Here is a 251,567-nt window from a genome sequence, read left to right as displayed (position 1 = left end):
CATCTCTTGTGACTCCTTGCATGTGTTCAACAGAGAATACCAACTTCTGCCCTCTAATAGGTTATTTAGAGTCCCTCAATCTACAGTAAAGGCAGCAGGCTGAAGAATGCTTTTATACATCAGTCTGTCCTGTTGCAAAACCAAGATCAGTGTGCTGCTGATTGAGATCTGAAGCTAGAGGATATGTGTCATGATGTGTATCTAAGTACAGCCTCACAGAGTCACTAGATAGCTGCTATTTAGAATAAATCAAGTTATTTGTTTTAATTTTAACCATCTAATTGTATTTTTTGGCTTCATTAAAGCACCTGGAAAAAATTTGTGTGTGCTTTATAAATAAACTTCAGTTAAATTACATGATTCTCTGTTGTAGATTGACTGGTGCTAACTCCTACAAAAAGTACACAAACATTGATATACAGATGAAATTTGACATGTTTATGTTCCCCTCAGGATGAATTATTAACTTTATTTAGCTTTTCATCTAGCACCATCATTCATCTTGTCAAAGTCTACCTCAGCTGTACTTTTAATGAATGTTAGCATGCTAACATGCTAAACTAAAATAATTAACATGGTAATCATCATACCTGCTTAATAGCATGTTAACATTGTCATTGTGAGCATGTTGATGTTAGCGCAAATCACCACTGTGAGTACAGTTTCACAGAGTCGTGAGAACTCTACTAGTTAAAATGTTATTTGTTTTCCTTTTAAGCATCTAATTGTATCTTTAACTTTATTACAAAGTACTTTTGACAATATTTGTGTGTGCTTTATAGATAAAAAATTCATTGATGTACAGGCAAAGCAGGTTTATTTGTATAGCACATTTCAACAACAAGGCAATTCAAAGTGCTTTACATAGAGCATAAAAGGCATCAAAACAGAATATGAAAGCAACACAAGTAAAAAGACATAAAAACAATTAAAAAGTGTTAAATTTGGAAATAAAAAGAAGCTAAAATAGAATCAGACAGATAAAACGAGAATAAAAGTTACAGTGCAGTGTAAAATATTAACCCTCAAATTTGGTTTAATAAAAGGCAGTGGCAAACAGAAAAGTCTTCAGCTGTGATATAAAAGAACTGAGAGTTGCAGCAGACCTGCATTTTTCTGGGAGTTTTTTTGTTCCAGATATGTGGAGCATAAAAACTGAACACCACTTCTCCATGTTTAGTTTTTACTCTGGGGACAGAAAGCAGACCTCTCCATAACAACCTGAGAGGTCTGGATGGTTCATAATCTAGCAGAAGATCAGAAATGTATTTTGGCTCTAAACCACTCAGTGCTTTATAAACCAACAGCAATATCTTAAAATCAATTCTTTGACAGACCGGAGGCCAGTGTAAAGATCTGAGAACTGGAGTGATATGATCCACTTTCTTGGTCTTAGTGAGGACTCAAGCAACAGCGTTCTGAATCAGCTCAATTTTTTAGGGAGACCTGTGAAGACAGCGTTACAGTAGTCAAGTCTACTGAAGATAAATGCATGGACAAGTTTTTCCAAATCCTGCTGAGACATAAGTCCTTTAATTCTTGATATATTCTTCAGGTGATAGTAGGCTGACTTTGTAATCATCTTAATGTAGTTGTTGGAAGTCAGGTCTGAGTCCATGACTACACTAAGATTTCTGGCTTGGTTTGTAGTTTTAACATTATCGATTGAAGCTGAGTGCTGACTTTTAAACGTTCTTCCTTGGCTCCAAAGACAGCTACTTCAGTTTTGTCTTTGTTTAACTGAAGAAAATTCTGGCACATCCAATCATTGATTTGTTCAAATGTCTTGGACCATAGTCCCCTGGTGATATGGTTATGTAAATTTGTGTGTCATCTGCATTACTGTGGTAACATATTTTGTTGTTTTCCATAATCTGAGCTAGTGGCAGCATGTAGATGTTGAACAGGAGAGGCCCCAGAATGGAGCCTTGGGGAACTCCGCATGTCATTTTTGTCCGCTCAGATGTGTAATTACTTATAGACACAAAGTAGTCCCTGTCCTTTAAGTAGGATTCAAACCAGTTTAGTACTGTGCCAGAATAAAATTTGATCTGCTCCTGAAATAGGGAAGGGAAAGAAAGGCTGGGGTGTGAAATACAAGTATGAGAACACATTCACACTCCTTCCACATTTGTTCCTATAAAACTAACACACTCAATACAGCTCAGGTAATTGGGGCAGCAGCATCATGTCCAGTCAGAAAACCCCTATATTCCCACTGAGCTGCTGCAGTTTGTCTTTGTGCCTCCAACCTGAGGCTGCCAGCGTGCCCATCTGCCATTGGTGCCCAAGGATCTGCCAGGCATGCAGACAAAAGCTGCTGCAGGAGCAGACACCATGGGAATAATGATTGATGGTGCCAGTTTAAATAGGTGAGAACCTCCGTCATTATCCTCAGGAGACGCTTGGACGGCTGAAGAAAAGCTGAGAGTTCAGGGTCAAAACTGTGGCTGGATGGACGCCAGGAGTGGAGACAAAAGCTGGGTGACAGATCAGAGCAGAACATGCCATGGACATGACCATGCTAAATTAATTTAGAATCATATACAGCCTTTTCTTTCTACACTAGAAAGGCAATCAGTAGGTCAAAGTAGGATAGCTAGTTGATCTAGAAACAGAGATCTAAGATACTACTGAACTACATTATGAACAAAAGGCAAATATGCAACACAAATGTGATTTTTGTCATGAGAAAACTGGACCTTACTTTGTCAACAGGAAGTTGTTAAGATTTAATATTCAATGTGTTTCTCTGTCTGAGTCTTTTCATCTTCACAGCCTCTGTTAAAACCAAGCTATTAAAAGAAAAAACGATGCTTGGAGGATAGAGCAAAATTAGTATCCAGTTTGTAGGAAGTCTCACTCAGACAGATCAATAGAGATAATGTCTTTCCCGTCTCTTTGTGATTGTTTCACCTCTACACAGCCAGAGTTTCATGTTAAAGGGAGAAGAGCAAATCCATCTCCCTCCCTTCCTGACCTCTGTAGTATAAACTTATCTGTGAGGAGACATCTACCTCAGCTGTCACTCCCTTGTACCTACTGGCCGGGCTTTCACTCAAAACCATTCATCTGTGAGAGACTTCTTACTTGCCCTTGCAAAAACTCTCCGCTCATTTTCCTTCCTCCATGACTCGACTGTAAGTGAGTCAGGTGGCAGGGTGGCGAGAGAGATGGAATGATATATGAGGAGGAAGACGGGAGCGAGAGGGAGAGAGAGAGAGAGAGAGGGGAGAGGGAGAAGGGAAGGCTATGAATGAACAACTTATGGTCCGCAGTAGCAGGGAAAACAGATGCAGTCAGCAAAAGACAGAGAGACAGTTCCATCAGCTTAAAAGCAAGGGGACGGAGGCAATATAGTAAATGGCTGCAGTGTGGGTGTGGAGGCTGAGAAGAAGAGGGAAAGACGTAGAGATGAGAGATGCAGAACACAACAGATTACAGAGGAAAGGGAGAAAAAAGGATGCTGTGTCACAGAGGATGGTGTGGTGGACACACAAATATATTCAGACAGGTGTCAAAAAAGATAGAAAAATGGATACTGTCATGCCCTCAAAGGTCCATTGGATCTCTGGGAAAATAAGGAAAACAAAATGTCCCACAAAATTAGGCTGTAGGTACATTGAAGGATAAAGCTAAAAAAGTGAAAACAACAGAGACTGATGCAACATCTGCAGCAGTGGTGGAATCAGGCTCCAATGGAGGCCTTATAGTCAAGAGTGATATAAAGACAATGAAAATGTACATAATACAAAAAGAGAAAGTGTCTGTACTGTGTGTGTTGTGACAGTTAATTCAATTAAATCTTTAAATCTTTGAGCAGATAGACAATACAAAAGGAAGATGAGAAGTCAGTGATCAGTATTAAGGTCTTGACCAATAATGATTGGCAAACACAAAATGTTCTAGGGAAAAGTCAGCAGAATATCAGGAAATATGGAGGAATGAGTCATCATTGTCAGTTAAAGTCAAGTCACTCTGCAACAACACCTGTTGCCCCTCTTGATAAACTTTTTCTGCGAGAAATCCCTCATTGATCGCGCTGCATTTTATATATTTTCCTTCTTTTTGGGGAGAATTGGTTCATGAATACAAAGACGGAGCAGAGAACCGGAGTCAATACTTTGAATGTGAACATTCAGAGAGACTTCAGAGACAGAAAAACAATTTTCAGACTGTTTTTTTTACTGTCTGTTTTAATCTTATTAAACCAACAAAAGAGACAAGAACAGAAAAAACAAAAAAAACATAAAAACAGGAGCAAACACAAGAATCCAATCGATCTCCCCAAAACATACACAAAACCAGAGCAAGAAAAGATTTACAACCAAACAAAACACACAAAGTACAATAAAGCACGAAAATGCATATAAACCAATACATAAATAAATACATAAAATGATGATGGTCTGGACTAGTGCTGCAGGTTCCTGCTTCTCAAATGTGAGGATTTCCTGTTTGTTTTTTTTATCATAGACCTTTTTCACAGCAGATATTTTGACTTGTTATTGTAGCGAAAGCACAGGCGTTACTAATAACATTAACGACGGCGCTGCTGTATTCAAGCCTCCCAGTAAGACATCATGTCGGTGTGACAATGAGCCAGCATGCACAATACCAGGACCCTGAAGCTGAAGCAGCTAAATGGAATTCAGCCATCATTCATTTTATTACTTACACCTGTGATTTTCTGCTGTGACATGTCAAAACAGGCCTATTGTAAGTGGAATATCTTTTGGTTTGAACTGACACAGCAAGCTCACAATAAGCCCTTTTTCACAGGAGCCTTTTATACTGGGACACTTGTTAGTAGTAACTCTTGTGCTCTTCCTGCTGTGACAAGTCAATATGTCTCCTATTGAAAAAGGCCTATTGGCTCAGAGAACATGCGATTAACATTTTTCACTATTTTTTGAATGATTGAACAATAAAAGTAAATCAATATTGAAAATAATTATTTGTTGCAGCGCCTCACTGGAGAGCCAGGTAACACAGATTCACAAGAAAGTATAGCAAAGTGAGAACGTGTCAGGAGTGTTGAAGAGATGCTTGCAGCCACAGAGCGTGAGAGGGGAAGATAAAAAGATAGCAGTGAGCCAACAGTAGGGGGAAAAACACAGAAAAAAAGAGCATTGATATGACAGTTTTACAGAGAGAGAGAGAGAGATGACAGGCAACAGAGCCAAAGATAGAACAGGAGTGAGAAGTGGACAGCCAGAGGTAGATTCAACAACTCTTTGCTCCTAGAGCGCCTGTCCACTGACTGCATGGTTGGCTGCTGATGTGGTCGGCGTTTGGAGATTCATTGATCCGGTTAAAGTCATTAGGCCAGAAGGTCAGCCAGCCGTCTCTGACCCGGCGTTAATCACTCACTAATTGAAGGGAAATGACTCTGATTCAGTTTCCTGCCATGGTTAGAGTGGCCCAGCTGCAAGATATGACCAGCACTTCACTCACCAGGACACATCTCATTATGTGTGTTAACTTCGTGTAAATAGCTATGAGTCAGCCTCGGACAAATGTGCAGTGGTACACCAAAGGTTAGAGCACCACCAAAGACAAATTGTCGTTACCAGAGAATGAAAATGAGGCCAGCCAGTCGGAGGGGAAATGGGAATTTGCAGCTTATGTATACTCAAATTTCAATCATTGATATTCAAATAGAGGTTTTTTGCATAGATTTGTTTCTGCGCAAACAGTCCAACATATTGTTAAAGCAAAGGAATGACTGGGACTAGTTTACTGCGTTTCTCTTCAAAGTGTTTTCCTCCAAAAATAGAATATAATCATTTACTGTCCCTTATCTGTTAATACAATGCACCATGTCTAAATTACATCATTCTATGATTTGCATTTTTTTTAATGCAGTATAATGTGGTAGCCATTAAAATGTCACCAAGAGGAGATATTTTTTTTATATTTACAGATAAATAAGCTCTTTATTTCAGATGCTGCCATTAAATCCCACTCTAGTTACTCCCTCCTACTATATTCCCTCTCTGTTAATGCTTTAACAACATTACTTTCCTCAGTAGTTGGCGGCTTTACATGATTTGTACTATGAAAGGGCTGAATTTCATGCAGTGGATTGTCTCCTCTAAAATGCCACAATGCTGTGCCTCTGAGGGGAGGTTAGGGAGAAGCTTGGAGGGGAAAGGGCTGAAGATGTAATCTGGTAAATAGATAGCGACCACAGATACTTGGAAGCTCAGAGGTAATAAAGACTTTGACCTTTACAGTAGACAGACTGTCACTTCTGGTTTGGGTCTGGACTCTGTGGCCTCGACTCTTGTGTCTGTGACCAAAGGCCAGCCGATGTGCACCCACCTGCGCCCAACTTTTTTTTCTTACTTTTTTCCCCCCCCAGCTGACTCTCCCCTCCTCCCTGAAGGACAAAAACACACACAAATACATCAGTACATGAATGATAATATGAATGTGGAGCTCAAAGATTTGTCACTATGTGTGTGTGTGTGTGTGGGGGGGGGATCAGCTCGTCTGTTCCGAATAGGCATACAGTCATTTCTGCAGCTCTCCTCCCTGGTCCTCGTCCTCACAGGCACAGAGCAGAGACAGCAGCCTAATCAGGAGGTGATGACAAACCCGACAGATTCACAACAGCATATAACACCCTTCCTAACCCGTCTCACTGCTGTCAAAACTGAGGGCTGCTCCTGTCCACCTTGATATGTCAAGCTTCTCCTTTATCTATACATTTTGGAGCTCAGGCTTCACAACATTCGCTGCACAGAAATCTTGAGGTGTGAAAAAGCACAAAATCACAAGTTTGAGCCTGATAAGCGAGCTTCCACTGGGATAGTTTTATATTTGGAACGTCTATCATGAATAAAGCACACTGAATTAATAAGGAGAAACAATTATAAGCTGTCAGCGTGGTGTTCACACACTGTAAATAGAAATACTGCTAGAATCCAGTGTTTGCTGAAGATGAATATTCATCAAGTCTTGCCTTTTCCCTTCCAGTGCTTAAGAGGATCAAGAAACTCTTAACTGGGAAGAAGCACAAGTGGATGAGGAATTGTGCAAAGAAAGGGTTAAGCACTGTCATCAATTTTCTTCAGTGTAAATATCTCTCTAGCTAATTAGAAACATTAAACCAATTACTCTAATGAACTGATTTTGTCCCTTTGCTCGGTCGGGTTCTATGCTAAAGCAGCCTTTTATCATTTTGCTCTGAGTGCTGTAATATCTTGATTTATTCCAGAGACACTGAAGACAGCGGCACTAAAATGTATTAGGCTGAGAGCTCTCTGGCTCATACACAAAGTAGTCAATAATGAAGTCCACTCCGCAAGGCTTCATTTCCTCCTTAGCTCCTCTATCACTATTATCTGTGCACTTTGTTTACTAACAAAAAGTTTCTATTTTTAATCTAGCAGACATAAAGTGGATCTTGTGTGGCCCTTTTATGGAGTTCACTCGCCTTTTATTCCTCATGTTGATGTAGGGTGGAGTCAGGTAATGTGGGACATCAGGTAAAATGGGACAAATAAGGTTTTACATCTTGGGCTCTTTAAATATGAGCAGCCAATCACCAAACATATTATGGCATTGTTGCTACAAGTGTCCTTTACACAAAACAATCATTTAGATTAGTCTAAGATAACTAGGATGGACGAAGATTAAAAATGTAATAAGAGAAGTGCAGCTAAAACAATAAGGGTATAACACCAAAAATGGTTGTAGGATGTTGCATATTATTAACTGTTTGACTTATAATCAAAATATTTTCACAGTACACTTTATTTTTTATGGGAAAGGGTTTTGAGTGACTGTCCTATTTTATCTGAATGCATTAAAATCATGAGTTGTTATGCTATTGTGTGCTGCCCTGTCATATAACAGATTACAATTGTATTTCATGTTTGTTTGTTTTTTAAATGCTTAAATCCACTTATCAGTTCAGACATTAAATCATTAATGTAACCTAACTATTCATTAAAAAAAAAGAGTGAAAATTGTAGGCTAATTAGGCCTGTAAGGAATTTACAGGCCTAATTAGCCTACAATTTTCAATCGGCCAATTTTCACATCAGCCTATTTGAAAACAACCATCTGTGACTGTCCCATTTTACCTTACCAGCTGTCCCATTTTACTTGAACATGTGATGGGAGTGAGGAAGGGTTCTTGATGTGGTTGAAGGTCCAAAGCTTTTAAAGTATTTTACTTGTCAACATATTTTCTTTATAGAAATAGAGCAGAGGTCCATAACAAGTTTTAAAAGTTCAGAATTTAAGTGGTTTTCTTGGTAATCTACCAAAAAGTGTCCCAAATTACCTGACTTCACCCTATGAAAGGGCACCGGTGGCTCCAGACACAACAAATAATTTCAGTTTGTGCAACAGTCACCCCTAAATTGTTCCCAGAGCATGAAAAGGCAAAAATCAGAGTGACTTTGCTGGAAACCAAAATGCACTGACATGGTCAAAGTGTGACAGAGAACATCCTCCTCAGTCTGCGTATGTAGTCTAATGATCTCCACCCAGTGGTGGGGCCAGTGTAGTGCATCCAAACGGCTCATTTGGCAGCATTGTTCATATCTCTATTTCTAACAGACAGTTGCAGAGAAGATATTCAAAGTTGCCACATCATTTCTTCAACAGAAAATGTAAAACCTCCTGAGTCCAACACAGAGAAGTGAACCCGTTTGTGAGGAAACGTATGTATTGTGTAATCTTTTTTCAGGAAAATTCCCTGCGTGGATTCATTTTTTTTTCTCCTTTAATTGCAAATCAAAGCCTCCACACATCAACAGATGCTTACAGAATATGTAAATCAAGCGTGGCCAATAGAAAATTGCATCTGTGTTTCATACATATGGGGGGATGTATGTGTGTGTGTATGTGTTGGTGGGGGGGTGCTTAGTGTGGGGTCTGAAATCCCTGCATGACAGCACTGTAATTTCATTTATCACGCCTCAGCACACACCAAATCAGACATGGACGCTCCCTATTCAGCAACCGGTGTGCAGGCCTAGATTTTCAGCGGGGGGTTGGGGTGTGTTGGTGGGTGGGGGGTGGCCACTGGCTGGCTGTAGTGGTCTGTGAGGGATTCGATTTCCACTGTTGTAGTGGGCCCTCAAGTGGAACAAATTCAGCATGCGAGAGCTGGTACAAGAAGATGGACACACAGGGGAGGCGTGAGAGAACGAGAGGTGGTGACAGGTGCAAACCGCAGACATGTCTAGGGCTTTAGTGCAGGAGCGAAGAGCCAAACAGAGAGGAAAACCCAGAGAGGCAGAACAAATAAAAGTATTCTTTAACTGAGCGTTGTGGCTACACGAGAACACAGAAAGTAGTTAGCTGTAAATCCCTGGTGACAAAGACTTTCTTGATGAGAACAAAGAGTAATATAGACTGGTTTCCAGTAAACTTCAGATAAAATTCCATCTCCAAGAAGCTCATGAACAAGTCCTTGCAGGTGCTGATGAGTAGAAATGTCTGTACTCTGCTTTTTAACTCCCACCATTGTAGACAGTGTTCTTCTGGTAGAGCATCTTCAGACAACACACTGTCAGTGTAGGGGTATTTCTCATGTTTGTTTTTAAAAAACCTCAGAGATAATAGCTCTCTATAAGGTCTACTGTGAGGACTACATGGATGCCAGGATTTCTTGGTAATCTCATAAATGAAGATGTGATCTACCAGTTTACAGATTTCATAAATAAGTCTTCATCTGGTCACAATTAAACATTTCCAACCGTGATGTGTTGCATGAATATTTGGCCTGTACGACTGCTGTGTCATCTTCAGTTCGTCAGCAAACGGTGGCCAGGGAGGGACAGTGTGTGACATAATCAAGGGTACAGACAATCATCTGAGACTGGAGGGCAGACTGGGTCAGCGTCAGCAAGGGAAATGACAGCGCTGCCGCAATGAGCTCCTGTTATGCTCCCAACTAATGGGTCTAATGCAAAGGTTTCTGGCAGTATTTGAGAAAAGTGCTCTAGGATGGCTTCAGTCATTCATTACATTCTGTCATCTGGGACAATTTGATTTACTGGTGGGCTTAAAGTGAACTATGAGATTGATTCACTTGCAACAGAATCATTGGGGATTCAATATTTACATCTGTATGCTGCCAATAGAAACTATTTTCTATTGAGAATTGTCCGATAATTAACAAGTATTTTGGTGTGATTACACACATAACTGACACATTTGATCTTGATGAAATGAGATCACTGCATGATTGAAACACTGTTAAAAGAGACAATGGACGCAATTTTATGCATTTATTCATGTAGTTATTCCACTCTGATTCAAAGGCTCAAGGCTGGGTCAGCGATTTAATAGCCAAAAATACTCTAGAATTTATGGTTAATGTCTTTTTTTTTTTTTATCTCCTTCAGGTTTTCTCTTCATTTTTTTGTACCATCCTTCCTTAAAAATGCCACAAAATTTTTGGAAAAGTGCATTTTTGTGAATATCTCCAAAACTTTTCAAGTTGTTCATATACCCCCCATAAAAATGTTCCCCATCATCAAGGCTTGTGAGGTCACAAATTTGCAACAAGAAACCACCAACATTTTTTCCCCAAAGGTTTTATAACCATCCTGTTCAAACAACATTCTCTTTTTTCTTTTTACACAGCCAGAGAACAAAAAAGATTAAACATAATAAACTCCCAAACCTTTTGTACAGAGAAATCAAACTAAATGAAGAAAACGTCTCTTATATTAGTCCATGTTTTTATCCTCTGAATCTGCTCTTGCATTTGCCATTAAATTGGGAAGGGAGACACAAGTGTGTCAACATGAGGCTCTCTGTGTGGTACGCAATGTTAATCAGTCCATTTCACTTGCTGGTTTTATCTGTTTTATATGGAATAGAAACCAGTAAGTCTAGGCCATTCAACAAGTAATCCAGTAATGTCTATGATAGTGTGTGCGTGTGTGCGTGCGTTCAAAGGTTATCAGTATGAATGTGTCAGGAGTAGGCGAATCTAAATCAGGTGTTTGTATGCATGTCTGTGTGTTAGGAGTCTCATAGTTTAAGCCAGTCCGAATCCCTCTGAGCATTCCTGAATGGCCAACAGCAGCATATGTCTCAGCTTCTCGTAGCTCTCATAGGCTGGGAGGTCCAGCTGGTTAAAGCTGAGGGAGGAGAAAGAGAGAGAGAGCGTTAGGATAAAGTTTCATCTTCACAATTTTGACCCTTTCAAGACTTATAATTATTCAAGTCTCATAATCGTGCAACATGTTTACCAGGTATGAGCAGATGGCAGGCGGTCAGTGGAGCGATCATCACGGTGAATCTGGAACTTCTGGATGCCGTTCATGCCCTCCAGAGCAGCAAAACCCTGAAGGGGAACTTTGGACGTGCCAGTGACAAACTGTAGGAACTTGGCCCGGTCTGCCTGGTCAAAGGATCGCAAGGCCCTCCAGAACCACTGGATCTAAAGTTACAAAAAAAAGAAAAAGTCACAAAGTAGTTAAGTTACAAATGTGTCCCAATAAATTTTTGTTTGTTTTTTGCTGTTGTGGGGGGGATATTGCATGATATGAGCAATAAAGTGTGAAAGAGGTACTTCTTTCTCTCTGACATGTAGTGTAAATATTACTGCTGCAGAAGTAGCAATTTGATAGTTGACATGAAATAGTTTCACAAACAAAATGTGGCTTCAGTTAAATGGAACATAATCTGTACTAAATTTAAACCTAAATCTGACAATGGAAGTCGAACGCAAAGGTGCTAATTTGACACCGTTTCTTCTGGGTTTGGTGTCGTCATCTCTTAACACACCCATACGAGTCCTCTCACATATGTAGAAGTGAGTAGACATTTAAATAATAATGTTGTACGTGTGTTTCCTAATCCATACCTGGATGGAGCTGGACTGGTATTTGTGATATTCAGTGTTGGCCTTTAAGTCGTCGATGTCAATAGTGGGCAGGCCAGAGATGAGCAGCTCCAGCTCCTGCTCAGTGAAGATGGAGATCAGCCTCTTGGGGATGATCTCGTAGAATCCCTCAAGGAAAGCTGCCAGCTGCTTGCGGATTGCACCTAGAAAACAAGTTAAAAGCATTCACTCTGGGACCATCTGTAGTTGTGATGATGTTTTGTATTTGGCCTGCAGCTGACATTATCGAATCATATTAATTTGATGGCTTTTTTTCCCCCCAATCAAGTAACTGAAAAGCTTAACTGAATAATGTATTTGAGCAGCAGCTGGAAGATGCTGCTTGTGATAAATCAGCCATCTTCCAGACACACCTCTGGCTCTCTGCTGCATATTGATCAGTTCCAACATTTCAGAGTGCTGCTACCTAGTGCTTTCTCTATGCACTGCATCATTTTCAATGTTTTCATGCATACAGCCTCAACATTTAAAATGAAATGTATATCAACCCATTTACACAGACTGATTTTTGTGTCAGTGATACTGACCTATCGCAGCCCTCCTGCTTATGGAAATTAAATATTTGGTGGAATAACCATGATCTTACCTGTCATCTTCATCTGGCAAACCAGGTGCACATACTCTTTTTTGTTTTCCTCTGTGACCAGGATATTGGCTCCATTTGGCTTGAGGTCTCTCACTTCACACACCCCAAACTCCTGGACCTACAAACACACACACACAAGAGCACATGGACACTTTCAGTGCTGCTCATCTTGCTATATTTCAGCCTAATATTTTACTGTGTGTCACAGATGGCTTCCATTAGAGGTATTTAAAAGCCATCCCACTGCAAATGACTCTTTTCATGAGAACATAGAACATGTGGTATTTGAGCCCTTGAGGCCCAAAAGAGTTAAGGAGAGGATACAGTATGAAAATCAATTTTCCACTTGAAACTAATTGGAACATTTAGAGAGCAGACACGAACCTCTGTGCTGAATGTCAGCTCATAGCCCAGTGTCGACACGTCATTCTCCAACAAGTACACCAAGCCCTGGAAGAACGGGTAGTCCTCGCTCTCCATGTCTGTGTACCTGGGAATACCAGAAAAATACATACAAATTATTCAAATATTCAGGAATTATACTCAGAAATATTTATTTTTTGTATAGCAATCAATAAGGGTTAGGTTGTATGAATAATGCATAGTTGGAACACTTTGTAGATATGTAGGTTACTTAGTATAACTGCCAGTGGCTTCATTACCTGACACTCTTGCCAAGGATGTGCTTGTAGAAGCTGCGGGTGAAATAGCATTCCAATAACCGGTTATCATAGACTGCCTTGGCCACCACGCGACCCACAAACTTGAAGTAACTGAGGTGGTTGGGGTTGCAGTGGGATGAGGGGTTGATGGTGTAGGTGACACGATCGCCGGGCGACGTGCGGAACAGGGCGTACATGGGGTTGAACATCTCTCGGGAGATGATCATGTACCATTCCCTCAGCAGGCCACCAGCATCCTGGCCCTCCTCTCCTTCAAACACAATGTACCTATAATGGAAAAGGAGCACAGTAAGACTCTGGCTGAGTGCTTCTGAATTGAGAGGACATGCAGTTGGATGAAGAGGCAATGGAGCCTTACAGCCTATTCTTCATGTCCTCTGGGCTCTTGCGATGCAGCTCCCTGTAGGAGTCCTCAAACACGTGATCTCTCCTCACATGCACAGCCATGTCCTCCTTCCTCAGGCCTTCATCCAGACGCTCTAGCTCCTGGCGGAAATACCTGCAAAGACAGCCAAAAACACCAGCGGGTCAGTAATTCGAAAAGCCAATGACTGCTTTGAACAAAATGTAAGATAATCTCCTCTTACTTCCTCTTGACATCAAAGTCCAGGATGCGTATGTAGTCAACCAGCACTGCAAAAGGCCCATCAGCCAAGTGAGTGGTGGACTGGCGCAGGATCTGGTTAAGCACTGTGCGGTGAGTTTCTACGAGGAAGAAGGATGAGACCTGTTAGGTACTATATGACACACCAGAAAAAAGCTTTATCATTCTCCTTACTTTGCATCTCTCACACTCACCGGCAAAGCGGAGGAACTTCTGGGTGTCTGGTGGCAAGTTTGAAGAGATGTGCATGGAGGATGGTTCCCTGGAGAAGAATGGGTCTAGGGATGAAGGTGTAGCAGGTGTAAGGGGTGCTGGGGACAGTGGTGGAGGCTCATCTTTGATGTGAGACAGCTGGCTCTCCCGGGTGTCCCTCACAGGAGGTTTGCTCTCTCGCTCCGTGGCATGGACCAGGAAGAAAGCTTCCACAGCAGGCTGGAGAACTGGGGCAACAAAGAGAATATCATTAGGGGAATGCATCACTCAACCACACTCCTTGAACAGACATTAATATTATATAAATCACAATTAGGATAAAGAAATTCATTTGTTAAGATGGATTCCACCTACCCAATACAGCATGCTGGTCATGGGACTCCTCCAGCTCTTTCAGGCACTCCCCGAGCATGTCCCATAGTTCATCCAACAACAGCTGCTCGCTGAGCAGGGGGAGGTCTGGAAGTCTCTCCTCACTCTCTGACTGGCCGTTTCCTTCTTCATCTAAGAAATAAAATTCCAAAATAAATTGAACTGCAAAAGAACTGCTTAAGTGTTGGTGAACAAACTTTATGTTCACATTAGTCTCTCTATATGTATAACATTTAGATTGCTTGCGTTATTACTGCTGCTCCCTGCTTCCCATGTTTTAGATGCCAGCTCATTCATGATATAGGCCTAGCTGAAATATTTATGATATCAAATCAATGGAGACATGTAGACACTTGATCCATACTGAAGATGCATTCATATAACCAAAACTATCCGGAAATTACAAAAATTGCAAACTGATATCAAACTAGCACAAGAATTTATTAAGAAGCAATTCAGCAGAAGTTTAAATTCCTTGTTTACTCGCTGACTTCATGAATTTAAGCAGCTCCAGGCAAAAATCAAAAAGCATTATTATAATCAGAGAAGGTTGAGTTGTCATTGGCAACTTAAAGGTCACATTTTTTCATATCTTTTCAACGTAAATGTGTCTCCATTCTGCCTAGAGTCCCCCAAACTATGAGAAAAGACCAGTTGTATTACAATAAAGCAATGTAGGCTCTCCCTACTATTAGCCTAATACAATTTCTGTTTCTGTCAAATTGTTTTGGGTTTTTTTTTTTTTTTGACAGGGTGTCTCAAAAATATGCAGGGGATCCAGTATCCAGAAAAAGTTTGAGACTGCTCTACAGAGTAATGTCACCTTCATGATCAAAGTGACAAGTAGCAATGTGTAGTCGCATAAGAGTGAGAGGATCATAGAGACACACTGCTGTCTGTACTATTCCTATGATATTCCTGATATTTCTATGATTATTCTGCAGCGTCTGTGCTGCTGAAAATGAGGCTAGGCCCACATGATAATCCTGCAGTCATTGGGCCATCCACTTTGTTAAAAATGAACACATCACCTACTGACAGTAATACTTGTATTAGCAAAACTGCTACTGCAGTTCTGTTGTAGTTCCGGTATGAATATGGCTACTGTCAACTGCTCTCTCCTGTTGCGGTCATATAATCTCGCATTGTATCACAGCCAGAAAGCCACAACCAGTTCCGGAGTGGAGCAGCAGCTTATTTGCCTAGACACTGAAACAGCTCATCGAGAACAGGACTGAAACAAAGGGGTATAGAGGCATGCTAGAATGCATAATCTCAGTGGTATTTTCATCAAAAAACTTCAAAGACATGTTTCAGGGACCTCAGAGACATATATTAAATTGTTGAAAAAGAGTATATGTCACCTTTAAAACTTTAAAAAGGAGTTTCGAGTTCTTTAAAAGGTGCAAGTGACTCATACCTAGAGGTGCAGGATCCTGCTCTAGAGGGGATGGCTGGTCCACATCCATTGGCGAGTCATCTCTCTGCGCTGCCTGGGCTTCTGACATTGACTGCACTTCAGACTGCAGAAATCAAACCAGGGAGGACCAGAGAGGCAGAGACAGAGGATGAACAACAGGGAACAGATAAGGGAAAAAGGATGGAAGAAATAATGATTAACATGACATTTATGACAGGTTAATAGTAACCATCTTGACTGTTATTGCCATGCATCATGACATTCCCATGATCCACTAAGAGAGGAGAGGAACTGGGACTGAGTACGGGAGGGGGGGCCAAAAGCATGAAGCCATGTCAGCCAGCAAACAGACGACATCAGAGGAACAGATCAAACAGTTTGGAGCAGGCAGCACATTCACACTTCACATTTCAACAGAAGAACATGTCAATGCAAAGACATTAATAGAGAATGCAGTGGATCACTGACACATCTGTCTTTCTGTTTCGGAGCTGTCAATGTTCATCATGGCAACAGTGAGGATGTTATCACTATGCATAAACCAACACTTGAGGTAGCAGGCTATAAGCTGCCTGCATACTGCATCATATTGTTGCTATACCAATGCAATGCTACATGAAAGGTTTTGTTTTTATTTCTCAAAATAAGACAGATGTGCATTTCAAGTAATGGGTTAGCTTATGATTTTCCAAAATGCACAAAATCAGTATAAGCAAAGCTAATTAAGACATGAGGCATGTCAGTAGCTAATGGCAATTTCATAGCATTTATCTAGATGACCACCACAGTAATTTGGAAATAAATATACTGTGATGGTCATAACATGTGTAATGAATAGGTTTCCTGCTTTTTTTCCCCCAGAAATGTCTCCTACAGTATGTGTGTGCGGTGTGTGAGTAGGAGTATGCCTGCTGTCAGTGCGGCCCATGCTAACCGTGGCAGCAGCAGCCGTGCCAGCAGGGGGAGCAGCACCAGTGGGGGCATGGGGGGCCACCACTGAGGATCCGGCAGTGGCGGTGACGGCGGCAGAGGCAGAGGAGGCGGTGGGTGGGGGGGCCTGTGTGAGCCGGCGTGCCCGCTGACCCTCTCTCACCATCTGGATGATGGCGTCAGCCTCAGCTTCTAGCTGACGCACCGCGGCCTGGATGCTGCTGGCTGAGCCCAGACTGGATGAGCCTGGCCGTTAAGAGAGGGAAGGCAGTGGTTCGATCACTTGAGACGTCATCAGGATATTGTATGCATATAAGAATATTGTGTACATTTTCTTACCTAATCGCCCTGTCTGTTTGGCTTTCTTGTTGGCGCGTCGTGTGTCCTCACGAAGCTGGATAATGACCTGCAGCACTCGCAAGAAAAATTTCTGCGTTGACGTCTTGGAGGTTAGTGAGCTCATACAGGGAAGTTGTAGTTCACGTCCCCCGAGGGTGCGCTTCTGGGCAGCCACAATCACTACACTCTCCGACCCGTCGAACCTGTGCCCCAACCAACAAATGCAAACAAGGTAAAGGACATTGTACTTGTAAAAAATGAATGAACTGCATGTGTGTTGACAACCTAATGTTACTGGGTGGTCCAGAGTTATCACTAGCTAACCTGCTAGTCATCTTGCCCTTCAGTCTGGCTGAGATGGAGGAATCCTCAGGAGGGGCGTCAGGGGAATGTGAATCTGCTTGTGCCCGTCTCTGCTGCTCCAAGTTGTACTCTCTAAGTTCAGCCAGTAATGTGCCTGAGAGAGAGAAAAGGTTTGGAAACATGTGTAAGGAAAGAAATATTTGCTTAAATAAGAGCACAAGAATTGGCGTAAATGAAGTTGCACAGCACTGACCGATCTGTTTGCAAAGAGTGTATCCGAGGTGTCTTGCTCCACTGAGCAGCAGTCTGAGCACAGTGTCTCTGGTTGCACCGTCTCCTCTAGAGAGCTGCAGTAGAATATTAGCTGCGTCCTCCAGACCCTCCTCTGAACACGAATGAGACGTCAACACCTAGTAAAGACGAGGAAAAGAGTTGTTATTGGTGGAATAAACATGGAAAAACAACTATGTTAAAAACAGTAAATAAAACATGATTTTGTCAATATTCTTTTATGAAGGCTCATAAGGACAAGTGCCTGTTTACGTCACAGTCAAATTCTGTCTGAGACTCAATTATCTGATCCGTCTGTTAACCAGTGATCCAACAAATACAATTTGTCCCAACAATCAAATGTGCACAATTCCATGTTGCAAGACTTGTGGCTACTCCAAGATCAAGACTGAAAACCAAATGTGATCCTTTCTCCTGAACTCTTAACAGCCCTGTAAAGTCTAAGAAGCCACATCAGTGCACATCTTTAAACCTACTTGTTTTCTTTGGCTTTCTCTTCATCTTTTATGCTTATTTCTCCTTGTTTTATATATTATCTCCTCTGTTATCTCCCTCTTTCCCGTACAGCACTGTGTAATTTCAGCTTTGGCAAGTACACCATAAATAAAGCTTGCTTGCTTAACTAATATTGACAGGACTCATGATAGGTAGTCACGTAGCCAGCCAGACATCTGTCTTTGATTGTTGGACAATCCAAATACCTCTTAATACTTAACCCGTCCATCCAACTCAGTGACATTAACTTTGATGTGCGAGCATGCACACATGACATAGCCAGATGGATTGGGCAGTGTATTGAAGCAGTAGCAAAAACATATGGTGGTGTGAGTCTTTTTAAAATTATGTGAAGCAGATGCAGCACTCATCCTTTGTTACTCCTGTAAAAGCCAAATGAATCAAATACAGATTTTCACTGAAAAATCCTCGGGTTAAATAGGTAAAAGACTGGTTTCAAGAAAATTTTACCTGGATTTTATGTCACCACACATCATATGTTTTTGTTTTTGTTCTGCAAGAGGAAGTAAACAAGGTCCTCTTGAGGCAAGGACAGCTAAGAAAATCCTTCCAGTAATAGAAGGTAAAACTGGGGTTGTATGCTTTAGGGGTTATGCCGCTGATCAGTCAGAGCCCCTTAATAGAAAGTTTAACTATTGTTTAATGTTTGGGCTGCAAATGGTATTTTTATTATCAGATTTTCACCCCAAGTTATATTTTATGCAACCTAAGTCCATAATATTAAAAAATACAGAGAAATTCCTAATTTGTTTATGATAAAATACAGAATAAGAGCAAGCCCAGAGTCACAAACCAAATATGTCACTTGACTCAAAATGAAAATTTGGCTTCATTTTCCATCATAAACTTCTCTCCTTGGTTTTCTAAGTGGGTTTGTATCAATTGATCCCCAGTAGAAGTTACCCAGACAAATATCTTGAAGCAAAAAGATATGCAAAGTTTGATGCAAAGCTACTTTTTCCATGAGCAGTAATAGATTTTGACAAGTCATGAAGACAGTATGACTGACACCCTTTGAAACAACGTTTTCCCGCATACCTCCACAGAGAGCTGAAGCTGTTTCTCTGTAAGTCCAGTTGAAGCCATCTTGTTGTCACTCTCTGTACTGCTCGTAGTGCCCCTCTGTTTCCCTGTTTTGGCAAAACACCCAAATTCATTATAAACTATATCATTATTTTCTAGTGAAATCGCTGTAAAGCTTAACACATTAAGACCGGATGAAACATTTACATGTATATCCCTTTAGCGCTGGATGCGACATGAGCGCGTTTTAGATGACGTCATCATTTTAAAGACACGTGACCAATGAAATGCATCGTAATTCACTGAAATACATGTGGGGAAGGTGAAATGCATTATGGGATGCTTTTTTTTTTCTCTTTCCCCCCCAGCACTCTGAGCTCATCTTAGCATCGGGTTTTAGGAGGTCATTTTCAAACAATGTCTTAGGTTTTAGAATGTTTTTTTTTTTTTTTTTTTTTTAAAGGGCGCCTTAGGTCATAATTGGTTAACTTAACTGATGTCATTTTACTTGGAATAAATCAACACTACCTGTGGAGATTGTTCCAGTGGACGTGGGTATACAGATTGCTGTAGAGGATGTCTGGGAGACTGCTAGACTTGTCCCTGAGGATGTACCCTGGGCTCCAGCTACCACAGAGGCTCCTGGGCCCACTACAGTGGGCTGGATAGAGCCCGCTGACGCCATGCCCTGTGTCGTGACTGGGGCTGTGGCTCCTGAGCTGGTTGCTGTGCTGGCATTGGCGGCCTGTGGGGTAGGGTGTACAGCAGGCACCTCAGTGGCCTTGTTGTCGGGCAGGGCAATGGATATGAGGGAGAGCAGGCGCAGCAGCTTTTCAGTGAGCAAGGAGCTCCGTCTGATTACAGGGTGGGACAGCATGTTCATCAGCTGGCCAAGAGGGGAGGTTTCCAGGCTGAATTGGGCCCCCTCAGCCTCTGCACTGCCCCCCAGAGGCACCGTCTTCATAGAGGCCTTTCCCTTGCGGCTAACATTCATGTTGTCCAGCTTGACAAGCAGGTCCCAAAAATCGGTGGAGATTCCCAGAGACTGTGGAGTGGCGACAGAGGAGCCCAAGGAGTTCTGGGTGTTGGAGGCATTGGAGGCATTGCTCTGAGACTGTGATCCTGACCTGGAGCCCCCACCACCTCCTCCCCCAGAGGAGCCTGAACAAAGACGGGAGTCCAGGTCAGAAGATGCTGCCGACAGATCCTTACAGCGTTGCTGGGTGAAGTGGCTGGGGAACACCTGTAGGGACACACAAGAAACAAAAATGAGTTTGATTATCGTAACTTTATTGACATTTTCTTTAAAACATAACAGAATGTAAATGATGTGGCAGATACACATGAAGACAGGTGGACTCTCACCTTAGCTAGCTGGATAAGTGTGTCCAACACATGTCGACAGACCACTGGAGCAGCTTGTGGGTGGATGTGGACAGTGGAACCTCCGCCTCCAGCACACGTGACACCTGCAGTAGCCCCTGACACTCCTCCTACCAGTGTTCCAGATCCTGCAGAACCCCCAGCTGAGTGCCGGTCAGCGTGCTTCCTACCTGATGCTCGCTGGATCTGGAAAATATTTGTCCGGCAGCCTAAGGCTGCGTCCATAGAAACAGAGAGCCAGGAAAGCTGGCTGGAGCTGCGAGACTCCACCCTGTTCAGTAGCTCTAGGGAGGAAGATGAGGAAGAGGAAGAGGAGGAGGATGAAGACGAGAGAGAGGAGGTTGCTGACCCTTTTCCTCCACAGCTTCCCTGGATGCTCCTCTTGCCACGAGAGTCTTCTAGACGTGAGGTCTCCACACACACCTCACTCTCGCTGCTGCGTTGGAGGATGGATAATAGGCTGCGAATGACCCACCCACGAGTCTGAGAGTGGTAGCAAAGGTTCCTGAGCACACGGTGCAGACGGCTGGTGTTAAGCTTCGGTTCATCCACAAACAGCAACACCAGCAGGCAGGACAAGGCCTCGTGGTCCAGCAGCAATCGACCGCGCAGACGCAACAAGGAATCCACACTGGAACTGGATGGTCTGAGGAAACATATATTCACATATATTCCATTTGCAATTTCTCAAAAGGGTCATATGATTTGATCATGATCCAGGACATTTTCATTAACTCAAAAATCAAACATTTCTAAACTACAGCTCAGTATATTCACTTCTGTCATTTCATACAAAAAAGCAAAAGATTTGGACTCCTAAAAGTGTTTGTTGGGCAGTTAAATCTCTGTCTCCTCTCACCTGTGGTTTGTTCCTCCCCCCATCTGAAATGTGCCTCCTCTCTGCACAGCCAGTCGGGTGTACTGGACACCACGATTGCTCCCCAACCGACTGGTGAAGGCTGGTGAGCGCAGGATGGCTGATAGGGCTGAAGATGAGCTATGACCAAACAGCCTCTCATGCATCAGTTGCCTCTGGCGTGCCTCTTGCTCTCTACGCAATGCTGCTGCTTCAGCAGCAATGTCCGGGGGCATGACAGCCAACACACTGTCTTCCATGTCCTCCAGAACACTACGACGGAGCTCTGAGGGCAGTGTCTGAATGAAGGTGACTGGATCCAGAGGGGTGTCTCCTTGTGGGGGCTGTTGGGCTAGCTCCCTGCGTTGCTGCTCTGCCCGTTGCTGGGCAAGAACCTAAGATGATCAACAACATGCTTAGTTAAACAAACTGATTTTGACTGTGACTTCCTTATTTGGAAATCATAACCTTGTCTTTTTTCCTCACTTGGCAGTTCAGTAAGCACTTTAACATTCATCTTAATTTCAGTCTCTCACCTCCTCCTGGATGGCAGGTGGCAAGGCTGCCAGGAACTCGGGGCTGACCTCTGTAACCCCTGGTCCTCCCAGTACAGGTGCAGTAGAGGTAGGCAGGGTGGTGGCAGCAGGAGGACGGGAGGGTGGTCTGATTCCCAACTGATTTTGCAGCACCTCTCGACGAATATCCTCAGGAAGAGCTGCCAGGAAAGAGGGATCCACACCCTCTGGCAGACTGATGCCTGCCAAGACAAAAACAAAAATTAAATGATTTCATATCTTAAAATAAAAATATTCAAAACTGCAAAAAAAGGCAGTGATTAATTTTACCTGCAAGTGGGTCCTCCTCTTCGTTGCTGGTGGATGGGAGGGGCTCTTCCTGGATGGCCTGAGACTGGCTGTCAGCGCTATCACTTCTGGGCATCGTTTCTCCAGCAGATGAGACAGAGTTGGAGCTACAACCATAAAAAAATAAGGCTGTCAGTAAGCAAAAATGTGTAGTGATATACTGACTGCAAGAGGAATGTGCTTAGAATCTTATGAGGGGATTTAACTGAACTATGAAATGCTTTTGTTTTGACAAACCGCTTGTAAGAAAGGTCAGGTACTATCTCTTCTTAAAACAATTGAAGGGGATTACAAAAAGATTGGATGTCCTAAAAAATGCCTTAAAAAGAGCAGGTGCACAAACTATTAACTAAAATGCTGCAAAAAAAAGGACTGGTGGGAAATGCTGGCCTTCAATTCTAATAGTGCCTGTTTTGCATTGGACTGAAACAAAAGCTAAATGCACTGTAATTAAAAAAGGGAGTAGAAATTTTCAACAACCTGTAACTTTTAAAACAAACTGGCTAAGAGTTATCTGACAGAGATATATAGGGTACACAATACTGCTTTTGAACATAGATTTGGTCAGAGAGGAAGCTACTCACCCAGTCTCTGCGTCTGTCTGTCTGTCAGTCAGCCCACTCTCCCCACTGCCAGACAGCTCCTGAGACAGGTTGGCAGTCTGGGCAGAGTTTTGAGCAGCTTCTTCTTGAGTGGCAGAGGCAGGACTGCTGGTATCCATGGGTGACCCCTCCAGTTGTGACACACCCACTACTGCAGGCTCTGAGGTCTCCACGATGTCTGGACTTAGGGAGGCTGAGAAAAAACAGTGAGGTTAAGGGTTAGAATTAGATATTATATTAAATCAGTGAACTGTAGCAACATTTCTTGTGGGACTGATTTGTATTTCTCAGTGTTCAGAAAATTGTATGACAGAGGAACATCACCATTTTAATTACAGATGTGCGTCCTTACTGTTGGCCAGTCTGTATAAAGAGAGTTTTCAAAGTTAGTCTACCTTCCCTGCCTTCATCCAACGCTCCTCCTCCTCCTCCACCACCTCCTCCGACTCTCTCACCGATTGTGGGCGCCGGGGACATTTCCATCTGAGATGCCTCCGCTTCACTGTTTGGCCTGTCAGCTGCCGACAAGGGTGGAAGGCCTGCCCCTGCCAGAGCAGCCAGTGAGCTGGCATGTGACTCGGCAAGTAGCAAATCAGCAATTGGCTGGTGGACCTGCTGACTGATCGCAGTCTCCAGGGAGACTAGGGCCTGTTCATGAGGGGCAGGGGTGGTGGGAGTGACCTCTCCAGATGGTGGAGCAGTGAGAAAGCCCTCTGAGACCCTGGGTGGGTCCAGACATGACACGGTGCCACCCTGAGCCTGCTCACCCTCTGCAACATCCAGACAGAAAACGTATGTGAAGACAAGGACATTTTTTCTTTTATACAGTCTTGATTGGAAAAAAAGATTCATTATTTTAATTTTCAGTGGCTAAACATAGATTACAAGGTTTAGAAACAATACTTATTCTGACAATACACCTATATAACTGATGTTATATTGTTAAGAGCTGTTTTCTTCCATTCTTACCAACATCTACCATTGCTAACTTGTTAAAAAGTGCCTTACAATATCTAACAATTATAGAAAGCATTTCCCTATACACAACTGCAGCCAAAACCCTTGTTTTCAAACCCTTCCAAGCAGTGTTGCTTGAAAGATTAATGACTATGTTTAAAGCAAGCGAACACAAAGCTTGCACACATAAACAGAATTGGAATAACAATATGCTGATTAGTTATTGATCATTCTCTACATCGATGGCATGGGCCTCTGCTGAGGAAGGCAGTAAGTTGTATAGTTATCTCCTGAACGGGGTGCACAATCCTGATCCCCAACAACAACACAACTTACTACCTCACCACAGCACAGCCAGCTGCACAAAAATGCACTGAATACAAGATACATACGAATCAACATTGTGCATCACAGCTATGATGTAAATAAGTAGAATTAGGTGTTTAAGATGTATAGCAGAGCTGTTTGCAAGTGATAGTGGACTCCTTTGCAGCCGATGAAGATGCCAAGCTGCTTTGGCGTTGCCATAAGAAAGACAGTAGACTGTATAGTTATCTCCCAGATCTGGTGTGATCCTAAAACTATACAAACTACTACCTCATCCCACAGCACGCTCTGCTGACTGCTTGCCTCTGGGTGCCCATCACTGAGATGTGTCCATTCCCGTCAAGAAATGTGAAACATTAACAGAATCAAAAACATAATCTTTACAAAATGTCAGTACCTGCAGTGTTTTCTGCACCGTTTACTGTCCCCAATCCAGAACCCTATTGACAACAACAGTTGACAGTCAGAAAATTGTGAATAAAAATGCCAAATGTTGCATGCACAGTCGTGTTTAAAAATTCCTCAGGCAACAAACATGTATTATTTGCATACCTGCAGGGTCTGTTCCCGGGCCTGTTCTGCTCCAGAGGCCCTCCTCTCATTCTGTTTAGACTCCTCCTCCTCAGCCAGCTGCCTCCTTCGCTTCTCCCTACGCTCTTCCAGCTCCTCATCTCGCAGACTCTCCAGATGCTGCAGGATAGGCACCTTCACCACTGAAAACAGACACAAGACATCAGAATTCATCAGTGTTCCTGTGGTGTGTGTGTGTGTGTGTGTTGCAGGACTTTGGCCAGGTGGTTGAGGTGCCATCACTGAGTGGGAGCACCTTGCCAGTGTCCCTACAAGTTATTCAAGCTCACCTGCCCAGATGCCAGCGTCCCAAACCCTTCATCAAGCTCTGTTCTCTTTTGTGTTGTCCCTTTTGGTTTTGTTTTACACTAACACATGCTTCACTTCAGTCACTGCATTCACACACTTGCAAACGTTGCTGATACTGACTTCCACACCTTATTGCTTACTTTTATACATAATGGTTACTGCCTTAAGTAACCAGACTCTAAACGAGATGTAATCATGGTCAAAACGTGTCTAGAGCAGGACAAAATTAACTGTGCATAGTTTTAACTACTTGGCCATCATATCCAAATTAATAGTGACCAAATTCTTAAAAGCATAGATAATTTCTTAAAGCACCAGTGGCAATCCCCAAAATATTGTCACATTATCAATATTGAGATACTCATAAAAATTGTTTATAATTATAAAATTATCAAATTCATCTCCATTGAAGACATGCACCCCACCTGCCAAAGTCTTCAATAAACCTACCTGCTACACAGTCGTGCATACTCTCAGCATCCAGCACTTTACACTCATCTGTCCATCTAGTTAAGGCAGTGGGAATACTAGAGAGTGTGCCTAGAGAGACAGAAAAAACAAACATGTTAGGAATTCAAGATAATACTAATTATATTACATTATATTAACAACAGTGCATGGTAATTCTCACCTGCTTGTCCCCCAGTGCTGCTCTGCTCATGGAAAAAGTCATCCAACAACTCGTCATCAGAACGGGCGATGATGTGCACATCCTCATTTCCCACCAAAAGGCGAGCTCTACCACGAGATTGCAAAGGCAGAGAGCTGGACAGCTGTAAAATGTCTGCTGCAGCACTGGGACCCAACAACCTTAAGAGGTGAGTAGAGGAGAGACATTTTAATCAGCATTATTACAACAAACACATCTGGTGTAGATGTGATACAGACGCTTTGTTAAATAGAGCCAACAAGAGACATGCTTTCACCTCTGCAGGATAAGCGGAGGGTTAGGCTGGCGGTTTCCAGGGTAGTGGACATGGATGGTGTGTCCACTGTTGGCAGTGAGCTGGCGCAGTGTTCGCTGGCTGCGACCCATGCCCTGTGCCAAGCGACTGCTAGTGCCTGCCACACCTAGGGTGAGGGAACCGTGGTCAGCATGGCGCACCATCAGTGGGTGGGAGCTGGGGATGTTGCCTGGGGAGGGAGGGATGTCAGCTGATGGAAGAACAACAGAAAAACAGTAGGCAGACATTAGGGGACAGCTTTGACACAACCCCAAGTCCTGTATGTTTATGAAAAATAAAGATATTGAAAAACAAAGATAATGAAAATGTATTTTCTGCGTCATCTGTTTTTGTGTTTGTACCTCTACTAATTTGGACTGTTCAAAGCTCTAATGAGTGATGCCAGCAGAGCCACTTTGGAGGAGGCTAACTATGTTTTTTTTTTTTTTTTAATATGAAACAAAGATTCTGATTTTTCCTCTAATTTCTTACAGTGAAGCAAAAAAGGAGCCAACAAATACGTTTGACCTTTGTAAATGTTTGTAACAAATGATCCTTAAAAACAGCCGGCTTACCATTGTTGGAGAACATGTTGTCAAACTCTATGATGAGGTCATCATCCCTGTCAAACCTTTCGAAGCGGATGTGAGGTGCAGCATTGATGTCAGGGAAGTCCTCATCCAACTCCATCTCGGAACCTTCATCATCATCATCCTCATCTCCTTCTTCATCATCCTTGAGAAAAAGTGGCAGCCATGAGGTTTAAAAACAAGCAACACTCAGACACTCAACACAGACTTGTTTACTGAACTTCATTGCATTAACCCATACCTGATCCTCCTCTTCCTCTTCTTCCTCCTCCTCTTCTTCATCCTGGCTGTCTTCATCATCGTTGCTGCCACTAGAATCTTCCTCTTGCGTGTGTTCCTCATCCTCTGGTTCCAGTATATTCATTGAATCTGATGGAAGAGAGAAACACAAAAGTTCCTTTTACAAAATCTAAAAAAAAATTCAGAGGCAGTCATTAAGACCAGTGGCAACAACTTTGATGTTCTTTACCGTGATAAAACACATAAAGCTCTGAAGTTTAGCTGTCTTACCTTCCCGGTTGGCCTGAAGAGTAGATGCTTGGCTAATATTGGAGGGGGCCTCATCCATCAATACATCCTCTTGCGATTCATCCTCACCACTGCGTCCCACTGATTGTTAAAATGACAACAAATAAGACATTTGCACTGGGCTCTCTTCTCTGTTCACCACCATAACTCCAATGTCTTCTCCCAAATTAATCCAGGATCTAGAGACTGTGATTTACCTATAATTGTGCTGTTGACAGTGCCAGCGTCTCTCTCCAGCAGCTCATCAATCAGATCCACCAACTCATTCTCAACCTTCAAACACAAGAAATTAAATACAGATGCAATGTCAGCCATAGAGTGGAGAAGAGGGCATAACATTTGGGATGCATTTTATGTTATGGTCATAAATTATAGATAGTTACAGATGAGGTGATGTGGTGAAATACTACTTGAGTATTATGTGTAATACACCATCAATCACCTGCATAGCCTGAGTGCTGAGAACCTCTGGCTGACCAGCAATGACCACTGTGTCTCCTTCTGTCTCTCCATCCATTAGGTCGCTGTCTGTTCCCTGCACCCTGTGGTTGCCCTCCACTGGCTCTGCCTCGCCAGACTCTCCTGGAATAGATGCCATACATCAGCAACAGACATATTTGGAATCGTTAGATCTACAGTGTTGAAATATCTCATCTGATGCATGTGGATACCTTGCTCCTGAGTGTTGCTGTTGCTGTCCCTGGCAGTGCCCACAGTGTCATGTTCAGCCTTGGTCTTGCTGGAGCCTCCTTTGCCCCCGAACAGACTGCTGGGCTGGTTAACAATTCGAGACAGAGTCTCCAGAGGCTTCAGGGCAGCATTCACTGTGTTGGCCATGTTGGGACTAAACCAATGAGATACAGAAGGAATATTGGGTCATTTAACAATTTTACACAAGTTAAATGTCCAGTAATCACATGCTGTGATACAGGCCCTGGTCTACTACCATCCAAATTAAATTAATATGGTGTAATTCTATACCTGGACAAATCCAAGCTGTGAGGCACACGGGCCAAGTCGTTGACCAGTCCTTTCTTGAGAAAGAGCCTTATGATATTATTCATGCCATTGTGCTGTGTCTTGGCTGCTGCAGTGCTATAGAAACTGGACGTGGAGGGACATGATTCCATGATGGTGCTGATGATGCACATCACTGCCTGAAGCCTGTGAGATAGATACAGCAGGAAAGAGAGAGCGAATGAGAGTTTAAGTTTGTACACATATATAAATGATTATGTCAATCAAGGGTTGTAGTATCAATATCAGGTTGGTATATTCATTTCTAATGCTGCTTACCTGGCATGTTTTTCTGCACCTTCTGCCATTGCTAGTGCTCGACTGAGGGCAGCCTTCACCTCATTGACCAGGGCCACCTGGGCATCAGTGCCTGTGCCGGCAGCTGCCAGGCTGGCCAGGAAGAGACGTGCCAAGGCTGGGGTGTCCTTGTCCTCTGAATTCTGGGTGTGGGGCAGCAAGTGGTCGAGCACAAAGGCTAGGACACTGCAATCCTGTTAAGATACAGGGTGGTCAAAACAGGTGAAGTGGAACAATTATAGGAAGGCATGGCAATATAAAGGTGTGACAAGCTGACAGGGTTTTGTTCAACCACCCACCTCCTTAATGAGCTCTGACTGTCCAGCGGTGTAGCAATAAGAGGCGATTAGAGTGGCGATGCCCACGTAGGAGCGCACCAGCTCAGCCAGCAGTCTCAGGATGGTGGAGGTAGGCATTAGAGGCTTGCTTCCCTTTACCTTAGCGGCTTTACCTTCCTCTGAGGTGGTACTCTTCTCTCCCTCCTGCTCTTTCTTTTCCTCCCGCATCTCTTCTGGTGTAGAAGCTGAGGAAGTTCAGATCATCATATATTTTACACACACTAATATGGTGGATTGTCTTACAAAAATAAAATGACATCATTCGAATAGTCAAAGTTAAGTCTTTAATGGACTTTTCATCATTTAAGCTTTTTGTACTTTATACTGCACTGGAAAAAAACCCCAGCTGAATAGTAAATTACAATAAAACCAAGAACAATGTGTGTTCTGCTTCATTCTTGAAGTGGATATTTTCATCTTCATCCATATAACTCAACTGTTGAGGGACTAAATCCATTTGGGATGAATACTATAGATTCTATACATAAACTTACCATAACGTACACTACTACAACACCACTGAGACATCAAACGATGTGATGTGAGATGACAGTATCTGATTTGTCTGATTAATTTGTACAGACATTTCAACCTGGTGTGAAAAAAAAGTTCATTCTCACCTTCTCCTTGTGGTGTGCCAGACTGGGAAGACTCAGCCACACCTCCATCAGCAGCAAACACTTGAGTCTGAGAGGAAGAGACACACGTCTATTATTAGTCGAAGAGATGAGACATTTCACACTGTTTCAGTACACAAGCTAAACAGGACTACTTGCAAATAATACTCACATTGATATGGAATGCAGACTGGGAGTCAAAGTCGCTGCCCTGTCGGGTGAGGCGGTACTGCTGGTAAACATCATCACCAACATCCTGCAGTATCTGGCACAGGTCTTGACCACCAGGCACCGCTGCTGCACGTTCTTCTGGACGCTCAGCTGTACCACACACATTAAAAAAAAAAAAACTTAACTAAAATGTTCAAATGACTATTTCCATTAAATATGACTAGTACAAGCCTAAAACAGATCATTTCAGGGTCTTATTAACATGTCTTACGTTCTTCAGGAGCATGGTAGGCAGCCAAGGCATTGAGCATGTCATAGATGACCTCCTTGATAGTATCAGGGATAGAGGGTAAGGGGGACAGTTTCAGAGGGGTTGTCTTCACCAGCTGCACGGCATTGGGCCCCTTAATTCGAAGGTTCTCAAACTCATCATCAGAGGCTATGGAGAAACAATTAAATATGAGGTTAGGGTTAAAAATTCAACAAAAATATGAAAGTTAATATACTTCGAAAAGCTTACACACTCACCTGTGCCAGCTCCACGAGGTGCAGGGAGGGCAATGCGGACACAGTTGCTGGCAGTTTCAGCGAAGCACTCAGGGTTACGGCAGGCAGCAGGGCCCAGGACACGCAGGATATAGTTGATTTCCCTGGAGCCAAGGCTGCCTGACACCACTCCTGAGGTGGTACTACCTGCTCCGCTGGTCACAGCTGACCTCACCACCTGTGGTAACAGATTGTTGAGGAATTTGTTTATTGTGTCCACAGAACTTGGACGTACCACAAAGAGAATATCCTATTTATAAATCAAATTAGTGATGAAACAACTACTTAACAGTATTGTCACATGTTTGAGCTCTGTTTTAACAGTATGAGAATTGACTTTAACCTTCTCCATGGTGTGTCGGAGTGTGGCCGGATCTTCTATGATGTGTCTGAACAGCAGAGTGACAAGTGGGGTGAAGCCATTGAAGCCAGAGCTCTGCGTCAGGCCAAGAATCATCCGTGTGCTCTTCAGCTCAGCAAACATCATAGCATAGTGGTGATTGCGTGTTAGGCGCAAACAGAGACGTAGTGTGGCGTGGAGGGTGTCTGGGTCCACAGGCACACTAATCATACTGACACAGGCACGGATAAGAACGGTGGTCATGTCCTCACTCAGGCCTTGTACAACAATATCGGAGCCCTGAGAGTGGTCAGACTCCAGGGAAGATGAGGGGCCAGAGGTAGTCTCCTTCAGCTGACTGGAATCATCCTTCGGAGCACTCATCTCCACTGCTGCCCCAGAGTCTAAGTCAGTCTGGGTTTCCTCTGCTTTGCTCCTGTCTCCCTCTTCTCTCTCTGAGTCTGTAATGCTGCCAGTCTTGGCAGTCTTGGGCATGCGAGGCACTCTCTGGACCGTCAACATCACTGGCCTCCTGTTACCAGTCTCTTCATTTACCTGCCAGATACAATTGTTTAAATCAGACAAAGAATCCCTTCAAGCTCAAACACAAACAACCATACTATAAAAAAGATGTTTGCGAGTACCTGCACCATGGTGTTAAACTGCACAGTGTATCTGCGGCGTCCAGCTGTGAAGCGGACACTGCTCTCTCCGGCCCTCCATGCTGTATCAATGGTGCTGTTGTTTGATGCACTGTAACTGCACCAACGGCCTGAGCGGTCATCAAACCATCGCCAGTTATTCCCATTGGGCTGGAGATACTAAAAGCAGATAGAGAGAGAATTCACTAATTATGCATCTATGGTAACAAACGGGGTGCAAAAAAAATTACCAACACCTTACAATGTAATGCACACAATTCATTCAACAACCCTTAACACAACCCCAACAAAAATGTATTATAAACTTGAAAAGGTCGTATTTATGGAAGCAATAATGTATGGGATTGCATTTTTTTACGATGTCTTTTCTCCAACTCAGTGTAGTGTACTCAGTGCCAAGTATGTATACCTTCTGTCTAGATAAAGCTCATTCTAGTCTTGAGTCATACCAAAAGTATGTACAGTTTTTTATTTTCTCTCTTCTTACTCTTTCCAGTCATGCACCCACATTACATGGTTGTTTATACCTGTGCCTGTAACTAGACATACCTATTTAAGTATATCTTTACTATTATGGTTTGGTTTTACCTTGTTCATTTGTGCTCTGCGCTTTGAAGAGACTGCCATCTTCTCATAGAAGTCAATGATCAACAGTACTGGTGTGATCCATCTGCAGAAAAAGGAAGTTGTTTTATATAATACATATATATTCATATTTATAGTATATTCATAATACAAACATAATATTAGGGCTCGCGTTATGAAAAACTGGTGTTAAAATTTGCAGTTACTCTAATCTGTTTTCTCTGCAGAAGAGTAGTATGTAGGGCTGTGCGAAACTCACTTTGGTGTCTGGATGTCTTTCTGTTCCTTTGCTGCCTGCAGACAGGGCTGCACAACCTCGAGCAGCTTGATCAGCAAATCAAGAATTCCACTGTTCTCTACCACTCTGGCACACACCAGCTTCAGCTCCTTGCAAGACAGAAAACAACAAATGCTCATTTAGGCTGTGTTGATAACCACTGACAAAAAAATGATTTCACCCTGTGCGAGTGAAAAATTTAAGGCTAGCACTTTCAATGTGTGTGTTGTTACCTCGAAGAGCAACGTGAGAAGTAGAATTCGAGTTGCCAGCTTGGAGGCCTGGGGCAGTGTGGCCATCTGTCTGGTCCACTCAGACACTGTCTTTGTGTCACTGGTAGTCAGGGGCACAGCTGCCTTGATCAGCACGTCGGCTGCCTCCCACACCTACACACAACATGCACACAATCAGACTGGTACAAGCATGTTTTGCTTCTATTGTCAAGACTATTTAAATCTCACGTTTACTTCTTATTTTATGTACTGTTACATACAATTTTCATCGGTTTACATGTAAGATTTTAAACAATGTTTTCACTGTCACATGTAAGGACTTACAAAACGAATAATAGTTTAAAAGGCTGCATTTGCATTTAAGATGAAATTCAATGATGAAACATCATATGATAATATATCACAAAGACAGACACAAAGAGTAAAGTGTATTCAACTGAATGCAAATTAGCAGGATGTGTCAGTTTAAAGGGCATCTGACAACTCTCACTTTGATATTTAGGCTCTCAAATAAACATGACAGAAAATGTGTTCCAACAAGGTTGTAAGGCCAATGCTGTACTTATAGATCTCAGCCATATAGGATGTTGACAATCTAAAATAGGAATGAACTTGAACATCTTCCATGGCCCCCTAAAATCACTGGATCTTAAGTCTGAACACATATGTTGTCAACATGCATTATGCACTGACCTGGTGGACAACCTGTCCCAGGATGAGGTCTCTATACTCTGGGCCACTCCTCTTGATGGCAGTCATCAGCAGGTCACAGAGCCGGTAGACTGTGTCAGGCAGCTCATCTAGAAGATGGAAGCAGCCAGGAAGCATGGAGTCTGTGAAGGAATGCAACTCCTGGGGGTCCAGCGGCTCAGCCTCCATGAAGCGCTCCAAGCAGCGGGCCTCCTCCTCTTCTGCCCGCTCCCTGGCTCTCCTGTCCTCTTCCTCACGCCGACGTGCCGCTTCCTGAGGCAGACACAGAGATAATCTTAACAGCTGTTCAGCTAAATGGCCAGTTACTCATTCATGATGTTTCATTCAGCAACAGATGGGTTAGACTGTTTAACCGTTTCTCCATGTAATTTGAACAGTGAGGATGAAGCACCTCAGGAGAGTCAGAGCGCTGCTCCATGCTGACCTCTTGCCCAAGTGACATAGCAATGGCCCTCATCATCTGGTCCTCTTCAGACATAGTCAGGTCCTAGAAGGAGAAAGAGCAACAATGTCAGCTGCCTAGGTTTGATTTCTAAAGAGGTTCTAAAGAATTAAAGTGAATGTGTGTTTCTGTTTACCCTTACTGCTCCACCAAGAAGTGGCGGAGGGTGTGTAAGCAGGTACTCTGTGGCCTGCTCCATGGTGCTTGTGTTCAGTAGTGCCTCCATGGCATGCTCTCTTGAGAAACCCATATCCATCAGCTAGAACAGCACACAAAAGAGGAAGTAATATTTTTACAAGAGTAAACATGATACTATCATATTATATGATTATATCATGAACAAAGGGCAAATAAAAAGAAGGGGAATTATGACGCTACATTGATAAGGACTGAAAATTGTCATGGTAGATCAGGGAAAGTCAAACACCCTTTTTGCAAAGATGAGGTGAGTGGCCTGTGAACACAGCTTCTCAAACAAACAAACATTTCTCATTTTCCACAACACTATCCTGATATTCTTCCTCAAAACGTCTGAATCATAAATCTGGTCCAAATTTCTCTCTCCCTTTTCATGGTAAACCTGTCTTCCTTCTCCAACATCTCTCTATCTTTTACAACCTCTCCCTCTCTCTGACGGCTCTTATACCTGCTGGAGTTGCTGCTGGCGGACCTGTTCGTGTCTCCCTCTCGATCTTCCCTGTTATAAAACAAATGGCGGCCCAGGATTCAGTTCATGCAGAATATGGGGGATGGAGATTGGTAAACACAGCAGCTTTGTTTTTGTTTGTTGCTTACATGGCCACCTATATATGGAATTATGCTGTTAACCTATGCTGTCAAAAAACACGCCTGCAGTAGTGGCACAGCAAGCTGAAAATACTGACACAGCTGCAGGAACAAATTAGAGTCGTTAAGCAGAAGAAGCTGCCAAGCTTAAAATAATGCAAACCAAATGAAGAAAAAAAATATCAATAAACATACACAATTTGTCCACAGTTGTTTCTGGGCAATTATCCCAAAGACAACAGCTCAGCGGTATGACAAAGCGTGTACATAGAGTAAACAAACAAACAGTGATAAAAAAACCGCGGGTGTCAGACAGCTTTCCCACATACCTGTGTAAGCTGAGCCTGGTTAACCTGGGGCTCACGGCGGGGAGTAGAATTGGTTGAATCATCAGCCGATCCTCCTGCTGGCCCTGCAGGGGTTGTTCCAGTGGCTGGTGGTGCCTCTCCAGCTGTTGTGGATGCTCCAGGGGCCCCGCTGGGTGCCAAAGAACCAGTGGAAGCCCCTTCATCATCCGGGCGCACTGTACCCTCTCTCTCCTTGGCCAGGCGCTCCTGGATAACAGGCTCCCCTCTCAGGATGTGGCAGAGGATGGCCAGCATGGATTCAGCCATCCTGCCTCCATACACCTTCAGCGGCTTTCTATTCCACAGACTGCGGATGCAGTTGAATGCAGCCTAGATGAAGAGGAGACTGTGTTTTAATAATAAGATACCAACATACATGCATGGCAAATCCTCCACCTCTCAACCCTAGGTAGGAAAATACTAAACCTTAAGGCTCACAATGATGATCACAAGGAGAGTCCAAATGAACTAACTACTGTGTCACTAGCAACTGTATTCTCATGATTTTAACCACTTCAATGCCATGCATAATCTGTAATCAACTTCCCATGTTGATAACACAAACTCACAAATTCTATCTGAAGGCAGCAATACACACTCATTTGAATTCAATAGCTAGCGGATTCTGACCTTCTGGGTGACTATGAGGAACCGAAGGGCGCTGAACTGGGGCATGGTGGGTGTGACCCCAGGCATTTTAGCTGGCAGGGAGTGAGGTGAGTCCAGCACGGTGCTTGGGTTCACCATCTTCTCCACCAGCATTAACCAGGCATCCAGGAACTCCCCTGTCCCATCTGGTAGATCAGTGTGCTCCAGACCCTCAGACACAGGCACCTTACCACCCATTGACAGGGCCCAGTTGAATGTCCTGCACAAAAGTAACACAACCAATGAAACTGCTGTTAAACAGAGAAATATGATTATGGATATTAACAAGAAGAGAAGAGAACACTGTTCTTGATCTTAATATGTCACTGCATAGAGTGGGACTTACTCAAATAAGGCATCGTGCCCACCAGAGCAGAAGAATTTTTGCAGCATGAGGTGGTAGGGGTACTTCCTCTCATCAAAGAGCATGGGAGATGTGAAGCCCACAGAGCAGATGAAGAAAGTCAGCCTGCAAGATGGAGAGAAAAAACCAACGCATGAAACAAACTAGAAATACTGCCTCACAGTTGTATGCCTCCACCAACCAGTCAAGTTGCAGTTTACATCCATGTCTGTCCAGAGTCATATTTGTAGTGAAGAATTTAATAAAAAGTTATACATGTATTTTCCTTGTATGTGTTCACGTTTGGCCAATAAAGCTGATTCTGATGGAACACAAAGTTGTACATGACAGTAGACAAAGCTTCAGATAAGGATGTTGCTGCAAAGACGCTACATATTCTAAAACGTGGATGCTTCACAAACATCTTCAGCCTGGCAGCACAGAGGATCTACAGGGTTGATGCACTTTTTGAAATCAAATGTAATGCTTTTTAAGACCTCGATAGAGAAAACTTAATACTCTTTCCGCGGCAAAACAAATGCACATTAGGGTTGAGCTTTATGTTTGAAATCAAGTTGACAATATTAATAGGAATATTTTTGTATCTTCATATAACAATCATATGTAAAATCTCTAATCATATTGATGACAAATGCAGTGAACGGTGTCCCACTGTTTCGCTTTACATTCTTTGTGTTAAAAATTTAAAATTTATAATTTAATTATAATTTGCTTTGAATTATTAATTGTGTAAAACAATAAGGCTGTTGTGGTCGTTCTTGTTGTGGTCAGAGTAGGCTATAGTTAATTCTCCACATTATGACACATACACGTTACAGTATATCTACCTTTCATCCACCTTAACATTCCATTAAATCTGTACACACCAGCTAAGTGGTCACAAATTAAAAGTCTGCTCCTCTCCTTCATGTTGGCTGTTGCGGCTCTGCACCACAAACATTATTATCCAGATTCTGGCAACTATCAGAAATAACAGGGGACTTTCTGTCTTCTCTGAAAACCCTTGGCTAACTTTGCATCATCTGTACTGTTTTGTGTACTTCTTTAATCCTTTCACCTTCGTGAGAGCAGGTGGCCTGTGGAGAACCGATCAAAACATTCCAAGAAAAAGAAAAAGCTGGACTGAGTCGCAACCGAAGACCGAACCATATTTAAGTAAGTAAATCCTGTGGGGAGATATTTCTCATGCAACTAGGCATCACCTCAAAATTTAAGACATACCAAAATTAAGAATAACACTTTTAGACGTTTTATGACCTTAAACCTGCAGTGTGGAACATTTACATATAAATGAATGTCCGTTACATCCAAGCCCTTGCCAAACAAGTTCACACAATGCTGATTAGGCCCATCACTGCCAGATAAATCTCTCTGTATTTCACAGTATATAGAGTTTTAATCTGTTGTCGGGTTTGACGTTGCTGTGCTGGCCAAATGAATGCATACTGCGCATGCTCTATGGACAGACCACACACACTTAAGACTTCTGCAGGCTGAGTTGGCTAATTTCTGGTTAGCTCTCTGCTAACAGGAATAGGGATAAAATAATTACCAGTGCGGCCCTTCTAGACCTTCCAAATGTTATCAGACTGAATGGATCAAATTCTGATAGTAAAACAAAGCTTATCTACTGTTTTACAGCTGCAACAATAGCGACAGGGCAGGCTATGGCGTAAGCATGTCAACAGTGTTTTTGTAATTACTCTTACTGCCAGAGGGGGGAGACAAAAGTCCTGCACTCCAGCTTTAAATTCTGAAGATCTCATTTAATTTTTAAGGATCCGCAGGAACCCTGATCTATAAAATCATCACAGTTTGAAGGTGGGCTCCAAAGATTAGTGTCACCAATTCAGTATCCAACCAAATGTGAAATATGGTCACAATCTCCCCTTCTGTTCCTGAGTTATGGTGTTGAATAGATCATCATGATGTCACAGTGAAGTTGACCTTTAACCTTTTGGATATAAAATGTCATCACTTCATTTCATATTTGTGTGAAACTTTGTCATAATTAGTGTACGAATTCTTGAGTTATGGCCAAAAACATGTTTTGTGAGGTCACAGTGACTTTGACCACCAAAATCTAATCAGTTCATCCTTGAGTCCAAGCAGATGTTTGTGCCAAATTTGAAGAAATTACTTTAAGGTATTCCTGAGCCAGCACGTTCACAAGAATGGGACATACAGACGTCTGTATGTACGGCCAACCTGAAAACATAATATAATGCCTCCGGCCACAGTAGTCACTGGTGCGGAGGCATAAAAACACTCCACATCACCTTTGTATGTAATAAACATTAACAGTTGAAAAAGGTGGCAGGGGTAAGTTTGCTCTTACCTGAATCGAGGGGTGGGTGTGTAAGGTGGGGGCTGCCAACTCAGACCTTTGGTGAGGAGCTTGGTGAGGGCAGAGGCAGTGGCCCGGGCAGCAGGCGTAGGAGTAGTGCCTGTGCTTGTGGCATGGTGGGAGCGGCGTTGGCGTACTGGGGAGCCCACACACAGCTTCACCAGCAGGCCAAAGAGCTCAGCCAGAGCCCTGCCTAGTCGAGATGAAGCTGGAGAAAGACAAGGAGGTTAGTGAGAGGTGATATGATTAACAGCAATTTAAAAACAAAAAATACATTGACATAATATTAACAGATATAAAAACTTTAATTGTGTCATGGAAATTATCTTACCAGACAGTAGCGGTTTAATTTGTTTTATGCGAGTGGCCATAGCTGGGGTAAGTTTGGACTTGGCCTTAGGGTCTGTTGCAGTGGGTTCGTCCGTCTCCATGGGAGCCAAGGTGTCCCCATCTAGACCCATGCCTTCCAACAGTCCACCAGCAGATGAATCAACAGACACTGCCTCAGACTCTGCTAGATAAAGGTACAGATAGTCTTAAGTTGTTGGAGGGTGTTCCACAGACGTTTTAGTTCAGTTTTCATTGTTAATAGATATATTACCAGTTCTCCTGGAGCCAGAGGCTGCGGTTGTTGCAGTGCTACCAGAAGGCTTCTCCTCTTTGGGCACCAGTTTCTGCATGTCAGCCTGGCCAAACTCACAGCCTGGAGGCAGACTGTTGGTCAAAGGCAAGAAGTGTTAGAAGGTTACCACTGACCACAGTTACAATAAATGGGGTACAGGAGAAGAGATTCACCTGTTGGGTGTGCAAAGGGACAGCAGAACGGTGCTTTCCCAAACCAGAGAGCAGTAGAGCTGACTGAGCTTGTTGAGAACACTCAAGCCCAGCTGGGAGCCCCACTGGTTGACGGAGATAGCCCTGATCTCACTCTGCACAGAAAAAGAACAGACACATTCAATGCTGCTGTACCATTCTAAGATGATCACAAGTTAGTTTGAAGAACCCCATCTACAGCTACAAAACCAAGTACAATTATTGGTAATTTGAGCACAACCGTCTACACATTACAATCAAGGGATATGAATAATAGATTAAATCCTGTTGTCAAAACAAGTTGTGGAGGCAATTCTGTAGAATTTAGTGCCTATAAAAATGATTCACTCCTCTGCATGTTTTATCATTTACAACACAGCTATACAACGGCTGTAATAAGCCCTTTTAAACATCAAAAAAAACAAAAAACAAACCATAACATAAAACACAAAATAATTGGCTGTATAGGTACTCACTCCCTTTACTGACACACTTAAACCATCACTGATGAAGCCATTTTTTTCATTCAAGTTCAGAGATCAACTGTGTGTAATCAAATGACTTTGTTTTTAAAATAGTGTGAGGGGTTGTCAATTCTTTTTTCAGCACTGTATTAAAAGGTTGTAGTAACCATCACAAAGAACAAATAAGATCAAATAAAAATATAAATGTGAGTTAAAACAATAACATCTATATTTACCTGTCCTACTCTGCAAGTATGGACAAACATGAGGATGTAGGCGTGCGCTGCAGTAAGTGCATGTAGCAGTGGTGTGGCACGGGCTGACAACGTGGCGTCGGTGACATGGCCTGCGTTAGCCAGCTCTCTGAGAAGGACAGATCCACCAGGCACCTCAATTGGTCGATGCAGTGGCTCCAGAGATGTCAGTATACTGTCAAGTTGGCACAAGCCCTCCTGGAGTACCTTAGGCTCATGTGAGAGAGTCTAAGGGGGAGAATTGAGCAGAAAATATGCTTCAGTCTAAATTCAGCAAATGGGATTGTAAATTGTCCAGGGATTACAGATTTAAATGGCGTCTTTTGGCCAAATCTGGCAAGTCAACATCATATTCATATGAATTAATGTGTGCTGTTACTGATACATAAATACACACATACAAACAGTAAAATTAAAAAAAATTACAACAATGATGTTTCTTTTGTGCTCACCAATATAGACTTGCAGACACCAGCCACAGCTTGGCAGGCAGCAGAGGTGGGAAAGTCTATGGGCAAGTTGGGCAGGCCCAGAATAGAAACCAGAGGCAGCAGTCCCTTCTGGTTGACAAACTCCTGACAGTGGTCATCTGTGGTATTGTTGCTCAGTATGGATTCAACAAACTTCATCTGGAAAACATGTGCATCACAAGTCAATGAGGGAACTCCGATATGAGTCGAGCACTGCTTTATAGCATGGGAAATTTCACAACATACTCAAAACAATTCTGAAACAGTAAAGACTCAATAATCACCACGTTCAGAATGTAATCCATTAGAGGAATGGGTATCCGCTCCTCAGTGCCCACCACCCTGCAAGAAATAACACGTAATCAAAATGACAACTACAATCTAAAAACTTTTAAATTTAATGAAATGACTTGAAAAAAATCAGAGTCTGTGAAGACTTGTTGTTCTATTCTATTTTGTTATGAACTCAGCGTCATACAGTTCAAGTGGCACTGACTGTCTGTTGCTCTCTGGTTCCCCCTGCTGCTGGCTGAATGTATGGAGGGCCTCCTCTTCCTCTTCATCCTCACTTGAAGCTTCTTCAGCAGCATGACTGGAGCGTGCTGGTGGAACAGCCACAGTGCCATCCGCTTTCTGGATAGAAGGTTTCTGACAGATGTACTCAGGGGCTCGACCTAGGTTGCAGATCTCCTCCAGCAACTGTAACACAAATTTAGCTTTAAATATCCTGTCAAATTGTTTGGTGACACCTGAAAGAGAACTTATGAATAAAAAAAGATACATACTTTAATAATGGCAGTAGTAGCATCAGTCTTCAAAGTGGGTTGGTGCCTCATGAGCTCGTCCACAGCACTGCCCAAGTTGGATGCAGTGTCACCTGAAGCCATACACAGAACATATCATCCACTCAAATCGGCTCTACATGGGAAGATCTAAATAACACAGTACGTACAGTCCAACTCACCCAATGGGTCGGAGCTGCGTCGCCGTCGCATGGCGGGCAGGTAGTCAGGGGACAAAAGCACTTTGAAGAGGCGCTCAAAGGGCTGGCACTGAACGAAGGAGTGCAGCCCTCTTGCATTCAGGCACAGGGCACTGAACACATTGGGCAGAGATCCCAACACCTCACGAGTAGCAGGAACCTAGAAAAGAGAGACAATGAGAAAATATGCAGTAAAAGAAACAAACAATATATCTAAAGCAAATGAAGAGCTCAGCACAAAGATAATCTATAGATTCTTCTGTCTGAACAGCTGAAATACTTAATTTAATATATGAAATTTAGTTCATATTTGTTGACCATGAGAGAAAGTGAGACAATATTGAACTGTCAAAGACCAGGGAAAAAAAAAAAAAAAAAAAAAGCAGCACAAAAAGTGAATTGTTGGAAACTCACGTCTTTGATGAGAAGGGCATGCAGCATGACATCAGTGAGACCATTATCCTGCAGGGAGGAAAGCAGGGATGGCTCCTGGAACACAAACACCGTCACAACCTCTGTGGCTACAAACCCAAAAGAGAGAGAGACAAGAGCCAGGGAAGAGAAAAAAGGAAATCATAATTCAAAACACTGGTCACAAATTTTAAATAACATTAATAAAGCAGACAGTGAAATGTAAACACATTCAATTCTACTTTCCAGTTGATACACAGCTGACTAAAATATAAACTTAGCATTTCTTAAAGTGAGATCACTTCTCAGGCAGAAGAGTACTTGAAAGGCTTTTCTGAAAAGCCAGTGTGAACTTACCTAAGAGGAACAGTGAAGGGCCATAATATTCTGCATTACTGATGATGTGCTTGAGTGAGGTAGGCAAGGACCCGTCCATTACTTGTGAGGAAAAGAGGGTGCACATATACACAGACAGTCAACATTTACATTATGAAATGTATAGATCTTGAAGGGAAACTTGGGTATTTTTCAACCTGGACCCTATTTTTTGAAATTTGTCCAGTATTGAGCAAGAGCCGTATTGATTTTGACAACAACGTAACTGGCGAGATTTCAGGACAACACTTCTCGTTGAGCGAGACTTTAGTTAGACACAATTACAAACAGACCGGATCAATTGAAAGGTAAAAAAGAATGTTTTATTTCTCTGTATGGTTCTTTCCATAATGTTGTCAGAACCTTAAAATAACTATCTGAGCCTGTCAGTAGCAAAAACAAGCACTTTTAGTGGATGTACTTTGACAGTCGCTATTGCCCCATTGGATTACATTGCTGCCCATTTCGCGGCTGCCGGCTGAAGCGCTCTCACTCAATACTGGAACAATTTCAAAAATTGTTGTCCCCATTAGTCACTTAGCCACAAAAAGAAGGGAAAACAGAGTCCAGGTCAAAAAATACCGAAGTTTCCCTTTAAGCCAACATGAACATGTATAAAAAAGGTTAGTAAGATCCTTGATCTCAAATTCATTTATAGATTAAGTAAGAGGATCCCAATGACTCACCATGGCGGATACCATCAGAAAAGGCAGGATCCTGGATGGCTTTCTTCAAGAAATTTAGCATCGACTTTAACAGAGCTGCCCTCTGGGGGATACACTGCATACCTTTAGAGACAAAGTGTGTTATTGATGATATGATCATACAATATGAGTACAATAGTGACAAAAGTGGTGTGTGTGTCTGTGTGTACCTGCACGAGGCGTGTTAGCAGTGTTGCTCTGTGCTCGGTGGTCCACCTCCGGTCTGGAACCAGAGGATGTTGATGGTCCAGGGCTGCTTTCCATGGCAACTTCTGACACTGTTAGAGTTTGTACATAATGTTAGCAAATCAACTGAATAGTGGGTGGATTCTTATATATAACTTTATTACTATAACTTGGCAATACTGACAAATTGCTTACAAGTTAAATTATAGTGTCAACTTATAGATATTAAATTCTGAAGGTGAGAACATTCCATATGTCTGAGAAATAGGGACTCACTCTCCATGTCTGTGTCCATGTCCTCAGACTCCACAGCTGCACTAGGCCTCTGGATCTTTGGCTTGATGACAAAAGGGCACTCTTTCCTTGACAGGTCCACCTCATGCTACATAGAAAAAGGTAATGTAGAGAAGAGTGAGTGAGTCCAGCGGTTTCAGTGACTCTGTAGCTGATTGCCAGGAACAGAAACATGAAGAAGTGCATAACTAACCTCTAGCCTGCAGATGAAAATGGAAAGGCCGCTGTGGGACTGAAAGGCAGCCATGTCAAGGTTGGTGATGAGGTCCACCACCCGCACTGCTCGTGTCACAAAAGTGATCTGGTCCTGCTCATCACCCAGGAATTTTATCACCTACAAAGTAAAAAACAAAAAGAAAGGGAAGACTTGGATGTTTTGAAAAAAAAAAAACCCCAAAACAACTACAATTGGTAAATTATCTATTGGAATCAGGATATACCTTCAGGAGGGCTTCCATCATCCCACAGGAGACAAGGGCTTCCCCTCCAGCATCATAGCTAGCCAAGTGGTAGAGGAAGGAGAAGAGTGCAGTGGCAAACTGGTGTGGGTAGGGTTCCATTAGAGGATCTAGGAAATAGAAATCAGAAGTCAAAAAACAAGCTTCCATTTTAATGGTCCTGTTTTCTTGTGTGTCACACACTACTGTGTAGTGTTCAGTTTTGGCTGCATTCTCACCAATCATTGCTTGTATACAGTTGCGCACCAACACAGGCAAGAAGCCATGGTATGAGGCAGTGCCGGTGCAGTCGATGATGTTGGAAAGTTTGGGTGTCCTCTCCAGATGGACAATCGAAGTTAAAGTGCGCAAAGATGCTGCCTTGATATCCTGAAGAGCAAAGAAAACAGAAAATGAAAAAGGGACAAGGCAATATATCTCATGTCATTTCACACAATCACTGCTACTGCTAGTGTGGCACAGACAGGAAGTGTAATGACAAAATGATTAAGCAGAAAAAGAAAACCACTCTCTTACCACAAGCTGTTTGTCTGTAATCTGTAATACATCCACCAGCTCCTCTATCAAGCCATTATACAGAATACTGTTGGCTGACTCTTGGAGTGCATTTGAATACACTGCAAAGAAATAGAAAAAGTCAGCACTTAAAACTTCGAGCAAAACCCTTTGTCACTTTATCTCAAGAAGACAGCTTCTACTCACCCAGTATAGAGATAGCGTGAAGTCGGGCCTGCACAGCCTGCAGCCTCTTCTTGTGATTTGAGAAACCATGGGCCAGTCGAATATGCGTGAACAGCAGGGTCTGCTTGTCTTTAGGGATGTTGTACATCACTGTCAGTGACTCCATGATTTCAGATGGGCTTTCTGAAATCTGAGAGACACAGAGAATCTTGTGTAAGTTGAAGAACTCCAGGTGTTATTACTCCACTATTAATGACACAACTCTAACAATCTGACTTTACCTTGTCAAGCTGCTCGATGTGAATATAGTGTAGTGTGTTACTGCTCGTCTGCCAAAAGAAATAAGAGTTAAGTGTTAGAAAGATATTGAGCCATTAACATGATATTGCAAAAATATTAATCACATAACAATTGCACAAATAAATGTTGTGGTCTTTACCTTCCTCTCTACTTTGACCTCAGGGCCTGGTTCAGCGTAAAACTCGAAGTGCAGAGTGGTGGCACTGGGAGGGTACTTCTGCACATGTACCAATAGGGGGCAGCATTGTAAGGGGAAAAAAAAGTTAAAATAGTGCTTCATTAGTTTCATTTGACAGCTTAATTTTAAAACATAAAACTTACTGTTTCATAGCTTTAGGCAGTTTACAGTTATTGAATATAACCCAAGACAAATTCTCACCGTCATAAGCAGATCCCTGCAGCACTCAGCCAGACCAAAGCCATTCTCCTTTCCTCCCCAGCTCTACAGAAGGGAACAAAAAGACTAAACAATACAGCTCTTTCTCTTGAGGGACAGCTGGAATCATGGCAATAGGAAAACAATAGCATTCACTAGACCTCAGCCAGGTGTTGCAAACGGGCCAGTAGAGGCGTCCTTTTGTCAGATCCCAGTCTTGTGATGTAGTTGGAGCGCTTGCTGAACACATAGAGCAGGTTCAGCACAGACAGGACCACCTGCATGTCACATGACGCTAACAAGGTGGTTAAGTGCTGCAAAGAGGGTGGGAATGGAAGATAAAAGAGAGTAAAAGTTAGTGAGCTGCTTTACTTTTTTTTTCCAAGTGCAGGTGCATGATCCAGCAAAACAGAGACAGGGTAGTGGTCGAGACTATTCTCGGTTAAAGCTTACCTCTATGGAGCTGTACAGGTGCCTGGAGAAGCTATACTCAATGAGCAGAGCTGTGAAGTTGAGCACTGCCAAAAGCAGGGCTTTGAGCTGTCCGTTGTCAGGACGGTCACACACCAGGAGCCATGACATATTCTCCACTGTCTGGCCAGCATCACACAGAATGCCATCAAAGCGGTCCAGCAGATCCACCCAGTGGTACAGCTCACACTGTTGGGAGACAAACAAAAATAATTTTCAGTGATATAGTAAAGGTTGATTATCCTAAACTCTTTTGTTTTCCTTAAAAATATAGAGGTAATGCCTTCTGAATATGAGGATTTTGGGATGGATGACAGCAAGTCCAAACCATGCACCTGACAGATTTCCCAGTAAACCTAATGTAAAATGGCATGACTTTTCACAATATAGATAATGATAGCTAAGGGAATCCCGATGGGAGAGTAGTCCTTGACAACATCAACATTAAGCTGGTTGAATACAAATTAACAAAACACACCTTTTTTTCCTTTTTCTCAATTTCAGCCCTTCATCCACACTAAAGATGGATTTTTCCTCATCCAAAAATTAAGCTTCTCCAAGGTCTCTGGCATGAGTACATCTTAAACACCTGTTTGGCATTTTAGTACGTACAAGGGAAACTGAGCATTTGCTAAAGGGTGACAAAAGGCTGCTCAGTCAGGGACGGGGCTGTGTAGCAGTAAAGTTAAGAACTTTATGTAGCCTCTGACTGTTAATTGACATGGAGAGATGCTGATGAAAGGAGAGATCACAAATTACACAGCATAGCTGTTATCATAAATCTGTATTTATGTTAATTTGGTCAGACAACGTTGCAATATTAAAATCACGATTTTATCAGCTCCAGCTGCAGCAGTTTGAGAATGACTGCTGGTAGAATATAAGAGACACCACTTAATCACCATTTCATACTCATTCTGTTGTCTGAAAACAGGAACAGAAAAACATTCAAATGAGAACTTAAGTGTAAATTCTGCTATACTGAGCAGGAGGCGACTGAACGTAAGTTTAATGGGCTGAGACTCAGCAGAATAATGAGTAACATGTCCAGTCAGTGGACTGTGTGACAGTTAAGTTAAAAATTCAAGCGTCTCTAACTTTCCCTGTGATTACTTAATGTAAATGTGAATATAGCCAATCACACAGCAACAGTCATTAACCTTTATTTACATTTCTATACAGGCAGGTGTCCATGAAAACTGTGTTTTAAAAATTTATTAAAGCTTGGTGTAGATGTAGTCAAGATGCCCCCCAGTGCCTGTCAAATTCCTGGAACACACCTCTTATTTCCATTATATTCCAAACAAACCATGACCAGCGGGAACCCTGTCAGTTCCAAAAGAAAAGACTGAGGGAAGACTGAAGGAGGTGCCTCTTCCTCCATCTTTTCTTAAGGGCTTACCTTGCCAATATTCCAGGTCTTGATGTGTTGCAGTTCAACCAGTAGTTGCTCATCACTGCATGCCTTGAGCTTCTCTATAAGTATCCTGCAGTCAGCAGGCTGTGGGTTCAGAAGAAGCACAACAGGGTTAAAGACAACCAAGCAGAGCACATGGACCACCTATGCCTCTTTTCTACCGGCAGAGTAAAACATACTTTAACAACATGACATGCCAAGTCATTAGAATTGGCATTTCCACTGTGAACTCACAGCAGGGGATAACTATGCTGACCTGCAATATTTTCGTCCTGCTTGGGACAAGGGCCAAACCATGACAGTCTCCACCCTCACCAGAGATGTGTCACTACAATAACATTAGCTTGTTTGTTGATTGGCTCAACATTTGCTGTGATACAGGTGACTAGAGTTAAAGAACATTCAGCTTTTAGTCCTTCAATAAGTAACAGCTTCTGTGGTTTGGAAACTGATTCAACTTTTAAGTTCCTACTCTTCTAACAAATAGAAGTCCTATAGTTTTCTCCTTTAATATAATCTCAGGAATGTTACTGCTATGCAAGCTGGAAAATGTCCTGCTGCTAGTTAAAAGCTACCATTACTAAGACATTTGTTGTGAAGCACCACAGGAAGTATATCTCAATGTCACCAAGGTTAGAAACTTCCTACTTTTGATTTTCATCGATCCTTTGGTCAGCATATTTTGCATGAGAGAAATGGTAAAAGAAGCTGTCACATTAAAATGGTTAGATAAAGAGTTGCACATGACAGTAGAGATGCACTGATCGAATGGTCAACAATCAAAAACAGCTGGTTTTCAGCTGATCAGCCATGACCAGCCCGATCAGCCTCATCTGATTTTTTGCTAGTCAAATTTACACACGTGCCGCACATAGTCACACGATGGTTACATCCTGTACACAGCAGTACAGACAGTGACATCACAGCCACACACACACACATTTAAACTAAACGATATGAACTGCAGCAGAGACTTAACCTCTTTCTCATTATCTGACACACTGACATGAATCCTGTGTGATTCAATCTGCAGGGACAAATATAAAATAGTAAATCTGAATTAATACAGCTGATAATTATTAATCTAGATATGATGACCAAATAAGTAGAGCAGAGTGAAACAACACTATTAAAATGGCATGAGAATCAATATTTGCTATATAAGTAAAGTGCTTTTTGATTACACTAAAAAAAGATAATATTTAGGAAAATACAAAATATTACAGGTGAAACTTAGGGTGGGAAAGTACTGTGGGAAAGTATCTGCACCACTGACAAATATTTTATCAGTGTTTTACTTTGAGTTGACTTCAATGAACTTAAATGTGCATCATGTAGTTAGAAAACCAAATACTGTGTTTATGGTTCATGTTTTATATGAACAATGTTTTATTATGAACATAGAAAGAAAGTTGGAATCAGCAAGTCTGATTTAAAAAAGAAAAAAAGAAAAAAAAGAAATCAGAATCAGCCAAGAAAATGATCATCAGTGCATCTCTACATGACAGGCATGTATTGCCATTTGTCCAATCCTCAAGCATCCAACACATCAAAGTAAGCAATGAGACTTTAATGAAGCCTTCCTGTTATATAGAAAATCACTTGGGCTGTGCCCCCACTATGGTCACATTTAGTCATGGTTAAGCTCAGTCCAGGTATCCCCGCTGTATGGAAATTTAGCACCAATGAAGAAAGAAATTATCACAAAGGAATTATTAAGCATACTCACAGCTTCCGTAGGGGTTTTCTTTAACTTGCTTCTGTCGACCTTCATTGTCGATAATCTCTATTTGTCGCTCCTATTGAGAAATTTCCATATCTATCAGAAAACTACACCTGATATTGAATTTCAGTGTGTTATGATAGAGAGCTAGCAAGATTTAGCATTTGTCAATAAATCAATTGTTGCATTTTAAAACATCTTAACACTCTCAAACCAATGAAACATTCAATTACAGACTTAATAACTCATACTCAGCTTGAAATGTACTTACAGAAAATAATTTGGCAATACCCACTTAACAGCATGTTCCAGTCACGTTACCTGCAAAATGATGGTAAAAAAAGAAAAATCAAACTAGCAACAGTGTCCCACATGCCATAATACAAACTCAAGTCAAGTAAATTTTTATTTGTATAGCCCAATATCACAAATTTGCCTCAAGGGGCTTTACAATCAGTACAGTAATACAACATCTTCTGTCCTTAGACCCTCGATTTAATAAAGAAAAACTCCCTAAAAAAACGAAAAACAAAACCTTAAACAGGGGGAAAAAATGGAAGAAACATCGAGAAGAGCAACAGAGGAGGGGTCCCTATTCCATGATGGACAGACATGAGTCTGAGTTTTTAAGAACTGTACAATAAGTTATTAGATGCTCAATCCCCAGAAAGGATGGTTTACTGAAATCAAAAGAATGCTTTAAGTAAAGCTGTAAATGAATTGGATAGCATCCAGTTAATAACACTGCATCCTGATAATATATATGGAAATGTGTACATGATGTACTGTAAATCCACATACACAAATACAGACCATCAGTTATCAATCTTGAATTTTGACAAAGCACTCAACTAATACGCAAGGGCAACAGATATTAATATTTTCCCGAAAATTCTTTTGTCGATAATAAGAAACACATAATAATCTTTGGTAAGAAAGATGATAACGATATTAATTTTTTTAGGTTATTTATCGATATCTGCTCATCACAAAGCAGACCGAGGCAGAGCATTAGCTAATGGCTAGCTAGAAAGATACGACATCGAGTTAACTAATTAAAGACGGTCAGGCTCTATTTCATGGCCTAAAATATGTGGTCAACCTTTCATGTACTTGGGATTTAAGTGATATCTCAATAAAAATAAATCGCAACCTCACTATGCTTTACCATCATCAGCATAAGTACTTGACGCTGACAGGTTAAAGTTATAGCTACCCAGCTAACATGCTAACGTCACCCATGCTAACAGCATAACGTTATTTACCTAATGTTAACAAGTCACTATACACATGTTAGACTGCCGTTACTAGTCGCAAACGAGTCTGGTTTGTTTGGTGACTGGCTAGGAACACGTCTGACAAAACAAGACACACTGGGAAGCTCAACGGACCGAAAAATCGATCGATAACGTTTGCTGCGGAGTTGATGTTAGCCTCTGACCAGCTAACAGTGAGCTACCGGTAACGTTAGCAAGCGATCCTCTGTTGAAACACCTCAAAGCATAAGAATACCACCAGACGTTATAAAAGTCAGCCAAGTCAAAGCAAGTCGTGTGTGTAGTCAACGGCAAACATCTAAAATATGGCTAACCAAAGAAATCAAGCAGTATTAGCCATTTGTGTCACAGCTGTCAATCCCCATCTCACAGGTCCACCATGCTGTCCTGACCTGACTCCTGACTAATTTAGGTCGGGGCTGCGCAGGCCGCAAAAGAAGCCCTACTCCTGCCCCGTCCCCGCTCTAAGTAAAAACGAAACTGCAAACACCACTCGGTGACCAGCGACAACAACACGGATGTGTGTCAATTACCTGGAAGCAGGTAACGTTACTTTGCCGAGGCTTGGATTCTTACCCCGGTTCCTCAAGCTACACGGTCGTAGCACGCGTTAGCTAGCAAGCTAGCTGCCGTTAGTTGGGTAGCAGGCAGAAACGCATAATAACTCGCTGAATCATTGTCGGACGGTCTAACGTGACACTGCGACTTGTGTTTTCAGTTTTCGTTCAGGCAAACTGACTACCGGCTACCGGCTCGGTAAAGAAGTGTGTTCATCCGTCCGTTGTATTATTTTTCAGAGTATCCGCGCGTGCATCCATAGCACAGAGGCACTAGCTGTTGGCACAGTCATCATGACTCTGGGTAGTGTGCAAAAAGTGAATAACGTTAAGGCTGGGAATGAGTGGCCACTGTTTATCGATGCAGTGCAGATTCACATAGGGAAATTGGCCCTCTGTGAAGCGCATCACGTTAACATTTTATGCGGTCCTTAACATTTAAGATCAATACATGTCTTCACCTGACAACATCCACAGCAAACGTCCAGAAACACTAATGATGAATATACAAGAGCCTTAATATTATTTTCACAAACTCTTATCAGCATCAGCATCAACATGGGAGAATGCATTTTCACAAGTAATAAACACGCAGCTGGTTGTGAACAGTGAACCAAAAATATAATACATTAACATTTTACTTCACATCACAGCTACAGTATTTGATACATGCATTAAAACTGAAGCCCATATTATAAGAACACATTTACCAGAACTGGAGCACATTTTGTTATGGCAAAACCAGCTATTAATGAATCCTTGTTATTTTGCCGGCTCAATAAAGCTCACTAGTGATAGCAGTGGTGAACTTTGCTGTTTATAATTCTTCAGATAGTTCAGTAGATTGTAGATCATTGTTTTGGTGTTTTAGGTTAGCCACACATTGTGTTCCAGACTAATAATAACTACCCCAAGAAACATTAATCAAGTAGTCAAGTTACTCATTCTCCTAATGCCAGCCTAATAAATCTAAAAAAAAAACCCCACAAGCCCAATGTTTTACATGTTTACAATTTTAAGGAGCGGTTTTATCTGGTAGACCATATCACTCATATTGCTCTAAATTAGTAACCAATTAGCATCATTACTATTGCTGTTAAATTCCATCAAATCTGAGACATAATCATCAGTATATCATATGATTCACTGAAGCTTCTGAAACACTGTATTCACTTTTTGGGGCAGTGGAAGTTCAGGAATGTCAAACAAGCTGCTCTCTCATTTATAATATCTCAAAGTATGTGGTAATCATGTCAAATCTGCCCTCTTCACTGCTGGCAGAGCACTCAAGACGAAAACTTACTGCACTTGTCTTATTACCCAGTGCTACAGTATCTATTAATTAGATTATTTTGGTGTGATTTCCCCAGGTTTGAATGGGAGATTTTGAAATTAAATTTACCCCAATTCAATGTAACTCAGTGGTACTTTAAAAAAAAAAAAAGAAAAAAAAAAAGAAAAAAAATCACTAACGAATTTACAGTATGTTTCCTGTCCACACATATTGTGTCCCTTTTAGAGATGCCATCTTAATTGAAACCTACCTTTTTTTTCTACAACGACTTCTTTAGGCAATATTCAAAGATTTTCTGAAATTATTTTATTTATTATTTTTCTTTCATTTTCATTTGTGTGCAAATTCAAAATTTACATTTACACGGGTGGGAACTCAATGAAACTCAATACAATAGTACATAGTGCAATAAGTACAATGGCAGGTGTGCAAATCTAAACTGCAGTACATAAATGCTTGATGTAAATTTTGACGCATACTTTCAATTTTAAAATATTTATTTATAATGATTTGATTTCCATTCAAGATTATTTTTCAACTGTACAATATAATTCCTTATTCTATAGTGCATTTGGTCACAACTTTTAATCAATCATATATGTTTTTTTTTGGGATAACTGCCAAAAATGTATGTACAAGTGTTTGTGTAAAAAAGGAATTTCACTTTCAGATATTTTTTTTTTTGTTGCTCTCAGATATCACATACAACCCTCAAAAACATCATAGTGGTCAGGCTCTAAGAGTTGGTGCCTTTTCAAATGTAATTTTCTGGTGGTATGAGAAGCACAAACCATGCCACTGAGCCCTATTGTGCTAAAGTGAACTATTGTTGATAAATGCAAATTACTGTAATTCGCGCCAAAACCATCTCGATGGATAGATAAGTCTACAGGGAAGAGGAAAATAAGTGTACATTGTTTAGGGTGAAATGCCCATTTAGGGAAGCGATTCCATCTTTCATTTGAATGTGGAGCACTTAAGCTAGTTTACATTTCACTGGCAAAAATATCTGACGACTTTTGAGTGAATCCCCCCCCCCCCTTTTTGTTGTTATTGTTTATTATGTGTGGCTCATGTATATGTGAACTTATTTTGTAGGACGATATGGGCTTGCAAGCAAATAACGATGGAAAATTATTGTATTCATGTGTTTCACCACAACAGTTTCAGTTAATGTAGGAAATGGTTTAGCAGTACATACCAGAAACTGCTTTGGTTCAATAGCTCCACCATTTTTATCCGTGGCTTGCTTTGCAGTTTCCTCAAACTATCTGTAAAGATTTAGAAAAAAAACGCAATTCAATCAGATGTGACAGAATAAGACAATTCAAGCAGCTTGATCATTTGTAAAACACTAACTGACAGATTGACATTTTAAATACAACACAGAGCTGGTAAAAAGAGCAAGTATACCCAACTAGATTAAGAAATGCTGTGATCACGCTTTCCAGTGTGTTATTCAGGGAATCAGACTGCTGTTAAAACTGCACCATTTTGTATCTTGTGATCAGTCACATACTGTTTAAGGTTTCCCTTTTCCTGATGTTGAAATTAAAACCTGAAACAATACTGTATGTGTTGGGCTTCCCCTGCCATTGACACTTTAAAATCCCATCTCTATTGCTCTAGCCTTTGAGTCTACATGATTTCTTTTTACGTCCCACTTTGAGTATGTATACTTGTCTCTCTGTTAGCCCTTTGCTATTCTACACTTAATATTAAATTATCCTTTAAACAAAGTGACATAACTTGTTTGATATCTGGTTTGGACACATGGGCATGTGTATCTTTGAGGTGTGGTTATTCATTCTTATTAGAGGTATGGACTGAAAATATGATATCATCGTTCCCAATCAAAACTGTGAAGTTCAACCGATTTTTCTGCCATGCAGCCAACCTCCTCAACTCAGACTTGCTTGTGGCTATGCCCACACATGCCTTGATTAGGTCAATCAGATTAATTGTAAATGTCACCACATGTTTTTATGAATACCTCACAAATGTCAGTAGTGCTTCATTTGATGCAACATGCATCCTGACACTTTCATTTAATTGTCAAGCACTTAAATTATTATAATTAAAATCACAACATGTATATGATTACATACAACTAACTGAGGGGCCCAAAGACAAATATCAAAAGCCCAAATTTGGGGTACATGCTCATATATTTTCAGCATAAATGAATAAATCAAGGCAGTATACAGCATTCTCATCAACAACTCCACTGGTCCTATGGCCGCTGATTGAGAGGATGACTAGGACCAAAGACACACACACAGGCTCTAACAAACTGCACAGCACTGACAAGAAGGGGATGCAAACAGGTACCACATATTCACTTTGCTTAGTTTACATTAAAATAGTTGGGGCTGTTTTGACTAAGAAGCAACAATACTTGCTTTCAGAGACTTGTAAATGTGACATGGGTTAGAAGGTTCTGAGTTTATTTGACACAATTGAATGTATTTAATTATCAACACTTCTCTGGACAATTACCATCAAAGAACAACAACAACGCAGCATTAAGATTAATACTAGCTAACTTATTGACGTTATGAACTGCTCAGACCATCAGAAAATACAGCAGTGGCCGTGAATAGGTGGCTAACGTCCAGTCAATGGCAGCGCTAATGTTAGCAAAGTTAAAAGCTTGTTAGGTGACGTTAGCTACATCCACTAACGTTAGCAGTTAAGGCTAACGGCAGTTACTTTAACGGCTACGGCAGTTACTTTAACGGCTAAAGGGAGTTACTTTAACGGCTAACGGTAGCAGATTACGAAAAGTCAAATCTGCAGTCTGATTCACATTTTAACGTCAACTCTCATCAGTTATTTGTCTCATCATTCCCAAGTAAAGTGAGTGACCATTGACTGAAGATACTGGTTTGACTTGTAGCTGTGTAGAGGCACACAGGCACACACATACACACACACCAACTCATGTCCACTGTGTGTGTGTGCGTGTGCGTGTATGTTTGCGGGTTTCGCGCGAGCTAACTAGCTAGCAGCGAGCGCCCCGCACAATGCTCCATCAGCTACATTAAAAATGGCGGTTTACACAGCAGAAGAGGCATACTTTACCCTTAAAAAGACACTAGTTGTGTGGTCTCGGAGCCCGGTAACGTGTGTGAATTACCAATTGTGGTTGTTAAGGAAGACACATGTATGTAACAGTTAACTAAAACCCATATCAATACTCTGGAATAAGTCTTTCTGCTTACCTCGGATGCGTGTTACATTTACTTCTCCATCTTGCACTAGCGAGTGGTAGGGCAGCTTGGATCTCGCGAGAATACCTGCTGCTGCGTTTACCCGGGGCACTCCCTTGTAATTGTTATAAAAAACATAACAATGCATGTGCGTTTTCATCTAGAAGAGGGCATACCGCCCTTTTACTGGTATTTCCAGGCTGAACTTTGTGATTAGATGTGCACACGAAAGCACAGGGCAGAATTCTCCAAGCTTTATGAAAAATATATTTTTAATTCAGTTTAATATGAAACTGTATTCAAACTCACTGACAAATTGAAAATAAAGAGTGGACATTTTAATAACAAATGCATTTAACCCCTATTTGAATGGGAAAAGTTGTATTTGAAATCGAGCAATGGAAATAATGTTTAGATGTGAAAACAACAATACAATAATTCATACAAAAAAACAAAAAAGAAACCTGAGGAAAACTGTAGTAACCACTTATCATTCAAAAGTAACATCTAACGTAGCTTATTAGGATCTAAATTGTATTTACTACAAAGTGTAAAATTATACTTTCATTGGAAGAAATCATTACGTGTAAATGTGTTTAACACAACACAATTTTCCTTGTTGTATCTTCATGACTTTCCAGTAAAGAAAGACTGGAAAGTAAATGTAATGAAAACTGAGTACTCTGGTAGACTGAAGCATAGTGAACACAAAACATTTCATTTGGCCCACAAAAATCACACTTTTGGTGATTTGGTGGTCCTCAAATAAATTCAATGAAAAAAGAAATTTGCCCAAGGTATATTTTATCTGTTCCAGATCGTATTTAAACATGTCATGTTTAAAACACACAGTACACACCAACACAAGAGTGAATATCAACAATAATTAATATATAACTAAATGGAGGAAATTAAACGAGGGCAGTTTTTTTCCAGCACACTTCCAATATTACACTGACAAGACAACATGAAAAACAAAGCATGACAATTACTGCGTACAAATATAAAAAAAGAACTATTTCAGATATTTTCCAAATACAGCAATGTATCATGTACAAGTTATGTTAAGAAAGTTTTTGAACTATAAAAGAACTTAAATTACAACATATATTTACATATCAATTTATATCCTGCAACTTCACAACGTTTTGACACAGTTAAATCTACACTTCTGCCAACATTTTGTCACTGGTACATTCTGTGGAAAGAAAACTTGTGTCTAGATCTGCCCAGAACGCTGCCGACACTTAGGGCACAAATTATTGCAACCTGCAGGAAACTAGTCTCTTCATCTCACAATGTTTTTCCGCTCTTCCAATGTAGCTATATAAATTACAAATATTACAAATATTTACAATGACAACTGAAATTTTTAAAAAAAGAAATCTAACAAAGCAATTGATACATTTTTTTTAACCCTTTTGATCTTGAGTGGTTGAAAATTAAAGAAGGGACCAAGAAGTATGAACTTCCCAAAAAAAATGAGGTGGTAAGAATATACTAAGTTAAAACAGGCTAAGAGATGACAAAATGCTGCCTTGTTAAATAAATATGATCAGAATAAATATAATCGCACAATGTTACTCGTGGCATCAGTTTAGCACTTTTCATGTGTAGAGCTACAGTATATTGGAGGAGATATACAAACACCAGTGACAAATTCCTCAAAAAGAATGAATACAACGTGGCATACTGGGTGCTGACCTTGAGCATAATCTGGATTTTTGCAAAACTGTTTATTGTGTGTAAAGATTTATGTCTTGTAATCATCAAACCACACAAGAATTTGTTCTATGAGGTAAAAATTAGGTTAAAAAAAAACAACTAAATACAATACTACTACTGCATGACTGTGTGCGTCTGTGTGCCTGTGTTTGGGATTACATTTTACCTGATAAATGTCTTATTCTTTCCCTTTTAAAATTCACGATGGACAGTACAATGTCTTTTCATAAATACAGCCACCAAAAATAGCCTAAACAAAAAAGGAGCCATTAGACTTTGACAATTTTTTTCTATGCTAGTCAATCTAGTTAGTTAAATCAATGTCCACCTCTCACTTTAAAATGTTTACCACCATATCCCATTGCCAATGTCAAATAGTAATATATTATTAAAAGTTAATTACCACTTTAAGTGTTTATCAAGCACATTACAGTAATTTGTTGAAGTCACAGATGTGCTTTTGAAAAAACCTGTATGCAGATATGGGTGGAGTGCAGTGCCAAAACAGGCTGCTAATTAGGCAGAGTAATTGGTGTAGGGCAAGATATAGCGAGATTCAATAACAGGTGAAAACAGTAAACAACTTTATCTAGAGTATAAAATATAGATTACTATCTCTACCTCCTTCAGACCTACTTTAACAAAAAGCCTTTTTCTTCATTCCCACTTCAGTCTTCAGCCACATTTCCAACATCTCTCACAAGAGAAGTTTGCCGTTGCGGTGAATTTTCAGAATTTTTCCAAGTCTCTGTTTTGCTGTTGCAAGTCCTTTCTTTGGACGTTTCCCTAAATGGAAGTGACAGGGGAAAATACATTAGGAAATGTGCTGTCACACTGATATTAAATTATGCTGTCAATGTTTTTAGTTTATGCTTACCTTGACCAACTCCTGTTATGCCTTGGCTGGCTGGCCCTGCAGGGGAAGCACCAGAGTGAGAGCTGCTGTTTTGCGGAGACAGGGAAGGTCGGCGTGAAGTGAGGAATACGCCGGGGGCCATGGCTCCGCTGCCTCTAGGGCCTCCGGGGCCAAAAGGTCCTGGTCCCGCCGTGTATTCATGGTCCAGCAGACTGGCAGAGTAGTAATCCATCCTCCTGTCTGGACTGAAGTCTGGTGCAGACTCTGGAGCAGGTGGTGGGGAGGGTGGAGCTGGCTCAGTCTGAACAGGGGGAGGAGTAGCTACAGGAGCAGGAGGACGCTGCTTTTTGGTGTACTTCCTTTTAGCAGGTTTTTGCTGCTCCTGAATCATAACCAAAAGAATAAACAAGAGTCATTATCTTTTATTGAGAGTAAAATATGCTTCTACTCCGCAGTATTCGCTGATCATATATTCCAAGACCAAATAATTCAATCTATACTTTGTTTCCCAACTCACTTGTTGTGCCAATTTGGCGGCAGCTGCTGCAAGGCCAGTTTCTACAGATGCAACTCTAGCTCCTTCTCTGGCTGGTCGCTCCTGTTTGGGAAGGGTGGGCATCACCCTAGCTGTAAATGAAAATAAATGATTAAGAGAACAGCCATCAGAAAGCTAAAAAGGTAATTTCATGTGTCTTACTGCTATTTTTAAGACAGGTACCTTTCGGGCTCCAAGGTGTGTCATCCCAGTTTTTCTTCCGCTTCATCTTAGCCTTGTTAGCATGGTCCTCCTCATCAGACTCCAAGGACGGGTAAACTTAAACAAAAATTTGATTACAATCATTAAACGTTGGGTTGAATGATAAAGCTATAAACATGATTTGTACAGCAGCAGATGGAAATCATATGTATTGCTCACCATAGTCTGAATCTTTAAAACAGGTTCCCAGAGTCTCTTGTTCATCTGGACTCTCTTCATCACTGAGGTGACGGGCTGGCCGCTTAATTGGCCGTTTTCCAGGCCGCTGGATGACAGGTTTCTTCTCAGGACTTCCAGTCTTTTTGACCCCTCCAGTCACCCATACAGCCCTGCCACCCTTCTCCTTGACGGCCCCTAATCCCTCTGTCAGGCCTCCAGAGATAGATAAGGGAGATGAGGAGGAGGAAGATGAGGACGAGGAAGGGGGGTTAGCCATGGACAGCATACCCTGGATGGCATCACGAGTACTGGGAGAGGCTGGGGCTTCCTCACTGTGAAAAGGACAGAGTTGAGTAATCACTCATCATCTTAAAAATAACCTCTTTAACACTGTGTAGAGCCGGAGACATTGCAAATATGTAGACTGTGCAAGTTTCAAAGGTTATTGGATTCTAAACAGCAGTGAGACATTTCTTCTTTCCACTGTTTAAAACAAAACATAACTTCAAACCTCATGGATTTAAAATACCATAACAGACTCTTCTTGATTTTGAGATAATAAATAATAAGAATCACCAGTGATTAAAAAAATCTAACCTGAGTGCTGCAGAGTCCAAGCCTGCCACTTGCTTGCTGGCCTTCAATAAGTCCAGAATGCCGCCCGCACCACCCTTCACTCCATGAGCGGCCAGTGCTTCTTCATCTGTGGTGTAATCCTCCTGAAGCCACATGCACAAACATGATACTGTTACTACTGAACCAGTGCTGTAAAACAAACTTCTGGTGTATGATGCATGACACATGTAACAAACTGATAGGAAAAATATTTTGTGTATATAACACATGATTCCTGTTACATTTCACTGCTTCAGCACTGATAGTTAATTAGGCAATCTCTGATCAAAAGTCTCAAGCTGTTATTTATTTACATAAATAGCAGAACTTATGTTTCCACAATGAAAAACATATTCTACTGTGTAGCTGTTGCAATGAGAAAGCAGTTATCACAAAACAACATGAGTGACTATGTTAGATAGGCTTGCTGTTCCAAAATACCAAAGTTAAACTGGCGATATCATCAGTGACTGGTGATTCATGTTGTGCAACAAGTCTGCACATTACACTATGATAAGTCTGGCTTGATAGAACTGAAATGTTGAATGTTATAATATGTATTGCTGTGGGGAAATTAGTATTTCAAAAATTAGTTTGATAAAGCAGCCACGGTTATCTGGTTTCAGCAGGGGAACAGAAAGTGAATGTAAGCAAGCAACAACACTGTAACAAACACTTTTTGTGATGAGCTGTGACCAGTTTGATTCTAAACTTTGTAGTAGAACCTGTTATGTACGTTGTGGCAAACATAACAAAACTGAACGCAAAGACATGATGTAGTAACGATAATGAGCTCTTGTAAGATGTATCCTGCATGTGTGAATTAAGTTCCTTACTGACTTAAACTGGCTACGAGATGGCCGACTGCTTAAAGATGACATTCAACATTGGCTCCCGAAAACCTGATTGGTGTATCCATAATAATCTCACCTCAATGTCAAAGTCTACCTCTCCTGGCTCCCTGATGCGATTGGGGTCAGAGCAGGGTTTAGCTCTGGGCAGCTTCCTAGGAAGACCTGAAGGCACATTTTCACACAGTGCAAAGTGGCTTAGAAACCATACTATCAACTACAGCATATTAGGTGCTACATTTAGCCGACAGCCCAAGCATTCAACCAGCTTTACTGATGTCTCATAGACTTAGCTGACTGGGTAAATAAATCAAATGAACACAAGTCCATACAAGGCCGGCTACATTCATAATACTCTTGTTTGAGGTTGAAATCTCACCGCTTAGTTTCTTCTTCTTGCTAGATCCTGCAAGCTTGCGTCGTGGAGGAGGGGTCTCGTCAATTTGCAGCTCATCCTCGGACTCCAAGTCAGAGAGACTGGATCCCTCCATGGCAAGATGTTTGAAGTTTCCAGCACTTCCTGCACCATTATTGTTGCCTTCCTTCTTGCTGAAGACAGAGAAACAGCAGGTATGAACACCAGCAATTGGTAGGACCATAACATCACAAAAGTAACAGGAAGTCAAAGCTTACCCTTGGATTTTTCCATTGGTCAGCACAAGTTTGAGTTTGCTTTTATTTAACTTCCCTTCAAACTCTTCTAATGGCAGCTCCAACTGGGAAGACAGAGGAGATAAGAGTTTCACGCAAGTATGAAGATGAAACATTTAGACACGAAAAATTCTGGATAATTATTCTTATTGTCACTGATGTCTGCAAACCAAATACCTTGTTCTTGTTTTTGGACTTGCCAGGTTGAAATTTCTTGAGTGTATGTTTGGTGTGGATCTCAAGGAGGTCAAGTTCTCCTGCTTCTGCTTTGAGTAGACCCTTCTGATTCTTCTTCTTGTTTCCCGGGGGCCCAAGACCCCCTATCACCTCCTTGGGTTTGGGACCTTTCTTTTTTCCAGGGGGACGTCCTGAATTTTGAGAGGTGGTCAGGGGAGGTTTAGAGAGTGGCGAACCAGGAAACTGGGGTCCGGTACGGCCAATGTTTTGCTGAAAGATGTCCTATGAACAGAGGGAGTGTAACCTTTAGCCAGTAACCAGAAAAAAAATGACAAAAGGTAACAATACAAAAATAAAACATATTTTCAGCTGATGCAACAAACCCTTCATTCAATAGTAAAAATGTGCAAACTTTGAGCAATCTTCTACCTCAACCAGACGAATCTCCTTGGCCAGGTCCTTCACTAGCGTCTGGGTATTGATGGTTTCTGGAATCTCCACTTCATGTTCTGCTAAAGCCTGAGTGTGATGAGATAACAATCAATCAAATCACACAATATTACAATTTTACAAAATTATGTGTATAACAATATTATAGTGTGTTATGCATTTTATTTCTTGTTTATGGAAAAAAAGTGTGTTTTCTTTCGAGATTAAAAATGTCCTGTAAATTACCGTTTTTCCTCATTTTTCTGTAATAATCTTAAAAATATTCTACTATTCCACCCTGTTTATATGAGCTTGTACTGTATTGCGCAGAATCAAACAAATTCCAGCATGCCAATGTCATAATTTCTTATGGAGAAAAATGGACAAAGTAATGGAACAAAGAGTGAAGTGACGACAGGTGAATGTACACAAAGATTAAGTCATGGAATAAGATTTTGGCTACCTCTTTACGGGTCCAGCTGCGGAAGGCGTTGTTCAGGGCCTTCGCTCCGTGAACCAGGTATGTGGCAGGGTGTCTGCGGTTTTCTCTCAAACCTGTGAGACAGAATTGCATAAGGTTAATAATGCTAGTTAACACAGGCCGCTCAAGTAGCTCACATATAGACATTATGAAATTGATTTATATTATTTGAAATTCCTTACCTCTAAAGGTATCAAGAAGATGCTTTCCAACATACCAGCACACAGTCTCAAAGTTGGGAAATCTGAACAAGTCTGCAGTGCTTAATCTCTTCTCTATTTCATATGCCCTAAAAATATCAACACAGCACGTGAAAAGTCAGACATAAAATGTTAATTAAACATGGAAAAGGGTATAGCAATAGCTGTTTTTGACTTAAAGTTCCAGGAGAACATTCATGTTTGAGTTTCCACCATGTCTGAAGAGTCATGAAGACTATACAAATTACAGTATAATATGTGGCAGAAAACACAAGTGGGACAAATGTCTGTCTGTAATGTAATAAGGATCTGCCAAGTGTTTTTGTTTTTTTTTTGTTTTTTATTGGTTGATTTTCTGCTTTTAGCATGTAACCGCATTTAGAAAGTTAAGTTAGGTTTCACTTTCATTTCTCTCACTCCTACCTCTTTGTCTTGCTTTTTTAGACTAGTGGAGATGTAAAGTACCTACATGTATTCAAACATTCATAACATTAAAGAATACCTCAGTATAAAAAGGCTATAACGAGAGCATGTACTTAGTTTGGAAACAGGCATGAGTCAACTAACCGAAGCTGCATGTCGATGTTAAGACTATGCAAAAAGTTTCCTCCAAAGGCCAGACAGTCCACTGGAGTCAGCACAGCATGAATCCACCCTGGAAGACAAACACATGACAAAAATGTAACCATTGTTTGATTATGACTTAAGAACTACCACAACTATGTGCTTTAACAATTTCACATGCAACTAGCAGAGCAAATCCATATATTACAGCTTACCTGTTGGTATGAACAAGGTGTTTCCTTGTTTGACAGAGCACTTGTAACACATATCGACCTGGTCTCCAAAGAACATCTCGTTCTGGCTGGATGAGGAGCTCCACCGCTCAAAAAGTGCCAGGTTGGCTGGGGTGGGGGAAACTAGGTAGAAGATTTTCTCACCCTGACATTAGACATTAAAGAGAGAAGTTCTTAAAATGATAGCAGTTTATTTTTTAAGAGAAAAACTGAATCAAATTCAGAATTAGGATTTACACAAAAAATATTTATGTATGGTGTGATCTAACAATCTCTGCAAGAAACAGAAATGTCAGTGTTTCGCTGTCAGTGTAACAGAAACTTTTTCCTCTCACCCTCAGAACATGGTACCATACTGAGGTACCTCCAAAGTCAATGTGGAAGTCTGTGTAGCTATCCTTCACTCCCATTAGACAATACTTCTGCACATTGGGTCGTTCAAACACAGACTCTTCAGGCCAGAGGTTTTCCACCCACGACAGTTTCCTCACAATCTTTGGAGTCTCCACCAAGTTTGAGAGCCTAAAACAAGTCCAACACTTGTCTTTAGTCTTCAAAACATCTGTAATAACACAACTTCCCTTATACAATCAAGTTTGTATGTATTAACACTAATTTATTAGATCAACTGAATTTGAAAGAGAAATAACATGAAGCTCAAGTAACACGACACTGAATTGTAATAACTAGGGCTGGGTATTGATTTGGGTTTCCCAAATCGATTCAGTTCTGATTCACAAGATCCCGTTTCGATTTGATTCCCGATATTACCAAATTACGAATTACGAATACCAATTTTGCTTGGATATGAAATAGATTCTCAGAGAACTAATGCTGTGAATTGTACAAGAAACCCTCTACCTGGTGCATTATTAAAATAATAATGTTTAAATTAAGAATTTACCCCAAAGCAGTTACAATAATGTACCTTTTATTTAACATCAACACACTACAGCGGTCAACACAATATAGTGCAACTCTATAGTCAGTGAGTATTGAGTGACCAAATTAGTGCTTTCTTTAGTGCACTGTAAGATTTTAAATTGAATCACCAGGTAGCAAGTGTAAATACGGTGGCTACAAACATACCTACTGTAATGTAAACATCACTAATACCTCAGGAAACATACTTTGCTGTGATTATCTCACAAAGCTTTTGTGCAACAGGTTTGGTGGTGCTTTCAGTGGAGCAGCTCCTGCCATCTTCAACAAGATCTGGCCACAAAATCTTGCACAATGAAATCTTGTGCAATATCTTGCATAAGATCTCGTTGAACATGGCGAGAACTGCTCCACTGAAGGCGCCACCAAGCCTAAAGGCAGATGTCTGGATTCATTTCAGATTTAAAATCCAAGGGAAAAGGCATGTATCAAAAGATTGATCTCTGATTTTATGAATCGATATTGGAAAATTTAAATGAATATCAATTTGAATCCATTTTTAAACCCAGCCCTAAATAATGATGAACTGTTAATTCAGTGAGGTGATTCTCTTTGTGTACCTGGTCTCAGAGAACTCCAGGCTGATGACATTCAGCACTCTGTCCCTGTTGGGGCTGTTGTAGTATTCAACAAAGTCTCCCAACCGCATCTTCAGATCACATTGGCGAGACACGTCAATCACATCAATCTCTTTGTCTGAACCTACAGTTAGAACAAAATGGACTTGTTTGAGAAAAGCCTACATGAATTAGTCATGCCAAACACAACAGAGACACAGAACAAATCTGAATTTCCCAAATACACATTAGCTTAAAATTCTTAAAGAACAGTATAGATCTATATATCTAAATTTAATCCTACAGGTGTATGAAATTTACCGATGTAGTGTTCTACATCACTGACGCAGAATGATGAAGGGGGCAGGGTCATGCCTAAACCATCCCGCCTCAGCACCATGACAGGAACACTGAATGAATGCTCTTCAAGAAACTCCACTGTCAGCTGGGCCCCAGACGGCTTTAGCAAGACTTCATCCGCACTGTCAAAGAAACACAGACAGACATATGCACAGGTTTTGATTGTGAATACATAAAGTACATATATTAAAAAAACAAAAAACTCTTTACAAATTTGTTACAACAAAGCACAGACTCTCTAACCAGCCAAAAATATCGGCAATCGTCAGAGGATGTAAAGAAAAACATTTTTGCTAGTCTTGGCAAAATTACTGGATTACATGGAGTAAGCACAGTAACATCAATACTAGATCAACACTACAATAATATGATGCAAACAATTGCAACAAAAATGTTCACACTTCACTTAGTTGTTGAGACAATATATGATGTACATGTACAACCAGCACATCATTTCAAGGAAAATTCAGGTATATTTTAATTTGGTGTATTTCCCATTAACGAGGGCATTGTAACTCTATGGGTCATGCTGACTTTGCACTCGTCATCTCTGTTGTAGAAATTCAGGAAAACGAGGACTCACGCAAAACGGCATTAATCGGGGCAAGCTGTGCGAGCCTCCCGCAGCTTTCCAAATAAACATCATTTTTACATGAATAATTTCAAACACTTGTCTCAGGGTCCAACTGAAAGGGAAGGGATCTGCATCTGGGGCAACTTGTCGGCCAACATAAACACCTTGCATATTCATCTATGCACGTCCTTTTGTTTACATATGTGAGGTTGACTTTGGAAAACTTGGAAAATCTAGACATGTAAACGGATGAGAGTGATTCCAACTGTGCAACTACAGCATATGAATTTGCAATGCTGATCAACACTGCCGTCAGGGAGACTGTGTTTCACCGCTCCAAAATCAACTGGAAGAAAAGACTGAGGCCAGCTCGACAAAACTGTCATAACTCCATACAGTAAGAAAAAGGGAATTTATATAAGGGACTGTAATATGTTTGACCCACTAGAGAATTGTTATATATTGTCCTTGACTCACTATAATCCGAAATGACAACTGTAGCTGAGATAAAAAGTCACAATTGTGTTGGATAATGATCCCTCGATACTAGCATTTGGGTTAATATACAGAGCTATAACAACTAGAGTGTCACTTTATAATCCAGCAGTAGTCAATAAAAACTGCACGGTGCGTATTTTGTCCTTTTATTTTATTCTTGCAATTCTGAAATGTGAATGCACCAACCATTTCATCTTGTTTATTACTACTAGTCTAGCAGGAACACATGCTAAATGGACAGCGATCCACAGCCTCACTCTTGTACACAGTGTGCAAGTTTCCCTGAATGTAGATCCCTATGCAGTTAGACATAATGGCCATTCCGGGTGACTGCTTTATGTTTACTTCCAATTGGACTGAGAGACAAGCATTTGAAACGATTCATGTAACGCATCATGTTGATTTGGAAAGTTGAGGGACGCTCACACAGATTGCTCCAATTGATGCTGCTTTATGCAAGTCCTCATTTCCCCAAATCTCTATAACAGAAGTGGCGAGTGCAAAGTTTGCAGCACCCATAGAGTCACAATGGTCACATTTATGGGAAATACGCCAGGTTGAAATATAACAGAATTTTCCTTTAATGGAAATCAGTTTTATCTCTAAACTTTTGAGTAATAAATCTTTGTCTTTTCCTTTGCCGGACAGTGGAGAGAAACTTACTTTGGAAAGGTGCGACTCCGTAGCTCCCTGACAAACTGTGGGCTGCCGGTCTTAACAGGCTGACTTGGATCTCTTCCTCCAACACCACCTCCGTCTGTCTGCTTATTGCCTCCACGGCGTTTGCGCACTGAGAATAAAGGAGAGACAGAAAACAAAGATCAACAGTTGCACAACTGTGTGTATGTGAACCGATAAAGACACTACAATTTCAGAAAGGTATACTTAAGGAATGGTAACTTACTGACAGATGGCCCATGGGTGACCTGACAGTTGGGGCAGTGATACAGGTCAATCTCAGCTGCTTTGTCCTCCTCTACTCCAACACAGCTACACAGAGCACATAATTATATCAGACGACGAACGCACTGAATGGATAGCTGAATGAACTGTGATGAGTCCAATAGAAACAAAAACCACACACACAGGAATATTTGAACTATGATATAACCACATCATAATTCATACAGAATCAATCAGAATAGTTGAATCTCATTGCATGTGGACAACAATATGATCAACAGTGTTAAATGTGAAAATGACCTACCTGCCATGGAACCAGTCTTGACAAATGTCACACTCAATCATGAAGCGTGTCACATCATATGGGAGGCGACACAAGCAGTACACTGGCACCGATGCCATATTGAGGCAGAGAGAGTGTGTGGGTGGGTGAACAAGCTATCAACAGCTACTAGTGTGAAGATGTCAAAATCTAATTCAGATGGGACGGACAATTTAACAAACTGTAGGCTCTAATAATGATGTAGTAAGGGCAATATTACTATACTGTATGCACTGTAAGTCTGTCGCTTCATTGAGAGATTCCTGTTACAGATACACATGCCCACCGGGATTCATCAGGAAACCTGTTGAGACAAATGAAAAGAACAAAACTTGTTAATAGCTGACCATGAGACACGACAATAACGCAAGCTGAGAAACACTTCACACACTAGATGTTGCAACCTGCTCCTGTCTTCATCGTTTAAACAGTTACTCCAACAACCGGAGATATACGCTCAGAGTAACGTTAACGGTTAACTAATGTTTCGTTTCAGTAGCGTAACATTTTTTCCTTAAGTATCTAACTATTTATTTCAAATGTAAAGTTGGAGAGTTAATAGCTAGCGTACCGTTACGTCCTTCCCAGATTAAAAAAAAAAAAAAAGATTTTGCGTCTGTTAACCAGTTGTTAACAATAGCCAACTGGTAGTTCGTAACGTTAACTCGTTATTTGTAAACACACTGAACGTTGTTTTGCTATCAAAGCGCTAACGTTTTTAGCCAACAAGCTAACATTAGCCAACGATGTAGCTAACCTAAACAGTTGCCAATATGTTAATTTAAAATGATACAAAAAAGCAAACTAGCTGCGGTGAAAGAAACCCTACAAACGTGTGAATTAGCTAACCAATTTCAGTCAAAACAAAGAAGCGTTGTTTGAACGATACAGCTCTCTAAAGTGATATTTAGCAACTCACCGAAATGTAGCTGCAGCAGGGCCAAGCTTTCAAAAGCCGCTGTAATCCCTACGCAAGCTCGGGGGCAGCTGCGGCCTTATTATGCAACGTAAATTATTAACAATTTGCTTCACCACATTTTTTGTTTAACAAGTCAGTATTGCCCAAATATAAAGGCCAGGCTCAAAAATCACCACTGGATCTGAAAATTAGGACCTGAAGCGACCTAAACGAGCACAATAACTACAAATGACGGCGTACTTAAATGCACCAACGCCATTTCAAAGGCAGCAGCGTCAGACTGTTGTTCCTCGCTGTCCGCTGCTGAGAGAACAATAAAGTTGTGGACAGTGAAATGTGGAGTTGCATTCAGGGGACAACGTTGCAGAAAGTTTATGCGACAACAAAGTTGCAGAAACAGGAGATATCCCATAACTTTAAAGCAGCCTGCCAAACATGATGTATTTGTTAATATATAAATACACTAATAAATGACAAATGTATGTCATTTAATTGAATATTTTACTTTCAGTTTAATTTCCAAATCAGTCAGGTTTGGTCCTCTGGTGTTTTTGCATATTCAATTCTTTTATTGCAAATCTCATTGGCTGTACCATCATTTCGAGTTTCCATTCATTTTATTTCAATATAATAATCAGCTTAGGACACCTTGTTTGGCATTTTTGATGGATAAAACTGAAATTCTCACCCATTTCTTTTTATAATCAAATTATTATTTTGTTTTATCATGATTTAATATTGTTTTCTGCTGATGCAGTGCGGACTTTTTAAATCAGTCCTGCTTTTAACTGCATTGCTGGGCAATAATAAAATAACTTGTGTTCAACAAAAAACTAAAGTAGACATGATGTTCATTGTGATGGATCCCTATCAAATATTTACAAGTTGATCTTCACTCTGTATAATAGAAATCAGGTGTTTTGTGGAAGGAAGGATAATGTATTAAAATGTAAAAAGCATGCTATGTTTTAGAAAATGATTGGCAGCAATATTTAAAGCACATATAACTTGTACAGAAATATAACAACCAAATGCCTCTGCATTGCCGTCACACAGCCTTGTGTTAAAGTCTAATTTGCAGGAGTACCTGGCTTGCCAAGCTATGTTATGGTGTGTAAAAAACAAAAAAAAAAACACACACACAATGTCATAATATGATGTTTAACATCATTTATTTTGATTAGTTACAAAACATAAATAAAATCAACAGTTGAATTAGTTACAATTTACAGAGGCTAAATCACCAGCAACATACTTTATATTACTAGATTTCTCTGTTGAAATGTCATTTTATCATTGGTTCTCAGTCATGCCATTTTGGGACTCCCCAGATTGTTGTTGCATCAATTGAATCTGCATCAATTGAATCTGATAAACCTAAAAAAGTTTATTGAATCTGACCTAATCTAACTATCCCAGCAGGAAGGCTTATGTCATTCTGTTATGTAGCTTCCTGGTTATCGTGGTTAAAAACTGAAATAAGATGTCAAAAATGACCAAAAGTTCTCTGAATATAATCTTAAAAGACCCTGGTCTGTTAGGACTCAGAGAGGTATATAAAGGCAGGGGAGTCCCATGTAAACAGGGATGAAAACCAGTGTTTTATAGTTTCAAATAACCTCTGATTTATAATGATGAGAACACAATTTTACAATTTGTACAACCCCATCTCAAAATACAAAAATAATCTTTATCTTTTAGATAACATTTTGGTAACACTTCAAGGACAAAGCCAGCTCCATATCATGAAACATGATCATCAAGCTGTAGCTTTCGGTCAACATGTTAGTATCAGACATGACAGCACAGTATCTCACCTTCACTAATAATGAACTACATCTCTGTGAAAATGTGGGTTGTCTTGAAAAGCAACAAATACAGAAAACCATTGTTATATCCTAGATTATGCAATTGTAGTTTGTGAACAACCATACCCTTTAGCACAAACTATTGCTCCTTAACACTTCATGTTTTAAAAGTCTTTGACTCACATATAGCAGTCTTTAACAATCTGTACAATCTGATGTTTTCTGTGGCACATAACTCTTCTATCATTAATATAACAGAAACACTGCTTTGACTGCAGGCTACTTATTATGCCAAAAATGTTTCAAAAATGTATCAACGCCTGATCATTGATCATTGAAGTGTTTGTATGGCTAAATGCACTGTTAACCGAATATAATGTAATATATCTTCTGATATAGTACAGTGTATCTCTGCATTTACAAGTGAAATTAATTTAGTTATAGAGGAATGGAGCAGTTTTGTCTTAAGTAAACCTTTTGCAGTGTGCAAAAAACACGTGTATGGCCCACAGTTCATCTTATGACAGATGCATTCACACTGACAGCCTGTGGTCAAAGACTAAATAAATCATTCACAATTGAAACAAAGAATTTGTACAATGGCAAAAAAAAAAAAAAAAAAAAAAAAAAAAAATACAGATAGCACAACAGTGTGGGACATCAAACCTACGACCAGTATATGGTCTAAGCTCTCGCTTGTTTTGTTTCTTGAGGAAACAAGCCCAAGACAGGCAGAGTAAACATTTTCAGCTGGGTACAGTGACATTTGAGAGGCCGCTTTGAATGAAAGAAACAGGGATGCAATTTATAATGCAATATACCGTGGGACTATCACAAAGCTTTGTCACACAGAAAAAATATACACTCACACACTCAAAAATGCAGTAATTTTAAAAGGCAATATGGGAAAAACCCATATGGTCTCCCCAGTCTATAATAACTTGGCAGTTTTTTTTTCTTTTTCATCTTCCTCCTCAGCATGACACCATGATATACTGTGATATGCGGTGCACAAACTGAAAGCAAAAATGTCTACCGTGAAACATGTCATACTGTGAAAGCCAATTTACTTATAACTGATGAATTATCTCAATAGGCTGCAAATAGTAAATGTGAGATTCGTAAATATATAGCAAGTGCAAGCAGTTTGCACTCTGGCAAGTCAAGTTAGTCTTAAGGTCATGCAGTCTTGGGCTGAGTGTACCCAGGTATCCACTGAACATAGATGGCATATTTCAATTCACCATCATGTAATTCATTTATCTGAATTTATATCATGACAATTGTGGTAATTCAGACTGTTTCTATCATACAACTGCTGAACATAAAGTAATACAAACTAAGCACATGCTGCACCGGTGCACTACATTTCAACAGCAAGTGTGGTCGCATTGTGGTTTTGATGGTTGCCAGATAACTTTACCGTGCTCTACTGTGAAACATGCTGTTGTTTTAAAAAAAAAATTTTTCATTTCCCATTAAAACGCCTTGTGCTGTAGGCTGACAGTTTTAAAAGATCTTGAAAAGATCTATCTATCTATGCTTCTGGTTCTCATCAATGTGCTCCTACAAAAATATTTTATGACTTACAGACAAATCAATACAATACATGCTGATCAATTTAGATGACCATTACTAATTGCACTTTTAAAATTGATAGTCCTTTCACTGTAAGCATTGACAAATCAAAACAAAAAATGTCAACACATTGTCAAATATTTTGTCCTTCTTGTCTCTGCTTAGGGAGAGTTCAGGTCCAACTGAGTTGGTTTGAAAACAAAAACATGAACGTTAATTTTTGTCAAAAGACATAAGGGATATGTACTAGGATAACCCACAAACATTCACCCACACTCATAAATGCACACACACACACACACACACACACGCACACACGCACACACACATTAAAGAATTTATACATCTCAACACCCAAACATACCATTCTTCATAAACCTCAGGTGCTGTGTTCCATATTACCTTCTGTCTGTACATACTAGAATCTATCATCTCTCACATTCACTCCCCATCTCATTACAGAAGTGCACTGGAATCCATATATTCATAGCAGTCACAACTTTCTCTTGCACACACAGAACTAACACTCCAAATGGATCTGCTTTACATCTCGCTCCAACTTGTATTTCCATCTCTTGCACCTTCATATTGACCTCACACTTTGCCTTGGTTTCATTTCTGTCCCAGAGGAAGAGTAGAGGTGGGGGGTGTTGGGTGAATTTTGGCACTGGAAGGTAGAGCAGCAGTAGAGCAGGAGGAAGAGGAACAGGTCGAAGAAGATGAGGAGCAGGAGCAAAATGTCCCCCCAGTAGCAGCACTGCTATCTGCGGGTGCAGTGGTACCACTGCCAGGCAGCAGAGATGCGGCCGTGGACACTGGGGATGTGGGCATTTGGGAAGGCAGCAGCGGTTGGCTTTGAGGTGGTGAGTGGGGCAGCTGGGCGATGGTTTGTGTCTGTGGTACTGACTGAGACTGTACGGGAGTTTGCATCCGGGGCTGTGGTAGCGGCTGGCGGAGTGGGGACTGCGGATAGGTCATCTGCTGGAGAGGGAGAGACTGATGGAGGTGTAAACTTTGCTGCATCTGTGGCACTTGAGCCATGTGCGTTTGCGGCGGTGGTCCCGGAGAATGTAGGGTGGACAGGCTCCCTCCGCCTGTGTAATGGGAAGGGGCTGCCAGAGGTAAGCTGGCAGGAGTCGGGGGTGCCTGGGGGTTCAGTGGTGCCACTGGAAACCAACCTGGTGGAGCCACCTGTATGGAATATAGTGATGACTACTGAGGGAAGACAACAAAAACAATCCTTTGGTACTGGTTGTTCTTGAAACAGGTGTGAGTAACCAAAACATTCATTATGTTAGAGCCATTTTAGCCTGAGACACTTTTCATTACTCTTCATTAAAATTAACTGAACACTGTCTGCTTCTCTTTAATGAGTAAGAACCAGTAATTTGTCTTGTTACAGGAGAGCAAAAATGTGTTCACAGCATTTATGTAATTGTTCATTGTGTGGTATTAAAAAGGGGAAGCAAATCCTACCTCGGTCGACTGGCTCCAGCCTCCCAACTCCTGCACCTGCTGAATCTGCTTGATTTGATTCAGTGAAGGCTTGGGCGGGGCGGGGCCCACCGTCTCCTTCGTCCAATTATCAACAAGTTTGTGCAGTTCATCTGTGAATGTGCTTTTTCTTAGGGGACTGTGATCTGTGAAAAAATTAGGGCATGCATCATACAGTGATTGTAACTAAATCATGCGTTGCCTCGATTTATCACTATTATGAGAAACTGTACCTCTTTTAGCAGAAAGTGAGGTGCGGTGCTCTGGGTTGCAGTACAGGGGCAGTCTACTCTGTTCACCACCTGAGAAACTACTAGACTGCTGAATCCCTAGATGAGATATACAAGAAATAGTTATACAGAGAGCAAAACCAGAGAAAAAGACAAAGTTAGAGAGGAAGAATTGTTTAAGAAAAGCCTTACCAGAGTGTGTAACTCCGTTGTTATCCATGTGAGAGTGAGGCCGGGACCGGAGCTTAATTTTGGCTGGCCTGGGCCTGCGTGGAGAGAGGACAGGGGGTGCCGTGGGAAGAGGAGGGGTTCGTGACAGGGAAACAGGCAGACTCTGCCTTTGGTCTTTGAGGGAACGAAGCTGTCTGTACAGCTCCTGTAGCTCTCTGTTCTGCTGGGCCTGAAGCGATACCACCTCTTTGATGTGCCTATAGAGGAGGAGATTCAATACACAGATGAGAAAGTGGTGAGAATTGTGAGGTCATGAACTATAAAATGGAAAAAACAAAAATTAAGTCATGACCTAAAACTCCTTGAGTAAAAAAAAAGATCTTGTGAACTTGTGTTGAAGTTTAATTTTTCCCCTCCCTGACTTACTTCTCTCGGAGCTTGTGCAGTTCTTTTCTCAGGTCTTCATCCTCCAGCTCACTCTCATCATCATCATCATCGCTGCTGCCCAGGGGTGAGTGGCTGTGCCCATGACCTCGAGGCAGGTGGGCCATTGCTGGGGTCCTCTTGCTTTCTTCTTTGTCTCCCTCCTTTGCCCGAGATTTCCTCCTTTCCCTAGCCAAATCAGGAGACACCGGGGAGCTGTCGGTCTGCCTATCCTCTTTCTTGGTCTCAGCCTGGGTTACAGAGAAGCGGCCCACTTTCCTGTGAGTGCTACCATGGCCTGATGGCACATCCTTTGGGGGCGAGGACTGGGGCACTGGAGTCACCTGATGGCAGAGGAGGTGGGAGCTATAAGCTGTTTGTTCCTTGTTTAGACTGCAATGAAGATTAAGACTAATTGCTCCACCTACTTGAAATCGTCCTTTGCGTGACTGAGGTGGGTTTACGGGGGGCGCCTCCTTCTCCTCTTTAAGAGCTTGACTGCTGGAACGTCCATCTGATAAAGAGATAGGGATGAAAAACAGAAAGGGGAAACATGGACCCAGAGACAAACACACAAGAGACACGGATATAAAGAGCACATATATGACGAGTTAGACACACATAAAAGCAACGGACACAGAAAAGTGTACATGACGGAGACATAAAGAAGCACACAGACAGACGTGGGGCACAAACACAGATTCACAGAGTTAAAAATCACCCATCAATGTTACACATGATCAACTTTGTGACTTACATGGCTTGCATGCAGGTCTATGAAATGTGTAAACATAATGTTGAGTATTCTGGCAGACATTTTCCTAAATTATAATTAATAAACTGAAGAATAAGTGTAAGTTGGTTGGCAGTAAAATACATGCTTAACAGAAACATATTATGGGCGTGTGGGGAGGGGTGGTAAATGCTGGTTTGATTAAAAGCAAAATTATAGTAAGTCATTAAATAAAAAGAAAACATTGTGAAATGGCAGTTGAATGTTTACAACAGTGTACCCCCACCCACCCACACATCCACACTCTCATTCTCACTGACTCACCATTGTCCCACTCATATACCAAACAACAAAGCCCAATATCACATTTTAAATCTGTGGCCAGATCCAAAATGATACTGTTCAGTGCGTTTGATATTTGGGAACAGTAAATTATCAAAGTGTGTACATGTATATTCACTGCATAATTTAAGACCAACATGAAAATATGCAGCCTGATATAGGTGCTACTTACAGATAATGATCCGCTATTAGACACGCGTGTAAAATATGACATACATGCTCATGCATGTGCATTGTAGCGAAGGATCTAAACTAGTGCTAAACATATAAAAACACAAACACATGCAAGATGGCGGGAATACTTAAACAGTGTGATGCAAATAGAAAAGTAATCTTCATAAATGCAGTAGCATAGCATCTACAGCATATAGTAGAGTCTCATGGAGCAGTGCTATACTGTATAAGCTGACACAGAAAGCGTAGATATATTCTGAACTCATTACATAATATCAGCTTAGCAATTTAGCATCTATCTTATCTGTGTTATGATGTGAGCTGCTTTGCTTCGTGCTGTCTACTCTGAGCCAGCAGGTAGAGGTGAGGTGAGATGGTTGCTGCTGGCAGTGCCTGCGGACTTGGGGCGGGGAAGGGGTGTGTCATATGAAGGGATATGTCCTGGGCACAGCTGGGCTTTACTCCAGAGCTCATCTGCACTGGGATGGGCATCAGTTTTCTGATGCCAACCTCTTCCTACACTGTGCCAATCTCCCACCCTCCTCTATTCTCCACTGTTCTCGCCACTGGGTGAGTAACCCATGCAAAAAGAAAGATTGCCAAGAAAATGAAATTTAGTAAAAGGAATTCAGGAAAAAATAAAAATAAAAAACAATAATGTATGTAAGGATGTCAACACTAACATTACATGGAGACTATACTGCAGTCACATAATAATATACAAAAACAGGATTATTTAGCTGTAAACATTAACATATATTAACATTAACATTTATTAATTCCTGACAGTTAAGAAAGTTATTTTACTATGTTAAAACTAGGACTAGATATTAGATTTAAGTCCATGCCCAACATCCCATTCTCTCTCTCTCTCTCTCTCTCTCTCTCTCGCTCTCTCTCTCGCTCTCTCTCTCGCTTACTCGCTCCCTAAAAGGACGCTACCTTGCTGGACTCTGGGCTTCTTGAACAAGCTGGCGGAGTGGCGCAGTTTGCACGCCCAGTTTTTGAATTTGCGAGTCCAGGATTTCTTGCTAACAGGATTTCTGATACTAGGACATGTCAGGTTTAGGCCAAAATATCCACCTCCTGCATTGTGCTGCTGCTGTCCATGCCGGAGGGGGATCGGGTGCTGATTGGGGGGCCACGATGCTTCTCCAGTGGTACTGGTGTCAGACTGTGGGGGTACAGCCTAGAACAGTTTGGACAATTGAAAGTGGCTGTATGGAGTTGAGTCGTTCAAACCAGAGAGACACTCAAACATTTAAACATAACAAATATTACAGACGGCTGAAAAGAACTGAGTGGAGTCGCATTTACACAACTATGGAAATCTACTGGAATATTAACAGTAAAATCATGTAAATTCAGTACAGAGAAAGATAAAATTGAGAGATTTTTATTCAAAATCCAATCTGTGGTAGCCACTCACAAGAACGGTTGGTTCTCCTGGTACAGGTGGGCGCTGAGGCCCAGCAGATTCATCCTGATTGGGAAGCAGGAGAGAGGCAGGTGGAGTGGAGGAGGCGGAGGTGGAGGGGAGAGATGGGCCAGGCTGCTGCTCCACCGGGCCCAGCTCCGCAGAGTTGGGCGCTTCCTCTCCTCCTCCATCCCTCTCGGGGTCAGGGGAGGTGGAGGAGGAACGAGAGGTGGTGGAGGAGGTAGTGGAGGATGAGGAGTGGGGGGAAGTATCTGAGGAGGAGGCAGGTGGGGGAAAAGACAAGGGGTGGAGCGACTGTGGCTCAGATGACTCATCTCCTCCAGCTGATGTGGAGGCAGCTGATGCTGATGTGGGGGCAGAGGCAGCTCCCCCTGCTAGTGGTGCCCCGCTGCTGTACTCCTGATACAACAAGTTCCTCAGCTTTTCATCCAGTGTCTTTATGCGGTTGTCTACGAAATCAATTTTGGGAGGGCCTTCGCTGTCTGACTCAGCCACAGAGGAAGGCTGAGCAGGGGATGGTGTCATTGTGAGGGAGAGAGGGGGTAAGGAGGTTTCAGCAGTGCTCAGATGGAGAGGCGGCAGAGAAGAGTCAGAAGAAGGATGAAAAGGGGCAGAGTAACTGCCTGTGTCCTCTGTGACACTTGTCTCCCCTGTGGACATCTCTGACTCTGACTGCTGTAAAGAGGACTGTTTCTGCAGTGGAAACTGCTGCTGTTTCTGAGGTGTGTCCATAGCTTTTGGCACCTCCTGTTGCTGCTCAGTGTGTTGCAGCTGTTTCTGTGACTGTATATGTTGTTGTGCCAGCTCAGCAGGGATTTGGGTTTGTTGAGGAATCTGCTGTTGGGGTACAGGGCTAACATTTAGCTGTGCCTGTTGTTGTTGTTGAAGAAACTGTTGACTAATTGACAGGGGCAGCATTTGGCTTTGATCTGGCTTTAAAGCCACAGCACCCATAAACAGCTGATGTTGCTGCTGCTGTAGCTGCTGTTGCACCATTTGCTGTTGCTGTAAGTGTATTGTCTGCTGTAGGTTTAACTGTTGCTGCTGCTGGTGATCAGTGAGGGCCTGCTGTGGGGGCACTATATCAGCTTGGGGTGCCATAACCTGCTGTTGTAGCTGGTGTAACTGAGGCTGCTGCAACAACTGCGGGGTGTACTGTGGTGTTTGTTGTTGAACAAGGGGTTGTTGGGTCTGCTGTAGGGGCATTGGTGGCAGAAACTGCTGCAGAGGTACAGACTGTTGCAACAACTCTGGTTGGAGTGGTATTTGTTTCTGCATTAACTGTTGCTGTTGTAACTGCTGCAGAGACTGCTGCAGTGCTCGTTCCTGCTGCAGCTGAATTTGTTCCTGGTACACTTGATGTTGTGATTGCTGCTGTTGTTGTGGTGCTGCCTGCTGTATCTGTTGTACCTGTTGTTCAAGCTGCATCGCCTGTAGTTGCTGTTGGGCTAGTGGAACCTGCTGCTGTAATGCAGATTGTACTTGTGGCTGTGGCTGTGGTTGTGGTTGTGGTTGTTGTGGGGCTGGTATGCCAACCTGGCTGAGTGTCTGCTGTTGCTCCATGCCAAGTTGACTTACCACAGGGGAGGTCACTGCAGCAGCAGAAGGAGGGAGATGAAAAGAGGATAAAGACTGGTCCACTGCAGACGCACATGGCCTTGGCGCAGTTATCACTGCATCCCCTACACTTTGACCTACAGTGGAGCTACCACTGGTTCCAGGAGAAGTGATGACATCTGGCATAATGGTGGTGGGTGTGGGAGACACAAGAGAAGGAGCAGTGGGCAAAGTGGGGAGGTTTGTAGCAACAGGTAATGCTATGGATGAGGGAACACTGGGAATTTGGTCAACAGAAGCTGAGGGGAGGACTGGCAGTTCAAGACCACCTGAAGCAGTGACAGGGACAGAGGCTTCAAGAGTAGAGGCTAGTGCAGAGATGCTTTCAGAGGCAGTGGTGTTAGGGGAGGGAGCAGTGGTGGTTGAGGGGGCTATGGAGGCAGGGGCTGAGACAGTGGAGACTGGAGGGGAGGTGGCAGAGAGGGTGGGGCAGGGGGGAGAGGCCATTCCAGTCAAGGACTCCAGACTCTGGGATCCTTCACTTTCTACAGCCACAGAAATGAACACAGTTAGTTTCTGTTATGCAGCCAAATCAGTCATGTTAATAAGCCATAGCAATATAATCAATCTGGATAGAGCTCACCTTTCTCTGTTTTTGGGGACTGGGGTATCCTTGTCTCTGTAGTAGGTGGTGGCGTGGCTGCTCCCTGACTAGAAAGAGAGTCTCTGTGTCGGATGGTCTGGTTGATGAAGAAACGCCAGCGTCCCACTGGGGAGGAATGGGGCACTGAGTCCACTGAGAAATCACAAAGATAGTTAGCATTTTCTCTTTTTGTAGTGCCATCTTTTTTCCGAATAACAAAAGATATCCATACTCACTTGTAGAGCTAGTGGGAGTGCTCACATGCAACTGGTCTGTGGATCCAGTCTTAATAAGGAAATAAAAGACTCAAGTTCAAGCACAACATAAACATAAGAGAGGAGAGAATATAAACCATGGCAATGTGGAAATCAACATGCCTGTGAATGTGTTTGAAGAATTTCCTGGGCTTTCTTTACTATGGCTCTAAGCTCCTCAACAAACATCTCTTTCTCCACATCAAGGACAAAGTCCTCCTCCACCTACAAACAAAATGCAGCCAAATCAGCAATTATTAAGACATGGACTAATTTGTTTTTTATCAAATCATGCAGACTATGGTAATGCATGATCAGTCTACCATGTAATCTGCTATGTCCTCAGGTGCATCCCCTTCAATGTCAAATTTAAATGTCACCATCTTGTTGCTATGGGTCTCCAACTGGCATTCCACCATATTGTCCCCACTGCCGGACACCTAGGGAGGACATTATAAATATCATTATATACTTGTCCTATTCCAAATCTATTAGTATACATTAATGTATTACTGTGGTTTGTCATTTGTTGCTGTTTTTTCACCTGGAGCATACTCAGTTGAAACTGATGTGAAACTTTTTCAGGCCTCTGACAAGAAGATCTCCTCGCAGTCTTTAATTTCTCTAATTTCCCATTGGCCAAGAGCTGAAAAGTTTCTTCTCCATTCGCTGGCACAGACCTGTGGGTGGTAAGATAGTAGAGTGGTTACACATTGTCCTGTAAACGACAGATACCCAGAATACGACACTTAACACATAATGCGACTGCATAGGTGCAAAGGTTTTCACTCGGAGAAAATGTCATTAAGCCACATTTTTTCACTATTTTTTGGCTCGTTAAGGTGCCTTTACATTAAGGCGTATAGAATCCCCCAGTATCAGGACTCATATGATGGATGGACATACTGCAAGACATGCACCTATTATCTAACTATAAAGGAAGGAGTCTCTGTCTGTATGTCTGTTTGTCCTTCGCTTTTCTCGACAACTGTTCAGCCCATCAATTTCACACTTGGCAGGTGTATTGCTGAGGACCCAAGGAAGTGCAGTGTCGAGTGTGAAGTTGTTTGATAATTTATTGAGAATCATTAAATTTGGCAGAGCATTTCTGTTTTAACCAACACAGCTTTTCTAGCCTTTACGGTACTGGTTTAGCGGCCCAGGAAACTCACAGACCAAATGCATGTGTTGTAAATCATCTCCCATGATGCTACTCAGCCAATTAAATCTGTGCACTTCAATAAGCATTGCAACTCAAGATACACATACACAATCTATGCACACACACAGGGGGAGAGACGAGACGAGAGACTACAGTCGGAGAAATAAGCAAGTCAGAAAAAAGTAGTTTCACATGGCGTGCTCTAAAGAGAGAAGTGTAGACAGCGAAAACAGAGCTTTTCATCAAGAATGGCCAGTTCAAAACCAGTATGTCTCATATGTTCCAAGACTGTGGCAATTATTAAAAGCAGCAATGTGAAGCGCCACTACGAAACAAAGCACAAATCTTTTGAGCAAACATACCCACTCAAATCCGTATTGAAGGCACAGAAAATTAATGATCTAAGAGCCCAGTATGATCGATCCACTTTATTTTAAGATGCACATTTTTAAAAAGCTCTCTGTAATGTATTTTATTTTCAAATAATTTAGATTTTCTGACTATAAACCCCCAAACTATATATATAGTTTATAGTTTTATTTCATAATTCTCGGCTCCAGGCAAAGTAAGGAGGGCCCCCAAAGAAAATCTTGCCTAGGGTCCCCTGTTATCTAGAGCCGGTCCTGATGATAACCCTGAATTAGTGCACAGCTCTGTTTTGAACGGTCACTGCACTAGTTACTGGTAAATGGAGCTAGGTTCAGACAGTAATGATATCAGACATACCCTGACGAAGAATGACGTTCTGTACTTGACAGGTATGGACAATCCTGTAGAGTAACATGGATACAGACACAAAGAAGTCCACAGGAACACAGAGAAAAAACACACACAAAAAACCATCAGCAACATCAGATGCAAGTGACACTATAATGTAATTATGGATAATATTACTATATAACAAATGTACTGATGGATATATTAATTTCTTAAAGAATTAAAACTTGTTAGTTTGAATCAAAAAGGCTTTTTCAAATAATTAGATAGCAGTATTTTCATTCATTCTCCCAGTATATCAGCAAAGTGAAATTACTTCTTAATTATTACAACCAACTTTCATTCTTCCTGTACCTGAGCAATGCCCAGCAGGGAAAGGTCGCAGTCTTGTAGCGAGGCTTGGGGCAGTTTGGGGGCATTAGAATCAAGCGACTCTAGAGTGGTGACAGGCGGAGGGGAGGTAGGTATAAAGTCGGCCTGCCCTGGTAAGGTTACCTGGGCCGCTGGCGGAGATGTAGGCAGCTCTGGAGCAGGGGTGGCAGCAAGATGGTGGGATGTTAGGGTTGGTAGTGATGTTGGGGGGCATGAGGTGTGAGAGGGGCTGAGGGGTATTTGTTGTGCAGGAAAGACAGCAAGGGGCAAAACAGGCTGTTCAGCAATTGGTGTCTCAGCGTGTGTCTGTGTATGAGAGTGAGCCTGGGTCTGAACGTGTGTCTGTGTCTGGGTGTGTGTTTGGGCCTGAATGCTGGTTTGTGTGTGTGTGTGTGCTGGCAGCATCTGCTTTGTCTGGTGCTGCGGAGAAGGTGGCGCGCCTCCCACTACATGACTACAGAGGGGCAGGATCCTGGGCTGGGACTGATGCTCAGCCACATTACTGGGGGCTATCTGTGCAGGAGGATGGGTTACCAGATGTGACACAGGTTGATACTGTGGGGGCAGCTGACTCTCATCAACGGGTATCAAAGCCTGCTGTAGAGGAAGTGGTTGCTGGATGGGAGTTGGGATGGGCTGCGCTGGAATTTGAGTCAGTAAAGGCAACTGTTGCTGTGAAGGTGGTGGAGCTAGTGGTTGCTGTGCTTGAGTAAGCTTCTGTAGCTGTTGCTGGTATTGCTCAACAGACTGAGGCATAGCAGGCTGGGAGATATTCTGAATTGCTGTAGGGTCAGCAGTGCTTCCTAAGGGCTGCTGCTGGGGCTGAACAACTGGATGTAGTCCTGTTTGGACTGGAATATTGGCTTGTCCGGCCTGCTGCACAGGTTGAGGAGTGGCAACGAAGTTTGCAGGGTCCATTACAGAACTGAGACTGGCTGTTTTAGCTGAGCCAGGAGACATAATCATCTGCTGATACTGCAGCACTGGCTGTTGCTGCTGCTGCTGCTGCTGCTGCTGCTGTTGTTGTTGTTGTTGTTGTGTAATATGAGTTACATCCTGTTGTAAAGATGGAATAGCTTGGTGGGTAGGCTGAGGGACATACTGAGAGGTTAAAAGGCCAGCGGCAGCCTGAGCCTGCACCTGGCTAAGTGGTTGGCTTTGAGTTTGTTGCTGGAGCTGGGGCTGCAGGAGCCCTTGCATTTGAGCATTTTGATGAACTGGAGTTTCATGTTGGATCTGACTGGGATTTGAGGCAATTGCAGCTGGAGGCTGGATAGTAGCTTGGCTTTGTTGGCCCAGCATCTGAATGTCTACAGTTGAGCCCTGGCCATGTGGTGGTTGGGACTGACTAATTGTTGGGTGCAGAGGCTGAGTTTGTATTAATGGCTGAGCAGTCACCTGGCTCTGTGTGGGAGTAGCAGGGCCAGGATAACTAGTCTGTAAAGGAATCTTCTGGGTCTGGATGGCTTGAGTCTGTCCTTGGATCATTGCCGCTGGAGGAGTGACTTGGGCCTCAATCATAGCCTGAGCTACTTGGGCTGTGGACTGGGCTATATACTGGACTGGGATCTGGCCTGGGTTCTGGGGAAGAGCCTCACATTGTCCTTGCTGGGTAAGGACTTGAGTTGGGATAACACCAGATGTCTGAACAGGGATCTGAGCAGTCTGAATGGCCATGGGGACCTGGGTCTGGGAGACAATTTGAGTTTGGTGCTGAATCACTTCAGTGCTGGCTGGAGCTCCAACTGGGATGTGAGGTTCCATTACAGAGGTGTGGTGCTGAGGCTGAGCAGCATAGGCTTGCTGCTGCCGGATCAATGCTGCTTGCTGTTGTTGCTCCATCACTTGCTGGCCTGTGAGAGGGTTATGAGGGGTGAACTGGGTGGTGTTTAGTTGAGGGATACACACATGCTGCATATCAGTTGGTTTCTGTTGAATTTGCTGCTCACTGTTACTTTGTGGAATAGCGGCAGCTTCTTGTTTCTCAGTTTGCTGAAGTTGAATGATGGTTGCTTGTTGTTGCTGCTGCTGCTCTTGAATCTGCTGTTGTATCAGAACCTGCTGCTGTAATATCTCTGCTTGTTGTTGTTGTAACAGGACCTGTTGCTGTCGCTGCTGTTGTAACTGTTGTTGCAACATAGCTTGCTGCTGCTGCTGCTCCATCTGCTGCTTGAGTTGCACTTGTTGTTGCTCTTGCTGTAGCTGAGCTTTCTGTTGTAGCTGCTGCTGCTGTAAAATAGCCTGTTGGTGCAAATGCTGTTGTAAGAGTGCTTGTTGCTGTTGTTGTTCCACTTGTTGGAGTAAGGCTTGCTGCTGCAGTTGATGTTCCTTTTGCTGTTGAGTCTGCTGGGGTTGCTGCTGCAATAAAACTTGTTGCTGTTGATTCAGTGGTTCTTTTTGTACTCCACCTTGGGGCTGTTCAATTTGTTGATATAATTGGTTCTGCTGCGGTTGCTGTAAAGGGGGCTGCTGCTGTTGTTGCTCCAATTGATGTTGTAAAAGTGTTTGTTGTGGTTGCCTTTGCTGCACAAGAGCTTGCTGCTGCTGCTCTTGCTGTTGAAGAAGTTGTTGCTGTTGTTGATCCAACAGTTGCTTGTGTATAAGGGCTTGCTGCTGCTCCAGCTGCTGCTGTTGAAGTTGGGCCTGTTGCTGCTGCTGTTGAAGCAGTACTTTTTGTTGCTGCTGATCAAGCTGTTGCTGGATATACGTCTGATGTTGCTCGAGCAGTAAAGCTTGCTGCTGCTGTTGTAACAAAGTTTGCTGTTGCTGAAACTGCTGTTGTAGTTGTGGTTGTATCATGGTCTGCTCGCGGGGATCCCCTGTTGGTTGCTGATTATACATCTGAGGATGTTCCCCAGGCTGTGGTAATGACATAGCTCGCTGCTCCATACCAGTTTGGGGGGGTAACACTTGCTGCTGAGGAGTTGGCTGGACAGGTGGAACAGGCTGCTGTACATAGATCTGCTGCTGAGGCTCATGTTGATGTTTCTGGACAGCTTTAGTTGAGAGGATCTGTTGATGCTGTTCCATTGGTGGCTGAGTGGCACTAACTTGTTGTTCAAGCAGAGTAGCCTGGGCCTCCATTTGCTGCTGCGGCTGCTGCTGAAGGGTGGAGGTCTGGGGATCCATCCCGATCTGTTGTTGTTGAACAATAGTCTGCTGAGGGATCATGAGAGGTTGTGTTTGCTGGGGTGCTGCCTGGGGAATGATGTCAGTGAGCTGCATGGGAGTGGCAGGGGGTTGGGTCTGCTGAGCGAGGGGCACAATGGTCCCTGCTAGTCCAGCAGGATCACTGACTGACATGGATGTAGTGAGAACATTAATGGGTGCTTGTGGAGAAACAGGAGGTATATATGACTGTGAGGGGGCTATTGATCCATGGGGAGTGGCAGTTTGAAATGCATCTGATGGGAATGTTTGTGACTGCTCGGTGATATGACAGAATGATGATTGGTGTGGAAGGAAGAGGAAAAAGAAAGTAGTAGAAAAATTAGGTAAGAATAAGCTTTGGCAAGGAGGGTCAATTATCATCACAATTAATTTTATACAGCAGGGTTTCCCACAGTGTTTTATAGTGGAGGTGGGTCACCTCACCTGATATACAGACTGCCTCAGCTTAAGTTAGAAAAATTAAAAAACACTTGTATTAAGTAAAATATTAGCCTTCAGGTAAAACGAGCAAAGGTACTTTTTATACAACAAGGCCACATTTTTAATGGAAGAGGCTATTTGTGTATTACATCTTACCACCTTCTCTAATTTACTGGGGGAAACCCTACAGCATACAGTCAGTTGGACAACTTCAGAGCATTATAAGAATGATTGTGGTTGGGTAAATAGTTATTTGAGGGGAAAGAACCAAAAATGTGATTAACTACTGGGACCACAACTTTACCTCTATAAACAATAACGTTAAATGTTATAGGCCCAGTGTAAATAAAGCTTTCATTTTAATTCAAGTTAGTATTATCACCCTTTTCACCTGAAAATATTGTTGAGGTACACTTGGTGATACCTGTGGAACCATGGTAGTGGGTTGAAGAAATGTCTGACCAACAGGCGCCCCTCCACTTTGACCTACGGACATGCTGGACATACTAATGCTCTGACCAATAGGCACATTTGGAACACTTCCACTCTCACCAATGGGGAGCATTTGAGGATGAGCGATTACACCAGTGCTCTGAAGTGCAAGAAAAGAGTTAATGGAAAATGTGATCATTATGATGATGAACAATAATGAGTATTTCATAATTTATTTGGTATAATTTATGAACGAGGTGAAAACAGCATATATACGTACAGATGCAGTAGGGGGGAGAGTAGTCTGGGAGTGGCTGTATGATTCCCCTTGCTGAGAGTACGCCTGACTCTGTCCACTCGCATAAGACTCACAGCTGACAGACCCAATGCTCTCACCTTCTGAGTGAGAGACATTAAAAAAAAATAGAGTGTAAAATGTAAAGTAATTTACATTCGTTCATTCTAACTTCCACTTTATCAATTATGTAGTAATGATTCATTACTATTAACTCACCATGTGCTGCTGGCATATGAAACATATGATGAGGGTGTATACTCTACCTGGCAGACTGAGGGTTGTCCCACTGAGAATATGTTGCTGCCTGACATGCTGGTCCACTTCAGGTAGCTCCTCAGATTCCTGCCCTCCTCCTCCTCCTCCTCCTCCTCCTCCCCCTCCTCCTCCCCCTCCTCCTCCTCCTCCTCCTCCTGTCTGTCCAGGTGCTCCTGGCCCCAGTGAGGACGGGCAGGATGGATGGGGAAAGGTGTAGGAGGTGAGAGTGGAGTCTCTTCTTTCTTCAAAGCCCTGCTGCTGTTGGAGCAGCTGCTGCTGTCGGCGCTCCCGTGACTTTTTGATCTGATTTACTCTGTCCCGGATGGATTTCCCCACCACCTTGGCATCACTCTCATGGAAGAAGCCCGACTTCACCTGTGATAAGGGAGCGAGAGAGAGAAAGAGCGAGAAGGAAAGAGAGAGAGATAATTAATTAATGACTAGAGGTAGGCTGAGGGAAACTAGGTCAGAGGTAAGAGTACCTTGAAATGGCTGATAAATGAGCTGAAGGATTTCCCTCACCTGATCTTCCTTTAAGCTTTAAAGCATCAAAGACTTTTCCCACTCTGCCCTATCCCATATCTGACACTCATGAACCCCTTTTCCACAAGTCAAGCATGAGTGGTCCCTGTGTCTCACCATCTCTAGAGCCACTTCCTCAGCACTATCATTCTCCAGGTCATAGCTGAACTCGATAGCCTCGTTATCTTTGTGTTTCCCCTTCAGCTTTTTGGGCTCTTCAACCCAAATCCGTAGAGCCAGACAGTCCTGGGTGCCCGTGTCTTCCTCTGCAAGCTCCACTCGGACCCCTGTGTCCTCCCCAAAGAATGCGTGGTTCAGGAGGTCTCGGATGGAGAGTCTGTCGAGGGAAAGACAAGAAAAGAAGGTGATGGTGAAACAGGCACCAGGATGTTTCATGATGGCCTGATCAGCAACTCTGCATGACACAGCGCAGTATGTCATGTTATGAATGTAAAAACCTGCTTACCTCTGGCTCTTGTTCTGACGAATGCAGCCTTCAATGATTTCTTTGATCTCTGGGTCATTCACTTTATCAAAGCTTGCTGGTTTTATACCCTGCAGGAAAGGAAATGGGAAATGATGGAATTAATTTTTGGGATGTTGTATAAAATCATTGATGGCAATTTTGGGTTGGGATTACATTTAAATGAACTAATAATGTATTAAAGCTGCAAGCAGCATTGAACGGGCCCTCGCGCCTCTGCGCACATCGGGCTGCAGCGCAGTCGAAGGGCTTCTGTCATGGGCATGTAGATGTCTTCAGACCTGAGCTGTTTTCAGACAGTGCAAGAAGAAGATAAACATCACTTCCTTTGTCCACTATTTTGCCTGCTGCTGGGGCTGCTTTGCTGCAATTTCATGGGGGGCACTATTCAGCCAGTTTGCATCATTGACTGAATATTGTCATGAGGGCGTGTTCAGGCTGAGAGTCTTATCAAACATGCAAAGTTTGGTGCAGACTGGAGCATTTGCACTAAAGTTATAGTAACTTTCTCTGTCATGGCGAAACATCAAAACTCAACGCCACGCCACGGCCACACGCTTCAACGATAGCTAAATTATAGCATATTAGGCACATTACTGCCACCCTCCGCTTCGGACTGTAGACCAAATATTAAATCCTACACATCAATCCTGTCTGTCTAATAAACTCAAAAAAACAACAAAAACCTGCTACTCCACCCACTTGGCAGGTTCATTAAAGTTTTAATGCTGAGCTCCAGAACTCTAGTCCTCCTGAGTTCTTCCCTCATATATTGTCTTTTTTGATCATACTTAGTACAATCTATGCTTGCATGTGTAATAGTTTCCTCAGCCAAGTGGGAAAAAATATGTGCATATATCGGCAATCACCAAAAATGAAAAGTAAAGTAATAAAAAGTAATTGTGTTAAATAACTGTGATGTCAATATTGAGCAAAAATAATTGTGATTATGCTTTTTGCCATAATCAAGCACCCCTGAAGAGAACATAAATTTTGATTTACATACACACACACACAAAGCATTTAAATATGTATGTGATAAATTGTTGTCTTTAATAAACAGTTACTTGAACATTTTTTAGTGTGCTCCTAAATTTCTATGTGTGCTCCTAATTTTTTTCATTTAGGAACACATGTACTCCTTGACAAAAAAGTAAGCATTGAACACTGCTGTCAGATGTGCAGAGACAATAAGTAACTGCAGCTGGACACAGAAAGATACTCATATATTTGAATGGAGAGTGTGAGCGAACCGCTAGGTGCTTGAGCCCTAATAAAGGAAAAACTGCAGTACAGAGCTACAAATTTTAGTTTCGATTTTATTTTTCTGCAGCACTTTATCACTAAACTGTCACTCTCACTCCATTTTTTCCCTTCCCCACTACTGAATTATACATGTGAGACTCGTAATTATTGTAAAATAAATGATAATAACACCAAACTTCATACAAAGTTTGTATATAATGTACTGTATGTATATAAACCTTTCTGCTGTATCCTTCAAAAATGAGCTCCATTTAACCGTGACACCCATCCCCCCATTTTCTTCCCTCCTTCTCCCTCTTAGCTGGAGAGAAGGATTTCAGAGCAGTCCTCTAGTGGAAATATCTTCATAAATCCCATGACTATGGCCAAATCTTACATTGAAAATAATATTTTAGTAGGAATTTTTGTTGCGAATCCATTGATACAGGTTTGAAAGTGGTCAGACTTATAGTTTAGACGTCAGACGCCCCAGTTTGGCACAAAGTCCATGCCCAGAGATTGCCTCTCCATTGGTTTACATTGTAAGGTGCGATGTGGCACTCCAACTTTTGGGGCTTACTAGATCTAAACCGTTCAAGTAAGTTTTTAATAACTTTTGTTCAGCACAGTGTGATAAGTCATGTATTAAAGTTTGAAGGAGGAGATAGCGTTTATTCAAGGTCCAAAATTGGCACAAAGTCATACTTTCATGGGTGAATTGTGGACTTCCTGTTGGATTTAGGTCAGGGGTATCAGCAAATGGTCAAAAAGGTCTTGATGAGACGAATAATTGAGTTTTGGTTCGATCTCTCTACGACATTCCTACGGGCCGTGGCGGCCATTTTAGTGACATAGGTGGTGCTGTAGAGGACATTTTGGCACTTTGGGGATAATTTTTACATTTTATCAAATTTTTCACCAGACCTGATGTGCTTGCAAAATTTGGTGAGTTTTTGAGCATGTTTAGGGATTTAGGGTTGAAGTGGCGGATTAATAAAGAAAGAAGAAAGAAAGAAAGAAAGAAAGAAACAGAACAGATACAAGAGGATCTTCGCCCCTTTGGGGCTCAGGCCCTAATTAGGCCTATACATGTCATCACCACAAATATGCTGAGTTTGTATGAGAGTCACGCAGTCAAAGAGACTCACACTTGTGACTTTGCGATAGATCTGAGCAGCATTTTGGCACTCAGAGTAGGGGTATTCTGAAGTAGCCATCTCCAGCATACACATCCCAAAGGCGTAGACATCCACAGACTCATCATAATGCTCTTCATACATCTCAGGAGCCATGAACTCCGGGGTTCCTGTTAAGATCAGATGGCGGATCCCAGTCAATAACAAGCAGAACAGCTAAATGTTACTTCATCACTATCACTGTTTACAATCTATATTTACTGTCACTTAACACTGTTCACAGAGCACTAAAGCCACAAAGTCAATGGAAAAATTGAAATTCACTTGAAACACTGATAACAATCTTCCTGGAAACTGTTCTTGCTAACTGAGCTAAACTTTATTGAGCTAAATGGCACTCTCAGTGCACTGCTTAAGTTGGCTCACAGAGCTGACATCTAATCAGTGGCCTTTGTTTACATTAAGTGTCGCCCATATACATTTTAGAGTGACTCTGCCAATAATAATCTATACGCCTAGGCAGCTGTGGCCCTTTGTAAAAAACGTAACAGTGCTGAATGCAGAGCAATGTGTATTTATATTATATGTGTATATATACTACACTGTATATGTACTACATATAACTACTTATGTACCTACCTATGACACTCTTGGCAAAGGAGGTCCTCATAAGAGTGGCCAGGCCCAGATCACCTATCTTGACAGATCCCGTGGGGCCTGTTATGAAGATGTTATCACATTTGAGGTCCCGGTGGACTATTGGAGGAGTCCTGGTGTGAAGGAAGTGAAGGCCCTTCAGGATTTGCCTACACCAGCTCCTCAGGACCTTGGGTTTCATCACCTTAAAGCGCTTCAGGTAACTGTGTAGACAGAGCAAATGCAAGATTTAGTAGTCAAATAAAAAAAAACAATACTGTGATAGACAGCTAAATAATCACAGTGACAGACAAAACAATATCATAAATACCTTTGAAAATCAATGCTTTATCACTCTGAATATTATATTATACATAATGAATTTACATTTCTTCCCCATAAAGATAATGGAAATGGAAACTGTGTTTTTGTGTAATTGTAATTTCTTTTAATCTTCTTCTAATTTTATACATTATAACTAACTAAAATTGAAAGAAAATCTGCCACCACTACTTCTTGCTGATGCTTTAAGCCATGTTATCTTTTTGTTGTTTTTTTGGGGAGAAGATTGAGCAGCACTGCCAATATTTACTGAACAATGGAGCCATGTGTTCATATTTGCTAACTGTGGAGGCAGATTAACAGCTATTGGTTTTGCATTGTAGCTAATTAACACTGCTACAGATGATATCACTATTTTACCTTTCACAGACATGTAAATGATGATGTATGTTTATTAGCGTTGTTTTCATTTGTTATTTTAAGTGCCTCATTGTCAAATAACTTTTTGCAGTACAGACCTGCTGCCTGTGGTGACATTTCAGTGCCATGACAGGCCAAAAAATGACAGAAAGTACAGGTTTTTAAATGTAGCACAACTGCACTTAATTGACAATACATTTGACTTAATATTTCCAACAAGTAGATTTTGTATTATATTATTTTTTTGTGTGATTACAGGGTTTTATGTCAATCAGGAGATCATGGTTAAAAAATAAATATCTATGTATGACAAAATGAGAAAACCAAATGACACCTTCATAATCAGCTATGATTGATATAATAATAGTTATATAAGAGATATGAAGAGGCTAACGTTTTGAGTGTTCCTGAGGTCATTAGTTCAGTGACCAGTACAATGCACTTCTTGCCACGGAGCACCGACTCCCAGGAATCATAGAAGCGGACGATGTTGGGGTGCTGGAGTCCCTTCAGCATCTCTGCCTCCTCCTTGAAGCGTTGCTGCTCTGCCTTGGTCAACTTGCGGTCCTGGGGTGAGAGGTATGTACCAAGTTATAAGGCATGAATGTGAACATTTGATTCCCCAACGCTTTTCCTATATACTAACTAGCAAGTCCAAGAAAGAAAGAAAGAACAAACTGCCTCATTAATTTCCAAAAGGCATACAAGAATGTAGAAAAAAGCCACACAATTCTGTTCAAAACATCATGAGGCTACCATGGACACTTTACACCCATGACTGTGCATTAACACTTGCTGCCACTAGATGGTACTAGTCATACAGAGTTGTAACAGTGCTGAGACAACACCCAAGCCTTAGCTTTATAAAACACATTTCTACCGCATCTGCCACACATCACCAGTATGGCGGACAGAATGGACGCAGCAGAAATCCAATTCACGTGCACGAGCAGCATCCCACAGGAACAGAGACTGACAGAGCTGCTCACTATCACTCTGTTAAACACGGATGCATAGGTTATTTATAGGATTTAAGACTCGTGCATGTTATGCAGTAAAGGTGCTCTGTTCTTCTGTAAAAAAAAAACCCAAACATTTCTTTTATTATGTCTTGTATTTCTTGTGTATCTTTGTGTATTCTTTTGTTAGTTCCTTTTTCTTAAACCCATTGTACTTTCATCAATATCAACTGCTGTATTTAACAAAAAAAATACACATATCTTCAAGTTCCCTGAATGTCAAGTAGAAAGGAAATGTGTTTATGAATATGCAAGTCATGTGATAATGATATGTTATTAAAGCATCAAACATGGAGCTGACAAACAGTCCATTTTACAGTGGAGGAAATCCTGTCAGCGAGTATTTTTAGACTTGTCAGAAACAACTGTTGTTGTCTGCTATTTCCATGTGTACAAATAACAAAGCAATTCAGGTTTGTGGTCTTTTGACCTTTGTCGACCTTGTGACCTGCTATTTGAGGGCGTTATTCGACGGCACTTAAAAGTTTGAATAAAAAAAACACACTTTAGGGTTAATTGTTGTGGGTTTGTATTCAACAATGCAAAACTTTTAGCCATTTATGTCGAAGCAACATATAAGAAAAAAAACCAAAACTGTCTGTGAGAGCCGGATGGCAGCCATTGTCGTGTCACAAACAGACCTCACTATAAATAGAAGTCATCATAACATTGGCTTTCCACTGATCGATTCCATTGATGTCGAGCTTTTTGCTTTACACAACGCTCCCCGAAGGGAGGCAGTGTACTGCAGACATTTGTATGCAAATAAACACATTTTCATGTAATGCAGTTGCCGCTCTCACTGCATCTATATTTATTGTATGTTGTTTTTTTATTCCTAGCCTGTGCTATTTATTGATGCGTCTGCTTCTCTTCTCTGTGTGTGTCTGTCTTTCATCTTTTCAGAGATCTTTTGCCTTCTGTCTATACTGGTTCAATGTCCTTTTCTGGAAGTACTGGTGGAGGCAAGCTCTCCACCCCTCCCAACAGGGAAGTAGCATCAACAAAAAGGCTGCTCTTCATTGCACTACTATGGCTAAGAATAAGTTGCTCAGCTGAGGCCTGTCCCCATGTTTTCATTCCTTTAATGACAACTACCTCACGACATGTTTATGTGTGTGTACCTGACTGTGTGCAGGTGTGTCTGTCTATGCTGCCTGTCTCTACTTCCACCTACATCTGCATGCGTCTTTTTTAATGTGCTTTATTTCGTCAGTGAGTACTGCCTTTGTTTGGGTGCCTCTGTCTGTCTCATCTTCAGTCGAAGCATCATTCTGCCTCATTGTCTGGCACATTGGTAGAGAGTGCTTGGCTGTGTGTCCCTGTCTGCTGCCTCCTCAGCATCTATTGTGTCTCCCACTGAATGTTGCATCAGACAGCCTTTGGGTCAGCAAAGGTCACACAGAGTTCAGTTAGTAAAATTGTGTCTAGACAGACTCACAGAAACCTACTCCCCATCCGCATAGCCACCCATACACGCACATACAAAACCATATTCACACAAACAGTCCAACTTTGGTACAACAGCATCGCACAGAGAAAGATCTGACAAACAAACTGGCACATCACCACCACAGGAGACCGAACAGTCTTTCAACCATGAGATAAATGGAAATGGTTAAGCAACAGGGAAAGAAACAAGACAGACAGTGAGGGAAAGAAAGGAGCTTCAGAAACAGCCTTATTGTGACTGGCCTGGTCTTCTGAATCAGCCAGATTGTTCTTCATTTATGCAGGCTTCTCAAGTAAATACACTAGATTTTAAGCACATAGTAATATACAAAGAACAGTAATAATGATTCTTTAAAACATATAAATACATGTGTATGCCAATGCCAAAAAAGCTTGTCATTTGTAGCTTGTCGTGTCATGTGCTTCTGGGGGCAGTTATTCTGACAAATACCTTAGACTTTATACAAGGCAGCTCTATGTACACTTGACTTTTACTGTGTATAGCACTGCAAGTGAACCACTGCCATTAAAAAGATAAACAAGCAGTGGAAGACTTCACATTGTAACACATGCACCTATTCAACCTAAGCCACTTTCTATACAGCCACACTGTTTTTAATATATGTATATTTTTACTCTATGTGTACCCCTTGTTATGTGATTGTTTCTGAGAGCGATCACCAGAAAAGATTAAAAGATTATGATGTTCGATTTTTGTTGAGATTGCCTCAGAGACGTGTTGATGGTTTTGTTGTATGACTGCATTATAGTGACTTATTCAGGAAACCTTTACAGTACAGGAGCAACCCTTTGAACAGTCTCAACAAATATTGACCATTAGAAGGCAGCTTTTATTGCACTGTAATTAATGTTATTACATTTTTGTGTTCCTGGTATTTTATCGACACTGGCATGGTCAGATCGGTCATATTATGTTCTTGTTAAATGGCGCCTTCGTGGCAGGGGCCTAATACCATAACTTGGTAAACAGAGCAAGACCTAAGACCTGGTTGTGTATCATGAGATTTTTTTGGATCAGACATCTGGTAGAGCAGAAGGTCAAGCTCCAGGTTAAGTAGCCTCATAAAACTCAGGGGTAAATGGACAGGATGTGGCTTACACGGCACATTTGGTAGGTGGTACAAGGCTGGGCGTCATGGATGCCAAAGCATGTGAGCCCTAAAACATCTATTTCAGCAAACACTGAGTATCAGATATCAAAAGACTACATAAGTTGAACCGGCTTCCATGGTTACATTCTTGTCTAAGGAAGGAGTGTGCTTCAGCTACACTGAGATAAATAAGGGCACTATCAACAAAAAGGGGTGAAATTTTCTTTTTGTAAGTGGACATTTGCACATTTATGAGGGTGTATGTAGTGTTTATGGCCATGCAATGTGGGAGTAAGCATGTCAGCGTTTAGAAATCCGAGGTGGCGGGTGGTTGGGATTAGATTACTGTAAGCTACAACAGCTCAGAGTAACAAGATAGATAGCTGGAAAAGGGCTGGCCCACACGCCGGATTAAAACCCTAGGCCAGTGGGCCAAGTTCAGTGTAGAGGTAGAGGCCACTTTACTACCATAATGTCTAGCTGGCAGCTGGCAAACTGGAACAATTCACAGGTAGAGAAGACACACTTCTCAAACCATACATTAATTAAACTACACAGACGTGTGCTTCATATCATATTATGTCTATGGAAAATTCTGCTCTTCATATAAAAAGGTGTGTAATGGTTGAATTAATGGGCATTAATGCTACCTCGCGAATATGTTTTGTCTTTTTGTTATTGGATTGCCTTGGACAATAATCACATGTCAAAATAATTTGATCTGAAGTGCTTGTGCTCCGGATTTATTGAATTTTGATTAGGCCATACAGATAAGGCCAGTCTTATGTGGTAATGTCTCAAACACTCAATAGCAATCGGATCTCTGTTGATGGTTAGGTAATGAATATTGTGTTGAGAGGTTATAGCCCGAGGGACACTAGCCAGCTGTCAGTGCCCTAATTGAACATGTGTCTAGTCAGTTTGGCTGGATCGATTCCATCCGGGTCTGGTCAGTTCAGCCCTAGTCCATTTGAGTTTGCCTCTACTAATTTTAGTCACCCATCAATACTATGTCTTTGCCCTACCTGGTCTAACCCAACTGGTCTTTCGTAATCAGAAACAAGCAAGATCATCTCCAACTCCTCCCTTTACTGTTTCTATTTGTTACACTGAGCCAAAGAATTATGACTAGAAAAAAACAACATTTGCTGAGCTTTGAAACCTTTAATTTAAACATTGTTTGTTCTGATCAAAGGATTGGACAACAGCTATTATTTCTATCATGAGGCACATGTAGCTGGCAGCGACCAGAGAAAAAAAGTTGTGAACTGCTGAATTATCATGGTGTCAACTGTCAATTCGGGGGTCCTGACTGTATGTAGGTGAACAAAGGGTCCAGACTCTAGTTCAAAGGGGGTGCAAACTGAAATCCAATGTTAATATAACCTCAACCATGTCAAAGTCCAAATTCTGTAATGACCTTAATAAGGATGAGCTTTCTACTAAGAAACTTGGCACAGTATTGGTAGCACGCAGCCTCCTAAGCTGGCATTTAAACTCAAAAGGCTCTAAAACAATATATGTTAAATCATCCAATATTTAAAGTGGTAATCGTCATCATGGCGACCTTCAGTACTACAGTCCTGAACGCTGCTCTAGTTTTGCTAGTCTGCTGAGCGTGTCTGGGCTGAGCTAAGCTGAGCTGGACCAGTCTGGGATGACTGGGTTGAGCCAGTCTGGTTTCTGCCGCCCGAGTTATGCTGTCTGTGCAGGGTTTTTGTTCCAGCCTGACAGGCACCCACTGTAATTAACTCCCTGGATCACTCTGCATGCTCACTCACACAGACAAAAAGTGATGGAGGGAGGGTGGGTGAGAGAGAGCAAGAGAGAGGAAAGCTGATAGACACACACATACAGTGGCATATGTTGACACAGACAGACAGAAAGCAACATCTCCCACGCAGAAATGTAATACATGTACACAACACATACAAACACATCCACTTGGGGTGATGGATGGCAAAAATATACGACTGAAGCAATAGGACGGAAGATATATAGCTGTGTCCTTTTAGCTGTGGAATTCCCAGGGAAAGAGAGCGAAAAGAAGAGAGATGGTGTCCGCACTGTGAACTTTAATTACCCACTCTTTCAAGCTGCATTTGGACAGCTAATCCCCTGGCTTCCCTCTCTTTGTGGGCACAGGAGGAGAGGAGCTAGGTGCTCCCAGGATGCAGTCTCACAGGATAGCGAAGAAAGCATCATATAGTGTATTGGCTACTCATGTCCAGGCTGTTTATCATCCTATCCTGTGCCTGTTCATGGTCTTATGGCATTATGACACATGGACAGAATATCTTCTGTGCCTGTTGTTCAATTACTGGGACCAGTCCTTTTTAATTGGAAACAAGTGTTTGAATTTCAAGATTACAAGGGTGTGAAGAACTGAGTCATAAAACCAATCCATAGTTGTTTGTCTTTAATCACAGTAGAAAAATGTATGACAAGAATATTGTGCTTTTTATCATCCCTAATTGAGATACAGCTACATTGTATTGTGTTATTATTGTTACATCCAACACCAGGAGGACAAATGAATGCTTGCATCAAATGTATCGTTACTACCACAGCAAACCAATCATATCTATCATGTCATTATTACTCTGATCACTATTGTCCATTATAGTGTCACTTTGCATTGAAACTGCAAACAGCTTTGGTGAGGTGGAGTAAATAGGGCAGATCATGTGACCCGAATGACTAGAACGTTGCACTGAATGTGGCACTGGATCCATCTATAGACGTGTGACCAGGCCTCTGTGTACTGTCTGTGTGTATGTTTGCGTGCATGTCTCCCTGCATGTGGTAACTTAGCATTAGCTACACGGCTGCTCTCCGGGAGGGATGCCATGGTAATCCTCTGTTTGGCTCGTCATTCTGCCCCTCTGTCTCTCTCTCCCTCTCCCTGTGTCTTTTTCTTTTCTTTCTCACACCCTGCCTTCTTTCCCTTCTCCTCGCTGTTGCTCTGTGTCAGACCCTCCATCTGTTTTTTCTCTCAAAGGCTGTTGTCCTATCTGTTTATAATCTACAATAGATTGTATACAAGATTGTATACAATCTATTTAGACAGTAAAGTATTCATAGACTGTTTTTAATAGTCTCAGTAACTTCTGATTGATGTAGGCGGTAATGTCCTTATGCTACATAAACAAATAGCCAGTAAAAAACAGTTTTCTCCATTAGATTTAATTTGACCCAAAGCGTTTGCAGAGACAAAATTGGATATCACAGATTCAATATTGGTGCGCAAATCAGCTTAAGCCTACTGTCTTTTTTTTTTTTTTTCCTAAAATGCTTTACCAGCTCAGACTCCCTCATACTGCTGTGCCATGGCATTAATACAGTGTGGTGCGTCATGAAAAATGCTGTCTGGTGGCAAAACATTTTAAAGGACAGGTTCACAAATTAAATAAAATAAATGTCAGGTCACCATCTGAACGTTGTAAGACGTTTTTCTTGCTGTAATCATCCCTTGTGTTCATAATGTGCTTTTGATGTAAGTGATGGGGGACAAAATCCAAAGTCCTTGTTTTGTGCAAAATGTGTTCCAAAATTTATCTGAAGACAATTTGAGGCTTCAGCTGTCCAAATTAGTCAAATCAAGTGGATATCTTTCAAAGTTACAGCCTTTTTAGTACAAATGTCCCTCGTTTTGTTACTATTATTTCACTGCAGATCAACAAGGAGTGTCCAGAAAAATACAAAGGAGGAATTTTGTACTAAAATGACTTAAACTTTGGAAGATATCCACTTGATTTGTCTAATTTGGATGGCTGAAGCTTCATATTAGCTTCAGATAAACTATTGAACAAATCTTTGCACAAAACAAGGACTATGGATTTTGTCCCCCATCACTTACATTGAATGCACATTAATAAAGAATCTTTTAATGGTCAGTATGCACAGGGGGAATGATTACAGCAAGAAAAACCTTTTTCAATGATCATGCGGGGACCAAGACTACTGTTTTAAGACAAACTTGAAAATCTGTATGCCTATCCTTTAATGATAACAATAATATTGAAGGTGACACAGGCTACCTTTGCAAGCTGAGAAGAAATGAGACAGATCGTGAACTTAAATGGGACTGAAGAGGAGATGTGGCAGAATGATATACCAAGCAGCAGCAGAACCCTACTGCTGATGTGCAGCTGATTCATTAGGTGTTGGGTGGAAAACCAGACAAGGTGATGGGGGCATGCCTGCTGCTTGTTCGTCCAACAGACAGAGCCTGATCTCAAGGATTAGTCAAGGCTCTTGTTTTGGAATTAGCTCCAAACCCAACACATGACTGCCTTTTCTCACAGAAAGCCAGCAGTCAAATCAGATGGCTTACCATAACACTGCTCTCTATTGTGGGGCCAAGAGTCAGAGGGATGCATTTGCTTCTCCCCTCCACAAGTCTGTCTCCCACCACATGTTGAATTCACACATCTAACAATGTCCCCCAGTACTTCTCAGAATAATAAGTCTGGTTGGCTGCAGTATGTAAAGACTTGGACAGTGGTCTGGTTCTAAACATTTATCAAATTTCAATATTTTCCTCCCACTGCAATGTCAATGCATGACAAAGAGTTTGCTAGTGTAATGTTTGCTGTTGTTACACCTACATTTGCTACAGTGCTCCTATTTGCTTTGTGGTTCGCAAAATGCATCCCATTCAGAGCCTCCCTTTCACATGACTGTTTCCATTTCATACCTCATTACAATACACAATAGACAAGACTTGACTGTGACATGTACTGTAGCCTTAGCTTTAACTAAGGCCGAGGCTATAACAATGTAATGTTGATCTTATACTTCATTATGAGAACATTAACTTCTAAAACTTGTGATGCATGTCCACTGCTTGATTAGTGACAAAATTAGCTTGTTTAAAAAGTAATTTCCATCAAGTCAAAAGGCAGAGTGAGCATAAACCTTCTAGACCCTTCAACATGTTTCTTCTCAGGAGCTGCAAGGGGCTCCTTGCCTGATTTAAAACACTACACCTACAATACGGTGTCATTAATGCAGTCCCTAAACTTAATACTTCCCTTAAGTGTCATGAACAAATTCATATGATTTCAACGAATACATATAAAAAATTGATATAATTCAGGTTTATGTGGGAAATGTAGTTTCTAATATGACACCCTATTACAAAAAAAGAAGCGCTGACAGCCCATGATTCCATTATTCATTAACAGTCCTAGAAAAGCCAGAGCCTCCACTTTCACTTTGTGCTGTCACTCAACTACAAGCGTTGCTCCTCCTTTTCACCCCGGTCTTCACTGAACTGCCGTCTCACAGTATGAATAGTAAGCAGACGACGTGCTGAGATTTTCAGATTTCAGGAGAAAGAACTCCTGGGACATATCTAATGCTATTCATTTCAAAAAAAGCAACATTGGGTTTGTAGCTCTCCAAAGCACACTAATTGGAATTATTATTTGTTGATATAAAGTATTTCCATTTACCTCTAACGGCTGTGTACATGTGCATGAGTGCATTGTTTATTTTGGCTTTATTTATCTAGCAGCTAATTATGCCAGCCAATGCAGACTTTAATAATTATGGTAGACAAGAGAAGAGTTCATCTTACCTGAAGTTCACACCAAGCCACCTCCACCCAAGTCTCTGTGTCCAGGCCTTTATACACAGTCTTGAAGGCTCCTCTGCCCAGTTCAATGTCAAACTTGAGGAACCTGCCTCCAGGAGAGGTAGCCACAGCCTTCATCTCCGCCTCCTCCTCCTGCTCGCGGTCCCTCTCCTTCCCCCTTTGGGTGGGTGTGGAGGAAGGAGCATCCTTGCCAGGATCCTGGCTGGAGCTGGGGCAGGATGGGTCATGGCCCAGGGCAGCACACGATGAAGCAGCCCCTTGCTGCTGGGCACTGCTGGTGAAGACTGAGTCAAAGGAGCGCAGCTCCAGGTGGGGTGCACTGTGTGGCGCCTCCGGGGCCACCTCCACCTCATCGTCCTCCTCACAAATCTCCACACTCTTCCTGAAGAAGCGCTTCTCCCTCCTCAGACGTTTCTGGCCAGTTTCGACTGGAAAAGTGGGTGTGGAGAGGGAAATGGGTCTGGCTGGGGTCTCCGAACCCTCCTGGCTGGCTTCTCCTCCTCCTCCTCCTCCTCCTTGCATTCCTCCATCCTCTCCTCCTGTTGCTTGCCTCTCCTGAGTCTGGGAGGAGGGGAAGTCTGAGGGGGTGCTGTGCGTCCTCTCCCTCTGTGTGTCGGCCCTGCCCTCCCGCTCCGTGTCCTCCTCCCTCTGTCCATCAGGTTTCTCCGAGGAGTCCTCGGTGCCTGTGGGCTCTCCTGGGTCAGTAGCCATGGGGAATGGCCTTTCCCACTCCTCCTAGACCTCCTCCTCCTCCTCCAAACCTTTGCTCCTCCGTCAGTCCCCGTCTCTCTCTCTTTCTGTGGTCACTCACTAACTCTTTCTAGTCCACCAGACTTTTCTTCCAGTGCTGCAGGTGACTGAAGGCCGTCTTTGGTCAAATCGGTAACCCTCTCCTACTTTCCTGTTCTCTCTGCCTACGTTTCTTTGATGCTTTACAAGGGCACAAGAGGGTGAGACCACAGCTGTTGGAGAATAGTTTCTGTCCTCACTTTCCTTCTCACCATCTCCTACGTTTTCTTCAGAACCCACTTAGGTACATCACTAATCAAAGTAAACCACACGTCTTCCAGCTCTTATAAACACACACTAAACCGGGAGTCTTTTCAAGTCTGTTGGGAAAGCTGCAGTCTTTTTCTTTCGAACTGCTGTGTGAATATCTTCAAGTAAACCCTGCAAGACAAAAACAAAACAAAACATTGCATTAATATTCAGACAGTCAGAGGAGAGAGTTATATATGTTGTTGCCATAGTTAAGGAATGCGAGTGGGAGACTTATTTGTGTTTTATGAGATACAGCTGAATAGGAAAGTCAGAGGGTCCTCTATACAATAGAAATAACCTCACAGAAAAATCCTCACAGCACCTTTGCAAAGCAGTGGACTGTCAGAATACCCTAGTCAATAAAAAAATAAGTCTAAATTGGATAGGAATGGATATGAAATGCTAAGTTATTCCTCTAAGAAGAAGAGTTATAACTGATTCAATAGCATTTTCTTGTAAGGCCAAAAACTGCTGTTTTTGATACTGTATTTCCCTTGAAAATGTGAAGTGTTGAATGCCTATAAAACTTCTGCTAATGCATTTAAGCTATCACGGCACTTGATAGCAAAATGTTGAAAACATTAAAGAAAGCCTAATGTTGAGTAGATTTTGAAGATCTCCATAATTGGTACTTCAAAAGATAGAAATGTCCATTAACAGTCTTTTTCCACAGCCGCTTGCCAAAGTGACCTTACGCAATTAATTTGACAATGTTAATTCAAACTGAGCAGTGAACTCTGGCAGCCCAACTATTGCCCGTATATGGCAAAAATATCCCAAAACTTATATAAAGGAGCAACCATTTAATCAGATTAATCTGCCAAACAAAAGGTTCATCTTTGTTATGGGCTAAACTTTGACATTTAAATCCATGAATATCCAGTGAGCCTGGTCAAGAATTACACACAGCTTCCTCAGTCATCAAGTGCATGTTTATCAGCGTCTCGTGACTAAGTTGTGCTCAATGGCCCCATTAGTCAACAGAAAGCTGCAGTTAGGAGTATGTGATCCAAACCATTAAATATGGATGATGAACTATAGGCCAGTTCAGTGTGAATAATTCATACACCGAGGGATTGTCAAACTGTACTGGAGTGACTGCCACACATCTGCAACAAAGGGCTCATAAATACACACAACTAAAATCATGATTATCATTAGCACAGGCATTTGCCGACAGTATTACGCGTTGCATATCCAGTCAACCATTCAGGCAGTGTGATAATGGGCAGTTTTAAATTGGCCCTCAATATTGTCCTCTTCCAAACTGAATGCAGCAGGTTTTCTCTGACATGGCAGTCTCCCTGCAACACTGTAACTCACTCACTGTTTGTGTTCGTTCATTAGCGTGTGTGTATATACGTGTGTGAGTGTGTGTGTACACTAGTGGGCATCTTTCCGATGACATCTTTCTCTTAACTTCTCCTCTATCACTCTCCATCTATCCCTAGGTATTATATCTCCTCTGCCTTCTGACAGCCGATGATCTCTCGGTGGCTGCATCACAGCCATTTCATTACACACCAGCCAGACGGAAGTTACTTTAGAGCCAATATCAGGGACCGGGTTGAGCTACCGATTATAGATGCAATAAAGCCCAAAGTCACCATTTATGATTAAGCAGCTGAATTTACAGGAAGAGAGTGTGCTAATGCATACCAACAACAAAAGCTGCACTGAAGGAATGTGGCTGTCCTGGGAGTGTAATGGTGCAGTAAATGGAAAGTAAAAAGTGCAGTCCAGGGCAGGGTATTAACTCACTTTGCATATTGGTTTACAACTCAACACATATTACTTTACAACTGAACACGTGGGACTCTCGAGGGTCACTGTCATTAGGCACCCCTGTCTCGGGTTGCAGCACTCTTTGGTATGAAGGTATCCACCAGGACCACACATACAGTCTATCTCAGCCCCTGAAACGTGTTCTTCACCGCCAGACGGGCTCAGTCAAAGTCACAGCAGTGAGTCTAGATTTTTTTCTTCGATTTTAATGAGCAAAGCCCACCGTGACCACTGGGGGCTCATCTAGTGGCTCACTGGAGCTATAATCTCTTTTATAAGGCGGTCATTAACACTTACATCAAGCCTGTTGTCTCTCCAGGCTCAAAGCAAAGGGGTCTGACTATGCAATGCTAGTAGCTGTCAGTCAAATTAAAAGGACAATAGGCTGATATTAGACCAACTGCTAAGAGGCTCCCCATCAACAAGAATGTATTCCAGTTCAGCAACATTCCCAAGACGCACATACATGCTCTGATAAACCGGAGTTAGCTTTAAAGGTGCAATGTGTAGAATCTAGTGGCATCTAGCAGAATGGGCTTGGCAGAAATAGACTATAGTATTCATAAATATGTTTTAAATGGTGTATAATAACATGAAAATAACAATGAGCCCTTTATATCTACAGAGGGAGCAGGTCCTCTTCAACAGAGCCTGCCATGTTGCACCGCCATGTGTACAGTAGCCCAGAATGGACAAACCAAACACTGGTTCTAGAGAGGGCCTTTCGTGTTTTTTTCGTGGTGTGTGAGGGGGAGGGGAGCCACTAAATGTTAGACACTGGTCCTTTAAGCAAGTGGCTTCCTCATACACACTGCAGTGCATATCTAATGACAGAATGCAACAAATGTAATTATGAATCACTGCCACGTGTGGGTGATATGGATATAATCTTTTATCAAAGGATTGTGACAGTGATGTACGGTTTATTGTATGCAGTCATTTTCCAGAAAGTCTATTGAGAAGCCATTTATAGATAAAATAACTAGACGGGAGTATCTGTTTGGAGCTAGTCCAGTGAATTAAATACCTGGCAAATGCACCTACTTCATCATCATTATATAAAGTTCTGTTATCCAATTATTGACCGGAGCAGTCCTGTCTCTATGTCCATGATGGCGTGAGAAATTAAAGTGATAACTACCTTGTTAGAAACCCGATAGCAAAATCTCTATTACAGTATATTGTCACATTGCTCAACACTACTGCAACAATACATGTGTCAGTGAAAAATTCCCATTACAATATCCAAATTACAAATTGCCTGTTTGTGTCAAACCAACAATCCAAAACCCGACAATATTCAATTAAAAATAAAAATTAAGAAAAACATAGAAAAACAGCAATTCCTCACACTTGTCTGACGAATGATTTGACGATCAATTCAATTATCAATTATACATTTTTTTGTTTTAATTTTCTTTGAACTACTCATTTCAGCACTACAGTGAACCTATATAATAGAGACTATGTACTGTGACACAAATGACTGTTTTAAGACTTCATGCACAATGACCACAACTAAAAGAAAATGAACCCAGAGGGAATACACTGTAGCATACAGTGAGTCTAAAAAGGTAAAGGCTAACAGGACGTGGGGGACATAAAGGGGGAAAAAAAAACAGGCGATAAAGAGAGGGAAGTTTCCCTTTAAACAGGAGCTTATTCGCCCATGTCCCCAGGGCAAGGAGTTCCCATGAAAGCCACATACCGGACAGAGTTATCACAGTACATCAAACACGTTCAACCCCATCACTGTCTCTCACACCCGCCCAGTCTCCCTTCTAGACACACACACACACACACACACACACACACACACACACACACACACACACACACACACACACACACACACACACATACATGCACAAATACAGATATCAGACACACACCAGTGGGCTAGAAAAAACTTTGTGTTTCACTTTCTTTCTCTCTCTCTGTCCCTCTCACACCGGTTCTATCGTTTATACACAGACAAACACACACACGCACACACACATCAAAAGCAGACCCTCTCTCGCACCCAAACCCCATGTGCCCTTTCAATGAAAGAATGCTGAAAGGAATTTCCTGACACCAGCCAAATGACCAAGCAACTGCCCATGTGGGCAACTGTGGTAAACCAAAGTTGAAGATAACAAAACCAACGCCGCAGCTGAAACGATGACATCTCGCTTTGGCAGCAAAATGACTCCAGCATGTAAGCGTACGTCAAGTTAACATGTCAGTGTCGTCGTCTGACTCTTTCAGTGCTGGAGTACATGAGAACTGAACATCTGACATGCTGCACTCTGCCTGCCCTCCAGGCTTCTGTGGGGCTCTTAGATGGGGAGAACACCTGCAGCTGCCTAATCATTTCTGAAATGCGCAGCCAAAATCATTGTGACACCTTTGCTTCATGACTGCCAAAGATGTGATTTCTATTCTATTCTCAAAAGCCGCTGAAGAGCACACTTTGTTTTCGCAGGAACCTTTTTTGTTGCCCGTGCTCAAAGTTTGGAGACGAGGAAAGAGAAGCCCCATGTACAGTAGCTCACACTCTCCTGCACAAAGACAAACAAAAGTGCACACACAGACGTCTCACGTTTTCTATAACTTTAAACAACAAATACATTGGGGCTATCTGCCTCCTGCACCTTTTTCATCGCTTACTTCATGGGGATACACACATTAATCCCCTGGAACCAAACTGCCGCTGGAAAATTAGGCAGGCAGACAAAGGAAGAGCCAGGGGGACTGTGTGTGTGCGGGGACGTGTAGATGAAAAGAGTGAATAAAAAGTGGCGAGGGGGACAGGAAGGGATTGTAGTTGGTGGGAGCAAGCGGACAGCCGAGTTTCAAACAGGGAGAGGGAAGGAGAGATGGAGCGAGGGGGGCCGGCTAGTAGAAGGGGTGGGAAAAATGTGTGTGTGAAAGAGAACAAGAGAGAGATAAAGAGAGGGGGGTGGCACAGACAAAAAAGAGGGCTGGGGAGGGGAGGGGGGGATTTTGCCTGATAAAATATGTGCCAATGTTTGTGTGAATGAAAGCAGTGACTATAGCTAAATTTCTGCCTGAACAAAAGCAGCTACAGTTGTGCGTGGAGAGGAGAGGAGAGGAGAGGAGAGGAGAGGAGAGGAGAGGAGAGGAGAGGAGAGGAGAGGAGAGGAGGAGAGGAGGAGAGGAGAGGAGAGGAGAGGATGAGGAATGCTTTTAGTGGTTGGAAAAGGTTGAAAACATGAGGTGATTACATTAGCATAGGAATAGTTTCCGTTGGTATGTCCAGTGTCACTGTGAGACTGTGAGAGGGCCCAGGGAGGGCAGGTTGAGGAAGGACTGTTTTGTTGTAAACCTGTTAATTTGCTCAAGCTACACTCTGCCTACAAGCCAAAATAAACAGTCTTAAGTTGAGCTCAAATGCTTAATAGATTAGTCAAAAAACAGAAAAATTAATCAACTATTTTAATAATTGATTCAGTCCTTTCTTTCATCAAAAAGGCCAAATATTCCCAGCTCCTCCATTCTAGGGATTTTCTACTTTTCTTTGTCTTATGCAATAGTTGAAGGTATATGTTTTGGTTGTGGGCTGTATTTACAAATATTAAAATATTTTAAATTAGAATAGGATAAAACAATCAATTTGGCAATAAAATATAACAAAGTATATAAAAGTAGCACTAAAGAATACATTAAAAAGGAAAAACTATAGTACATATGAAAGGAATATACAGTATACATATATACATGCAAGTAGTCTATATATTAAAGTTTTTACATATGCAAAATAAATGTAATATGCAAGTTATGATGCAAAAAACCTGTAGTAGTAGTGGGAGGACAGGTAGTGCAAATATAATGTGCATAAGAAGACCAAAAATAACATGATATACATAATATATTTAAATTAAATTTTTACAGATGAGGTGCAATGTAAAGATGATTTATTTATTATTCTCTGAAGTTTTATGAACCAGAATAATTCATCAAGAAAATAATTGGCAGATTAATCGATAATGAAAATATTAATTAGTTGCAGGCCTGGTTTTAAGTTCACAGACAGTGATTTCCTCTTACAATCTTTAATTTCAAGTTTAGTTTTTCAGAAAAGTAAGATTTTTGCTGACTGCGTATTCCCAGGTATACTTCCGGTTATGATAGTGTATTATCAGCATGTATGTTGAACAGTCACTCTTTCAACATGGCGCCTCTATCAATTGCCAATAGTTTGCATATTATTCCTTCATAGATTATTGGACTGAGTGAGTTTTGTTATATAAGGAACTTAGGAATGAGTGGAAAGGTTCAGCTGGAGACTGGGAACTGAGAAAAAAAAAGAATAATAGAACACCCTTTAGTTTGTTTTCCTGTCATGTAGATCAAACCAAATTCAAACCAACACCTGCCTTTAACAACACTTGAACACAAATCTATCCAACCTTTTCCCAAATCCAGCATCAGTCCCACAGATTTAAAAGGAAGATGGAGGCTGAGTGACGTGGGGAGACAGGGCAGAGGTAGCAAAAGGTCTGAGAGCTGCTGGACACAATTCAAGTGGGCCCAATGTCAAGTAGGAACTATTCTGAAGATCACAGGTCCACATCTGAACTCTGCAGCTCAGTGCTTGACCTGACTGGCAGGTAAAAACAAAGGCTGTGTTTGTTCAGTGAGGCCATGTCTAACAGGCCAGACTTCTGTCACACAGTCACATCGGGGCACATTACTGTAAGTGGCAGGTGTAAACCTTCAAAGAGCTGACTTAGTGCTGCTGAGAGGCTCAGACAGTGATTGTGTGAATTGAACTCACTGCTCAGGTCTTAATGAACAGATCTTAAAAATCACCACCATTCATCCAAATCCAGCTCAGCAATTTAAGAGCAGTGAATATGTATCAGAACAAGAAAAGATAATAAAATTAAGACTGCCCTGACTACTTCTCCTACTCCATGACTGCACAAGTGAGTCTTGCATCCAGGCAGAAATCGGACAAAAAATATCAAATGCCGACCACTAGAATCAGACACACAATGATTGTTCTCTTCCCATTAGGGAAACTCAAGGCTGCAAAACACAACAAGGACTTTTGTCCAATCCAGGTCAAGCATGGGAGAGTGGAGTGTAGGTAGCACACACAGCGTACTGTTCACTGAGAGAGAAAGAAAGAGGGAGACACAGAGAATATGTGTTATCTAACCCCCTTTTTTGTTCTCCTTTATTCCCCTCTGTGAGCACAACCATCTCATACCAAAATAATTCCTCTGATCCAGGTGAGAGAAAGGCTCCTTAATCAGCCAATGATGAATCAGGATTACATGCTACTAAAGTGGCTTAATACTCCTGGAGCTCATATCAATAACTGAGCTCCTATTATACTCCTGTAAAAGGTTTCTAAACGTTTATGGACGATGGAGTTCTCAGAGATCAGCAAAATGTTGATTTTAGTAGTTTAGCAGCTGTCAGACTTTTTTTTTAGGAGAGGAAGCATCCTGCCTAATGTTTTGAGTACACCACTATCTCTCAGTCCCAGTGGGACTATCAGATGCAATGTTTTGATATAAGCCTATAAAATATCAATATCTAGCATACATATTGTGCAAATTGCTTAAAGCAAAGACCCCTTTGGTGTGACTAGTAGTGCAGTACTGACTGGCTCTAAAGCAAAATGCAATTAATGTATGTTATTTATAGGCTACAGCATATACAACACAGTGATGCCTGGATGTGCAGGCACCATGAAGTGCAGCTATTGGCTAGCTGGGAGCTCAGCTGACTTTAGAAACGCCGTGCAAGCGCTGAAAGACACAAAGTACAATCACCATACAGCACGAGAGCATAGTGAGCGAGACGACTGACACCGTCACAAATCAAAATCCCCCCCAAATCTGCTGGCCTTTAGTGTCCTGAGCAAAAGCAAATCATTCAAACGATGGGCTAAACGGTGGGTGTCTGAGGGCCTTCCATTGAGTCTGCCCGCAGGTCTGCACTTGACTCAAGTGTTTTTACACAGCATAATGTATTTCAGAATATTAAGCAGCAATAGGAGAGCATAAATACCTAATAAGCAATCTCGTGGTGTATAAACAGACTGGATAAAATATTTTTTCATAGGATGCCACCATAATACCACAAAAATTAGTACTGTTTGCAGTGTAATTGGGGTATAAAACAACAAACATCACTCACCCAAATGTAACATCGTATCTCGTCGGTCCAGCGATATCTTTACAAAACAAAAACAAGCTGCTCAGCCCCGATAGCTAGCAAACTCACTGATGTCTGGTTTTAATATTCCTATAGCTATTTACAAACGTTATTACACGAGATTTACACTGGGCTTTTCGCCTAAAAAATTATTTGAAACCCACTGAAAAAATTAAATTTACAAAAGAAAAAGCTTTAGAAAAATTCGCGGGTCCGTTTTGTTTTTCTCTTTACATTTTATGCGCTTGCTGCGGTATTGACGGCTTGAAAATCCCCAGCGGAGTCGTCGAGCCTCGGTCTGCGTGAGAGACAGCCAGCGAGCACTTGGTGTACGTGTTCCAGTTCAGACGATGCTTTCGGTTGGTTTACAGATTCCCCCACTCGCTGCTCGGTTTGTCGGCTCCAAGTTGTGCGACTGGCCATTCATGTGTGTCCGAATAATATCGGTAACTTATGTACATAATTTACAACGCACGACTCCAGCGGCCTTCAGCAGGTTCTCGTGGGTACTGAGCGCGCTCTGCCTGCCCGTTGTCACTTGCCACAGGGCTCATCATCCTCCTGAGGACGAATAAACCTGACAGTTATCTTCCTCCGCCATTAGAGGGCGGCAGTGCTGCACCAACGGCTCGTTATGTGACTTTAATGCTGCATTCAAGTGCTCCTCGTAAGCTTTCGGGGCAGCAGCCGTTAACCCGAATGACCACTCAACCGGTATACTATTATTGACAATAACGAGTAGCACCTTTTATAGTAAGTGTGAATTTACTTCATTTATAAGGAAGAACGTGAGAAATTTATCCCATCTTAAATTATGATTGTGACAGTAGGAAAATATGGGAACAAGCATTTAAAATGACACTAACTATCTTAATAAATTTCAGGTAATACAAATTTTTATCTCTATAATTGACTCATGGTGTCTTTGCCTCTCCCTTTAGCCGTATAACCCATAATACATAGGAAGACTTTACTCTTTTGTAAATATACAGCTAAAAACACGATTATTCTAACTACACGTGAAGGCCCCATGACAGATTTCAATGAAATTGCTCGTATTTGTCATTACGTTACAGTCTGTGATCCAACCTGATTCAACGCTGTCACTGAATTCATTATCAAACCAGACATTTTCTACATTCAGACTGTGTCGGTTGCTCCTGCCACAGCATATGCTTAGTGAAGCAAATGCCTTGAGCAAAATGAACTGACTAACCCCAGTAAGACTTTGACTTCTGTCGCCCTCTGGTGAATTTCTTCATGTACACCAGCTGACCATGAAAATAAAAAACACAAGAAATATTTGAACATTTTTATTCGTCAGCATTTTGGTCACAATATAAACACATACTGTAATGCGTTGTAGAAAAAAAATCCTAACACATAGGAGGTAACATAATCGAGAAAAAAGCAGCTAAAAATGGACTTCTAACCATACATATAAAACAATAATTTTATTTCTACGCATCAAACATTTCCTACACGTTAGGCTTGCAATAAACCTGGTGTATACATTCAACATTTAAAAGAACAACACACACAAACACACATTTATCTTCAAAGAAAGCGCTGAGTGGACAGACGCCTGAAGGCCTGAGCCAGCATTAAAACCATGAGCGGTGTTACAATGAACTCACGCTATTAATCTTTTGTCTTTTCCATTAACGTATTAAAATAGTTTTATTGAAGGAAATGACCTAAGGAAAATTGTCAAAAGATATCTGTAAACAATGGGCAAGCAATAATTGCTGTGCATCAAGTTCTAAGGAAACAATGGCAGCTAAAACTACGCATAATAATCACAGAATGAAAATATATTAACGTATTTAAATATAAAATCTGCCCACAGACTTGGTGCTTAGAAGAACATTTGAACTACTGGAGTACTTCAAATGTTTTTCATATGTTGATGTGGATTAGGTTCCCCAATGACTTGAAACCAGTTATGTAGATGTCTTTTGTCTGCAGAACATCAAATGTCATGCAAGTGCTCAACGCTTCATATCCTTGTTGTTTAAGCACTCAATATTGAGACCCTAAAGGCAGATCTGCAGAGAGGAAATACATCCATTTCCAACAATGGCTTTGGAAGACCTACTCCATCTGTATTAATTCACTAGTCACTGTTACACTTTGGTCATCAAACATTTGGCCTCTCAAGTTTCCCTTCACCTCACACACAAACATGTTCCTCATTTCTATATTACTTCGTTTGCAAAGTGGCTCACAAAGCTTAACGCGAAGATCCTTAGTGACAGGTTCCAGCTATTTTAAATATATCAAGTCCCAAGACAATCTTTGCAGTCGACTCACGCCTCTGCCGTGAGAGGGAAAATAAAATGTTATTTGTGGTCCAGATCTAGAATGGTTTTAGTCATTCACAAGTTCCTTGGCTTTGTAAGGGACATTTGGATCCACTGCTGCTTCTCCAGGTGTGACTGTACTGCAAGAGGGAAGTACCGGGCGGAATTAACCTTCCAGGGGTGGCCGCAGGGGAATACAGCCGTCCATCTCCAGAGACTCGGGCCAACCTTCATACTTGTTGCTGCTTTTACTGTTCTTCATACGCTAATGGGAACAACCATTGGTAAACAGATCTGATTTCAACAAGACTGGGATCAGGTTATCACTGCGTAGTGGCTGCTCATTTACAGAGTGCTGAATGAAAACAGAATGCCTTTGTACTATTCTGAACCTGACTGAGTTTTAAAAGTCATAGATGGTTTAGAGGTTTAATATGGCAAATTAACTATGAATAGTCATTGTGGATGCAGCAGGATTTTTTCCCCCCCAAGTGTACTACAAGTTATTGAATTGATCATTTCCAACTAGAATGCACCAATCATAGAAATGGTCAAAACAGGTGCATTTTTGACTGCACATCCCTGTCACTTTGACAAATATAAAAAAGATGTACAAGGTTGAAAGATAGTAAAAACTTGGCACCTATAAAGTAGGAAAAAACATCGATCTCAAAACCTTTGGTCTGGTTTGGAAAAATGATCAGATGCTTCAAGAGGTTCAAAGTCAATCCAAACAGACTTTTCTGTAAGCTAGTGGGCATAAATACTCTCTATAAAGCATAACATTGGGTGAGATGACAAATCTTTGTCATGTGTTGTTAAATTTATGGGTGGGAGAAACATTCATTCAATCACCTACATCATAGTACAGTTGTTCCTGTTCCTGAACAAATCTCGAGTATATCATGTTGTGAGTCTTTTTGCATTATTCTTTATACAATGACACAGGGAGGATATTTGCTACTAAATCAATAAGCGGCAAACCCACACTGTAAGCAGTTCATCATGACATCAAAAGGAACTGATGAATTCTTCTCTGAGCGTTTGTTCAGCACTGGTAATTTTGTAGTCACATACCTGCTCAAAGGGACTTTTATTCTCAATGCCCTTGGCTCCAACAAACACCCAGCTGTCTCTAAAGGCCAGTTCCTTCACCGCTGTGCTCCCCAGCTCCTCAAACAGTCGCCGAGATTCATCATTCAATCTGCCAATGGAAATAAAGATAAGGCAGCGAGTTAATGTTTATCAAGGAGCATGTCTGTTCTTCTGAATGAAAGGCTTAGAGGTTAATATATGAACTTAAGCTCTGTTAAATGATATGTTGAAATTAAATGCATGCAATTAGACCATTGCTCAGTAGGCTAATACGTTTCTAGGCAAGTATTAAATAAAGTACTCTATCTATCTATAATGCCTTTGAGGGTAACAGGGAGGGATTTATGATCATGCTCATTTTATCACACCCAAACTGTCAACAGTGCAATAACTTATAGATAAGCCACCAGATTTATCATTAAATATTTTTTTTAAAAAATCTTGCTTGCCGACACCACAAGGTCACACTGTCATACCATTCTTTGCTCCTCTGCTCATTCAGTGACAGTTGGAGCTGTTTTGCCGCATTACCATCCCAACTTTTTACTTTTTTTGGAAGAATTTTGAATGAATGAATGAATTTACTGATTCTTAATCAAGTCAAATGTATGATGTTGAATTTGGCTGTACAGTTAACAACAGGCAATCTGTTAAGCACCAGCTAAAACTGGATAAAACCAGTGGAACATTGGCCCTGCTGTTGTTTCTCTATTATAAAAACTATTCTCTGCAAAAGTGCCACAATCATTTTATTCCACAAAAGATGTTCAAAGTCAAAACATGAAATATCTATGACTTTTAGCTGACAGTTTATCTGTGAAAATTGCTTTGAGGTGCATCTAGTGGATGAAAAAAGAAAAAAGAGAGAGGGGTGTTGGATTGGAACTGATTCTTACTTTGTAGCTGGATCATCAAAGGAGGCCACGAACACGAGTGTTCCCTCATGGAGCGGCCGCAGATACTTCAACAGCTCAGAAACATCTGCGAACAAACATCAGATGAGCTATGAATCGTAGTTTATGAGCCATATGTACCAGATGTGAAATATACTTGTGTCTGTTTTTTATTACCTCCTGCCCACATATCAAAGGTCTTTGTCTCCAAGAGCTCTCCTGTCACCCCTAGAGCAACAAAACATCAGTGAGATGTTCAAATAACACATTAAAACAGGAGCTTAAACTATCAATACAACACAGTCTGTTCACCATACCATTCACCAAAGCTATGTTTAGTCCTCTGCCAACGTTGTTCTTTACACTGCTCACTAACCTGTTTGACAGAAACACAAGAGGTTGAAGTGCTAACTGAGAATACTTCCTTGCACATACAGATTAATCTACTCACTTATACATGCTGTCTGCTAATTGAGAAGCAAACAAATATAAAAAAAGAACCAAGACTAAAGACAAAAATCAGAGAAATGAGGGACAGACAGACTGAAAGTGTACTTGCATTCAGCTCCCCAGACAGATTTGGAGGCCTGGTTATGACAGCACAGAGGGGAAAAAAGAACAGAGTGTGAAGAAAAAAAAAAAAAAAAAAAAATCAAATCGCAGCAGCAGGGGAGACAAAGACATTGCTGAACAGAAAGGAAATGGTATGCACTGAATCTCACATCTTATCCTCCAGGCAGATTTTGGGCCCGATCACGTTGGCAGCACCAGACACCAGGCGGAAAGCCAGATGTTTTGGGGGACATGGAGCTGAAAGTCCACATTTATACTTTCGAGGGCGGGGTTCAGCTAAAACAAATGATACATTAGTCAGTGGAAATAAAGGAAGATAAGGATGCAACGTCATCGATATGATAGTTGACATGCTCATATGATACTCTTCTGTATACTTACCGGGTGTTGGTTCCTCGCTTGTACCTGAAAAAATTAACAATATTTTACATTCACATGAATGAAGATTTGCTACAAACAAGTATTTTCTTTATCAATCAAGTTGTCTCTAGTCTCTAAAATGCCAGAAAATAGTCCAACCTAAGTCAAAAACCCAAAGATAATCAATATTCAATTCTATAAAAATTACTAAGTTCAAAGACTAATCATACTTCTCTTACCACTGAAGAAGTGCCGCACAGATGAACCACTTTCCCCTCCAAATAAGGTGTTTGCCAGCAGCCAGGTGAGCCCCACCAACAGCAGCACAGCCACAGCGCGCAGGGGGCCTGTCAAGAGAAACAGGACACACCAGTTCATACAAAACACGCTTGAGATTCCTACCAGACAAGTAAGTTCAAATTGCAGTGTGATGAACATTTCTGCCAACCTGTTAATCTCATGATTCACCGTCTCATAGACCTGTGCAGATATAAAAAAAAAAAAAAAAAGAGAGAGGGTAGATACATTAGGGTGGTTTTCGTTTCAGCCAAGTTTGCACAGTGTAGTTTTACAGAGCGGCTTAGGTTAGGCTTCCGTTTTCCATTCATTATAACATAAGTGTTTAATGGTGTAAGTGAAATTGTACCATCAATTCTTATAATAGGAGAGTAAGGAGAAAAAACTAGAGCAGCAACTAATGAATTCTTTCCATTATCAATTAATCTGACGATTATTTTCTCAATTAACTGAGTTGTTTGGTCCACAAAATGTCAGAAAATGGTGAAAAACGCCAATCACTGTTTCTAGGGCTGCAACTAGCAATTATTTTCATTATTGATTAAACTGTTGAGTATTTTCTCAATTAATCGATTAGTTGCTTGGTACATAAAAGATCTGAAAACAGTGAAAAATGTCTATCAGTGTTTCACAAAACCCAGCCTGATGTCCTCAAATGTCCTGTTTTGTCCGCAACCCAAAGATGCTCAGTATAGAGGACAAACGAAACCAGAAAATATTCACAATTGAGAAGCAGGAATCAGAGAATTTGTAAATGTCCTTCTTAAAAAAATGACTCAAAATGATTAATCAATTATTAAATTTGTTGGCAATTAATTTAAAAGTTGGCAGCTAATCAATTAATCGACCAATCGTTGCAGCTCTAACTGTTTCCAAAAGGCCAAGGTGACATCTTCAAAGCTCTTGTATTGTCCACAATAGTCCACAATACAAAGATATCCAGTTTAGTGTCATAGAAGATGTAAGAAACCAGAAAATATTCACATTTAAGAGACTGAAATCAGAGAATTTGGACATTTCTTTCTTCAAAAATGACTCAAAATGATTGAATTGTTTGTCAAAATAGTTGGCGATTAATTTAATAGTTGTCAGCTAATCGATGAATCATTGCAGCTCTAGAAAAAAACGAATACAATAAAACAAAGGCAGATTAAATTCTGTGTTTTCCAAAAAGACAATTCTAGTATTTCAGCGTGTACTATTTTGTTTTTATGTACAGTGACTTAATCACACATTTAAAGTCTTGGAAGGGGAACAAGTGGGTATATTTGCATTCAATTAATAATAGGGTCATTGTATTTATCATTCAAATTTTCACAGAGTGGCTGTGAACTTTCCTCTGGACTATCTTATCTAATGTTTCTGTGTGCCAGATGGCCCTGCAGAGATCACGTTTGAAGGGATTACAGAAAACCTAACCGTCGCAGACACGAGGCAACAGGAGAAGCAAAGCAGAACAGCCTTGACAGCATCACCCATCACCTGAATGTACTCAAACGTGAACGAGAGCTCATACCTTCTGAGTAAAGGCTTCAGGCGAATGTTGCCGTTTCTTGTCGCCTCTGCTGGGACGTAATGAACAGTAAAGAAAAGCTGTTGCTCTTGCCAACCTGGACTTTTGACTATTTCTTGCGCTGTTTCCTCATTGAGGCTCTCCTGGTGTAATTCAGTTGGCAATGAGAACACAAACTGAAGCCGATATGCTCAGTCGACCATTTACACAACAAAACTTTATGCTTTCGACAGGCGGGTAGTGCCAATCACCACATCTGTCTTCCGGATATATTGCCAACTGCCAGCCCATGCGCACGGAGTCTGCGCGAAGGCCGTCACGTGACCAAAACATTCATTTAATTTTAATTAAATTTTAATCGAATTAATTATTTCTCTACTTAAATTACCAAGAAAGCTAATGTCTCACAAATAAATAAATAAATAAATATATAAATACAAAAAAAGTATCGCGTGAGCACAACATCTCCTCCTCGTGCACACGCCAGTACTGCTGCGGCTCAAAACTCAAGATGGCTTCTCGCAGTGCTGTGCTCTCGATGTCCAAAATCATTAGTCCCTTTTGGGGTGGACGCCTTGGAAATACGGTTAAAGTAAGACAAAGCAAAGACACGGCTTCTTCTGTTCAGTAGGTTATGAACGTTGTTGTGCGGCTTCAATGTAAATGCGGTTATTTTGTCTGGATACAAGGTCAAATGGTTGATATCACACAGTCAAATTAGCAAGCTAGCAGGCGTCTCCGGCATAATTTAACTTACTGCACAGCTGGTTGTGCTCAAGTTAAAATGAAAAAAAAAAAAAAAACACGCCCTAACATCTTTCTCTTAATTGCGTATTTCAGGTATTCGGAACAACTCTGACAAGTCGCAGGAATAAGACCTTGCTTACTGTGAGTATATCAGGTCGTCTGTGGGTTCCAGAGTAGATGTGATTTGTCAGATTTGTTACAAATTAGTTGCTTTCCAATTAAACACTGGATAAGATGTGAATTAAGAAATCACTGCTACTCATTAACCTATTTATTTACAAGCTTTTATGGCTTTGGGTTAAACTTTGACACTTATTTTGTCTGCTTTTTAAACCTGGGAGTGCTCTGTATCTTTTTTTCCACCCTCATGAGGAGAAGTTATAATTCCTCCGTATTTGCCTCTATTTAACATGTTCTTCTATTTATCTGTCAAACTGACTATTGTCCTTCTGCTTTCCTTGCTGTCCATCTTCATCAAAAGGGAGAAAACATTGTAAGTAGATGACTCTGACGTGGTGCACTGCACTACAATGCATCACTTCACATACCTTTATTATACTAAGGCTGGGTGATATAGAAAAACGATTTTAAAAGAAATGAGCACAATAACTAGAAAACATACTTTCAACATTGATATACTGTTCATCACAGAATTGTTACTGGCATGGAAATCGCACATCAAAATCACTTTGGATTGTATGGGACTGTCGTTATCTGACTCAATAATTAATTTACCATTATGATGACAATGATATACAAAAGTGATATATTGCCCAGCCCTACATTACACCAACATCTTTTTACTTGCTAACATTACTCTAACATTACCTTCACAAACCTGCTTTACTTTTTTTTTAGCCCATAAACAATCATTTGTGTATATTGTCAATATTTACCAAAGCCTTCCAAATGTATTTATGAACATTTCCTATTGTAGGCAGCCTGTATTTTTCTTTATTTCATTTTTGAAATGATCAGTCCACCAGAGTGCACTTTTCTTCACATTATTTTTTGGTCAAATTGTATTGTTATTGGCTGGTAATATGGTGGCAAGCAGGGGACATTTTGATTTTTTTTTTTTCCTATCAGATATTCTTTAATTAAAAAAAGAAAAATATTAAATTCACTATACCTTTTTATGACATCTTCATGTTTGTTTATCTACAGAGTTTAGATTGTGAGATTGTGCAATGTTTTTGGCAGCATAATCAAATATGAATGTGAGAGCATCTTTAAATGCAAAACAAACCAAGATTTCTGCTGACACCCGCATTACTGTGTTGCAAACATGTTACAGGCAAAAAATAAATAAATAGAGGCAAACAAATGTTCACTGGGATGAATGACCTTTCTCAAGAAGGTATCAAGCCTCTGCAGAGTGATTTTCATACTGTGCTGGCATTCATTTAAAAATGGTATTTTGGAAATCAATCTACAAACATATGGCACCATATGGTAGCATATCTCCAATAATGTATATGTGTATAGGTGATTTGTAGTTGGGTTAGAACCTGCAAGACCACCAGTGTTGTCTTTTAAGTTAATTGCAGTTAATAACATGTAACAATACTAATGTTAACAGCCCCCTCCAGCAAAGTATGGAGGCAGACACACTGTGACCCTCATACCTGGAGATGGAATTGGTCCAGAGCTGCTCAATCATGTCAGAGAGGTTTTCAGGTTGGTAAGACTGCAATTAAATCCTGTTCAAAAGTGTTAAAACAGCACAGACAGGTTAGTTAGTTACCTACGTACCTCAACTTGTGGTTTGTCATCATGCCGTAGGTTCAGCTGTGTGCCTGTGGACTTTGAGGTGGTACATGTCAACTCTGCACTGGAGACTGAGGATGACATCAGCAATGCCATCACTGCCATCCGCCGTAATGGAGTTGCCCTCAAAGGTAAGCAACCCTATTTTTTTCTTGTGTCAGCTTCAAAGTCAAAAGCAGAGGGTGAGCGAGAAGCATGAAGTTTATAATGAGACCTTGATGCTGTGGTTTAACTGTGACATTGTTTAACTCTCCTGATAGGTAACATAGAAACCAAACATACCATGGCACCATCTGTCAAATCCAGAAATAATCTCCTTCGGTAAGAGTTTAAATAAAACATTCAGTTCCCTTTAATAAAGGCTCTCTTTTGTCAGATGGGTCACATTTCTTCCAGAATTCGGTCCCTTGCTTCTGGTAATGTAATTCTCTCTCTTTCTTCATGTATGTATCAACAGCACAAGCTTAGACCTGTATGCCAATGTGATGCACTGCCAGTCCCTCCCCGGAGTTCAGACTCGCCACAAGAACATTGACATCATGATCATCAGGGAGAACACAGAGGGAGAGTACAGCAGTCTGGAGCACGAGGTCAGACAGAACAGAAACACAATCAGTCCTACTGTCGGCTGCAACACACACTTACATTCCCTTCTTTTACGACCTCTTCTCTTCCTGTGCCTGTCTTCCCACCTTCTTCTCTTTTGAAATGTGAGTGTGGTAGTATCCATACACTATTAAAAATACAAGCATAAAACATCAATTTGATGTACTTGATCAGTATTGGTGCCCATACTCAACTTATTTAATAGATTGATATTGGCCAGACATGATCAATCCACATTAAATAAAAGGGGAAGGAAATGTTGAAATATGGGCACCTTCACTTATAGTTAAGAAGTGATGTGTAGTAACAGCCTGGTGTTTCCTTGTACACAGATAAAGGATCTGAGTCAGTCACAGATAACCGAGAACACCAACTTATACTTTCTGGTTAAAAGTATCTTTGTTCACCTTCTTCCTTATTACCTCTGTTCTTTACTGGAGTAGTTACGAGAAGAAACATCAAGTCTATTCACCTTAACTATGTTCACTCTGGTTTCTAATCTTTATCTCCAGTCTATTTTTATCTCTTTTAGGGTGCAGTAGTTGAACTTTCATTGTCATTTATCCCTCATTGTTCTTGTCCTCTTTTAGAGTGTGTCAGGGGTAGTGGAGAGTCTCAAGATCATCACCAGGAACAATTCCCTCAGGATCGCTGACTATGCCTTCCGAATGGCCAGGGAGAAAGGACGGCGCAGGGTCACCGCTGTTCACAAGGCCAACATCATGTGAGTTACTCTTTGTGAAATGTATCCTGCCAGAGCTGTCTGGCGTCCTGAGTCTTACATAATACCTTGAGTTTCTTAAGTGCTTGACGTGTTGAATGTCCCATTCTGCTCCAACAGGAAGCTTGGCGATGGCTTGTTCTTGCAGTGTTGCAGAGAAGTGGCCTCTGGTTACCCAGACATCACATTTGACAGCATGATTGTGGACAACACCACCATGCAGGTGAGAGTGGGTAACATCTTAATGCATCCAAAGAATGTTTGTAAATGTTGCTTGATCTAACTTCTGCCACTCTCTTCGTGTGGTATTTTAGCTGGTGTCCAAGCCTCAGCAGTTTGATGTGATGGTGATGCCCAATCTGTACGGGAACGTGGTGAGCAATGTGTGCGCTGGCCTTGTGGGAGGGCCTGGCCTTGTACCCGGGGCCAATTATGGCCGTGTGTACGCTGTCTTTGAAACGGTGAGTGTTAGACAACTCGTGCTTAGTGCGACACCGTCCCTTCCGTTGTTTTTGAAGGATAAAAACATGCATGAATCATGTCTGTATGATCATTTTGAACTCAAGAGTTTTGTCTCTTTCTTGGCCTGTTTTTTCCTGGATCTCTCAGGCCACAAGGAACACGGGGAAGAGTATTGCAGACAGGAACATTGCTAACCCCACTGCCATGCTGCTAGCCAGTTGCCTGATGCTGGACCATCTTAAGTAAGTTCTCCCTGCTAAAATACACATTTCCTTCCTGTGGTTCCATCCAAGATGAAAGTAATGTCAATAATTTTTTTTGTTGTATGTCTTCAGGCTTTACGATCATGCAAGTTTGATCCGGAATGCAGTCCTCACCACCATGAATGAAACCAGGGTGAGTCTTCCTTCACTGACAGGCCCCACCTCCCTCACCTGAATCACTGCCACAAAGCTCACCGGTTATCTGACATGGGCTCAAAAGCTGTGGCGGCAAGTCTGGCATGTTTCCCAGTGGGCATTACAATACATTCACACAAAGCAGCATTATGTCCTTTCACTGTCACAAAGCTCTTATGAAGTGCATTGTGTGGTATCTGACTTTACATTGTGTGGCGTCGGCATTGATCATAGCCTTCAAACTCATTTTAAAACCTAATCTGCTTATTGTCCAAGGCACCAGACCAGTTGCTGCTTTGGCAGGATTTTTAGAGATATGGGGTGACATGAATTTATTTTCCCCAGTGGGAAACAGTTTGCAAAAATATAAAAAAGCCATACAAAGAGACTCATTCCACAACGCAAACGTTTCATGTCTTTGGTGCTTTTTAACTTAATTTGATTCATGTTTGACTGAGATCGTGAGCATCCCTTTTTTCTTTTCTCTTGCAGTTGCACACAGCTGATATCGGCGGTCAGGGCACCACATCAGAGGTGGTCCAGTCCATCATGAGGATCATCCAGAGTAAAGGGCAGTTCACAGCTGATCTCTAAACCGCCTCTGAGGACACTGTACACACACACAGACACTCACTCATCAGAGGTGTAGGTGTGAGTTTGAACAGGTGTCTTTATCTGGAACAGGTGTACAGTATGAGAGAGGATGTCCACGCATGTCCGTTTCCATAGCATCACGTCTTATCACTGACATGAGAATGGTTCCTTTTTTTTTTTTTTCCTTGTTCACACAGCTCCAGTTCTCTGTACAAATTAACCTTTACCACATCTGTGTGTTTCACATATAATAATGACCTTTTGATAAAATTCCACTGTCATTCCTATTAGATAATAACTGCTGCTGTAAGGATGTATTTCCTGAGTTCACCGGGTTTATTCAGTTGGAAATCTGTGTTCTGACAAATTGTCATGAAACATGAAATGGCATTATGTCAATCACCAAATACTCTGCATTGTTTATGTTATATTTTCCAAAGCCCCTCAATGTGTTTCATTATTTATTTTACAGTTATGTTACAGCCTTTCCAATCAACCAAAATGTGCAATTGTTCATTTAATGCCTTTTTTTTGTCACATTGTTACTTAAATATCAAGTTGTATACCGTATTGTCCTGTATGTTCACATCAGATCATTTATAATGTGTAAACAGAGGAGATGTTCATCAAACAGAGTAATGCTTGTGCCATAATAATCATTTCACTTAAGTGTGGATCCTATCATAAGGATGTACTGTTGTCTTAAAATCTAACCTGACAAGAGCTCTTAAAGTCTGAAATAAAAAGGTTTTATCATGTCTGGGATAGCATATATACTGTATAACATATACCGTATGTTATCATATATATTATCAATAAAGAAATAGTCTACCTTAAACTGATCTATTTTGACATAAGTCTTTATATGAAACATATCTGAATGAGTTTGAAGGCAAGAGTTAATTGTTTTTAGAACTAAATATATGTAACCTTTTGAAAAACAAGGGCTTTGTTTTGCTAAAATCAATTTTTGTTTATCTTGATTTTTCTTTGCCTGTGCTTCAAAGAAAGAAGCTTTGTTCTGGCCTTCTGCTAGGGATAAAGATTATTTTGCTCCAATTAAGATAAAGCTCATGATCTTTCCGTTTGTTTTACAATTTCATGCTTCATCAGCATTTCATGCTCCATCAGCGTCTTACTTAAAACACTGAATGACCAGTTGCTGCTTCAGGTTTCATCACTAGGGGGCAACACCACTTTCTAGAGCTCCCACTAACTGTTACTTGGAGCAAAATCTGTACAGCTGAATGCATGTGTGCCGTGTTAGACACACCATCTGACAAGGACAAAATTTAGGATATATGTAATCACTGCGGATCAATATATGTATGTTACTACTGCGCTGACTGTGGTGTTAAAAGGCTGCAGGGACACTGGGGAAGCAAGAACCTCTGGCAGAGAAACTGTTCCGCATAATTGGAATTTAATTCTTGTAATGTGATTTCTAGGAATCAGCCTCTTGGCTTCAGACCACTTGTTTCTAAGACTAATGTGAACGATTTTGGCGCTGCTCTCTGTTGAAAGTATCCCCATTTAGCATCAAACCAAACCCATTTATTATAGTTTCACCTGGTAAAAACAAACCATCCATTATAGTTTCATCTAGTATTTTAAGTTACACTGACCACACTGCCATATGAATGCCATTTTGAAAAAATCTGCCCTAGCCCTCTGAGCCAGCAGATGCAGAAGGAGGAGCCGATATCTTATAATGCCACATCATTCAACAGTGACCTCCTGCTCCCCTATATTGTACAAATAATCCCAGTCTTCCTCTGATATGTCCTGCGGTCACAGAGGCACATCCCATTGTAATTGCACTGACCAATTTATCTTGCATCCAATTCTGTGGGAAAGTTTCAGACTGTTCCCCTCTGTTTGACCATTTGCATATGGAGTCCTTTGCAATGATGATTTTTTTTTTTAAGATTTACTTGTCCCAACAAATCAACAACATCATACAATGTGGAGTATGTGAAATGCTCAGAGAATTATGTGTGCGCCTCGGGCTCTGCCAATTGGCCGTCTTTAAATCTTTTCCTCACTCTGCATTCATGTCAGTTATTCACTCTACAGAGACATCAAGTTGGCTTTACTCTGTTTCTTTAGAATCAATCTTTTTTTTGTTGTACTTTCTGTAAGAGGTTCCCCACTCTGGGTCAGCTTTTTCTCATCATCTCATTCCACTTGGGCTGTTTGCCTCACTATATCTCACACCACCTCTCATCACTGTACATGGAGCAACACACTCTTTGTCCTGGTCACCCCCTCAACTCTGTCTCTCTATCTCTCCTGCCTGAGCCCTGTCCCCTCTGAGGCGCCGCTGGAACCAGGCCATGAGGCAGAGGGTCACACGTTCGTGGAGAGAGGGGGGATGTTGCAACAGACCACCGGCCACTTAACCTTTATGAACCGCCATTCAGTCTTGTCTAAACTTGAGAACAGCACAACCTTCTGTGCAATATTTGCTCCAAGAGCTGTCTTTAAAGGGTTGGTTCAGAACTGCAAAAGAAGACAGAGATTTTTTGATGTTACTCCAGTGTTAATTAACCATGCAGATAGTTGAATATGCCCATGTTTTCAGATATCTATGTCTGAGGTTTGTGCTACTATCCCATTGCAATGGAAAAAAGTGGCATTTGGTTTGTATTGCTTACAGCTTTGAAAAATTTGATTTGGAAAATTCCACCTTTTCTTTCCCTTTTACTTTGGATAAGTCACAGTCTGCACCGTTCACAGCGTGTTCTGATTATCCAGAATAATAAGGACACTGTCTCTGAAAAGGGAATTTGCTATTGAATTTTTAAAATGTTATTTTTCAACACTGTGAGCACAAACACACGTTTATACTTATACTAATTCAAGGCCTGAACAAATTAATCCAATCTATCTGCGTGGCAAGATACCACAAGAGAGGTAACTGAGACAATGTGGGAGTTTTTAGGGGGTTTTTGTAATTTGAGGAAAGTAACGCTTAACCTTCCACTTTACTCTCAGTCCAGTCATGTTGTCATCGTTTCTAAAATACATTGATCACACTTGACTGACCCTGTTCATACAGAGAAATTCTGTGACACTATTTTATGTCATTTCTCCTAATTATTATGTCCTCCAAAGAGCACACTTTTTTTTTTTATCATACACACTCACACAGGTGTGTTTTATCTTTCTAGTACTCAGTAAACTTGTGGCTGTTGGCTGCTTCACTAGCTTGGATGTCTTCATATATTTCGCTCCTTCACATAAAACTCCTCCCTCCATCGCCTTAATTCCCTTCGTTCTCATGTCTCTGTTGAACATTCACATCCGCCTTTCTATGATAAACGCAAATCTGAAAGGTTGAGTCTAACCACGAGATATGACGCTGATATTGAAACATGTGGTTGTATTTGCCATAATTCTGCTCTAGTTTGCTGCAGATCATTTCCAGAGCCCTCCCTCTCTCATTCTTTCTCCCTCTGTCACTCTCTCATACACGCATTAGTCTGGTGTAATCCAAGATCCGATGCATAATTTCCACTATATGAACATGCTCCCTGTCTCATGTTCATCAGCTCCACAGCGCAGGTGACTGTAATCAATCAACTTGCCTCTGATCAGGCTCTGCCGAGCACAGCTGCATCCAGTCAGCCAGCTCTGCTCTCTCTTAATGGGGCTTTTTTCCCCCCACAGCTACGGCTTAGCTACATTTACGATACGTCAGCGGTCAGCTATTCTCCATTACTTAGGCCAGCCTGTGTGTGTTTGGGCCTCTCTGTATGTTGTCTTGGCTTCCTCTTCACAGGGACTTCCAGGGTCTTCCTCAGCAGTGACAGCCCTACTCACAGAAGAGTTATGAAAGGGTAGCTAGTGGTGATATTTGCTTGGCAGAAATTGATGTAGAAAGGAGGTTAAGGAGGATGGCATGCAGTATAGAATGAAGGGGGAGAGAATGTGGACGTGTTTGGAGGATAAGGAGGAGAACGAGTTAACTGAGTTTTGGGAGGATGGCGAGGTTTTGGTTGGGTGTGGGAGGAAGCACAGCATAATATATCTTAGCGACCAGGGAGTTCACTGGGCAGTTAGCTGTTGAAATACTTCATCACTACCTTATCTTTCAAAAATGACAGGAGCCAATAAAGTATCTCACTGCTGCACATTGTTATTTTGTTTTTATAGGGTTGGTTTTAACACCAGAGGGATACAACCTAGTGAGACCATAAGATGCTTATCATTGCAGCTCTTCTAGCACTGAGGTGATTATTCAATTATCCCCATCAGAGAAATTGTATTTTTCCATTTTCTATTTTGGAGGACTGATGGCTAGTCCACCTGCAGTGCATGCATTCCTGCACTACTTCGCTGAAGGACGCCTCCAAAGAGCATGTACAGGCTGACATGGTGCTTGAAACTGGGTCATGCAGTTAGACAGTCTTTCTGACTTGACTAACTCGGCCACCCTGATATTGCTGTAAGCCCTCCATAGATACAGGGGGTTCCCCACTCTGAGCTCATAGCCACAACATAGTTACTTATTTGAAAAGAAACACACACGCTTGTTTTATGTGTCTTTCAGTATGTCCAGCACTTATCTTGTGTCTCGTAAAAAAGAAAGTATACGTCTGTAGTGCTTTCTATTTTACCCCAGGGGAGGAAATACGAGGCTCCAGGCAAAGCTGTGTGTGCATGTGCATGTGTGCAACAGTATGTGTATGATTATATGCATCCATACGTCTTGTATATGTGTGCACATCTGCATATGTTTTTACTGCAGCCATGTTCTCATTTCCAGGCAGAGAAACTGATCCCACCTGTGCTACATGAACAAGACCTTTACATGGCCCTGCCCTGGTATTCTGCCCTGTCAGAGGTCCAGTGTGGTTAAATGTTGCATGGGGCAAGGGTTTCATGCATGCGTGTGGGGTGGTGTGCTTTATTGCATTGTGTCTAAATAGGAACCTGTCTGTCTTGCTCACTTTTCTTCCACTACCACACACGTTTTTTTTTTTTTTTCCCCTCCACCCTGCACTGAAATCCTCTTGGCAAAGCGAGAGTGAGGAGAGCCTGTGAGCTATTTCTGTTTGGTTTTATGTTTATGATAAATTAGTGGGCTTGGGTTGCTAGCCGGGTCTTCAGAGAACATTGATATGTTGTCTCTCATCGGAGAGAATCAGTTAGGGTCATTGCATTACTTTGGCAAGAAGTACACTCGAGAGGAAGTAAGGGAGGGAGGAGATGTAAAAGCAGTGATTGATTGGATATTGATGGGCTATTCGTTCCATCTAAAATCATTCTTCCATCCTTGCCAATATTCCCCCTGTTCTCTCTCTTTTTCAGTCTGTCTTCCTCTCTCTCTCTTTCAATCTCTTTAATGCTAATAAATGTTTTACCATCTGTGCCCTTGCTGTGAGTTCAGGGAGCACTGCCATAGTTACATTACATCAAGGCAAGCATGTTGTGCTCATGACAACCTGCATTACACTGCCCTGATGTCATTACAACTGTGCTCCCCTGAAATCGGAGGATCTTGGAACTCTGACAACTCAGCAACCCCCCACTTTCCAGCTCTGCACTCCCTGCAGATCGCCATGTCAAAAACTGTGTGTTCTCTCGGTTGCCAAAACAAAGTATATTTCCCAATGACACTCATGTAGTTTAATCTAATAAATCTCTTGAGTCTCATCTCTGTCCAGTGACTCAACTCTCTGTGTGCACAGTGAGCTATCAAAACAGGCTGGGACCATCCCCCACCTGTTGCTAGCGACATGCTATTAGGAAAGTAATGATGACATACTAAAAGAGATGTTTAAGTATTATTGTTGATATTACCCTTGTGTTTTAGTATCATTACTACCTCTGTTAATGTTTATCCTACAGAATGTTTTTTTTTAATTAGGTTGTACATATGAGGGTTTATGTATGTGTGAAAATCTTCATTGAAAATTCCATCAATAAATCAGATATGAAAAGAGATGTGCAATCCTTTTACATCTCCGAAAACGATAGATGACATTTAATATTTATGTTGTTTATTGCCCTAAAGCCAAATCCTTTCTGCCATTGTTAATATCTACTGCTTCACAGTAGCTGTTAAGTTAAAAGGGCGTAACCCATTTCTCTTGTGTTCCTCCCTTTTTTCTGTCTCATATAATCTGACGCTATTTCCTGATTTATATCTGTTCTGACCCCCTCCCCTGTCTTGACAGTCTGCAGGACTCTCCTCGCTCTCCCCAGGTGAAGCATCTCTAAAGAGTTTTGATGAAAACAGATTTCTGCAAATCCACCAGAAAACACAACTTTGATTATACTCCTCCATTCACTGTGACAGCTCCGCAGGATTCTCGTCTGAGTTGCTCTTCATAAATGCTGTCTGAATGAAATTTGAGGTTTGGGGGGGGGGGGGGGGGGCGAAGAAATGCCATTGTTCTAAGAAAACCTAAAGTGGGTTTCTGAGGTTCTGTGGCAGACGGTGCTCATGCTATTCTGTTCATCTCTTGCTGTCAGTATTGAGACAAAATTCTATTAAAAGAGCGGTAGAAAGAAATTGAGCATGCAGACTTCCCACTATCAGAGGAACGGGATCTGGTGGCTGCAGGAGTGAATTTGTGATGTGTTGGATCCTGGGAGTCTGCAGACAGGAAGCACAGTGCAATTTTAACGAGGCACACACCTGGCCTCAGGGCAGGCTAATCAGTGACATACCTGATGGGACCTGATGCGAAAGGCGCCTGAGACGAGGAATATATGAAAACACAGTCTGGTGATGACCCAGCTTCCATCTTCTCTATTATGTCATCATCTTTGAGCAGCACCAGTCAACCCAGTCTTCGGTTAACTCCAGAAGGAATGAAGCTGTAAGCGTTCTCTGTCAAAGACTCTGCTGATTTACCGCAGTTAAGTTTTATCGCTGTGTCTTAGCTGGAAATTCAAGTAGTAATATTAAAATCGTTTTTCTCTCTAACCTTTGTCCTGCTTTTGATGGTATGAGGGAATGAAGATGGAACAATGGGCCCAGTTAGACTTGATGACATGCCTTATGGTGCCCTTATATGTCTTTTATGAACTGATGAGGCTTTTTTTAAAAATGTATGATTCCCAACATTCATATCGTCAAGAAAAACACTGTTATTATTGACCATGAGGGTGAGGGTTTGGCACTATTTTTTTTCTCCTCACATTCTTTCACTGCTGACCTGATTCTTCTTTCAGCAACCCTTCAAGTGCACATACCTGCCCGGCCCCTTGCCCTTCCCCACTTCAAAGCCCCTTCCACTAGCTTTATCCATGGCTTCATATCATCCTATTGCCTAATCTTAAAAAACAGTGCACAGAGCCCAGCTGAAGATAAGTTACGTGTTTGACATATGGCTTCATTTTTCAGATTTCGCAATGACCTCATGCTGTGTTTTTACTGAGCAATTACTTTGTTGCAGTTTCTTGAAGGTGTTAGTGTTAACAGTTTAGTCTGTGCACCAAATAGGCACTTATCTTATTTAGCCAAATCTAAGCTCTTACACTAACTTTAACGGTACAAAATAACACTGTGTCTGCATGATACTTTGTGGTGTGCTGGCTCATTTTATCTAACTACAGGCCAACAAACATTGCTTTTACACCCTCCTTGTGGATCAACACTAAAATATCAATCATTAAATGATTACACCAAATTGTGGAAAGAATTCTAAGACAAGCGCTGTGATTATGTGTGTTCCCCCAAAGGTGCTTTTAAGATTTTAGTAAGGGAGAGAGTGTACAGGAAAATATAACACGAGGAAATCCTTCCAGGAGGCAGGTGGAATTAAAGACACTGGAGAAAAACTGAGTGTGGAGTGACACTGAAAGGCACGGAGTTCAGGACAATCAGGCCCTGACACCTTTCGTTCCCTGTCAGCTCTGCCATCGACGGCTCATTTTCCATGGAAATATAATACAGAAATCAGCCTTAATCCCCTTTCTGTTCCACTAAACTCACAACAGACTGCAATCTAAATATATCTCTTTCTTTTCTATTCACACCCTTGTTCACAACCATTCGATGCTGCACAGTCCTATAAAAATTTAATTTGGACCATTGGTTTTACTTGGACATCACAATCTGCTTCGTGATATCTTTGATCTTGAGAAAATGTTTTCACATCAACAACAAATGACGTGCGTATTTATAACTATGGAATTACTCAGGCTAATTGACTGCACGATGAGTAACATATGACCCTATTAGCTGGGCTGGGTTGTTTATGTGACTCTCAACATTATATGACCTATTGTGCTCATGAAATCTGTTGAGGAGCGAGGAAGAACAAGGGCCACCCAAGGATGGTTTACATTGTAGTTAGCGCCTCACTTTAGCCCTTAATGCAGCAATTTAGATATTTCATCTTGATATTCTGCAGTTATTTATAAAGATAATGTGGCATTCAAAGAAGTGACATTCACTGCTTCTAAGGACTCGCATCAGGAAGGAAGTGGGAGAGAGAACAGTTAATGCACTGTCACTCACTGAAACTTGTCATCCATCCCATTTGGCCAGTTGAGGCAGCGTCATTACTGCCCTGTCACGGCCTTGTCATCATAAATGCAGGAGCCCAGACTAAGCAGGAGCAGATGGAGAAGGAGACAGAGCTTGCGCTGCCATGTTGGGTTTGCCTGTTGACTCGACTTATGCAAGGTCTCTAACAAAACAGTTTGTTCCAACAATCCCAAATCCCAAAATCGAAGTCACACCTCTGTCTCGGGAGATAAGGAACAGAACACTGGTACACAAATATCTTTTTATAGCCTGAATGGTCAAACTGTTGCCAGAACAGGCTCTGTCTCCTCTCCCTGGGAACTGTAGGGTTACGCTCCTTGAGAATATAGAAATGCAGCCATAAACACTGTCACACTACAGCACCTCACGTTCACACCTCATAATTCCTCTTTGATGTGAACCTAAACTATCTGATCTGCTGACAGTTGATCATAATCTTACACAATTTCACAGCACAAATAAAATTACTACGCTGACACATGTGTCTGGATGTGGTCTAACAAAGTTACTCTCTCAGTTTAGCACCCTTGGTCAGGCTGACACCCCAAGCCCGACTCATTTTACACGAGAGGACTTCATTGAACAAATAGAAACGGCCATACATGCATCCACGCGCATGCACGTTTGCATGTACTACACACACACACACACACAGAAACACCATCAAGAGCAAGGAGGGCTTCTCTGTGAAGGACACTAACCTGACACCTCACACAAACACACTACGGTGACTGACACACTTAATGTTTCATTGACTGTAACAGGAGAGGAGCACCGTCTTCCTAAACACCCTCGTTTATGTGTGCTTGTTTGTTTGTATGTGTCCTTTTTAATAACCTTCATCACTTTTCCTACAATTCCTGCCTCCTATTATCATGCCGGAGATTTTCCACTACGTGACCAAAATTTCCTCCTTAGGGCGAAAACAAAAAGTCGACTCCCTTTCTCTACACCATCCTATGATCTCTCCGTATTTGGCTCTTTCCTCTCTCATCCTCCCTCAGAGCCTTCCATCCTTGAGACCCTCCTCCTTGAGACCCCCCTCTCAAGGCCATCATTGAGTCCACTCCCCACCCTCTCCACCCTCACTGCTTTGCATGTTGAATAATGAGAACCAGCCTGGTTTAACCAAGTCCTTAGCGGCTTTAAACTCAGGAAACACTCAGATCTGCTGTTAGGACACACTGCAATCATTCCTACATTATTTGAACCGTGCTTCAAAGCAGAGCAGGGAGCATCTGAAGGAGATAGGTTGTTCTTTAATAACACCCTCATATAAACACATGTCTGATTAAGTAGATTCCTGTGGATGATTGCATTGCAGTAGTCAGTGTAGTTCAGTGCAGGCTCAGATTTACACTGCCTGCCACATGGAGGTGGTTTGTTTGGTTTGTTTACGCCATGATAAATCACAATTGTGGAATAACCAAGAGCAGGCCTTTTAGCACGCTCCCCTGCTTAGCATAAGCCACACATTACTTTCAGTGTCCAAAGAGTTACTAAATTAAATTACATGAAGCAACATATCATTGCATGACACTTAGTACATAATGGATATAATTGTTCGGCTTGAATTATAGTATGGGGAAGCCTGGTATTTTGGTGTGGAAACCCACTCAGTAACACAGACACACAAACACACAGATACGATCAATCAAATGAGGAGCTTACATTGACATGTAAACATACCACAAGAGGCTCTCTCTTTTCTCTCGCTCCCCACACAGAGAACTATTCACCCTTCTTCCCCCAGTCTCCCTCTTACTTCGCTCCCTCTCTTCCTGGCCCCGCGCTTGGCTTTCTGCAGCCCCTGACACTGCACTCATTCAACCCCCGTCTACCTTTTTTCCACCTCTGCAGATAAATAAACACCATCATCATAATCATCATTAGCACTATGACGTCAGCACCTCTCATGCACGCAGGGGCGCATATGTTAAGTAGGTATGTGGAAACACGCACATACATACATGCAAATACGCGCACAAACACGCTTCTCGGATTCGAACTGTTCCTTTTCCACTGGACGTAAACAAAAGCTTGTTTTGATAGAAAGCACAACACCTTTAAGGTGACATTAGTGTGAGTTTTTCTGTGCGTGTTCACATTTGGGCGACAATCTACCTTCCATCTTCCACTGTCCTTGTTACGTGAAGCTTCTAGAGATGATTATCAACATGCTTGTATGGAAGGTTTGCTTCTCTCTTCAGGCTTCCTCTTGTACTCCTTGTATTTACAAAATGAGATTGATACACCTCCATTGTCAATGTTTTTTTTTTCTTTCCAGCCCCAACTCTTCATCCATCTCTCCTAGTTTATGTAACACTGTCTCACACAGTCCGTCTTTTGGGGTTTACAGAGGGATGTTCCAGGATTCAGCCAGATCTGTCTAAATAAACAGCTGCAATGCATCTGGTGGTTATCTCCACTCCACTGACATTTTTCTCCTCACACATTACTGTTCCTGATTGTTACAAATCTGTCCTGCATCAAGCTTGATGCAGGTACACATGGTAAGATTAACCTGCTGGAGGAGGCCCCACAGCAGAACTGAGCTAATGGGCTCCTATTAACTTCCTATACCACCCGCGTGCTGTGTGCATTGTGTATATACCCTCTCTTTTGCCTCTAAGTATCAATCAAGTACAGACCACACAGCCCACTACACATGGCAGCTTAATTATATTTTGCCTAGAGCACCAGAAACCAACTATCACTCCTTTGCTGGGACACCACCTGACCCCAGGTTTACTGTGTGGTAATTTGATCAAAGACAAATTTATTTAGGATTATGCACCATATCAGCTAAAAGAGCTTTAAATAACATTTTGACATATGGCCCTTCCACAACACAGGGCCTCAAGATTATGTAATGATTTGTGTTTATTCTGAAATACACAAAGCAAAAAACATAGATCCAAAATATAGAGCACAGATTTTCTTGAGCATGGGATATGTATACAGAAAGAATGAATTAAATAAACAGGAAACATACTATGAATAAATAACATGAAAAACAAACAATTTGTTCTAAATAGAATTAAAGCGTGGCACAGAATAAAAACACTGAAAGTTAATGTAACTTATATTCAGTGGTTCTCAATTTCCATCGTGGTTAAATAACAGGGTAATAACAATGCAGGAGCCCCATTAAGGCCCTTGTCATTTCAACTAATATTGTACTATTAATCAAATTACCACCAACCAGTTGACACACAGCGAGCCGAGGGCTTTTTTTGGGCACATTCAATTATACACATTCATACAGTGAAACCTCGATCCATGGACGTGCACATGCACCAGTACTGCATCCTCAGCTGCACATACACACACACACACACACACAACTGCAGGCCGTGAGTCCAGATGCAGTGAGGGGTGTTGACTGACAGTGAGAGAGCGGAAGAAATGCGGACGGCAAAAACGTCTTGACACTGCCAGGTTATCCCAGAGACCCCCGAAGCGCACAGAGTGCTATTCACCCCATCTGTATCTCCATCTGCATACTCACTTCTCACACTCACGCTACTCTAAACAAACTTCCATCTGTATGGAAACATGTGCCGCACTGCGCTGCTCACTCAAGTACACGCTCTGTGTACACACACATACACACACACACGACCACACCGCCTCCCACAACCATCATGTTGTGCTTACAGCCTGTTTTTTCTGGACCATCATGGGCACAATGCTGCTGAACCGTGCTCTTTGTTCCACTGTGACGTCACTGGTTCTCCCATGTCTTGCTTTCTCTTCACTAAATACTGACAAACAGTCCCCCTCCCCACCATCCCCTAATTTACCAAGCTCTCTTCCTTTCCGCTTAATCCCTCTAATTCCTTCTCCTCATGGTGTCTGTTTTTCTTTTTCCAGGATGCAGATATCCACCATTCTCAGTATCCACTGCTTTCCATCCATCTTTTACGCTTGAATTACAGCACATCCAGTTTTTCCTGTTCCTGACCACTGTGTTTGCCACAGAGGAGATGCAGGATCGGGGAGGATGGATAGACAAAAAGGGAGGAAAACACTCCTAGGAAGATTGTTTTTGTTGCAGCTTCTCTTGATTGATGGTTCAAATGGCACATAATTAAACACGACTCTCATTAGTGGATCAAAACAAAACTTTTCAAAAGCATCTTCACGCTGAGTTGAAACCATGAAAGCAGCTGTTCAATCTCTTATTTTCGCTTATTTTCTTTTTTTTTTTTCTTTCCCCTCTTTTGTGCGTCATCGCTACCTGGTTCTTTTCTAGTGTCAATATATTTGCTTTGTTGTTTATCCTTCCCTTATCTGAGCCTTTTGTATGTTTACCGTGCACACAGAAAATCCATCATTGCCATCTAGCAGAAAGGGGGCTCTGACAGATTGAGCAGAAAAAAGGCAGACCGAGTGAGGTGCCACAAAGAGGAGAAAAAACAGATGAAACGGGCTGAAATTTTTTGACAGCTGCTGTTTCTGCAGAAAATACATATGTACCCCAGACCCTTCTGCAGAGGAAGCTAGTTCTCAGGACCCCTGTATGATACACACTCACATACTGTAAATATAAAGCTACACATATATGAATTAGAAATGTCAAAATCCATGTTTTCCCAAGTCCTACTGGCTCCAATTTCAGTCTGATAGGATGTATCTTACTCTGCATTAAGAAATGAGCTTTTCTCTGCTGTTTTCCCGTGATATTATGTGCTATGATATTTTATTATAGATCTGTGGAGAGAGGAGTGTCCGTGTGGAGTTCATGTGACTAGAAAGTTGCGACAGAATTGTGGAAGCTTCTCCTCATAAACTGAAATGACCATAGTTGCCTTCTTGAGTTTCAACTAATAGCAGCATTTTAGGGGGGGATGGGTCCACCTGCAAAATGTTGCTGGAACAGCTGCAAAAAGATGCACAGAGTGGTCTGCGTTTCATAAACGGTTGGAGGATTTTAAAAGGGAGCAATTTTGACAGCTTTCATGATATTCAAAATGCCTGGTTTGGAGCTCGATCCTCCTGTTTGGCTCAGAGCGTGATGTTTCACATGCACATATTTAGCATATACATACTTTCACTCCTGTCTTCATTTTATCAACATTTATCTCTCCTCCTCTCCCACAAACAGATAAACACAAAATATGCAATTCAGTCGGCTAAAGATTTGGATCACAATCACAGAGTGGTGCTTGATGCAACTTCTTCTCATTGATCAACCATGAGACTCCCCTGTGTGATCCATCTCTTATCTGTGATGGACAGGGTGTCAGATCTTTCTTCACAACTCCCATTAACATCTAACTTGGCAGCAGGAATCACAGGTCTGCCGCTCAGCTTATTTATCTACATCTCCCACAGCTATTAGAATGACAAAGCACTCAAAGATAATAGCTGTATTCCACCATGACAAGTGGTTATGGTTATCATACTGTGACCATACGCAGAGCAAGCCATGATATGATGAATTAATTCGCCACTCTACGCTTAATGCTTTGAAGTTTCATAAACAGATTATGTCATGGACAATCCTTCTTTTGAAATGAGCATAAAGTAAACATGACACACATTCATAATGTCTGCACTTTCTAGCAGCAGCATTATTGTTTATAGAGAATGTCAAAGACCGCAAACCGGATCCTCAACGTCAGCTCTGTGTCCTGCCAAAGTGCCTCATCAATACAAATGTCTTTACTTTGCTGCATTCATCTCATGGCTCTGGTTTAACATGCAAAACATTTGATTGGCTCATAAAAACTGATGCATTGATAGTTAAAAGTAGTTAATTGATAGTTAAAAACACAAAAAATGTAGAAAGACATTGTTGAAAGGAAGAAATTAATAGAGTAAAGTTAAAAGAGAATATAGAAAAAAACAAATTTTTTTTAAAAAAGACAAACCATAATATAACTTAAAAACAAAATACAGGTGAATAATTTTATTTATGATGCTTACACACATTTCACTGCAACAACTAGTCCTCTACAGTTCACCTAAATTACACAAAAATATTTAGCTGTATCTACCATTAATATCATTATTTTGTTGCTGTGTTTTTTTCTCCTCCTGTCACCTCATTATAATGAAGGTGAATATAATTTTGTTTGTGATGCTCACAGCACTGAAAAATGACATTTAAAAAAAAATTAAACAGCAATGTTTCACAACACACTGTGCAGTTTTCAGTGGAACTGGATTTTTCATTTGTTTCAATGCTTTGAACCCCATAAACTAAATTCCGTTGACTTGCATAGTGATGAGCTGGAGGCAAAAATAAGGATTTAATGGTAAAACCTGCACAAATAAAAATTAAATGATCTGTATGGTTACTGTAACACGAGTGAGGAAACATTTTGTGATCTGAGTAAAGCAACCCTTTCAGTGAAGTGGTATTGATACTTGAATAAACAATCGGACGACATCTTTCACCTCTCTGATCGTATAAAAGAATTAACTACCTGCCCAAAATGGAAGTGGAATGTGTATTTCTAACGGTCAGTGACAGGTTTGCAAGAGTGATTCATGCTTGTAGCATCTCATGGAAAAGAGCTTTAAGAATAAAGACAGTAATAGGGCCTTTGATAGAAATAAAACTACACTCTATTGGCAAAGTAATCTCCCACAGTATCTTTTCCTGGTTAATATGGATTCATACAAGATGAATCCCAAATTCTTCGCCTGTCTCTGTTATTTATGGGTCGGCTGAGAGTTAATGGTTCCCTCAGATGTGCCTTGACTTTGCAGTGCCAACTTTGTCAGACCAGGTGCTTTTCTGAAGCCCCGTGCACTCCTCATCCTATAAGGCATCATCTAATTCAGGCCGTCTTACAGAAAGACAAATGGCTCTGATGGACTTTTTGTCTTTCTGAGCGAACATCCAGTTAAGCCTCGTCTCTCTCCGTTGAAGTTGATGGTAGCCATGTTTGTGGACTCTGGCAGAGTCTAGAGGAAGCCAAGCCACACTTTGGACTGGAAAGTGAACTTGATTGAGTGACTGTTTTTGGATTCATTTCAGAGTATTCCAGGACTGTCTCCATATCTGTCTTCTCCAGGCAGATGAAGGCTCCTGATTGACCACATGTCTGATTCATATAATGTCAATGCAACATTTTTTTTTTTAAATAATTGTCAACACCTCTGTTTGAATTAGGTCTCTCAGATGAGTCATTGTAAGGTCTTTGCAGAAGAGGCTCCTTCTCAGAGGAAAACAGCTGTCATTTTTATTTCTGGTACAATGCTAGGAGCTGGAAATAAGACCCAACATGTGGGAGAATGTCCAAACAGAAATCTCAGAGGAAAGGGTTGTCATAGATTGAGATATTTAAAGGTCACAACATTCCTTTTAAACTTATTGCAGCTCTGCGACTGAACATGATGCGCATGAGATGTTTTACTTGATAGATATCAGCATTTTTATGCGGATTGATGTGTTCCCAAATAACATATTTTATACAGCGTGTCTTTTGCTACAAAGGCTGTGTTTTGATAATCTTATCTCTCTGTCACCCTATCAAGGTGATTTAATTGTCCAGCTAATTCCTTTTCTCTTGTTGCTCCTACAGTCTCCCTCCCTCCCTCCCTTTTCTCTCGCTCATCAGTTATCATGTGTAGCTGTTAAACAAACAAAGTGGATCGTGGATTAATCTTGCTGCTTTGTGACAAAACGGCCTCCAAGGACAGAGCAGCCAGGATAATGACATTAGAATGATTCTCAGGGAACTTACAGCCCCCACCTCCTCAGCGGCAGGGCAGAGCGGTTCAACTGAAGGAGACATCTGATGTGAACCTGATGGCACCGCTGGAGGAAAGCGGCCAGGTTTTCTGACATCACGGGACAATCGTGTCTCAGCTTGCCAGGGATCAATGGTTTGGGGTTCAATAGACACTAATTGCCCCATGGGTATAGCATACTGTCTGTGCTACTGGGGGCTACTGGATAATACCTACAAAATGTCAGTGAACTACAGTCCCCTTATTAACTGCAGATTTGAGGGAAAAACTAAGAGGAAATTGCAATTTTTACTTGTCAAAACAAATCTTTAGTACATAGCCTGTCTGGTTGGATTTTTGCATGCATATGTTTGTGCATAAGAGTGTGTGAGTGTGCATGTGTGTGCATGAATTTATGAATTCATTCACTGTGTACACCTGTGAGGGTTTGCGTGCATGCCAACCGTATCTCCTTACCGTCACGTGTGAGTGAGAGAGAGAGCCTTGACATTAAAACTAAAAGACAGCAGCATTTTTTTTTCTTTCCCTGTTTTTTATGCATTAACCTTCACTTCTCTGTATGTACACCAAGGGTGTGACCTGCCGTTGGCCCGGCTGACTCAGCCAATTGGCACTCCTGGATGGCTGGAAGTATACCGGCTCTTGTCTACCAGCAACAAAGCAGATGGAAAACAACAGATCGCAAAACAGGGGAGGGCTTTGAATAAAAACACAAGCCGTGTGTATCAATGACTTACACAAGGCATAAATCATTACAATGAAGGGAGGTGCTTCTCTCTCTTTGTCACACACACATGCACACTCTCATCCTTACACACAGACGTAAACATGAACTTCAGAGCAAGTTTGTTCATGTATGTATATTTATGGACATGAACACACATACACACCACGTGCACCTGCAGATAAACAACTACCTTTCTCTGTCTCTCTCTCTCTGTCCCTCTCTCTCTCATACACTTTATAGGTATGTATAACACCCTCCCTCCTCTAGCTGAACGCTCCACCCTCAGTCCTAGAGGACAGGCTGGTTGACCCAGGAGGAGGGGATAGTGGGGGAGGGAGAGGGAGGTAGAAGAGCAGACGGAGCTCAAATTCATTTCTGCTGGTGGTGCTGGAGGCACAGCACATTGCAAGAGCATAACGTGACACACAAGGAGCCGGGGACACACATGGCTATCAAATGGATTTCTCTGACATACACTTGTGAACTACAACACAGCAAGGACCATACAGTCAGCAGGCAGACAAACGACTTGCGCAGACATTGCAGAACTTCTTTGTCACACTGACCAAAAAAAAAAAGAAAAAAGAAGCTACCTGGATTTGATGCAGACACATTGACATTTTACCTGATTCATTCAAGAGCCAGCTGATATTACGCTGAGCGGAGGGACTTGGATTGATAGAACTGAGGATGTGAATGTTTTGGATAAAATCTTGACAGCTTCTTGTCATACAGCTGCACCACTGAAGTGGATCATAAGTGGGTAAGTGCCTTTTATTTACTCCGTGATGATTGTTTGATTTATACGGATAGTAATACTTCTAATTATAATTCTCCCCTAATCACTGAAAACACTCTGCAAACAAGTGGTCTGTGCTGTAGGAAGTCACAATTGTTCATATTTTGTTTGAATAGATTTGTTTACTGACCAATCTAGGTCATCTCTCTGTATATCCAGAGTATCTGATGTCCGCACGGGACACAGATATGCCACTCAAGCTCTCCATTCAGTATTCTATCATTTATTCTGCCTGTTATTTTTCATCAATTTATTAATTGTTACTCAGTCATGTTATCATCTTTTGTCATTTTATCATCAATATGTATGCTGTATAAATAAGTAACATTGATACAGTTTCGTTTTTTCTGAAAAAAAAATTTAAAGAAGAGAAAATCTGTGTTATTAGCTTTTATTAATGAAGAAATTCACCTGTTTTAGAAAACACAAATATAATATGACTGAAGAGAAGTAATGTATTGATTATAGTATATTTGTATATTTGAGTATATTTGGAAAATATAACTTTGTTTAACAATTGCTCTTGTTAAAAGAAACTTCAGTGACATTTACATTTATATATGATCTTTGCATACAAATGTTCTGAATGTTGTCATCTGTTTATTTCAAATGACTGAATCACTTGATTTGCTAAATATTAGACTCATTATACATAAAGCCTTTGATAAACAAATGGTACTTACAGTGTGTATTTAACATGCCTGTCAGTCCTGATCTGAACATATGAAATATAATTTAACAAAGACTCAGAGTACATCCGGTACAGATGAACGTGCATGATTGAAAATATCTTTTACAGCAGAGCCTAATAGAAAATGCATGTGGTCCTCTTAAGTTTTTCGGTGGATTAAAAAAGCTCGAGGGAACTGTCAGGCTGTTAATGTGATCTGCTCTAGCATGTAATGTTAATGGACTGTACTGGTGACAGCTCTAATGCTTTGTCCCATAGTCACTGAGACAAGAGAAAAAAAACACACCAAGAGAAAAGGACACACGTGAGAAAGCTTACCATGCACTGACAACAAGGTGAGAGGCGGCAGAGGAGGGAGGCTTATATGTTCACCTTCGGGTGCTCTTTTTTTATGTGTGTTTGTGTGTCTGTGTCTTTGTGCGTGTGTGTAATGTCCTGCCCGTATTTTTTAAAAGGCAAATCAAAGGTCTTAAGATGATTAAGAAAAAAAGGAGATTTGTTTTCCCAGAGCAGCTGTGTGTTCATGGTACACACAAATTCTCATCTTCAAAGTTCATTGATTTATTGTCTGTATTTGCATAACAGAACAACCTATTATTTAATATATAAATGCATAGATACGTTTCTCCTCCTAACTATGACGCAATGATCAGAGAAAAATTTCTCAGTGAAAACCTGCATGTTTATTATTGCAGCAGTTTGTCTTGTCAGTTTCCATTGTTGTAACAGCAATTAAACAATTGGAGAAATCTCCTTAGCTTGTTGAATCAACAAATCTGTTTGCCAGAATCATTTTTTACGATTGTGAGCAGGAAGCTGTTTGTATCAAAGTGCCTCAAAAAGGATTTTTCCATTAATCACACACTTTCCTTCTTTATTTTCTTGTGTTTGGCCTGGTCCACGATATGCACAAAATGACTTCCTTGATTGTAGCATGCATCAGGAAAAATAATCATCATCATCATCATTACTGTTATTTTCACGGTCAATTTAGTCTGGTCTCTAACCGGGAATCATTTCATCATGTTCATTTTATCATGTGGCGCGGTTCTGACCATATCAGCTACAAATCTCCAGGCCTGTTTTAGATGATGTGGTAACACATCGGCCCAGTTTCCACTCTTCAGGGGGGAATACTCTGAATTTTATATCAGTTGCATGACGTAGAAAAGTCCCTTTTTTTTGTTTTTTGCATGTGTTGGTTGACAGTATGCTGGTTAATGATACATGACAAGAAAAACAGTGAGTGGTCTTATGAACAGGCTTTATCAGCGCTGATAAGGAGATCTGGGCCTTCTTCAACACCAGACCTCTAGTGTGTTCCGTCCACTCGTCGACGTATTATGGAAATAAACTCAAGGCAATGTTTGTGAATACAAAACTAAAGTAGCGCGCGTGGTGCTAAAATGTGGGCAGGTAATGACTGTATCAGTGTGTGCAATGAGGTGTGGCCCCGCATGATTAACATTTAATGGGTTGTTTGGGTAAGACAGTGAAAGAACAAAGTGTTTACTCTTGTTGCTCACATGGACTGCGGTCTGCGGCGGAGACTGAGTGACACATGCTGAATGGGGACGAATAAATCATGGATACAGAGCAATGAGTTTGATTTTTAATGAGTACAGCAGGTGACTCAAGAAAGTGGAATGCATAAATATATACAATGAGTATCCACCTGTCACTGAACCGACTCATTCAGATGGTGAACTTGCGCTGCATGCGAGTGCCAATGGGGAGCTAATTTACTGATACGTGGAGCTTAAAGAAGAAAGTCTGGTCACAAGTGCTTTATCATGCAGATGCAGTGCTGCACAGCCACAGCCCAGCGTGTGGCACCACATGACTCATCCAGACCTTTATTGTGTAAGAATCTATTGATCGGTATGCAAATAAAGTCTCTTGCCTTACTGAGAAAAGCTGCATAGAATACCAAAGACTACATCACATGCTTGATGCTTGATTCATATGTTTGTTTTCAGTCAGGCCAGACTATTTGAATCCTGTTTCCTGAAGCTAAAGTCTATTCATTAAACTCAAATAAAAATAACAAGCATATCAGTAATAGTTTCCTCTGCAGTTTTGATCATAAATGACAGAGGATGGTGGATTGGTTATAGGACAGAAGGTGAGAAATGCAGTGGGTGGATGAATGTAAAGAATTAGAGTTAAATAACAAGTGAGGAAAAAAGATGTATAGATAAGATATAAAAGAGGAGGAAGAGCAGATTAGAGGGGTAAATTAGCAATGGGTTGTTTGAGTGTACACTGATCTGCTAATGAGGACAGAAAGGTCCTCATTAATCAAATTGGGTCAAACCAGGTGAAGGGGAACTAATCAAGAGACTGACATGTAAACACAAGACAGGCGGGGAAGTGATGAGTCTTCCATTACGTTTGGATTATTGCACTTGGTGCCAGAGCACCTGTTTGCCTGCCACTGCTGCCACCACCATTTCAGGTTTAGCGAGTGATTAGCTTAAAAGCTGCCAACCAGGTCCCTCCACACTGTCAGTTTCTTAAAATGCAAATGAGGTGCTCTGTGCATGAAAAGTGAAAGAAATTTGTTTCCCTGCCATGCAGAGATGGCAAAACAGAACTACAGACAGGCAGTATTTTGGGTATTTTATTAACACAGTGAAGGCAGGAGGTTCAGTGTCCACCTTATGTTTCCTGCTTCCTTATTTGACCATTAATAAAACCTTACAAGAGCAGCAGTTACACATGCAAAATTAACCCCTTTTACGACAAATCCCTTATACTTAACTTAACAACTAGCCATTTTGGAAACCTCGCTTTTGTGTTGTAGAAATTTGAATGTATTTTGTCAAACATGACATTTTTTCCATTCATTTTCACACACTATGAGACTTTATTAGCAGAAACTGTAGAAACTTGATTAAGTTATGAACTCCATCACAGTGTAGATCAAGTCTGCATTGATTTTTGTTACATTACTGTGAGGTGCAAACGTCAAATCAATGTGTATCAAACTGCAATTCCGCACAATGATAATGCACTACTGTCAGAAATGAATGCTAACCTGATTTTCCACTGTGATTGATTATGTAATGCAAGTTTCAAGTTTCACTCTCATTAATTTTCATACCGTACTGAAAAACAATGGCAACTTGGGAATGCAAAGAATATAAAAAACTCAAATCAAAATGAACAAAAAAAATTATCTGTAAGAATGTTATCCATCTACATACCTGAACCCAATGATAAACGTTACCAAAATAAAGTCTATGAGTCCCGTTCAGAGTTAATTGTCACATTATTTGTTCTGACAGTACATCACATCAGATTCATCATCAAAGTATCCTCTAAGCTTGGATTATTTTAAATATTTGTCACAATGAGTAAATGACAACATAACAGTGTAATGATTATTTTCTCATCCCCAAAATGTGTCTCTTTGATAGATTTGGTACTTAACATATTTTAGGATGGTTTAAGAGGACTTTGACACAAACAGATGTCAGCATAGCTGGTACATGACATTCTTTGTTAAAGGGAATGACCAAAACATGTATTAACAGCAAGAAAAGAGGACTGAGATGTTGAGAGATGTGAATGGTTGGTAGCTATAATGTTTTCTTGCGCACTTTAACTACCTGTTTCTGTCCTCCCTGAGGCACTGTGCTGTGTGCGGGAAAGCCGTATACCATGGAGAGGACATGAAAATTGATGGTTGCACACCGGTTTGCCTCTGGAGAGGAAAGCGAGGGAGGGATCGACTCCCTCATTAATCTGAGTGAAAGCTTTAGAGTAAAGAGAGGAATGAACGCACTGCACTAACTACTAAAAGCAGTGTCCACAGTCCATCCAACACAGAGAGATAGAATAATTTGTGCTTTACATTAAGTCGATCGGACAGATGAGAATGCTGCGCTGTGCTTGTGTTATTAAAGAGAGAGCAAAGCAGAATATATTTTCAAAGACAGGGTAGGTAAAGAATACATTAAACTGGATCCAGCACAATATTAAGCTTCTCTATGTACTTTCATTTTACAGAATTTTCTTAGGACAGTAAATGTCAGTGCCAGAGGTTTTAAGCTATGTGTGAGTCTCTTGTAGTTGAGCCATTGCGCAATTTAAAGACAATCCATCTTGATTTCTTGGATGCGCAAACCATGCAAATGAGAAATGAGCATATTTGGAGAAAATGCTTTGTGTCCTATGGGAGTTCAAGAAAACAGGGACCAAATCAGAATTTGTCTGTAAACGATTTCTAGAAGGCCAGAATAATGTTTTTGTGAATCTGTTCTGGATAAATGTGCCATACACTCATGTTTCCCCCATATGTGAGCAACAGATAAGTGTTGACTTCATTAGAGAAGACTCTTCTTACCAGTTATTAATCTTTTAACTTAATTTTACTGAACACAATTTGAGTTTATTAGTTTATCATTGCTGTAATACAATGAATTAATTCAGTATGATAGAACCTCCCTAAGTCATAACACCTTATCTGCACAGAGGCATACTTGAAAAAGATATTTCATGTCAGAAATTAGTCACATGGGCAAATATACATAATGAGATTATAGGGGGCTATAAAGCACAGCAGCAGCACAAAGAATCCTCTCATGAATTATACTGTAATTACAGAGAGGGGCACAAGGCTCCTCAGGTTCCGACAAAGAGAGCCCGGGGGATTCCTTGATGAAAAAAGACCTTGTTGTCTAAACTCTTGATTAAAAAACTTGAAAAAGAAAAAAAATAATAAACAGATAATAAGCATGAATATCACTAGCTTTGATCTAAAGGCGTATGGACAGACCTTTGACTCACTAGGTCTGTCCAGTGCAGATTTGGAAGAATGTTTTAGTGCCTTGACCTGGTTTCGCCATTTACGGCAGTGTTATGATTGCCTGGTGTGGCAGAGATTCACTCGAATCAAAGAGTTGTTGTCTGACTTGAGAGAAATGGATCCGCTCAGATTCTTCTCCTTTCATCCATGGCTCTACCTTCACGTTGGCGGAGAGGTCCAGCTGGCCTGACTCGTCATGCATTCATCTGAATACATTCCTCTGGCAAAGCCAGCATGCAACACTTAACAATATGTTCTGCTGAGTTATCTCAGGCACCCAGCAGCGACTGCGCTATTACTAGCAAATTGGCCATTAGGTCTCAGTGGAGTAGTGAGAACAACCTTGTAATATCTTGTTAGTCATACTCAATTGCACAATACTATCACTATAGTTTTCCTCACTATTTTTAGACAAGTGGAAAATTTCCAAACACCCATTCAGTGTGTATACCTAACCACTCCTTGCACATTAGTCAAAATAGTACATCAATATAGTGTCAATCAACACACACTGCACAGAGCTCTATTAAGACCTATATTTGGCCAACTCCTCTTTCCTTATCTTATCATTCATTCTTTTTCCACCCTGATTTCATCACTCTTCTTTCATCTTCTTCTGTTTCTCCTCCCAGACTTTCTTCTATGTGCAGTTTATTTGACCAATGATGCCCCCAGCATCCCACAACGCTGTTTCTAAAAATTGTCATCTCATTTCTATCAACGTTGTGTTCTTTTGAGCAATTTATTTATATGCGAAGAAAAATAAACATAAAATTTATTGAGATCAGGAGAGAGAAAGAGTGGGGCAAAAGAAGAAAAGAATGCCTGAATGTATGAGAGAAAGATGGAGAGAGGGGGGAACAAAAACACAGGAGAAAAGGAATGTTGGGGGGTTAGCATGGGATGAGAGCGATTATGAGAACGGAGGTGAAGGAATAAGAATGGTGGGATAGTGGGAAAAGCTGTCAAATCAACCTTGAGAAAGTATGAAAAAGAAAATAAACCATGCTGGACTTGCGTCAAACAGAACGAGAGGATTTAAGAGATGGACAAACAGACAGACTGAGGACTCGTTAAAAAATTGGAGACAAAAACATAATAATATTCACATGGCTGCATGATTGGTTCGGTGTCTGGCTTTCATTTCTTTCAGTCAAATTTGATAAAAATGGCTTAATTTAGAAGCTTTTTATAGTGTTCAATGTGAAAATGCAATGAAATCAAGTGAGTCCTTGTGATGAATCCTTGCATCAACAAGAATCTTAAATAAAAGCCGTAAGTGTTTTGGGCCTTTACTCAGCTGACCAATTTATGGGCATTTTGGAGGTGATTGAATAAAGAAGGAAGACATGATACTGATGTAAGGATAATTTAGAACAAGGCAATTGTTTGTTGATAAAATCTGAGCTTGGTAGAATCTAAGCAAAGATAGTCTTATGACCTTGCACCAGTTTGACTCCTGGTGACCATTTTGCGCAGGGCATCAATTTAAATGTCTCCGCAAACAACAAGGGCTTTCATTATCTTTCCAACATTAAAACTTTGTTTGTTCCATAGGAATGGAAAGCATCAGTTTGGAAACAGACTGGGATGGGCTAGCCCTCTCCTCTCTGGTCGCCACAGGAAGGAGCAACGTCTCTTCCTCGTCTTTCTTTGTGTCTGAACTGAACTCCCTCAACAGTTCTCAAAGCGGGGGATCCTTCTTCGGGATTTTCCCTGAGAATGGATCAACCACCACGCCTCACACCCTGCCCCAGCCCAGGATGAGGGACCTGGGCTTGGCCCGGGCAGAGATCGCAGTGCTGGGATTGGTGCTGGCTCTCACTACCTTGGGGAATAGCTTTGTGCTGTGGGTGCTGCTGAGGAGGAGGAAGCACAATGCACCAATGCACGTGTTCATGGTCAACTTGTGTGTGGCTGACCTGGTGGTGGCTTTCTTTCAGGTCAGTTCATGAGTTACTTGAAACCATTACAGAGAGTTAGAGTTGATGCTTTGATACTGTCCATCATGATATTATAATGAAGATTTTCTCAGGGGTTCCACCATTTGTACATGCTCCCATTTGGCAACATTATAAAGAAACATATATATCCTATTATTTATATACAGATGATACATTTCTCTGTCTGATGATGATCTTTGTCCTAAAAGAAAGCTAGCATACAGATGTTATCAACTATTGGATGTCAAGAACTGCTTTTCCCCCCTTTTTTACAGCTGAATATCTGAACAAAAACACCACCGACTGGAAATGTATTTTACACCTAGAATCACTGTCTCGGGAGTACAGCGGGAGAAACCCTGTGCTTAGTTATTTTGGACTCTGATCTTAACTTTGAATGTCACATCAGTAACTGAACTAGGACAGCTTTTTATCACTTAAAAAACAAAAGTTAGAGGATTTATATCACGAGCTGACTCTGAGAAGCTGGTCCATTCATTCATCTCACCCAGTTAGATTACAGTAATGTTTTCACTGCTAGATTATCCAAACAAACAATAGGAAGGCTCCAGCTCCTTCAGCACGCACTATCCAGAATTCTCACATGTACACAAAAAAATGAACACACTACTCCAGTACGTAAATCACATCAGTGGCTCCCAGTGCACCACAGAATTGACTTCACTATGCTACTTATAGTCTTTAAAGCACTTAACTGTTTGGCTCCCCAGTCAGACCTCTCAGGTCATTAGGTCGTGCTTTTAGCTGCCTTGGTCCTGTTCTCTGGAGAAAACTGACTGATGAGCTGAGATCTGTTACATTCAAAAGTAAACTAAAAACTGAAGAAGAAATAGGGAGTGCTGCACTGGGTCAAGAACAGTAGTGTTGATAAAAAAAATCAGTGCTCTTCAAGAATAAGGCAAGTAGTCAAGTAAGAATAAAAAAGCAATGACTGCCCAGCTTACTTTTAATGGAAGACCATTAATTATTTATTTTTTTATCCATGATGTAATAAAGGATTTTTAAACTGAAAACTTTTCTGTTTTCTGAGGCTTATGATTAGTTACAAAACCAACAAGTCCATCTTTTATCCCACAGCTCATTGGTTCCCTTCTGAAGACATTAATCTTTAAAAGTGACTCAGAGATATATAGTTTCATTTTTTAAAGAAAGGCTCAGTACCTTCCTAAAACTGCACTATAGCAACCATTATTCAGACAAGAAAGTCAATTGGTTGGAGACTATTTTCTGCTGCAGATTAATACAAATCTTGTACTCTAGTAAATATATACAGCAACAGGACAGTGTATGTGGGGATTGAGTCAAAATACAAACTACAGTGCCCATGTTAATGTAATGAAGGAACATGTCACCCAGAACAAATATGTGTTTCATGTGTTTTTAATAGTTTTTGGACAACAATACACGTTACTAAGATTTGTAAGTTTTGGTCTTTTTATGGGATCATCTTTAATTTTTCATTTCTATGTTTCTAAGGGGCAAAAAATGCACCACTTTTGTATGCAATTGTAGCCACTTCTAAAAATAACATTTTTTTTTTAATCTGTGTGTCCAGGTTCTTCCTCAGCTTATATGGGACATCACAGAGACGTTTCAAGGTCCTGACTTTCTCTGCCGGTCCATCAAGTACTTACAGATTGTGGGCATGTTTGCTTCCTCCTACATGATAGTTGCCATGACAGTAGACCGGCACCATGCCATCTGCTGTCCATTGCAGGCCTACCGTGGGGGGGCAATGTCCCGCTGGAACACCCCTGTCATGGTGGCCTGGGGCCTGGCACTAGTCCTCAGCATACCGCAGGTAGGGAGGGGTGGACACACAGGAGAACAAAACCTCTCTCTTTCTCTCTCTGTCACACACACACGTGCATTCACAAAAAATTGCATGGTGAAATAGGAAATGAGGGTTCAGTAGGTGTTCACACACCCTGCTTTCTACAGTATAACTCAAGATGTTGGTCTATTTTTAGCACCATGAGGTCATTGCAGTTCAGTTAACGGAGGAGGAAACTGGCAGTCATGTCTGTGGGTGTGCTGACCAGCCTGCCTTTGTTCGGTCTGTCAGGTGTTCATCTTCTCTCGCTCAGAAGTGGCTCCTGGAGAGTACGAGTGCTGGGGTCACTTTGCTGAGCCATGGGGGCTGAAGGCCTACGTCACCTGGATGACAGCAGCTGTCTTCCTGCTGCCCGCCCTCATCATCACCATCTGCCAGGTAATACTGGTTCTACTGACCGATTTCTCAATCTGCACGATCCACAAAGACTAAGATGACATGCTGCGGGCAACATTATCCAACAATGAAGCGTGTGGCATGAATAAAATGCTGTTTTGTTTTCATGGCGGGTGCATTTGGCAGGCATTGTTCAATAACCCGTTGGGGACTGTGGTTGGTGTTATGTAGCATCCCATGGCGGATAGGCATTCTGGGCTGCGTCCCATCAGCCCTGCTGCTCTATTTAGGGAAAGATATTTCCAGGGTCTAGCTATTTCCCCTAATTAACACAGCACTAGAAGGACCACTGCTGAGACGGCTGCTCAGAAAATCTGCCCACACTGAGAACCTCCTGCCAGGAAGTGGAATGTACCAGATCTCAGCCAAACATAGAATCCCTGACCTTTTTTCATTATCGGATTTCAAATTGAGAGGCCTCTTTAGACACTGTCAGAGGCAGAAGAGTTCTGAAAGTTGCAACTGACTCAGCTGATTATTGTGAGTACCATTGTACTTTACTGTACTGTATGGTGCTGTGGATTGGAATGCAGTGTCTAATTAACTCATGACCTCATAAATGTGTTTTGAAAGTAAAAGGTGGCAGGAGAGCAATTGTTGGTGGTGGCAAAACTTAAACAATAGAGTAAAAATAGCTGCAAATGTGGATGATGTGATATTATTGTAGTTCAAAATATTGTTTTAGTTCCTGAGGAGAATGTGAGGAATCATTTTACTGCAGTAAAATTTTACGGTAGTTATTCTGTAACAGAGTGAATGAATAGTGGTATTTAATAAAGATGCATAAAAATGTCTGACACTGGTTTATGGCTGATGGTAAAGGCCAGCACACACTCGGCCATTTATTTCAATTTCTGTGAATCTTAAAGCTGAAATGCAAACAGAACAAGCATTTGAATCTGGCACGTGCTAGTCCTTAAATTTAATCCTTTGGCCCTGAGGGATTTCAATGATGGAATGTCTTTTGCACAGTTTCCCTCATTAAACTGTGTAAATTCATGAAAATATTGTTATGTTTCAGATAAGAATCTTCCGGGAGATCCACAATAACATCTACTTGAAGTCGGAGAGGATGGTGATGGCTGAGTTGAAGAAGAATCAAATCTTCTTCCGCTTCAACAGCTTTAAGAAGGAGGATGAGCGGGCCCGTGAGAGGGGGAGACGCTCATCCGGAGGAGGGGGTAGAGATGGGAGAGCAGGACAGCTCCTGAAGGGTGTGAATAACAACCCTCACAATAACACTCACAACAGCCAGGTGGGAGAGTGTTACGACTATGTACCATCCACTATTCAGTATAACAGTTGCCGTGGTGAACATGTGACAGCAACAACATCGCCAGCACAGCAGCAGCCTCTGAACAACTCGGATTGTCAGGAGTCCTACACGTCCTACGGGCTGGCCTCAGGCTCACCTCGCTGCTCCCTTGATTATGCTCCTGCTCCTGCTCACCCTCCACCCACTCCACCACCAAGCATCACTAAAGCCATGTCCAAAACAGTGAGAATGACCCTGGTCATCGTGCTGGTCTATACTATCTGCTGGTCACCGTTTTTCATTGTCCAGCTGTGGGCAGCCTGGGACCCCAACCCTCCAGACCAAGGTCAGTCACAAATATGCTTTATGGGTGCTGCTTATCCATGATGCCTTTTCAAAGAGTTGCTCTGGTACAATATTGAAACATTCTACCCTAAAGTACATGCAATTACCCTCAAAAAACTACAAAAACAATGTTATAACCACAACCAAATAGTTTTTCTCAGATGAATTGATCCTCCTTGGCGCATTTTTTTTCCATTTAATTGCCTTAAATGTGCATCTGTTTTGCACTTCAGGCAGCCGAAAGCAAAAGCTAAACAACTGGGTCTGGTTTGTAACAACAACCTCCGATCAATGCTGTTGTCCATCTTAGTAAATAGGACTACATATGATCTCACTCATTATTCAATGGAACACCTAGCCCCAGCTCAGATGTGATAACAGTGAGTGAAATGCAAGGTCAAAAGGACAATGTTTGTTTTGACGCACTACCGGGAACCCCTGGATGACATCTTTGGCCTCTATATTTTGGCACACAAACAGCATCTGTTAATGTCTTCACTGGCAGGCAGTGATGAAGTAAGCAAAGTTAATGTAGCCTTAAATTGTGGCTGATAGTATAGACTGAGTGGGAGTCCTCTGATCTGAGGCTAAAGACAAACACCAGAGGCCAGTAAATAACCCGTTTATATCCCCTGCTGATTTTGCAACACGGCCAGATGTTGACATTTCATCAACAATGATCCGTACCAGCAGCTTGCACACTTAGTTGAAATCACAATCAGCAGACACACAGAGCACAATACGTAAGCTTGAGCGCGCGCGCACACACACACACACACACACACACACACATACACCCACACATGCATATACAAAGTTTACTGCAAGTATGCATACACATGAATGAGTACTCTCTGGCGGGCAGATCGTATCCCCGCCACACATAAAAATACACACACACACACACACACACACACACATACACACACACACACACACACACACACACACACACACACACACACACACACACACACACACATGCATATACAAAGTTTACTGCAAGTACACATACACATGAATGAGTACTCTCTGGCGGGCAGATCATATCCCCGCCACACATAAAAATACACACACACACACACACACACACACACACACACACACACACACAGCTGATTATTATCAGCTTTGTATTCTAAAATCAGTTTGTCCTAATCTGTTGTCCACAATTGGCAGCAGTGAAATAAGCATGTTTTAATCATTACATAAAAAACTTATTATTAGAAGTAAAAAACAACAACAGAAAAACAGAAAAAGGAAGTATGTAGGGTTTTGTCCATCTGGGATATTTACAGTCCTGTTGCTATTCCTGAGGGAAATGAAATAAAAAACAATAGTCAGGAGTAGTTTATATTCAAATTGAATAGATGTTGTACACATTTATGTTTGGTTCATAAAAGAGCAAAGAACAATGTGAGTACTGTGATCATTTGTCCTCAGCATAGGAAAAATATTCCCCTCCAGCTCACAAAAATGTGAAAATAAAAGTTTTTATGCTTGCCCCTGCATCTGCATGAGCTTGCACATTTATCTTATAATGTGTGTGTACGTGTGTTTGTCCTCTGCAGGAGTTGCCTTCACTATCCTGATGCTGCTGGCCAGTCTGAACTCGTGCACCAACCCGTGGATATATACAGCTTTTTCCAGCAGCGTGTCCAGAGAGCTGCAGAGCCTGCTGCACTGTCGGTCAAGACCTGGCCGCCGGGGCTCCCTGCCCGACGACTCCACCACCACACACACCTCCACCACCAAGGACACTCTGTACTGACAGACACAGATGAGACAGAAACAGACACTCAGAGACACAAGTTTGAAAAAGATACGCATGGATGGACAAGCGACTGTTCCAAGGACTTGCTGTTGGGCACAACTCCGCCGCCACCACTTCCAGCGTCGTTGCCTGAGAACAGAGAGTGCTGACCTCCGCCAGATGTTTCCAGCAACACAGGACAACTGTACCATCAACAGGGCCTCTATCTGTAATCACCATCCACTCCACCCCAGCAGTGAGGAAGGGTGTCATTTAAGATGTCAACACCACATTATGGGGACACTCTGGAATACACAGTGGCGGTCAGCGACAGCACCTGTAACGCAACATGGCATTGAAGCAAAGCGATTTTCATCTCAGTTGCTGTTGAGTTGGACCTTGTGTATTGATTCATACAAGAGAAACTCTTGCTTCTGCTCAGACAGAGCAGAGCAGGAGGAATGTAAGGGGTGGATCACTGCATTAATAGCCTTGCGGCACGCCTAATGTACAAAGCAGCAGACAAAGCTATGGGTGTAGGGAAAACAAAGCAGCAGGCTGAGGGAAAAAGACAGAAAGACACACACACACACACACACACACACACATATACAGACTGCTGCTGGACTGAGAACAGACAGGGGATGATATGGATGTTAAGGCTGCAGCAGCAGTCCTGAGAAGGCTGTATTTGAAATCTAATAATGTGAACAAAGTTTGTTAAATCAAAGAAAGTGGATTAGAGATGGATGCTTCAGGCTGAATTCATATTCACTCAAGAGGTATCCAGTTTCTAGGAACAATGGTGATTTGTTAGCAAGCTGGACAGAGATCCACTCAGGAGGACGGTGCAATAGATTCAAGACACCACCGCCACGAGGACCTGGAACACCTTGGATTAACACAGACAGAAACACTCACAAACAAGCATAAGTGTGAGGGGGTGGGTTAGTCCTAGAATAATACAAATGAACAATCCAGGTTTCCGCAACCACCCGGGACACAATTATGTGATTGTATTTTATACAAACACACCATATGAGGTACAGAAAATGAGCTTCCTGTCATGCTCTCCTGGAAGTATGAAACAAGGACATGAACATTATGCTGACGTCACAGGAAGAAAACAAGGAATAAAAAACGTTCAGCAGCATTCCATGAACAGTGACGAACAATGTAAAGTATATTTATTAAAAATGTAAGGCACATTAGATAATATTTCATTTTGTGTAAGATAAATGTTGAATGTAAATCATGCAATTGTAACGGTCCGATACATGTATGTGTTAGTAGAAAACAAGGAGATGTCAAACCAAAGATTTTCTAAAGCTTGACTTTAGAATCAATTCAGGTCTTATGACAGTAAAGACCCGGCAAAGCTTCAACAGATGAGACATATTAAGTGTATTAAGTCGTTTAAGAAACTACTGCATGTCAGTTTAAGAAGAAGTTCATATCAACAGTGAAAATAGTCCCTGTCAAAACCAAGTGCCTGTAATGTCAGTAGACATTTTTAGAGGGGCCTCCCTCACCGGATTAATCTCAGAATGATGTCAGCCATGTTATTCTTAGACAGAGCTACCACCAGAGCAGGGATCATTGGATATGTTATATCACGCCATGAGCCATGAATTCTTTTATCTACTTATTTATTGTTGTATAAATGAAAATATACACATATATATATATTTCAGTTCCTGTTACTGATTGATGTTCATGTACAGTTTTTATATCACATTTTTTCTGCATCAAAAGTAATATAGTATGGCCCTCAACTGCATGACAGAGCTAAATAGCAATGTTTTTTGTTTTTTTTTTATAAAAGAATGATTATATAAGCTACTGGACATGCAGTAGATGTGATAACTTTCTGTGTGTATAAAATGAGATTAGACTTTACTGTATATGGTCAAACTATCCATTTCAGATGAGAGTAACGGTGTGGGTTTTTTTTAAAAAATCTCAGTCTGTGTGAGTTCAGCACATCCTTTTTCAGTTTTATGTGAGTCTGCAGGACAATACTGGGATGCTTTCAAGGTGTCTTGGGAGTACGTGTCTGGGTCGAAGGAGAAGCCTCACCTTTTCCTCCGTACGGCCAGGGTGTTTTGGCTTTCGGCACGTCACTGTGCATTTGTTCCCCAGACACAAGCATCCACTTTGATTCTCTGCCAAATGAAAGGCTACAGCAACAGCGTCCCGTGTCTCACTTTGTTATATCAGGAAATAGATGAACTTCTCCCAAACCCTGAGGGTGTTCATGTATTTTTCTCTTCCTGACAGGATGTGGAGAGGTCAGAGGATGATTCTTCTCTGCTGAAAGAGCCAGACTTCAGATTCATCCAGCCTTTCAGATTGATGAGAGATGCCAAACACGCTTTCCTGTGCCTCTGTCTGTGCAGACATTAACAAGCATTACAGCAGCTAAATAATGAATATACACCAATAGATGAAGAATTTTGCTGGCACGAACACCTACAAGTATCTGCTAAAATTAGACCCATCATTGCAGAGAATTTCCCCGAGTCTACTTTGTTTCCTGAGGATAGAAAGCCTGACAGCATCTATTATCACCCCAGCTATCATCATCCCCCTTGTCAGAGCATATGATAGATAGTCCACAGGGTAGGTCATTGCATTTTTGTAATCATGTGGTGTGTGTCAGTGTGTTTCGCTGTATGCTGAACATCCTAATGCTTCCGCTTTTCAAGCTGGATTGAGGTTGATGTCTAAACTCAAGGTCACCTCTTCATTACAGAGAGGCAGAGCTTCCTGGCAGGTCGGCGACTGCGTTGGGGGTATAAGGGAAATAAATGACCCCGCTTTGTGGCTGTCACAAGGGCAAGGGAAAAAAGGTGAACTTCTCTCTCGAAATCAATTTAGGGTCAGCCAAGGAGTGCATACAGTGGCTCTGAAGAATGACGAAGCCCCTCAGCCTTGACCAAAGTCGGTATAAATCAGACCTGGAGCCAGGAGCTTTACTACACTGAGCAATGTGTCTGCATTGCTTAACTCTAGACCCCTCCGCAGACCTGATGACTGCTGGCTCTGCTAGTAAACTCCTTCCAAGACACCGGGAGGCATATCTGGCCCCGACCAACTTACACAACCAGCCCCAGTTTGTGTGTTAGCAGAGAGCGCTGGAGCATCATACTTTATAATCAGAGGAAGCAAAAGAAAAACAAGCCGAGCAATCTATCTTGCCTTTTCAAAACACACAGTTTGTTTCACTCTTCTCCCTTCAACTTAGTGTTTTTTTAATATTTTTTGTCTGTCAAAGCAGCTGGGAATTTATGTTGAGTTTGTTTCACTTAAAAGCATTTTCTCACATACAAGGCATCTTCATCCGGCGCCTTTTATTTGCAATTATAGTTTGACTTAAACTATTTTCAGGGTGATTTTTGCCTAATATAGCCAAATTTATTTTTACTGGTGGCAATTCTGATTCTTTAGAAATTCTTGGTTCAGTCTTTAGAGAAGACAAAGTGCTCACAGATTTAAAAGGGGTTATTCTGAGAGCCAGGGGGATCATGGTTAGCTTTTATCACTTTCACCCACCTTGTTTTCATTACTTAAAGTGTGGTTGTGTTTACGCCTCAACAAGAGCCTGTAGGGTTTCTTTTCTTCATAGTAAAAACAGGCATGTGGTCAGTGTCTGATAAAACCCATTTTATGGGAGCTCATTCAACATGCTTTCATTGGATTTACAGGCGAAGAAACAATTTGTTGTGGTGCGTCTGCTCCTATTTAACCTACAGTATTTCATGGTTCGTGGGCCAGCTTTGAGCAGCGGATGTAAATGAAAAAATTGCAATGGTTGACCTTTCAGTGTGAAATGTGGAGAGGATGTCTAATATGATGAAGGAAAAGATATTTATAAAAAAAGAGAGAAAAAGGGCATTTTTCCCATATATGGCCGGTTCTTGACTGGCAACAGCATCAACAGGCAAAGTGGATTAGAGGATGCCCAAACAGGACAGGAAGAGGGAGATAACCAAGAGGAAAGCGCAAAAGCTTGGAACTGACTGTGAGTTTATTCACTCCACTCCAAACACAGTCAAACTGTTGTGGTTGAAGCAGCTATACATATAACATGCCTCACTGTACACGGGCCTGCACATCCGTGAAACAAGCAGAACAATAAATGTTATTGTAATGTAAGGAAGAGGAGGCCGGCATGAAAAGATACAGTCTGTTTTCTGATTATTGTGTTAACCCACAGTTTGCTGACCTTGTTTGGCTTTACAGAAAGTTTAAAGAACGAATAGTAAAAACAGTGAATGTGGCCGAGACAGAAAGTGTGACTTCATGTGAGAATCATTTGTGTGACGCCAGTTTCCACATTGCTGAATCTCACTAAGCTCATCGGTGTCTGCCCCCAGAGTTGCTGTTTAACACACCTCTGTCAAAGCAGCTTTGCTCTGCCTCACAGCACACACACATACACACACACACACACAGATTTTTCTACAGTAACTCTTATTTCTCAGTAAAAATGTCTTATGTAATAATAGTAATAATAATAATAATAAACTTATGTATCCAGCACATCTACAAACAAAGTTACAAGGTGCTTTGTGTTGGTTAATCAAGAATGTGTTGTGTAATTTTATAAAAAATAAATGGGATTCAGATTTGTTTGTTTAACGTGACCTTGAATTAGTGTCTGAAATAAAGAAAACACCAGATAAACAATTCACCACTGAAAGGATAACTTCCTGCGAGTGCATTCGTTCTGAAACAATAACAAAATATTTCATTCCACTTCCGCAATTATCTACATTGATGTGTGAGGCTGGAGTTACGCACTCTGAACTCCATCACACAACAAAGAGAAAGAGAAGCACTGTTCATTCCATTTATGTCCCTCCATCAAACCATCCCTCACTTCTCACAGTTTAATGGGTGACTCCATGCGGGAGTGTCTGGATTCACTCCAACTCCAACTGTCTTTTTGGAATTAACAGCACTGTGATGTCTCTATTGTCTCCTTGCCAAGGTGACACAAGACAAAAGCTGAGATGTGCTTACATCCCGAGAATGTCTTGTGTTTGTGCTAACAAAGCTACAGAAAAACAGTCATATGAGAAAGTTCTTGTGTACGCTGCACATTGTGCTGTTTATGTTCGTAGATCATGTTACTCATATACAAAGTTTACATTAGTCTCATGGGAGTCAGTGAGAAGGTGCAGTTGTGCTTTTCTTGTAGGCTAAAAAATCAGCACTCTATGTGCTGCACAGGGTGTCCAAACACTGATATGGGCCAACTACAGAAATAGACATGCTAAGTTTAAATCTCTGTGCCAAATTAGATCACACAAACAGACGATTGTTCTAAGTGCCGATGAGTGTGACATGCTGGAGTGAAGTAAATGTAAAACATGACAGGGTCTCAAAGTGCATTATGCAATGTATTACATTAGGAACAGCTGATACTGAACCTGTAAAGATCACGTGTGATCTGTGCACGAGGAAATAACTGGCATCACTCTCTTTTACCAACTGGGACTTAAAAAGAAGCCCAGAGCTGCCACAGTGTGTTCAGCTGGTGGCACTGCACCACAGCCAGGTAACACAGGTTGCTTGTTCACTGATTTAACACCTTTAACATATTTACTGTCGATGTACACTGAAAGAAAACATGATAGGACATCAGCTGCTGGTGTGCTGGTGTGCTGCAGTGCTCGGAGCACGTACCTCTTCTTGACTATGTAATGCCAGTGGGACAGTGGACAAAAATAGCCGTCACGTCCACTGAGAGTTCAGCCACAACCTCTATGCTGAACATGTTTACAGCAACAGCAGAGTTTTGTTGACTACTATAAATCCTATTAAATATAGAGTCAGACTATCAAATATATTATAGTAGTAGTCATTTTTTATCAGTATTATGTATGAATCTTTCTCTTGGGAGATTTTTAGCAACTTTATCAACTTCTTAGAAATATCTCCATAACCATCTCTCTAGCAATAGTCTGTGAAAGATAAATCTGCTTGGAACCAGTCATTGTTTGATCTGGATGAGGGCAGCAGACTGTCGAATCATCTAGACTATGCCAATTTACCACTGGCAACCAAATAAAAAAAAAAAAAAAAGAAAAAAGCTTCATGGTTGATGTGTTGCTATGAAACAGAAAAGCATGAATCTTCCGGTCTGTCCTGGAGATAAAGGAATTTGTAGGAGAGCCAGTCTGTCACTGGATTATAAAATGAACAAACATATTACACTGGAAGAAAAACAAGCCATTTATTCATTTTTAATGGAAGAGACATATCCAGTAGGCCTGTTCAGACCAGCCAGTGCAGTCACATTATTGACATTTCATATGCATAGAAGGCTTGACCTCTCTGTTGGTGTTCAGCACAGCTGTACAAGTTCCACTCTGGCCAGCGTATCCACATAGGACAAAGGATAATCTGGTCTGGATGTAGCAACATCTTTAAGGGCGGAACCAAATACAGTAAATATTCTACTGTTTGTTTTGTTTATTTATGTGGTCCAGGTTTATTGGTCTGGTTTTACAAAAAAAAAAAAAAAAATTACACATTTCCAGCCGTATTGAGAAGACAAACTTGTGACAAAATGAATCTGTTCATTGATAAGACAGATCGCATACAGACACAGTCTGAATAAAAAAAACATACAAAGACTGCTTCTCTTGCTCCTCGTTCCAAAGCAGATCACGTGACAAAGTTCTGTTGGTTTGCCACAACACTGAATGTTGGATCGTTGGTCGAGCTAATTCAGTCTTTAACGATCCAGTGGTTTAAAAAAGTGATTGTGGATCCGTTTATGCTTGGATGGTGCTCTTTGCACTGAAAGCCATGTAGTAGACCAGAATGCCAAGGAGGGCAGCCACCACCTCAGTAGACACCCATGGGCCGCTCCACGCACCCTGGAATGAGATTTAAGAAAATAATAATAATAAATAAATAAATCATTACAAGTTTACAGAGGAAGAGAAGTACTTAGATGACTGAACCAAACATTCCAGTTTCACCTGGTTCAACGGCTGATTGCTCAGATTGGACCTCATATCACAAAGTACACAATGACTTATCAGAGCCATTTTTAAAGTGTGTTGTTATTCTTAACAAGGCCATCATACCTATTATATATTTGTTAAATAAAATAAATTATGAATGTAGGGCTTCAAGGTGAGACATAGAAAATGACTCTTTTCTCAATAAAATAGCATGGTTGCTGAGAGAGTGTCCTGGGAGTTACTGGATCTCGTTTACTGCTCTACTGTGGAAGGGACCTTGTCTAAAATTGAGACAATTGATAATTATTGCGAAATGCTTGTTTTAAATGATCGTCTAATGCAGCTACAAAGCTACTGGCATAATAATCGTGACTGCACTCTTGTGTGCAGGTTGAGGGTCTATAAGAGACTCACCCTGTGGTCGATGTTGACGGAGAAAAGAGGCTGGATGGCATTTACATCCTCATTATTTCTCTGGGCCTGGAACACAGAAGAAGCACACGTATAATTCAAACTGAGCAACCTTTCCTCAACAAGACAGCAACATTTGGAAAACAGCTGCAGCTCACAGGCAGTAAACGATGAGCTTATCAACTGAACATTTAATACTCACCTTACGCAGGGCACTGTAAGACTCCTCATCGAAGAATTTGACCTGGTATGTTCCAGAGCTGGCCTGTTTGTGAGGAAGGCTCCAGGACACCTAGTGGAGAAAGTGACATGTTGGCAAATGGCTGAACTTTATTTCAGTCTCTAAACTCAAAGCTTGTTTGGACAGTCTCTTCTCAGAGGTTTTAATGGTCTTGAACTCAGAAACACACATAATTAAAAATATTAAAATACAGCATAAGTATTTTTGCTTGAAGAATGAACAAGAGAGCTTGAGAGAAGTTGTTCAAATCCTTCCAACTTTCACATCTTGTCAAACACTGTGTGAAGGATGAGTGTCTGTAGGGCTGCAACTAACAGTTCTTTTCATTATCGATTTATTTTATTGATTAATTGATTAGTTTGACCCATAAAATGGCAGAAAATGGTGAAAAATGTAGTTCACTGTTTTTGAGAGCCCAATGTGACGTCCTCAAATTTCTTGTCTTATCCATGTTTTCTTGAAAAAATGACTCAAGACAATTAATTGATTATCAAAATAGTTGGGGATTAATGTAATAGTTGGCAACTAAACGACTAATCGTTGCAACTCTAAGCATCAGTTTCAGAAAGTTACAATAAATTTTGGAATGCATGTTTCCCTGATTCAGATGTCGGGAGGGTGTGGTGGTCAGGGGTTTCAGATGGTATTCAACAATCAGACAAGCACCATATTTGAAGACTAATGACACCTTTAGATATCAGCTAAATATGACGGTCACATCTCTGGCATTATTACAGAACCGCTCTTTCATAAACTCAAGGTTTTAAGAGATTGTCAATCTGCAGGGGGACAATAGTACTTGAGACTATTTGTTTAGTTTTAAACTTAAAGTCCCCCTCCAGTCAGTAATGTGTTTTTCTTCTTGTTCCTACAGTTGAATGTTTGAGCTTCACTGTGCAGAATGATGTTTGTGTAGAGTTTGACACTAGAGAGCTGTTTTCACTTTCATCTGCTGAAAGTGTAAAGTTTCTCTGATTTTAAGAGGTGGGCCTACAGGCATGATTTGTGACATCACAACTAGTTTGGAAGCCAATCCTGGTCCAGTATTGAACTCTGACACAAACTGTTATTCAAAGTGGAGCATTTTATGTACATCTTAAAACAAGTCTGGAGGGATCTTTAAACTAAACAACTAGTTAAAGAAATTCTATGACTAATATTATTTATTTGTATTATTATAATTGTAGTACTAGAAAAAAATAGTACTTGATTTAAGGACATGCTCTTAGCGTCAAATATTTGTAGGGTAAGAAGTTCAGGGTGGTCCAGAACAAGAATCTATGTGTTAAGTTAGCAACTGAGATTTGCAATTGGCCAACACTCTGCTGCTTATCTCATTGTGGTTCTTTCTATTTGTTGTGTGATCTAGTACTAACCATAAAACACAAGCTAAATCAGATACAGCGAGAGCAACTGTTTGCATGAGCATGTATAAACTTAAGGGCACTTCCATACCTGGTACTTGCCAACATCCTGTCCTCTAGTCACAGGGAACTGTCTTCCATTGACATCAGCATACAGAGTCACACTCTGGAGAAGACAAGACATGATTATCAGTGAGCTCTAAAACATCCCCATACTGTCTGCGTGACGTGTTGCAGGAGGACACTTACCTGTGCTCCGTTGGCACAGGCCAGACTGAGCTCAACGATGAAGACAGACTCGGAGGAGATGACGGCGTCTGAGGTGGTGTAGGCCGACGGAGTGATCACTGGGTCCGTGCAGCTCTCTCCTGAGGGCAGAGCTGAAATTAGCTAAAAATCTAGGACACTGAAGCATCCCATACACATCTCACTACCACTAATATTCCCCTCAACTCCGTTAATGTGGGACACATGTGGAACTGATGTGACATGAGCCGGTGGACAAACTGGCAGTTAAAGCCGCTTAGCACTCCAGGCTAACTAACTAACAAACCCCGGCACATAGAGCTCCTCCACCGGTTCCCCGCTGACTTACCTGAGCAGGCGGCCACAAGCAGGGCGAGAAAGGCGGCTATCCGGATCATTGTGGTGTCTCAGGTGTTTATAGTTGTTTCTGGGCTCCAGCTGCAGCAGCGCTCGGCTCTTTTCTCAGTGACCACAGGAAAGAAGTCCACCTCAGCGTACTGCCGCGATACCACTGCGGCTGCGCAGCAATGACGTGGACCGTACCGCCGCAACGCATCTTGGGAAAGCCCTCTGGCGACACGTCATCTGAACCAAACCGGAAGTCATTTGTTCTTCATTTTCTTTTATTATTTTTATAATAACTAGTCCCACACGCTTAAGGCTAGAAACACGGTTCCAATTCTGACATGTTTAGCTTGTTTCCACGATGTGTGCTATCACTTTTATTATTTTTAGCATATTCCAGTGATTTTATATAAATGTTTAAAGTATTAGAATGTATAATGGAGTCTATGGGAGAAATGATAGACCTAAGTTAAGTTGAAAAATTGAAAACTCTTTGTAAGTTTGAAGCTCAACTGCTCTGACATACTTTGGCCTACAGACTCCATTCTTTAAAGATGTACTATGCAGGATTTGTTGGTTGGTGTTTGTAAACATGGCATTCAAAGATGGCCCCTCCTCCCCAGAATTAGTGAGCAGCAGGCCCGGTGCCAGGATGAGTGACTGAGGGGGCTGTTTTTTTCATAAAATAAAATGAATTGATTTAACCATGCAATAGCCTCAGAAAGGCTAAGTAACAACCACATAAGGTTACTGTTTCAAAATCAAATAATACATGTATTAATCAGAGCACTCACATAAGGATGTAGCACTGGCAGAGTGTTAAATATTCTTTGAATTTATGAACGATTCTCTGTCAAAATCAGCAGGGCACATAGAAACATCTGTTTGGGGCTTGCAGCTCTTTCTCTCTCTCTCTTGTTGACTGTCCCTTCACTTCCCTGTCATTTCCCTTCTGTCTATGAATAGCTACAATGGGAGCAAAATGGAATTAGGGCCAAAAGTTCTATTTACAACCACGAAAAGCAAGCAGGCTTAGAAACTGAACTAAATGACGTGTTCTGTCTGTCCGTCTTTCAATCTCCTCTTCTCCGTTTCAGTACTATGGACAGTGTGGCCCAAGTATACACCTATGTAATTAGCTAAAATAATGCTGGCAAAGTAATTCTCCGCCACGCCAAACCAGCAGAATTTGTTTTGATAATCGACTGATTGTTTTCAGTTACTTTTAGGCTTTATAAATTCAAACACTCCTAAGTTACAGCTTCTCAACTGTTTGATTCTGTCTGATTTGTTGCTTATCTTTGTCTTTTATGATAGCAAATTAAATAATTGGGGGTTTAGACTGTTGGTCTGACAAACAATACTAATACTGATACTATAAAACAATTGTTAGTTGCAGTCTTAATCTCACATGAGTAGTGCAGAGAAATGAAAACTAAAATGTAATTGCCTGATTTATTTTAGAGGCAACAATTATTAAAGAACCTCGGACACTAATTTTAGTTAACAGCAACTCCTGTAAAGCTGAATGACAACACTTACTACTTGCCCTTACTTGCCCTTACTACACTGTATGTTTGTGGAAAAAGTAACCATATAATTCCATTAGCAGCACAAGTACTTTCAGATTCTCAAAAAAGTGCCTTAACAACACCAATAAAAGAGGGAAAAAAGCAATAAATAAAAAATTGAAATAAAAGAAAAGTTTAAGGAATCAAAGTACATAAAAAAACCATAACCATAATCATAATGTGATTGTTTAAATAAACCATCACAAACAGTGCAAATTGTTATGTGAGGTAGATGAGACAATGGAAAAATATAAAAAGGAATGCTCAGCAAAAATCTGTGTTTTGAATACCCCTCACCCACTGCAAGCTTGTAGGAAACATACTGAGCATGTGGATGAACAATTCAGAGGTGGATCATGCTTTTTTAAGTTTCTATGGAAATTGAATTTAAAGAAATCCATTATGTAGGAGCAAGTTACAAACATTTCCAAGCTACCTTTCAAGCTTACAAGGTCTTTGATACCAGAACACAGGTTTTCACAGGAGTGAGTGTTACATGTGTAAAATTCACACTTTTTTTTTTTTTTTCCTTACACTTTTGACCACTTGGGCCCAAATGGAGGTGTAACACCTTCTTTCACATTTGGCCAGATTAGAGAGATTTTTTTTCTAAATATGTCAGAGCCCTGATTTATTTTTTAATGTTGGTGCCAGACTCACATGGCAAAGAACCATCTTGGTTTGGACCTGCTAGCACCTAGCATGTCAAATATCCTTTCAGGAAGGTCCCTTGGAGTTGGAACAAGGTTATGCAATATATTTCAAATTCATGTCAATATTCCAATAGGAAGTCCTTTTCTGGGTGCTATCCAAATGGGAACCCTGAGGTCTCCATGAAAAGGGTTTCTAAATGTAATGTAGGTCTAGGGAAATGTACCTTTGGGAAACTTTTTGCCACTGGGGATGTCACCAACTGGCAAAAAGTGTCCCAAATGTACATGTAAAAAAGTTTCCCAAATGTCATCCTGCCACATGGGACACTTTCTGACATTTGAGGACTTGAACTTTTCTAGAACCAACAGGACCAAAAACTTTCTATTTGGGCTCAATTGCAGCATTGTTCTTCATCTGGACAAAAAGTAGCCTATTTCCACTCCATTGGAGCAAAGTACTGAATGTGGACACAAAGTTTCCCATTTGGACTCAATTGGAGCAAGGTATTGCATCTGGACAAAAATTGTCCCACTTGGCATCAAGGTAACCCAAATGGCAAAAGGTTTCCCATCTGACAATCAGCTCAGCAGCGCCTCCTGTTGAACATCCAAAGCAACTTCCTACAAATATTTGGCACATTGTCACCATGGTGACTTTTTGCCAATGGCAGGAACTCGCCATTCATTTTTCTGACAAACAGGAAGCCTTCCCTTACAATTGTTCATGTCGGTGAATCACTCCTATCACTAATTATGTTTACTGTGTAATTGTTGTTGTAATTGTTTCATGATATTCTCCTTATCTTCAGTCAGAATTAAATAATTAAATAATCCTTGGCGTGGTAAGAATGCTTTCATTTATTTTGGGGGATCCTGTCCTATATTCATAAGGGCCTATGTTTATTAAGATGCCTCACATTGACTAAGTCTAATCGCCAAAATCTCTGTGTTGCTTATAAAAATAAACATTCTTATTCACTTTCAATTGACTTCTCCTTATTGAAATGAAACTTTGGTGTTAGTCAATAAGGAAGATCTTTTTTTTTTATCATACTCTGCCTTTAACCATCATGGGTTAATGTTGCTATTTCCTTCCGTTCTATTTCTCTGTCACTTCCACTTTCCCACACTGTCAAAATCCCTTCATTCTCAATTCTGATACCACAACACCTGACCAATGATCTTTCTAGTCACGTTTCTCTGGCCAATCAGACTCTTAGTGCTGCTCTTTAAATATCATTTCTATTTCTGCACTCTGTCTTTCAGACCAACTATTGTGCAACCAACCTCCTCCCCATCACCACCATATAACACACATAAATCAAATTACATAAGTAATCTATATGGTATAAGTTTATTATTCACAAATGTAATTTTTTAAAGAAATTACCATTATTTTCTATGTTCCTTCATGATTTTACATATTTTTTTAACTCAAAACTCTTCAAAACAAAAAGAGTATATGGACAATTATTATAATTACATTTTTGAAAACATATAGAATTGCCTTTAATTATTTTAATATATCTTTTTACAGTATTATTATTATTATTATTATTATTTTATTGTCCTTGTCTAATTTGTATTTCCTGACTTGATTATAATTTCACTTAACAATGGTTAACATTGTGATAAAATGGAATGTGTTATGATAAATAAAGTTTCAATAAAAAATGTTATATTTATTGAAATTAATATATATCCTTTAGATTGTATATAAATAGTATCACACATTGTTTTGCTTAATATATTTAAATGTGATATAGATGTTAATGCTATGTGGTACGTTATTTTGGTCAATTTATTCAGTGGAGGAATGTAAACTACATTTTACTCAAGTAACAATTTTGAGATAATAAGTAGCCTTTTTCACAAGTACTTCCATCTTATGCTACTTTATTTTACTCCACTACATTTTAAAGGAAAATATTGTACTTTTTCTCCACTATAGGCCTATTTATTTTTTTTATCTAATGTTTATTTGTATAGGGACAAATATATAGCATGAACTAATGCCACATACCACAGCATTTACAACCTAAGCTAGTTTACATTGCCTGTCCATAGATGGGCCTTTAAAACACATAAAACTCACCAATAAAAAACATGTGGGATAACACAAAACTCAACGATACAAGTGCATACAAAACAGCACAAGACACAAACAATTTACAGTGATACAATCAAAGTATCATAAAACATCAAGCACCAGACCACTCATGACTGCATGATTCCTCTTTAAAACTGGTTTCAATTTGCGTTTGAAATGATCCCAGTTCTGTGGGTAAGAAGTTCCACATGTTGATCCCATGGACAGAAAAAGCTGTTTGTCTAAGTGAGGATTTACGAAATGGCCTTTTATAATTCCCAGTATGGCTTTAAAAAAGAAAGCTATAAAACTATTTGGAAAGTTTAAAGAACTTTTTCACAGAAGACATTTTCACAGGTCGTAGCAGTAATAGCACAGGTGTAACTAATGCTGGCTGACTGAAGAGTTAGATATACTTAAATGGAACATAGCAGTCCCTCTTATATCATCATTATGTGTCTTTTTCTCCAATAACAAGTCAAAATGTGTATTGTGGAAAAAGTTGTATTGCCAAAATTTCTTGACCTTAGTTACTCTTTTTTACAGCCTCATTTCCTTTTTTAGTTTTTGCAATACAATCTGTGTTTTTGATTGTGTTATAAATCTATTTTAAAAAGCTTACTCATAATGAAGACTTAAAGAAATTTAAAACATAAGTCCCACATCCCAGGTTTTCCAGTCCTCTTGCTAAAAAATAAAAACAGCTTTCAGAATAGACAAAATATTTATTTAGCATATTGCCTAGATATACAGTTTGAAACAAGTTACAAATATTTCATATATACAAATTCCTTACAGCTCTAGTATTCACAGTATTCTTACCAACTTTGTGACTCCATCTCATTGTGGTAAACAGACATTTGAAGAAGCATAGATATGTGCTTTCATGTAGATATGTGGTACCGACTAAAAATCACTGAGAAAAATTGGCCTCACGTGGTAATAGTTGAATCTATCAACACCTACACAGATGCAGATATAAACTCATAAGTTATATAACCACATCCAATTGTACACAAGCACAACTGTGCATTTCAAGTAAGTTTCCACATGGTGCTGCAGGTCTGCAGTCACAATGGGGTTCTGCTGTACAAAACATGAATGAAAGGGCTTGTGAGTATCAAGCCACGCTGTGAAGACGCCCAAACCAATCACAGGGACCTCAGAGTAGTGACTATGGGTCAGTAATCTCAATTTTCTAGAAATAGATGTGTTGAAAGCTGCTGTCAGGGCACATCACCCTACACCTCAGTGTTAATTTGTATCATCTATTGATGCCAGTCCTCTCACTCCAGTGGATCTTTGAACAGCCCCGCTCCTTTCTACTTGCGTCCATCACGCTTCCCTTTCCTTTGGGGAGCTTGGGCAGAGGGAGAGGACTGATCTTGCTGGGTTTGCCGCGTGAGGAGCTCCTTGAAGACCGAGTCCATCTGGCGACAGACCTCCTGTGAGATGGCATAAACAATGGTGATGGGAAAGGAAAAAGACAAAACCGTCTTTGTTCTCTGCACTGCCTTCAGCTCAAGAGCTTCTGATTTTATCATAAAAACATAATGTACTGTTGGTATTACAACATGAGAAATTTAGTGCTACTTTTTATGATGGTTTATCATTTATATCTAATGCTTTAGTGATTATACTAATGCTTTATAGATTATTATAAGCCAACAATAAAAAAAGCTTTTGTGTTGGGGTTGCCAAAAATATTTTTTGGCTTGTGTTATTCTTCAGCATAAAATTCCTTTTTCTTTTTAGCTCTTAGCTCATTAGGAAGACCAATCCAATGCACCGTTCAACCTCCAACCCTCAAAGTGCTGCAGAGCATCTGGACCAAATCCATTTATTAACAACTTATTAACATTTACAACTACACACTTAATGGGTTGTGGTAAAAATTGTCATTAATGACTTAAATATTTAAGGTGATTGACTAACTTTTGCTGATGGCTCATTAGAATGTGACAAACCCATGACCCTTTGTTAGTAAAGCATTAGTAAATCATTTAATAACCCATTAGTTACACCTTTCTACAAGTATTCAGAGTAATTTAAAACCAAATGAGAAAGAAGACAGACCTTGTCAACTTGAACAGCAGTATCCTCAGAGGATGATTGTTCCTGAATCCTGTATGCAAAAAGGAAAAGAACAAATTGCATATTTATTTTTTCACATGAACGTGACAAATCAGTTGTGACAGTGTGACATTCATTGGTACTCACTCTCTGCGCACATAGCCAGGAGAGTTGACCCGCCGTGGCCTGCCCTGTGGCCCAACGGGAATCTGAAGCATTAACTTTCCAGTTGAAGTGATGCCGCCCCCTGCTGGTCCAGCTGTCAATCTGCTTTGGTCAATGGAGCCGCTGCTGTTGGCTCTTGGACGTTCTCCCTTTCTCTGTGGAGGTGCTGCAGACGAGCTGGTGCTTTGGTCAGCTGAGGATCCCATTTCCGCTTCTGTTGTGCATCACATTGAGACATTATTCATTTATTCTTCAGAGACACCATCACAGTAAAAAAAAAAAAAAATAATAATAATAATAATAATAATGATGAGCATTTAAACTCACCATCTTTAATTTGAGAGTACTCTGCATCCCCATCTCCTTCATCGATGATAGGCTCACTGTTAGAAAAACAGTCACATAATCAGTCATTTTGTACACTTTGTCCATATTACATGTATGCATCTGAACATCTTTTCTCCTACCAGTCATCCTGTTCCAGTGTCATGCACTTCTCGTACACAGGTCCTGGTACTTCGCTCTGGGTGGGGAAGATGCTTTCATGCTGGAGGATGATGCTCTTCACCAGGGCGTTGATCTGAGGCTGCAGAGTGACAACGTCATCATCTTGGGCCCCTCGTACCAGACTTGGACCAAAACACACAGCCAGGTTGTAAGGTTGCATCATGTTCTCGTCACTGTACTGAGACACACTAGAGGCAGGGAACAGAGAGAGAAAAGAAAATAGAATGAAGGATTAGAAAATATTAGAATAAAGGAAGCACAAAAAAGATGAAGTCGAGAGGCTTATAGAGGCAATTTCTCCAAAATGTTTAATATTATACTTATTTAAACAATGGCTGTTTTGTATGTTTTTGGAATGAGCTGGTAAAGTTCATTTGGCTCTGATAAATTTAAAGTATAAAGTGAAAAAATACATGCCTATCACACTTCTGCCAGATCAAATGTGTGTAAGACACAATAGAGCTAAAAATTGTGAATATATGATCCCATTAGCTCCTTCTTCTTTCCAGAAAGACACATTTTGATTTGGCTGATTGACACAATGCTTTTTGCAGGTACATATACTGAACAGTGACGACTGCAATGAGCTGCAATACTCACTGATGAAGGAATGCAAAGAGGTATCTCATGACAATGATGACCGGCTCAGGGAAAGAAGAGATGACTGTTTTGAGCTGAGCAGCTCTCTCTGCCTCGTTCTTTATTTCTGAGAAAAGGAGATGAAAGAAAGATAAGCTCCTGTTGTACACTCTCAGCCACACTCATTTCACATTTCAACACGTACACCAAACACACTCACGGGCACACTCGAGGAGCTTGCTGGTGCTGTCGATGGGGAAGATTGGACTATCCAGACCTCTAAAATAGAGCTTCAGCACTCCAGCAACAGAGTCCAGGTCATATCTCTGCTCATCCAGGGGGTCATCTCCTGCAGGGGATGTCCACAGCACACTGCCCCACATTATTAACGCTCCACAGCATGAGGAGCTACTTTAACGATGCATACCAGTCATGCCAACACACAAACATAAAAAACACACAGGCCTACCTCGCTCAAATGCGTCCCTCAAGTTGTTGACCTCCATCTGAGACCCTGGAACCCTAAATATCCCCTCATGGTGGAGACCTGATGGATGGACAGATTATTGTAATTCCTCAATATCCTAAACTAAGTGAGACTTTTTAGATCCAATGCAAAATATATTTAAAGCCACCATTAGCTGAATTTTTATATTATAGCATCTTTTTAAATTTATTCTGATGGCATACGTTTTCGTTTGTAGAAGGGTACTAATTTTCAGATTCCACACAGAGGTTTTAAATCATATTTTGAACTAAAATATGTCAAGTATATCTTACAAACATGCAGCTGCTGTTTTACCGTTCTTTCATTCTTACCATTAAGGTTGATAAAGCGAATGCAACTTTCCACAACAACTGGAATCTGTTGTCCTGACTCCTGAAAATAAGAAATTTATTGATGAATTTTCACAAACAGCAACTCTGACACATTATCTCTACGTCATGTGCTGGAAAAGAAAAATAAACTATAATAAACTAACTATACATATGGGGAGAATAATTCTGAAAGTGGAAATGGCGAGATCATGAAAGTAGTTACCTGTATGAAGGACAACATGTCTCCATTGAAAAGTTTGTGGTTGTGCATCAAATTGCCACTTGAGGGATTTTTCCTGATACGCATAGACTTTCCATTGAGTCTGCAGAGATAGATACCATAACATGAACACACAGTTTACTCTGTTTTGGCTCATAATTATTCTATAAGACCTCATAAAAGGTTTATATCCCTACCTCGGTTGATGTCTATTTGATGCTTCGGCTAGGAAGAGAAAAAAAAAAGGATTAGAACAAGCTTACCTGAGAAGCAGTAAGAAGAAATACATTAGAATAAATAAAAACGGAATACTTTACTTATGTGTAAAAAAAGAGGAACAACAATTTATTGGTAAATAATACCCCAAAATGCACCATCAGTTCCTAAATGACACTTTGTCAGCATTTTGTCTCGTGCTATTACAAGAAAAGAGAAGTGATACCTTTTTCAACAGCCACTTTAAGCAGGTCATGCTTGGCTTGCAGTTTAGCTACCAGAGAGCTCCCAACAAGGTACTCTTTTACTTTCTGTAAAACAAATTAAATCATTACCATTCTGTTGACATCAGTCTCTGTGGTTCTTATCATCACCATCACCAAACTCCAGTGATCAAACTAACATGACCACCCATTGTCATCATCAGAAACCTCCCATAGCGTGTACTATTTCTGGTCTATTACTTTAAAAACAGACTCACAGTGAAGTAGAGATTTTCTACTTCTTGCAAGTTGGCCCTGCGACGGGCCACACTGGGCCTGACTGACAGGTTCTCAGTGCTGCCCTCCTGAGATGAAGCGCTGTTGCTGCTGGTCTCCAGATCATCATCACTGATACCCTCCAGCAGGGTGGACTGGGCTGCTGACATGCTCTTAGTAGCCTGTGTGACAGTGGCAGAAACAACAACTGGAATTGACCCTCAGATGTTAACTCTGATTCTGTACAAACGGGCATTTTGATGATGGTGTGTAAAATACCAGTGTCGGAAAACATTATGTTGCTTTCAAGCTTTCAACCTGAATAACAAGCTGAGTTTGATTTGAAGTGTGTTTTATTGATTAGGACCATTTCTAGCAGCAATTATTGATTAATAAGTATAAATTACTCCTAAGAAATCCTCTCTAAGTGCCATAGTAATGTGCTACAGTGCTTCTTTCCATATTTCCTTCAACTCAAGATACACGGGTCCATCCTTTCACAAAAATAAATAAAAACTAAAATAAAATATGGTTTAAAATAGCAAGAACATTATTTTATAGACTATTTGTAGCCTTGAATGAACTCTGCCTTGGACTCAAACGTGGCGACTTGAATATAACATGAGTAGATACAGTAAAGCCATAAAAAAGGTGATAATGATGTGTGATGTTGTTGTACCTCCTCAGTTTCCTGGGTGACTGCCGTCAGCCTAGTTTGTGTCTGTTTGAATCTGGTCTCCAGCTCGCATCTCATCTCACACTCTGCACTAACCTCAGAAACCTGAGAGACACAAGAGAGTCTTGAGTTGATGTCAAACATCTGAGAAATGCACGTACTTGTACTGAAAGTACTCACACAGAAGAAACACACACACACACACACACACACACACCTGGTCTCCATCATGGGGCTGATAGGGGAAACGAAGGGGCATACAGAAGGTGTTATAGTGGTCCTGCAGCAGGGTGTCTCTGTCCTGGCACTGGTCCAGTCCTGACACGGACCCTTGGAGCTGCTGCAGCCCCGTGCTCAGGTTCTGCTGGGCCCGCCACCGACTGGACAGGTAGGCCTGCATCACCCGGCCCAGAGAGACGCGGTACCCGACATCTGCACACTGAGGCAGACAAAGAAATTTCAGACAATATCGCCTGTTTGATACGGGTGCTTTCAATCTGGCGCTGCACATCAGTTCACACACAGAGCTGTGAACTGATACACTCACATCAATGAGAGTTGAGATGTCCTGGAGGTAGTACTTATTCATAGAAGCGTTTGCGGCAGCCAAGTTTAGGAGGTAATCGTTTCGGGCCTTGCTGCACTTCAGGTATATGTCTTGGACTTTACCTTGTCTCTATAAGCACATAAACAATCACCAATAAGAGATGAAACAGACATTCATAGAGATCTATGCACATAATACTACATAAAGGATATTTATTTACTTTTTCTATCAACCTCTCCAGTTTCTTAGCAGCACTCTGCTTCTGCTTTTCCTCCTGTTTCTCTGCTTCCTTCAGCTTCCCCTCTGCACACACATAGTCTGAGTGGTACTGGTAGTACGTCCGCCATGCCTGCACAGAGACACATACAGTGATATTTTCCTTTGTTTGTTTAGGAAACAGAAAGATGTTTTGGGCAATTACCACTTACGGTCTGTAGCTCTGTGGTAACCTTGAGTAGTCCATCTTGTAGCTGAGTACAGATGTCTTTACTCTGGAGTGGAGACAAAACACAACAGTCTGAGTGAGATGGCATAACATGGAGAGAACACAGTGAGACACTTTTTTTTTTTTTTTAAATACTGGGTAGAAAGAGAAGGTCTAAAAAAGAAAAGTGGCAATATCGTTTGCATCAGGTGAGTTAAAGTGTGCAGGTACAGACTTGTCAATCTCTCCAAATGCTTAATGACAGGCTATGTTTGTGGTTTATGGGTCAGCGCTTGCATCAGTACCTTCTTGGCAAGACGTTGTGTGTACTCCAGGCAGTGTGTGAGAGGTTGGATGAGAAGGTTGCTGCAGCTCTCACTCAGTCTATTGTGGTCCCTACTTTCTTGGCGAGTCTGGGATAGCAGAGCCAGCCAGACCTGGGCCACTGTGTGACTACCGGGTTCCTTCCTGAGAATATGTAGTGAAGAAAAGGAAGGAACACAGGGACAAATGTTTTGTAAGATGCAACCAGGAATGCACAAATGAACTGCTTGTCGATATTATGTGCCCTATCAAAATACAGGATCACTTTTACCTTTTGATTCTGGAAGTGAACTTTTCTGCAAGTTTTTCCAGGGAGCGGGAGTACTCGCTCTCAATCTCACCCCTTCGGCGGAGGTAGTCTGTCAGGTCCTGCAGCTGCTGGCTCTTCTGCTCAAGTTGCAAGTCCAACACCTTCAGCTGGTCTACAAGCTGGCAACGCACCTCTGAAAGAGAATGAAGGGCGGGGGTAAGTTACAGACAAACATGAGAACAAACATGTACGAGAGAATATGACTCATTGTGAAAGTGCTGCTGTGGGTGAGAAACAGCTTCTTACAAGTTTTTTTCACAAAAAAAGGGCACATGTTGAACGCAGTTTAGATTGTGTGTAGTAAAGAGGTTGTTAGAATGTTACACATGTAATTTATGTGGTCACACAATTTACGTAATTATTTTACCTTTGATTTGTGTATCGTAGTCCACTGTACCAACCTTCTCCTTCCTGAGTTTCACATGGGAAGTCATTGTTGCTCCAACTGGGTGGAATTCTGTATAAACAGAGTGATTATTTTATCATCCCACCATGTAGTGTGAAATATCAGCCGCTCTGTTCCTTTAAACTCTCTTACAAACTCATGTTGCACTTAATACTGCTATTTTGATCTTCTTTGCTGCTGGACAAAGTCTGGTTATAAAAAAAATAAAAAAAAGGCCTGTGACCCACTGCTGCACCCAAGCATGCCTTTCTACAAACAATCACACTCTTCATGCTGAAACACCCCCCTGCACAGACCATGCAAACTTCCTCCTACCACAGAAAGAGCCAAGACAGCGTGTTCATCTTACTGTAACACATCTCTTGAAACCGGTGCCCCTCTGCTATGCTCTGCTGAACGGCAGACAACTAGAAAACCAGTTGGCATGTGCTGTCTGCCACACCGGTCAAGCTGCAGAATTGCATGTATGGAGCGAAAATAGCTCTAGCAACATCTCAGCTGCCCTAAAAATAGGGTGAACTGCAAGGCATACAACTCGGATGGGATGTATGCTCTGAAGACTAGAGGTGGTTTTACTAATGATACTCAAGTTAACCAAAGCGCTTCAAGTATATTCTGTGTATTCAAGAATAAAATAGAAGCCACGGCCGCTTTTGACTTTGTTCTTCTACGGTTGATTGCCAGCAATTCATAGAAAACATATTCCAGTTTAGATTGAAGAGATGGGACAAGTTTATCTGACTGAGACTGAGCTTTATACAGGATAAAGGTCAAAATTAAAGGATAGGTTCACAATTGTTCAAGTCTGTCCTAAAACAATAGTCAGGTGCACAAATTAACACTGAAACATGTTTTTCTTACTATAATCATTCCCCCTGTTCATACTGACCACTACGAGATCCCTTCATAATGCACTTCGAGTGGGGGACAAAATCCACAGTCCTCCTTCCGTGCAAAAGTGTATTTAAAAGTTTATTTGAAGCTAATGTGAGCTGACAGCTGTTCAGGCAGTCAGGTTGTTGAACAGCTGATGCACCCATATACACTTTGTTGTTATCGTGTACTGTATATTATGTTTACAATGTATATACATGAATACATTGTGTACATTGTCTATGTAGGTCTATAGTGTGTTTTTGCTGTTTTGGGATAATGTGCCCTTTGTGGTGAGGCAGAGAGAGCCAGAGCAGATTATTGTATTTTTATTACACATGACAATAAAGAAGAACTGGAACTTGTTTCCTCCATTCAAATGAGTCAAATCAAGTCAATATCTTTGAAAGTTTCAGTCTTTTTATTGCCAAATTCTTTCTTTTTGTTATGATCCTTCCACTGCAGCTGAACAGGAAAACACTGTCGAGACAGAGGGAAATTCTTACTAAAAAGACTGTAACTGTGGAAGATATCCACTTTATTTGACTTACTCAGATGGCCAAAGCCTCATATTAATGTTTTGCTCAATCGAGGACTGGATTTCATATCCCATCACTAACATCGTAAACACATTTGGAGTTAACGGTCGGTTTGAACAGGAGGAATAATCACAGCAAGCAAAACCTGTTTCAGTGTTCATATGAACAACTGACAGTTATTTTAAGATTTGAACCTGTGTAAACCTATCATGTAAGAGTGAAACTGAAAAGCACGTATCTTAAGGACTGTGGTTTCGTTTTTTTTCTTTTTCATGTTGAATGATGGGAACTAGCAGCAATACACAATATCTTGGCCTAATCTCAGCAAACTAAAGATGAAATGGTGCTGAGAGGGCATGACTGAACTATTTCAATGCACAACAGTCGTTTAAACACATGATCATTTGACGAGTTGATGTCTGCAGGATATCATTCATTAGGAGGACATAGAGCTTATCAGAAAGGGGAAGAGTAGGGTTTTTCTCTTGCTGGATCATAACCTTATGTACACACATACGCACACAGAGAAACACACTCTCTCTCTCTCTTAACTTCTCCTTTTTTCAGAAGCCAAACGTCACTCATCAGCATTCTCTTTAGCTGAAAAGTGCACTCATCACTTTTTCCAACTAAAAAATTTACCAACTGACCTGCTAAAATGACTCCGCTGTGTTACAGCAAACCCAAAAATCCTTTTAAAAAAAGAGGAGAGTCTCATTTTTCCAGCCTATGTCACCCTTTTCCATTAGCCCTTCCATTCTTTCTCCGTGTGATCAGCAGTGAATCACCACCTCCTGTCGTCACAATCTGCTGCAATGTTTTATTAAAGCTAATCTTAACCCCAGTGCAACTAGATTTTCAGTCGCTATTAGTATAACGCTGCGTGTTTCACTCTGAGTTTTCACAAGTACCAACACATAGATGCTGCCTGAGCTATGGAACGTTGATGGCCCGAGGACTATGTCTGCAGCCAATAATAACATAATTGTAATAATCAAGCAGAACGAGCCTTCATAACACAGTCAACATGCAGACAAAAAACATGTTTATTAGACCTAAACTGGCAAAAATGTCCTGTTTTTGGTGAGACAGATCTGTAAATCAAAAATCAGTGAAAGTTTAATAGATCCAGTAAAGAAAAAAAAGAATCCTACCTGATGAGGAGCAGTCTTGACTAGTTTCTTCTCCAGAATGAGGCGACTCAATAATGCCAGTTAATAGCACAGTAAGCTCTCAACTGTTTCACCTCCCCCTCACATTGGACACGGATGGGTGTGGGTGGAGTGGAACTCATCTCTCTGACTCTCTCTCTCTCTCTCTCTCTCACTCACACATATAGTTTGAGGCATCTCTGTGTGTGTGTGTGTGTGCGTGATTGTGCAAGTGTGACGATTGAAAACCTTTTTCTGTCAAGTCCTTACTTTCTCTTTCATGCTGCCTCTTGAACTCCACAGCAGGTTTTCAGTCCAATCAAACACCAGCTGTTTTCACTGATTAGTCCCTCCTCACTGGTTATTCACAGCCTACTGAGTGAAATCAGCTGCTATAGTGTTCAGTTGTTAAAAAACACAAAAACAAAAATTGAATACTCAGGGTCTTCTTAGCACAAGATCAAAGGTCACCTTAGTTCACAATCTTCTTGCTCTATGAGTAATTTATGGCTACTATTCATGGACGCACCTCATGTAGTGTCATATATGGAAACAAAAAAACAAAAGACCATTGCAGCTACTGAATCACATTTAATGTTTCTGAGCCTGCTCACTTGTTTTGAGCAGAGGCAGTGTTGTTGCCCTTTCTCACCTTTAGCTGCAGACTGGTAAATGGTGTGAAAGTGTGAAACTGAGACATTTCGATTTGTGACAAAAATTCTGCAAAGTCAGTGTGCATTATTTGTTCTTATCTGTCATGTACTTCTCTCTCAGTCCTGCTTCCTTCCTCTAACAGACAGTCTGATGTTGCATAATCAGCCTAAACATCAACTAAACTAACACATCTTGGCCAGTCTAACAATGACAGATTGATTAAAGGAAGTCACGAGCTGTGATGTACTGTTACTGTTGATGACCATGCGAGAACCATGAAACCAGACATTAAATGTCCACTGTACTTTTTTTAGCCTTTGAGGTCAGATATTCAGCAACTTGACTTCACGTTGAGTAACATGTTTGTGACTTATCCCAAATAGTTGCATTATTATTCTGATAAAGTAGGTTTTATGGTTTGTAGATAAATGTGGCAATTCTGCTGAGATCTACCCCACTGCTACTTTCAGTGTCCATGAATTTGTGTGCAATGTGTGTGTGTGTGTGTAATGCTCTCTAACATGTATTTTTTTATGCTTCCGCTAGGAGTCGCCAAAGTTAGACCATTTCAAAATAACCTACACATCCTGCATAATACCTTTTTACTACCAAAGAGAAAGCATTATGGATCTGAAGGTGAACAACAGAGGTATCATTTGTGTGAAATCAATAGTAACCTATTCATTTCCTGTGTAGATGGTGTTACTGATGTAGAGGTGCAACGAGTCAACAGAAAATTAACCGCCAACTACTCTGATCATTGAATAATTGTTTCATGTCTTTCTTTTTGCTAAAATTATCTTACTCCAGCTTCTTAAATACAGATATTTTCTGGTTTCTTTACTCTTCTATGACAGTAATCTGAATATCTTTGGGTTGTTGACTGTTGGTCAATAACGTCACCTTGGGCTTTGGGAAAAAAGTGATCGACTTCTTTCACCTTTTTATGACTTTTTATAGACCAAACAACTAATCGATAAGTCGCAAAAATAATGGACAGATTAGTCGACAATGAAAATAATCGTTAGTTGCAGCCCTACAACTGTGCTGCTTCAACAGTCGTTTACTGAAATGAATGCAATACCAGAATTATTATTTGAAAGATTTATTTGCAGTAAGTCTGTTAAATAATTAAGAGACCAGATTGTGACAAATTGAAAAGCACAGGTTGTTTCCAATACTGTAAATCTCCCAACTTTGGGCCACTTTAGCTAATGACGACAGCAGTCCAATAAAAACTTTAGATAACACCCTGATTCATGTCATTATCCAAGACCCTTTGTTCATCATCACTGCAGTGAAAATCAAGACTTGAAGAAAAAAACAGTAATGGAGAAACATAGTAATGGCTTTGATGCAAAGATAGTCACAGTTTGTCAAGCCCGAGATATTGTCAAATAGAGATAAAAAGAAGAAATGAGGGATGAATTTAAAAAGGTCTAGAACTGCAGGGTCATTGTGAATCAGAAGAAGAATCTTTAACGTCTGTGCTTTCTGTTGCCTCGCTGACTTCACTCAGCTCTTTGCTCTCTCCTCCGCTGTCTCTCTCACTCTCTCTCTCCTGGTCGCCAGACCCTGACGGGCTCTGGCCAGACGGTGCTTCTTGACCCGAAACACGCACGCCCGGCTTTCTCAACTGTAGGACACAAAGACAAAAATATGACATATTCACTAACAGAATCTGCTCATCTGAGTTCAGTGGTGCTTGAGGTGCCTACAAGGAGCTGATGAAAAGCAATGTCAACGGAGCGCCATCATGTGTTGCCATAGTGAATAAACATGGAGACTACCTCATCAGCCATGTGGGCCAGGTCTCTCTTCATGGCGTAGGCATCCTCCCCATCTGCATAGTACTTAGGCTCTACCTCGCTTATCCTGCGGAGGAACAATAAGATAACACATCAGTTACAGTCAGTGTAAATGTAACTGTCAGGGTTGAAGCTGCCACTGAGGACGCTGAGTCATATCCTGGGTAGTTTTTTTTCTGGGGATTTAAGCAACCTGGAGGGAGTTAACAATCATAAAAAATGTAAAAACTTGGTATTTTATAGGTACATTTGGGGCAATTTTGGATTTTGTAATATCATGATATTGCATAAGTGTGGACTTTTCCTGGTTTTAACGGCTGCATTACAGTAAAATGATGTAATTTTCGGAACTTGCCAGACTGTTCTAGCTGTTCTGCTATTTGCCTTTACCCACTAAGTCATTATATCCACATTGCTGATGATTATTTATCACAAATCTCATTGTGTAAATATTTTGTGAAAGCACCAGAAGTTATCCCTACAATATTGTTGCAATATCGACATCGAGGTATTTGGTCAAAAATATCATATTTGATTTTGTCCATATCGTCCAGCCCTAGGTTTATATTCCAGTATTCTTAGACTAAATATATGAATTACACTACACTTTAGGGACATATAAATAAATGAGTAAATGAAGAAAGAATTCAGCATTTCCCCAGAATTTTACTCTTAGCATTGCAAAGAAGGCTTGCAAACCTTAAATTTATAGAAATTAAAATCGAATGGTTAATTGGATAAATTAGATATAACATGAACAAATAACTGAAACATTTGTTTTTAGTATCCGGAGCTGTTGGGGGGAATTTAGACACATGATTAAAGCCCTACTGATATTGGATTTAAAGGCCAACAATAGTAACATTTGAGAGTTACAAAAACCCTATGAAGATATATCATATACACTTTTGAAAAGATTTGCTTAATTTTTTTTTAAAGAATTCTGGCCCAAATATGCACCAAAGAGGACTAAATTCTTCATCTAATTGACCTCAGAGATATAGTTAAGAGAGAAAAGCTTTGCACACAGCGTACTGTACTGCTGAGCTGGAGGTGCTGCCGACTGCAAGATGAACATGTAGTCAGAATAAATAAATGATGAGCCTGCTGAAGAGTAAAACACCTTGCTCTTATCAGCGTTAATAAAAAGAGCCTTGATCTTATATTTTAATAGGCAGAGCCAGTCTATTAAAGCATGTCACGTTTCCATACTGTAATTTCCTGTTATTGTTATTGGGCAACATAGTGGTGGATACCAAATTATCTGCAATAACCTAATATCAGGAAATATTCTGTACCAGGTAAGCCACTATTATTGGTCTAAATCACCTCATGACCTCCGTACTTCTGAAAATAGAAATAATGAATTAATCTTGGCACAAAAAAGGACTTACTGGAATTTGAGTGTGTTTGAGTACAGGTGCAGGGCTGCCCGGTTGCTGCGGTGGGGAGAAAAAGTACACACATGTAATCAGAATATGAGCACATTTTGTAAACAAAGAGACATGCAAATATGTATCTAAACAAAACAAAGAGACGCCAAGTGCACAGCGATCCAACTGTGCACAGTACCTTTTGCGAACATGAAGTGAGACATATTTAGCATTGAAGTTTTCTATCATGGCCCGGCTGGCCTGGTCCATCAGCTTCTGAGCCAGCCCCAGACGTCTGTGGGAGCGCTTCACCGCCTGGAAGAAACAGGTTTTTGGGGGTTTTTGTGTCACTCAGTTCAAGCCAACAACAATATTGTTTGTGTGATACAAATACTAGAAGGGATGAATAAAATGTCTCTTGCCGAGACTCACCAGGGATGTGATGTGTCCATGGGGTACATCATCTGGGTCTTCCTCCCTAAAAAAGAAATCAAAGCAAGTTTTTGGAACACATAATACAAATCATTTGTTCAAGTGATGTCAGTTTGAGAGATGTAATCACAGATACTCACATCTTTGCCAGCACATATCCAACTATTTTGCCATTTTCGTCCTCTGCAATGTATGAAAGCTAAAACAAGAAAATCAATGTGTGTCAAACATACAAACTTAAAAGTGTGAGAAGTGAGTGGACAGGAGGTGTGGTTCTAGCAGAAACAGCAAAAATAGGAAAGAGCACAGTGACTAACCTGAGGCCAGGACAGTCCGTGATAGAAATAGTATTTCATCTGGTAGTTTTCTGGAAGACACAGCAGGTTACAGTGCTGCATGTTCATGAGGTCCTCCGGCTGCAGTGAAAGAAACAAATTGAGTGTCAGACAAGTGAATGACACGATGCTAATGATGCTAATATCAGCGATATTTGGTCAGCTAACGTGCAGGCTGCAGTAACTAGCTTAGCTAACAGTTAGTAGAAACAGCATGGCTGTCGAGAAGATTTCATCTAACTTACCCTGGCGTTTCGTATATTCATTTTGTTAGCTCTCTCGGTACCGGCACAGTGGAAATACACTAATCAACTATACTACACCGATCAATCAGTTCATAATAGTTAGGCTGTAAGGTTTAAAGAGCTTGTCTCGCTGGCTAGCTTAGTCGGCTTGCTAGCAAGGAAGGGAGGGGAGGAAGGAGCGTGCCACAATAATGAAGAGTATTTCCGGTTTCGGCGTGCGCCGAGATTTCACAGTAAAGGTTGCAAACCCTTTCATGTACCACACAAACGTTCCATGAATCGCTTTTATTTTGAAGAATGATGAGAGCCTGGATGTTAGCTTGTAGATCATTATTGCAAACTTTATGCTACAGTTCAAGCAAGGCTGTCTGGATTAACTTTATTGTCATTCATGCATTATTGTCATTCTGTGATAGAAAAATGCTTAAAAGACTGGCAAAAGTCTAAAAAGTTACTTTATAAACATAAAAAGTAAAAATAATAATGATAAGTTACTTTGTAAACATACTGTAAACAACCATGAGTATATTGCACATGATGAATGGGATTGCACGTAATAAAACTGCACATCACTGGTTAAAAATAGTTACTAGATTTAATTATTTCAGTTAAAGTCACCCTCCACTCAGAAATATGTTTCTTCTTGTTCCTACAGTTGGATGTTTGAGCTTCACTGTGCAGAATGATGTATGTGCAGAGTTTGACACTAGAAGCTGTTTTTACACTCATCTGCTGAAAGTGGAAATTTTCTCTGAGCTCATTGAATATCTAATTTTAAGGGGTGAGTATGATTTGTGAGTTTGGAGCCCATCCTGGTCCAATATTCAACTTACACAAGTGTGATGTAGAAACTTGAAGCCTCCAGTGCACAAACACTGAGAATGGACTTTACAGTGAATGAAGAGACATCTTGTGTTCAGCAGTTAAACTTCTGAAAATAAAATAAAATAAAATAAATATATTTGCATATTTATAGAAGCTATATTATATTTACATGCTCCATATTTCTTAATACAGTTGTTATCACACAGAAAACTCTGGGCATGGCAGTAGTCTATTATTCCAGTACAGAAGCACTGGGGATACAGTATAATAAAGCTGCTTGATGGGAACTTAGAGTAGACATGGTATACACAATGCACAGAGAGTGGGAACTGAGGTCAGTAGAAGAAAATGTATTTTACAATTTAATCCACAGAGGAAGTACTGCAGTTCCTATGAAAAGGTGCATTGATGTTATAATGCAGAACTGAAGTTGTTTTTAAGTCTTTAGGGTAAGTCCAATTTAAAGGACAGGTTCACAATTTTTCATGTCTGTCTTAACAACAACAGTCATTTGATTATATTCCTTTTAAAGCTGTCTATTAGTGTTCTTACAGCACTGAGACCACTTTCAGGCTCTAATAATTAAATATTCAAGGTGTGTGGCCAAAGCCTGTCTGTTGCTGTCTTATTTATTTTCTATTTTTCTGAGATACCAAGTCAGAATTTGAGACTTGAATGTTTTTGCTTTCAAGTCACAAGTTAAGACTCAAATCTCGAAGAAAGTCAAGTGTCAATAAATAAATAAATAAATAAATAAATCACATATTAAACACATTAAAAACTCTCTTTATTTCTATAACTTGACAACCCTTTATTAGATACCTTGCAGCTTGAAATTAGAAGACAACATGGGCTACCGGGAAATTTGGTAAATTAGGATGACAGGTTCTTTATAGGTTATATAGAGGTTATAAAGGTTATAAGTTCTTTTTTGCCTTTTCTTTGACTTTTTTAATACCTAGATTTGAATAGGACTTTGTGTCATCTATTTTCCACAAAAAAAGTTAAATTACCTTGTTTTAAATTCTTAAGCATCTCCATCTCCCCTATTAAAAACATAGTTTAATAATATGCGAATATTGTCCATCTCAAAAGCTTAACTGCTGGACACAAGATGTCTCCTACTTCACTGTAAAGTCAATTAAGTTTCCACATCACACTTGTGTATAAGAAGTATACTGGTCTACGATTGGCTCAAAATTAGTTGTGATGTCACAAATCACGCCAGTGGCTACACGCCTTAAACTCGGATTTCAAGTGACCACAGGGAAACTCTCCACTTTGAGCAGATGGATGTGTAAACAGCCTTCAGGTGTCAAACTCTGCTGACCAAACATCCAGGTGAAGTAACAATAAGTAAACACATTTTTGAGTGGAGGGAGACTTTAATATTACTGTTGCTATGTTTTTCACTTACTGATTGAATGTCAAATGTATAAATGCATAACTGGCTTTAAAGCTGTTGAACTGTATCTGCTTTTCACCAGTGAGTTTGTTATTTTAAACGACTCACTTTACTGGTTACATCACCCTATATATCACCCCATGGCGATTATTGTTATGTATAATTTACTGTGACATGATCCAATCCAACTCCCTCTTACAATCATAATAGGTCTTGTGTTCGATTCCCTAAACACTCACAGTAATTGGCCAATGTGTTAATAGACCTACTTCAGGTAAACCAGTGGCATCCAATCAGCAGGGCTACATGCAAATCGAGCAGGTGTCACCGGGGAGGGACTGTGGAGGAAACGGATATTTTTAGAATAACTTTCGTATGCCAGACAGTGTTTTCAACATTTCACAAATGTCCTAAGTGTCTCTTCGGAAAATGTGCTCACCCAGAGGAAGATGAGCTTTCAGATAAGGACTCCGTTGACTGATGACGATGTCAGATTGCCAACCTGCTGCTGGTTCTTAGATATGTAGGAGTTATGAGTAAAAAATGTGATCCTAAAAGTTTTGGGGGATTTTTTTTGAGAAACAGGAAAGAGCGACGTGGTTTAAAAAGCCTTTTTTCCAAATGGAGACAGATCTGAGGCTGGAGTCGAGTTTGTGGGTCGGAAATAAAAGGTACCGGGCGCTACTGACTGGCTGGTATTTCAACTGGACCGAGGTAGATAAGAAGAATCGAGATAAGAAAACAAGTAGGTGGCATTTACACTCTCCAAAACATCTGTCGACTATAGTATCGCTCTATAAAGAATATTACACATACTTTGATTGTGCAGTTAACTTCTTTGCATGTTTAAATAATAATCAAAAAGCACAGGTAGAATGTAAGCACACACAAGGAAACACAGTCATCTTGTTTAAAGCCACAACCCGTTTCCTCCTTTCACTTAACTGGTGTATTGAAAAACAAGACAGTATCGTTATGTAGAAGTTGCCTAGGAAACACCATGAACAATGGCATACTGCATGTCATTTTTGGAATATTACATGGAGGGTGTGCTGTAATTCTAACTGCCTACAGAAAACGTGAAGAACAAGTTGAACAGCACTAACATGAAACACAACCTACTGAGACAAGTTTACTGAAAACACATGGAGCATTCACACACACACACCTCTTGGAACAAAGTTATTTCATAGGGGTTGTCCTCAATCTGTTGTTGCCACACCAACACCATAATCACCCCACTGTTGTTCTCCATCTCTCTCTCTCTCTCTCTCTCTGTTACCATCACACATTTATCCACAGAAAGGGAAGTGAAGCATGAAAAAACAAAAATTAAATGTCTGTTTTTAGGACATCTGTACATGTGTGTGTCATTTTTGGGATAACACTCACTTGTGTCCCTTTTTTAAAACAACATAATAGCGGTACATTTTATACAGTAACTGTCTTCAAATGTTGACCAAAGAATAGTTCTTCAATACATTTCTTACAGAAGACATTTTGACTCATCATACCAGGGCTGCAACTAGCGATTATTTTCATTATTGATTAATCTGGCGATTATTTTCTTGATTAATCGATTAGAATATCTGTAAAATGTGAGAAAATGGTGAAAAACACCTGTGAAAACAGGTCAAAGTGACGTCTTCAAATGTTTGTTGATCAGACAAAGCAAGTTTTTACTATCATGTGTGAGACATTAAAGCCTCGAATCCTCAATCCTGAAAAGCAGAAACCACATTTTTTGTCATTTTCCTAAAAAAAAGTGACTTTAGTTGCCTATTAATTTTCTATTGATCAATTAATTGATTAATCATACACAAGTTCAACTAATATCACAGATGATGTCCCAGTTTTTTGGCCTGTAAGACATCCCTGGCACTGGAACAGCTAAATGGGATGCACTTATTTTTAATTTTATTAGTTAAACTTGTGCTGTGACTTCTGTGATACGTAAACATGTCTGATGTGAGAAAGGTCAACAGTTTTTCCAGTGGTTAAAATATTCCGTTCAGTGTATGCAAAGCATTCCCGCTGAATTCGGCTGCGTGTGTGTGTGATTAAAGTTTCAGTGCCTGTGTCGGAGGTGGTCGGAGTGGAGGAGGGCCGGGTGGAGATCCTGCCCCAGAAGTCGGTTGAGGACACAGAAAAAGACTTCACAGGTGGGTTATCTTTGGAGACTCTCGGGTATCGCAAACCCAAGGCCACAATCAACGCTAAAATAAACAAAAACACATCCTTCTTATCTTTTACCGTTGAGTTTATAATGAACTGTGAATCATTTACATACAGGTGTTGAGCACACTAGCTTTACATTTAATCAAATGTGTGCTAACATTGCTAACATTGTGGTATCCATCACCATCCGTCACCAGTTTTTTACGTGAAGCGTAGCAGCAGTGGGGGCTCGTATGGGTTACTGTGGAGACTGGGCCGGATCCAGTTCAGCTGCCCCAGTCGAGTCCTCAGAGACCAGTGGACACAACACCTAAGAACTGCTCTCAAAACTCACAGTAAGTATGGATAACAAGACAAAGCACTAAGGTCATATCACAATAAATTTTCCTCCATCAGCTGCATGACAGAGGTGGCTTTCACCAAACTGAAATATTTCAAATATATCTTTCAGGTCCCTCACGGCCACACAGACTGTTGGTGTTTATCAACCCCTTTGGAGGAAAGAAGAAAGGAAGACAGATCTACCATTCTCTGGTTGCCCCTCTGTTTGAGCTGGCTGGTATCAGCTGTCATGTAATAGGTAAAAGAAACAACAAAATTGTGCAATACTTTGGCAAAGTTTAATTTGTTACCAATGCAGATGCTTGATGCTCTTCTAGGTGAAGGGTTATGTCTAACAGATGCCTTAGACTAACTAATTTAATTTTAAAAAATGACTTTTTTTTATGTTTAGTAACTGAGCGGGCTAATCAGGCCAGAGACCACATCTTGAAGAAAGACCTGACAGGTTTTGACGGGTAAGAGTTACCAGCGTCCTTTTAAACACTGTGGTGTGAGAGCATTGTAACAGCTAAGCTCTCAGGGAGGTGACTCTCATAACTCTCATAACAGAAGCCCTTGTGTTTGTTTACAACAGTGTGGTGTGTGTGGGTGGGGATGGCATGTTCAGCGAAATACTTCACGGTTTGATCGGGCGGACACAACAAGAGGCAGGCCTTTGTGAGAATGATCCCACTGTCACTTTGCAGCCTTGTCCGCTTCATATTGGCATTATCCCTGCAGGTAATGACACTGTTAGTAAGTATTTATAAACTGATGGAGGCAGATTTACAGCTGTGACACACACATCTGGTTATACTGTGTCTGCAGGCTCTACAGACTGTGTGTGTTACGCCACGGTGGGAGTGATTGACCCTGTTACTTCAGCTTTGCACATTATCATCGGTGAGGAAGGATCTTCATAAAAATAATCTTTTAATCACATATTGTTCTTTTTTGGAAATCAACAACACAAAATACCTGAACAATTTTGTCAATTCTTAGCCTTTGTAACCTCTTCATTTCCCACAACACCTTGCAGGAGACTCTCAGCCTTTGGATGTGTGCTCAGTACATCATGCGGCTGCTCTCGTGCGCTACTCTGTGTCTCTGGTGGGTTATGGCTTCTATGGAGACGTACTGGCTGAGAGTGAAAAACACCGCTGGATGGGACCTCTCAGATATGACTATGCAGGTGTGGACTGATGATTCATTTAGAGAAAAGAAATGACTAAATGCTAAATTTTCAATACATCCTGTCAGACTCTCTGTATTTTATTTTTAGCTACAAGATAAAAATTCATCTGGAAACTCTCGCTGATAAGACTATGACTAAGATGCAAGAACTTTATGTGACTCATGCTCTTTTTTAAAGGTTTTTTTTATATTTATTATACCTCTAATTTATTCTTTTCAGCATTTCTAAGTTTCTAATTGCTCTCCTTTGTCTAGGCACAGTGGTGTATCTGAGCAACAGAAGCTATGCAGGCATAGTTCAGTATCTACCAGCAGACCCGCTGCTCTCCAGCCCTCGAGACAAAACACGCTGCCTCTCAGGGTAAAACACCAACTACTAAACATTATGTAAAGAAGGGAGGACACAGTACAATTAAAAGTAACAGCAAAAAACTTTCAAACAAAGAATAAAAGAAAATTACTCTGTGCGCCCTATAGATCATACTCCTATACTTTGTGATGTTTTAACACCAGTAAATGCATTTATTATCTCGAAGCAAGGAGCGTTAACTATTGTGCAGACTCTACTTCGCTATTTCCATAATGGTTTTGTCAAGCAACTAGTATTCACTGTTAGCACATGATTTCTCCGGTGCATTTCCTGTATCACAGAGGATAACTGTTCATTCCTTGACTTGTTCTGTGGCTGTGACTCAGCTACGTGAGGTAAAACAGACCTCCTTTACACAACAGAACAACAGTGATGTTTTATGTCATGTCTCTACATGAGCCCCAGATTTTAAAACCCTTGAGACTGTTAAAACTGCCAAAGTGACTCAACCCTGCAAATAAGAGTAATGACCCAGAAAATATGGGTTCAAGATGACAGCACTGTCTGAGGAAACATAAAGAGGGAATTTGATGCTAAAAAGACTGTAAATATGGCAGATATCCACTTGATATAACTAACACAGACTGCTGAAGCCTCATATAAGCTTCAGATAAACTTATAAACGCATTGGACACACTGTGGATTTTGGCCCCCATCACTTACATTGAAAGTACATTGGAAGGGGATCTTTTAATAGCCAGTATGAACAGAGGGAATGATTACAGAGAGGAAAATCTCTTTTAGTGTTCTTATGGGAACCTGACTGTTGTTTTAAGACAGACTTGAAAAACTGTAAACCTATCCTTTAACCTTGTGAACCTTAAACACTTTTAATGAGAAAGAGAGAAAGTGTTCATGGGAGAAGCATCATTATTATTAAAGAACCTGTGAAATGGTTCAAATTCACTACTTGTGACACTGTAACTGCTACCACCTGCAGCAGGGACTCAGGTGTTGGGTGCACCTTAAGGAGGGTAGGAACCATGGCATGAGGAACTTGATCTAGATGAAAGGTGAGCCTTGGTCTCCCATTAGAGCATACAATGCCTCTGTCTTTGTCTGAGGCAGCTGCCTCTGGCTGTCAGCAAATGGTTTATGATGCTCTTATGAATGGATGTCAAGGTCGAGGAGCTTGTTATTTCACAGACTTCCACGCAGAGTGAAAACTCTTTGTGTTGTGTGTGTGTGTTTTTCAGGTGCAGTGTGTGCTCCAAAAGCACAGAAAGACTATTCCCTCACTCTTCAGATTCAGGCTCTTTGTACAGCTCCCACTTCAGCCAGTTTAGTAGTGACTCAGAAGAAGGTAATACATAGACACACATGAAAGTCCTGGGTTTGTGTCTTGCATATTTTAGCTCATTTATTACGAAAAATCATGCATGCAATACTGCAGCCTTTTTAGCTCATGATCCCTTAAAATGAAGTTTAATTGTTGCCTTTCTCCAGGTTGCATTATGTTTATAGATTGTGACCACTTCAACCACTGTGCAATTCGTCCTTTTAAGATTGTTTTATTTGAATAGTCTACAGAGCGTTGAAGAGGTGAAATTATCCATTGCTTCATAAGAAAAAAGCAAAGATTAGGAAAAGTGAACAAACAACTTTTAGTAACAAAAATATGTTTTTCTGCTTCCCATTGCCAGAATTTTCTAAAGCACTCTCTAGCTTCCTTTTTTAGGTTATTATCCTAAAGGCAGATATTCAGAGACTTCACACTTTCTTGTAATAGGCAGTGGATCACTATTAATATCATAAGATAAAGCAGTTGAAAGCACAAAGTGATGTGAAATGTCAGGGCTGCATTACTACACAGCAATGCTAAATCATCAGTGGTCAATCAGAAGTCAAAGAACATACTCAGAAATCCAAAAATGTCCAGTGTAGTTTATTTCGGGCAATACAATATGCATGGTGGGCAAAAACTCTGGTATGATCCTTCAATGTTATACAGTACAGTATGTGCAGGGATTCTGTTGAGTGTAGCATCTTCTCTCTCTTTGTCTGTGTCCTCAGGTGAGTGGGTGAGTGTGGAGGGCAGGTTCAGGTGTGTGTCTCTCACTTGTATGTCCAGCTCATGTCCCAAGAGTCCTCTTGGCCTCTCTCCCTCTGCTCACCTGGCGGATGGAACGGGGGACCTCATCTTGGTATGGGACACTCACCCACTGGGCTTCCTCAAGTTCCTCTACAGGCACACAAGCACACAGGACCAGGTATGGGCGCTTTCGCCTAAAAACAAGGCTAGACTAGCAAATTTAAAAGCTGCATGACCCAATCTCTCTCCCACTTTTCTTAGTTTGACCTGCCTTTTGTGGAGGTCCACCGTGTGAAGGCTGTCCGTTTCTCTCTCCCTGCCGGCAAAGAGGAGGAAGCTTATGAAGAGATTGGTGGGACAAATGAAGAAGACAGACGATACGTCGAGACTATAAGCAGAAATGGATCTCAGCAACAGCTGGCAGAGAGAAGCACGGGGCAGGAAATGGCAAACGAGCAGAAAGCAGCAACCCGCTTCCTCTGCGGTCTGTGCTGTAGTAAAGCTCCTGCTGTGTCAGTGTGGAACTGCGATGGCGAGATTCTGCCTTTCACCAATATAATCTGCAGGTAAGAGAGTATAACCATACATGCTGTGTTTTGGGTAATCTTATGTTATATATTATCTTCCTATGGTTATAAAACTAACTGCAACTCAGCTCAGTCATATACTAATACGGATGATTATTTCCTATAGCAGCACTGTTTTAACGATGTTCCCTTCTTCTCTCAGGATTCATGGCCAGTTGGTGCGTCTGTATGCCAGGGGCATCGAAGACGGAGCCGCCATGCACAGCTGCAGTGAGGAAAAGTGCGAAAGGAGATGCATATCACACAAATAGTGTCACCCCAGTCTTGAATGATGGGAGAAAAGAGACAATGGAAGGGATTGTTTTGCAAGGCTAATTTGTGAATTGAAAGAATATGAACTATGACAGCCTCACAGTCTGTCATGGCCAAAGACTTCCTGATATTTCAGGTACTGTAACAGGTTTTAACGTTGCAATGAAAAAAAAAGACTATTTATTCCTGGACGTGTGTGTTTGTTGAATACTGCTTCTTAAAAACACTATAAAAAGACTTTAACACAAAAATTATACTTTACTCTCGTGCAGTTTTTTCTGCAGAAACAACTGATCTCACCTGATACTGTTTACAGTGTGTATGCAGTTTTTGGCCTGTAAACTTTATTTATGTTCACTTGAGCTTCCATAGAATATAATCATGACCCTGACTCATTTTATGCTTTATTGTTGTCAACAGTAATTCAGCAATGCGGTTTATCTTTGAAACTGAATTAGGAACAGCAACAACTTCCTTTTCTTGTACTAGTGGCTTATGAAATTATGAAACTTTTAAAACAACTTTACTACAGCTTCCCTTACCACACAAACTGTGACATTATTATTGCATACAGTAAAAGTTTAAAACAATCAAACAACACATGAAAAAACAAATACAATAATCCCAGAGGGGAAGTTGTTTAAACACATGTTCATCTTTGCTGTACTTCCCACGGCCCTCCGAGCACTGGCAACGGCCTGTTACTGGTCAGAGTGTGTATGAATTTGTGTGCATGGGTGTGTGTTTGCAGATAGTAGTTGCCCAGCTAGGCCACACACCTGGTAGAGACAGACATAGGTGACAGGAAAAAACATCAGTCAGATGTGGTCAGTGGAAGGAAATCTACCAAATTTAAAAGCAAACAAAAGTTAAAACTCGCTCATCATTTGTGAGATACTGAATGTGGTTGTGGTGATGTGGTTTTTAACAGTTAATTTGGAAATAACTTAAGACACCTACCTCTTACCAGAAGCAGGACATCTAAACGTGTCTCCCTTGTGACTTACTGTTAAGAGATGCAGACCAACGGGCCCTCCTAGCATAAATATTACTCGGTTCTGTAGTTTTGTGTGTATCTCGTTCAGTGTCATCATGGTGACAAGTGACCCTGTATGCAAATATTGATCCTATACTCCATCCATAATAAAGGTCATTGGATATACATAACAAGAAACAATCATGTAGATAGAGATTTTCCTGCTCTAGTCTGGTGTTAGGTGTGGGCAACGCTGTTTAAAAAAACAAAAGAAAAATGTGCAGGCAGAAGAGTGAACAATGATTTATTTAGAAATTTCTAATTCACAGGTGAACAGTCATTTCAGTTTTCTGCAGTTATTTTAATTTTCACATTCATGGTGGTATTTTTTACATGCAGACAAAAATCAAACAATGATACAGCAGTGAAAGATTGCAGTAAAATTTATTGTTTGTGAACTTGCTTATGACAGTGTGTGTGTGTGTGTGTGTGTGTGTGTGTGTGTTTGAGACAGAAGGCATCAGGTTGTGTGGGGCTGCACCCACTTGTATGTTCCCTCATAGCAGAATCCCACCCTCTTCACAAGATCATCTGCCTCGTTTGGACCGCGACTGTGAACACAACAAAGGAAAGATTTGAGAAAAATGATCAATGTAAAGGAAAATGTGCATCATGTATTTATTTCTGTTTTATAAAAAAAAACAGTTTTACCTTCCATATTTGTACGGGATGGGTTGTCTCTTCTCCCTCTCTATTTGGTGGAGGAGGGGGGTGAAAATCCTCCAGGCCTCCCGCAACTCATCACTGGGGCAGAAAAAAGGGGCAATTCAGGTGAAAAAAAACACATTAAAACTAAATACTAAAACAATGACCTATGAGAGAAAATGGTACTACTAACCTGCGGACAAAGTGCATTTGATTTCCACAGAAAACGTCCAGTAACAGTCTCTCATAAGCATCTGGGAGCGTCACATTCTGACAGGGCGAGACAGCAGCCATTAAAAACTGCATGTATGCTTATTTCTGGTGCAATGATGTATCTTTATATGAGGGGAAAGGCAAACAACAATGAACTGTCTACTCTATTGCAATTCAATCCAAAATAACATCAATCTTGATGAAAAAATGAAGCTTCACCTAGGTAGTATTTTTGTATCGAACTTTAAGATTTATTTTTTCCACCCTCTGTAGAAAAAGAATTACTGTGCTCCAGAAATGTCCCATACAGCATTATTTAATCTAGCACATGTTTTACTTGAAACCAAGAGAAAATCTGCAAAAACCTGTCACATAATTCTAGTGTTTGTTGTTTATGCAATTCCACTTGTTAGGTCTTGTTTGGATTGGATAGGATATTTTAATATAAAATACACAACAGTAATCAGACAACTATTAGGTTGTCTTTAGACTTTAGAGTTTTGACAACCTGTCTTAAGCCTATTTGATGCATCTCTACACTTCTGCCCAGTTTTTAGTTTCTAACATTTACAGCATCACTATCACTGTGATACATTGAATATCTATCAAATACTTCCATGTATACTACATTAGCCAAATACAAAATACTTAGAATTTCACCACAACAACTGGGTTTTGAGTAACGTAATATATGATGGTGTGTTGAGGATCAACATTTTATTATTGAAATAAAGTACCACAAACGTATGTCAAGAATCAAATGAAACTATCTCGGCACAAATAAAGTGATTTATGTTGATTCTAGAAAATTCTTGAATCAATGTACAAAAAAATAATATTCAAGACTGACAGTTGGACCTGAATGATTTGAGTTAAGTGAGCCTGTAGTACCTTGTATCTGCTCTTGTAAGTGAGGTCCAGCTCAGTCTCCTCTGGGCTGAGGTGAACCCCGGGTTTCTTGGTCCTCATCTTCAGGTAAATCGCTTCGTCCGGCTGCACTCGCACCACCAGCTCGTTCCTCTGACAGCTCTGACCAAAGATATCACCTGGCACATCTGTGAACTGCACACGCAATTCGGCCTTACGTTCGTTCAGAGCTTTACCACAACGCAGAACGAAAGGAACTCCTGGTGGAAGCGTGGAAAAACATGAGAGGGAGAAAATCAGAGGAGAGGTCATAAAATATTTACCAACAGAATTAAAATAGTTATTAAAAAAAGGAAAGATTAAAACATATCTTTTGCCTCACCATCCCATCTTTCATTATGGATGTAGAGCACTGCGGTGGCAAATGTTGGTGTGCAGGAGCTTTCTGGTACAGTGGGGTCATCAAGGTAACCCAGCTTGGACTGGCCCACCCCCTCAGGGTCCCCCACATACTGACCGAGCACCACATCTGACATAGTAAGAGGAGCTATACACTTCAACACCTTCACCTGCAGCACGTCAAAAAACACAGAACAACAGGATTGCAATCACATGAAGACATAACAAATATCCACAAATGTCCTACTGTTTCCTACCATCCCATCATACGTCTTACCTTCTCATTCCTCACGTCGTCTGGGCTTGTGGAAGTAGGTTTTTCCATGGCAACCAAACAGAGCATCTGGAGGAGATGGTTTTGCATGACATCTCTAAATTAAGAGGAAAGAACCAGAATCAGGACAAGTAGAGGTTCTAGTGTAACAATAACATCTGGTGTTTTCACATTTATCTGAATGTTCTGTCTCTCACCGAATGATACCAAAGTTATCAAAGTATCCTCCACGTCCCTGAGTGCCGAAAGGCTCTTTGAAGGTGAGGACCACACAGGCCACACTGTCCCTGTTCCATATGGGCCCAAAGATGCGATTTCCAAATCTAGAAGTAAGAGAATAAAACAAAATCTTATCTATGACAACTTGCAGCTTTAAATCAGCAGTAAAGATATATTATAAATCCATTATAATTTTGTCATTCTGTTCTCCATACTGTATTTCTGTAATTTGACTTTCTTGTTCTATTATGTACAGACAACATCTATTGCATGCTTGTCCATCCTGGGAGAGAGATCCCTTCTCTGTTGCTCTTCCGGATGTTTCTTCTGTTTTTTTCCCTGTTAAAGTTTTTTTTAGGGAGTTTTTTCTTATTCGAATCGAGAGTCTAAGGAGAGAGGATGTTGCATTGCTGTACAGATTGTAAAGCCCCCTGAGGCAAATTTGTGATTTGTGAGATTGGGCTATACAAATTTAACTGACTTGACTTAAAGTGCTTGAAAATGTGTGTATGGGGCTTGCTACCTGAGCACCATGAGGTTCTGGACCATCTCTTTGCCCAGGTAGTGGTCTATGCGGTAGATCTGGTCCTCTGTGAACAGGGAGGACAGATGGGCTGACAGTTCCTGTGAGCTCTGGAGGTCACGACCAAAGGGCTTCTCAACAATGACCCTGTTCCAACCTCTGCCGCAAACACAGCTGATTAGAACTTTGTGATCAATAAAAACAAGTAAACCATTGTTTTTATGGACTTGTGAGTATAGTAGACACTGACTTGCGGCTCATGCAGTGGGCTCTGATGTTTGTGCTGATATTGTGGTAGACAGTGGGAGGAAGAGCCAGGTAGAAGAGTCGGTTGGCGTCCGCACCCCCAGGCAGAGACGACAGATGGGTGTTGAGCTGGGTGAAGGAGCTGCCATCATTGTACTTGCCACTCAAGTAGGAGTTCTTACTGAAGAAGGTTGATAGACACTGGCTTTCTTCATCAGTAACCTGAGAGGAAATGATAAAAACACAGTCCAACAGTCAACAATCCAACATATATTATATATTACATATATTACATTATAATCAACTAAACCTCCTCAGAACAAACACTTTAAATGTGCTACCTTCATATAAGGCAGGCATGCTGTCTTGATGTCCTCCACTGTCAAGTTGGACCGGGAAAAACCCACAAAGTATGTGTGTTCTGGGAGCAGGCCATCTCTGAATAACCACCTAGAGAAGGGAGTCAGTCAAAAGCAGCGATGCAGAACGCTGTCCAAGGTTCAAACCCCTAATAATACATAGTGACCAAACAACTTTAAGCAACTCTTTCTTCTACGGGTGAACGAGCAGTGAGTCTTTACTCACCATAAAGTTGGATAGATCTTCTTTTTTGCGAGATCTCCCTGTGAAAATAAAAAAAAATATGGAAGCAGATCTGATCACTGTGTCTGTAAAGAATCAATCAAGAGTCCAAAGAGTAAGTAAACTTTAAAAATAAGTGGTCACCGTGGTGTGGTGTCAGTGGATCTGTTGAGTGATGTGAGATAAAAACCAACCAGAGAGGCTTTCAAAGAACTTTGAACACACAGTCTTTGCAGCGCTCTGCAAACACCTGAGATTTCATGGACAAGTTAAATATACTACTGTTACTACTGTACTGTACTACTGACAAAAAGAGAAAACAACAAATAAGGATGACAGCTAAAAACTACATTTTGAAACTTGTGCTGGGCTCAAGACCAAAAACAGGTCTGACCAAATGGTTTTGCTACAAAAATATCCCCTTCTTTCATTGCCTGACAAAGGAAAAAGTAGATGCAGCACATTTCAGTCAACAAACGCTCATTCCCTGGCTTTCGTTCACCGATTACCACACTGCAATATTCTCATGTGAGGCTTTGTGTCAACTCTGTTGGGCCCCTGTCACTTCAAACCCTTTTCTCAACCGGTCTTTTGGAATTGAATAGAAGTAGCAAATTAGACATTTCCATAATAAATCAAGTAACTTTTTTTAAACAGGGGACTTTAGAGTCTGAAATAAACTGAACTGATTTCTAAAGAAGGGATATAGTATGGAAAATGTATGAGTTATCATTTTGAATTAGTCGACGCAGTAGTCATATTGTAAGAAGTTCAGACAGTACTCACAGAGGCTCCCAGGATGATGAATATGTGTGTGTTGGTATGACTGGACTGCTGCTCTCCATACAGCTCCCTCTTGAGCTGTCCAAACACCTCAGAGCGAGTCAAAGGTTCAGTACTCATCTTCTGGCTCATCTGCTCTCAGTCTGTCCCTACTGTGGCCATTTTCATTTCCCCTTATGGCTACATGACACGCACACACACAGAGTATGGTGAAATTCCTATTGTCATCATTGCCTTGCAGAAAAACTCAACGAGTTAATGCTGCCATCTATTGCTGCAAAGAAATAATGTCATTGCTCCCTCATGTCTTGTAATGTATATGACCTCTGCTCTCCAGCTCCTATAATCCAGCAGGTTGGGTGTACGCATGAGATCAAATATGCACATTCCATCAGATCAGGTTTGTCTGTCAGGACCTGGAAGAACTCCTGCCCTTTTCACTTCAACTCACATTTCAGGTCTATTCAGACAAGGCTGAAACAATTAGCAGGAATGCTTCTTGCCCCTGAACCACTCCTTGGATAAATGTTGCGCAAACTGTTAGTAGTGCATCTGACATGAAAGTCTTATGGCTTTGTTGCAGAGAGCCCTTATCTGTACATAACCTCTGGCATAGCATTTATCACAGGGTTGTAAAAAGAGTAATGAATGTGTGTCTATGCAGGCAACGTCATGCTTTGCTGGCTGATTATAATAACTGTAGCTTCAGTAACCACAGCAGAGTCTGAGTTAATTATTCTTTCAGGATGTGGTGAACTTAGATAATGAAAACCGATGAAAACATTACAAAGCTTCTAGTGCTGATATATTATTAGTACTGTGACATATTGTGGTACAATTAACAAGAAATACTAAATGATCATTTATCTGACACAACAAAGTAGAATTTTTATTTAAAAAACAGAAATTTCTTACTCCATAGTAACATTTGTGCATAATTTCACATTTCAACATTAATTGTCAGACAAAAAAGTCACTAAACAGTGATTTTCCAGGTTGGAGTGTAAATAAATGCACTGAATTAAGATCAATGCAGTTCACAGCCGTTGTCCCACAATCAAGCTGCCACTCCTGAGTGCAAAGTCCACACTCTATCTGAAGATCCCAACCACCTTTAAACGTCTTTCCTGAGTTTTCATCATAAATAATTTAAAACAAGTTAAGGCCAACCCAAGCGTCTTCAACAAATGTGACTGTCTTTACTTTGTCCTCCATCTTTAACTGTCCGCTCAGTATGGCCAAATGCCTCAGACTCCATGGCCAAGTCCCACTGGATCAATGTTGAGGTGGCTCCCTGGAGCAAAGTGTGAGGAAGGGGACACAAGGTGCCACAGGTCACATGATGATCAGACTGGGAGGTCAGCTGAAGGACCAGTGCTGGAAGAGGTCAGCAGCATTACACTGGTCCATCTGAATAATGCTTCCTTGCAGCCGTAAACATTTCCCACTGCTGGGATTCTTCAGAAGATTTTCCTGGAGAGTAACATCAGAGAAAAAGGTGAAACAATACAGAAGCCCGAATAAATATATCAATACATAACACTTGTTTATTCAGCATAAAATGCTACTCACCTCTGTAAAGATCCACTCCTGTTGTGGCGCCAAACTGGTGCCCTTCCCCTTCAGCTGGCATAGCTCGATCTTCACTGGCTCTTTTTGAGGTGTGGCATGAAGACACAGCTGCTTTCCAATATTGTGACGCAGCTCGTTATGAGATGTATACTCAAAGTACTAGAGGAGACAATCGTCCAATTAGATTCCCGATTGTCCCAGAGAGAACCAAATTACTTTCACTTCTAATCTTAATCAAGCATGAGTTAGAGTCATTGTACCTGGTTGCCTCCCATGTTGTGACACTGGTACATGATCACAGGTTTTCCTCCCTGGTTGTTCTCTCCAACATCCAGGCAGGTTTGAGATCCTGTGTTTTTAATCTGGTGCGAACATAGACACAAAATAACAGTAAGATATGGCCACCAGTTTTACACAACATGTGCAATATCCACATACAGAAGAAGGAAAACGTGACTCACTGCTCCAAATTTTACTGGAGTCAAGTCTGGAATGAAGGCCTCTGGGTAGACTGTGTTTAGGTACCAGGTGAAGTTCTTGCACTGCAGCCTCTCTCTCAGATTTATACGATCAGAGATGTCCCCGTACTTATGCTGTAACAGTGAACAGGGTCAACTCAAACTTTTAGAAGTGTGCTTTTCACCATCAAACCAGCAACTTACAACAACATTATCATATCGTGAACTTGTTGCAGCAGGGGGTCGTAAATGAATGGCATTTTATCGATGTGCAGTTAAAGTGACACTGACCTCCTTGGCCATAACTGCCGCATTCTTGTTGCGGCGATAGTAGATAGTCTTGTAGTCATCCATCCAGACCTCAGCCAGGCGCACCTGGTTGCGAGTAATGACCTCTGTGCCCTTGGGGAAGGTGTGTGGGCTCTTGGTGCGGAAGACGTGGCCCACCACAGAACACGGTATGATCTCGAGCTGACCACCACACTGCCACACCTGTAAATCACATTGGACACAGGCAGCAATTCAGACTGAGTTGATAATGACAGGACGGTTTATTAAGTAACATGTGGACTAAAGAGACTGACCCTGAATGACATCTCCACATTCTCACCGCCCCATATCTCCATCTTGTCATCATATGTTCCAATGTGCTCAAAGTACTTTTTTGAGATTGAGAAGAGACCTCCGGCAAATGTCGGTGTCCTGAAATTTTCAAAAGGCAGACACAAAACCTTTAGGCACTTAAATGATTCAGCATGTCCTAAGTGAAACCAACACGATCCTTCTTACTTTACAGGGTAGGTTTCATCCTTCCGCAGCTTCTTTGCATCTTCAGGGATTGCCTCCCAGCCGAAAGTCAGGCTCCAGTCGAAGTTACCTCGGTTGTAAGCACGGCTGGTGGCCACGGGCTTGTTGAACTTAAAGTTGTTGAGGTCAATGGTGGTGATCTCTGGACTAACCACAGCAGTGGGCTCTTCAACAATGCGGGCCAACAGGGGCTCAAGCCAACCGTGGAAACACTCACCTGAGAGGGGGAGGAAGGACAGAGATAACTTAACTCAACTCTGTTGCATAAAATGGATTTTCTGACACCATTTGGTTTCAGGTGTAAAGAGAGGTATAAATGGGGGAGATTTGGACTGCAAATTATTTACATAGAGGTAATGCTGTACAGTTAACCATGTACCAATCACAATCATGATTTTTGCTTAAAATTGATCAACTAACCACTCTCAGATGATTTATAGTGACATGTGAAAGTGAGGCTTTAAATGGTCTCAAAACATGGATAAATAATGGATGGCTGGACCATATTGCAGCAGTGCAAATATACACATTTTTAGAAAGAATGGAAATCAAAACATTAACTCCTAACACTGGCAGTACTATTGGCCTAATGAGCTTGTGTATCGTTGTTGCCGTTGTCGTTGTGTGTGTTCGTTTCCTCACAGTGTGCATCGAGAAAGGTGAGCACTTCGCCCTGAGCAACACTGGCGCCCAGTAGCCTAGCTGTGATGAGGCCCTTCCTCTCCAGCTGCCTCACTACTCGGACGATCTTCAGTTCACGAATGTATTCCTCCAGTTGAGTCTTCAGGTGCTCTGCAGGGAAAAAACAACATATTCTCTTATCTTGTCTTCGTGTAAAACAAACACTTGCTGCAGTGATGTACTCAGGTTACACCTTGCCAATCAATGTTGGGTGTAGTTACAGGTGTGACGGAGCACACGTATTACCACACCTAGTAAAAAACCTCAGAGTAATGGAGGAATGTTCAACCAGGAAGTGGCCAGTAAAACAAGTCTTATCAGCCTGGTATTTAATAATGCATCAAGCTTCCCCAGAGAAGAGAAAGTTAAGACATTTGTCATATTTATATCTGGGAGACCACTGCCAGAAGAAATACAAATCAAGTGGAAACGCTGCTCGTAAAACTGGGTCACATTTCCTTTCTAAGAGCATTTATGACCACAATGCATGCCATGCAAATACCAACCACATCTCAACGTTATGACAGAAAGCTGCTGCTCTGGAAGCAAAAAGGGAAGTTTGAGTACAGTAAGAAGCCTGTAAATACAGCTGACGGTATCAGCACATTGCTTTATACAAGATATCTTACTGACAAAGAGGATATTTCAGGCTCGGAGTTATTTTGATACCTGATTTACTCTGCATAGCTGGTCAGGCTTGTGTCAACGGTTATGTAGCGTGTATTTTAGTTAGAACAGCTTATAAATAGAGAACTGCTAAATTATCATTAAGATATTAGAAGATGAAATTGTTTTTTGTTTTTTTTAAAAGGAATTCTACACTGACTCAAGTTAATTGCCTTTTGGTGAAGGAACTGACATGATGTTGCACCCAAAATATTAGTTGCCTGCACCACTGCTGTTGCTTGAAACAACAGCTTGCATTATGAGTAAAGACTGAAAAGAATGCTCCTTTTACTCATCTAAAAGTCAACAATTTCCTGTATTACAACAGACATTTATAGACAACTAGATGACGTTGCTGCTGTACGATTATACATGACATTTCCCAACAGTGAACTGTTATTTTCATAACATGTTGGACTGTAAAACACTTTCCTATGCAAAAAACATTTCAAAGCTGCACTCATACATCAACGATAGGCTTCTTTTATCAGAACTGTTCTGCCACTTTTGCCAACTCTCGCTGAGGTTAAGGTGCCCTTAAAGGTTTAGATGTTCTTCATCACTCTGTTGTCAAGTTGATGCTCACTGCTGCAACTGGCATTTCACTGGAAGCCAGCCTTGTTGACATACCGATGGTAAAAGGGTCATTCTCATTTATGACACTGTTGACTTTTCTCACATTAAGCTCAATATAAAACTCTTCTGCTATTTGTAAAAGGGCCGCTTGCCTGCTGCAGTGCTGCATGTACACTGCTAAAAATCCAAAGCTGACACAGTCCTGTGTAATCTTATCAAAGCTCTCGCCTAACTGGAATGCGGCTTTATTTATTAAGTAATTAATATATTACTTATAACTTAAGCTCCCACGAAATCATGTTATTTTTTCCATGTTGGTGCTTTACAGCTGTCACCTGCCTATTTAAGAAACAACCCAAGAGTTTCTCAGTGATTTTCGTTCATGTTGTTTAACAATGTCTCTTCACTGTAAAACATTTGTCCCTGACTAACTGCCTCATAAAGAGCAGAAATAACAGTGAACGATGTGATAAAACTGAACTCCTAGCCTCTCTAAGCAAAGTCTTTTCTCCTGTAAGTGAGTCCACGAGTACGTTTTGATGTTAGTATGTGTTTCTATTTTTCCCACCTGCAACGCTGGCGTCATCTACCAGGATGATCTCTTTCAGCAGGATAGCGGGAGACGTGTGCAGGACGCTGTAGACCGTCCTGAGGAGGGTGGACCAAGCCTCATTATGGAAGACTATAATAACACTGGTGGTGGGCAGTGGGGGACAGCGACGAAACTTCCTGTCTACACACCTGGAAGATGTGAGTCATGTCAAAATACAAAGAGAGACAGAGAGCGAGAGAAATTGCATGTGTGAGAGAGGCGTATCTGATGAAACGAAAGTCATAGCGGGTGTTGCAAAGCCACATATAACAGACCACTTGCAGACATTCAAAGTCTACTCACTAGCACTTAGAATAGCATGATGTGCAAACAGTCATAGACAATCAGCTCATTTTAAACTCTGCAAAAAAAAATAGCTCGAGGCCTATCAGGGCTGTGACATGTTAAGCTGGACAAACATTTACAGTGAAGTGGCTGCATTTGCAACACAGATAACATCTCAGTCTCAGTTATCCAGGATACTCCTATACTATACTCACCTTTTGTGAGTCAGATTAGCTTTTTAACCATGTGTATTTCCAGGATAAAGGTGAGCTTAATATGAAAATGCAATGTAAATAATTTACTACCCTGAGCATGACTCCAATTGAAACACAGGATATTATCTGGCCCTGCTGTGTGCATGTCAGCATTATGTCAGATTATTCTGAGAACACGCTCTTACTCTGGAGGCCTTGTGTCATCCCCAAGACTACGGCTGAGCGAGATGCGGTCGCTGGCAAACTGGTTGAAACAGTGCCTTGTCATGCCCTCCTCCTTCTCCTTCTCCTCCTCTGGGGTCATATGGTCTTTCTGAAATGGCTTCCCATCAGCCCCGAAGGCTGCGGGGTCCTGCAGTGGTCTCTCCAGATGAGGCTTGAGCTCAGACTGACTGTAGAATCCAGTGGGGCAGTTGACGTTCTGGGTGGGCTGCTCCTGCACTGGTGGCTGCTGTGGAGCTCCAATCTGAAAGCCAATGTTGTTGACAGCCTCTCGAACCATGACCATCATCTTGTCCTTCTTGTCCACCAGCTCTTGAAACCAGGGGTCCCCCGCAGGTGAAGAGCCAACATCCCTCTGGAGAACCACCAGGATCACCATGAAGAGAGTCCCCCCAAGGAGCGCTAGTTTCAGGGGGGACATGCGCCGGCGTATGAACAAACGCATGTTTCAGAATCGGTGTCTCAAGGCTGTTAAACAGAAAAAAAACAGAATGAATTCCCCAGAAGCTCGCTGAAAAACATTTCAACAAGAAATACTTCATTCAAAAAACACTCCTCTGTAACCCTCACCTGCCTTTACTTGCTAAACAGGCAGTGAGTTATTCCCGAAGCACAGTAAAAGAGGACAAGCTCGAAAAAAATCCCTTGGACCGGTTTGTGCGTCTCTGTAAGTGTCATAGCAGCAGGTGATCTAACCGTCGTCACCCCTCCCTCCCTGTCTCTTTAGGAAACAGTCCCACAGGGCGGGTGCAGAGAAAAGGGAGGAGGAGAGAGTGAACAAACACACCACACCTCTCAGTAAACACCTGAATTCACCTGCTCTGGCCATTGTCCTCCAGGACCCACGTGGCAGCAGGTGGGTTGTGACAGCGCTGGCCCGACCTGAAACTCCCATACTGGTTAATCAGTGACACACAGCTTCTCGCTTTAGACACCTGCCCCAAAGACATCTCACCATTGATGATGAGCTGTCATCTACTACAGGAAGTTTGCTACTTGGAGCATGTTTCCTGTTATGTGAAACAGGATATCATTGCAATGTAGGACATATGCGTGTCCTTAGGTGATCACTGTTCAGAAAGAGACTTACTTGGTCATAATTAATTTACTCTATTCTCAAGCCAGCCTCCTTCATAATTGATTTCAGAGGACACTCTTTTGGTGTCCCAGAGAGGGAAACAACCACAGTCCACTTTGCAGCTGACTCTCCTAACCAGTTAGCCCAGTTTGTTGACATCACAGTTACACTACAGAAGAGGAGGAAGAAAAATATTCAACAGAGATAACCATCAACACAATATTATATAGGCGTTGAAATCTGGATTAACTTCCAAAGTTGCATTACAGTATGTGCAATCAGGCCAACTGACGTTACGAGATATTTCAGGAAGGAATGAGGATGCTTGTCAGGGCCTTTATTCTGTGAATTAAGCATATATTCATACTTCCTCAATGCTTAAAGTAACATCTACCACAAGAGGAAAAACTGAGGCCAGTAACAACAAGTAAGTTACTGAAAAGTAAAATGAAAACTAATTTGGCTAAACGCTGTTTATCGAAATGGAAGAGGAAGAGTTGAAAATACACTGCTTTCATTTAGTCTGTGTAGGCACATTCAAAGCTCTGACAGACATTAAATTATTATCTCTTTCTGCTGCTCTAGAAATCACATATTTGACAGATGAATTAGGCTGGCAGTCAGTCTCACAAGTGTAATGAGTTTCTCCTTCTCCAAAATGCCGTCACTCACCTAAAACTGACGAACACTTGCTGCTTATCTGTTCCGGTTGATTTGATTGTATATCTCTGCGTGTCTGTGCGGAAAGCCGCCGGGTGAGCAGGTTGTAGACTTTCCTGTTTCCTAAACAGACTGGAGTTGAGCGCACCAGGATACAGCAGCTCCGTCGTGGCCTCCCGGCTTTCCCTTTGAAAGAGGACAGGTGCCATTTGTTGAAATGATTAGCGTGAGTGAGTCCCCTGCTGGCCGCGTGCGCCCTAAACATTTCCGTTCACAAAGCGAAAACAGGAGCACGAGACAAGTTCCTCATATCATACAGTCGGTACCAAAAAATGCATTTAACACTTCTCGTTTTTAAATTATTGTCATTGTCCATCATTAACTGATATATCCACCGTCCAAAAAGTACATTTAAATTACTGAAGAGATATAATACATACACATATAACCCATGTAAATATATAGGCCTATGTATGTAGGCTATGATACAAAAATCAGTGTACAAAACAAAAAAAAGTAACATGATATAGAGTGTTACAGGCACATTTACAAGTCTCTGTATCATGAGCCTATTATAGCAACATTAGTGCTTTTTCATCGGGGATTAGGAGGAATTTATGTCGCTTAATTAATGCTCAGCATAGAGTGCTGTAAGTGAACATGGCCATTACCGCAACACAAATTCATTATTCATGTGCAAGCAATTAAATACTCTCTCCTGTATCGCCCTCCTGAAACTGTAGACTGGTTTATTCAGAAAAGGAGAAGGAGGTGTTTCTCAGGTTACTGTCACAGGGAGAAATCTTGATTGCAGGCTGTTGATTGACATGAGGTCTAAATTAAAGGCAAACAAATACAACACCACTGAGCAGGCTAAGGTGTGTTGCAGAAATAAACTGCAGAGGAGGCTTTGTGAAAGACCAATGAATGAATTTGCTTTTGATGTGCAGTCCACTGTTGGGGTTTATAAGTGTTTGACTTTTCTAAAAGAGCAGTAATCATAAATGTGTTTCCTCCTCTGAGAGCTACCTCCAAAAAGGACAAATTGGAGGTAAGTGGTGCCCTGGTTCTCTTTTGTGAAATGAAAGATGCATCAACAGAAATAACAAACCAAGTGAACACAATCGATGCAAAAACAGCCATTTATTAATTTCTTATCCAAGGGGAAATGAATCAAATCAATCATTGCACTATTTCTTCAACTTGGACAGTTTTTTAAAGGAAAATGCAACAGTGTTTGGTTGACGTTTCATTGAAAGAGACAGACAGAAAGAGGGACAAGCGAAAGTGAGGATCTCTTTTGTGTAGCCTATTGAGGCAGGATTGTTTTTTAGGCTCACACAGAAAAACGTGAGCTCATCAACACCTGGTGTAGTAAATGTAAAATACACCCTCACTTTTCAGCAAATATGAAGTTCAGTCAATTTGACTTCTAGTACAATGGTTCAGCTCCTTTCTCAGTGCCAAACACAATATAAAGAGTGGTTTTCTTCAGTAGTAAATACTCATTATTACATACATTCATGTTATTATTGTTTTGAATGACTAATTTCGGGGGGTTACAAGCCTCCACGTGCCAAACACAACCAGATAGTGTTAAATACTGTTGTGTAAAGTTTTCAATATTGATCCGTGAAGTACTCGGACCGTGGAACCACATAATCTCAAGGCAATACTTGTGAGCAGACGGACAGTTCCTGCATACAGTTCATCCTGAAGCTGTCAGGAAACCAGATTACGCAGATCACACAACGTAACGCAGTCCAAGATATTCATTTCACAGGCTTTTGCTTCTTTAGGTTGGAATGAAATCAGTCAAAATCACAGTCCAGTAAAAGGCGCAGTAGACATTATTCTCTTCAAATGATCATTTGACACAAGAAATGCCAGGAATGGACACACAAGTCTGAAGAATAATATAAAACATGCCTTGCAGCAACCAGTTTGGCAAGAAAGCATTGTCATACAGTATCATAAAAACCTCACAGTGAAAAGTTACAGTATGCCCCTTTATAGATAAAGATCAGCATTCAGTTACATATGCTCACATAACCCACACACACACACACACACACACACAAACACGCACACACACGCACACACGCACGCACACACACACACACACACACACACACACACACACACACACACAAACACACACTCATACATAAGGTACTCACACACACTTATAGAAAATGTTTCATAACAATTTAACAATCTTGCTTCAGTACCGTGATACTAACGCATCTGTTCTTCCTTCATTTCGTGCTTCTTGTTTTGGCTCGAACCAAAAATACATTGCAGGGAGCGAGTAATCAATCGTACATTTCAGTGAACCGCAAACAGCCTCGTGTCCAGACTGTGGCTAATTACAGGCTGGAAGAAACAAAGAAGGCCCTGATGAGAAACTCAGAAGTCCAAGCCAAGGTTGTTGTTTGTGTTTTTTCTATCTGCGTATGTATGTGTGTACTCCGTCATGAATAAGTCCACAAGAAAATAAGTGTTCGTCGCTATCAACGACAGTGACGTTACCGTGGCCTTTGCTGTCAAAAGACGAATAAATTACTTAAGATTACTGTACTTTTTGAACAGAATCATTAGTGTGTGTTTCATATCAAACATTTGTTCTTTGGTCATTTTCATCCTTCATGTTGTCCTTGCATATTTTTTTTTATTAGTAACATAGTTGTGTTTTTTGTTTATATATATTTTCTTTTTTTTTGTACAAGTTCATCACAAAAAATTCCTTCCGCATGAAAATAAATAACGACTCCGGATGAAATACTTGTACTATTGCTCATAAAACACAAGCATAGCCACTTCTGTCCTAAGGCAACTGGGCTTCGTGATCTCTCGAGCAGCTTGGGAAAAAGCCTTCAAACATGAACAATGTCCTACATGTGTGCATCTGAGTGCGTGACAACATACAGACGGGCCGAGCTCGCCTCTGTTGGCCGCCTTCTGTCCCCAGTGTGTTTGCACCGTGCTTCGGCTGACCACTCAGTCTATCTGCAGTCTCTGTGTCGTCAGTGCAGTGGGAGTCACGCTGCGGTCGGCCACTCTGTCGTTAACTGCCCGGGGGACCGCTGGTGAGGAAGTAAGTGGTCATCTCCCCCTTCCCCTTCACCTTGACAACACCTCGACAGTCCAGCTGATATCCGTTGTTGACCAGCACGTGGTACAAGTCTGTGGTCACCTAAGAGAGGACATGGACATTTGACACCCAGAATGTGAGACATTCAACCCTTCCTGGGAGAAACTGTGTCAGTCCCAGCTTCTCAGTGAATAAACTCCCTAAAGGACTACGATGGAGGCATAACATAAACAATAGAATATTAGATACAGCTGAGAGGTTCAAAAAGTAGTGGATTTCATATCATGTACTGCTGTTGAGTACAGCAGATCCACATATCAACATACAGTCTATGGCTGAAACAATTAAATGATAAGCTGTTTAATTATCAAAACAATTGGTTGACAACAACTTTGATAATCAGTTTACCATTTAAGTTATTTATCAAACAAAAATGTTGAGCATTCATTTGTTCCAGCTTCTCAAATGTGAGAATTTATACTTTACTCTTTATTGTTTTAAATTTAATATCACCTGGTTTTGAACTGTTAGTCAGACACAAGAAGCAATTTGAAGATCATCTCCACATCTATAGGGACTTTATAGGGACAATTCGTTGATTAATCAACTTGTCAATTGACAGAATTAATCTGCAACAATTCTGAGAATTGATTAATTGTTACAGTTGTTTAATTAAGGAAAAAAGGCAAATACACTCTGGTTCTAGTGTCTCATATGTGAAGATTTGCTGCTTGTCTGTGTTGTATATTATTTTAAATTGAATATCTTTGAGTTTTGGACTGTTTTTTTGGACAAAACAAAACATTCAGCTTGGGTTCTCAAAACTTGTGATGGGCATTTTTCTGACATTTCAAAGACTAAATAACCGAAATAATCAGCAGACTAATTAACAACAGAAACAATCTTTAGTTGCAGCTCTAATATCTACATAATGTGTACTGCAAAGGGTATTATGACCTGCAGGAACACATACTGGACAACAGATGGCAGCATTGTTCTAACTGTAATCTTTCCTGCAGCCAATTACAGCAAGGCCAGCATCCTCCTAGTGGCACTGGCTGGTAGTGGCAGCCTGTGGCACCTCAGTGGCAGCCTCTGGCACTGTCGGCAGTTGAAAGACTTGCTGTCAACTACCACATTTCCTGGTTTGTTTTCAGGACAGGTCAGCAGCTGTAAGTCTTTTAGGTTATTGAGCAACCATGTTCTACTTTTTTGTTTGTCATTCATTTTATGTAATTACTTCTGCCAAGAAGGTTATATGATTTCGCCCATTTTGAAATAAAAAGTTCATGGGGTAGAGAAAACAGGGAGGAAGACAAAAGGGGTACATACAGAGAGAGAGAGTTGACGGGGGGATCGTAAAGAGGTGTGATGGCTTGACTGAGCTGTGTTCAGACTTCACTAAAGTTATGAGGAAAACCCAGAACATGTTGGAATATCAACTTAAAGGCATACTATGCAGGATTTGTCGGTTCATTTTTACATGAGTCTATGCATTGTTTTTTTAAGAAAATCCTGCACAGTGTATCTTTAACATTACTTTAACAACTAAATATGTGTAAACAAGATGGTGGATAGCAATTGAATAAAAATACACTAAACTTATGTTTGCTCAATTATGTTTAACCTTGAATCTACACAATTATGTTTACATAACACAATTTCACTCTTAAAATAATAGAACAGAGGATTTGTTTTTCATTATTGTAGCTGATTGTTGTAAATGACTATAAAAGTAGATATTAGTAAAGAGTGCATTATTGTTCCTTTTAATTTAAAAATTGGCAAAATCATAACCTCCTTGGCAGAAGTAATTACATAAAATGAACAAAAACCAAAAAAGTAGAACGTGGTAGGCTGCACCCTAGTTGACAGCGAGTCTTTCAACTGCCAACAGAGTGCCACAGGCTGCCACTGTGGTGCTCCAGGCTGCCACTACCAGCCAGTGCCACTAGGAGGATCCTGGGCTCTTTCAAATTTGGGGATTTGATTTTGGGGCAGAAAATCTCACTACCGTACCGAACTAAGCTGGTGTTTATCACACATTCCACATTCCAAAATGAGTGTTAACAATTGGCTACATATCCATGAATGAGGTGGTGAGTCAGACTGGTAGTCTTGTACTTAACTGACACGGACTGCTTCTCTGAGGAACACACTATGGCTGTTCACTGTGGTTAAGACTTTCCTCTTGAAGATGACAATAATGTGGTAGTTGAATAGCCTCTGCTGGGGATTCAAATTTAGCTTTCCGCCTTTCCGGAGGGACATTAGAGCACCATTTTGGCTAGGGAACAGCATGTCCGGTACTGACAGGGATTCTTGCTCAAGGGCACTTCTGCAGAACAGATGTATGGACCTGAAATTCTCCAGAGGGAGAGTCTCCCTTCTTATTGTGCCACGTTGCAGCCAAATAGCTAAATTAAACAGGAGTGCACTGACTGTGTCTGTAGCATTGGTATCAGCTCTGATACTTTCATACTGACCATAAGCAAATGAATTGGGTTTCTTTCAGATACTAGAAACAATACTTTCCACTGTATGTGCTTTGGAATGATTAATATCTGTCAGTTAGAGGAAAGATGTCTGCTGGGAACTTTTTTTCACAAAGCAGACGATAAAAATAGAGAGCTTAAAATAAAATTTCATAATAATGACTAATGGTAACAGGGAGTGACTAATTTCACAAAGTGTGCCTTCCATTTCACTGCATTTACAGGTACTCATTTGGTATTTTGTAGAGTTGAAATAATTAGAAGATTGAATAAAAAAATGTGCATTTTTAAAAACTATTTTCTGACATTTTATAGTCAAAACAATTAATTGATTAATCAAGAAAATAATTGACTGATTATTCAATGATAAAAATAAACATTATTTTCTATAGTATTTGGTACTGAGATCTTTTCAGAAATAATAGTAGCATGCAACTCTAACAATAATTAAAACTGCAAAATACTTTTGTGATCAAAGTTACAAACTGCTGAGGATGTCCGTGTGCAGTACTGTACCTGGATGTAGTCTGGTACTCCTGTGCTGTCCATCCGGCTGGCCACATTGACTGTGTTCCCCCAGATGTCATACTGGGGTTTCCTGGCTCCAATCACTCCTGCTACCACCGGTCCCATGTTTAGCCCTGAGAACAAATAAACAGGCTGTGTTATTTCATATCAGTTACACAATTCAATTTTAACTCAATTATAATGCTGTTTCAAAGAAAGTAGATCACTGTAGTTCTTGTTCAAGGAAACAAATACCAATCAAAAACAATATTATTCGATTACTAGTGCAGTGCCTGTTCAAAACGTACCTGTTCGGAACTTGCCGATTGCTTATTATTTCTCTAGAACCGCATATGTATGTATCAATTGACAAACGTATCTATTATTAAATCCAGACAGAAACTTCAGCAGTGAGACTAAACAGGGTTGAACTGTGGAAGCAGTTTACGGTCTTCCATTGGTTGATTCTGCTGCCAATCAAATGTGTCTGGGCTCCTATTAGCTAGTTTTACCACTTTTTTCTCCTGTGTATGCCCGTTCTTCTCTCTCAGACAGTTTAACTGAGAGGGGCATGTGCCTTTGTCCTACTCAGCAAGTCAGAGCCCAGAAGCTCCGCCCCGCTGTAATATGACGGTGTTTATATCAAACAGCCCCCACTGCACTCAGACAAGGAGCTGAGTGGCCCGCTGTTTGCTTGTTTATTTTAAGTTTATTAATATTAAACACATTGTGTGTCCAAATTGCACCAAATTCAACACCGCACATCCTTGGGTCCCCAGCAATACACCCGCCAAGTGTGAAGTCAATCGGATGAACAGTTCTCGAGATATGTGAAGGTCACACATACAGACAGACAGAGATTCCTTGCTTTTCAGGCAGATGAACTGCATTACCCATTCAAAACATGTCTGAGATATCCTGCAGTAAGTCTTGAACGTACATGCCAGGTTTCGTTCACACTACACAGTTCAATAGTAGAGCTTAAGTCTCTTAAATGTTTTCAAGTGATTAACACTATGGATGTAATCCCACCTCTGACCACAATGTGGGCTGCAATGCTCGTTGATTCCGCATGCAGAAGAACAAGAAGCAATGTCGTTTATGAGGTATTTTTATATATTTCTCAAGAACCGCTCATCCAAAGAACTTCACACTCGACACTGCACTTCCTTAGGTCCCCAGCAATACATCCACCAGGATTGAAGTAGATTGGATAAACAGTTTTCGAAATATGCAAAGGACAAACATACATAGAGACAGAAAGAGATCCCTTGCTTTATATAGAGAGATGCTTCAAGACCAATCTCTGCTACCTTCCAGGCTTACCTATCTTCATCTGGAAGTTGTTGAAGGAGTGCTCATTGATGTATTTCATCTGCTCCCTAAGCCTCATGGCATAGTCTGCTAGAGCTAGGATGTGTGAGCGGCCCTCTTTGTCATAAGTTGAGTCATTGAGGCCGGATGCTGCCATGTAGGTGGAGCCAATGGTCTTGATTTTCTCCAGCTGTCGGAACCTCTCTTCACTGATGATCTAGAGAAGAGTAATCAACAGTGTGTAAGAAGATGAAAGGAGACAAGCACAAGCAGCACTTCAGCTCTAGGTCAACAGCTTACTAAGTGGCAGAACAACAAAAACAACCAGGAAAAGGTGATTGTAAGCTGCACAAAATAAATATCTAATTGAGCCATCTGACAACATATCTAATAAATGTTTCCTATACTTATTTAATTTGCATTCATCTTTTTCCCCTATATTTTTCCTCTCCTCACCTCGTCAAAATCTGCGATGATCTCGTTGAGCAGCCTGAGACACTCCACTCCCTCATTGTTAGCCTCCAGCTCCACATAAAACTCAGAGAAGTTGCTGATGGAGGCAAACATGACAGCAACGCACTCACACGACTGGTAGTAGAGCTCGTCATTCCGCCTCTCACGTGCAAGAAAGTGGGCGGCTACATCTTTGGGCAGGATGTTGTGGAGCAGGCGGCGGTTGTATGCCTGCAGCTCCTCCATCTCCTCCTTCTCCTCTGTGGCCTGAGGAGGGACAGGGAGACATGTGGTTGCTTAGTCTCACAGTCAGGTGACTGAATTCCTGAAGTACTCACAGCTAGTTGATGTTGGTGAGTTACATAGTAGTAGTAGATTCTACTTATCCTTATTTTACACATAAAACATTTCTTTTTACCTGCAGTTTCCAGAGGAAGTCAAGGCGTGCTGTGGACTCCACCTGCTGGCCGTGCAAGTAGAGAGCCAAGACAAACACGGTCAGAATAACAGGGGTCATGACCTTTAGGGGTAGCTTGCGCATTGTCTCGCTGAAGAAGAAAAGAGGAGTTGACAAGAGTCATGAATGAGTATTTTGCATGGAAGTAAAAATGTACAAAACCTAACAGATGCCAAGACATACAGAACAAGTGAAAACTACTTACCACCCATCACCAGTTGAAATATTGAAACCAGGTCTGGAAAACAGAGAAGAAAAAGGCATGTCTACTGTAAGTACCATATGAGTCACTGAACTACTAGGCAGTACAAAACATAAAATAATGCAACTTATTGTTGTAGGGAATCATTAACAGGTGATAATTGCCTGTTTAAAAATATTAGAACATATTAAAAAAATGGGACGTAACATGAAAGTAGGTCTTTTACAATCTAAACCTTATCATGAAAAAGTAGACCATGTCCAATCTGAACCACAGTATTGTGACACGGGAGCTGGAACTATTCAGGTTGAAAATTGGGAAAGAGTGAGTGTATGCATTTGTGTGTGTGTGTGTGTGTGTGTGTGTGTGTGTGTGTGTGTGTGTGTGTTCCTGGCAGGGGACTCACAGGGTGTTGGCAGTGACCAGCAGGTCTGCGTTGTCAAACAGGGCCACCTGAGGCCACTCCACTAGCAGGAGGAAAGTGAGCTGGATGAGCAGCATCAGAGCCAGCTTCCCTATGCTGCTGATGTGGAGGAACACAGAGCAGGCCAGCAGGGTCAGCAGTACGCTGTAGCTGAAATACTGCAGCAAAGGAAGAGGAGGAAGGTTTAGGTGGATATTCAAACATACTTTCTGTGCACACAGAAAAACACAAGCACATACTGTAGGCATGCACCTGTGCATTTGCGTGAATACACAGATAACACTAACAGACACACATGCTAAAATGTTATGGTACTGACCTCAGGGAAATGGCAGGTCATGGCCTGGCTAGAAAACAGAGTCAAGCAGTCCTCTGATATCTTGGTCAAGTTGTGCAGCAGGCAGGGATCCATTGTTGTGTTCAGCTCGTTGGCCATGCAGTCCTCCAGTTTCTCTCTGCTGCAGGTAAACTGGCAGGAAAGGAGGAAACAATCATTAAACAGTCAGCCAATAAAGGAGAAATAGGAAGGAGATAAACCCAAATGTTATGCTGAAACAAAAAGCTGCACTTATAAAACTTAATACACATAATGTGTATATGTTTAATCTGTACAAAAAAGTGTACAAATGACAAGTTGTGGTTTTAGGAGAGCCAAGAGAGTGGTAGTTTAGCTTAGCTTAGCATAAAGACTAGAATAATTATCATAAAAAGCATACAAACATGAAAGTTATATAAATCTTCTCATCAAACTCAAAGTGAGTAAGTATGTTTCCCAAAGTGTCAAACTATTCCTCTAATCCACATATACACAATGCTAAATAGGTCTATGTAACGTTGGTAAACATGGAAAAATATGATGGTTAAAAATAGAATGAACCCCATCTGTCACAGTGACAGATTATGATTAATTACAGCTCAGCCCCTAATTATAGCATCCACCCTCAGGCGAATTGGTCTAATTTTAAAAATGCCAAGATGGTGCATAATTTCTTCAAATGTCTTGAAAATCTGATGATGTGCCTGATGGATTAATGGAAGGACAGACAAATTAAAGGGGCAGACACATAGCCCTTCCCTAATTTTACTGTGTGGAACAATCTGAAACAACACGTTACGAGTCACAACTGTTACATGGTACAACAATGACAAAGCAAATAGCCCTACCATGTTAGCAAAAGAAGAGATGAAGAGGAGGAGGATGGTCAAGACGCCCACCAGTGTGCTATTTGCACGAGACTGGACTATTTTCTTGGTTACAGTCTGCAAGGCAGCTGGGAAGAGCTTATATACAGACAGCAAGAAGAAGATCAGATAAGAGAGAGTTAATACCATTAGTGATGCCGGCTGAAGACATGTGATAATGACTCTTATCTAAAGATATATGCAGGAGAAACCATATGAGTTGCGAGGACCTTTGTTCCTTACTTTGATGCAGGAGTAGATGGCACAGATGAAGAGGATGTTGGCAAGGATGATGAAGACGCTGATGTATAGTCCAAGCATAAGTGTTGTTCTGTGGAAGAGAAGAAAACAGGCTAATTAGGATGTATAACTCTCATTAATTCGTCATAAACTAATCAAGACCACATTTCCTGTCTGCAATTCAGTATAACTGAGAAAATGGGAGAGGCAAGTTATTGAAGAGACTTACTTACTTTGGGAAAATGATCATCTGAATGAAACAGATACAACAGAAAACAAGGAGTGTGCAGGCCACATATCCCCCAAAACGATCATCAACCTTTTTGGAGTACTGAAAATAGAAAATCAATGAGAAATAAGTTGCTTTGTAGCTCAATTAGTGAGAAAATAATCATTTCAGTTTATTTTACAAGGAGTTTACAAGGAGTGAATTTCAAACTAACTCTCATCAAACACTGACCTTTTTCTCAAGGTCGGCGGTCTGGAAAGTGAGTAGGAACTTCTTGACGTGGTCTTTCCTCAGCTGGTCAATGCTGCGTGCATCAATAGCCCGTCCAAGAAACTCATCTACCTCATCCTCAGGGTTCAGGGCCTCCTGAGCACAGCGGCTATGAGGTAGATGGAACAATAGGTCACTGTGTGGTGTGTATTTGTATCTGTGTGTGTGTGTGTGTGTGTGTGTGTGTGTGATGTGAGTTGGCCTATGCTGTGACAGGCAGGATGACTCAGAGCTAATGTGTTATTAGTGCTGGGTTGGATCTGACTGTATAAAACCAACAGTGGGCTCTAAAGTTAGACCACTACAGTGACAGTCTGCCAGTCACCGGCTAATAACAAAAGCCAGCCTTAATAACAGAAACGGAGGCCAAAACACTCACTTGTCTTTGCTGGATGCTTCATCGATGCCCTGAGAAAAACAAAAGCAGAGAGAAACAGAGTAAAAACGAGAGCAAAAAGCAGAGACAGTGCAGGAAAGACAAAGAGAAAGAGGGAAAAGGGAGAGATTATCATGTAGCCACAGTACAACTGAAAAATAGACAGAGACTCAGACATCTGCACAGTTAATCCCTGTGAGCCAGACTGATGTTTTAATTAATGCTTGGAGGCTTCAAATTACACCCTCTTTGCCCCTAGGGCTCAAACCCTCTGAGATGGAGAGGACAAAAGGAGGAGAGGGAAAGAATGCAGGAAAGAAAAGGAAATGAGACTTGTAGGATAAAGAGCAGGAGGAAGTGAGATAGAGAGAGAGTGAGTAAGACAGAGGAATATCTCCAGTTGCAGCCTCATCAGATTAGCTTCAGTCATAAATGATGTGCTGGGAATCCCTGGGAGCCCTGTTGTAACTCCTGTTTGTTTGAATTGAAAAGATCAATATTTATTCTCATGTTCCCACTGTCTTCTTTCGGCTTGTACCACATATATACACATTTGTCACATTCAGGCACACAAATTAAATTTTTTTATTAATTTACTGTAAAGGGTATTTCCTTCATGCAGCATAAACAAGACTGAATCTACAGCCCTGCTGGCAGCTCTGTGAGGCTGTACTTAGTCACAATAACAACGTCGGCATGCTAACATACTAACATTGACAATGCTAACATGCTAATGTTTAAGAGGTCATGTTTATCATGATCACAATATTAGTTTAGCATGCTAACATTTGCTAATTAGCACTAAACACAAAGACCAGACAAACTGACTAATCAGCTGAGCGACCGACCATCAGACCGTCATTGCCACCCAGCCACACTGCTAGCATGACAACAACAACAACAACAAAAAAAATCTTGGCTTTTTTAAAATCTGTTTTCAGAGATTCCATGAGAAGAAAGGAAGTTTAATTTAAGCATGTTAGGTGTATAGTAAGTTCATCTTTACAATAGGCTTCTGACCCTATTGCAAACGACCATATAAAATAAATATCTAATAATAACAGCCACTCTGAAGACATAATTAGGAGGGATATTGATGATTTAACTTCAGAGAGTGGAGAGGATGACACAGGAAATTGGATGTAGACAAGAAGAACAGGTGCCGTGCGCTCGACTAAGTGCTCCCTGCCTGTATCTCACCATCTGCCTGAAGACTTTCGACTCCTTAGTTCTGGAGAAGGATCTGTCAGGCACCCAGCGTGGCATCAATCCCTCGACAGAATTTGCACGTGCTCGCTGCATCTTGGCCATCATGGCTTTCTCCTCTTTCTGCAAGTGAAGAGACCCCACCCAGGGAAGGTGTTAGAGTGGATGCTCCGACAAACAAGGACTTCTAAGTCAGGTGACAAGCCATTATATTGTTAGTGTGAAATATAGCACTAGTGTGAAGTTCTGAGCAGGTACTCAGGGACATGAGTGTTTGACCGTGTACTGACCCTCTTCTGGCTGCAGCCCAGCACCAAGAAGGTTTCAATGTTGTTCTCTTTCAGGTATGCGTTCCTCTCTCCTCCAAATCCCGGTTCCACCTCGTAGTCTCCGTTCAGATACTGCAGCGTGGCTTTGGTGATGTGGATTCGCCTACACACGCACACACACACACACAGAGTGTCAGAAATTAAATGGCCTATTGAAGGTTACGTCAGTACAGTAGCAGGTGGGGGTGGGAGGGACTTACCCGGCCTTTCCCCCGGCTTCCATTTGGTTGGCGAGCGTCACGTCGTTGGACCAGACATCGAATTGCCACTTGCGTAGGCCCAGCACCCCACAGTGAACGCGCCCGCTGTGAATGCCCACCCGCATGTTCACATTAACGCCCGTCACCTCTCTCACCAGCCTGCAGATGCACACACACACACATACACACACACACACACATATATACACGCTTTTGTCAAAAAACTTGTGTCACCTTCAGCTTCACAGTGTCTCTTCAATATCCCGTTTGGCATAAACAAAGCAAGAACTCTGAAAACTTAACCTTTGCTGGAAAATTACTGTTGTGAGTCAGTGTGTTTCAGTGCATCGGTGTGTTTGACTCACGAGATGGCTTCAATCATGTCTACTCCCATCTCCACACAGCAGTGGGCGTGGTCAGCCCGAGGTTCAGGCAGCCCTGACACACAGTAGTAACAGTCCCCGAGGATTTTAATACGCAGGCAGTGGTTCTCCTGTACAGCAAGGACACACACACATTTAAAATATTAGGCCCCTGAATTACAGCTAATACACAGCATGCTCATGTCAAATATAGAGCTTTTTATGCATAATTTGGATGACTCATCTCATCTTAGACTCACAGTCTAATTGATGTGTTACACAATGCTTAAGTAACACCCCCCCCACCATCACCACCACCGCCAAAAGTACATCATGTTGGACTTTGCCACACTGTAAAGGCTACAGACTGTATGATTACAGTATAGATGTGTCATTGGTTCAAAGTTCTGCTGTGAAAATGGTGGTGGCAGGTGTGAACGCTCACCGAGGCCAGCTTGTCAAAGCGAGCGAACAGCTCATTCAGCGTCATGACCAGCTCCTGGGCCGTACACTGAGATGCCAGACTGGTGAAGCCCTCGATGTCTGCAAACAGTATGCTGCAGGAAAGGTGGTGGTGGTGGAAAGGAAGGAGGGAAGGAGGGAGGGAGGGAGATGGTAACCAAAATAGACAGAGAGGAAAGAAAGACAACGGAGACAGAGAATGAGATCAATCAATGAAGTATAGAGGTAGTTAGCATGGTCTAGCGCCTCCCTCCCTCCTTACTGTCCAGCTGCCATGTGAGCAGGGGGAGAGAGCGAGGCAGACATTTGTTCAGCTCTGGCTCCCATCATCTAGGCCAATGTAGGTCACCTCCTCCAGCCCTTCCCTGTGAGAATCACCACTCCCCGTCCCCCTGTCTGCATGCCTTTCATTGCTAACTTTTGATAGTAATGAAAGGCGAGGATAAACAACACTACAGACGCTGAGCTTCAGTTGAAGGCGACAGATGGCGCTGTTAGTCCCGTGAGGTCATCCACTGGGGCAGAAATGGCCCTTAATTACAGCAGTGCAGAGCTTGTCTGCATTTCCCACCCTGACAAAGGCTATGAGCTATGATGTATTAGTTTATAAATGGTCAGTTCAGCTGAATTTAACAAAAAGAAATCTAATGGTGTTTAGTCATGAAGTGACAGCAGTTTTGTTTTTTTGGCCCAGGTTTTGAGATTCTCTGTAAATAGTTTCACTGGAACTGCTTCCTACTTTAGAAACAGGGATTTTGCTTTAGAGTTTTTAAATAATAATTTTCCAAAGACGTGAGCAATACAAACGGGATTCCATTCGCCTCTGTTGTTCTGGGTAGTGGCAAAAATCACAGACACAAAATATGGGCAAATAAATAAAAACTATCTGCATGACCAGATTACCACTAGAACTAAGTGAGAACATATGTTTTTCTGTTGTTTGGGTGAACTGACCCTCTAAAGGCCCAATCAGTAATTTCTGACCATTTACAATAATTAACAAGTTTGACTTGAAGATGAAAAATAAGCATTTTGAAGGTCTCTTGACTGACCATAGTTAGAAATATAGGCCTGTTTTACAAACATTAGTGACATAAATAAACCCTCGACAGAATCAGAAAACATTAACATTAGTAGTGCTTTTACAAAATGACCTGTGCATCAACTTGGGAGAGACAGCAGGTTTTAACCTTGTGTTACATTTGGATAATGGATTGTCCCTGTAAGTTTACACCTTGATAGAGAAGCAACGTTGCAACAGATTGTTCCGCTAAGTGCATCACCTGCATTTATTTGGGTCACCTCTGACAGGAGATCTCTGCCGCAACCTCATTTCATTGTCCCCCACCACCATCGCCATGACAGTCTGAACTGCACCGGCTGGGCTCAACTGTAAGCTAATGGATAGAGAGCTGCGATCACCTGTTAGTACTGGGTTATTCCCACTTGGGAGGTGAAATCCAGTGGTGAGGGCTGTGACAGGGGGCCAAGCAAACTTGAGGTCTGCCTCCCATCATTTGCTACAGAAAGCACAGCAGTGTGCCTAAGTCAATATCGTTACTGCAGCCGGTGCTGTCAGTGTCAATAAACAACAACATGCATAATACATGCTGTCAGGGAAATAGCTGTTGGAGTGACTCTGTAACTGACACATCAGTCAGCGGAGTGAGGTCAAAGCCACTGGTGCAAGCTGTGATAGCAAAGTAGCTAGTAGATAACATCTTCTTGAGCACGTGTGGGTGCGCTTGTGTAAAAGCAAGAATGTGTATTTATCTACCTAACGTTGTCGTGTTTTTGAATGTAGATCTTGTGGAACATCATATCTTCCTTCTTGGCATTGATATCAGCCTTCATCTCCATGGCAACGTGCCTTGGCAGCACTGACAGCAGTAGGCGCTCCTGAGAGAGAGAGAGAGAGAAAGAGACAGAGAGAGAGAGAGAGACATAAACCCTTCATCAAATATATATAAATAAAATAAAAAATAAAAAATAAAATAAACATATAATTTCATTTATATATCTTTTTAATTATTTTTTTTAATGAAATGTCTTTGTTTCATTGATTCTTGATGCTTTGGCAACATTGTTGAGTGACATTCATATCAATAAAGCAAATTTGAATTTGATAGAGAGACAGAGCACAAAAAGAGAAATTAAAGAAAGGACAGTGAGAGAGAGAGAACAGAGAGAGAGAATTTAAAGAAAGAAAGACAGTGACACAGAGAGAGTGAGAGAGCCCATTCATTTTCGTCAGTTTCCACTGTTAGAATGCTCAATGAGTCACTGCCTCGTTGGCATGTGCGTGGGAACGTGTTAGTCAAATAGAGAGGAGTGGAGATACTCTAGAACATATTGTTGACCTCGAAAAACTGAGACAAACAAATCAGGCTTGAAAATGGAGACACCCATTTGTTGCTCTTTTGCATTTGTGTATGCGTTTATTTTTCCTACAGGATACTGGCACGATTCCTGCTTGTCTCATTTGCGTGAATATGCACGTGTGTATGTGTGTGTCTGTTGCATGTGCATGCTTGTGTGCGTGTATGTACCTGCTGCTGGTTTTCCCTCTGCAGGTGCAGTCTGGCCTGTATGTATCCTCTAGTCTCCTGGAAGGCTTGTCTCTGGGAGACCTCAGCAGGGTAGTGGGTACAGATCCCAATCATGTTAGTGCACATGAAGATCAGCACGTTGGCACTGATCTGAAAACACACAAACACAACAGAGAGGATGAGTAAGTAAAACAGAAATACAAATATATGAGAATCCCACCCAGAATGCACGTGCCACACCTCAAGAATACAATGAACTCTGCCTGGCCTGGGTGAGGTCAATAAACCAAATTGATAACACTCTAGGTCATAGGATTTACTGCAAGGAAAAAAAATTCCTCAAACGTCTGAGGAGCCATTAGATGTGATCTGGTTAGAGATGATGAGCGCAGCCTCGTGGTTACTCTGCGAGAGGACATTCTCCTCACGTCGCGCTCAGAATGGCAGATAGGAAGCCCAGAGGGTTCAATGTGATGCATGACTGGGGACACGTGAAGACTGTGTGACTCCAGCCTTCACTCTGCTTGAGTTAAAAGTTTTGACTGTCTTTATAGCACGCATGGAATCCATTTAAAAGAAGAAAAGAGTGGCAGATTCATCCAGATTGTGAAAAAAAATACACTTTTATGAGACCCAAAAAAACCAGATGTTTTGACCCCCAAAAACAGCTTTTCTTGTTTTGTGTGACAGATGCAGCCAATAATGTAACTTAGTAATTTCTGTGTGTACCCAGTGCAGTGAGGTATGTTGGTTGAACAATGAGGCTCTGAGAAACTGTATAACAGCATTATCTGTGGCTTGAGTAAATGAAGTTTAGATACAGTGTACAGTTAGCTTTGTGGGGTCGTCAACCTTAAAAGCATTCCTCTGCACTGCTGCAGCTGCTTTCTGTGTGTGCCTGTGTTTTTTTGGATACGTGTGGTAAGCTAGTGTGTAAGTCTGTTAGTGATTTCTCTTCTCACTAGTCCACATCCAAGACAGAACATCACAAATGGAGCCTTGAGCTCTGGACTTTCCCTACGCTCTGAAACACACACACACATGTGTATACACACACACACGCACACACACATGTCTTCTCCATGCTCAGACACACACTCCAGCCTGGGAAAGTCACTTGACCCATGACCAGAGCACAGAGTGTTTCCTCTGAAGATGATATCATCAGTAATGAGAAAAAGACATGCATGCACAGCGTACACATAGACACTCAATCAGTCTTAGTAACAACATCACGACTAAACTGGAAGACATGACAAAACTCATCACCAGTACCAGCATTTGTGAGCCGTGGCTGGTATGTTGTCAAACCAGTGTGTGTTTGTGTGCATGTTTGTATTTGTGTTTGTGAGAAATACAATGGAAGAGAGATACATAACTGGAGATAGAGGATGATTATCTGTTTACATGCATACACTGCATAGTTTCATGCCGTGTCCTTTGAAAATTTGAACAGCTAACGTATCCACACATGGGTGACATAAAAAGAATGCAAGCTGTTGATAAAAAGAAAGAACAGCCTCAAACTTGTAGCGTGATGGCAAGCTTTCTTTCTACCACGGTCCTGAGATGAGGTTTACACTGTATACACGAGAACTCGCCATTTGTTTTCACAACAAGACAGATGCAATCTAACAACCTGCGCTTGAAACACAACACCATTACCACAGGACAGTGGCAGGCAAATTCCACTCTGTTTATGCCGAGACAGAGTCTCTGGTAACTTCCTATTCCACCTGAAAACAAATGGCCAAACTAGATTAGGAGCACCGCAGTACGCAAAAATAAACACACTGATGGCTCGCAGGTGCAGAAGCAAACATGCCTCTGATGTACTGGGTGAATACCAATCCCTGATGCAGCTGATACAGGCAGAGAGCAACAACATTATTCAGGAACTAACAACAGTGCATCCAAAGTATCTTCTTTTTTATTTCTGAGAGATATACTGTATGTATACACACACACACACACACACACACACACACACACACATATATATATATGAATATATATATCTATATATATATATATATATATATATATATATATATATATATATATATTCAGTCAGGTTCGCTCAAACAGGTTTTCAGGAAAGAACAAGAAGCACTTTTTCCTGAACTCCTTGATGCAGGATGACAGGGAATGCTTGATGCCAACTGTCAGTCAACTTTCAAGGATTCAGATCAAAGCTGCGGAGATGTGTGAGACATCAGGCTACCGAAGATCAGGTGTAACAACCTACAATGAACACCCACTTGTATTCTTTACATGACTGGCTGAGCAATTTTATCTAAGTGCTGCATTGAATTTGTGCAGTACCGTTGCTCAATTAGCGATCAGCCTATTGTGTCCCTAAATCGTTAGCTTCCAGATCGTAATGCTATAGACCACCAATGGAGACCTGACACTCTGGTCTTGAAGGGCTCTGATATAACCTGATCACATTAATCCCAAACAGATGGCTCTGAACAGAGTGAGCTAGATAACTGAGTTAAGTGGCCAGTCTGAGATACAGGGCCACCTGCAGTTCCCAGGACCGCGCTTCTCAGCAATGCACTCAATTCAGCTTCCCATGTGAGCTCACTCAGATTTTGATCCAAGCAGAGACATTTCTATCAAATTGATGTTGATAGTTTGGCTAGAAGCATAGAGTGAGCTTAAAGGCAGTTTAGGACGTCCCACATTTTGAGATTTTGTGTATTTTTGTTGAATGGGAAAACACACAATAATGCAGCGAAAGCATGGATAAACATTTATTTACAAATGCGATGCAAATTTAAGGAAAACATCTACTGAAGCTTCGGAAAAAGCCCTGATAGCTCTGAATAAGTGAAACCAGAGTGTGAGGAAACATGATGAATAAAACTTGTGTTAATGCCAACTTGTATGCTTAGTCACCACACGGTCTGGAGATTAGAGGCAGAAGCATCCACAGAAGTTTTTGAATAAGTCTTGTGTGCGAAGCTATGGATGTGTATGTGACTCCCTTTGGACAGGCAACTCTTTGATCCTGAAGCTGGTTGTGTCTATGCTGCACTTTTATCACCCAGACTTGCAAATCCAGACCAGACCAACGGCCACTCTGACACTCCCCAGAGAGCAGAAGAAGCTTCTCTTCATTCGCTCTTCGTGCCACTCACTTTTTAACAACTGAGCTGGACTTTAGAGTATCTTCCACTGATTGTCTCCTGACTGTTCTTCCGGCAGACTTTTGGCTCTTAAAGGCGAGTCTGCCTCGACATTTACTTAAGCAGGGACCTCTTGGCGGTGAAGTTAAAAGGAGTCCAAACATTGGCTTATAAGGTGCGGCTCCCAGCAAGGTGCTTTATAAAGTAAGGCAGGCGGATAGCATTTTAAAGAACGAATGAAGGAAGGGGATGGAAAAGATTTTGGCTAGGCAAACACACCACAAATCCATTCTGTCTTTAATAATATCCTACTGGACAATTCCCTCATGCACAAGCACGCTGGAATGTACACGTGCACAGATCCAGTGTTCACAGCAAGGTCATCATCCATTCATTCACAGACAAAACTTTTACACCAACTGATATGTTGTATTGTGAAGTTGTGATGTTATCATGACATTTACTGTAGTAACTGTACAAGTTTATTCTTAAGCATGTTCAGCAAAGGAACTTGTAGAAGCCTCGTCTGTGAGCAGAGCTGAAATCGTCACATGTAGATGAATTTATCACTAATATTAACTCCTGTGACAATACAGTGAGAGCAGGTAAACTAAGAGCTGATAACCACAGATACGACATACCGTCTCTTATTGAATACAACCATTGTCCAGGTAATCAATGTTTGGATTTATCCGGGAGTATTTGAAAAGGGTTGCAATGAAAGATAAGTTCAGCTATCCCACCAACCCTGAGTTCAACTAAAGCCAGAGTTTAAAAGGCCAGAGTGCTACATCCCATAAGTCAACTCGCAGGCTCTGGGGACGCTGCTGTTGACAAGGGGGCTACTCTCCAGAGAATGACCTTTGATAGGCATCTGGAGCTTTTTAAATGTCTTACAGAGATGAACGTCAAAGCTCAGTCACAGACTACTGGTCATAGCCTGAAAAGATAACAAGCGGTACCAGAGCGTTAAAAATAGACAATACTATGAGACTTTGTTGCACTAGTTCAGATCAGCTCGGGGGTTAATATAATGTGTAATTACTGACATACGAAAGAAGCCATTCCTTATAAAGATAAATGTTGCAGAGGGGTGGGGGTGTCTGTCTTTGCCATCTTGGGTCTCTGCCATCTGGAATCAGAGCTCTGTTTTCGTCATGGCTTGGGCCAAACCAAAATTGGTCTCAGGCGACCAGTGAGGCCACGAAGTAATCTTTGTGAAACACTGAAGCAAATTCCACAAAGCTAAATAGAGCTGGACCCAGGCTGCACATCTGTCAGAAAAACAGATTCTGAATTAATACTTGCGCATAAACATTCTCCCAGCTATCCTGGAATTACTAAGCTAAATAAACTGTAACCGCCAGCTGAAACTGCCCACTCAATTTTTTCTAATTTGACCAACAAATTTTTTTTCCCAAAATCAAACGATTATAAAGCTCGTTTATCATTCTACTTCAAAATCTCAGCCTTCAATTTATTCCTGACTGGCTCAAGTTCAGCAGTTCAAATAAGTTGTTGGGACAATATTGCTGTGGTTTTGCCACTTTCCACTGATACTCTATCTGAATGTATGTGTGGAGCCTGAAGACATAAACATACAAACAACAAAGGACTTACTGGCCTTAGAGAAAAAAAAATACAGTGAATAGAGGGAAACAACTTCCGGCAAAACTGGACACAGACATAAAAGAGTCTTTGTTGTTGTAGCTGTCATTTGAGAGCCTTGAATGAGACTGTTGCCGAAAACAAAGCAGTAGGGTTTAACTGTCTTATTACTTTCTTATGGCTCACTTGGCTGAATTGCACCATGTGGTATCCTGGGTTTAGGTCTGTTCTAGGACATTTATCATTTGTGCCTCTTCCCTCTCCCAACATTTCCTGTCTCTGTGAAACAGCCACAGAATAGTCTCACATGTAATTAATGTGCAGTTTTCAAGACTTTAACACACTTTGCTTTACACACTGCTGCTGCTTTACCTAAAATCCATTCTGTTTTTACTTTAGAGCTGGAAATAACAATTATTTCCATTAATGATGAATTGTATGGTATAGTAAATGTCAGAAATGAGGGAAAAATAGTGAAAACTGTTCATCATAATTTCCCAGAGCCCAAAGTGACATCTTTAAATAGCTCATATTGTCTGGCAACAGTTCAAAGCCAAATATATTCAATGTACTTTCATAAGACACAAAAAAACCCCAGCAGATCCAACTCTTTAACAATGTTGGCTCAGAGAAAAGTTTGCATTTTTGCTTGAAAAATGAGAATAGTTTCAGATTAACTACCAGTAAAGACTAATCAATTAATTAACTAATTGTTTCAGCTTTATTTTATTTATCTCTGTTTCCATTTTTATTTCATTTATAGTTATGTTCAGTGTTTGGTCCTCCATATTTCCTCATTTGAATTATTACTTTACAGGCATGATTACTTTATTATTACTTTATTACAGGTAATAAAGTATATAATTAAAAAAAGCAGTATTTAATGCACCTTTTATTACATGAGCATTATATAGAAAGCTGTAATGATGAGTACACCTGTGTCTGTTTGTCAGTGATCTTGACTGCTCTGTGGTTCGGGGTCAGTGTTTGGCTGGACAGACAGAGGGGAGGGGGGAGTGGGCAGGGCTGGAAACAACTCTCTTCCCAGCTGTGTCCTCACTAACCCTCCACTTCCTGCCCGCTCACACCCTCACAGGCACAGCTGCAATTACTGCACGGCGGCTGCAAGAACACAAGATTTGGTTAATTAGCCTAACCAACCAACCAACCAGACCCATTCATTCCTCTGTTGGCCCCTCTCACTGATTCAAGCTGTGTGAGGGAGTCCAGGCCTTGAGCTGTGTGACTGTGAGCTAAACTTCCAGGAATTCCTAATTCTGCTGCTATTGCCTCCATCTCCTTTTAAGCACAATGTGAATCCAAGGCCACCATTTCACTTTGACAGAGACCAATGTAACACAAACTTTAAGAGATAACTCCAGAATCAAACAATGGCCTTCAGTAACTAATGTTAACTAAACTAAAATCCAGGAACTGCAGACTAACATTTGTTTAGCACTATAGAAGTTTTTTTTTCTTCTAGCCAGAATGTCTTTTAATAGTGAGTAACAGGATTAAGAGAGGCAGCATTAAACTACATCAAATGAGGCCAGATGCCAGAGCTCCAATAAAAACATACAAGAGTTTAGTTTCACTGTCTGGTTATATAAGCATTCACTACAAAGCACCTCTGCTCACAGTTTCAAGCACTGTCCTTTCCTGTTCTATCTCCTCAACCATACACAATATTGACTTTTACTACAAAGCATACAGATCAATACTGGGACAAGAACAACAGGTTATAGTTTAAACAGCAGCAACACGAGAGCAGTTTGGTAACTGCATCAGCTAATGTTCTGACTCGGTCTTCCATGACTTGCTCAGTCGAGGATGAGCTGATACTGAACTCATGCATATAACACATCCGCCTGCGGGGCCAACTTCAGGAAACGTCACATGTGACATGTTTGTGAAGCCTCATATATCAGCAGTGCTTCACAGGAATAAAGGCACTGTGTTGAGTTTCAACATATAGTTAGACGACAGGCTGAACTGCTACTGTACATATATGTCTTAGTTTTCTGTGTACATATGTCTTGGTGTTATTTATGATGTCTTGATCAGCTCTGCTCAGCCCTTAAAAGCTATAAATACTGAAACAAAGACTCTTGGAAATGTGATTCAGACATATTGAACGACAAATGTACAGTAGAGTCTAGCAGCTACGACTTTTCTTTACAACATGACACATCTTTCCAAACAAAGAAAACAGGACTGTCTTTCTGCCACCTTAAAAGGTAAAGATTTTATTTTTAATGTGAAGGGAGGGCGCATAATAAATTAAGGCATGAAACGATACGCTTTTGGAGCTTTACACACTGCGCAGCTTAGATTAACCCTGAGTGTGTGAAATTACATCATGGGACCAGGGTCTTGTTATTGTATCTGACATCATTCATTGAAAATGTGAAAAAGACATGCAGTGAGACATCGAGGCACTGTGCTTTTAACTTCTTAGCTAACCACATAAACTGTCTACACTGGCTAGAGAAAATCATCAGGAGGATCTGCTCTTTCCATTTAGTGGGCTGATCAGATGAAAGTTGAATAGGCGGAGCAGGTTTAAGAGGGTCTATGACAATAAAGACATGGGCTGTGTACAGTGGTGTGCATTTCAACAGCAGGAAGGTGTTCCCTGTTAGCGAACATGTTTTGCTTTGCTTAACTAATGCTTTCTCAGGCTGGCTTGACATATGTTGTTGCTGTATTAACAGTGTAATTGTAACTGGGATAGCAGGATAACAAGACAGTTGGCTAGTGTGACGGTGACCTTTGACAGAGACCCATCCACTTTCCTGTCACCAGCACTAAGGACAGGGTACACAATGCTCAACAGGATCCAGAGTAAAACTGCCCTTAAAAGCCTGGGGAGGTGCATGCCACACAGATCAACATTTAACACTGCTAATGGATTCCTAATATATATCTGTTGGCTGTCTGCCATGGAAGTTCAGCCTTAAATCCCTGTATTTACTTTTGTGGAGAGCCAAGTTGTTAGTAAACCATGAGCTGTTATTAGAAACCAGCGCTTCCTCATCCCCGACTCACACACGCTATTATTAGCTCAGCTATTATTTCCCTTATCGTTGGCTGTATTTTAAGAGCAATATTTCGCTTATCGCTGATTCTAATTGCTCCCACCCATAGTGGTGGAAGCTATCCGGGTTTGTATCATTGCCTCTGGTTGTAATACAATAAGTGGATGAGTCACAAGCTCTCTCAAGGGGGTAGGGTTGGAAGTAAAGGGGGGTTCTATTATTTGAGCCAGTGCATTGTTTGGCACCCACAGTACCTGACGGCAGGTTCTCACCATTTGATAGCATCCAAGAGAGCTACACTGATCCACACAGACAGATACAGATCACACACTCCACTTCTCTTGGCCTGTGTTTGTCGGTGTACATAACGTGTGTACTGGACACCAGAGTCACTCAATATAACTAGGGCTGAGTTTCAAACTTCAATACTTACGGAGCACTAACCAAAAAGTGTCAGTGGCAAGTATCAAGTATCGAAGAGTGTAAAGTATTAAAAGTTGGCACACATAATCACTGATCTGAGTTAATCTTATTTAATGTAATGCAGCTAATTTTAGGCTGTTTTAGTGTTTAGGCAACATTCTTTATTACTGCTGATGCTAAAGAGATGCAATAAAAGTTTTGTTTCTATTCCTCAAACTAAAGCATAAAAAAAGTTGTATTGGTATCAGCGCCAAAACTCGGGTAAAGAACTGTGTATAGTATAAAAAAAAAAGATAAAATTGATGAAACATTAACTGATACCCAACCCTAAATATTAACCACTGTGAACTCTGATTCAGTTAACAAACTTTACAACTTTAGAGACAGAGAGCAGAAGCCTGTAGTACATGTGAGTATCAGACACAGCTGTTGTTATACTTTCCAGGCAAACATCATAAATAATTGCATAAAGGTGAAGGTAGCCTGATTAGTTGCTGTCAGGTTTTTGTTACGCAACACTTATGTTCTGCCCTAAATGCATTATGCACGGCTCTGTCATGCCTGTGACATTTCATTGATTGGTATCTTTTTCACCAGTGTTAAGCAGAGGGATCAGTATGTTTCCACTAGTTCCACATTCGTTGACCCCATAACAATCTGCAAAAGGAACAGGTTTTTCCTCTAGTGCCGGAACAGCACACAATAACAAAAGCACAGACTAGATGTACCTTTGAGACTTCGCTCTCTTCTTGACCTGCCTGTCAATAGGTCCTCTTTAGAGGACTCCATCTGGGATTTGGTTACCCAAATATATCCTGCTACACACAAAAGAACTACTTCTGTTTGGTTCCTGGTTAATCCATGTATGACATCTTGCACGCTGGCTGCTTATAAATTCATAGAACTAAACAATGGTACAGTAAGTCATATAATCCCACTTAAGACATATAGGCGTATGGGAGCACAGCTGTTCATACCTAAGTTATAGAAATACATACTGTATATCAAAGCAAAATGTCTCTGCGCCGAATGCCAATCATGTAAAAGTTACTTGTTGTCTCCTTTACCCACAAGAGAGAGTGACATAACAAAATCACGAGGGACAGGTGGTCTCTCACAGGGAAGCACTCAGAGTGCCAAATGAATCTGTTTTGGACCATGTGATGCGTGTTTGTTTCTGTATGTGTGTGTGTGTGTGTGTGTGTGTGTGTGTGTGTGCGAGCATTGGCTTGACTTCCAGCCACAGTCTGAGTGCGTGGCGCCACGAGGTGAAATTATAACAGGTGACCAGGTCCAATGTCGCCCAGTACAATGGTGCGTTTTCCACTTAGGACTGTTTTAGATTTGAAGTTTGGATACATCTCTAAAATAAGACTTGATTGTGTACTCTACCTCCCAGCCAACATAATGAGAATGCACTGGGTGATAAAAGATGCTCCATTAGGATTACTGCGTGCTTAAACTAAAGGCTACAAACAAGAACCCATGAGGCTAAAGGAATTCAAAATGCTATGTACCGCTGGCCCTGTGTGGTGCATTCATGTGCTTGAGTGACAATTCAACATTAGAACACTCAGTGTTCCTAACAAGCAGAAATGTCATAAAAACATTTACGTCATCAAAAGATAATAGGAATTTGGTAGTTTCTTCCAATCAAAATGCTGCTGGTCATCAGCCAACTGTCACGACTTGGAAGTAAAACTGCTTCCACAACAACATCAGCTGTCAGAGCGGCCTGCGGCAGCCTTTTTAAACCAAATGCAGTTAAAAGGATGAAGCATGCAAAATCCCAGTAAGCAGAAGTGAAGACGAGGAAACAATGAATTGACCCTTCTGTGGCCAAGCAGCACCACCAGAGCAACTTAAACACAATGTAATATCCATACTGATTTTCCAAATTCATGAAATTGCTTGAATGACAGAAAGTTATATAATGATTAAAAAAAACAAACAAACAATTTACTCAACCAGCACTCTTGTTAATAACATATCTTTAATGTTAGCTGGTTAAGCTTACTTGGTGGTTATCAGCATTATAGATTTTAATGTTAATGTGTAGTATTCTGCACACCACCGCTCTAAGTGTTTTTTGTTTTAAGGTTGGAATGAAAGCCTTCTTTTAACGTTGAAGGGTGAAGAATAAATATTAAAATGATTATTAACAAATCAACTGTAGTTTATTCATGAAACGATTCTATTAGTTTTGACCCCAAACTTTTATGTCATTTTAAAAAATATATTTTTACTTATAGGCAATATTGTGTATCATAATGTACTCATTAAAAGACAATAGAATTTAACATAAAAAATCAAAAGGTAATAAAAGAATATATTATACATATTTCGTAGTCTTTGAATACTCAAGTGATTTAGTATTGCACGTAAAGTTGGGGGACTTGTGAGGACAGATTAAAACACTGGATCTGAAATTTCCCATAATGCAACTGGATAGCGTCTTTCATTTGACCCTCCCTGCGTGATAAATGTCATCATCGTTCACACTCCACGTCGCAAAATCAATCTGAGATAACATGACATCAAGATAAGCTCCATCTGGAGGCATTATACACATGTTTTCACAAGCTCAGCTGTACTTTTAGCACCCTGTATTGTGACTGAATGTCCAAATACATAATCTTTATGTCATACTTCTACTGTCATGAAACAAACTTCGATGTAGGGCTACGTATCCACCAACACAGCATTTTTAACTGTTACACTTCTATTAGTGTAATTCAGAAAACAGCTTGGGAGAAATCATTTTGAAAGACTTGCATGTTTTAAGAACAGCTGCCATGTTTTTTCCAGTCTGAACCAATGATGAACCAATGACAGACCAGCAAGTAGTGGTTCATGTTGATTTTCTCTGTGAAAGACAACACTTATCCATAATCTCTTGTACAGCCTACTTGCAATATCCCAAGCAAATGCATTTTAAGCCTTGCCAGATAACAATGAAAAACTGAGAACCATCTAATTCTGTCTTAGTGAAAATCTTTCACATTGTCATCATTGAAATCTAGACAGCAGACACCACCTGTAAGAATAAATGAGGTCCCTCTGAACCCTGAGCCTGTAGAACAGTAGAGACACTTCAAGTGAACAGCAGCAATGTAACTTGCCTCTTCCTGAAAGCAGTTACACCTTCATCTCAGTGCAGCTGTCTGAGGAGGCCCTTCAGAGCAGAGCGATGAAACATGGAGATCTATGGAAACAATCCCCACGAGTTGCGTGAGCTCAATCTCAGCCCGCTGTGAAATAAAAGGACACTCCATCTGAGGGGGATATTGTGAAAATGGAATTATGACTCAGAGGAAAAGAGAGAGAAAAGTGGAGGAGGAAAAAAAAGAGAGAAGAGACTGGCAGCCCTTTTACAGTTGGGTGCGTCAGCCCTGCATTATTTCACACTCTCCATCTGCGGTCGCCCCCTTGTCACCGCCGTAACCTCAACATCCCCCCCCTGCCCCTCCTGCTTCATCGTGGAGGTCCCTCACAAAGAACCCTTTTGTTCTTGCCGTCATCGGTCTCACATCTTCTCAGCTCTGATCCTGCGTGAACATCTCCGCAGGGAAAATACAAATAAGGGAAAAACAAGGCTGGGACACAGAGAAAGTTGGAGGATGATGAGGTCCCAGTAGAAGAAACCAGCTTTCCCAGATCAGGGAGTCTGGCCATGTGACGCCAGGAGCCACAAAGTTTTTGTGAGCTTATGTGCGTGATATAGAGGGTGTGACAGACTGAATGGAGTCCTTCTGTATTCAGAAAACTACAAGTAGCTTGAAGCCAGACTGAGAGACACCTGTTGAAACTGAAAGCTGACTGTGACACACTGTATTGTTTTCTTGAGGGTGAAGAATAAAGAAACTCACCCAGAATTTTCTCTCTATTTAAAGAGATTAATGTACAGATGAGTGTGACATGGTTGACAACAGCAATAAACAACCCAAAGCAAAGCTGATGTCCTTTCCTCCATCTCTATTAAAAGCCCATGAACCCAAGAGACAGAGCACAACCCTCTAGCAGAACAGTGCGAGGCCCATGTCCCATCATTGATTACTCAGGGAACTGGAACGTACCGTGTTGGGGGTCCAGGCCCTTAGGCAGGGCAGCAGTCCATCAGAAGACCAATGCAACCAACCAGGATTAGAGTACATAGAGACAACAGACCAATGTGCCTGTAGTCATCCTGTCTAGTCTGGGGAATGGGCACATAACACATAAGCTCACTGGACCAGTAGAGTTATGTCAATATTGCCTTATTCAGAGTGGCTCCACATTCATCTGGTTGCTTAATAAGGCTGGTTGGTAGAGAATACCAATAACATGTCTCTACATAGACTAGAGTTCAGTCCATATGTGTTTCTGAGTTACTGATATGACCTCTTGATACAGAAAAAATCTAAGTTTGTGAGATGATTATTTTATTCTTGTGAGGGAGTAAAAGACTCTGCAACAGCATTTAGATCATCATGGGAAAATTCTCCATTGAAACCTGTACAGATGAAATCATTTTTACAGTACGCAGCTCTTTATGGCTCTATGGCACCAATTAAATGGCAAGATAAGTGTAGAAAACATACACCATAAGTGAACAATAAAGCTAATGGCAACTAAGCGAATGTGAAAATAACAAGCCTGGCCAAAAGTAGTTAGAAAACAACATTTTAAACGATTGGTGCTGAAACGTATTAGTTGATAGTAGATCAACAGAGAATTTTTAAAATAGTTGAGGTTATTAACCATTTATTTCCCACTTTTCCTCTCTTCACCCCCACTCTGTCATCTGCCTCTTGACCTTATAACCCGAAAATCAACCATCTGGAGACCCCCCCACCCTCCACCCCTTTTTCTTTTTCATTATTATCTTATCATTATTATCATTATTACACTTTTAAAGTTTAATGTACCTTTGTAACTGCCAGAGATGATAGCTGTTCCTTGTTTGGCTTTTCTAGATTTTTCTGTGTCATGACATATGTGTGACTGTCGAGTCTCTTGTGCAATCTCTGTTGTTAAATCAAAAGGGCGCAAAAAAAAAAAAATGTCAAGGAAAAATGCCAAACATTTGCTGTTTCCAGCCAAGATTTGCTCCTTTTCTGTGTTTCATATCACTGTAAATTTAACAGCCTGGTGTTTTGGACTGTTGGTCGGAAAAATGAGCAATTAGAGGATATCATCTCAGGCTGTGGGAATTTGAGATGTGCCTTGTCACTATTTTCTCACGTATTATAGACTAATCAAATATGCAATTCATCATGAAAATAATCAACAGCTGAATTGTTTTTGGAAATTGTTGTTCATTACTTCTGTTGTGGAGGAGTAGATTTATAATCTCTAAGTACAAATTAATAGTACAAGATGAGCATACATTTTCATTAACATAAACACATTGTACATTATGAGAAAATCAAAGAGGAACTGACAACACGTACGAAAAGAATCAACAGACAAAAGCAGTAAAGAAATATTTCCAACGTGTCGAGAACTGAAACCTTTATAAAAGTCTAGTTCTGTTTATATTTTTTTTCCACGTCCTCTAAAACGAAGAAGCAATCATCTTGTTTTCCATCGAATTCATTGCACAATCCGAGTATCCCACCCCACCCTGTTTCATTTTACTACAATAGCCTCCTTGTTTTAGGGAATTGCAGCCTGAATGGCACCATGCTACATTATCATGATATTCTTCCACAATGCAGCTAAACGGGCTCATTCAACCCAGATGACCTTCCACAAACCCCAACAGAGTTGCCAATAGCTGCCCTACAGCACAAAACATAGGCTCATTAAAAATCTCATTTGAAAAGCTGCCGAGATCTACGGCACCATCTACTTTTAGTACAGCACCTTTGACATGGAAAAGGGGTTGAGGAGTCTGTACAATGTTTGTCCTATATTGATGAGAGGAGAAAGTAGGGCGTTTTCGTCTGTGAATACAGTAACAACATTGTGCTCAATTGTATGATGATAATAGTTGGTTCTGACAAGCATGAGTTTGAGAAATGTGTCAGCTGGGATCCAAAAGAAAGATCAAGAATTCAATTTCAAAACAAGAAGAAAACCTTTAGTTTCATAGTGTGAAAGTAATGACTGTCCTTACAACTACTAAAAAAGTGCTAAAGGTATTAGTAGAAGGTGTATTACGCCTAATTATTGTTCTACTTTTAGAGGTTTTGCTATATCATTTGTTCTGAGGTATCCATTCCTTTAAATGCTTTATAGCAATATTGATTTACAGCATTTCTGCATCAATGTGATGAAGTACCTTGACTAGTATGTAATGTACAAAAACAGTCATCTCCATGTATTCATTATGTTATCTGTAAACACTTTCTTAATCGAATGTCCAGAAAATGTATAATATCACTATATATGTTGATATCGCAATCTAAAACTATATGTACCACGATAGAAGAATATCCACGTTGTCCACCCCTTACACAGATAAGAGCAAATATCCTTCGGCTCTGATTTATTATTCCTGCTGTAACTCACCTGTTTCAAAATGAACTTGTCCTCTAGGTTGAGTTGCCAGGCGGTGACGACATGTATGGTGGACAGCACAGCTCCACTGAGCACAGCAGCTCTCATTCTGACCGGCAGCAGCGTGTAGATAATGTAGATGAAGAAGACCGTCCACCAGATGCCCTCAGAGGCACTGCGGGGATACACCATCAGCACCCCAAAAACCTGCACTACAATCAGCACCCCGATCACTAGGTAGCTCACAATCCACATGTAGTCCTGGTGGAAGCCGTTGCGGTTGCACACCACCATCATGGCTAGGAAAAGAGCCATGGCCACAGAGAGTACTGACATGTAGGCCACATTCAAGTTCCCGTAGTAGCTGTGGAAGGCCAGCATGACCCCACACACCACCACCAGCACCCCCATCAGCATGGTCAGAGAGCTCTGGTTGAGCCTGAAGAAGTAGCGCTGGTACAGGCGCTCAAGCTTGGCTGACTGAAATTTCTTAGATTGGAAAACCCACACAACCCGCATCCAGCAGTCCACTGCAGACATCGTCTTGCAGTTGCTCTCTGCCATTTCCCCTGATTCCTCCTCTTTCCTGCCCTTCAGTTCACCATCTTCAAAGCCCAGGTTCACAGCCTTTAGACCCAGATCCCCACCACCGCCCATCCTTTTCCCGTAGTGGTCCTCCTGCCAGCCACAGCGCAAGCCAAAGCTGCCCCCACTGGTGCCCGCTCCACAGTGGTAATGCTGAGGGGCCACATTAGGGGGCTCGAGATCCTCAGGGTCCCTCAGGCAGCTCATGTAGCGTGGGTTGCACAGAGATGAGCTGTCCTTCCTCTTTTTGCCGTTGCGCTCTCCCCATGCTGTCTTTCGCTCGTCCACTCTGCCTCCGAAGAGGCCTCTGGCCCACGACATCCTAAACAAACACAGGGACGTAAACAAAACACAAGACAGCGCTGAAGCTTGGCCGTTTCATCTGAACATCTTACATGCAAAATGTCAATTTAAGAGATGATGATGTAAAGACTTGAGGATACTCTCACCTGTGTGGGCTTTACTGCGTGTAGCAACACTGCGCTCTTTGGCCAGGCCACTAATTTATCCCAGCGATTACACACCATGAGCTCAGGCTGGCCAGAGGCATCAGAGGTGTGTCTGCATTAGAGGGGCCTTCTTTTGTAGAAACAGTCAGCGTGTAAGCCCTATACACCACCTAGTGCCTCTGTAGACCACCTGTTTTCCTGGAAAAATACACAAACAACACACATAATGTTGTTGAGATAACATTGCCTGAGGAACTACCACCTGAGGATCAAGACCATTATGGATACATTATGAAAAAACACACATTTGTCATACTGCATCTGTTGATGGGGCTACACTGTGCATTTATTCATTTGTGTGTGCATGTCTTTGTCTAGATGTACTCTGGCATAGAGTTTGACAATCAATAGTAGAGACGGGGAATAATATCTAGTAAATGGCTTGTCCGTTCCACTCTCCCTCATCACCTTCCCCCACCAGCCTGGGACAGCATTTCCATGGAAATGATTCGCTGTTTTGTTTGCAAAACACTGGATTGTGACAACAACAGTGCCGCTGGTCAATTTTGTCATCAAACCATAAAGTTGAACATGGTCCTGTTTCAACAAAGCTCCACTGATTGCTAGATTTTTAAACACTGACCACGGGGACTGTTGGATGAGGCTGACAACTCTTCTTGGTGGATAGCACTTTGCTACACTCTATCACTGCAATCTGCCCCTAACATCTTGAGTGGGCAGAGATGGGTGTGCTCTATTTGACAACAAAGGCCTACTGAGTGGGCACCGTCCGAGATCAAGAGCTCTCCAGTCCAGATTAAATTGTCCATGCTTCCCCCATTAGCTTTGATGACTCACTATGGCTGGCTTCTGGCAGCACATGTCAAGGACACTGCTAACCTCTAAACTTAATAAGCAAATCTCTGCTAGACTGACTGAGACAAACAGTGGGAAAAGCGCACATGAACGGCACACATGGCCAAGTTTATAATCAACAGCAGCTTGTAATATGAGTTGCTCCAACACACGCATCTTTACTTAATTGAATTGAATGGATGGTGTCAAAAATACATATTTTTTAAAATTTAACAAACTTAGTATATTTTCCTCAATAGCTATATTTCAATTAAACTCCCTCTGATAATAATCTAATAATAGCCAATCCCAATTATTACAAACTAGTAGTACAATCAGCATGATATTTCATAATGAGAGCATCGATTTAGCAAATGACCCAGTGTGGGATAATGCAAGAATGCGGCCAGTTCACCTTCTGTTGCAAGCTTACAAGCTTCCAGCAGGAACAACCTTAGTCCTCGACTCACCTTTGATACATTTTACGACAGGTCAGGCAGCGGCACGCGGCACTTATGTAATCCAATCTCCACATGCATGCATCTGCCTCAGAATATGAATGTCTGTACAACATATGGGGCAATTTGAGTCAGCCGTCCTGCATGCATCACAAGAGGATGGTGATGCTTTCCATTACGTTGTAGCAATGGAATAAACAGCAATAACATCCTGATTATTTTGTTTTTGTTTCATATGACACTGAGCAGAAACCACCACTGTCATCAGTGCTAACACAGGCCTGATGCTTTAAAAAAAACAAAAAAAACAAAACATGTTTAGTAATTACACGTGCAGGCCCAGGCTGTTTGGTTGCGGGCGGTCGGCCGAAGCGCATTACATAACAGGACGCTCCAAGCAGCCTACAGGCGAAGTCGACAGCTCTCCGTGTTTAAATGTAGCCTCTTTAACCACACTACACATGGAGACACTGTGCGACTGGATGGCCTCAAGTCAGCCGGGAGTCTGTGGGCTGCAGAAGAAAGTGCAGCTCGACACACATCACCGCCTTTTACCAACTTACAAGGAGTAAAACATTCCGTCGGGCAACTTGCTGTGGCTCCAATCTTGGCAGCGGATCCCCCTGATAACGCAGGGATGTGCAGTCCATCTTTACAAGACTAATATAGAGTGATATCAGGGTCTACATAGGCTACATACCGGGCCTGTCTCTCTCAATATAAACGTCGTTATGTTTAGACTCCAAACAGGTCACTGGACGAGCAGAAATTGGTGGCAATAATATGGGCCAAAATGCAAACTGTTAAACAGCTCTTAATCATGGCTTAACGTTAAATGCCACGATTTTTAAAAAAAGTGTAAATGAATATAAGGGCCAATGCTTATAGTGTGTACAGTCCTGCAGAACAGTTCAGGCTCCTCAACGGCGCCGCAATCACCACAGTGAAAACACTGGAGTACAAGTCAGCTGTTGGCATCCCCCCCCCCCCCCACACCCCCCGACTGCTGTATCCTCTTACTGCATTTCGGTTTAGTCGACCTGCAACAAATTAACACTGTGCAACAGAGCAGTTGCCCAACACAGCCGCGGGAAGAAAGAAAGAAAGAAAGAACGAAAGAAGAAAAAAAGCTTAACAGAGGCAGTGTTACTCACCATCGGATATCCTCGTTACAGGAGTAACTGTAACACCGCAGTGGAGCTCCAGTTTAGCTCTTGTCTTCAGTCTTCACGCCGAAGCCGATGTGGGTCTGTCCGTCTGGAAGGTTGAGAGGGAAGAGGAGACACTGCGAGATCAGCCGGACAGCCTTCGCTCTTCCCCAGCCGGAGCTACAGTACATTCCCACCGCCTCGACCTCCCCGGATCCCCCCTCTCTTTCTCTCTCTCTCTCTCTCTCTCTCTCTCTCTCTCTCTCTCTCTCTCTCTCTCTCTCTCTCTCGCTCTCTCTCTCTCTCTCTCTCTCTCTCTCTCTCTCTCTCTCTCTCTCTCTCTCTCTCTCTCTCTCTCTCTCTCTCTCTCTCTCTCACACACACACACACACACACACACACACACACACACACACACTCACAAGAGCTGCATTCCCATTCGTGAACACAGGAGTCCCCCTAGAGGTGTGTGCGTCTCTCTGTGCGTGTGTTTTACACCATTTTTTCCTGCAACGTTATTAATTTGTTCCTTCATTTAATTACGCATCATATCAACTCACAGTGTCACCCAAAATGTATCACAGCTTTTTTTTTTTGTTTAAGTGGCAGAAACTCACGCATTGCTGTTACACACCACACTCAGACAGCGTTATAGCACCACCTAGTGGATGTATAATCACTGCAAACTAAGGTCTCCCCAAGCAGTCAACTGAAACAACTCCACGTTGTATTTATTAAGTTACATTTTTTTTAGACGTGGTCATTTTCAGAAAGAGTAAAACAAGTAATAAAAACGTGTTTAATGTTTAATATCCAACCAGCCAGGAAGGAGCCGATCATATGATTTAAGTCTGAGCTGTAAACCAGTAAGGTATGTTGACAGAGGAATCTGTTGACTTTTCATCCTTTAAAACAGCTACACATCCTTGAAGATTCCCCCTGAAACAATAGGCAACAGAGTGTTGTTACACTATACATAACAGTAGGCCTATTCATATGAAGTAGAGCTGTGAAGTAGACCAATAAACTTACATGCTCTACAACTATAGCCTAATACAATTATTATACTACTACTAATAATAATAGCAACAAAATAATAAAACAATCATTATTATGGCTGAGATGAGAGTTGTTATTGAGCCAACTGCAATTTACACAGCTTTAATCAAATAGATTGATAAGACATTATTGGTACACTTCCTGTCTACCGCTTCAGTGTACCCAGAGTCTGCCCTGAACTTGACAAACCTGCATTTTCATATAATCACCTTGGGTTTGGAATAAATTACTAGACAAACTTTATTTGGAAACATTGCCTTCATACCAGGGTTTTGAACGCCACACTCAAATAATGTTTTATGAGGACGTAACATTAGTCAAGCTCTCTCCTTAATGCCTCTCAGGTCCCATGTTATTGTGTTATATGCTATATGTGAATGTAAATTATTTTTATGTATTAGCTACTCTATGCTTCCATTTTTTGACAGGTTTCTCTCATAAAAAAGGTAATTTATCTCAAGAGACCCTTGTTTAAATCAATAAAAATACATTTTTTAAAATCCTATCTTTGTGACAAAATGAGGACCATTATGTTGAAAATTTGGGAGTAAAAACAGATGTAGGTATTGTTGCCTATAGTGTACACTGCACACAAACTGTTTTTGTCAGCAGTCGGTGCTGTTGATCATCAACCTTCTCTTGTCCTTTCTCTCTCTTTAAAGAATCTGTGTGTGTGTAATTCTATAAACCACATACCACTGAGGGTCCTCACCGCTGAATTTATTTGCCTAAATTTATTCCTGCAGCAGGTGGAATCTGCTGATTGTCACTGACAGTAACAGTTGCTGATTTTGCTGCGATTATTTTATTTGCAGATTTGTAGACTTCAACTTCTGCTTCAAATTAGGGGTGCAACGGATGACGGTTCGGATCGTATCAGGGTTTTGAGATATTGGAAGAAAGTGAGTGAGGGAATAGGACCACCTGGTAGGTTCTGAAAATATGTGTCTATTACTTGATTCTAGCTATCCGTTTTACTTTACTGTGGACCAAATTAGCACTAGCATTAGCCCCACTTAGCACAACCATTCAGAACTGGCTTTCCTGCCATACTTGTCTGGCTTACTAGCCATTTAGACTGAACGGTTCATGTTTACATGTGTTTCTTGTCAGAGGAGGTTGCTGCAGGAAGTGGAGGGGCCTCAGGGACACCTATCTCAAGGAGAAGAGAAAGGAGACAGAAAGAAAAAGTGGGTCAGCAGCAGGGTCAGCTAAGAGTTGGAAGTACTCTGCGGTCCTGTCTTACCTAGACCCCTTTGTTACCCCGAGAGAGACTAACAGTAACATGGGGCGGGTGGTCGAGGAAGACAGGGCCGCAGAGTACAACACACAGAATGCAGGACCAGTCAAACACCAGGTTTCAGATGCAGCAGCAATGCTGTCAGAGATTGACAAGGGAGGTTGGTTGACAGGAGAAGACACACACACACACGCACACACAGAAATGATTTTTTGTATAGATGGATATAAATAGATAGCAACTCCTGTTAATGACATGCTGTCTGTCCATGACTTGTAGCTGCAGCATTTTGTTTACTTTGTCTCCAATGAGATAATAAATTTTGCAGTTAATCCATGGTTCACATGTGTGCTGAACTGTGGGGGGCGATCTGTACGGATCAATTACATTCCGTAACACCACTACTTCAAATCCATGGCAGCGTGAAATAAAACTAAACACAAAAGGTACTTCAGTCCACTTTATGTGCCTCCTCTGTGTGTTTGTGTAGCAGGTATTACTCATGTTGTGGGGACATTAATCTGTTTACAGACATTGTGGGGACTCACATCCAGCTGATAGTCAAGACAGATACTGTTCTGTTAAGTTTAAAAAACACTTTTTCTGTCTGTTGAAGTTCAGACTTCAGTGTGGAAAACTGAATTTTCAGCGCATTTGCAGTTAACAGCTTGCATTGCCTATGTCAACTTCAACAAGAAAGATGGCAGTATATTCCAGAACAGCAGCAGCCAGTATGTACATATTTATCAAATTTTATTAAAAAGTTATTTTAATTATTTTAAGTTAAAATTTCATAAAAAAGGGAAAACCTGTCTTCCTTGGTGTTTTCTGAAAATGTTAACCAAGGTCATTTTTAGCAAGGCTGCCTGTTAGCTGGTAAATTAGACAGTGTAGCTTATTAATATAAACTGTTTTCGTGTGAGGCAGTTGATTCAAAATGCTAAAGCAAGCTTTAATAAACACTTAAAAATGTCTACCACATTACAGTGAGTAATAAACCATTTAATTGTGTATATAGTGCTTATAAAGGAAGGAGGAAGGTAGATTATACAGTATATCCCCAATTTAAATCACAGAACCTTTAACAGAACATTAATTTCAGATCTCTCCTAAATAGAAATATTAATCACTATTTTGATTTCTGTCTTCCATCCTTGTTCAGTCCCAGGAATCAGTCCAATCAGACCCATAGGCAGGATACCTAGTCAACTGTCTGCTCCAGGCCACCTGTGCCCTGAAGTTCATTCTCAGCTCCAGCTGGCCAAGCTGTCCAGGAACTGTGACAACATAGCCCAGAACGGTCTGGTCAGCTCCAACTACTTAGTGGAGCTGTGGAATAAACTGAAGAAGCTTCTCCATGATGTGGGTGTTTAATTGTTAGCCATATTTTTTCCTAACCAACTCTAAGAAATACATGAAATGTATGTTTAGACCTTCTTGGTCTGTGTTCAGTGAGAGCTTATATTCAGTAGTAGGAGCTGCTCATGTTTCCTTTTCCTTCTCTTCCAGGTCTGTAAACTCCACAAGGAGACTGGTCAGACTTTTGCCTGATCAAATAGTAGAATTTGACCAAAAAGTACCCAATCCAGCAGGTTCGTGGAGCGAGATATCCTCACATTCATTGACAATGCCTTTGTTGTCTCAATGTTTTGCTTGTTTGACACACAGAGGGAACTGTATGGCGATGGAGTATGTAGGAGGTAAGGAGGCTGCTTTGGAATACACAAGTGTCATGTTTGTTCAATTAACCAGATGTACAGTGGACTAGGTTTAGTGTATGAAGTACAACTTTACTTCATTTCCATATGGACTGCCCACTGTACTCACCGAACACACACCAAGAAGGCCTAAACACAGCATCTGACCTGACAGTGTCTGTCCTTATATCTCCTGTCCTTTTAGTCGGGGGTTGCGCCATCCTGCTTTAACACTGTGTGTGCTTTCCTGTGGACATGACTTGGATGTATGTTGCAGAGACTGTCTCAGCTTTTGAGTACATCCATGGCTAATTTACAGCATCCTGTACTGAGACCTCAAACCCAGCAATCGAGTCATCAACCTGTCCCATTAAAACCATGTTTTTTATATACATATATTTAATGGTGGCAGATTTACCATAAAAGTTCTTAGTAATTTTTGAAATAATAGATCTTTGATTTCAGAAAGAGGCAGACAACGTCCTTGTCTCCTTGTTAGCCAGTGACCACAAGTTTTGCTGGTATAAATAACAACTGTCCCTGGCAGGTCTTATCAACTGTTGCAAGCTAGCTAATAAGCTAGCGTTAGTTCCATGACTTGGTTGAAAACAAATGTTTCCAGCTGACTCATTTCAAAAATGAAAATTATTTAAGACTGTGACAGCAACAGAGCTGAACAGGTAAAAGGTATTATGGTGAAAAGCTGTGTCCCAATTCAATCTACAAAGGCGTGTCCTTTGTAGTCTGTGAAGGCCGAATGAGACGGCCTGGTCTTCTTCTTCTTCTTTGGGGTGTCATGTCAGTTGGCATCCTTTAAGTTGCATCACTACCTATGTCTGGATTTAATCATCCACCTTTGTCTGATTCTATTACAGTCTTGTAATTATTCCAGTTGCTCTCAAAAATCTAAATATCATTTTTTTCCCCTCCTCCGTGTCCCCACACTCAACCCCGGCCTCCATTCGTCCTGGCCTCTGTAGCCCTGTAAGCATTGCTCTTCTTTCCTCCTCATATTCCTGTATGAAATCAGGACGTCCCCCACTATCTCTTTTTCCTGACACTGATTACAATGACCAGTTGGATGTTTTCCTAGGATAAAAAGTGTAATATTCAGGTTACTGTGACCAATTCTTAATCTATGTATAATTGTTTTTTTCTTGTTCATTCCACTATTTCTTACCATTCCTACTTTATTTTGTATTTCATGTCTTCCTTTTATTGCACCATTCTAATGCTGTTGCCATTGTTTGATTATTTCCCTCCAAACTATGCTTTTCCCCTCTGATTTTGAAAGTTTAATATTAATATCCACATATTCTCTCCTGACCACCTCCTTTAATAACTTGTCTGCTTTCTCATTTCCCGGGATTCCTGGACATGAACTTTATGTTTTCCCCGACTGGCTAACCTTGAATAAGAGAACAATAGCTTATTTATTAAATCTTAGTCATTACTGCCTGATCCTGTTCTTAATGACACCAGGTCACTACAGATAAGTATTTTACTTACCATCCCTTCTTCCACCCACTCTAATGCTAACAGAACTGCAATTAGTGCAGCATACACACCCAAATAATCTGACGTTCTCTTACCAACCCCAGTCTGGTGACTAGAAATCATCACTGCTGCTCCTGTTACCTCTGCCAGTGGACCCTTTGACCCATCTGTAAAAAGCTGTATATGATCACTGTGATTCCTGTCCCTACACCTGTAATATTCCTGAACAGAATCTGCTGTTTATTTCTGTGCTTAATATTTAGTAGTTCCATGTCTGCACAAGCATTTTGCAACATCCTGGTCTCACAGGCCACAGCACAGTTGGACAAAATTCAATTTCTTGACGCATGTTTTTTAAACTTAATACATATGCAAGGTTGTAAATGCTGACAAGGGAGGGTGCATCTACTAAATACTGACTTGGACAGGTGAATATGTTAACATGTTTTTTGTTGTTTTTAAAAACTGCACATAATTAATTGTGATCATTTTGTAGAGATATGTGTTCACTTTTAACATTCAAGTGTATTTTTCTGTTGATCAGTGTCAAAAAGGATATAATGTTGGACATGATGTTATAAAACAATATAAAATGAAAACTTCCAAGGGCTGTGAATATGTTTCATAGCTATTTTAGAAGTATCTTGATAAAATATAATTAAGAACAGTATAGGGACAAATGTAAAAATGAAATGAAATACAGGAATATTGCCTTTAACCCCCTTTTAATTCCAGATTGGACAGGTTGCAGAGACAGCAGTATACTCTGCAATGGAAACATGCACATAGGACCCTGCTGACCTTTAATTACCAACTATCAGAAACCATGCAGTTAGAAAATGAAAGTGAAAAGGAAGAGATGGAAGAGTAGGAGGAGAATGGGCAGAGGAGCAGAGAAGTACCTTAGAAAAGTTTAGAGAGGATAGTTCACAATCATTGAGTTTTTTCAGGAGTGGGTTTCAAAACACTGACCAGTTCACACACATGCCTTGGATGACCTCGTGAGAGGTTTAAAAATTCATGGCCACCCCGAATTGCCTTCCACTGCCCGTACCCTGTTGCAGACACCAAAAAATATTCCAGTCAGTATAAAGTCTGGCCTGCAATACATACTTTTTGATTTCCAGGAGACACTCACACAACAGCTACAACATTAACCCAGAGAAATGCTGGAGGAAGTAGGGGAAATAGAAATTTCTCTGAATGTTCAAGAGCAGCAAGTTAACAATGTGGCCAGTCCTCTGCTGCATTCACTTTCAACTAAACATAGTCTTCCCTGTGGTCCTAACACTTAGTTCCTCAAGACCAACATCTCTTGAGTTTTTGGAGGAAATGGTTGATGACCTACAAGAGATACTCAGAGATGGTTTACATGGTGGAGCCATCAAAGTGAAAATCTGTGTTGTCTGTGATGCACCTGTTTGAGCCCTTGTGAAAGACATCAAGCAGTATACAGGTTATCACCGCTGTGACAAGACAGGAGACAGCTAAAGTGGTGAGTCATTACAGTCTGTGATTTGACCATGGAGGCTCTGTAATAAAGGGATGTTTTCAATAAAGCACTTATTGATAAGTCTTAAAGTTGTTATGTCACCATGGCAATTTATAAACAGCTGCTAACAACCACTTGTCCACTTATCTTCTCTTAGAGATTGTGCAACAAATTATGGAGGAGCCAACCAAGAGACCTGGCTCCACAGCAGACCAACTGTTCAAGTTGATGTTTTAAAGACTGAATTTGTGTGTTGTGTTTTTGTGTTACATTTTACAGTCAAACAAAACAAAACAACGGCACTCACTAATCCATCTTCTTTTATATTTTGATGTGGACAGAAAAAGTTTTTGTTGTTTGTTTTGTTTCTTTAGTTTTGAACGCAACTGTGCACCTGACATCATCTTGAGATTTGGAGTTGTGCGCACTGTTTCTAAGTACCAGTTACATTTTACAGTACCTGTTACATTCTTAACCTTCAATGAGTAATATACAAAATTAAATCTCATTATAGTAATTATGTTCCCATGCCCTGTCAATGATCGGAGATACAGAGTTTGATATATATGTTCTATTAATAATAGCAGTTCTTTGAATAGTATATCGTTGTGGTGGCTGTAGAGGCAGCATTGCCTTTTTAGCTTGTGAACATTCAATAAAACATTGTCGTTTTGATATTGGAAACAACACGTCTTTGATTTTCATTTGTGAATCAACCTGTGTGCCCATTTTTGGAGTTAGGTTCAGGTGTAGCTTACTCTCTCAACTGCAGTTCAATTTGGAAGTGATAAAGTATTCCTCCATGGAAACACACAATTGCTCCTAAATGAGTCTCTGGGCATATTCAAAATACTGAATCCAATTCCAGGAATACGATCTAACCTGTTTGTTTGTCACAGATGATGTCATGACTTCAGTCAGATCTTGAGGACATTTTTTTAGGGTTAGGATGGTATTCTTGGAATTTGGGTTCAGTCTTTGGAAATCTGAATATGATTAGGGTTAAGTTCAGGTGCATCTTACTCCCTAAACTTCAGTTCAATTTGGAAGTGATCAAGTATTCCTCCATGGAAAAATACAATCGCCCCAGAAGGAGTCTTTGGGCATATTCCAAAGACTGAATCCAAATCCAGGAATACGATCCTAACCCGGGTTTTTCTTTTTACGAAGATGGAAGGCGTCCTCAATCACAGCTTCAGAGGTGGGCCTCAACACACGAGTCGAGCACTGCTTTCCCAAGGCCCAGTTCTTGCACGCTGACTCTGACCTCCAGAGCGGGAAACTCTCTGGCGATACTTCAGCGACTCAACTCGGTCACCTCTGAAGCTGTGATTGAGGACGCCTTCCATCTAAGGGAGCCTAGTCGACCTCAGCTCGATGGATTTATTGATTTTAAGGTCTATTTATAAACTTTCCTGTGTGGACTCATGACATCACATATGATGTCATAGAAGGAGTTACCACTTTAGTACCATGACATCATCAGTGAGCTGAAACAGGCTGATTCACATCCTGTCATTACGTCACAGATGATGTCATGAGTTCAGTCAGATCTTGAGGACATTTTAGCTGATATCAGAAAGGATCTGGATTAATTAATCAATGGGCAAAATGTTGTTGAAAAGTGGAGGTTTACTGGACGTCTACACGACATATAATAATTTGAAATATGATGTTAGAAAGGCTGAAAGTGTAATCGGAGTGTGGAAACAGGTAGTTCAGCATTTATTGATCTATACAAGTTGTGATATTAGTGGGATACAAACTGTGTCACCTGATTCGCAGATGTGCTGCAGCCACCTATTGGCTGGTTTAATTAATGCACCTACATTAGTGGGTAGGCTGAGCAGTTGGAGTGCGGCAGGCTTTAGAGAGTAAATACATGAGGTGTGTGTTTCTGACATAATGTAAGTAGTTTCTGGTTTGTTCTTCTTTGGAGTGTTTAATTAGTATCTGTGAAGGGAATATTGTCCATATTACCTAACCTGCACTTGAAATTACTGCGCTGTGTAAATATGTGAATTATCCTGCCACTTGCCTGACATAATTTCCTCCTTTTTCATGTCTTTGTTAATGTGCACCGCTATTGAAAGCATACACTCACAATTTTTTCTAGGGTTAGGATGGTATTCTTGGAATTTGGGTTCAGTCTTTGGAAATCTGAATATGATTAGGGTTAAGTTCAGGTGCATCTTACTCCCTAAACTTCAGTTCAATTTGGAAGTGATCAAGTATTCCTCCATGGAAAAATACAATCGCCCCAGAAGGAGTCTTTGGGCATATTCCAAAGACTGAATCCAAATCCAGGAATACGATCCTAACCCGGGTTTTTCTTTTTACGAAGATGGAAGGCGTCCTCAATCACAACTTCAGAGGTGGGCCTCAACACACGAGTCGAGCACTGCTTTCCCAAGGCCCAGTTCTTGCACGCTGACTCTGACCTCCAGAGCGGGAAACTCTCTGGCGATACTTCAGCGACTCAACTCGGTCACCTCAGAAGCTGTGATTGAGGACGCCTTCCATCTAAGGGAGCCTAGTCGACCTCAGCTTGATGGATTTATTGATTTTAAGGTCTATTTATAAACTTCCTTGTGTAGACTCATGACATCACATATGATGTCATAGAAGGAGTTACCACTTTAGTACCATGACATCATCAGTGAGCTGAAACAGGCTGATTCACATCCTGTCATTACGTCACAGATGATGTCATGAGTTCAGTCAGATCTTGAGGACATTTGAGCTGATATCAGAAAGGATCTGGATTAATTAATCAATGGGCAAAATGTTGTTGAAAAGTGGAGGTTTACTGGACGTCTACACGACATATAATAATTTGAAATATGATGTTAGAAAGGCTGAAAGTGTAATCGGAGTGTGGAAACAGGTAGTTCAGCATTTATTGATCTATACAAGTTGCACCTACATTAGTGGGTAGGCTGAGCAGTTGGAGTGCGGCAGGCTTTGGTACGGTGGCCCTGAAGTGCCAATCACAATGAGAAATAGAAAAACACAACGATAAATGACGAAACACGACACCAAAAGAGAAACCACAACAACAAATAACAAAACGCAAAAGCAGAAAACACAACAACATTAACTTCTACCAGAAAAGGCAGGTACCTGCCATCGACAAAGCTTGTTGCTGATTGGACGCTCTCCCATTGACAAGGATCAACGCTGATCGGACGGATCTATCTATCTATCTATCTATCTATCTATTTATCTATCTATATATGAAAGAATGTGGAGTTTCGTTTTTTTTTTTTTTTTTTTACTTCACACGAAAAACAAAAATACATTGATTGTTTATCCTGTTATGAATCAAGTTGAACACAGCTTTGGGTGGAGACTACACGGACCCCAAATGAAGGCAGACAGTGCTTCCTTCCTGTTAAAAAGACAGACAGTGCGTCCATCCAATCAGCAATGATCCTTGTCAGTAGGAGAGCGTCCAATCAGCAACAAGCTTTGTCGATCTTTTCTGGTAGAAGTTAATGTTGTTGTGTTTTCTGCTTTTGCGGTTGTGTTTTGTTATTTGCTGTTGTGTTTTGTTATTTGTTGTTGTGTTTTGTTATTTGCTGTTGTGTTTTGTTATTTGTTGTCGTGCTTTCTCTTTTGTCGTTGTGATCTGCACTTCAGGGCCACCGTACTTTAGAGAGTAAATACATGAGGTGTGCATTTCTGACATAATGTAAGTAGTTTCTGGTTTGTTCTTCTTTGGATTGTTTAATTAGTATGTGTGAAGGGAAATTGTCCATATTACCTAACCTGCACTTGAAATTACTGCGCTGTGCAAATATGTGAATTATCCCGCCCCACTTGCCTGACATAATTTCCTCCTTTTTCATGTCTTTGTTAATGTGTATTGCTTGTTAAAGCATAGGCTCATAAGTTTTTTAGGGTTAGGATGGTATTCTTGGAATTTGGGTTTTGAAAACTGAATATGATTAGGGTTAGTGTATGTTCAATATTGTGAAATTCAGAGTATAAGTATTGTATAATTGTGTAAGCTGCATACTGCTGTACACCCTCATGGTGAATTGAGTGGTAAAACTTGACAAGAGAAGTGTGTGATGTATGATTATGATTGCATGATTAAGCTCATGGCATCAAAATCTTACTCTAGCCAGGTACCCAAAATTGGCAACCCTGATATTGTGCTAAAACATTGAGGCTTGCTGCATGTCCCTGGCAAAAAGTAATCATCTTCACTAGTCAATGATTCACGTAGAAAACATGAAAATAGGCAGAGTGGCATCGTACTGCAGTGTAGAGCTAGTCATCCTTCACTATCAATGAGATGAAAATAACATAACCCTGTTTGACTGCTTAGCTCACATACTTGGAAAGCAAGATTCATGCTTTATTGTTCATATGTTCAAACAGCATGTTTTCAGTTTTTGGATGAGGACTAATTGATGTGTTTGGCAAACTTAATGTTATTTTAGACAATAATTTGCTGAAGTTTCAACTTCCTCAAATCCAGTAAAGGGCAGGACAGAGCTGCTAACATGAACTGATAGAGTCCAGGAGGGCTTCTTTTTAAAGTCTCATTAAGCCCCACAAAATGTAGTTAGGTAATGATGTGCTCCTTAAGTTAACACAAAATAACTGTAGGTAGTAAGCTAATTAGCCAGACATGTTAACAATTGCAGCTTATGTTAAAACATACTTTACACTTGTTCTCTTGTGTTTTTGAAAAACACGCATGTAGAGGAAATGAAACTCAAGTCAACTCAAGTCTCCGTTGTCTTTTAAGAAGGCATTATTCTGGGCCCAGGAAGCAGAGTGTTCGGATGACATGATTCATCCCCGCTTTGCTACATGTGTAGGACCATGAACAACTTGGCCAACACATGGAGAAGGGATTCTGGGCAAACTGGCCTGCCATTAGAATGGGGCCACAAGCCTGACTCTGTTTGGGTACAATCCTTATTACTTCACAGTGTTTTCTTACAACCATCAGTGTGGGCTTTGGCACCCCTGACCTCATCAAGTGAGGCAATTGGTAGGAGAACTGGAGGCTGTAAAGATCAACACTGTAGTACTATAGAGGACGTTGTAAGCATGGCTTGTTTAGCAGCAGTCAAGTCGAGTCAATTTTATTTGTATTTTTTTGTTTGTGTTTGTCAGTATCAAATCACAAATTTGCCACAAGGGGAAAGTATCTCTTGCTTTTGAACTTTTGGCTGCACTCCTTCCTCTCTCCCTGTCTGTGCCATGAAAGTTTGTAAGGCAGGGCAAGTTTATTTGTATAGTACATTTCAACACAAGGCAATTCAAAGTACTTTACATAAAACATTAAAAGAATTAAGACAAAATGCAAAACAAACACATTATAAGAGGAAATTTAAATACAATTAAAATAGTTTAGAATTAAGAAAATAGAAAATAAAATAAGCTAAAATAGAATAAGAGATAAAATATGAGAATAAGGATTACAGTGCAGTGCAAGAAATGAATCAAAAGTCTCAGATTTAATTTAATAAAAGGCAGCGACAGACAGAAAAGTCCTCAGCCTTGATTTTAAAGAACTTAGTTGCAGCAGACCTGCAGTTTTCTGGGATTTTGTTCCAGATATGTGGCGCACTGCTGAACACTGCTTCTCCATGTTTAGTTTTGACTCTCAGGACTGAAAGCAGACCTGTCCCAGATGACCTGAGAGGTCTGGATGGCAATGATGTAGATTATTGCAACATGTGGAAGCAAACCGGCTGTAAGAGTCATAACTGGCAGTTTCTTTTATGTGTCTTTTATGTGTTTCTTCATGTCAATGCCTGCATTCTGTTCTCATGTTTCATGAAAATGCTCCATAAAGTCTGTAACTGACTCTTTTTTCTTTTGATGACATGCAGTGACTACACTGAAGTCTGCTTTTAGTTTTGTGCTCTTTTTTGTATTACCCGGAGAGCTTCGAAATCTAGCCAGGTATCTCTCTCATTTACGCCTATCCAGTCTCCATTAGGAGCTGCAGAGGGCATTACGAACTTCTCTTTTACGTTATTCCATTAATTACAGTAGGCTAATCTTATCATAATTCCCACATCTGATTGAAGTGGGTTGTATGTTTCACAACAAATCTTAGGCCAATCATAAAAGTCACCTGGTCTGATCAGCGGTTTTGGGGCATTATGTAACCTATCTGCAAGTTCTGCAGTTAGGAGACTGATATGTTGCTGCTTCTGTGCTGCTGCCTGATCTCTCATCCTCTTTTGTGCGTGAGCTTTCATTTTCTGCCTGTTCATTTTTGCTTGTCTCCTCTTTCTCTGGCTGTTTTACTGCAGCTGGCATGGTTTCTTTTTCCTTCTCAGCTTGTGTTAAAGCAGCCAACTGACTTTGTGTTGTTACCAGCTCTGGTGCGCTTGAAGCAAATTTCTGCCACGTATTCTGTAGCCTATATTGCCATTGTGAATCTGGGGTAACTTTGGATAAAAGTTGGATTTGGATAGAACCCATTCATTAGGCTGTCTTCTACCAGAGTTGGGTCCCCCCCCATTGTTTAGCTGCTGTTTAGTCTTGATACTGTCAGGTGGGGCTGTGAGGCAGCCCAGACCATCTGTCATAAATTTCTGGTAGTTTTTACTTAACTCCTTAACCCTTGGCTGCAGATGTGGTGGTGTTTCTAAACCCTTAATCTCCTGGCTTTTACTGTCTGTTTCTTACGTACAGATCAGCATCAGGTTGTTACAGCCTAAATACACCTAGCATGGATGCAGCGCGACACATCTGCCGCAGCAGAGCGCGTCTCTGACCAGGGCACCCACTCAGGCTTCATGCTGCTCATCTCTATTTTTATGCAGTTAGTGTATTTTTTTTTCTCTATGTGTGGCTATGTGGCCTTCCACCACGTAAAACTACATAGAACTGTGTAAAAAACAAGTACAATCTGTTTAAAAATGATTAAAATGAATACCTCACTGCACCAGAGGCAATGCGAAGCAGCAGTTTTTTCATTGCACATTAAAATAAATCAATCAACTGAATCATGTATCCATGATCCTGTAATTAAAATGATCTAGTTAATTAATTCAGTACCAGTTAATATTGTCTATGAATCAAAACCCTCCATAACCATAACTTTGTCCTTTGCAACTCCAAACTTGGCAACGCTTGGTCATCTTGTTTACATGATGTTAATAGGCAACATGGATAGGATCACACACAGCTGAAAGCACAATATGAAAATAAATTTACAGTACA

At 41.1% G+C, this 251,567-nt stretch overlaps 13 protein-coding genes and 2 long non-coding RNA genes across 35 annotated transcripts; 5 read left to right on the top strand and 10 right to left on the bottom strand.

Annotated features, from left to right (window-relative positions):
- Nucleotides 1-10,243: 10,243 nt before the first annotated feature.
- On the bottom strand, nt 10,244-54,650 carry huwe1 (HECT, UBA and WWE domain containing E3 ubiquitin protein ligase 1). Of its 13 annotated transcripts, none has more exons than XM_042408305.1 (83): nt 54,553-54,650; nt 52,530-52,599; nt 48,472-48,521; nt 48,207-48,276; nt 46,463-46,561; nt 45,043-45,249; nt 44,751-44,903; nt 44,593-44,655; nt 44,353-44,430; nt 44,195-44,242; nt 43,935-44,103; nt 43,749-43,849; nt 43,451-43,601; nt 43,215-43,342; nt 42,968-43,108; nt 42,757-42,862; nt 42,465-42,572; nt 42,277-42,378; nt 41,573-41,653; nt 41,219-41,325; nt 40,787-40,964; nt 40,608-40,699; nt 40,301-40,521; nt 40,107-40,164; nt 39,805-39,981; nt 39,335-39,580; nt 38,617-38,750; nt 38,423-38,535; nt 38,153-38,335; nt 37,813-38,029; nt 35,457-35,579; nt 35,093-35,330; nt 34,445-34,792; nt 33,976-34,026; nt 33,466-33,588; nt 33,279-33,374; nt 32,870-33,139; nt 32,177-32,329; nt 31,926-32,053; nt 31,670-31,751; nt 31,064-31,240; nt 30,423-30,974; nt 30,062-30,257; nt 29,805-29,972; nt 29,535-29,683; nt 29,366-29,453; nt 28,707-28,930; nt 28,390-28,601; nt 28,075-28,257; nt 27,765-27,937; nt 27,536-27,675; nt 27,291-27,366; nt 27,076-27,174; nt 26,807-26,934; nt 26,551-26,710; nt 25,958-26,186; nt 25,663-25,841; nt 25,482-25,571; nt 24,705-24,865; nt 24,550-24,592; nt 23,264-23,638; nt 22,851-23,061; nt 22,249-22,373; nt 21,940-22,160; nt 21,407-21,798; nt 20,530-21,193; nt 19,693-20,407; nt 19,180-19,271; nt 17,588-17,744; nt 17,356-17,488; nt 17,032-17,246; nt 16,697-16,938; nt 15,763-15,865; nt 14,325-14,474; nt 13,952-14,197; nt 13,741-13,858; nt 13,512-13,652; nt 13,133-13,420; nt 12,855-12,960; nt 12,471-12,588; nt 11,846-12,027; nt 11,229-11,419; nt 10,244-11,117 (listed from the first exon to the last, which is right to left on the bottom strand). In XM_042408305.1, exons 4-83 carry the CDS (start codon nt 48,249-48,251, stop codon nt 11,015-11,017), a joined length of 13,833 nt encoding a protein of 4,610 aa, XP_042264239.1. In that variant the 5' UTR covers nt 48,252-48,276; nt 48,472-48,521; nt 52,530-52,599; nt 54,553-54,650; the 3' UTR covers nt 10,244-11,014. The 13 variants fall into 13 exon arrangements, with proteins under 13 accessions (XP_042264239.1, XP_042264244.1, XP_042264251.1 ...); XM_042408310.1 differs by having other exon boundaries at nt 17,032-17,234; XM_042408317.1 differs by having other exon boundaries at nt 23,324-23,638.
- LOC121895302 lies at nt 53,115-58,152 on the top strand. Its single transcript, XR_006095743.1, has 3 exons — nt 53,115-53,655; nt 57,832-57,930; nt 58,061-58,152. It is a non-coding gene; the product is annotated as an uncharacterized LOC121895302 (long non-coding RNA).
- phf8 (PHD finger protein 8) lies at nt 54,795-67,610 on the bottom strand. The gene is made up of 22 exons (XM_042408325.1): nt 67,314-67,610; nt 66,377-66,698; nt 66,074-66,159; nt 65,833-65,959; nt 64,059-64,219; nt 63,741-63,882; nt 62,574-62,760; nt 62,221-62,383; nt 62,009-62,096; nt 61,424-61,530; nt 61,224-61,315; nt 60,761-60,850; nt 60,332-60,613; nt 60,137-60,219; nt 59,883-60,052; nt 59,583-59,668; nt 58,635-58,756; nt 58,038-58,369; nt 57,840-57,935; nt 57,639-57,748; nt 57,143-57,503; nt 54,795-57,051 (listed from the first exon to the last, which is right to left on the bottom strand). The coding sequence occupies exons 2-22, from the start codon at nt 66,472-66,474 to the stop codon at nt 56,963-56,965; spliced, it is 3,072 nt and encodes a 1,023-aa protein (XP_042264259.1). The 5' UTR covers nt 66,475-66,698; nt 67,314-67,610; the 3' UTR covers nt 54,795-56,962.
- Nucleotides 67,611-68,460: 850 nt separating this feature from the next.
- Nucleotides 68,461-108,577, bottom strand: si:dkey-151g10.3 (serine/threonine-protein kinase WNK3). Of its 6 annotated transcripts, none has more exons than XM_042408450.1 (25): nt 107,881-108,545; nt 98,878-100,065; nt 90,105-90,277; nt 89,012-89,232; nt 88,385-88,542; nt 85,974-86,062; nt 85,625-85,844; nt 84,994-85,360; nt 84,713-84,831; nt 84,392-84,592; nt 80,392-83,832; nt 80,047-80,090; nt 78,703-78,838; nt 78,482-78,598; nt 78,282-78,383; nt 78,141-78,189; nt 77,905-78,057; nt 75,696-77,806; nt 75,209-75,455; nt 73,446-73,531; nt 73,021-73,361; nt 72,616-72,851; nt 72,427-72,522; nt 72,176-72,339; nt 68,461-71,890 (listed from the first exon to the last, which is right to left on the bottom strand). In XM_042408450.1, the coding sequence occupies exons 2-25, from the start codon at nt 99,604-99,606 to the stop codon at nt 71,312-71,314; spliced, it is 10,179 nt and encodes a 3,392-aa protein (XP_042264384.1). In that variant the 5' UTR covers nt 99,607-100,065; nt 107,881-108,545; the 3' UTR covers nt 68,461-71,311. The 6 variants fall into 6 exon arrangements, with proteins under 6 accessions (XP_042264384.1, XP_042264385.1, XP_042264386.1 ...); XM_042408451.1 differs by having other exon boundaries at nt 75,350-75,455; nt 107,881-108,544; XM_042408452.1 differs by having other exon boundaries at nt 71,825-71,914; nt 107,881-108,548.
- Nucleotides 108,578-109,198: 621 nt separating this feature from the next.
- fam3a (FAM3 metabolism regulating signaling molecule A) lies at nt 109,199-115,308 on the bottom strand. Its single transcript, XM_042409311.1, has 10 exons — nt 114,936-115,308; nt 113,571-113,602; nt 113,362-113,469; nt 113,144-113,167; nt 112,912-113,038; nt 112,507-112,565; nt 112,367-112,417; nt 112,193-112,277; nt 111,279-111,405; nt 109,199-110,466 (listed from the first exon to the last, which is right to left on the bottom strand). The coding sequence occupies exons 2-10, from the start codon at nt 113,581-113,583 to the stop codon at nt 110,368-110,370; spliced, it is 693 nt and encodes a 230-aa protein (XP_042265245.1). The 5' UTR covers nt 113,584-113,602; nt 114,936-115,308; the 3' UTR covers nt 109,199-110,367.
- A 74-nt stretch (nt 115,309-115,382) lies between these two features.
- idh3g (isocitrate dehydrogenase (NAD(+)) 3 non-catalytic subunit gamma) lies at nt 115,383-121,072 on the top strand. The gene is made up of 13 exons (XM_042409310.1): nt 115,383-115,524; nt 115,773-115,820; nt 116,161-116,172; nt 117,262-117,359; nt 117,465-117,580; nt 117,710-117,770; nt 117,907-118,039; nt 118,646-118,779; nt 118,897-118,999; nt 119,091-119,237; nt 119,386-119,480; nt 119,574-119,634; nt 120,129-121,072. The coding sequence occupies exons 1-13, from the start codon at nt 115,444-115,446 to the stop codon at nt 120,228-120,230; spliced, it is 1,191 nt and encodes a 396-aa protein (XP_042265244.1). The 5' UTR covers nt 115,383-115,443; the 3' UTR covers nt 120,231-121,072.
- Nucleotides 121,073-138,959: 17,887 nt separating this feature from the next.
- On the top strand, nt 138,960-151,841 carry LOC121895898 (vasopressin V2 receptor-like). The gene is made up of 6 exons (XM_042409436.1): nt 138,960-139,001; nt 145,037-145,422; nt 146,999-147,244; nt 147,509-147,655; nt 148,695-149,274; nt 150,845-151,841. The coding sequence occupies exons 2-6, from the start codon at nt 145,039-145,041 to the stop codon at nt 151,042-151,044; spliced, it is 1,557 nt and encodes a 518-aa protein (XP_042265370.1). The 5' UTR covers nt 138,960-139,001; nt 145,037-145,038; the 3' UTR covers nt 151,045-151,841.
- A 5,415-nt stretch (nt 151,842-157,256) lies between these two features.
- On the bottom strand, nt 157,257-160,797 carry ssr4 (signal sequence receptor, delta). The gene is made up of 6 exons (XM_042409849.1): nt 160,621-160,797; nt 160,275-160,393; nt 160,117-160,191; nt 158,623-158,712; nt 158,424-158,489; nt 157,257-157,919 (listed from the first exon to the last, which is right to left on the bottom strand). Exons 1-6 carry the CDS (start codon nt 160,667-160,669, stop codon nt 157,815-157,817), a joined length of 504 nt encoding a protein of 167 aa, XP_042265783.1. The 5' UTR covers nt 160,670-160,797; the 3' UTR covers nt 157,257-157,814.
- Nucleotides 160,798-165,634: 4,837 nt separating this feature from the next.
- arhgap4a (Rho GTPase activating protein 4a) lies at nt 165,635-175,586 on the bottom strand. Of its 2 annotated transcripts, none has more exons than XM_042409848.1 (22): nt 175,508-175,586; nt 172,636-172,725; nt 172,230-172,401; nt 171,940-172,102; nt 171,639-171,701; nt 171,431-171,559; nt 171,211-171,339; nt 170,881-171,102; nt 170,667-170,768; nt 169,990-170,169; nt 169,735-169,819; nt 169,490-169,517; nt 169,296-169,395; nt 169,073-169,133; nt 168,723-168,800; nt 168,474-168,602; nt 168,275-168,380; nt 167,635-167,862; nt 167,495-167,550; nt 167,150-167,381; nt 167,006-167,054; nt 165,635-166,374 (listed from the first exon to the last, which is right to left on the bottom strand). In XM_042409848.1, the coding sequence occupies exons 2-22, from the start codon at nt 172,700-172,702 to the stop codon at nt 166,252-166,254; spliced, it is 2,502 nt and encodes an 833-aa protein (XP_042265782.1). In that variant the 5' UTR covers nt 172,703-172,725; nt 175,508-175,586; the 3' UTR covers nt 165,635-166,251. The 2 variants fall into 2 exon arrangements, with proteins under 2 accessions (XP_042265782.1, XP_042265781.1); XM_042409847.1 differs by lacking the exon at nt 175,508-175,586 and adding an exon at nt 175,241-175,501.
- Nucleotides 175,587-176,980: 1,394 nt separating this feature from the next.
- Nucleotides 176,981-180,283, bottom strand: naa10 (N-alpha-acetyltransferase 10, NatA catalytic subuni). The gene is made up of 8 exons (XM_042409245.1): nt 180,085-180,283; nt 179,822-179,920; nt 179,645-179,703; nt 179,505-179,550; nt 179,272-179,387; nt 179,094-179,138; nt 177,682-177,766; nt 176,981-177,527 (listed from the first exon to the last, which is right to left on the bottom strand). The coding sequence occupies exons 1-8, from the start codon at nt 180,103-180,105 to the stop codon at nt 177,345-177,347; spliced, it is 654 nt and encodes a 217-aa protein (XP_042265179.1). The 5' UTR covers nt 180,106-180,283; the 3' UTR covers nt 176,981-177,344.
- Nucleotides 180,284-182,660: 2,377 nt separating this feature from the next.
- zgc:158263 (ceramide kinase family protein) lies at nt 182,661-189,771 on the top strand. Its single transcript, XM_042409406.1, has 13 exons — nt 182,661-183,059; nt 184,381-184,476; nt 184,690-184,827; nt 184,944-185,072; nt 185,226-185,289; nt 185,409-185,554; nt 185,642-185,716; nt 185,853-186,005; nt 186,263-186,368; nt 187,574-187,680; nt 188,391-188,587; nt 188,671-188,975; nt 189,139-189,771. Exons 1-13 carry the CDS (start codon nt 182,936-182,938, stop codon nt 189,245-189,247), a joined length of 1,749 nt encoding a protein of 582 aa, XP_042265340.1. The 5' UTR covers nt 182,661-182,935; the 3' UTR covers nt 189,248-189,771.
- A 743-nt stretch (nt 189,772-190,514) lies between these two features.
- Nucleotides 190,515-195,196, bottom strand: LOC121895936 (glucose-6-phosphate 1-dehydrogenase-like). Its single transcript, XM_042409496.1, has 12 exons — nt 195,039-195,196; nt 194,256-194,293; nt 194,012-194,120; nt 193,675-193,892; nt 193,425-193,583; nt 192,880-193,005; nt 192,686-192,779; nt 192,392-192,578; nt 192,034-192,269; nt 191,123-191,199; nt 190,936-191,028; nt 190,515-190,835 (listed from the first exon to the last, which is right to left on the bottom strand). Exons 1-12 carry the CDS (start codon nt 195,165-195,167, stop codon nt 190,745-190,747), a joined length of 1,557 nt encoding a protein of 518 aa, XP_042265430.1. The 5' UTR covers nt 195,168-195,196; the 3' UTR covers nt 190,515-190,744.
- A 698-nt stretch (nt 195,197-195,894) lies between these two features.
- galnt6 (UDP-N-acetyl-alpha-D-galactosamine:polypeptide N-acetylgalactosaminyltransferase 6 (GalNAc-T6)) lies at nt 195,895-203,090 on the bottom strand. Of its 3 annotated transcripts, XM_042408537.1 has the most exons (12): nt 202,860-203,090; nt 201,926-201,991; nt 201,073-201,577; nt 200,364-200,536; nt 198,515-198,664; nt 197,855-198,089; nt 197,650-197,767; nt 197,357-197,557; nt 197,069-197,200; nt 196,868-196,969; nt 196,608-196,766; nt 195,895-196,508 (listed from the first exon to the last, which is right to left on the bottom strand). In XM_042408537.1, the coding sequence occupies exons 3-12, from the start codon at nt 201,552-201,554 to the stop codon at nt 196,395-196,397; spliced, it is 1,866 nt and encodes a 621-aa protein (XP_042264471.1). In that variant the 5' UTR covers nt 201,555-201,577; nt 201,926-201,991; nt 202,860-203,090; the 3' UTR covers nt 195,895-196,394. The 3 variants fall into 3 exon arrangements, with proteins under 3 accessions (XP_042264471.1, XP_042264470.1, XP_042264472.1); XM_042408536.1 differs by lacking the exon at nt 201,926-201,991; XM_042408538.1 differs by lacking the exon at nt 202,860-203,090 and having other exon boundaries at nt 201,926-202,001.
- Nucleotides 203,091-203,971: 881 nt separating this feature from the next.
- On the bottom strand, nt 203,972-237,605 carry LOC121895414 (adenylate cyclase type 6-like). The gene is made up of 23 exons (XM_042408539.1): nt 237,386-237,605; nt 234,919-235,116; nt 233,897-234,791; nt 219,199-219,348; nt 218,427-218,548; nt 216,633-216,744; nt 216,191-216,318; nt 215,826-215,984; nt 215,587-215,728; nt 215,291-215,419; nt 214,094-214,122; nt 213,676-213,823; nt 213,449-213,546; nt 213,219-213,306; nt 212,958-213,074; nt 212,113-212,262; nt 211,776-211,951; nt 211,373-211,405; nt 211,129-211,258; nt 210,714-210,977; nt 210,270-210,474; nt 208,953-209,077; nt 203,972-206,043 (listed from the first exon to the last, which is right to left on the bottom strand). The coding sequence occupies exons 3-23, from the start codon at nt 234,788-234,790 to the stop codon at nt 205,915-205,917; spliced, it is 3,528 nt and encodes a 1,175-aa protein (XP_042264473.1). The 5' UTR covers nt 234,791; nt 234,919-235,116; nt 237,386-237,605; the 3' UTR covers nt 203,972-205,914.
- A 3,244-nt stretch (nt 237,606-240,849) lies between these two features.
- Nucleotides 240,850-244,660, top strand: LOC121895965. Its single transcript, XR_006095883.1, has 4 exons — nt 240,850-241,040; nt 241,188-241,378; nt 244,168-244,367; nt 244,522-244,660. It is a non-coding gene; the product is annotated as an uncharacterized LOC121895965 (long non-coding RNA).
- The last annotated feature ends 6,907 nt before the right edge of the window (nt 244,661-251,567 follow it).

This window comes from Thunnus maccoyii, chromosome 4, assembly GCF_910596095.1.
Source record: "Thunnus maccoyii chromosome 4, fThuMac1.1, whole genome shotgun sequence".
Classification (NCBI taxonomy): Eukaryota; Metazoa; Chordata; class Actinopteri; order Scombriformes; family Scombridae; genus Thunnus; species Thunnus maccoyii.
Note: the sequence above shows the minus strand (reverse complement) of the source record. Positions and strands in the feature narration are given on the sequence as shown.

Excerpts from the sequence above, each read along its gene's own strand:
- arhgap4a (XM_042409848.1), bottom strand. The coding sequence starts at position 172,702 with ATGACTTCCCATGTGAAACTCAGGAAGGAGAAGGTTGGTACAGTGGAC. Across the intron at positions 171,103-171,210 it reads ACATCTCAACTCTCATTGAT|TGTGCAGATGTCGGGTACCG; the intron begins GTGAGTGTATCA and ends TGTCTGCCTCAG. Across the intron at positions 169,820-169,989 it reads TAGAAAATCTCTACTTCACT|AAAGTAAAAGAGTACCTTGT; the intron begins GTGAGTCTGTTT and ends TTTGTTTTACAG.
- naa10 (XM_042409245.1), bottom strand. The coding sequence starts at position 180,105 with ATGAATATACGAAACGCCAGG. Across the intron at positions 179,388-179,504 it reads ATGGACACATCACATCCCTG|GCGGTGAAGCGCTCCCACAG; the intron begins GTGAGTCTCGGC and ends TGTTTCTTCCAG. Across the intron at positions 177,528-177,681 it reads TGGCCCACATGGCTGATGAG|TTGAGAAAGCCGGGCGTGCG; the intron begins GTAGTCTCCATG and ends TGTGTCCTACAG.
- idh3g (XM_042409310.1), top strand. The coding sequence starts at position 115,444 with ATGGCTTCTCGCAGTGCTGTGCTCTCGATGTCCAAAATCATTAGTCCC. Across the intron at positions 115,525-115,772 it reads GCCTTGGAAATACGGTTAAA|GTATTCGGAACAACTCTGAC; the intron begins GTAAGACAAAGC and ends TGCGTATTTCAG. Across the intron at positions 117,360-117,464 it reads CATGTCAGAGAGGTTTTCAG|GTTCAGCTGTGTGCCTGTGG; the intron begins GTTGGTAAGACT and ends ATCATGCCGTAG.
- ssr4 (XM_042409849.1), bottom strand. The coding sequence starts at position 160,669 with ATGATCCGGATAGCCGCCTTTCTCGCCCTGCTTGTGGCCGCCTGCTCA. Across the intron at positions 160,394-160,620 it reads GCTTGTGGCCGCCTGCTCAG|GAGAGAGCTGCACGGACCCA; the intron begins GTAAGTCAGCGG and ends CTCTGCCCTCAG. Across the intron at positions 158,490-158,622 it reads CTTACAGTGCCCTGCGTAAG|GCCCAGAGAAATAATGAGGA; the intron begins GTGAGTATTAAA and ends TCTGTGTTCCAG.
- si:dkey-151g10.3 (XM_042408450.1), bottom strand. The coding sequence starts at position 99,606 with ATGGCTACTGACCCAGGAGAGCCCACAGGCACCGAGGACTCCTCGGAG. Across the intron at positions 89,233-90,104 it reads ACCTCAGGAACACTCAAAAC|TTACCTGAAGCGCTTTAAGG; the intron begins GTTAGCCTCTTC and ends CTGTCTACACAG. Across the intron at positions 71,891-72,175 it reads GCTGGAGCCAGTCGACCGAG|GTGGCTCCACCAGGTTGGTT; the intron begins GTAGGATTTGCT and ends TATTCCATACAG.
- galnt6 (XM_042408537.1), bottom strand. The coding sequence starts at position 201,554 with ATGCGTTTGTTCATACGCCGGCGCATGTCCCCCCTGAAACTAGCGCTC. Across the intron at positions 200,537-201,072 it reads GATGACACAAGGCCTCCAGA|GTGTGTAGACAGGAAGTTTC; the intron begins GTAAGAGCGTGT and ends CACATCTTCCAG. Across the intron at positions 196,970-197,068 it reads CTCCAGTAAAATTTGGAGCA|ATTAAAAACACAGGATCTCA; the intron begins GTGAGTCACGTT and ends TGTTCGCACCAG.
- LOC121895898 (XM_042409436.1), top strand. The coding sequence starts at position 145,039 with ATGGAAAGCATCAGTTTGGAAACAGACTGGGATGGGCTAGCCCTCTCC. Across the intron at positions 145,423-146,998 it reads TGGTGGTGGCTTTCTTTCAG|GTTCTTCCTCAGCTTATATG; the intron begins GTCAGTTCATGA and ends CTGTGTGTCCAG. Across the intron at positions 149,275-150,844 it reads CCCCAACCCTCCAGACCAAG|GAGTTGCCTTCACTATCCTG; the intron begins GTCAGTCACAAA and ends TGTCCTCTGCAG.
- zgc:158263 (XM_042409406.1), top strand. The coding sequence starts at position 182,936 with ATGGAGACAGATCTGAGGCTGGAGTCGAGTTTGTGGGTCGGAAATAAA. Across the intron at positions 185,555-185,641 it reads TATTGGCATTATCCCTGCAG|GCTCTACAGACTGTGTGTGT; the intron begins GTAATGACACTG and ends CTGTGTCTGCAG. Across the intron at positions 187,681-188,390 it reads TAGTAGTGACTCAGAAGAAG|GTGAGTGGGTGAGTGTGGAG; the intron begins GTAATACATAGA and ends CTGTGTCCTCAG.
- huwe1 (XM_042408305.1), bottom strand. The coding sequence starts at position 48,251 with ATGAAGGTCGACAGAAGCAAGTTAAAGAAAACCCCTACGGAAGCT. Across the intron at positions 23,062-23,263 it reads GTTGGATGAAGGCAGGGAAG|CCTCCCTAAGTCCAGACATC; the intron begins GTAGACTAACTT and ends GTTTTTTCTCAG. Across the intron at positions 13,653-13,740 it reads GACTTTGATGTCAAGAGGAA|GTATTTCCGCCAGGAGCTAG; the intron begins GTAAGAGGAGAT and ends CTGTCTTTGCAG.
- LOC121895936 (XM_042409496.1), bottom strand. The coding sequence starts at position 195,167 with ATGAGCCAGAAGATGAGTACTGAACCTTTGACTCGCTCTGAGGTGTTT. Across the intron at positions 193,006-193,424 it reads CAGAACCTCATGGTGCTCAG|ATTTGGAAATCGCATCTTTG; the intron begins GTAGCAAGCCCC and ends TCTTACTTCTAG. Across the intron at positions 190,836-190,935 it reads ATCCCGTACAAATATGGAAG|TCGCGGTCCAAACGAGGCAG; the intron begins GTAAAACTGTTT and ends TTGTGTTCACAG.
- fam3a (XM_042409311.1), bottom strand. Across the intron at positions 113,039-113,143 it reads AAGCGAGGAACCAACACCCG|CTGAACCCCGCCCTCGAAAG; the intron begins GTAAGTATACAG and ends CATTTGTTTTAG. Across the intron at positions 112,418-112,506 it reads AAACATAGCTTTGGTGAATG|GGGTGACAGGAGAGCTCTTG; the intron begins GTATGGTGAACA and ends TTGTTGCTCTAG.
- LOC121895414 (XM_042408539.1), bottom strand. The coding sequence starts at position 234,790 with ATGTCGTGGGCCAGAGGCCTCTTCGGAGGCAGAGTGGACGAGCGAAAG. Across the intron at positions 216,745-218,426 it reads CAAAAACACGACAACGTTAG|CATACTGTTTGCAGACATCG; the intron begins GTAGATAAATAC and ends CCTTTCCTGCAG. Across the intron at positions 213,824-214,093 it reads GAAGCATCCAGCAAAGACAA|CCGCTGTGCTCAGGAGGCCC; the intron begins GTGAGTGTTTTG and ends TCTACCTCATAG.
- phf8 (XM_042408325.1), bottom strand. The coding sequence starts at position 66,474 with ATGGCATCGGTGCCAGTGTACTGCTTGTGTCGCCTCCCATATGATGTG. Across the intron at positions 62,097-62,220 it reads CACCTTGTTCATACCAACAG|GGTGGATTCATGCTGTGCTG; the intron begins GTAAGCTGTAAT and ends TTTGTCTTCCAG. Across the intron at positions 57,936-58,037 it reads TTTTAAAGATTCAGACTATG|TTTACCCGTCCTTGGAGTCT; the intron begins GTGAGCAATACA and ends TTTTTGTTTAAG.